The sequence below is a fragment of the Gorilla gorilla genome, chromosome 10 (assembly GCF_029281585.2).
Source record: "Gorilla gorilla gorilla isolate KB3781 chromosome 10, NHGRI_mGorGor1-v2.1_pri, whole genome shotgun sequence".
NCBI lineage: Eukaryota > Metazoa > Chordata > Mammalia > Primates > Hominidae > Gorilla > Gorilla gorilla.
The window spans coordinates 147,862,371-148,106,163 of record NC_073234.2 but is presented as its reverse complement, the minus strand read 5'-3'; the positions used below and the strand labels follow the sequence as shown (position 1 = coordinate 148,106,163).

The window sequence follows — 243,793 nt, the reverse complement described above, 5'->3', positions numbered from 1 at the left end:
AAATAAAGACCACCCAGACGACAGCAAGCCCAGGCTCTGAGTTCGGAGCTTGGGAGCGCCCCACCCTGAGATCAGCAGGCAGGGGGCAGGGCACAGGTCTGTCCGCTTAGGGTGGTGGTGATGCTGTGGGGAAGGCAGGGGCGGCTGATGGAGAGTCAGGTGTCAGGTGGTTGGTGAGAGGACGTGTTTGGCGTCCTCTGGTTGGTCCTGAGTTGGAAGTGGGGGCAGAACACAGAGAAAAAAGCTCTGCAGTTGGCTGCAGAGGCGGAGCTGCTGCTTCCAGCTTCTTTGTGGTCCGGAGTCAGTAGCCGTGTGGGACTGGCCCCTGTCCAGACGCCTACACTGAGCCTCTCATGTGGGGAGATGAGCGTCTTTCTCCTGGGACCGAAGGAGTGAACAAGACGGAGAAGGAAGAGGCGGGGCTGCGACTGTGCCCAGCGTGCTGCCGGGCTGCCGGGTCCCTGCTCTGGGTACTTCTCTGCTTTCGGGCGTCTCGTCTAGAAGCTGCAGCTTGGCCTGTCTTACCTCTACACAGAGGGGCTGCTGGGGCCTGACGGAAAAAGGTAGGGCCGCTGAATGTCCACGCAGCTGTCAGCCACCAGGGAAGTTTTCAGCAAGGGAGGCCCAATCTCACGAGTCACTCCCACGTCCTGTCCTCGGGGTGTCAATAGGACGCGTGCACAGCCCAGAGCCCAGGATCGACCCTGCAGCAGAGCCAGCTCTGCCCTCGGTCGGGGTGCCCTGTGGGGATGACCCCACCTGCCAGGTGCCCGGCCCGGCCCTGCTGGGCCACCGAAAGTCAGAAGAGTCTGGGCAGGGGTTACAGCACCAGCCCCATGGTCTTATGCTCAAAACATGAAGGCTGTGGTTTCACAGATGATCTATGGAGATTTGTAATGTCTTTGACAAGATTTAGCATCAAGCTTTTTACTTAGCTGATTGAACTACTATAGAAACAAACTAGATACTGATAATTGCAGGAAAAACTGAAGAAGTGTCTGATCCGAGAGATTTTTAAGCAAATGTCCCGGAATAGAGACTCCCATATATAGAACATTTGAAAATAATGAGCTTTCACCCCAGGGGCAAGAGCACCTCCAGGGCACTCATGAAGTCTGCCTGTGACCTTTGCTTTTATTGTGGTAAAATACCTTTAACATAAAGTTGACCATTTTAGCAATTTTTTTTTGAGATGGAGTCTCACTCTGTTGCCCAGGCTGGAATGTAGTGGCGTGATCTCGGCTCACTGCAACCTTTGCCTCCAGGGTTCAAGCGATTCTCCTGCCTCAGCCTCCTAAGTAGCTGGGACTACAGGGATGCGCCACCACACCAGCTAATTTTGTATTTTTAGTAGAGACAGGGTTTCACCATGTTGGTCAGGCTGGTTTTGAACTCCCGACCTCAGGTAATCGCCCACCTTGGCCTCCCAAAGTGCTGGGATTACAGGCGTGAGCCACCACATGCCCGGGCCGTCTTAATGATTTTTAAGTGCACAGTTCAGTGGCATGAAGCACGTTCACGTTGCTGTGCAGCCATCACTGCCATCCATCTGCAGAGCTTTACATCTTCCCAAATGTCAACCGGGCCCCATTAAACACCAACCCCCACCTGCCCTGGGCACCACCATCATACTGTCTGTCTCTGTGGGTTTGACGACTCTGGAGACCTCACACGTGGGATCAAACGGTATTTGAGCTTCTGAGAGGGGCTCGTTCCCTCAGCATCAGGTCCTCAGGGTGACTGTGTGGCCCCTGGGTCCGAGCTGCCTTCCATTTCTGGGACCACTGACGTCCCATTGCGCGTACATATCACATTCGGGGCAGGGGTCATGTAACACATTCGTCCACCCTCTGGCCATCGTGAAAAACGCTGCTGTGAACGGTGTGACCTGTGACCTGTGACCTGTTAGACACCGGACTTTCCCAGCACAGGCAGCTGCCTGTTCCTGGGCTGAGCAGGGCCCTTTGATCTGTCAGGCACATCGTGCTCCATTTGGAAACGAAGCCTGTGAACTTTGCAAGGACCTACGAAAAGGTTTGAGACCAGAAAAAAATTTTTCCTGGTTCCAAGTACAGGAAAGATACTGCAAGCTTGAAATTTAGAAAAGTTCTAGTTGTGATCCAATTTAGCTTTTATGTAGTTACATTAAAAATTATATTTAAAACGGGCACAGTGGCTCACACCTCTCATTCCAGCTACTCGGGAGGCTGAACTGGGAGGATCATCTGAGCCCAGGAGGTTGAGTCTGCGGTGAGCTGCGATTGTGCCACTGCACTCCAGCCTGGGCAACAGAGCAAGGCCCCATCTCTAAACAAAGTTGTATTGAACAGGCTTGATATGATTGGAAACAGGGCTTACTAAGTTTGCCCGATGGCTGGGGATGTGGCCATTCATCTTGGAAAGTGTCGACATGACTCATTTGTCTGGGGTCAGGGCTCCAGAATCAGGTGCAAGGGGCATCTAAGACCTTTGACCTTTGACTTCCTGTGAGGGAGGTAAAATCAGTTCCTGACCTCGTGGTGCTCACGCAGCGGCAGGAAAGACAGGAGGGAGTGCTGGGAGCGGGAAGGCTGCCCAGCCGCAGGCAGACGTGTGGGTGCGGGGACTGCTCATGTGGGGAGGCCACTGCCGGGGCTCGGCTGCCCCTGCGATGGGCATGGGGGAGGTGGGCATCCATATTTGGGTTCCTCTGGCTGGTCTTGAGTGTGGAGTGGGGTCACTGACTGAGTCCTGATCTGCTGCGGCTTCCCCAGCAGGCGGCTATAGGTTGTGGCCAGAGCTCCACCTTTCCCCTGAGTGCACGCGAGATAATATGAGGAATTTAAGAAAAATAATAATCAAGGGGATTCAAGAGACAGAGACAGAGAGAGACAGAGAGAGACAGAGACAGAGAGAGGGAGAGACAGGGAGACAGAGACAGAGAGAGGGAGAGGCAGAGAAAGAGAGGGAGAGACAGAGAGAGACAGAGACGGAGAGAGGGAGAGACAGAGAGACAGAGACAGAGGGAGAGACAGAGACAGAGAGAGAGACAGAAAGAGACAGAGAGAGGGAGAGACAGAGAGACAGAAAGAGACAGAGAGGGAGAGACAGAGAGAGGGAGAGACAGAGACAGAGACAGAGACAGAGGGAGAGACAGAGAGAGACAGAGAGGCAGAGAGAGACAGAAACAGAAAGAGAGACAGAAAGAGAGAGAGAGGGAGACAGAGGGAGAGACAGAGAGACAGAGGCAGAGACAGAGAGACAGGGAGAGGAAGAGAGAGAGACACGGAGAGACAGAGACAGGGAGACCCTGCCCAGCCCCCTGGCCCTAGCGCAGCCCTGAGTGATATGTGGTCTCACAGCACGGGGTGAGGGAGCCGAGGGGGAGGCCAAGGGTGGACTTTCTTTGTGTGGACTTTATATTCGCCCTTCATCTTATATAACGAATGGTTTATCTTGTTATCGTGTGTGGTGTTCATTTTCTATTTTCTGGTTATTTACGGCCAGTGTGGAGAAATCGTTTTGAATTTCGTGTTGATCTTGGTCTGGCCTCTCCTGTCAGTTTTCATGATTTGTGGAGTCTACTGGGTTTTCCCGTACGGCTTTGGAACCCAGGAGGAAAAGAGAGACTCTCCTAATGACGTCTCCGCCTGGGCCCGGCTGGAAGAGTCCCGAGGAAGGGTTCCTGTCATCCACCCTGTACTGGGCCGGTCGCTGTGGTGGGGGCAGCGCCGTCCGGGCATGGGGCTCACAATGAGCACAGCTTGGCCGCTGACCGCACGCAGGGCAATGCCGCCGCTTCGTCTGACGCCCGCACTGCTGCGGGGCTGGGCAGCAAGGGCCCCTCCAGGAGGGACCCCAGGCTGAGGCCCCCGCGCCCGCTCACAGCAGGTGCTCACATTCAAATGCATCAGGGGAACCACTGTCCGCTGGGAAAAGGCTTCTTCAAAATCCATTTTTCACGTTTTGCCTCGATGTGTTAAAAAAAAATCCATTTTCCATGCAGTGCTAAGAAGAAATGAGTCATTATGCCACGAAAAGCCACAGAGGAACCTTAAATGGCACTTTACTCAGTGAAATAAGCCAACGGGAAAAGGCTACAGACCGATTCCAACCAAACGGGATTCTGGAGAAGGCAAAACCAAGCCGACAGTGAAAAGCTCGGTGGCTGTCAGCAGCTGGGGAGGGAGGAGCGAATAGACGGGGCACGGGGATGTTTAGGGCGTTGGATCGGCTCTGCAGGATACTGAAATGGCAGTTATGAGAACGCACTCACCCAAACCCGCAGCAGGCACACACCGCCTGAGCTGTGGACTCTGGGTGATGATGGCACGTCCCTGTGGGTCTATCAATGGTGGACAGATGTGTCACACGAGTGCAGCATGTTTATAATAGGGGAAACTGAGGCAGGGGAAAGAAGGTGGCATATGAGAATTATATTTTCTGCACTTTTTTTGTAAGCCTAAAACTGCTTTAGAAAATAAAGTCCATTAAGTTTTTAAAAGTCTGTCTTGCAAGAGAAAGGAGCGGGAAGGGATGGGAAGGGAGTGGGGAGGCCAGCACCAGGTGCCAGGCAGGACAAGGCTGGCGTGGACACACTCCCACACAATCCTGGGTCTCTGCAGGTCCACACACCCGATGGCCGGCCCGGGGTGGACGCTGCTGCTACTGCTGCTGCTGCTGCTGCTGCTGGGGTCCATGGCAGGGTATGGGCCGCAGAAGAAGTTGAACCTGTCCCATAAGGTGGGTGCCAGGCGCCCCTGAGGCCCTTGCAGGCCCCACCCGCGAGGGCTGCCACTTTCCGTCAGGAGGGTCTCAAAGGTACACAAAGCGCCTTCCTGGATGAAACCCTCCCTGAGGCCACACTCGCTCTCCTGGCCACATGCCCGGCTGTGCTGCCCAAGCACACTTGAGGCTATGGGACGGCGACCCCAGCACCAGGAGCAGCCCTGGGGCCACCACGGTCACCGTCAACCAGGCAGGAAAGAGCGGGGCCACGTGGGAGCTGCACCAGTGTGCACTTCTGTTTTTGAAAATATACCCATTTTTCTTTTTTGTTTTATTACTTTTTAAATTGTGTGCATGTGTGTGTAAGAGAGAGAGAGAGATGAAGCCTCGCTCTGTCGCCCAGGCTGGAGTGCAGTGGCACGATCTCAGCTCACTGCAACCTTCACCTTCTGGGTTCAGGCGATTCTCCTGCCTCTGCCTCCCAAGTAGCTGGGATTACAGGCGCGCGCCACCACGCCTGGCTAAATTTTGCATTTTTGGTAGAGATGGGGTTTCACCATGTTGACGAGGCTGTTCTCAAACTCCCGACCTCAGGTGATCCACCGGCCTCGGCCTCCCAAAGTGCTGGGATTACAGGCATGAGCCACTGCGCCCGGCCAGAAAATATACCCACTTTTAATAAAAAGTTGTTATTTATGTTAACATGCAATGGGGATTACTATCGTTATCTTAAAATTCTCTCAGTTTTAGGGTGGAATCCAGTAACGTCAATAGACATAGCCTCATCCACAACACTCTGAGCAAACAAGACCAGAGGTCGCGCACACAGCAGCGCCTTGCGTGTGTGTGGGTGGGGGGGTGGCTACAAGCCGGGGCGCAGGGGGCAGGGCTGGCTCTCAGCTCACCTCTGCCAGCTGTGCGATCCTGGGCACCTTGCTCGCCTTCCCTGAGCCTGTTTCTTCTCCTGTAAAATGCCAGGCACTGGGCCGGCCTGAGAGCTTCGCCCATGCTCTGCTGCTGCATCCTTGCCCTCAGTGCTTTGGTTTACCCTCTTCCACATGGCTCACAGTAGACATTCCCTTTCTCAGCCCCGGGCCCCCAGCACTGACCTGCCAGAACCACGGCAGTCTGGGTTTGTTCCAGAAACTTCTCAGGGAACCCAAGTTTGAAGGATGGTGACACAGGGGAGCCAAGGAGAGGGCAGGCCTTTCCTGAGTGCTGAGTCTGCAGGCCCAGGAACAGGTGAGTGAGCTGATGACTGGCGTTTCAGGGCATCGGGGAGCCATGCGGGAGACACGAGGAGTGCCAGAGCAACTGCTGTACCATCAACAGCCTGGCCCCACACACGCTCTGCACGCCTAAGACCATCTTCCTGCAGTGCCTGCCCTGGAGGAAGGTGAGGTGCGTGCGGGGGGCGGGGGTGGAGGAGCGAGACTGCCTGTGGCCCCCTCCTACCTGCCCCTGAAGAGCCAGGGAGTGGATGGTGGGTGCAGGGATGACGCGTCTCCTGTCCCATAGCCCAATGGGTACAGATGCTCGCACGACTCAGAGTGCCAGAGCAGCTGCTGCGTCCGCAACAACAGCCCGCAGGAGTTGTGCACGCCCCAAAGCGTCTTCCTGCAGTGTGTGCCCTGGCGCAAGGTGAGCTGCGGTCACCCGGGGCAGATGGAGCAGGGGTAGCCGGAGACGGCCCCTCTCCACGACTGCTGCCTGGCTGCCTCCCCAGCCCAACGGCGACTTCTGCAGCAGCCATCAGGAGTGTCACAGCCAGTGCTGCCTCCAGCTGAGGGAGTACAGCCCCTTCCGCTGCATTCCCCGGACCGGGATCCTGGCCCAGTGCCTGCCCCTGGTAAGTCCCGGGCGGGGGCTCAGCCTCCAGGCCCTCCCTTGGCCGCAACAGGGAAGTCGCACAGAAACACAGCGACTGGACCAGGACCGCGGCTGTGAGAGGTGGGCTCTGAGCCCACGGGCGGGCAGAGCACCCAGGCACCCCCGCTGGGAGAGGCCGGCGCTTCACCGCCCATCTCATAAAGTGGGGGCCGCAGAGAAGGCTCCTGGGCCGGCACTGAGCCCACCAGGCCCCGCAGGGCACGGGTGCCCGGTCAGAGACCGTCAGAGCCTGCGGGGCCGCGGGGAGGGGGACCCAGGACCATCCCCCGTGGGAGCTGGGGTTGGACGTCTTCAGGCCGGAGAGGGAACAGCCTCACCAGCCCTGGAGGAGGAGGGTCCTGGCTTCTCCCCTCCCTCCCCCGACCTCTGCTGTGGCTTTTCCTGACGGGAAATCCACGGGACAAGCCGTGCGGTGCAGGCTGCCGCTCTGCTGAGCCCTGGGGTCAGGGGCAGGGCCCAGCGGCGCAGGGGCCAGGGCAGGGGGCCGGGTCGCCAGCGGCGCAAACGCTGTGGGGGCGCAAGTGCGTGTTTGCCGGAGCCCAGCGCTGCCGTCTGGGGTGAAAGGGTCCTGGCACCCAGGGGTGAGGTTTGTTCACAGCCCTCGGGTACCACCAGGCCCCCTCGTGGGCGCTGGGAGCAGCTCCGGGCGCCTGGCGCGGCTCGTGGGCATCCCTCTCGCGAGCTGAGCGTGGGCGTCGGCCTCTGGGTGCTGTCCCGACCCCCACGAGGCTGGTGCCGGGAGATGCTGTGGCCCCGGGTTCCCGTCCTCCTTCCGCGGCCGCTTCGGGGACCGTCCCGTGCAGGTTTCCTCAGCTAACGGCCCGTCCCCCGCGCGTTTCCTCAGCTTCAGGCCCGTCCCCCGCGCGTTTCCTCAGCTTCCGGGCCGTCCCCTGCGCGTTTCCGCAGCTTTGGCTTCTCCTTCAGTGATGTGAGCTCGAACCTGGGCGCGAGGGACCGGCCTGGGCCCTGGGATGTTCACGCAGGACCGCGTTGCGCGGGGGCTGGTTCCAGCGGAAGCTTCCCTTACGGTTTGTGCTGCTGTTTCTGGGGCTCGGAAAATCTGTGGGAACTGAAAGGCTGTGACCAGCCTGGTGGCGCGAAGTGTCTGTGAGAACAAATCCCAGGCACTGGGGTGTAGCCTGATCGTTAAACATCAGTAAAGGCTCCCGGCCGACTGAGCGGCCGTGTCTCACCCCTTCTGTGTTTTGAATAATAAACGCATAAAATCTGAAGGAAACCTGGAGGTCACAGAGAGGTGGCGTCTGCTGGGTCCGTGCCGGAGCGGCCTTCTGGGAAGCCTGGGGAGGCACAGGCCATGCTGTGGGAGGCGAGGCCAAGGCCAGAGTATCGGGTTTGCTGTCACCTCCCCCCACTGCAGGGGCGTCAAATAAAGGGGTGCAAGCCCGTGTGGTCACCGCAGGTAAAAATCGCTCCCTCCCTGTCCCTGGCACGGGCAGTCCTCAGCACATAGGCACCCGCGTCCGGGACGCAAGCCCAGGCCCCTTCCCCTTCCCCAGGCCCTGGCTGAGCTTCCATGGTCACCTCCCCTCCCCTCGGGGGATCCCTGGTTCAGGCCGAGGACTCTTCTGGCCGCTGACTCCCCAGGGCAGCCCTGGGCTCTGCGCGGCTGGGGGCGGGTCTCTCTGCCTCGTTTGGTTTCTGCTTCCATCTGCCTGACGTTCCCGGAAATGCCTCCATCCCCGGCCCACCCCATCCCTGCCGTTTTCAGCCTGGGCTGCTGTGTATTTGTTTTTGTCTTGTTCCCGAGTCCTTCCCTGGCACGTGGGTCTTCCTTTCCTAACTAATTATAAACAATTTCCATCTCTGTGACTGCCGGACCATCTGAGGCTCCCCCAGGAGAGACCTGCAGGGGCAGGAACACCTGGCCGCGGTCAACTCTGCACAGCCTGAAGTTACATAGTTTTGGCGACTTCCTTAGGAAAAGGCATATGACATTATGAACACAGCGTTAGGCCTAAAACTGAACATACTTACGGTGAAAGACCCAGCACACCATGAGTGTAGGAAGCTTACACAGGCGGCGTCACACACAGAATCGGAGGCTCACACAGGCGGCGTCACACACAGAATCGGAGGCTCACACAGGCAGCGTCACACACAGAATCGCACGGCACGTTTTTTACCCTAAAGTTCCTGACTGCACAGCCTTGGATCACGTTTACAAAATGGCAATTTGGTAACGTTTTCTATGGGAGAATGGAAAATCAACTTAGTCTTCCCACGGATGGGGCTGAGCGATGTTTTCTGTGGATGCGAGTTGCTCAGGTGTGAACCTCCCTGGGCGTGTGTGGGTGACAGACACAGCCGCCAGCACGCGATTCCCATAAGAAGTCAAAACAAACCTCCATCCTGATTAGAAGCTGCTGAGAACTGAATTTTCCATGCACACCTCTACCTGTCTGAAGCCGTCCCACACCCCAGTGTCTAGATCCGGAATCTTCAAACAGGATTGCCCAGTGCCAGCAGGACACGTCGGAGACACCATCAGCCTCCTGCCTTCATGTTGATGTCAGGTGGGTGAGCCCACCACGGGGGCCATCCCTATGCGGGTGAGCTGGGGTTTGCAGGCTGTCCCCACGGGGGTGAGCCAGGGCTCAGGGGCCGTCCCCACGGGGGTGAGCCAGGGCTCGGGGGCCGACCCCACGGGGGTGAGCCAGGGCTCGGGGTCCGACCCCACGGGGGTGAGCCAGGGCTCGGGGTCCGACCCCACGGGGGTGAGCCAGGGTGCAGGGGGCCGACCCCACGGGGGTGAGCCAGGGCTCAGGGGCCGTCCCCACGGGGGTGAGCCAGGGAGTGGGGGCTGACCCCACGGGGGTGAGCCAGGGTGCAGGGGGCCGACCCCACGGGGGTGAGCCAGGGAGTGGGGACCGACCCCACGGGGGTGAGCCAGGGTGCAGGGGGCTGACCCCACGGGGGTGAGCCAGGGTGCAGGGGGCTGACCCCACGGGGGTGAGCCAGGGAGTAGGGGCCGACCCCACGGGGGTGAGCCAGGGTGCAGGGGGCTGACCCCACGGGGGTGAGCCAGGGAGTGGGGGCCGACCCCACGGGAGTGAGCCAGGGTGCAGGGGGCCAACCCCATGGGGGTGAGCCAGGGAGTGGGGACTGACCCCACGGGGGCGAGCCAGGGCTCGGGGGCCGTCCTCACGGGGGTGACCCAGGGAATGGGGGCCGTCCCCATGGAAGTGAGCCATGCTGCGGGGCCCATTCCCACGGGGGTAAGCCCAGCAACACCAGGGAAAAGCTTCCTCAACTCACCTTCCCCACAGGTAGCTCCCAGCTGCTTGGCGCTCTTCCTCCCGCAGAGATACCGGAAGCGCACGGGGGCCGTGCCGAGCAGGGACAGGTCTTGACCCAATACAGTGAAAAGATCTTATTTTCCCAAACTTCACAGAAACATCAACCGTGTGTTTGTCAGAGTCAGTTGGCGGCAGACGCCGCACCAACATGGGGACGGGGGCGTCTACGGTGAGGGGGTGTGCACTGGTTCCAGGAGGAGCAAAGTGAGCCCAGCAGGCAGCCCCCAGGGTGGATGCAGAATGGGTTACCTGCCTGGCGCTCGGGAGACGGTGGGGCCACAGCCACTGATTTGGAGAAGCTCTCTGGGTTGAGGCCGGGGGCCCACAGCGGGGCCAGCAGCACTGTGCGCTAGAGGGAAGCACCTCTGGGTCTATGCGGCCAGGGGAGCCACTGAACCGGGAAGCCCCCGCTGCACCCACCCATGGCAGAGGGGCTGCCGGTGGGCAGTTCCAGAACCATCTATCAGTGTGAGGCTGCCGGCCCCAGGAAACCGATGATCCCCCCCATCTGTCCAAACCCCTCGAATCGTGTTTGTTGTCATGTTGGGTCAACTTCACTATGAATTTGGAAGTCTAAGAAAATTACAAAACGAAACAACATCATGAAAGGGCGTCAGACGCCACCGCTTCTGAGTGCGCCTGTCCGTTCCTTCCACACGGACGCCCTCTCCCGGCCTCTGCCTGGCTGTTCCCTCCGCATGGGCCCCCTCTCCCGGCCGCTGCCTGGCCAGAGTGTGGCCAGGGTCCGCCCCTGCTCCCCGGGGACACGGCCTTGCTGTGGACTGATCGTGTCCTCGCATTCATGGGTTCAGGCCCTGAGCCCCAGCGTGACGGGACTGGAGTGGGGTTCTGGGAGGTGACTGAGGTTTTGATGAGGCCGTGAGGGGCCTTATGAGAAGGGAATTCACGCCCTTGTAATAAGAGGCTCCAGGTGACCGCGGTGGTAAACAGTCACGCACTGTGAGAAAAAAGAGACAACAGAGCCGAGCGTGCCAGCTCCCCCTGCCCTGCCATGCCCACCTGCTGGGGGAGGACGCCCTGGGAAGGCAGCTGCCTGCAACCCAGAGGGGGGCCCTCATGGAGCTTGTCCTGCTGGCACCCAGATCTCAATGTCATTATTTTAGCTGCTGGGTCTGTAGTGTCCCGCACGGCAGTCCAAGAAGGCTGAGACAATCCTTGCAGCGAAATCCTGAGAAACCGTTGCTTCCACCCTAACAGTGAGAACAAGCCAGATATGCCGCAACGTGATCGTTGTTATTTTGACCACTCGTCCTCAAGTTGTAACAAAATGATAATTTTTAAAAGACAGAACAGAAGAGGTAAACATAACCCATCAAACTTGAAAGCATCTGGAAGAAGTGTGGCTCCCAGCACTTCGGGAGGCTGAGGTAGGAGGACTGCTTGAGCCCAGGGGTTTGAGACCGGCTTTGGCAACATACCAAGATTCCATCTCTACAAAAAATACAAAACTTAGCTGGGTGTGGTGGTGCATGCTTGTGGTCCCAGCTACTAGGGAGGCTGAGGCAGGAGGATCACTTGAGTCCAGGAGGTCGAGGCTGCAGTGAGCTGTGATTGCATCACTGCCCTCCAGCCTGGGCAACAGAGCGGGAACTTGTCTGAAAAGAAAGAGCCGGGCGTGGTGGCTCATGTCTGTAATCCCACCACTTTGGGAGGCCGAGGTGGGCGGATCACAAGGTCAGGAGATGGAGACCATCCTGGCTAACACAGTGAAACCCCATCTCTACTAAAAATACAAAAACAAAATTAGCTGGGCATGGTGGCGGGCGCCTGTAGTCCCAGCTACTCAGGAGGTTGAGGTGGGAGAATGGTGTGAACCCGGGAGGCAGAGGTTGCAGTGAGCCGAGATCACACCACTGCACTCCAGCCTAGGCGACAGAAGGAGACTCCATCTCAAAAAAAAAAAAAAGAACAAGTTGTGTTGGTTTGGTTTTCCGGTTGTTTTTTCTTTTTTCTTTTTTTCTTTCTTTCTTTCTTTTTTTTTTTTGAGACAGAGTCTGGCTCTGTTGCCCAGGCTGGAGTGCAGTGGCGCGATCTCGGCTCACTGCAACCTCTGCCTCCCGGCCTCAAGCGATTCTCCTGCCTCAGCCTCCCGAGTAGCTGGGATTACAGGCGCGGGCCACTACGCCCGGCTACTTTTTGCATTGTTTTTCAAGATGAAGCCCCCCGCACAGTGCTCTAGTCCCCGGAGGGGCCGTCAGCTCCAGGGAACGTGTAAAGTGCTTTGTGGCTTTAATAACGCGGTTGGGGAAGGCGGGCGCTTGCTGGTGTGTAATGTCTGCCGGGGGAGATGGAAGTCTGCAATTGCAGGAGGAAACTCGGTCTCCGCACAGCTGCCAAGTGGAGGTTCAGCCGTGAAGGGTCCCGAGAGCCCGCGGTCTGGGCCCAGGTGAGGAAGCGACTGTGAGGGCTGTGGCCACCGTAGGGACGCCGGGAGGCCAGGACCCTCGCTCACAGCAGAGGAGGCCAGACAGCCTGGTCGCTAGGAGGGTTTCTCAGAGCAGGAAGAGCAACACTGAGGATGGAAACTTGGAAACCTTCTGCATCCTGACTGTGGGCGGAGAGGAGGGGCGCGCGGAGAGGAGGGGCGCGCGGAGAGGAGCGGCGCGCGGAGAGGCGGGGGGGCGCGCGGAGAGGCGGGGGGGCGCGCGGAGAGGAGGAGGGGCGCGCGGAGAGGAGGGGCGCGCGGAGAGGAGGGGGGGAGCGCGGAGAGGAGGGGGGGCGCGCGGAGAGGAGGGGGGGCGCGCGGAGAGGAGGAGGGGCGCGCGGAGAGGAGGGGCGCGCGGAGAGGGGGCGGGGCGCGCGGAGAGGAGGGGGGGCGCGCGGAGAGGGGGCGGGGCGCGCGGAGAGGGGGCGGGGCGCGCGGAGAGGAGGGGGGCGCGTAGTGAGCACTTCAGTAGACGGTGCGATGGCAGGATGGACAGAGACAGAGAAGGAGAGACACAGAGAGATACACAGACAGGAGAGACAAAGAGACAGAGACACACAGAGACAAAGAGAGATACACAGAGAGAAGGAGAGACACAGAGACAGAGAAGGAGAGACAGACAGAGTCAGAGAAGGAGAGACAGAGTCAGAGAAGGAGAGACAGACACACAAAGACAGAGACAGAGATACACAGAGACAGAGAAAGAGACAGAGACAGAGAAGAGACACAGAGACAGACAGAGATACACAGAGACAGAAGGAGAGACAGGGTCAGAGAAGGAGAGACAGACACACAAAGACAGAGACAGATACACAGAGACAGAGAAAGAGACAGAGACAGAGAAGAGACACAGAGACAGACAGAGATACACAGAGACAGAAGGAGAGACAAAGAGACACAGAAACAGAGACAGAGACAGGGACACACAGAGACAAGGAGAGACACAGGGACACAGAGAGAAGGAGAGACACAGAGACAGACACATGGAGACAGAAATACACAGAGACAGAGGAGAGACACAGAGACAGAGACACAGAGACATGCAGAGACAGAGCACAGACAGAGACAGAGACACACAAAGAGACATAGAGACAGAAACACACAAAGAGACACAGAGACGGAGACATACAAGGACAGAGACACAAAGAGAGAGACAGAGAGAGTGGGGGGAGAAGAAGAGAAAACCCCAAATTTGTTTTTCACCAAATAGAACAAGGTAGACAAGCGTTGAATTGACAAAAGAGAGGAAATAGCAATCAGCATTAGAAATGTGACAGGTAAAAAAGCCACAGAAAAAAGGAGGATTTAAAAATTATAAACAGGCCAGGCGCAGTGGCTCACACCTGTAATCCCAGCACTTTGGGAGGCCGAGACGGGCAGATCACGAGGTCAGGAGTTCGAGACCAGCCTGGCATAGTGAAACCCCGTCTCTACTAAAAATACAAAAATTAGCCAGGCATGGTGGTACATGCTTGTAGTCCCAGCTACTCGGAAGGCTGAGGAAGGAGAATCACTTGAACCCGGGAGGCAGAGGTTGTGGTGAGCTGAGATTGCACCACTGCACTTCAGCCTGGGCAGTAGAACAAGACTCCATCTCAAAAAAATAAATAAATAAATAAAATAAGCTAACATCAAAGCTAACATCACTGGGTGCAGTGGCTCATGCCTGTAATCCCAGCACTTTGGGAGGCTGAGGCGGGTGGATCAACTGAGGTCAGGAATTTGAGATCATCCTGGCCAACATGGCAAAACCCCGTCTCTACTAAAAATACAAAAATTAGACGGGCGTGGTGGTGGGCGCCTGTAATCCCAGCTACTTGGGAGGCTGAGGCAGGAGAATCGCTTGAACCCAGGAGGTGGAGGTTGCAGTGAGCTGAGATCTCACCATTGTACTCCAGCCTGGGCAACAGAGTGAGATTCAGTGTCAAAAAGAAAACAAAAACAAAAACAAAAGCTAACATTGAAGAAAATCTAGTAATTAAATATTAAACTCTTCTGCATACACCTACAGCAAGCATCATACTTTCCTGGAAGCATTAGGAACGTCCCCACCAAAGACAGGAGCAAGGAAAGTCATGCCCGCTGCCCGTCCTACTCACCGTGACCGGGAAGTCCCAGCTGGCGTCAAAAAAACACAGGAGACACGTGAGACCACCACGACGACCGATGAGCCACCCCTGATGGCGCTGGCCCAGTATCTTCCTGGGAAGAAAGAAAAGCACCGGAAACGCTGCTGGAAGGCGTCAGAGGGCTCAGCCGGCCTGTCAGCAAGGGCAGGTGAGGCCATGCTGCCTTGAGGAGCAGCCCCGCTCCCAGGGTTGGGACAGCCACGCGCCCTTGCCGTCCAACGTGTGCCCCTCGGGCTCCCTGCTCTGCCTTCCTCACCGAGAGCCAGGCTGCTGGAGATGTCCTTGGAATGTCACCCTTGGAAACATTCCTGGCTGCTGTGTCAGAGAACACGAGAGGCTCTGGAGAGGATGACGCCAGCGCTGAGTGCTCCGGGCCCAAGGCAGCGCACGCTCTCCGACGGGCCTGTAACCAGAACAGCCATGAGGGCTGGACGCACAGTCCTGCGTGTGCTCGCAGTGTGGGGAGCTGAGGATACCTGGCAAGCGGAGCATCTGCCACAGCCAGGGAGTGAGATACAAACAGAAAACGTCCAGAGTCACCCGGGCCACAGTGGCCCGGGACAACTCACCACTGTCGTCAAAGCTTGAACACCTGGAAGTAAACTCACCAGGAGCTCTGAGACTTAGATGAGGAAAATCAAAACCTTCACCAGATGACGAAAGAGGAAACGGAATCAGCCCTGAGAGCTGTGTGGTGTTTCAGATCCACGTCGATTCTCCCCCAAATTCACTTATAAATCCAGTGCTATCCCAACATAAAGGTCACAGCTAAAAAATTTAACACTATTTGACAAGCTAATTGTTGAGTTCATGGGGTGAGAAATCAGGAACTTTATGCTGCATATTTTCTTCCCCGATGCCTCTTCCCTTAGCATGAGGTTCCTGTGTCTCGTGAGGACAGATATGGTTGCCCAGGCTGGAGTGCAGTGGTGCAATCCCGGCTCGCTGCAGCCTCCACTTCCTGGGCTCAAGGGATCCTCCCGCCTCAGCCTCTCAAGTAGTTGGGACCACAGGCACATATCTCCATGCCCAGCTAATTTATTTATTTGTAGAGATGGGGTCTTGCTATGTTGCCCAGACTGGTCTCAAACTCCTGGCCTCAAGCGAACCTCCCATCTTGGCCTCCCAAAGGGATTACAGGCGTAAGCCGCTGCAGCCAGCCCAGACTCCAGCTCTAACTGCTGCGAGGCGGTCATCTGGAGCTTCTCTTTGCTGTCCTTCCAATTGGGTTCTTTTTGTTGGTGTGCACTCTTATTTTACTTAAATGTTTCCTCTGGTAGCTTCCAAAGAAAATATGCGGGGAATAAGTGTGTGCCTGAACCCTTGCCCGCCTGAGACTGCCTGAGAGCATCTTCATCCTCCTTAGCTCTTTGCCTGGGAATTCTTTTTTTTTTTTTTTTTTTTTTTGAGATGGAGTCTCACTCTGTCGCCCAGGCTGGAGTGCAGTGGTGGGATTTCGGCTCACTGCAACCTCTGCTTCCTGGGTTCAAGTGATTCTCCTGCCTCAGCCTCCCAAGTAGCTGGGATTACAGGCGGCCGCCACCATGCCCAGCTAATTTTTGTATTTTTAGTAGAGACGGGGTTTCACCATGTTGGCCAGGCTGGTCTCGAACTCCTGACCTCAGGTGATCCACCTGCCTCGGCCTCTCAAAGTGCTGGGATTACAGGCGTGAGCCACCGTGTCCAGCTGCAATTTTTTAAAATTTTAATATCTATTTGTTTTTATTTTATTTTATTTGAGACAAGGTCTCGCTCTGTTGCCCAGGCTGGAGTGCAGTGGCACGATCTTGGCTCACTGCAACCTCTGTTTCCTGGGTTCAAGTGATTCTCCTGCCTCAGCCTCCCAAGTAGCTGGGATTACAGGCGCCCGCCACCATGCCCAGCTACTTTTTGTATTTTTAATAGAGATAGGGTTTTGCCATGTTGGCCAGGCTGGACTCGAACTCCTGACCTCAAGTCATCTGCCCGCCTCAGCCTCCCAAACTGGTGGGATTACAGGCATGAGCCACCATGCTCGGCCCCTGAAGTTACTTTGATACTAACATAGTCACTGCAGTGTGTAAAAATTTTGGTTTGCATGGCATGGCTTTTTCTGTCCTTCTGACTTATTGGTGTCTATATCTAAAGTGCATTTCTCGTGAGCAGTTTAGCGTTGGGTTTTGCTGTCCTACCCTCCCTGGCAATCTCTGCTCTTAACTCGAGCTGTCTGACCACTTGCTCTGGTGTGGCTGTGGCTGCGTGGAGGCCACGCCTGCTGTCCTGCTCTGTTCCCATTGGTCTCAGTGTGCAGTTGCCACGCCCACCTTCCTGTTCTCTGCTCCCGTTGGTGTCACTACATAGAGGCCACGCCTACCATTCTGCTCTCTGTTCCCATTGGTCTCACTGCACGGAGGCCACGCCTGCTGCCCCGGCTCTCTGCTCCTGTTGGTCTCACTGTGTAGAGGCCACGCCCACTGTCCTGCTCTTTGCTCCCATTGGTCTCACTATGCAGAGGCCACGCCTGCCATCCTGTTCTCTGCTCCCATTGGTCTCACTGTGCGGAGGCAACGCCCTAATCCTGCTCTCTGCTCCAGCTGCTGTCACTCGCTCTCCCTTTCCCATTTCCTCTTCCTTCCTTGGATTCTGTTTGATGATCCTGTTTGATTGCAGTTGTTGGCTTATGAGCCAGAATTTTCTGTTTTGTTGTTTTAGTGGTTGCTTCAGGGTTCCCAGTAAACATCTTTAACTCTCACGGTGAACCTTTGAGTGGGGCTGCACCTCCACCACGGCAGATGCTCCGCAGCGCATGTCACCCACCCTGTCCCCGCCGGGGCCATCGCCGCAGGGCAGTTCCCTGGTGACTGCACTCCGCGCCGGTGCCATTGGTATGGTCTGGGTTGAACAGTCTGATATTTCACCTGAAAGGCAGGTGCCCCAGCCCCGGGAGGCCCTTCTCAAGCCCTTGCCTGCTCTGGGACCCCTTGCTGCGGGCTGACCCTGAAGGGGCATCTTGAGGCCAGGACTGGACCTGGCAAGGCCCCGGCCGAGGTCACGGCCCGAGTGTGACTGTGAACTTGGACATCTGACCCCAAAGGTCACTCCTGGGACAAACCCAAGAGAATCGGAAACAGGTGTCACACAAATTCTTGTCCACAGATGTTCAAAGCAGACTCTTCATAGCTGCTCAGGTGTCCACAAACAATCGACAGATAAACCCAGCGTGGCCCTCCACACCAGGGAACAGGATTCCACCAGGAAAAGAATGAGGCCCGCACGGCTGCAGGGGGTGAGCCTGGAGAATGGCGATGGGGGACAGAAGCCAGACACACAGCCCCGACTGTGAGCTTCCGTTTCTATGCGGGCCCAAAACAGGCGGGTCCGGAGGCGGGAGGAGGCCCGGGTTGCCAGGGCGGCGGTGGGAGAGACGTTCACGGGGAGGGAGTTCTCTTCCAGGTGGAGAGCGTTTGGAACCAGACGGGAGTGAGGGTCACTCAACATCGCAAATGGACTAAATGCTACCGAATTGTACGCTTTAAAACGGTTCATTTTATGTGATGTGAATTTCAGCTCAATAAAGAAAAAAGATTTAAAATGTGTCTTGAGGAGCCATGAGCATCTGTACCAGGGAGGTGGAATTGTGTCAGGAAGGCTGAGGCCTGGAGATGAACAAGGGTTGGGGCAAATCCTGGAGATAAATGTTATTTCTGCAACTTAAATAGGGGCAGGCTTGTGCTATGAACTCTAAATACTCGCTACAGCTGCAGGACGGCTGCTGTGCTCCAGAAATCTCAGCCGCATCCAAGACAGGAGGGGGCCCGGAGGGCTGTGTGGTCGGCTGAGCGACGGCACGGAGACGCATCCCCGTCTGTGGAACCTGGGAGTGCTGCCACATGTGGTAACAGGAGCTTCGCAGGTGTAAGTTAAGGATCTTGAGATGGAGAGGCGAATCTGCACTTCCAGGAGGTCCTAAGTGCAGTCACGCGCCGGTAGAAGGCAGGCAGTGGGGGCAGGAAGCTCGAATCGGGGACCTGAGGGCGCAGCCAGGAGAGGCGAGAAGAGGCCGCACAGCTTGTCTGCCCGACCCCTTCCTCCCGCTCGCCTTCCCTTCCTGGACAATTTCGTCCTGAGACCTTTGCATGAGGCTGAGCACCCTCAGGGGCCGTGGGGAGCCGGGGGTTGGGAGTACAGCATGGACCCTGCGCCGGCTTGGGGTGGCCGGGGCCGAGCAGAGAGCAGGCGCTGTGCCGGGTGGGCGGCCCCGGGTGGGTGCTGGGCTCAGGTGAGGAGTGGGGGCATCTGCAGGGGGGGGCAGGGGCACATCGAGGCGGGAGACCAGCCAAGCAGAGTGTAGGAGCCGGGCTCCCCGCCGTGGGGAAGCCGGTGGATGCCAGGAGCACGGGATGAGCCCTGTGCGGTCGGACTGGAATTCCAGGGTTTTCTTTTTTTGAGATGGAGTCTTGCTCTGTCGCCCAGCCTGGACTGCAGTGGCGCGATCTTGGCTCGCTGCAAGTTCCGCCTCCCGGGTTCACGCCATTCTCCTGCCTCAGCCTCCTGAGTAGCTGGGACCACAGGCGCCCGCTACTACGCCCGGATAATTTTTTTTTTTTTTTTTTTTTTGTATTTTTAGTGGAGACGGGATTTCACCATGTTGGCCAGGATGGTCTTGATCTCCTGACCTCGTGATCCGCCCATCTCGGCCTCCCAAAGTGCTGGGATTACAGGCGTGAGCTGCCGCGCCTGGCCTGGAATTCCAGGGTTTTCAACACACCTTGGTGGTTTTGGAAGTAAATAAATATAGATGTGAAGAAACACAGGTAACTTTCCCAAGAGCACGAGGCACACACGACACCCAGGCTGAGCCTCCAGGGCTCCAGGAGATGGGGCCGGGCAGGGAGCGCCTGGTGCGTGGGGGCCCCGGAGGGCAGGGGCTGTGAGTGGGGACGGGCACGCGCAGGAAGCCACTGGCCTCGCCCCTGGACATCACGCTCAGGGGAAGGCCCAGCTGCACTGATGTAATTGATGCGTGCAGGGAACGTTTGAGGGGAAAGAGGTTTCACATGGGTTCAAGCATCTTCCCCCTCAATGCTTAATTACAAAATCGGGGGCAGGTGGCTGAGTGCAGGTCGGGACCAACGCCTGATGGGACAAGCTGGCATCGGGCGCTGCCGGCGGCTTCGAGGATCCCCAGCAATTCTACGTATTTCTACTCCAATGCCCACGCTCCGGAGAAAGCCAGTGAGGGCGTCCCCGAATTGCCGTCCAGAACCTTCTGCGCACCAAGGTTGTGAGAGTCCCTGAGAGGCGGGGGGGCTCTCCCAGGAGGAAGGAGCGTGAATGCTGAGGCCCTGCACCAGGCAGGGAGCTCTGCTGCTCGTTGATGCTGGGGGGCTGCGGTGTGGACTGGGACGGACAGCCTGCCTGCCGGAACGGACAGAAGGTGCCGAGAGCGAAGGCGGAGGGTTACCAGCTCGCTCTGAGGTCAGGAAAGAGTTATGTGAACGGCGCTTGCAACTTTTCAAGCTGAAATGTTTAAAATAACAAATACAAGTTACAGATAAGCACCGTTTCTGAACCCACAGTTCCACGTTGGAGAATCAAATCCCACAAAAAATGTTTGTCCCAGAAGGTGCCGTTTGATAGACAAGACTTAATCCACGAACCGGACACAGCCACAGGGGCTGGCATCATGGAGCACCCGCGGTTCTTCCTGGAGCATGAGGAGTCCAGCTCCCTCGGACGGTTCGAGAGCACAGGTAGTGTCCCCAGAGGAAGCGGCTGCTTTCCTGATCACTCATGGATTCTTTTGCTTGTGACAAGGAGCATGCATCAGTCCTATAATTTCTTTTTCTAAAATCTAGGCTGGCGCGGTGGCTCACGCCTGTACTCCCAGGACTTTGGGAGGCCAGGGTGGGTGGATCACCTGAGGTCAGAAGTTTGAGACCAGCCTGGCCAACATGGCAAAACCCTGTCTCTATTAAAAAATACAAAATTAGGCCGGGTGTGGTGGCTCACGCCTGTAATCCCAGCACTTTGAGAGGCCGAGGCTGGCGGATCACAAGGTCAGGAGATGGAGACCATCCTGGCCAACATGGTGAAACCCCGTCTCTAATAAAATACAAAAAATTAGCCAGGCGTGGTGGTGGGCGCCTGTAATCTCAGCTACTTGGGAGGCTGAGGCAGGAGAATCGCTTGAATGTGGGAGGCGGAGGTTGCAGTGAGCCGAGATTGCGCCACTGCACTCCAGCCGGGGTGACAGGGCGAGATTCTGTCTCCAAAAAAAAAATTTTAGAACAAAAATGTAAAGGAGGGAAATCCCAACAGTTGAGTTGCTGTTTCCATTTACACGTTGAACTTGATGAGCAGGGGTGCCAGATCTGCTTCTCTGGGGCAGAAACAGGAGCCGTGCGTGTCAGGCCTGGAGACCATGCAGCCTCTGGGCCGCCCAGGTGCACACACCTGGCCCCTGCTTGGTCAACTCAGCCCTCGAGCCTCTTCCTGACTAGGAGGCAGCCATGTCCTGGTGGCCTCTCTAGTGGTGGGGGGGACAGGCGTTCACAATCCTCAGCCGCAAGCCGCTGCAGGATTACGAGATGTGGTTCTGACCCTCCCTGCCCCCAGAACCCCCCGGCCTGGCGGCTGGATGCTGAGCCTCTCGTGGGGCTGGGGTGAGGTTTCCAGGGGGCCACACGGGCTCAGCTGTCTCCGTGAGGCCTCTTTTCCTGTTTGCTGCTGTGTTCAGCAAGGCCATATCCATCCCCTCGAACCCTGTCGAAGGGGACCCTGTTCAGCTCCGAGCAGCCCCGAGACCACCCAGGAAGGAAGGAAGGAATCGGGGTCAGTGTGAGGCAGTTGGTCTGAAGCCTTCATGGTAAATATTTTATGATGCTTTATTTTCTATCTAGAAATGAAATTCAGTTCTTAAAAGCTTCACATATAATTTTAGGGAAAAAATATCTAAGGCCCCCAAATGTATAAGCCCCAAACTGTGGTATAACAGAAAAATAAAAATAATTTATAGTAAAATGTTGTGGATTTGAAGTCCATGAAGGTCTCCGGTGTACGGATGCCGGATGTAAAATGAACTTCAGGTTTCCCAAAGGCCCCTGGGTTAGTCCAGCTCCCACCAAGAACCTGGGCCCTTAGCCAGCAGGCCAGGCGCGGCCCACCTCCCCTGCCCTGTTGACGAGGGGTGCAGGCCCCCCAGTGTCAGCCGATGACACCTCAGCAGAGACCCTCTGGTGGTGAGGGGGAACCCTGGGGAGGCCCTGTCTTTCCAGACAAGGTTGGCATTCACCATCTCCCCTTCACTGATCTCTCTCCTTGGCAGGTGGATGTAATGCCTGGAGCTACAGCAGCTATTTCGTAACTATGAGGCAATGAGCAAGGAAAGACCAAGAGAATCACAGAAATGCCAGGCCCGACTCAAGCTCCTGCAGCACCTCCTGAACCTCTGCCTCCAGAACACGTGTCCTGTGGGAAAACCCTGTGTGTTGACAGCGTCGTGGTCACAGATCCTGTACTTGCAGGCACACTTCTTTCTCTCTGGGCCTTCCCCAGCGTGTAGAGCCTGTTGGACACAGGAGCACTGGCCACTGGCCTCTCCCAGCAGAGCCATGTGCCCTTGGGCTGTGGATAGGACCCCAGTTGATGCTGCAGAGAACTCAGCATTGTCAGCCGTGAATACTTACAGCCTGCGTCAAGATCCTTGAATTCCAGGTTCCCGTCAGTGGTAGGAAGATCTCCACGGCACGATCTCTGGAATCTGCGAGTACGTCACCTAGAAGGCCACATCTGAGCAAATGTGATTAAAGTAAGGATGTGGAGGCTGTGCAGCTTTCCTGGATTACCCAGGTAGAGTGTAAACGCAGACTAGTCCTCACAAGAGAGCAGGGGAAGCCCCGACACAGAGGTGGCCACCTGAGGACAAGGCACGGAGAACAGGCTAGTTTGGACACCCAGGGCATTCCAGGGTCCATGCCTGTCCTGGGACTCCACTCCCTTGCTGGTGAGGGGTCCAGGCATTGCCAGGAGGAGCCCAGCAGGGCGTCTGGGAGGCTTCCTCCTTCTTCGGTGCCTTTGCCCGTCCAGGACACACCTGGCCCCTGCTGCGTGCCAGGCCCTGAGTCTGGTAGTAACAGAATGGACTTTGATGCTGTTCCTCTCTCTCCTGGGCTGGCCAGGAGTCACTGCAGCTGCTTGACAAATGTCACCCAGGTTGAGTGTTTTTAAAACCCTGTATCTATTCTATGAAGGATAGAATATTAAAACATATATTAATTTTTTATTTTATTTTTCTGTCAACATCAGATGTACTTCCATTTGCCTGACCGCATCTTTCAGGTCTTGTTGAAATAAAGTAGAATTTCAACTCCTGATTTTTACAGCAGGGTCAGTCTTACCCAAGTTCTAAGTTACCCAGGTTCCAAGTTTTACAGGAGGGTAACTTAGCCCAAGTTCTAAGTTACCAGGTGAGATGGAAATAGCCTGACCAAAATCCTCCAGGGCCAGGGTGTGGGTCACTTGGACTGCTGACCTTCTGAGCGATGTGCCCCCTCACAGTGTTTCCAGGAGCGTGTACCCTCACAGAGTGCTCCCAGGAAGGTGCCCCTCCTCACAGAGTGCTCCCAGGAGGGTGCTCCTTCACAGAGTGCTCCTAGGAGGATGCTCCCTCACAGAGCACTCCCAGGAGGCTGCTCCCAGGAGGGTGCTCCCTCACAGAGTGCTCCCAGGAGGGTGCTCCCTCACAGAGTGCTCCCAGGAAGGTGTCCCTGCTCCCAGGAGGGTGCTCCCTCAAGAATGCTCCCAAGAAGGTACTCTCATCACAGAGTGCTCCCAGGAGCGTACCCCCTCACAGAGTGCTCCTGGGAAGAAGTCTACCTTGGATTCTGCACCATCAGAGATTACTCCCCTCAAGGATGATGCCTGGGGAGGGATGGCTGCCTCAGTGCCAGGGCTGGCCCTACATTGGAAGGCAGCCCAGAGGGACTCTGCCTGGATGGGGTCCCCTCCCCCCTTCTCTGTGCCTCAATGCAGGCTGTGTGCTTTGACTTAAAGGCGGACATTTCACCATTTCACTCCTTCACATGGCATCCCTGGGCTCGCAGGTAGTTCTGGCCAGCGGATGGCCCTGGAGTGCTGCCCACCCTCCAGCTGCCCACCCTCCAGCCGCACTGCCGTCCATCCTCCAGCTGCACTGCCGCCCTCCCTCCAGCCGCACTGCCGCCCTCCCTTCAGCCACACTGCTGCCCTCCCTTCAGCCGCACTGCCGTCCTCCCTTCAGCCACACTGCTGCCCTCCCTTCAGCCGCACTGCCGTCCTCCCTCCAGCCGCACTGCTGACCACCCTCCAGCTGCGCTTTACAGGTATGTTCCCAGATCTCTGGGGCCACAGGGCTGGGCCCTGGCCTTGCCTCCTCCTCGCCGCTGGGCCCTGGCCCTGCCTCCTCCTCGCCGCTGGGCCCTGGCCTTGCCTCCTCCTCGCTGCTGGGCTGCCCTGCAGGGGCTTTGGGGCTTTGGGTCAGACCAGCCCCAGGGCAGAGCAGGCCCGTGTGGGTGACTAACACAATCAGCTCACTCAGGGCAGAATATGCGTTCCTGGGGTCTTCCTGAAGATTAGATGCGTAGGTTGAAATAACCAAGACAAGGGGACGTGAAGCATAGCCATGTGCCGTCCAGCCGCGCTGTGGGAAAGGGCAGGCTGCATAGGCAGGGGCGGCCCTAGAAGATTAGAATGCTGGATTCTTTTCTTTCTTTCTTTTTTTTGAGACGGAGTCTCCCTCTGTCTCCCAGGCTGGAGTACAGTGGTGCAATCTCAGCTCACCGCAACCTCTGCCTCCTGGGTTAAAGCGATTCTCTTGCCTCAGCTGGGATTACAGGCGAGCGCCACCACGCCTGGCTAATTTTTTGTATTTTTAGTAGAGATGGGGTTTCACCATGTTGGTCAGGCTAGTCTGAAACTCCTGATCTCAGGTGATCTGCCCACCTCAGCCTCCCAAAGTGCTGGGATTATAGGCGTGAGCCATCACGTCTGGCCAGAATGCTGCATTCTTACTGTACCTTTTCATGCACCGGGTTACAGCCGCCGATGGGATTCAGGAGTCACATGGGGTGCAGCCCAGGAGCAATAGGCTGCCCCCTCCAGGTGTGTGCCACGCGCTGTGATATTCACACAGTGGCAAAATCGCACGACACATTTCCCAGTGTCTCCCCATCGCTAAGTGGCAGCTCACTGTAAAGGCTGAAGCCCAAGTTGGGGCACAGAGGCCTGCGGGGACACACAGGCCTGCAGGGTGGTGGGGCTGACTCCACAGGAAGCAAACCCTTATATAGAAGCCCCACATGGCAGATGGTCCAGGCCCCAGACAATGACCTGGTGGGGCGTGGAGTGGGACCTGCCCCTCCTGCCAGCCTGGAAGGGGCTTGTGGGACGCAGGGCACCCCCTGCTGGGCGCGCAGTAGGCCCACGACTCGTTGCTGGGCGCGCAGTAGGCCCACGACTCGTTGCTGGGCGCGCGGTAGGCCCACGACTCGTTGCTGGGCGCGCGGTGGGCCCACGACTCGTTGCTGGGCGCGCGGTGGGCCCACGACTCCTTGCTGGGCGCGCGGTGGGCCCACGACTCCTTGCTGGGCGCGCGGTGGGCCCACGACTCCTTGCTGGGCGCGCGGTGGGCCCACGACTCCTTGCTGGGCGCGCGGTGGGCCCATGAGGCCTCCTTCTTAGGTTGCAGCCCTGGGGCCCCTTAGTGAGGAGTGAATTGGCAGGGACAGGGTGGGGGTGATGCTCAGGTCAAGGCCAGGTGTGCACCTGGAGCTTTCCTGACCATCACTCAAGGCAGGTGGGCCTGGCGCTCACTGCACTGGAGGGTGGGGGCTGCCACCTCTGCACCTGGCTCCTGCCCTCTGAGCTCCTGTTCGTTCCGACACAGCCAGGGCAAAGCCAATCCCACAAGTCCCTGCAGGGCCAGAACTCTCTGGCACGAAGGCGGGAACTAAGAGCACCTTCTATGCAGAAAACCCCGTGGATGTGAGGGAAGGCGGCCAGCGGGGTCGCTGGGGGTGGGACGACGGGGGGCTGCGTGACACCCCCAAGAACGAAGGAGCACAATGGGGCATCCGGCAGAGCCAGGAGCTGGGGTTTCCACGGGGAGAGGTGGCACTGGGGGAGGGGGCTGGGCAGAGCCGGGGTGGCAGCAGGGCTGGGAAGCTGGGACCTGCTGTGCTTCACTTCCGGGGCGATGGCACCGGACAGCATGGGGCCGCCGAGGTGCCCAGCATCCCAAGGTGCTGCAGGAGGGACGCACAGCTGTAGGAGTCAGCCTGGGTGAGCCTGGCCCCCCAAGGTGCTGCAGGAGGGACGCACGGCTGCAGGAGTCAGCCTGGGTGAGCTTGGCCCCCCAACACCACAGAACACGCGACCACAGTTTCATCCAAATCAAGGCTGTATTTATCGTCACTGATTGACATGGGAACAGAATATTTAAAACAAACAGGGTCCACCGTGGAAATGTGGCTGAAACACAGAACTGAGCAAAGCAAGTGGCTCGACGACTGACCCCGAAGGCTGGGAAGCCCGGCAGGGACACAGCCCAGACGTCGGGGAACACAAAAGGCCGCAAGGGGGGCAGGGCATGGGAGGGCTCATGTGGGTGAGGGCAAAACCCAAACCGAGAGGAGGCCAGGCCAAGGGCCTGGGAGGCGACGACCACACCGAGGTGACGCTGATGCCTCAGGCAGAGAAAACACACAGCAGTGATTTTGTGTGTGTGTGTGTGTGTGTAATCAGCCTTTAGACTCTTGCACTTCTAAACCTCCACCGATCTGGTCTACAGATTCCGAGAATACTGCACCATCCACACAAACGTCCACAGAATCGCCCTTGCGGCTGGAGCCGGCCAGTCCTGAAGCCCACAGGAGCCGCCCAGGAGTGCTGTTCTGCTGGCCCAGGGGCTCTGCTGGGGGGACCCAACCCCTCCACGGACCCAGGGGCTGGGAGGTCGCTGGCGGAACCTTCCTCCCCCAACCAGCAGAGCCGCCGGGAAGCGCTTGCATAGTTGAAGGAAAGTTGCTGCCATTAAACTTCTGATAATGTTTACAGCCGGCAGCGCCTGGGTTTTTGTGACCATGTTAGACAGACAACCAGAGGGGTTTCTGGAAACCGTTTTTATAAAGTCTATCTAGATTAAGAATTTAGTAACGTCATATATTTATATCAACAGACTATTTACACGTTTCGTTTGCTTTTAAAAAAACAAACTAAAAAAGAAATTACACTTCTGCATAATAAGGCAAAAAAACAAAGTTTTGTACATTATTATTATTTTAATATAGATCTGTAACTTCGGTTCCAAGTACCAAGGGGGGGCCAGGGCTGGCCTGAGTGGGGGCCTCACAGTGCGCTGGACAAAGTGACCGGTTTTTCTCCATAAATAAGACAAAGAAACCCTGGGGATCTGGAGAAGGATCTGAGGCCATTAAACTGCAAATCCCAACCAAAAACGAAGAAGCAAAAGTTTCTTTTTTGGTTCTTTTAAACGTCTAAAGAGCATAAAATTAAGAAAAATACAAATCCATTACAAACACTTCTCATCTGTGGGGGGAAAAGGTACAAACGCGATTTTTTTTTCCCCAACAGCCGAATCCCAAACTCGGAAAACAAAAGATCACCCTCAGAAAAGCCGACACCCAAGTCCCCGCCTCCGCAGGCTGCGGGTGGAGAGGCGGCGCCGCCCCAGGATCGGCGGGAGCTGTGCTTGAGTTCTAGGAACTGATGGAGAAACGGACAGCGGTGCGCTCCGCTCGGAGAGGCGTCTGCGGCCCCGGGGCTACCGCGCCTCCACCTCCGGGGGATTTCGGGACGGGGAGTAGTCGCGCGCCTCGCCCGGCCCGAGGCCCCCCAGCGGAGTAGTCCGGCTCCGCGGCGGCCCGGGGGGCGTGGGGGGCCCGGCCGCGGTCACCAGGGGGGGCGGTGCGCCAAGGGCGGCGGCGGCGGGCGGGGTCCGCGCCAGGAGCCCATTGTGCAGCGCGGCGGGCGCGAGGCGCGGGAAGTGCAGGGCTCCCAGCGAGGGCAGCAGCGCGCCATCCAAGGCGGGGGCGGCGGGCGGCAGGTGTGGGGCCCGCGCGCGCTCCAGCTCCCCCCGCAGGCGCTCGGGGCTGTAGCCGTGGGGCTCGCGGTCGCGGTAGGGGCGCTCCGGGGGCTCCAAGAGGGCGGCGGAGCCCGGGACGGGGGCGGGGGCGGCGGCGGGGAAGGCGCGACGTGGCAGCTCCAGGCCGCGGAAAGGCTCCCACGCGAAGCCCGGCGCGCCCAGGCGCTCGCGGCCCAGGCCGAGCTGCAGGGGCGCGGGGTGCAGGCCGCCCCCCGGGGGCTCGGAGGCCTCGTCCTCCCCGCGCTCCTCCTTGACCTTCACGTCTCCAGGGGCCGCCTTGCTGTGGGGCGGGGATGCGCGCGCGGGCATCTTGGCGGCCTCCTCCTTGGCCGGGGAGCGGCTCTCCTTGACCCGAGGTTCGGCCTCACGCTCCGCGGGGGCCCCGGGCCGGCCCAGCTCGCTCTGGGCCCGGAGCAAGAGGCCGCTGACGGGGTGGCCAGCGGGGGTGGCGGGCGAGGCCCGGCTCAGCAGGCGCGTCTTCTCCAGGAGGTCCCTGGGGGCGGCAGGGCGGACCCGTCACTCCCGAGACCTCCGTCCTGCCGCGCGGCGCGGCCCCGGGATGTTCCCATTGCTTGTCGGGGCCTCCAGTTCCTGGGTGGCCGGTGACCCCTCAGCACCCACAGCTCCCGCACCCCCACAGGCTCCCAAAACCTACGTGTCCTCTCCCCGCTGGGCGGTCTGGAAACCTTGGCCGGGAGACGGAAGCGGGATGAGCCGCCAGCAGCGACTTCAGCTCCCCACGGGCCCCTCCCTGTTAGGACGGGGGGGCCTCCCGGCAGCCGCACCCCCGAACTCCTCCCTCAAACTCCGTGGGTCAGGGCGCGGCCACCTGGAGGTCTCCCAGATGGCAGGTGTGGGTGCCTGTGGTGGGGTCTTCACCCTCCTCATCCTCCCCAGCCCCAGGGCCCAGCCTTCACTCCCCACCGCAGGGAGGAGTCGCCGGGGAGCAGAGCTTTGGCCCCCGTACCCCGGGGCTCAGCACAGAGCTGGACAGAGCGTGAGTGGGCAGCAGTGGGGCGAGGAGGGTGAGAGGGAATGGGGGAGGGGGAACGGGGAAGGGGAACAGGGGGAGGGGAAACGGTGAGGGAGAGGAAACGGGGAGAAGAGGGAATAGGGGGAGGGGGAACCGGGGATGACGGGAGGGGGGAAAGAGAACGGGGTAGGGGTGTGTGGTGGGGATACAGAACAAGAGGGCCACTCACCGTTCCTGCTCCTCCTTGCCATGGTCCGGCTCTCGGTCATGGTTGGTCAGGGCTGACACCCGCTCCGCGTCCACGGACTTGGGCCACGGGGGCGGAGCCGGGAAGGAGGGCGGCGCCCGGTGCAGTCGGTTCCAGGCCTCGTGGGGGCTGGGCAGGCCGTGCACGGAGGAGCCCTCCTTGGGGGCAAAGATGCTGCCACCGGGAGCTGGGGGCAGAGGCCAGGGAGCATGAGGTTGGGTCTGTCCGCTCCCCAGCCACTCCCCAGGAGAACCCGGTAGGGGTTTTAGAAGGGTCCCGGGCTGACACTGAGAAGGGGGTGCCCCAAGGAGGCCCAGCCCAGAGAGGAGGGAGGTCAGCCAGGCATCGGGGTTCCTGCAGAGGACACAGGCATGGGGGAGGGGCGCGGGCATCGGGAGAGGGGGGCACAGGCTGGGTCACTCACCCAGTGCATGGCTGCCCAGGCCCCCAAAGGCGTGGCTGCTCAGGCTGCCCAGGCCCCCAAAGGTGCTCGGTCTGCTGAAAGGGTCTGTGGGGGCAACCGCGGGACCCAGAGGTCTGTGAGGCGTGGGCTGCGGCTCCCACCTGGCCCAGTGGGGGCTGCTGTAGAGGCTTTGGGCCTGGTGGGTACTGCCTGCATGACCCAAGGGGCTCCCTGGGGCTCGGGGCCACCTTCCCGCCCACCTAGTTCCCCCGCCACAAGGCTGCTGAGGAACCAGCCAGGCTGCGTGGGCTGAATTCAGAGACACCCACCTGTCAGGGGGCCAGCGGGCAGGAAGCTGCCAGGATGGGCTGAGGGTCCAAATGGGTTGGAGGCAGGATGGGCGGCACCTGGGGGGGGCAGCCAGGTTTGACAGAAGCCAGGAGAGAGCACCAGGGCCTCCCATCTGCAGCTCTGTTCACAGGGAGCACCCCAATTTCCTCTGTGAACCTTCACCTCCCATTCTCTCGCATGCCCTGAGGGGTGAAGCGTGTCCAGTCAGAGTAAGAGGTGGAATGTACCCCACAATTCGGAGGAGGTTTGACTTGGAGCCGCAGTGGCAGCCATCCTGGGACCCCAAGGGGGGCAGGGAGGGAGGTGCTGAGTGCGATGCAACCCTCGGAGCAAAGGGGCTGCAACTTGGGCAGAGACAAAGTCCAAGTAACATGCACCTTGATCGGACCACTCCTGAAGCCTTTATCTCAGAGCTTTCACCTGGGAGCTGATAGACGGTCCTCACTTCTTAATGTGGTGCTGCGCCTCAGGCCCGGATGGACACAGTTCTGTCTTGGAGGCTGCACATGGCAGCCCCTTGTGGCATTCCTGGGCACAGGCCCAGCCCACAGCACCATGTCAACATCAGCCCTGGCCCCCCAACAACCCTTGGAGAGCAACCGTGTGGGGCCCGGGCCCGGGCCCTGGCCCTGGGAGGGGCTGCTGCAGGGGATTCAGTGCTGTTGGTCAGGGGCCGTCCTGCACATGGGTCCAGAGAGCAGGTTTCTGGTAAAGACCAGCAGGGCGTCATCTTTAGGTTACTCCGACTCCCTCCCAGCCCTAATCTCAGGGACCTCAAAGATGGGGTGCTCGTGCCTCCCATGTAGGACGCGGCAAGTTGTATTCAGAGCTTCTGGTCTCCACTGAGCTCTGGCATGACGGCTGATGCCATTCTTCTAAACTAGAGAGGAAGACAGCCTGCCCCATGCTATGAAAACACAGCTTGTCAAAGCGTGTGCAGGAGGAGATGGAGAGTACACTGCCTCAAATGCCTGCACTGGGAGATGCTGAGGAATTAATATTCTCAACCACCAGATCAAGCTAGACAGGGCCAGAAAAGTGAGCGACACACAGGGAAACACACACAGAGAAGGCAGCGAGGTCAGAGCTGCTCCTTTAAAAATACTGGTGAAATTGGCCAGGCGCAGTGGCTCACGCCTGTAATCCCAGCACTTTGGGAGGCCGAGGCGGGAGGATCATCTGAGGTCAGGAGTTTGAGACCAGCCTGGCCAACACGGTGAAACCATGTCTCTACCAAAAATACAAAAATTAGCCAGGTGTAGTGGCGCCTGCCTGTAATCCCAGCCACTTGGGAGGCTGAGGCAGGAGAATCGCTTGAACCCGGGAGGTGGAGGTTGCAGTGAGCCAAGATAGCACCACTGCACTCCAGCCTGGCGACACAGCAAGACTTCGTCTCAAAATAAATAAATTAAAATAAAATACTGGTGAAACAGACAAACTTCTGGTGAGATTAATGAAGGAAAAAAGACGACACAGCCAAGCAACATTAAGAATTGCCAGGGCCTGCGGAGTTCAGGCGTGACGGATGGACACCGACAGCTACGGAGCCTGCCCCAAATCAACTTACTGGAAACACTCGCGTTACTGAAACCGATGCCAGAAGAAACAGCTTGAGGAATACCACACCCAATGGAGAAAAAAAATCAGTACTTGGAACCTGAACTGTGAGCCTCCAAGCCTTGAAGGCAGTGAGGATCAGACCTCACAAGAGCTCTTCCAGAGAGCAGAAAAAAGGAAAGCGCCTTAACTCACTGAAGACGGCAAAGAGCCCTCATGACAAAACCTGCCAGGTGCAGCACAGGAAACTAAAGGCCAGGCTTACTCGGGAAACTCATCTGGAACAAAGCGCTGGAAAACTGGCTCCAGAAACGTATCGACAGTTTATACAAGGGGGCAAACCATCCACTCCTAGATATGACTTTCTACACAGAAAAGGTAACGGAATTGACAGACAAATGTCTTTGCATTCGTAAGAATTTAGCAGGATTGCTAGTTACAGCATCAAGAGATGGCATACAAATCTTCAAAACAGATACGCACTTCTGTTTTCTAGCAACAGTTTAAGAATGTAACTTACAAATTCCAATCATAATATTAGTAAAATATAAAGCATCTATGAGTAATTCTACTAATACCTAAATAAATGAGATACACCATGATCAGGGATAGGAAAATGATACCGGAGATGACGTACGAATTCCTCTTAGGTCGATGTACCCCTTTAACCCAACTCCAGTGAAAGCTGGAACCTAACAGGCAGATTGAAAGTTGATATGGAAGAGAGAAAAGAGCAACGAGGAATCATCCTGCCCCCTGCCAGCAAGATATCAAGACCTGCCAAGGAGATGGAGAAGGAGGCAGCACTGGCCCTAAGGACTGAGGGGGCCCAGCCTCGCAGGACAAATGGCAGAGCACCGAGGGACAGCCACCAGGTATCCAGAGGAGGGAAGGGGAGGCGGGGGACGAGCAGGGTCGGTGGGGCGGGCAGTGTGGAGGGCCCAGAACTTGGCGCCACACTGAGCAGGTGTCCCGGGGGCTTGAGCCAGGATGCGGACAGCCAGAAACTGCAGCCTGGACTTCTGCTTTCTGAGAAAGCCAGACTACTGGGATGCTCCATGGCCCAGAGGCCACCATGCTTGTGAAGCCAGCCTCATGTGGCTGCTGGGCACGCCCATCACCCTTATGTGGACAGGGCTCTGCCTTCACACGTCCACATGCAACGTGCCATCAAATGCTCATGAACATGGAAGAGACCAAGCACGGTGAGGGGGGAGTGAGGGGGGCTGCAGCGGGGGTTGGGAGCTCTGAGGAAGGGACAGGCCTCAAGGACCTGGTGGCTGGGAAAGGTTCCAGCAGCAGGACAACTGGGCAACGCAGTGCTCATGTGTGTGCCTGTGCGTGTGTACGTGTGCCTGTGCGTGTGTGCGTGTGCCTGTGCGTGTGTGCGTGTGCCTGTGCGTGTGGGTGTGTGCGTGTGCCTGTGGGTGTGTGCGTGTGCGTGTGCCTGTGCGTGTGTGCCTGTGCGTGTGCGCGTGTGCCTGTGTGCGTGTGGGTGTGTGCGTGTGCGCCTGTGCGTGTGGGTGTGTGCGTGTGCCTGTGCGTGTGGGTGTGTGCGTCTGCCTGTGCGTGTGCGTGTGCCTGTGCGTGTGTGTGCGTGTGCATGTGCGTGTGCCTGTGCGTGTGGGTGTGTGCCTGTGCCTGTGCGCGTTTGCCTGTGCCTGTGTGCGTGTGCCTGTGGGTGTGTGCGTGTGCCTGTGTGTGCGTGTGCCTGTGCGTATGGGTGTGTGCGTGTGCCTGTGCGTGTGTGCGTGTGCCTGTGCGTGTGGGTGTGTGCGTGTGCGTGTGGGTGTGTGCGTGTGCAGGCAGCTGACCCGTGAACAACATGGGTTTGAACTGTGTGGGTCGACTTAGACACAGATTTTCTCCCATCCCTGCCACCTGAGACAGCAAGACCGGCCCCTCCTCCTCCTCAGCCCACTCAGTGTGAGGACGAGGATGAAGACCTTTAGGGTGATTCACTTCCACACAGTGAATGGCACATATCTTTTCTCTCTGATTTTGTGTGTGTGTGTGAGAGACAGGGTCTTGCTCTGTTGCCCAGGCGGGAGAGCAGTGGTGCAATCACAGCTCACTGCAACCTTGACCTCCTGGGCTCAAGCGACCCTCCTGCCTCGGCCTCCCGAGGAGCTGGGACCACGGGCGTGCGCCACCACGCCTGCTCATGGTCTGCCTCATAAGGTTTTCTTTTCTCTAGTGGACTTCATTGTAAGAATACAGTCCATCATACATGTAACACACAGAACAGGTGTTCAGCAACTGTTTATGCTATCGTAAGGCTTCCTGTCAACAGTAGGCTAAGTTTCGGGGGAGTCAAAAGTTATACCTGGATTTTCAACTGTGTGGTGGGGAGTGCCCCAGCCTCTGTGTGGTTCAAGGGTCAGCTGTATGTGGATGCTCATGTTTCACGTGTGCGTACACGCGTGGATGTGTATGTGTAACTGTAACTATGTGTAGAAAGGCGTGCACCATGCAGGCTGAGACACCATCTTTGGAAAGGTCTGTGCACACAGCTGGCCCTCAGCCAGCCTCTAGGCACCCAGACTGTGTCCATCCCACACTGTGGGTTGAACTTCGAGCCCACTTTCCTCCTGGGGGCCTGTGCCAGGCAGTGGTGCCCACAGATCAGCACCCCAGAGTCTTTGTGCCTCTGCGTGCCTGGAGGATGACACTCGGGTGTGGTCACGTTGTGTTGCTGGAGGAGGGGTCACCCGGGGGAGGGGGTGACTCGGGGGAGGGGGTGACTCCAAAGGGCAGGGAGGCCTTCGCTGCTCCCGGCAGATCCCACCCTGGGCTGTGCCACTGAGGACAGTACAGGCCAAGTCCTGGAACCCTTCCTAGGAAACCACCGCAGCTGGGCCGGTCCTGGAACCCCGGGAGCAGCCATGCATGTGAGGAAGGGGCACTGGGGTGTGGGCCCAGCCTGGCCTCAGGAGCAGCTTCCTACTGTTCAGCGAGAGGCCAAACTCCTCCTGGGAAAGCGGGGGCTGGGAGACAGAAAGGGGCAGCCTCGCGTGGGCCTGGGTCCTTGCCATTCCTTTGCCTCTGGTGGGGCCAGAACAGGGAGCCCCAGGGAGGAGGGGTGGCCAGGACCAGCAACCTCAGAGCCGTGTGGCGTGGGCTGAAGGCCCCCCAGGACACACTGGGCAGGACTTGGTGGGGAGGAGCAGCAGCCCCAGGCCCAGGTCCACCCTGGGGAGGCTGGTGGGGAGGAGAGGAGAGGAGAGGTGAGGAGAGGTGAGGAGTGGGGTGAGGTAAGGGAGTTGCCAGGCTTTGACCTGAATAAGTGGTGAGCATCAAGAAGCAAAGGCTGGTGCTGTGGTCCAGAGAGCGCTCTCACTCCTGGCACAGGAAGGCAGGCTCAGTCGGGCACGAGTGGGAGGTTTCTGTGCCCCCCACCCGGCCCCTGACTCCAGTCTCACCTGTGCTGGGGAAGAGGGGCCGGGCCAGGTCCTGTGGGTAGTGGAAACCTGCAAACACGCCCGGGGCGGGGGGTCTGCCAAACAGGTCCAGCTTCGCACCCACCTCCAGCTTGTGGGGGTCCAGCTGCATCTCCTGGGAGGATAGAGCAGGTGAGGACCGCCTGCCCGGGGACTGGCCCCGAACACAGAGAGCCCAGGCCTGAGGGGCCACAGGGACTGGGTGTGAGCCAGTCCAGAAAGGGGAGCAGGTGGGATGGATTTCAAGGGTGTATTCTCTACTCAGGATGACGGAAATGTTACACATGATCAGCAAAAAAGCTGAACGGGAGAGCTCACGTCCTCTGAACTGTGGTACGTACTTGGCACATGGCAGCTGGGATGCTACGCTGTCATGGAAAATAACTTACTTTTTCTGTATTTAGATTCTTTTAAAAGTTAAGGCCAGGCACGGTGGCTCACGCCTGTAATCCCAGCACTTTGGGAGGCTGATACGGGCGGATCACCTGAGGTCAGGAGTTCGAGACCAGCCTGGCCAACATGGCGAAACCCCGTCTTTACTAAAAATACAAAAATTAGCTGGGCTCAGTGGCGGGCGCCTGTAATCCCAGCTGCTCAGGAGGCTGAGACAGGAGAATCACTTGAAGCCGGGAGGTGGAGGTTACAGTGAGCCGAGATCACGCCACTGCACTCTAGCCTGGGTGACAGAGCGAGACTCTATCTCAAGGAAAAAAAAAAAAGAAACTGAAAAAGCATGCTCACGTGCCCAAGTTGTTCCAAATATGCTGAAGAGTTTCTCAGTGACTGAATTTGGTATCAGTTTTCAAAGTTAAATGTATTAAAATTATATGAAACTACAACATGTGCCCCTCACTTGCACTGGCCACACTTCAGGTGCCCACGCTGCCAGGCGGCTGTGGGAGGCAGGGCCAGGCTTGGGTGGAGACTGGGGATGCCCATGCCCTCCCATGGGAGCAGAGGGGCCCAGAGCCAGGAGGGGTGTAGCCAAGCAAGACCCCACTGTCCTGCTGACTGCGCTGCCTCCGCCTGTCCTGCCTCTGACCCGCACTCAGGCTGGCCTGGGCCGGCCCCTCCTGGTCCCTGCAGTGTGTGTGCTCTGGCACTGGGGTGGTTTCACTGGCCACGATGATGCTGGGGTACTCCAGCACTACGTGGGGGCAGGCGTGAAGGCTGGGCAGACCCTGTGTGCGCCCTCTCCCTGGACCGCCGGCCTCTTGCAGGATCTGCCCTCCTCTGAGGAGCAACCACGCCCTGAGTTCCAAGGACAAAACCAGGAGTGATGAGGTCTCCCGACTCTGCCGTGGACAGCCCCCCACCGGGAGCACCTGATTCCTCTGCTGTGTGTCCAGAAGTTCCACCCAGACATGCAAGTATAAAGACATACAGCATTCTGGCCAGGCACAGTGGCTCACGCCTGTAATCCCAGCACTTTGGGAGGCCGAGGTGGGTGGATCATGAGGCCAAGAGATTGAGACCATCCTGGCCAACATGGTGAAACCCCGTCTCTACAAAAAACACAAAAAATTAGCCGGGTGTGGTGACGGGCGCCTGTAGTCCTAGCTACTCAGGAGGCTGAGGCAGGAGAATGGTGTGAACCCGGGAGGCAGAGCTTGCAGTGAGCCGAGATCGCGCCACTGCACTCCAGCCTGGGCGACACAGCAAGACTCTGTCTCAAAAAAAAAGAAAGACATACAGCATTCTGCTCTGAGTCCCGTCCCAAAGGGCATTTAGGACAATGATTTTTCAGAGTTGTGTGCGCGGAGGTGACGTGCGTCATCAGGACAGCGCAGGGACAGCAGAGGTGCAGGGTCCCACGGGGCTGAGGCCACAGTCCCCCTGTCCTGGCCTCCCAGGACCCTCTCCCGCTCCCTCGGCTCCTAGCCTGGTGGGACCTGCACCGAGCTGCCCGCCGGGCTCCCGCCTTCCTCAGCCTTCCCAGGTGCACATCAGTTGTGAGCGCTCAGGGTCCACCTGGGTCACTGCTGAAGACCGAAGAACACAGCAGACACTCCATCACTGTGGGGAGTGGGGGCGGCAGAGGACCCCAGAGGCACCCCAGTGACGTGGGGAGCTGGCGCGGCACCCCGTGCCCCTGCTCTGCTCCCCATGGCCCAGCCGGCACACCTTGCTGAGGAGAGGGCCTTGCGGCACCCGGGCACCGAGCACTGCCCTGTGGCCTCGCTGACCTGCTTACAGTAAGAGCCCAGTACCCAGAGGAAGGGGCAGGCGGCTCACGCGTGTGAACACACACAGCCTCATGCCTGGCCTTCCAGGGCCCAACCAGGCTGGAGTCGGGTTCACAAGCGCCCTGCCCCAGCCCAGGTGGTCTCACCTTTATCTTCTGCTGGTGGCGGTAGATCTGCCAGGCGATCTGCACGTGCACGGCACACCACCTCCCCGGCTTCTGCGACAGGATGGAAGCGCTCAGTGGGGCCGGTGCCACCCCCACCCCTGTTTTCTGCAGAATCCTGCTGTCACGGGCCCCCCGAGGCCACCCCGGGGGCACCAGAGTCCTCCCCTGCCACGGGCCTTCCCAACACGCGCTCACCTTGACCACCGCCCGGTACGGGTCAGACACCTGTGGAGACAGGAAAGGAGTGTTAGGTCCGGGCCCCTCAGGAGGCTGAGTCCTGGGGGTGCAGGGGACACAGCCCGTCTGCTGTGGCCACCAGCCCACACAGGGCCCGGCCGGGGCAGGCCATCCCCCGGGGTGGGGACGGGCGCCCACTAACACCTACCCCAGGCGCTTTCTGCAGGAGTGTGTGAACCGCACCAGCCCGGCGGGCCACCTCAATGGGGCTTGAAGTCTGAGGGGAGAAAGAGACAGCTTGTGTGCACCTGGGGCCGCCCAGGCAGGAGGACGCCTCGGGCTTCCTGGTTCTGGCGTGGGCCTGTGCCCTGCTTTGCCTTGCCGTGGGGCCCCGCACGCTGTCTCCCAGGGGCAGCCTGCCCTCCCTCGCAGTACCACCACACCTTCGGCCCGCCAGTTTCTGCAAAGGTGGGAAGCAGGTGCTCTTGCCAGGGAAGGTGGGCGACCCTCCCCAGGGAGCCACTTGCCACCAGGGCCAAGACAGCCCCACCCAGAGGGGGAGTGGTGCAAATCTAGTCTCCAGCCCAGGAGGAGCTGCTGTGAGCCTGGATGGGCCAACGGGAGATGGTCATTTCCCACCAGGGGCGCCAGGGAAAGGGGGGTCCCACAGCAAAGACTGGCCATCACACCACAGCCCCCTCCTGCCCGGACTGGCTCAACCGCCCCTTCCCTCTGGGCTACCGCCCTGCCCAGAAGCAGCTGTGCTCGGGGTGCGGCGGGGACAGATTCCTTCCCTCCCAGACTCAGGGCCTCAGCGTCCTGGCTGTCTGGGCTCAGGGCAGTACCCCCGAGTCCCAGTCTGGGGGTCCCTGCTCGACACCTGCAGGTGGGCCACATGCATCCCTTCTCCATTCCTCTGAATTCCTCAACCACGGGGTCTGGGGGTCCAAGACCCTCTAGTGCCCAGGGGTGCCTGGTCCTCGGAAGCGCTATCTGCCCGTCCACGATGTGGGCGGTGCCCCAGGGGAGCCCAGGGGTGCGTGCTGGGCCCTTCAGGGCAGCTGTGGGCAATGGGTGGGCGCTGCAGGATCCTGGGAGGTCAAGGGCTTGGCAGCTACCGGGGGTGGTCCAGACCCCGTCTTCAGAACCTGAGGCCCACAGGTGAGGAGGCTTCAGGACTGAGAGCTGTGTGCCCCTCCGCGGAGGATGGGGTTACAAGGCCAGGAACAGTGAGGAGGGTCACGGGGTTCCCTCTCCCCTGGCTGAGATGGCACACAACCTCCTGCTGCCCAGGTCCCCTGCGGTGTAGACGGCCCCGTAAGGCCCGGGTCCCCTGCGGGTGTGGACGGCCCCATAAGGCCCGGGTCCCCCACGGTGTGGATGGCCCCGTAAGAACCTCCTTGCGGTAAGGACGGCCTGTGAGGCTGCTGTCCACACCAGGGCCTCCTGCCAAGGACTGGAATGTTCTCCTTCGAGGCTTCCACAGTGTGCTCTCCACACAGTCCCACCACCTCCCAGGGCTGCTCCCAGGCCGGACCCCCTGTCCCTCCCATGGTGGCCACACACAGACCGCAGGGCTCCCCATCCTGGCAGGAGCTGCTCACGCCAGCGCCCAGATGACGACAGGTACAAGGGAGGGAAAGGGGGGTGGTTGTGGGCAGAGAGTTTGGCGAGGTTGTCATGCACTCCCCCCAAAATCCACCCACCCGCTGTGCCTGCCCCACCTGCCAGGGGCAGCGGTACCTTAGGCTGAAAAGCGCCCTGCAGGGACCCGAAGGGGCCGGGGTGTGGGAGCAGGGTGGGCAGTCCCGGGATGGCAGGAGGGAAGGACGGGAAGAACTGTAAGAGAAGGAGAGGGGATGGAGGGGGGGTCCAAGTCCTCACCCCACCCTCTGCCTGTAACCAGAAGGTGGCACCAATGCAGCAGGGGCGAGGCCAGGCGAGGGGCAGCCCCACCCACCGCCCCGTGGCCAGGGCCTGCGTGCACAGCGACACGCGCCGGGCCTCTCGGGGACACTCACACTCACGCTGGAATGTCGGAAGTAGGGGCTGTCCAGCTTGGGCGCATACTTGTCAAACTGGAAGGGAAGGAGAGGAGGGTGAGTGCCCGCACACACGACACCGTTGCTGGGCCCCGGCCCCCGCCCACCTGGCCGGGCTGGGCAGTGACAGGACGGCGTTGTGCTTCCTGAGGCTGGTGGCTTCGGCCAGCCGTCCCAGGCTCCTCTAGAGCGCCAGCCCCATGGCTCTGAACTCAGTCTCAGACCAGGGCGGCCCTGCCATTCTAAGGGTCCCCTTGTGTGGGGTGGGAACTCGGCCCCCCCAGGCAGTCTGTGTGCCCGGCTGAGGCCTGAGGCATGAAGCCCTGGCTGCTGGGTCGCGCTGGGGACACACCGGGTTACTGACAAACTGGCCAGTTTCCGAATAAAACTCGAGAGTGGAGGGGACTCCAGCCCCCAGCAACTCCCTCCTCAGACCGGACCTCCGGGGCGGGGAACACGGGAGGCACCCTGAGTCATGGTCCCTGTGCCCCTCAGGCCTGTCTGGGCCTCGAGCCCTGGCACTGGGGATCTAGTGCAGGTGCGAGGGTGTCCCACAGACGTGGGCACGGGGTGCCTGCCTAAGTCCAGGACCACTGCCGAGGGTGGGGGGCCTCATGGCACAGCTTGGGGTGGGAACACCAGAGGGCACGCTGGGGACCGGACAGACGACAGAGAAGTGCCGCCGGCCCCCCCACCTCCTCCTGGGCTGGTGTGTGTGCGAGCGTGTGTCTGTGTGTGCCTGCTGCGTGTCCCCGCCCCACGCCCGCCCCCGCCCCCTGCCAGCACGCGGGCCTACGCACCGGCGGGGGTGCGGCGGGCGGCGTCGGGGGCAGCCCTGCGGGGAAGGGGGCGAATGTGTGTTGGTGCTGGTGTGTGTGTTGGTGCGTGTGCTGGTGTGTGTGCTGGTGCTGATGGAACTCCGCCCGCAGCAGAGCCCCCGGGCCCAGGGAGGCGCCAGGCCGCTCGGCGCTCTGCACCAGAAACCGCGTGTTCAGCTCTTGCCTGAGCAGCTCGTGATCTACAAGAGAAAAAGAGAGAGAGACAGAGAGGCACGTTGGCCGCGGGCTCCCGGCGGGGCGAGGCGGATAGTCACCTGGCACTCCCGGGGTCGGCAGGCCAAGCCGGGGTGGCCGCTCGCCACGTGCGGGCCCAGGGGTGCAGGTAAGAGAGGAGCCTGTGACCAAGTACCAATCAGAATTCCCGAATGAGGCTGGCAATACATGATTGGCTGGCTGAATGAGACCGCCAGGCTGGCATCTAGAGGCAAGAGAGAACACGGTGAGCCCCTCCCCGGGAGCCAGGGTCCAGCCACCCCCAGGCCAGCGTCCTGGTCCCATCCCGGGACACGGGGCCGTCCCCAGCCTGGGCCGGGCTGACTCGGAGCCTCAGGAAGCGCCTGGGGGCCGAGGGAGGAAGCCTTCGCGGTCGGGGTTCCACTGGGATGGCGCCTGCTTGATGTGCGGCCCCCTCCTCCCAGGGCTCAGGACCCAGCAGGCTGCGGGGGAGGCCTGGCCCCAGGAGGGGAGGCCCGTGCGCCCGTCTCAATGTGAACACGTGTCTGTACGTGCATGGGCACGTGTCCTGCCTGTCCCCGCACACAGATGGCCCGTGGCCTAGCAGGGACTCCTGGGGAAAGGCACACCTGGGGGAACCGCTCAGTGAGGCGCGCAGGGTCCGCAGAGACCACAGCAGGTGGAGGGCCAGGCTGTGCGCCCCTCCCCGGTGGCCGTGTCCCCGCACCCCCCACCCCTGCCCTGGGCGAGATTGCGGCCGAGACACCTACCAGCCGGGTGTCCTGGGAGGACCAGGCTGCTGGCCGGCAGCGCCGGGGGCGGGGGCAGTGTCGGGGGTGCGGCAAACATGGCCGCGTGGAGCTGGTGCTGCGCCTGGGACCGGAGCGCCAGGTGTGAGGTAGACAGGTGGGGGCCCGGCCCGTGTGGCGACAGTGACACGTGCTTCCCCAGGCCCAGCGGGGCGCTGCTGCTCCTGCTGCGGGACACGGGGCTCAGTGCCTGCCAGCCCGAACCCTGCAGAGCCCCCAGCCTGAGACCACACAGGCCCTGTCCCCCGCGGGGACCCCACCTGAGGCCGTGCAGGCCGTTGGCTGCCACCTGGCTGTGGCCCGCGAAGGCGCCCAGGGATGCAGGCACGTGTGTCGGGAGCAGGCCGCGGGGCTGCGGGGGTGGCGGCTGCGGGGTGTGGCGGTGCGGGGCGGGGGGCTCCTTCTTCACCAAGGGATTGGCGCGGGAGCCGGGCGGGGGCCCCGGGCAGGGCGCGGCATGGGGCGCGGGGCTGGCAGTGGGCAGGAAGCTCTCGGCGCTGAGCTCGCGGCTGCGCTCCAGGCCTGACACCTTGGGCACCGGCCCGGCCTTGGCCTCCGACTTCTCAAGCGCTGGGCCTGCAGAGAGAGGGTGGCTGCGTTCAGACCAGCAGGGCCTCGTCCCTGCCCCTCCTGTGGCCCAGGGAGCCCTGGTAGGTGCCCGGTGCCCAGGCTATGTCTGGGCTCCGGCTATGCCCCCATTTCAGATGAGGAGGCAGGCACGGAGGCCACACAGCCAGCTGGATCTCACCCGAGGCTCCAGGCCCCGCCCGGCGGAGGGAGCTGGCTTGGGAGCCTGGGCCGTGGCCAGGGGTGGGGGTGGGTAGCCCACCTGCCCAAAGACGCATCACTGGCAGGGACAGGACAGGCCCTGCAGGAGTCAGTCCCTGGACAGGGGCTGCTATGACCTCATTTAACAGACAAAACCAAGATACATCAAGGACTTGGCCCAAGAGGGGAGCCGGATTTGAACACGGGAGCTAGGGCCTGTGTACCTAGGCCTCATGTTCACAGCCCCTGGATGTGCCCTCAGCCCAGGGCATGGGTCCGCCCCACCCCAGCAGCAGCGCCCACAGCTGTGCCCACCTTTTCTTTCTGGAACCCCCTGGTGAAAGGCTTGACCACTTCCTGGAAACTTGGGCAGGGACTGGGTGGGAGGCTGCCCCCCACTGTGACTGCCCGTCACCCGCCACCCTCAGCCCTGCTCCCTGGCCACCCTTCTGCCCACCTAGGCACGTCCCCCGCAGGTCCTGTGGGCCCCTCTGAGCCCCTGGGGCCTGCCCCCCCGACCCCCGCACACCCCAAACCCTCCTTTTCAGGCCCCTTCAGGCAGGTCTCAGATCAAGTCCCCGGGAGTCAGGAGAGGGCAGTGTCCATGTGGCGGAGCTCCTGTTGCCTGGGGTCAGGAGCTGCCACGGTCAGGGGGCCAGTTTCGCAGGAGAAACAAAACCACGTTCCACGTGCCTCCTGTTCACGTCCCCAGCAGACCCTGCTTCCTTCCTGAGGCCTTGGGACGGTGAGCCATGGCCCACGGGGACAGCTGCGGCCGTCCCTGCCCCATGTGACCATGGGGCCTGGTCTGCTGGGGCCTCAAGGAGCTCCTCCCAGGTGAAAACAGGCAGCAGGAAGCAGCCCCATCTTCACTCTTCACCTGGGGCCAGGCCTCCCACAGCAGCCACCACCCAGCGACCGCAGAGAGGCTGCGCGGAGGACACAGGAGAAAGGGAGCCCACGGGCACTATCTCCACCGGCTTTCCCAGCTCCCCGGGTCAGCCCCACGGGACCTCTCCTCCTCTCTCCCACATCTCCAAGCCAGCCTTGCATATAGTAAGAGCCGTGATCAGGATGGAAAGAGGCTTGGGCCGCACAGACCTGGACTAGACCCCATGTGTGGGGCCTCCCGTGCCCTTCTAGCACCTCCAGCCCTCACTGGCACATTGTCCGTCCAGATGCGGCAGCAGCCGCAGCAGTGAGCTAAGTATTCAGCAGCCCCGCGTGACACTGTCTGCGAAGCCAGCTGCCTCTCCTACTGGGGCCCGTCCCATGCACGCCCCTTCCGACACCACCCCATCTGCGCCTGCTTTGCTGTGATGCTCTGATGTGAACGGGCTTCCAACTTGAAGGCAGGTGAAGGCCATGCCTGCTAAAGGGCAGTAGGGCCCATCCTTGCCGGCGTTGGCAGGGCCTGTCCTGTCCAATCACATCCGGATGAAGCCATCCCAGCAAAAGGGTGGTTCCAGCTGGAAATCCAGGGAGGCAGGAGCCAAGACCCTGTGGCCCTGCCGGAGATGCTGCCCGCCTAGGCCCTGGTGTGGGAATCCCAGGATCCCAGCGCCAGGGAGGCCCTAAGACGACGCTGGGGCTATCCCCTCCGGAGAGGGTTGCTGGCCCGTGGACACCCCGCCCCACAGCTCACAGCCACAGGTTACGAAGGCCCCTAAGACGCCAGGGCTACCCCCTCTGGAGAGGGTTGCTGGCCTGTAGACACCCTGTCCCATAGCTCACAGCCACAGGTTTCGAAGGCCTGGCCTGGAACGGCAATCCAGGCCCCTCTACCGCACCACAGAGGCGCGCAGGCAGCAGAGCCAGGGAAGTGAGTCTGAGTCCCGTTTCTCTTTAACTCAGCAGCCACAGGTGATTGTGGTGCTCGTGGCAGGTGGCCCTTCAGTCCCGAGCGTCTGACCCCATGAGCCCGGGGAGGGCCTGAGAGCACGCATTCCTAACAGTTCCACTCTGGGAGCCGCTGCTACGAGCGGAGCCCAGGCCCTGCCTAGGGCTCAGTGGCTTCGTCTACTCTCCCCTGCTCCTGGGGGCTTCCCAGCAATCCCAGCACCCTGGTCCCACCCAGCTCTGCACCCCAGGTGCCAAGACCATCTCTCCCCTGACTTCAGGGGGATGTCCTGCCGCCAAGACGCAGGGCGCATCGTGTCTCTTCAGAGGCCCAGGAGCTGGGCCGAGGGGACCCACTTACCTTTATCGGTTCCCGGCGCAAAGAGCTTCTCAGAGCCCACGGATGCCTGGAGAGAGAGAAGGGGGGTCAGGGGCAGTCAGGGTGGTCCTCATCCTCGTGGACCCTGCGCCCAATGCCCACACACAAGTCTGGGTGGTTTTCCAGCAGGGCCAGGCGGGATGTGCCCTTGTGGATGCCCCCGTGTACGAGGCGAACACGCTTAGTCCTGAGCTCCGCGCATGTGTATACATCTGCTCACGCTGGGGGCACACAGGCCCCTCTGCTCAGAGCAGCAGGCTTCCTAGAGGGGGTCTGAGTGAAGACGGGGTTTCTGGGGGGATCGGGAACCAAGGCTGCTGCTGGTGTGGACTGGGGGAGCGCTGGCATCTGGCAAATCTGCACCCCTCCCAGGAGAACCAGCACCAGTAGCTGTGGGCCCTGCTGGGCCCCCACCCATCAGGCCAGAGGCGGATGATGGAGAGCCCCGGGACACACCTCCTGCTCCCAACCACTGCCCAGCACAGACGCCCTGGCGAAAGTGAGAGAACCAGGATACCGACCAGGCTGGACATGTGGGTCTGCAAGGCTGCAGGACACCTTGCTATGCTCCCGGGCCGGCCGAGCTCCAGGCCTGGTGCCCAGCGCCCACAGGACACCGCGCTATGCTCCCGGGCCGGCCGAGCTCCAGGCCTGGTGCCCAGCGCCCACAGGACACCGCGCTATGCTCCCGGGCCGGCCGAGCTCCAGGCCTGGTGCCCAGCGCCCACAGGACACCGCGCTATGCTCCCGGGCCGGCCGAGCTCCAGGCCTGGTGCCCAGCGCCCACAGGACACCGCGCTATGCTCCCGGGCCGGCCGAGCTCCAGGCCTGGTGCCCAGCGCCCACAGGACACCGCGCTATGCTCCCGGGCCGGCCGAGCTCCAGGCCTGGTGCCCAGCGCCCACAGGACACCGCGCTATGCTCCCGGGCCGGCCGAGCTCCAGGCCTGGTGCCCAGCGCCCACAGGACACCGCGCTATGCTCCCGGGCCGGCCGAGCTCCAGGCCTGGTGCCCAGCGCCCACAGGACACCGCGCTATGCTCCCGGGCCGGCCGAGCTCCAGGCCTGGTGCCCAGCGCCCACAGGACACCGCGCTATGCTCCCGGGCCGGCCGAGCTCCAGGCCTGGTGCCCAGTGTTGCTGAGAGGCAGCTGAGTGTCCCAGGTCATGTGGGGGAGCTCTCAGAGGGTCAATCGCAGAAACTGCGCAGCCCCACTCCTCCATCTCTTCCAGAGAAACTCGCTCAACCACCCGCCACAAGCAGGTGGCGAGAATGTGGGCCTGTCAGGGCGAGAGCGTCGGCCTGTGGCCACCGACGGGGAGGGGTGGACTGAGGGCCCCATGCTCTGGGGGACTTCACGGCAGTTTCCAGGAATGAGCTTCATAAGAATGACCTTAAATAGATATTTCCCTCCTAGTTTCTTCTTCTTTGTTTTGATTAAACAGCTTCATTGAGTTGTGGATTGAACGTTTCTGTCTACCTAGAATTCACACGTTTAAATCCTCACCCCCAGATGATGGGATCAGGAGGTGGAAGGTGATGAGGTCATGAGGTCTTGAGTGTGGAGCCTCACGAGCGGCATCAGTGCCTTATAAAGGGCCCCAGAGCCACCTAGCCCCTTCCACCATGTGAGGACACAGCGGAGAGGCACCCTCTATGGACCAGGAAGCCCTCACAGGGACTCTGCCATGCCTTGACCTGCTTGTGGCCTCCAGCACTGTGAGCTGTGAATGTCTGCTGCGGACAAGGCACCCGCGGGGGTACTGGGCCAGAGCAGCCCGCACGGACTAAGACTTGAGATGTAATTCACTTACGATCCAACTCACCGTCTAACGCTTACAATTCACTGGCGTTTAGTATGTTCACAGTGATGCACCTGTCACCACGATCCATTACAGAACACTGTCATCACCCCAAAAAGAAACCCTGACTCCTAACCGTCACCCCCAACCCTGGGAAACCACAAATCTGTCTGTCTCTACAGAGCTGTCCTTTCCGAACTTCCATGTGAACACTGTCAGGCGGCACGGACCTGCTGTGATTGGCTTCTCTCACTGCACGGCTTTTGACGTTCACCCACTCTGCAGTGTGTACCTGGGAGAGATCGGGGACACTGTGTGTGTGGAGGAAGCAACTGCAAAGGAGTGTTATGTGGATCTGGACAATGTGCCTGTGCTTGGGCACGTACACACACTCGGGCACGTACACACACTCGGGTACATGTACATGGGCACAAACTCAAGTACGTACACACACAGGCACATACACACACTCGGGTACGTGTACGTGGGCACACTCGGGTTCGTGTACAGGGGCACACACATTCTCGGGTGTGTGTACCTGGGTGGCAGTGGCAGTGTGTGCATGGATGATTGTTTACATGAGCATCACGTGTGTGTTTACGTAGGTGCCCGCGTGTCGGCGTCTATGTTGGTGAAATTGTAGAATGGGTCTGGAGCTCATGTGTCCACCAGGAGAGAGCAGTCCCCTCTGGGAATGGCGGGGGTGGGGGGCACAAGAGACTCCGCTTAAACTCATACTTTCAAGTTTTTACAAAGGAGACTGCATTCTGGTAATACTTGTGTAACTGAAATGTAACAATGACAAACATAATAAACAGCTTCACTGCTACCAGGGAGGGGCCGGCCAGCCTTGCCTAGTGAGCACAGCTGTGAGAGACCAGGGCGTGGGGAGCATCTGACTCGGAGGCTGGGTGCTGGGAGATGGGGGTTCTGTGCTTGTCTGTCCCCCTGATCTGTAACATGATCTGTGACTCTTAGGGTTAAAACCATAAAAAGGGATTTAGGAAGTTGGCTGGTGAGAAGTGCACAAGACCCACAGCTCTGTAACCTGCTAAAACCTGGGAGGGCAGCCGGGCGCGGTGTCTCACGCCTGTAATCCCACCACTTTGGGAGGCTGAGGCAGGCGGATCACGAGGTCAGGAGATCGAGACCATCCTGGCTAACACGGTGAAACCCCGTCTCTACTAAAAATACAAAAAATTAGCTGGGCGTGGTGGTGGGCGCCTGTAGTCCCAGCTACTCAGGAGGCCGAGGCAGGAGAATGGCGTGAACCCGGGAGGTAGAGGTTGCAGTGAGCCGAGATTGCGCCACTGCACTCCAGCCTGGGTGACAGAGAGAGACTCCGTCTCAAATAAAAAAAAACCTTGGAGGGCGAGGGCAGGGGCCCTCCCAGAGCCAGGAGGCTCACCAGGGAGTAAGGCAGGGGCCCTCCCCCAGCCAGGAGGCTCACCAGGGAGTAAGGCAGGGGCTCTCCCAGAGCCAGGAGGCTCACCAGGGAGTAAGGCAGGGGCCCTCCCCCAGCCAGGAGGCTCACCAGGGAGTAAGGCAGGGGCCCTCCCCCAGCCAGGAGGCTCACCAGGGAGTAAGGCAGGGGCTCTCCCAGAGCCAGGAGGCTCACCAGGTGTAGCCAGCCCAGAGGGGCACTGGCGCTGGGAAGAGACCTGCTGTCCCCATGCCACAGCACACGTTTCCTATCACCCCAATCAAAATCCCAAGCAGGGATCTGGAACACATGCATTACTAGGTCCTTACTATGGGAGCTGCTTCCCCTGAATCCCACATGGCCCAGCCAAGGGAGCTGGGCTGCTGTTCAGGGCAGAGGGGAGGCGGCTCAGGGTCCACCGGGGCCTGGTGTGGGGCTGGGGTGAAGCCAGGCCCAGCTGCCCAGAGGGACACCCGTGTCCAGCAACTGGCAGATGGATCAACGGTGAGCATGTCTGCCTCAGCCACATATGGAATTGCTGTCGGCACGCGCTCCGTGAGCCTCAGAAACATCACAGGAGCCAAAGCCAGACCACAAAGAGCATGCAGCCGTGTGACCATGAGCGTGGCCCCAGCCACAGCAGCCGAGGGGTGCAGGGGGTGCACAGGAGCTCGGGGGTTCAGGGGCGACGGGGGTGAGTGTACAGTCGTAGGTATGTGTCAGCTGGAGGGGTGCAGGGGGTGGACAGGAGCTCGGGGGTTCAGGGGCGATGGGGGTGGGTGTACAGTCGTAGGTATGTGTCAAAAAGCAAACCGCACACTTAAAATACCTGCATTTACCGCAAAAATAAATAGGTGAATTTTACCGCCAGTAAATGACAGCATTGGAAACCAACAAAAAGACGTGACACGATGCTGGGACGGACGGACAGACAAACGGACAGACGGAAGGAGATCCAAGAGCGCAATGAGAAGCCCCAGAGTTCCCACAGATGCCGCGACGGACAGAGATCCACAGAACCGAATGAGAAGCCCCAGACATGGTGCGGGCTGTGGGGGCCAGGCGTGGGGTGCGGGCTGTGGGGGCCAGGAGTGGGGTGTAGGCTGTGGGGGCCAGGCTTGGGGTGTGGGCTATGGGGGCCAGACGTGGGGGCCAGACGTGGGGTGCAGGCTGTGGGGGCCAGGCTGTGGGGACCAGGCATGGGGTGCAGGTTGTAGGGAGACCAGCTGTGGGGTGCAGACTGTAGGGGTCAAGCGTGGGGTGCAGGCTATGGGGGCCAGGCGTGGGGTGCAGGCTATGGGGTCCAGGTGTGGGGTGCAGAGTGTGGGGGCCAGGCTGTGGGGACCAGGCATGGGGTGCAGGTTGTAGGGAGACCAGCTGTGGGGTGCAGACTGTAGGGGTCAAGCGTGGGGTGCAGGCTATGGGGGCCAGGCGTGGGGTGCAGGCTATGGGGTCCAGGTGTGGGGTGCAGAGTGTGGGGGCCAGGTGTGGGGACCAGGCGTGGGGTGCAGGCTGTGGGGGCCAGGTGTGGGGACCAGGCGTGGGGTGCAGGCTGTGGGGGCCAGGCTGTGGGGACCAGGCATGGGGTGCAGGTTGTAGGGAGACCAGCTGGGGGTGCAGACTGTAGGGGTCAAGCATGGAGTGCAGGCTGTGGGGACCAGATGTGGGGTGCAGGCTGTAAGGGCCAAGCTGTGGGGGCCAGGCGTGGGGTGCAGGCTGTGGGGACCAGACATGGGGTGCAGGCTGTGGGGACCAGACGTGTGGTGCAGGCTGTAGGGGCCAAGCTGTGGGGGCCAGGCGTGGGGTGCAGGCTGTGGGGACCAGACTTGGGGTGCAGGCTGTAGGGGCCAAGCTGTATGGGTCAAGCGTGGGATACAGGCTGTGGGGACCAGACGTGGGGTGCAGGCTGTAGGGGCCAAGCTGTGGGGGCCAGGCATGGGGTGCAGGCTGTGGAGACCAGACTTGGGGTGCAGGCTGTAGGGGCCAAGCTGTATGGGTCAAGCATGGGATACAGGCTGTGGGGACCAGACGTGGGGTACAGGCTGTAGGGGCCAAGCTGTGGGGGCCAGGCATGGGGTGCAGGCTGTGGGGACCAGACTTGGGGTGCAGGCTGTAGGCGCCAAGCTGTAGGGGTCAAGCGTGGGATGCAGGCTGTGGGGACCAGACGTGGGGTACAGGCTGCGGGGACCAGATGTGGGGTACAGGCTGTAGGGGCCAAGCTGTGGGGTCCAGGTGTGGCATGCAGGCTGTGGGGACCAGACGTGGGGTGCAGAGTGTGGGGGCCAGGCGTGGAGTGCAGGCGTGGGGTGCAGGCTATGGGGGCCAGGCGTGGGGTGCAGGCTGTGGGGGCCAGGCGTGGGGTGCAGGCTATGGGGTCCAGGTGTGGGGTGCAGAGTGTGGGGGCCAGGCGTGGGGTGCAGGCTGTGGGGGCCAGGTGTGGGGACCAGGCGTGGGGTGCAGGCTGTGGGGGCCAGGTGTGGGGTGCAGGCTGTGGGGGCCAGGTGTGGGGTGCAGGCTGTAGGGGCCAGGCTGTGGGGTGCAGGCTGTGGGGTGCAGGCTGTGGGGGCCAGGCTGTGGGGTGCAGGCTGTGGGGGCCAGGCGTGGGGTACAGGCTGTGGGGGCCAGGCTGTGGGGTCCAGGCATGGGGTGCAGGCTGTGGGGGCCAGGCTGTGGGGGCCAGGCTGTGGGGTGCAGGCTGTGGGAGCCAGGCTGTGGGGGCCAGGCGTGGGGTGCAGGCTGTGGGGGCCAGGCTGTGGGGGCCAGGCGTGGGGTGCAGGCTGTGGGGGCCAGGCGTGGCGTAGGTCCTTCAGAGCAAGCTCCTGTTTCACCGCGTATCTGAAAATAATTCCAGACAGATCGCAAACAGAAGTGAAAAACCATCAACGTATCAGAGAAGACCAGGTGTGGATTCCACCTTCTTGCTGGAATGGGAAGCTCTTCCTAGTCACGTTGCAAGAGCCTGAACCACAGAGAAGAGCAGCGGGTCCACGCCTGTAAGATGGCAAGAGCCGAGGCGGGCCTGCCACACCCACACGCGCCAGAAGGGCCCCTGCACGGGAGGAAGGTGGGACCCTTGGAAAGCAGCAGCGGTTGGGCCCCGCACGTTCGCGTGTTAAAGGGCTGCGGTGCAGCTGGTGTGAGGAGATGCTGAGCTCCTGGCACTGACGCTACATGGTCTGCTCACCCTGTGCGGTTCCCGGGGTCGGGGAGGGGTCTGTCCACCTGCTGAGGGCCGGCAGGCGTGGGAGTCCTGCAGCCCAGGCTTCTGCGGGGTGAAACACCAACTCTATGTCCAGCGCCCCCAGCCACCAACCCCCAGGCAGTGACGTAGGACATCCTTCTGAGAGGAGGTTGTTTCTGCTCAGACCCCGCTCAACCACGCAGGGGCCGGGTCGGATGGAAGCTAGGAGACCCCGGCACCCCAGAAAGGGACCCTCCCAACCCCAGTCCAGGGCCCCGATGACCCTCTCCCTCCCCCAGCCTTGCGGCCACCACCCCTAGAATCCTGGCTTGTTACAAAGAAAGAAGGACAGGAACCTCTCACCCCTGGGAAGCCAAGGGGCCTGGAGGTTGGGGCATGTGGCTTTCTCCCCTCTGCTCACCTCAACATCATCCCCCAGAAGTGTGGCTCCCATGGGGTCCGCCTCCACCTCCCTGCCCCGTCCGGCCACTGCTGGTGACCCAGGCTACGCAGTGACCATCCCAGCATCAGAAACAGGAAGGACTCCGAGAGAAACAGGAGGAATAGTGAAGGGGCCTGTGCAGGTGGGCAGGGAGGAGTCCAGACCAGCCTTTGGGCCTCCAGGGGGCACTGCGGCTCCCCAGAAAGGCCTCGGCACCTCCTCGGCCGTGCCCATCCCCCAGCAGTGCCAGCACCAAGCGCTCCCTTGGGCCAGGCCCCCAAATCTGGGCCCCTCACACAGCAAGGATGGGGATCCAGTGCTGCTCCATGCCAGCCATGAACCAGGCACTGAACACCCAGGCCTGCCACAGACCCCTGGGGTCTCTCCTGGGCCTGCACCATCCTCCTGGGAGGCCTTCTGGACCCTCATCTGAGGGGCTGCACTGTCTCTGGCACCCACGCGGGCCCTATTCTTGGCTGGCATCCTGGGTTTGAGTGGCCTCTTCACCAGGTGGCCCACCTGTTAACTGCCCCCTCTGTGGTTGGGGCAGCAGGCCCCACCACGCCGCCAGGACTCTCCAGGGGCCAGGAAGGAGGCGGGTGCTGAGGCCTCCCAGGTGGGCAGAGGGAGGAGAAGCCAGCTTAGCCCGCAGTTTGACGGCCAACCCAAAAGGCAGACCCCAAAGCACAGCCCCCAAAGCCGGCCCTCGTCTCTAGGGTAACCACAGGTTGGAGCCCTGTCTGGGGCTCTGCTGCCCTCCCCCTCACTGGGACCCAAACACTCTAGTGGGTTCCGCTCCACGTCCCAGGCTCGAGCACAAGCTCCCCAGGGCCACAAGGGGGCACCCCAGACACCAGCGAAGCCAAGAGGGCTGCAAGGGAGGGGAGGGTCTTCCGCACGGGCCGCGCGGCTGGGGCCATCCAGCACACATTCTGGTCACGCCACAGTGGGCCCTACACTTAGCAGACAAGTTTGCTCAGGGAGGCTGAGAATGGGTGCTCCAGGGGTCCTCGGCCCTAGCAGAGGCCCCGGAGGCAGGTGGCCTCCACCTCACAGTGAGAACCTGGACACCTGGCCAGGTGCAGCCACGCCCATCCGGGAGGGCTGAGAGCAGAACAGGGGCCGGCCCTCTGGGGGCCTGGCCCAGGCTCCAACCCCTTCCGAGACCACACACAGCAGCTGCACCTTCTGGGGCTCGTTCCTCCACGCGGTCCCTCAGCTCTTTCCCTTCTAGGATAGGGCTTCTGGCACTGGCCAGCTGACCCAAATGGGGTAGCAGCCCCAGGGGCCGCCAGACCCGCTTAACTTCTCAGCCATGATCTGCAGGGACGTAACCCAGGCACGAGCAGCCGCCTCTGCCTCCTAGCCCGCGTGGGGTGGAGGGTCACTCAAGCCCAGGGTACAGGTGGGAGGACTCCGGGTCCGCAGGCTCAGGGTCCCTGCGAAGAGGCAGCGGGGGCGCCCGGGCGAGCCTCAGCCCCCGCGAGGTGCACAATCCCAGCGGCTGGCGGAGGTCAGGGCGCGCTTTGTCTGCGAGGACCCGACCCGCGGAGCAGCCTCGGCCAGACACGCGGCGCAGCCTGGGCCAGCCGCGCCCCGCCCCAGACAAAGAACTCCAACTCGGGGCAGGTGAGCGCGGCGCCGGGAACCCGGGTGGCCGATTCCGCACCTGGGCGCAGACAAAGGCGCGCGCCCCCCACAACGCTCGGCCCCGCCTCCACCCCCGGACCCCGGGTGCCCTGACCCGGGCCTGGGACCCTCGGCCGCGCCGCACCCCCGCCCGCCCGCCGCCACGTGCGCCCCCGGGAGGACGCGGTCTCCGCGCTCGGCTCCGGGAGAGGCGGGGTGGGCAGAAGGCCCGGAGATCTCGGGCGTCCCGCTCTTCTGGGGGGCGGTCGCTCCCCCTCCCCTGTCCCCCCAAAGTCCCAATTCCCTCTCTGGAGCCCGCAGCGCGCACTCACCTCGCCGGCGCCCCAGGCAGTCGCCACTAGTCCCGGGGCCGGAGCCGGGCTGCATGGACGCGGGCGTGGAGCGCGGGCCCCGGGTGGCCCTGGCCCGTCCAGGCGACCCCTCTCCCCGCGTACCCTGTTCAGCCAGAGCTCGGGCCGGGGACGCGCATGTCCGCCGCGCCGGCTCTGCGCGCTCTGGGCGGCGCTCGGTGCGCTCTGGGCTCCCGGGCGGACGTCGGGCGCGGCGCGGGCCCCGAGGCGGCGGGCGCAGAGCTGGGCGCGCGGGAGGCGGGAGCGCGGGCGGGGCGGGGGCGGGGCGCGGGCAGACCCGACTAATCCAGCCCCGAGGCGCCGATCCACCCGCGCCCGCCGCCGGCCCGGGGTCCGAACGCGCTGCCTCCGATCGCGGCCACCCGGGGAAAGGCGCGCAGCGCCGGCCTCACTGAGCGCTGTGTGGGCGCTGCTCCTCTGATCCTCACAACAAGAAGTTACGGACACCTGCCACCCCACTCCCAGAAGGGGAAACTGAGAAAGGGCGACAGCCGGGCGCGGTGGCCGGCGCCTGAAACAGCACTTTGGGAGGCCGAGGTGGGCGGATCACTTGAGCCCAGGAGTTCGAGACCAGCCTGCCAACATAGGAAGATCCCCCCCCCCCCCGTCTCTACAAAATAAAAAAATTAGCCGGAGGTGGCGGCACGCGCCTGTGGCCCCAGCTACTGGGGAGGCTGAGGTGGGAGGATCAATTGAGCCCGGGAGGTGGAGGCTGCAGTGGGCCGAGATTGCACCACTGCACTTCAGCGTAGGTGACAGAGCGAGACCAGGTCTCAAAAAAAGGAAAAAAGAGCGACCTCATTGCCACTGTGGAGAGTTGGGACCTGAAAGGAGGAGCCCTTCCCCCACCCATCCGCTGCAAGCCCCGCCCTCCCTGGGCCTCGGTTTCTCCCTCTGTGAAACGGGGGTGCAAAGTCGGAGACAGCTCCAAGCAGCTGCTGTAGCTGCAAACGGCTGTGCAGCGCACCCCCCAAGACCACCGCCCTGAACCCCCCGTGATTTTACACTTGAGGTGGCCGGGAGGGACAGGAAGCACCTGGCTCTCCCTTACGGTGGGGCGCTAGAACTCGGATCGAGGCCCAGCCACGGCTTCCTGCAAAGGCTGCTTATGTGCGCCTGACCGCACCAGACGCCTGGGCGGGACCCTTCCATCCCAGCGCCCACTCAGGTGGAAAACCAGGACACCAACTGCGAACTCAAGCGCGATGAGTAAGGGAGGGAGGGCGCAGCTCTGGACCCGGCAGTCGGGAAGTGTTTAAAGACGGGTCCTCTCCAAGCTGCTGCGTGGCTGGCGGCAGACAGGGAGGCCGGCTCTGGTGCAGCCAGGGACAGAGGACTTGGGCTCCAGTTTCGAGACTGAGGTGGGAGCTGTGGCCACGTTTCTATTTCTGGGCTTGGAAGGCCTGGCCCGGGCAGGGCCTATCCATGGCGGAGCCCGCAGCCATTCAAACCGCGGGAGCGGCTCCCACACGGGTTCGATGGAGCCCTCTGCAAGCTGGACCAGCACTTTCTGCTCCCAAAGGCGCCAACGTTCGCAGGATGCCTCCAACGGTATAGAAGGAATCGCCAAGGTCGGCCTCAGCCAGGGAGTTCCAGCCCTCAGGTTCTATTTGAACTATTTACCAAATACACGTACTCCCTTTAGCAACAAGTCGCCCCCAAAGCCCTGCTGTTTCCTGCCATGAAAACGGCACGCGCTTGCGTCCATGCACACACTGTGTCCACATAGGCACTTCCGGGCGCACTGCATGTCGCAAGCCACAGGGCCCTGAAGCCTGTACTCTGAGGACTTGGACAAGCCACCACTCGTCTCACTGACGAGAAAACAGACGTGCTGCTGGCGTGGCTGCTCTGTGGCAGAGCTGGGCTGGGCTGAGCCGGCAGGCTGGCTGCAGGGCTCATGGCTCAGCAGAGACACTCCCCTGGGAAGGTGGTGGGCCACTCCTGAGATGGGGATGGGGCCGCTCCATTTGAGATGCGTGGAGCCCTCAGGGATAAGTCAGGGTTAAGGTCAGGCCCAGGGTGCTGGCCTGGGCAAAGCCAGCCAGGAGGGGCCGTGAGGACAAAGGCCGTGAAGGGGCCCTGTGCCGAGGTCATTTCTGTCCATCGGGGGTCCAGATGGCGAGGCCCACAGAGAGGGAACAGGCGGGGGGAGGGGAGGAGAGAAGACAGACTCAGGCAGAACCCTAGCTCAGCCCCTTCCTGTGTGCCTGGCCCTGGGAGGATGCCATCCCCAGTCCCCTCTTCCGGGCCCTGCTCTGGGGACCCTGCACAGATGGATCCAGTGCATCCTCAGCCCCCTGAGAAGCTGTGCTGCCATCAGCTCCTTCTCTGGGTACAGGGCACGGGAGGCGGCTGCCCAGCAGGCCACGGTCCCGCCAAGCTGTGCCCACTGTCCCTGCTGACTGGAGACCGCAGGGGGCTGGGGAGTTGGGGGAGCAGGAAGAAGGAATTGAGGGGCAGCAACTGGCCAGCTCCAATTGGGCTACGGCCAGTCTCAGTGTGGCCGGCTCCTCTCTTGGGACCTCACCACTCGAATCACAGGAGAAGCCATCTTCCTCCCACAAACGAGGCTTCTAACCCCACTTTCTAACCTCAGTCCTGAGGCCGCCTTCAGCACTGACCATCCTGGAACAGGCGGAGATCCTGGCCTGGGTCAACGGGGCCGAAAACCCAGCCCCGAGCCCCGAGCCCCGAGCCCCGCCCCACAGCCCTGCGCCCCAGTTTGGGAGTGAAACTAGACTCTGAGAACCAGGGGCAGGTCTGTGTTTTGTTTAGAAAGGAGAGTAGCTCTGATATGAAAGATGTAATGAGGTTAGAAGTCTAGAAGGAAGCGGAGTGGGAATAGATTATCCGGGGGAAGAAAGGCATTCACCGGAGAGCAGGCTGATATTAAGTATCAGGCTTCCAGGCCAAATATACATAATCCAGTTAGGGACTCGATGGTGGTGTTCAGAGGCACATTTATCCAGAGCTTACGGTTCAGAAACCAACATTGTAACTGCGTCTGCCATCGTTACGCAGCGGGGGGCCAGGGAGGGTCATCATGGGAAGGCATGGGAAGGTGCTGGAGGCCCCAACCATTAACCAGGGAGTGCAGGGCACACAGGGTCCTCTCAGCCATGCTGCCCCAGCCACCCCAGGACACCGGATCACCCTGGAAACCACCCTGGGGGGCACCCAACCTCCATTCGGCCATGGTTAGCCGAGTGCCGGGGCCAGGAGACCACAAGACTGCTTCCTCAAGGCTGCGGGGCACGTGTCCTTGAATTGGGCCGTGTCCTCTCACGCCTGGAGAGGAACCTCCCATGGGATGGGGGTTGGGGGGGCAGCACAAGGACCTGAAGAAGAGTGTCCCACAGGATGGGTTGGGGGCAGCATGAAGGCCTGGAGAGGAGCGTCCCACAGGACAGGGGTGGGTGGAGGGGGGTGCAGCACGAAGGCCTGGAGAGGAGCGTCCCACAGGACAGGGGTTGGGGGCAGCAGGAAGGCCTGGAGAGGAGCGTCCCACAGGAGGGGGGTGGGTGGTGGGGGCAGCAGGAAGGCCTGGAGAGGAGCATCCCACAGGACAGGGGTGGGTGGAGGGGGGTGCAGCATGAAGGCCTGGAGAGGAGCGTCCCACAGGACAGGGGTTGGGGGCAGCAGGAAGGCCTGGAGAGGAGCGTCCCACAGGACAGGGGTTGGGGTGCAGCACGAAGGCCTGGAGAGGAGCGTCCCACAGGACAGGGGTTGGGGTGCAGCACGAAGGCCTGGAGAGGAACGTCCCACAGGACAGGGGTTGGGGGCAGCACGAAGGCCTGGAGAGGAGCGTCCCACAGGACGGGGATGGGTGGTGGGGGCAGCAGGAAGGCCTGGAGAGGAGCATCCCACAGGACAGGGGTGGGTGGAGGGGGGTGCAGCACGAAGGCCTGGAGAGGAGCGTCCCACAGGACAGGGGTTGGGGTGCAGCACGAAGGCCTGGAGAGGAACGTCCCACAGGACAGGGGTTGGGGGCAGCAGGAAGGCCTGGAGAGGAGCGTCCCACAGGAGGGGGGTGGGTGGTGGGGGCAGCAGGAAGGCCTGGAGAGGAGCATCCCACAGGACAGGGGTGGGTGGAGGGGGGTGCAGCACGAAGGCCTGGAGAGGAGCGTCCCACAGGAGGGGGGTGGGTGGTGGGGGCAGCACGAAGGCCTGGAGAGGAGCGTCCCACAGGACAGGGGTTGGGGGCAGCACGAAGGCCTGGAGAGGAGCGTCCCACAGGACAGGGGTTGGGGTGCAGCACGAAGGCCTGGAGAGGAGCGTCCCACAGGACAGGGGTTGGGGTGCAGCACGAAGGCCTGGAGAGGAGCGTCCCACAGGACAGGGGTTGGGGTGCAGCATGAAGGCCTGGAGAGGAGCGTCCCACAGGACAAACACTCAGACGCACCCAGCAGGCTTGGGCCTTGAGTCGTGGCATGGGGGGTAGGGCCTGCGCCTGCTGTTGCCCGGCCTGTGTAGGCCACGGCCACGCTGGCAGTGTGGCTTTGCCATGGAACGACTCTGAGGTTCTGTCTGTCGCAGAGGTGTGCACTCTCTGAGCAAGGCTGTGGTGCATAGGTGAGGGGTAGGCCAGACCCCCCAGGCCCGAGGGCGGCATCAGGGGGAGCCCGGAGAACCGTGTGTTCACCATCTCCACCCAGAATGTCGGGAGAAAAGCAAAAGCCAGAACCACCTATAGGGATGCTCAGATGCTGCTCAGCATCCCTGGAGGCTGCCGGCCTGGAAATGCAAATTCTAGCGAATTTCAGCTCCCAGGGAAAGTGCAGAAGGCACCGGAAGCGGAAACACAGAAACCCAGGGAAAGCCTCTGAGAAGAGAGGACCCCAGGGGCTGGGGGAAGAGCCCAGGGATGCTGTGCCCGAGGCCCTGGATGGCAGCGCCTCCTGGAACCCCGAGGCCACAACCGGCCCTGAAGGCTGGTACACAGGCACGAGTGCCTGCGGGGAGAAAGGTGGGGCCGCCTGCAGGCCCCAAGCCCACACCCATCCTGACCCTCAGATGGGGCCCCCCCAGGTTATCCAGGTGGACCTAAATCCGAGGACTGGCGTCATTTTGAGGAGAAGAGACACAAAGACACACACAGAGGAGGGGCCACGTGAGGACAGACAGGGGCAGAGATAGGAGCAATGCAACCACCAGCCAGGGACGCCGGAGTCAGCAGGAGTGGGAAGAGGCAGGAAGGATCCTCCTCTGGGGCCTCTGGAGGGAGCATGAACCCAACACCATGATGCCGGACCTGTGGGTGTGGCCCCCACGCTCACGCTCGGGTGGGGCGGCTACCGTGGAGGCCACGCTCACGCTCGGGTGGGGCGGCTACTGTGGAGGCCACGGGACACCAGGGCCCCATGCTGCCTGCCAGAGAAAGCCGTGACCCCCCTCCAGAGATACACCACAGCTACACTCCCACCCGAGGGAGAGCTGTGCCCAGCACAGGTTTAACGTTCGTGAAATATTAAATCACAGGAAACACGTACCTCCCCCAAATGCATTGAATTCAGCCATCCCCACAGCCATCCTCAGCAGGCGCTACTCCATTTTACAGGCAAGGAAACCAGGGCTCAGAAGGTCGTCTGTGGTGGAGGTCGCCCCCAACAGGGGGCAGGATGGCGCCAAAGGCCACACAAGCTTGTCTTCAGAATGTCCGGTTTCCAATTTCGAGATATAGTTCCAACCGCACATTTTTTTTATTTTTTGGAGACAGAGTCTCACTTTGTCGCCCAGGCTGGAGTGCAATGGCGCGATCTCAGCTCACTGCAGCCTCCACCTCCGGGGTTCAGGTGACCATCCCTCCTCAGCCTCTTGAGTAGCTGGGATTATAGGCGCACACCACCACAGCCAGCTAATTTTGTATTTTTTGTAGAGACGGGGTTTTGCCATGTTGGCCAGGCTGGTCTTGAACTCCTGACCTCAGGTGATCCACTCGCTTGGCCTCCTAAAGTGCTGGGATTAAAGGCGCCTGCCACCACGCCCAGCTAATTTTTATATTTTTAGTAGAGACGGGGTTTTGCCATGTTGGCCAGGCTGGTCTTGAACTCCTGACCTCAAGTGATCTGCCCGCCTCAGCCTCCCAAAGTGCTGGGATTACAGGCGTGAGTCACCGCAACTGGCCCAATTGCACATTTTAGAAAAGCATTAAGATGCATATTTAACATCAATTAAGTTACATTTATTTAAACATACTCATCAAAACCCACCTTATGAAACATCCTTTCTGTGACACCCTGTTCTGTTCCAAATCCACTCTGGGCTGCTGTTTTCAGACCCCAGCTTCTGCCGGTGCCCTGCAGTGACGCCCCCAGCTGGGCCTCCTGAGGGTGCAGGTTGCCCTTGAGGCTTCCGAGGCAGGGGCGGCACCTCCTCCAAGTGCCGGGGGCGAGGGCCTGAATGGGGGGCCCTTGTCGCTGCTCCCTGCCACTGCCCAGGGTCCTCCGGTAACTGCTGACCCCTCCCAAGGCGGTGAGGCCCTTACCGACGCTTGAGGGTCTGACGCCCGCTGCAGTGTTCGTGGGACCCCCGAGGTGCCCCGTGGCGACCGATGGCTCTGAGCCCCTTCTCTGGACTTCTGGGCTTCCAGTGCATCCTAAATCTTCCTTTGCTGTGACAGGGACATCACGGGGCCCTCAGGACGATCCAGGCTCTGTTCTTGGAGCCCTGTGAGCGAGGCTAGGCCCGTGGAGCGGAGCAGCTGCCCAGGTACAGCCACGTGGGACCTCTGAGGCTGGGAAAGGCAGGACACCAATTCCCCTGAGGTTGGTACCTTGACTTCAGCCTGGTGAGACTCATCCTGGACCTCCAGCTCCACTGCTGCCATCAGCTCGTGCCATTTTGAGTGACTGTGTTTACGGTGACTTGTTACAGCAGCTGTGGGACGCTGAGAGCCCCCTCGCACCCCCATTGCCCCGAGTCTCTGATGCCACTGCCTCAGCCAGGCCCCGCTTCTGCTGGGACCAGTGCAGAAGCCTCACTGGCTATTGGGCCTTTGATCTGAGGACCCGGGTGCTTGCTCCGTGGTGGTCATGATCTCGGTCCTCAAAGGGACCGACACGTCTGCACCTTGTGCCAGTGCCCTCGGCCCCTCCGCCTGGCTCCAGTGAAGCATGAGTGCCAGCTCAGGGTGGGGTGCTCTCCCTTCCTGTCCCCAGCAGGCCCCCACCAAACGCCAAGTTCTACCACGTGGGACCCAGGCAAGCAGGGCCCCGCAGCCTGCCACACAAGGAGCGAGATGGCCTGTCTCGGGGACCCAACCACCCAAGGCCCCCACGTCCCACTGAGCCAACCCTCTCAAGGCCCTTCTGGGCTCAGCAGTCCCACGTCAAAGTGCAGGCTCAGGAAGGAGGGTGGCGGCTTCGGAACCCCACACACCCTGTGAGGTCACCCCATGGTCACCCGGTGTGGGCAGGGTCTGTGTCCAGCAAAGGGAGTCCTGGCCCACGTTCCCCAGAGGCGGTGGCACCTGGGACGCCGCTCCCTGCACTTTTGTCCCTAGGGAAGAATGGATGGGCCACCAAAGCCCCCAGGAAGATGCTCCCAGGAGTGGGCTGGGGTGGTTGGGGGGTGTGAGTCACACACAGAGGAAGGCCTCCATGAGCCACAGACACGCAGCAACCCTTCCTCAGAAGGTGCCTGGCCTGCCGGCAGCCAGATACAACAAAGGCGCAGCCTGGGCCGCTGGCTGGACAGAACAAAGGCGCAGCCCGCACACTGGACTGCTGTTAAAATTTCCCAGGACCCCACGGAGGCCCAGCAACTGCGGGGTGAGCGCCCACGGCAGGGGCCTCCAGCCTGTCCAGCCGTCCATCCATCCTTCTGTCTGTCCCGCGGGGTGAGTGTCCACGGCAGGGGCCTCCAGCCCGTCCAGCCGTCCATCCGTCCTTCTGTCTGTCGCACAGGGTGAGTGCCCCATGGCAGGGGCCTCCAGCCTGTCCAGCCGTCCATCCGTCCTTCTGTCTGTCCCACAAGGTGAGTGCCCATGGAAGGGGCCTCCAGCCTGTCCAGCCGTCCATCTGTCCTTCTGTCTGTCCCACGGGGTGAGTGCCCATGGCAGGGGCCTCCAGCCTGTCCAGCTGTCCATCCATCCTTTGTCTGTCCTGTGGGGTGAGTGCCCCATAGCAGGGGTCTCCAGCCTGTCCAGCCATCTATCTGCCCTTCTGTCTGTCCCACGGGGTGAGTGCCCATGGCAGGGGCCTCCAGCCTGTCCAGCCATCCATCCGCCCTTCTGTCCTTCCTGCGGGGTGAGTGCCCCAAGGCAGGGGCCTCCAGCCTGTCCAGCCATCCATCCGCCCTTCTGTCCATCCTGCGGGGTGAGTGCCCCAAGGCAGGGGCCTCCAGCCTGTCCAACCGTCCATCCGCCCTTCTGTCTGTCCCGCGGGGTGAGTGCTCATGGCAGGGGCCTCCAGCCTGTCCAGCCGTCCATCCGTCCCTCTGGCTGTCGTGCTGGTAGTGCCTGAACTCACAGTTCCCAAGAACAAGAACCTACGAACTTCAGTGACGAAAAGGCAGAGGTTCAGAGAGGACCCAGTCGGGCACAGCGCCCCACTGGAAGAAGGGTCTGCTGGGGAGGGGCTGGGTGTGGAGGACTGGCTGGCCTCCAGCTCTCTGGGGACCGTGCTTGGGGCGGTGGGCAGTTCTCTCCTCTGCCCAGGCCCCACTGTGGCCCCATTTTGCAGACAGAACATGGAGGCTGTGGATGGTGGGCTGCCTGCGGGGTCGGCCCCACGCCATGTCTGACCTCATGCCACTGTCCCCCAGCCCTGCCCCTTCCAGGCCGGTGCTCTTGGCCAAGGCCCGGCACTAGGGGGTGCTTCCTGATGGGCTTCCACAGACGGGCCAGACAGCCATCCCTGGAGGTGGCCGTGGCAGCCCCCGGCAGCAGGAGGAGCGAGACCACCACCACCTGGCGGCTGCCTATGGAGTCCCATATCGCTCTTCACCCCACACTTTTCCAAGGAAAGAGTGGTTAGACACAAACCCCAGACTTGCGAAGGGGCCATCTGGCAGTGCCCGAGCCTCCCGTCAGCTGCCAAGGAGCCTCCTGCCAAGGGCCAGGGGAGGGGGCGGCTGGGCGGGCACAGTGTGAGGGAGGTGGTGGAGAGGTGTCTCGGTCAGTCTGTTCACGTGGAGGAGGGCTGTCCCAAAGTCTCCACCTTGATTGGCAGGAGAGCCCAGGGTGAGTCCCCAAGGGGTGGCTGGCCTGGTGGGAGCTGGCACCCCAAACCAAGCTCAAACCCGCAGGTGTGGGATGAGATGTGAAGTGCACTGGCCTGAGACATGCGCCCGCGCCCTCCCCACCACTCCGTCCAGGAGGCTTCCTCGGGGTGCACTGCCACCTGCCCCGGCGTCCGCTTCTGTGGGCAGGGCTGTTCCCTGCACGGCTGTTGGGTCAGCGCCCACAGACCCCACGCAGGACGCTGTCTGTGGCTTCTCCATCTTCTGCCCACCGGGAGCGGCCAGGCCATGTGAGCAATGGGCCTCCCAGGTCTGAGTGAGGTCTCTGAGGGTCCCTGTAAATGTGAGCACTCGGGGACCTTCCTTCCACATCCAGTTCACAGACGGGTTCCACACAAGCCTGGGGCTGCTGAGGGGCTCTGGGCACTGCTGATGCGAAGCACCCCCATGTTCCTGTCTCAGAGCCGGGAATTCTGCCATCTGGAGCCTGCAGGGCTCTGTCCCTCCTGCTTCTCCCGCCTGCTCCCTGGCAGGGGTGCCGGCCTCGCACAGCAGTGCCCAGGGACAGAGATCTGGGTGCCTCTGCTCCCAGCGGGTAGGGAGGAGGGCTGGGGACGGCCAGTGGGGCGCTGGCTGACTTCCCACACCTGCCTACGCCTCTGTGTGCGTCTGGATGGGCTCCACGCACACCCTCCGCCCAGCGTAAGTTCCTGACCCCCTGAACCCAGCGCCGGGCAGAGAAGACCAGGAGGGACCTGAGGCCTCCGGCCCTCCCAACTCTCCCAAACAGGAAGCTAATTTCCGAGCATCAGGGGCTGGATGCCACGGGGAAACGGAGACGTCTGGACGGGGGTGTCCTACGGTGCAGCATCCCATGCACTCGGAGGGAAATGGAAACTCCTGCTGCTGGCTCTGGGCTCCTCCCTCTCGCTCCGCTGCAGCCCGGGATGCACTGCCGGCTCCCAGAACGCACCAGGGTCGTCCCCACCTCTGGCTTCTGTCTTGAGTCAGCCTGGGACACACCCCTCAGAGCATGCCCCAAGGTCACACAGACGGACAGGCTGACGGGCCAACAAGGAGAGGCCCCTGCGGTTTTCCTGGCCCACCCTGCTGCTCTGCCCAAGCAGCCTCCGGGAGCTGCCCCCCAACAGAAGCAAACGGGGCCACAGGCAGGTCCCACCCACTCTGCCAGCACCGTGCCCCCTCTTCGTGCGCCGGCGCTCAGACCTTGCCGCAGCCAGAAGGAGCCACCATCGCGGGGACTCAGTGTTTGGCGGAGCTGCCTTCTCCGTCCCCGCCCCGCCAGGCCTGTCTGCTCTCCCCAGAGTAGGCGTGACCCGAAGTTCTGCCCTGGAGAAAGGCTGGCAGCCCCTCTCCGCTCCCCTGCCGTCCTCCGCAGCCCCTCTCCCTCCCCTGCTGTCCTCCTGAGGACCTGTGGCCACCACAGCCCTAGAAGCCCCAACACGGCCCCAACGGCACGGAATGCCAAACTCGCCCTGCCGGGACCCTCCGTGTGCAGGAATGCCAAACTCGCCCTGCCGGGACCCTCCGTGTGCAGGAATGCCAAACTCGCCCTGCCGGGACCCTCCGTGTGCAGGAATGCCAAACTCGCCCTGCCGGGACCCTCCGTGTGCAGGAATGCCAAACTCGCCCTGCCGGGACCCTCCGTGTGCAGGAATGCCAAACTCGCCCTGCAGGGACCCTCCGTGTGCAGCAATGCCAAACTCGCCCTGCTGGGACCCTCCGTGTGCAGAGCCCTGGACTGGACTCAGCCTCCCCGACACCGCCCAGAGCTGGTCATCTCCCCTGGGGCTGCTTGGGCGTCTCAGAAATAAACGCCCCAGTGTGCAGACTCCACCTGACCCCATTCTAGAACCCTCTTTCAGCCTGTGCTCTCCCATGGACCCCTCGGCCTCCAGCCCAGGCCCGGGCAGGGGCCGCGTCACTGCAGGCACAGCCTGCACAGACATCGTTTGGGTCTCGGAGGCTGGCGTTACCCTTGGTTGCTGGACATGGGGGGCGTGCAGTTATGGGTGCGGCTGTCAGCCTTCCCCGCCAGCATCGCCGACTCCACGTGGACCTGGCCTCCGGGGCCGCAGGTGGCTTTGCCTCATCTCGGTAAGGCAGGCGGGGAGGGGAGAGGGAGCCCCCAGTAGGCCCCAGGCTCCCGAAATCCCCTCCTTCCTGCCTCTCTCAGAGCAGCCCTTGGTTGTGGAGGGTGTCTTCCCCAAAAACTGCTTTTAAATGAAAGGAGGTGGGGAGGGGGTGAGTGGCTATTTCCCGGGTGCCCGTGACCTCATTTCATTCCTGAGATCAGGACAAGGTTACTCGTCTGAAATGTTAGGCCTGTCAGCGTTCGGGCACGGAAGCTGTAGGCAGGGGCTGAGGGCCACGCGGAGCCACGCGGGGTCCCGGGTGAGGCCACTCCTGTGGGCTTTGTGACCACCAGGACGCGTCCCCAACACTGTCCATCTGCGGACAGGCGAGGAGAGGTGTGTTGGGCAGGGACATCGTGGCTGGAAGCAGCCCAGGAAGCTGGAGCCCCAGATACGGCTGAGCCCGGCACTGCGGCCCACACGGCGCCTGCCCCAGACCCCAGGCCGCGGCGATGGTGCGGCCTCTGGCTTCCACGGCGACTTACCTTGACTTCTTGGTGCATCGAAAACTGAACCGCCCAGACCCTCCTCCCCCAGCCACCGCCACTGACTCCAATATCTGGACCCCCACCGGGCCCTCAGCTGTGAGACCCCACAGCCCAGACAGCTCCTGCCAGGCCACGGGCCACGGTGGGCGTCCCCTAACCCCTGTGCAGACCCCTCATGGAACTGTTCCATTCATAAAAACCTGCCTGGAAACCCAGGGCAGCGTCTCCCTGGCTCAGGGCGAGAATCGTCGCACACATGCAGTCCGCCTCGGGCCTCTGCAGGGCCGTCCCTGAAGCCGGGGTGACCATTCCCCTGGCACATCTGGCAGGGCCCTCACCCCCATCCAGGTGCCCCCGGGTAGCCCTTGGCAGTCACAGGGAGACAGTGAGGTGCAGTGGTTACGAGCCGGGACCTCGCGCCACCTGCCTGGCCTCCTCGCCCTCCCGGGCCTGATGCTCCTCGGCCACAGCAGGTGACAGTTCCTCCCCACAGGGCTCTGGGGCAAGCGGGGCAGAAGGAGAGCCCCCCCGGAGGCTGCTCCGAGGCTGAGGGGACGTGGCTCAGGGGCTGCCTGGGGGGTTCACTCCTGGCTGAGGCTGCAGGAATCCTGCTTGCTCCTGAGCACCGAGGGTGACTGTGATGTGGTCATAGGCTGCACATCTACCTCCTGGTTCTGGGGGCCACCGGGTTTAGGGTGGGGGCTGGGCTCTGCCCCTGCTCCCTCAGGACTGATGGGGCCAGTCCTGGGGCACAGGCCCAGCTGCCCTCTGCTGCCCAGGAGCTGGAGCTGATGTGCCCAACCCCACGGCAGCCCTGCCCAGGGCACCCTCCTGGCTGGGGCAGCACTGATGCCCACCTGGGCCTGTGTCCCTCCAGACACAGTACCGGCCCCAGCCCTGGACAGGCTCTTCCACAGCCAGGAGAGGCCAGCACCCCCACACCTGGGAGGCCACAAGCCCCCTGCACCCACCGGGCGGGGGGATCCCCCCAAGGCCCGATCTTCTGCCTGGTCTCCAGGGCCCACCTCGCAGGGCCAAGGTCAGCAGGGAAGGGCAGGGCCGTCAGCCGAGCCCAGGAGGAGGACGCTGGGCTTACCTTGTCGTCCGGGCCGCTCTCGCTGTCACACTGCAGGGACAGAGAGACAGAAGTAAGTCGGGGCCCCACCAACCAGTGTCACCCCCCGGGGCACGGCAGCAGCCAGGCTGCAGGGGCACGGGTGGGGCGGCCCTGGCTGCTGCCAGGAGAGGGAGGTGCTAGCAGGCCCAGGTGGTCGGGGCGGTTAGGAGGAACCTGGGCCAGAGCCCGGTGCTGCACCAGACAGACCTGGATCACAGCCCCCACAGGTGGGATGGACAAAGGGGCACAGCCAGGCCGACTCGCTGGCAGTGGAGCCTGGATAACAGCCCCCCCGGGTGGGATGGACAAAGGGGCACAGCCAGGCCGACTCGCCAGCGGTGGGGACAAGACTGGCCCTGCAGCCCGAGAGGAGCCCTCACTGGCCAGACCCTCAGAGCAGAGCGGCCATGAAGATCCCCATCCTGGGCCAGCCAGAGCCTTCCTCACACCAGGAAGGAGGGCAGCCTCCAGCCCAGGACAGCCCCACTATCCCGTGACCCCGAGGGGATCGATGGCACCACATGGGCTGGGAGATCCAGGCACCCCAGCTCCTCATGGTGGGCAGAGCCTGGGAGCCCCTGGGGTCAGGACAGCCGGGGGCAGAGGAGGGGCTGGCAGCGCACGGAGGGCCATGGCCGCTCAGGGTTAGACACTCGACGCCGGCGCCATTTGTCAGCTTGGCTGGTTAGGGTAGGGGTGTGATAATCCCGAAAACAAATCCGTTCTCCGTTTTCAGTAAGCGGAGCTCTACGAAGAACACACTGACTGCAATGTCCCCCGAAACAGTCAAAAGGGGAAAAATCCCCTCCTGGCAACTGCAATTATGAGGCATTCACGTCGAATGAATGACCTGGTGGTAGAATAAACCCCCCAGTGCACGGAGGGTGGTGAGTGCCAGCCGGACGTGTGGGCGGCGCCCTCCTATGTGGAGCCCACTGGGTTAATGCAGGGAACGAAACGCACAGCCACCCTCCATGTGCAGCCGCGGCTGCGGAGTGTTCAGCGACGGAGCTCACAGTACGGTGTGAAATGCGCTTTAGCAAACACTCTGCAGCGAGAACGTGCTGCTCCCAGCGCATGACGAGTCACACTCCAGGTGGCTCCTACAGGTGGGACCCCAGCTGGGACCCCTGGGGAAGCTGGGCAGCTGGGGTGGGCCTGTCGGGGGGTCTCCTGAGGCTGACAGGCTCCCCCAGGCTGTCTGTCCCGGCTGTGTGCTGGTCCCCCCTGGTCTGGCCTTTCAGCCGTGGCCAAGCCCTCTCCTAGGGTCCCCCCGGTCTGGCCTTTCAGCCGTGGCCAAGCCCTCTCCTAGGGTCCCCCCTGGTCTGGCCTTCAGGGTGAGAGGTAGAGAAGGGCCTCAGTCCCACCTGCACCCGCCCAGCCGGGCCCACCACACAAGCACTGAGGGCTCCAAGTCAGAACCGGGCCTATCCCGCCCCAGAGGCCGCAGGTGCGGAGCTCACCAAGGGCTGGGCCACAGGACCCTGACATGCAGACCAGCTTTGCTGGTGGCCCTGGGCCCCTGAGGCCTCTATCTCCCCTGCTGTGATATGGGCGGGCCTTGGTGTTTGGTGAGGAAAGTATGAAATGGAACTGCCCAGGCTCAGCCAGGAGCAAAGGAAGCAAAGACCAGGACGTGGGGCAGGGGAGAGCCACAAGCTCCTGCGGGGAGCGCAGGGGAGGGGAGGAACATGCCAGAACACGCCAGGGCTGAGGGGACTGGAAGAGGGCAAAGCAGGAGCCGAGACTGTGCCAAGGGTGCCCTCTGCACACGGGGAGCCTGGGGAGGGCAGAGAGGGAGTGCGCCCTGGAGGTGGGACAGGAGGCAGCCCCACCAGCATCTGGAGGCCTGCAGGGGAGTCAGGTGCCCTTCTAGCCTCACAGTGGGATTTCTGGGGACCCCCAGTGAGGCCTCTCCCTGCTGAATTTGCGCTGCAGAGCCTTTGACTTGGAAACTGCAATCCCACCAGACTGTCAGGGTTCTGGCCAATCAGGCCTCGAGAGCAGCCTGACACTTGGGGCCACATGGGTGCACCCGTGGCCTGGGGGCCACCTGCCCAGTCCAGCCTCTGCTCTTATCCCCGCACCCAGATCCCTGCTTGAGCCTGGGTTGGCCCTGAGACCCATGGGCCAGAGCCAGCAGCTCCCACAAGCCCGGACCTGGTTACGGATCTCCCCGTGGGTTTCAGGTCTGTGGCTGGACCCAGCCAGGCTGACCACACAGGCGAGGGTTTAATGTATCCAACAGCAAGGAGACACTGAGGGGTGCTTTCCAGCAAGCGCACAAGAGGACGCTGCATGGATCCTCTAATTAACCAAATAGCACGGCACTGTCAGCCAGGCGCAGGCAGGGGCGTGAATGAATTCGTGTTATTAAGTCCTACTGAATTAATGTTTCACTGCAGTGGAGTCGGCATTGAATGAGGCAATTAATCAGGGCGAGGAGAAAAGGAGAGACACATCCACCTCTCGGGAGCTGCCCGAGTGAGGCGACCTTTCACGGCGCCGGGGCTGGGCTCGGGGGCTCAGGGAACGTCACCCTGGTGTGGGTTTGTGATAGGCAGGAATGCCTGGGAGCAGAGGACAGACCCCAGGCCCCGAAGGGACATGCTGGGCATGGTCAGGAGGCCAAGACTCAGGCTCCAAAGAAGACGCCTGCTCTGTGCCGCACTGCCCCACACTGGGCGAGGCCCTGAGCTCCGTGCCGCACGGCCCCACGCTGGGCCAAGCCCTGAGCTCTCTGTCTCTCAGTTTGTGCTTCTGTAAATAGGAACAATTTACAGGGTTGTTCCTTACAGCTCATAGGATTATTGTGTGGCTTAAATAAGTGAATATGTGCAAAGCACTAAAGCAGTGCTTGATATATAGTCAGTACATTATACACATGACAGTATCATCACTACCATCACCATCCTCATCACCATGACCCTCATCACCGTCACCATCATCCTCACCACCATTTTCACCATCATCCTCGCCATTGCCACCATCACCATCATCCTCACCATCGCCATCACCACCATAATCACTATCACCATTGTCACAACCATCACCATCACCGTCATCACCATCCTCACACCACCACCACCAACACCATCCTCATTACCACCACCATTATCATCAGTATCGTCGTCCTCATGTCACCATCCTCAACAGCACTACCATCAGTTATCTTCACCACCATCACCGTCGTTACCATCAGGTCATCATCCTCACCCTCATCCTCACCACCATCATCACTATCATTACCATCATTGTCTGCCCACAAAGCCAAGAACGAGAAGATGCCATTTACCCTGGCGTAGGTGAAGTCCTGGTCTGGGAGTTTTAGAGTCTCTTAGCCCTGGCAGTGCTCACACTTGTCTATGACCCTGATGGCCAAGGCTGGAAAGGTGAGCCTTCCTGCAGCCACGAGGAGACCCCGATATCAAGTCTCTCCTTCTCTGCTTGTCCTGAGCTCCAATGGCAGCCAGCAGGCAGCAGCTCCCTGTACCACGGTCTGCCAGCCTACAAGGCCCCTCTGAGTCTGTCGGGCCTCACCATCCAATAATGGCCCTCGTGACCACTTCTCAGTACTTGTTCTCTCCACCCATGCCCTCAGTCAGTCTGGTTTTAAGCCGCACCGAGGCTCGGGGCCCCTACACCACTTAAACCCGGGTGCCTGGGGTGGGGAGTAGCAGCCGGGTGATTCCGGTGAGTGGCCGTGGGGGCAGGCTCTGCCCCCGAACCACTGGGCTCTGTTCCTTCCTCCTGCCCTCCTGCCCAGGGCCCCGGCCCTCATGCCTAAGGTGTGGGGTGGCCAGAGGGAGGCACCTGACAGGGGTTCCAGACCACTCAGCAGCGCGAGTCAGAGGCCAGGCGTGAGTCACGGCTCCGCACCCCAAGCCCACAGCTCAGCTCCCCCAGGCCCTGGGAAGCTCTATCTGCCCCACCTCCATCCCGGGCTGGGTGTGAGAGCCGCGGTGGGGCTCGGAAGCACAGGCACCGGTTTCGTCCTCCGTGAGAGTGGCTTCCCTGACCACCCCAGGGGCCACTGCGTGTCACTGTTTTCACAGATGTGGCTGTGCGGTGGGGATGCCTAGCACCTCCAGGCTCCATTAGCGGTCTTCCCAGACCCTCACTGGTGGGTGGACAACGGCCTTGAGACATGGCTTTTAGAGCCACAAGCTGGGTAGGGGGGCACATGGGCTTGGTCTGGCCTGATTTATTTTTTTAAAATTGGCTGCCAACATTTGAGCACCTGGAGACTTCTCATGAGCAACGATGGCTGCTTCCTGCTGAGAACAGGAAACTGCATCCCCACCTGACAGCTCCCTGTGGGCTCCCGACACCTCCCCCAGCTTCTGGGCCCCAGCCCTGGGGTGTCGAATGCTGGGCACAGCCTAGAGTTAACGTGCACCCTGGAACTCGGTCTGGGGGCGGGTCCTGGCCCCACTGCTTCGTGGACACTGGACACCGTGGCAAAGGTCTCTTCGTTTCTCTGAGCCTCAGTTTCCTCATCTGCAGAGACAGTGGCACCTTCATGGGGCTTCTGAGTCGGAGGAGGCAACATGCGTGGCAGGCTCGGGACAGCAGCCGCTGGCGGCCAGGCTTCATAAATGGGAGCTGCCATCAGTGTCATCTTCACTGTCACTGTCACCACCACTGCCATCAACCCCTCCCCCTTCCCTCATCCCTCAGAGGCATCTGAGCCTACCCCACAGCCAGGCAGTGCACCCTTGCTACCCGAAGAGCCTGGAGGGGGCTTGGCCCCCATCACCCAGGCCTCCCTGCACCCCTTCCAGACCCTGGGCGGCTACGGGTTGGGGTTGGGGCTGCCTGTCAGCCCCACACACGGGGAGACACAAATCAGCAGCACGGCTATTAGGCAGCAAAGGACACATGCCTCCCCTTCCCAGCGCAAGTGTTAATTATGGCTTCGGTGTGCTCAGGGGCCGCCTGATCCCACTGCTCAAACAAAGGCATGAAAAATTCATAAGCAGGGACCCTGTGCTGAGGTTGCTGCTCCCAGGGGTCCCTCAGTGTCTGGCCCCGACCAGGCAGGGTGGGGAGGAGACAGGAGACAGAGGGGCCAAGGGGCTGTCCTGGGGAGGGTCTAGGCCCAGCATTGGGGAAGGGTGCTGGAAACACTGCCAGCCTCTGCTTCCACCTCCCCAGCTTCCCATCCAGGAGAGCTGTCTGGGCCCAGTGGGTAGGAGAGGGGCTGAGGCAGGGCCAGTGAGGGCCGGGTTTCTGCTCTGAGGCACTGCATGAAGATTCCTGAGCAGAACTACCTTGGGCAGGGGGCCCTGACCCCTCCTCACCAGCAGAAAAAACACCCCAACAACACGGGCACCTGCACCAACCCGAGGTACCTCTAACAGTGGCAAGGCGTGGGCAGGATGGAGTGGAAAGGCCCAGCCTGAGTGTCGGGTGAGAGGCCAAGCTGCTGGGAACACCAGTGCGGAAGCCCCACCCTGGCTGAGCATGTGTGGCCTGAGTGTGCACATGTGTCCTCCGTGGGGCCCTGTTGAGCCGTGCGTGCCCACCCAGGTGCCCGGGGATACAAGGAGCATCTGCCGTGTGCAAGGGTGCCGTGGCGCATCCTGCGTGTGCCAGTTCCTGGCCCCTCCCTGTGCCATCTGGTCATCCTGCCCTTGGTGGCTTCTGCCCTCAGTGTCCTGCCACGTGTCCCAATGTCTGTATGTGGCACGTGGGCGCCTCAGGACCTGCCACAGAGCCACGTGCCACCGAGTGGGGAAAAGGGCCACCTGCGCCGCCTGTGCTGGGCCCTCGTGGGGCAGATGGCAGCTTGGCTGCTTCACCTATTCTGTCGGAACCTGCAGCCCAGAAACTCCAGCAACCCGGATGGTTCGGGGTGGTGGGGGGAGCAGCTCTGGAAGGGATGGGGCAGAAGCATGAGTGGCTGTGGGCCCCATGCCCTGCCCTGTGGGACCCCATCTTCCCAGATGGCAGTGCCAAGGGGCCCACCTTCATTTGGGCTGCATGCTCGGGCGGGATATGCAATGCATTCCAATCAAGTGATTTGGCTGAAATAAGGGGCAGGGGCTGGCATGGCACCGGCAGCCCCCAGGGCTGAGAGCAGCTGGGGAGGTTTCGAGTTGAGCTTCACACTGTGTGAAATGTCTCACGATTGGAAAGATCACTTTCAGCCCCTTTCGGCCGCCTCAGTCCTGTGAATCCGCACCCTTCCACCATGTGGGCTCAGCCCAGGCTCCACTTCCCCTCCCCTCCATGGGCAGAACTGGGCTGCCTGGGGGGGCACGGCCAGGTGGAAGCCACTTGTGCACTCACCCCACGCAGCTGGGCAGCTGTCCCTGGGGTGGGGGGGTGCATGACCTCCGGTGGGGCTGCTGGCCCCTTGTGGGCAGGGGGTTATGGGTGTGGGTGCTGGAGCTGCAGGGCCCAAATCTGGCACTTGAGGGTGAGGCACCTTTGGCCATCCACAGTACTGGCATAGAATGGATGGGGGAGGCCCACTGAGTGGATTTGCACCTGACGTGCCTCAGGGTAGGGATGTGGTGAGGGGCTGTGCCCCCCAGGCTGACAGTGGATTTGCACCTGATGTGCCTTGGGGTAGGGGGTGTGGTGGGAGGCTGTGCCCCCCAGGCTGACAGTGGATTTGCACCTGACGTGCCTTGGGGTAGGGTTGTGGTGGGAGGCTGTGCCCCCTAGGCTCACAGTGGATTTGCACCTGACGTGCCTCGGGGTAGGGTTGTGGTGGGAGGCTGTGCCCCCTAGGCTCACAGTGGATTTGCACCTGACGTGCCTCAGGGTAGGGGTGTGGTGTGGGGCTCTGCCCCCCAGGCTCACAGTGGATTTGCACCTGACGTGCCTCGGGGTAGGGGTGTGGTGTGGGGCTCTGCCCCCCAGGCTCACAGTGGATTTGCACCTGACGTGCTTTGGGGTAGGGGTGTGGTGGGAGGCTGTGCCCCCAGTGTCACAGCAGTATCAGCCCATTTCATAGGTGAGGAAGCAGAGGTTCAGAGGGAAAGAACTTTCTTCAGCTGCATGGCTACTCAGCAAGGGCCTGGAGCTGAGCCCAGGACTCAGAGCTGGGGATCTGGGGATCTGGGGATCTGGGCTTGTGGGGCCATAGGTGTGGGGCTGGGAGTCCTCCTGACATCGGGGAGGGCCCCCCCCGGGTGAGGCAGGTGCAGTGAGCAGTGGGCTTGCCCTGGAGCCTGGTTCCAGGTGCTGATGTGGTGAGCCCAGAGCAGGCGCCACACACACCACAGGCGGCTCGGAAGCCCACAGGATGGCTGGCAGTGACAGTGTGTGGTGGGCGGGTCAGGGGGCGTGTGGAGTCCACTGAGAGGGGATGTCTGGCCTCCATTTTGGCAGGGTTGGGTGCAGGAGACAGTGTGGGGCTGGGCTCTGCTGCTGCACCAGGCCAGATGGAGGTGTGCCAGGGACCAGGGTGGGTAGGTGGCCAGGGCCAGGGTGGGTAGGCGGCCGGGACCAGCTGGGCGTACTCTCAGGGTGGCCCACAGGGAATGGGGCCCAAGGCCAAGGGGAGGCGGCACCTGGCGGGAGGGACCTGGGGTCAACTGAGAGAGGGCTGGGGGCAGGAGTGGGTGGGTGGGGGCACGGGCTTGGGAGACTAGGCTGTGTGGGCATGGGGCTGAAGGACACGAGTAGGTGAATGGGGGCTGGAGGGCAGGACTGGGTGGGTGGGGACACGGGGCTGGAGGGCAGGACTGGGTGGGTGGGGGCATGGGGCTGGGAGACTGGACTGGGTGGGCATGGGGCTGGAGGGCAGGACTGGGTGGGCATGGGGCTGGAGGGCAGGACTGGGTGGGCACGGGGCTGGAGGGCAGGACTGGGTGGGCATCGGGCTGGAGGGCAGGACTGAGTGGGTGGGGCATGGGGCTGGGAGACTGGACTGGGTGGACATGGGGCTGGAGGGCAGGACTGGGTGGGCATCGGGCTGGAGGGCAGGACTGGGTAGGCATCGGGCTGGAGGGCAGGACTGGGTGGGCATCGGGCTGGAGGGCAGGACTGGGTGGGCATCGGGCTGGAGGGCAGGACTGGGTGGGCATCGGGCTGGAGGGCAGGACTGGGTGGGCATCGGGCTGGAGGGCCGGGGCATGGGGCTGAGGCTTCCTGGCCCACCTGACGGCCAGCTCCTCCCTCTCTGACCCTGATCCTAGCATAGACACTCTCCGCCCGCTCCCCAGGCCTTTCTTCTCTGGAGACTGGAAGAGCAGGCGCCTGGAAAGAGCTGCCATGGAGCCCGAGGGGTGGGGGCCGGGCAGTGTGTGGGGATGGGGCTCACACTGGGCTCACTTGCAAGTTGCCACAGGCCCACCTGCTGCTGGATGGGGAAACTGAGGACTGAGTGCATGGGAGCCCACCACGGCACAGACTGGGGGTGACTGGGTGGGTTCTGAATCCTGAATCCAGGCTCTGGAATCTGTGGCAGAAGCCCTGGAGGCCACGCTCACCCTCTGGTCAGGGCCCCGCCACACTGAGGCCCGCCTTCGTCTCGCTGTCCTGGGAGGTGGAGGCACCCTTGCACCTGGTTACACAAGATAACCGGGTGGCAGGTCCTGAAAAAAATGCTATGTTTGCTTACTCAGCAAATTCAGTTTTTATGAGTGTTTAGGCTTCAAAGCCCAACAAAGCACTAATTACTCAATTAAAGAGCAATTAACAAGCAATCAAGTCAGTGCAGCCAACAGCCACAGCCTCCAGGAGCTGCAGGTGAGTGAGGCTCTGGAGCAGACACAACGGAGCTGGACTTGCCTGTGCACCCTCCCCACAGCGCCAAGGCCCCACGGGCTGTGCGCCCGCCTGCGAGGGTGCCTCCCGGTGGGGGCTCAAGCCCTCAGGAGAGGCTGTGCCACGTGGCGGCCCCGTGGCCATCACTGCCAGGGAAAGCTCTGGGCTCTGCGTCGCCCACTGGAGGCCCCCACTCAGTGCACCCGGCACAGCCCGCGCTTGCCTTGGGCCTTGCAGGACTCAGGCAGCCCTTGACCTCCAGTCCAGGCCCGTGAAGAGACAGCTGGCGATGGGAAAGGGGAGTGGTGGGGCTGCAGGGCTGGCACCCCTGCCTCTGGCCCCAGGATCTCCCGATGCATTTCTGAACTTTCCCTGAGAGCTGCCAAGGGAGCAGGCCTGGCGAGCCCTGCGTCGGCGAGAACGTGGGGCTGGAGCCCTGGTTAGGAGGAAAGGCAGCTGGAGAACACACCCTCCCAGGCCCCTTCCGTCTCAGGACCTCCTGTGAATCAAACTAACTCCCTCCCAGGCCTGGCCCCAGGGACCGGCCCCTGGGTCACAGGGCCTCAGCCCAGCCACACCCAAGCTCACTCTGACCAGGGATCTGGGTGAGCCCGTTCCCCCAACGCTCTTCTTCGAGTCCCAGCCAGCCTGGCTCCTCCTGGCACTCAGGGCTCTGCGGCCCCTCCCCTGAGCTCTCCGTGCAGTGGTGGCCACTGCACCTGCACACGAGTGCGGACAGCTCCTGCTCAGGACCCTGATCCCACCCAGTGATGATCTCCGATCAGCTGCTTATTTGCTATCCATGGTCTTGTCTGTTGAGAACATGGATCCTCTTCCCGAGGATCCATGGGGTCCACTTAGCTGGAGACGTGGCAGGCACACGCGTGGGTGGCCTAGGCTCCGAAGTCCGCATTGCCTGTTGCCCCACACTGTGGTTGGAGGGGACAAAACTGTCCTCGTGGGGGCTCCCAACTGTCACAAAGATTGGGGCACTAGGTGCTGGGGGCCAGTCCTCAAGGGAGCACTGCCCAGCCCCAATACAATTCCAGAACATTCCATCAGACATGTGCAGAATTAGACACCTGCTTAGCACCACCTGAGCCTTGGGCCTAAATGCTCTAAAATGCACAAAATCACCTTTAATTTTCTCAAGTCGCGACTGCCGCAAATAGGAACATCTGGACTGGCATTTGCACTGCGACACCCTGGGACATGGGCCAGGGAGGACCCACCATAGCTGCCTCCGGGCTCGGCCCAACCCACACACTGGACAGGCTGGACCGGCATTTGTGCTGTGACGCCATGGGACATGGGTGGGGAAAGCACCCACCTCAGCCACCTCCGGGCTCGGCCCGACTCACACACTGGACAGGAACAGTCTCACTCTGAACAGCTTTCCATTCTACACCCGAGTGCCACCTCTTCCTGTTAAGTACATGTCCCTGGCCACACACTCCGTGGGCTTCACACCCACAGCAGAGGGCACCCACCACAGGACAGGGCGGCCATACAGCACATCCCTAACTCTCTGCCCTCACATCCTGTCGAGCGTGGCCACCTGGGGCCCCTGTGCTCTGGCCCTCCAGCTGTCTCCACACAGCAAGGGGGTTCCTGGTGACAAGAGCTGGCCACCAGCCGCTTCCACTCTACCCCACCCCATGTCAGCCTGAAGACCCCCGAGTGCCCCCAGAGCCCCTGGCCTCACTGTGATCGTTACCACACAGGCATGTGCACAACATGATCATATATACATGCATGCAAAGACACCGTTACGTACACACATGTGCACAGCCACATACCTTTATGTACACACGTGCACTCACATGCAGTCATGCATGCACGTGCAGTTGGACGTACACATGTACACATAACAATACACTTTCACATACACATGTGCACTCACACACACCATCATATACACACGGCACACACATCTTCATGTACACGTGCACTCACATACACCATCATGTACACATGGCACACACACCATCATGTACACATATACTCACACACACTGTCATGTACATCATGTACACGTGCACTCACACATGTACACATGGCACGAGGTCATGTACACATGCACTCACACCATCATGTACACATGCACTCACACAGTCATGTACACATGCACTCACACCATCATGTACATGTGCACTCACACACATCATGTACACATGACACACACACCATCATGTACACGTGCACTCACACACTGTGATGTACACATGGCACACACGCTATCATGTACACATAGCACACACCATGTACACATGCACTCACACCATCACATACACATGACACACCTTCATGTACATGTGCATTCACACACTGTCATATACACATGCACTCACAGTCATATACACATGGCACACACACCATGTACACGTGCACTCACACACTGTGATGTACACATGGCACACACACCATCATGTACACATAGCACACACCATGTACACATGCACTCACACCATCACATACACATGACACACCTTCATGTACATGTGCATTCACACACTGTCATATACACATGCACTCACAGTCATATACACATGGCACACACACCATCGTGTACACATGCACTCACACACACCCCGTCATGTACACATGCACTCACACACCATCATGTACACATGGCACAAGGTCATGTACATGTGCACTCACACCGTTTTACACGTGCACTCACACACACTATCATGTACATGTGCACTCACACACCATCATGTACACATACGCTGTCATACACACGTACACTCACATACACCATCATGTGCACATGGCACACTGTCATGTACACATGCACTCACACACACCATGTACACACAGAACACACTATCATGCACACGTGGCACACAGTCATGTACATGTAAACTCAACACACCATGTACACACATCCACACATCATGTACACGTGCACACACACGTGCACTGTCATGTACACGTGCACTCACCATCATGGACACACGTGTGCTCACCATCATGGACACGTACACTCACATACAACATCATGGACACACGTGCACTCACACACCATGGACACATGTGCACTCACACACACCATCATGGACACACGTGTACTCACACACCATCATGGACACACGTGCACTCACCATCATGGACACACGTGCACTCATGCACACCATCATGGACACATGTGCATTCACACCATCATGGACACACGTGCACTCACACACCATCATGGACACACGTGCACTCACACACCATGGACACGTGCACTCACACCATCATGGACACGTGCACTCACACCATCATGGACACACGTGCACTCATGCACACCATCATGGACACACGTGCACTCACACTGTCATGTACACGTGCACACACGCAGGACTCCTAACCCCTGGCCCCGCGAGCCTCCCCTCTGGGTCTCTGCTCAGCGGCTTCTCTGGGGGTTTCTGCACCCCCTGGGCCTAGTGTGCTTGGGGCACCCACAGCCTCAGCCTCACTTCCCCATGCACCTCCTGCTCTCTGATATTGGCTGCATCTGCTCCTGTTCCTCATCTCTCTGGGAGAGCTGGGATCTGGCAGCCAGTGCCCCACACACCTGCGGATCAGCTCCGCTCACCTCTTCACACCCAACCAGCACTGTCAGGGGGCCAGGCTGCAGGCCCCATCCCACCTCAGAGGCCTCACCGGCGTTTCCTTCCATCTCTCCCTCTACGTCCCCGCAGCGGATGGCATGTGGATCTCAAATCCACTCTCCTTTTTCTCATTAGTGTCCCTCCGAGCACAGCCCCGGCTGGGCCAGAATAATTAATGAGCCTGTGTCAGGGAATGAATAAAAGATGGCCCCCTGGCCCCGAGCACGTGGCTGACCTTTCTTGGAGCCGACCGTATTAATATATTCTCGTGTTGTCAGGCTCAAAGTGCTAACTGCCTCATGAATTATTTATCAACACAAAAAGTCTTAACCAGAAACAGTGTTAACATTAATTCCTAACCCCCGTGTCACAGCAGCCCGGCCTGTTCTCATAATTGGATTTCAGCTTGATGGGCACCCCAGACTCCGGCCTGGCCCTCTCCAGCAGGGCTGTGCGCTGCCACCTTCACTGCCTGTGCCGCCCTCCTCGGTCAGGCATCTCCCTGCCCTGTGGGGCTGTCCTGCCTGGTGGATGGCTGTGGCCCCCGTACCTGGGAGCACTGCAGGGAGCTGTGGATGGGGTGAAAGGCGGCACTCATGAGGCCCCTCCAGGCCAGGGTCCAACCCCTCCCCTAGAACCTGGGCTGGGCTGGGGGGCTCTGATCTGCAGAATGTGCTGGAATGGTGCTGCCGGCCTGGCTGAGGCTCTGGGAGGGCTGGCCACAGCTGCCTGGGCCTTGAGCCACCAAGGCCCAGAAGCCAGGCATGTCAGCAAAGCCACCCTGAACCCTCCATCCAGCCCAGCCACCATCCCTAGGAGACCCCAGTGAGCACAGTGCAGCATGGAGGAGCCACCCGGGCTGAGCCTTGCTCAATTCTGACCCACAAAACGGGAGATAAAAGAGTGCATGCCCGCTGCGGGAAGTGAGCCCTGTGTGGGCACATGTGGGGCAGGGAGGTGGCGAGGAGAAAAGGGTGGACAGGGAGGGGACCAAATCCATTGGCCCCATCTGGACCCTGCCCTGGCAGAGGGTGCGACAGGTGCAGCTGATGCCTGGGCCTCGGCTTCCACATCTGCAGACGGAGGCGAGGTCTCTTCATGGACCTCACCTGTTTGCAATCAAATACCACAGGTGGAGGGGTCAGATGATCTAAATGCCATGGAGACGATGGTGTTCTCACACGCAGACACTCCCTTCACCTGGGGCCCAGCAACGCACGTGGCGTCCCACCCTCCCGCAGCCCATGGAGGCCAGGCCTGGAGTGGAGGCGGATGGCAGGATGGCCACCTCCCAAGACCCCAAGTCCCTGCTGCCCCCATGCTGACCTCCCAGGGCTGAGTGGTGGTGCTTGGGCTGCTGGAACAAACCTGGCCTGGACCCTGCCCCTCTCAGCACTGGGTGGGTCAGCCCCTTTGTCACTTAGCCTGGGGTGGTAGGGGATAGTGGTACTATCTGCACAGCCTCCCATCCTCTACGGCCCAGCTCCCCTGCACCCCTCTCTGTTCTCTCCCACAGTGGCACCCACCCGCCTCAAGTCCTGCACACACAGGCTTGCCCCTACCCAGATGCCCTGGCCTGCCCCTTCTGAGATGCTGCCCCGACCCCGGCCCACCTTCCTTCTGACCTGGCAGCTGCTGCTCTCTTTACTGACTGGCTCCTCTCCCCTCTGGAATGGCAGCTCCCTGGGGGCAGGGACTCTGTGTGACGTGCTCCTCACAACCCAGTGCCCGGCATGGAGCCCAGCCCAGAGTCAGGCTGTGCTGAGGCCACTGCCCTCAGGCACATGATCACTGTGGCATGGATGGACAGATGGGTGGCAGATGGGGGACAGGTGGTGGGTAAGTGCATGGATGTGGGTGTGTGCAGATGGACAAATGGGTGGCCAGATGGGTGCGGGCTGTGCCCACCATGGGGCGAGGACATGGCTCAGCCCCCACCCCTATGGTCCCCACACAGCAGCCAGCCTGAAAGACCCTCCTATGCTCAGAGGTCGGGAGGAGACTGCGGCTCTCTGACTCCAGGGAGAGGCTGGGTCGGGAGGAGACTGCGGCTCTCTGACTCCAGGGAGAGGCTGGGTCGGGAGGAGACTGTGGCTGGGTCGGGAGGAGACTGTGGCTCTCTGACTCCAGGGAGAGGCTGGGTCGGGAGGAGACTGCGGCTCTCTGACTCCAGGGAGAGGCTGGGTCGGGAGGAGACTGCGGCTCTCTGACTCCAGGGAGAGGCTGGGTCGGGAGGAGACTGTGGCTGGGTCGGGAGGAGACTGTGGCTCTCTGACTCCAGGGAGAGGCTGGGTCGGGAGGAGACTGTGGCTCTCTGACTCCAGGGAGAGGCTGGGTCGGGAGGAGACTGCGGCTCTCCGACTCCAGGGAGAGGCTGGGTCGGGAGGAGACTGCGGCTCTCTGACTCCAGGGAGAGGCTGGGTCGGGAGGAGACTGTGGCTGGGTCGGGAGGAGACTGTGGCTCTCTGACTCCAGGGAGAGGCTGGGTCGGGAGGAGACTGCGGCTCTCTGACTCCAGGGAGAGGCTGCTGGGTTTTTATTGCTTCCATACAAATTGTGGCTGCTCAGAAGAGGCCCAAGGAGCCCCGTAATGAGTGTCATAAACCTGCCTCGTAAAGACAGCGCCTGTATTGGGTCCTGGCACAGAGCGAGGGCAGCAGGACCCCAGCGGCTGGTGGGCATCTGCAGTGTCCCACCTGGCTGGGTCTCTGCCCCTCCCACCCACCTCCAGCCTCCCTGTCCCAGGCATGCCCCCAAGCACACGGGGTGGGCTCCTTCCTCAGGGGCCTCAGGGCCTCTCACCAGCCCCTCTGTTCAAACCTATGCCTGCTTCGGCCGGCCTGGCCCCCTCTCCCACCCTCCTGTGCTGCGCTTAACACCCTGCCTGGGACAGCAACTCCTTGGCTTCCCTTATCCGGGTCTTTCCCATCTTTCTCCCCGTGTGCATGCCCGGCCATGGACACGCTCAGCACACACGGGCTGGAGGGGAGGCAAGGGGATGGATTTCTCCACACCTCAGTTTGTGCAGGGTGGGCGTCTGTGACCCTGATGGAGGGCCTCGCCAGTGGGGACAGGAAGGGCCTGGGGGGGCTGTGGCCAAGTGGGCGCTACTGGGGGCAGAGGAGGGCATGTGGGCATAGCCATGCAGATGGCTCTTCTTGACGGGCACAAGGGGCTGGGCAGCCGCATGGAGGAGAATTCTGGGTGGGCATGGCCTAGTGGTGAGGGAGGTCTGAGGGTCTCAGCTCCCAGTCACTGAGGTGGGTGGCCCTGTTGGCCTCTCTGGGCCTGTGATCCTGTCTGGAGAACGGGATGATCTGGTAACTAAATGCCGTGTGCAGGGTGAGATGGGTCCCTGAGGCCTGGGCCCTCACCATGGGCTGCCACCACCACCCTGCAGCTCACCCGGCCCCTCACTCTGGCCCCTGCTGGCCAAAGGCCCCTCCAGAACATTCTGTGCATGGGTGTGGGAGGGCGAGCCAGGGTCCTGTGCCGGCAGGAATGGCTCCAACCCCAGCAAGCTCTTGTGGATCCTCATTCTGTCTAATCGATCCACTAGCCCCCTGCCACGCTGGAGTCAGTCACCACATCCTTGGGTGGAAGCAACTCTACCTTACAGCACTGACGGTGGCTGAGAAGGCCAAACCACACACTTGGGGCAGAAGCTGCTGAGGATGAGCAATAGCTGGGGCTTTGCTGGCCACCAATGTGGACAAAATTACACCACTTTAAGGACGGTTCATAAAACCAGACCAGGTGATGAATGCCCATGCCACTCAGCAACACGGGGGGCTGCTGGCCTGGCTGTGGCTTCTCATTAGGCTGGAGGCCCCAGTCACAGGCAGGTGGCAAGGGGTGCACACGTGCACAACACACAATGCCACGTGCACAACACACAACGCCACGTGCACAACATGCAATGCCAAGTGCACAACACGCAACGCCATGTGCACAACACACAATGCCACATGCACAACATGCAAACACACAAACACAGGTCACACACACGCGGGTGCACACACACACACACGCACACACAGAGGCCCAGAGAGGAACCCGTGACACTGTTCTACAAGGCAACGCACAGCCCCATGCAGCCCACCACACAGGGGTACCGCGGACACGAGCTGCACACAGGACAGGCACAGACCTGCCCACACGCACAGGCAGACATGCACGCACACACACAGGCACACATGCACGCACACACACATACACACATGCACATGCACACACACGCCCGCACACACACGGCAGCCTCAGCCTAGGGAGCAACCCAGGAGTCTGAGGGCCTCAGGGAAGTCCCAAACCCCCACTAGTGGGTCCCAGGCTTCAGCACAATCCAGACCCTCGCCCAGACCCCTTGCCTGCTCCTGGGTCCTGTCCTGCTCCTGGGTCCTGTCCTGCTCCTGGGCATGCGTCCCATGGGGCCGGTTCTTGGTCCTCCACCCCTGGGGTGGTCTGGCCTCCACCTGCCTCCAGTCCTCAGTGCCGGGGAAGAGCACTTCCGAGGAGGCCAGGCACCTCCCTGCTCTCTGCCTGGAGCCTGGGCTCTCACCTACACCCCCCCACACACTGGACACAAGGGGCCCCCAGGGCTGACAGCATGGGCAACTGAGGGCCACACTGGACCAAGGCCCTGGGCGCACACCTGCACATGGCAGGGCCCATCTGTACGCACCAGGGTCTGAAACAGGTCTGTGTGCACTGGGGCCCAGTGCACACACACAGGACCCTCTGCAGCCCTCAGGGTCCTCCCGGGCTCCTGCGGCTTGGAGAGGAACCCCATCCCCAGTGCAGCAGGCCAGCCCCTACCCCCTTCCCCCTCCCCCCACACCCCACCCCCACCCCCCACCCCGCCATCTGTCACTTGTGTGCCTCGGCTGTGGGGGTTAAGCTGCAAGCAGCTGGCAAGTTAATGACGGGCTTTCTCAGGAAACACAGAGTGCTCTGGGGAGAAGACTTGAATAATGAGTGGAGACCCAGGAGCAGAAGGGCACCCAGTGGCTCAGGGCAGAGACCCAGGTGCCCTGGAGACCTCAGACCAGCTGGGGTGGCCACAGGAGGTGGCCACGTGCATACCTCACCAGCAACAGGGGGCAGAGCCCACCTTCCAGAGCTTAAGACCCGGCCCTCCCCCTGACCCACAGTGAGCCGGCAGGAGTCCTGCCCAGCACTCGGAGATGTCACTGACACTCACAGTCTGGCACCTATGTGGGGGCCACAGTCCTCCTCCTGCCCATGGAGTCTGCATCAGGACACCCCACTTGGCCCAGGTGCCTCCCAGCAGCTGGAGCCAGGTGGCCTTAGCCCATTTCCACACTCTGACCCTGAACACGCACACCAGGAGCTGGTCTGTCAGGACACCGCCCAGAGAACGGCGGAGGAGTGTCATCATACTCATGACAATGGGAAGGGCAGAGGAGTGTCATCATACTCATGACGATGGGAAGGGCGGAGGAGTGTCATCATACTCATGACCATGGCTGTCAGGACACCCACAGCCACCTCTGAGGGGTTGCCCCCGTGCACAGGCGACAACAGCAAGGCTGGCTGAGACCCCACGCAGCACAGGAGGAAGGAAACCCTAGGAAGAGGGCCCTTGGGCAGGCAGCTGCTCCAGGAACCACTGCCCAGAAGTGAGCTCCAGCCACCCCAGGTCAACAGCTCACGGACTCTGGACCAAACCAGGTGAGAGGCCAAAGGCAGAGCCCAGGGTGGCAGAGCTGAGCCCAGGGTGGCAGAGAAGAGCCCAGGGTGGCAGAGCCTAGGGTGGCAGAGAAGAGCCCAGGGTGGTAGAGCCTAGGGTGGCAGAGAAGAGCCCAGGGGGGCAGAGCCGAGCCCAGGGTGGCAGAGCTTAGGGTGGCAGAGAAGAGCCCAGGGTGGCAGAGCCCAGGGTGGCAGAGAAGAGCCCAGGGTGGCAGAGAAGAGCCCAGGGTGGCAGAGAAGAGCCCAGGATGGTAGAGCTGAGCCCAGGGCTTTAGACAGACCCTCAGGTGAAAGGGCAGCCTCAGGGGAGCTAGGGTGGGGGTGCAAAGGGCCTGGCTGAGCCCCTGCTGTGACCCAGCCAAGTGGCCAATTCCTGCCCACGATCCTGGGTCCAGGGATCATGGGGTCCACTCCTGGCCTGTGGCCGCACCGCCCATGCCGCTCCCTTGCCGCTTCCTGCTCTGCCACCAGCAGAAGCTGCGGGACGGAGACAGTGGGGGGCCGTCCCCACCAGGCTGTGTCCCCTCTGGCCTGGCCACACTGGGTCATTCCTGGTTTAATTACACACCCTAGAAAAAGCTGCTGTGGTTTAGTGAGGGAGCCTCTCCGGCCTGGAAATTTCGGGGGCTGCAGGGATGGGGTGGGCGGAGCCCAGGCCCCCACCCTCCCACGAGCCCAGCAGGCCGTCAATCTGTAGAAATGGCTTTTATGGAGCTCTGGGTTTTATGATGTCATTAATGTTCCTCCTGATACTTAAGGGAAAATGAAACACAGTCATGAGGAGGGCAGGGGACAGTGGTGATGGGGGCCGGGGAGATGGCGCTGGGCTTCCAGGTCCGGGGGGCAGGGGTCGGCACCCAGCCTCCCAGGCCATTCCCACAGCAAGTCCAGGCACATGTGCAAGGAGCCCTCCACTGTGCCATGTGCACCCACGGGGAGGCATGGCACACCCTGAAACACACCTGTGCACCCACGGGGAGGCACGGCACACCCTGAAACACACCCGTGTACCCACGGGGAGGCACGGCACACACTGAAACACACCCACTTCCCCTGGGCACACCCTGAAACACACCCGTGCACCCACAGGGAGGCACGGCACACACTGAAACACACCTGCTTCCCTCAGGCACACACTGAAACACACCCGTGCACCCATGGGGAGGCACGGCACACCCTGAAACACACCCGTGCACCCACGGGGAGGCACAGCACACACTGAAACACACCCACTCCCCCGGACACACACCCGCTCCCCCCAGGCAGACACCCGCTCCCCCCGGGGAACACACCCACTCCCCCTGGGCACACAACCGTCATGAAGGCTGCACACAGGTCTCCTTCCCCCTGCCCGCCACGGGGTGCTGGCTCCCTGGGTGTTGCCCAGCCTGGGCCCAGGCCTCTCTGTCCGGGGTGAGGCAGGTGCCGGTCAGGGCATTGGAGGTGGCTGCTCACACCATGGGCACCTCCCACACCAAATGTCCCAGGCCCCCAACAGGACCCCAAGAAGCAGCCCGGCCTTGGCCCCGCGGATCCCGGCACCCTTAGCTGCAGCTGGGGTCTGTGCAGGCTGACTACTCTGAGGCTCCTGGCAAGGCCACAGCCACAGGGCCAGCCCGTCCCCCCGGGGCAGCATGTTAGCCTGGGGGCCCCCTGGCAAACCGTGAGCAGGATGCACCCCCAAATCTTCACTCTGGAGCTTGTCCACCCCCGACCAGACCCATGGTGGTTGAGGCCAGAACCAGTCTGGGGCTCCACAGGGAAAGCAGGCACGGGACTGGGGTGAGCTAGGTTGTGGGGCCTCGGACAGGTGAGGTGGGGACCCGGTCCTAAGGCCCCAGGGGGACAAAGATGGAGGAGGGGTGCTGGGAGACTTACAGAGTAGCCTCTCCCCGAGACCGCATGCGCAGAGCTCTGCAGGAAGGAAGAGGGGACAGTCAGTGAGGCTGCCGCTCGGAACAAACTCCCAGGGACGCACCCGACAGCTGCCCCGCAGCCCTCAGCCCTGCCCCACAGCCCTCAGCCCTCAATCCTGCCCCGCAGCCCCGCAGCCCACAGCCCTGCCCCGCAGCCCTCAACCCTGTCCCGCAGCCCCACAGCACACAACCCTGCCCCGCAGCCCCGAAGCCCTCAACCCTGCCCCGCAGCCCCGAAGCCCTCAACCCTGCCCCGCAGCCCCGAAGCCCTCAACCCTGCCCTGCAGCCCCACAGCCCACAACCCTGCCCCGCAGCCCCACAGCCCTCAACCCTGCCCTGCAGCCCTCAACCCTGTCCCGCAGCCCCACAGCCCTCAACCCTGTCCCGCAGCCCCACAGCCCACAACCCTGCCCCGCAGCCCCGAAGCCCTCAACCCTGCCCTGCAGCCCTCAACCCTGCCCCACAGCCCCACAGCCCTCAACCCTGCCCTGCAGCCCCACAGCCCACAACCCTGCCCCGCAGCCCCACAGCCCTCAACCCTGCCCTGTAGCCCTCAACCCTGCCCCACAGCCCCACAGCCCTCAACTCGGGTGGGGACAGGTCCAGATGCCCAGACCCAAGACCACCAGCGAGACATCCTCTCAGGCAGGGGCCACGAGGGCTGAGGCCCCAGGGAGGAGGACAGAGTTAGGCATCGTGGTGGGGTCCTCCCCAGGGGCTGTCGTCCTCCTGAGGGGCCCAGCCAGTCTGAGGCTCCCCTGCAGCAGCTCTGGGATCCAAACCCGAGGAGGCTCCCACAGGGACGCCCTTGGCTAGCTCCCTGTCCCCAAGAGGGAAGGCCCCACCAGAAATGCTCCTCAGAGGAGGCAGGAAGACCTGGGGGAGGTCAGCCCAGGGCCCCAGCTTCTGCTGACCTCCCTCCGTGCCCACCCACCAGAGGGGTCCATGGTTGCAGGACTTTGGGGAGGGTGCCCTGGCTAGACAAGGAAGGCTTCCGGGAGGAGATGCCAGATGGAGCCCTCAAAGGAGGGTTCACCACAGGGGCCTGACAGGTGGTGGGGGGTGGGGCTGGGGGATGGTAGCTGGGGGCCCCTCAGACATCAGGGCACACTCTGGTCTGCAGGGGCAGCTAGGGGCCCCCCACACCTTTGGTGGGGATCCCTCTGGCCTGCAGGGGCTGCTGGGGTCCCCCACACCCTTGGATCCCTCTGGCTCGAGTGGGTGTTGTGAGGTCTTCAGGACAGAGGTATGGATCACACCAGCTACACACTCAGACCACCAGGGCCTCCCCCCAGCAGGAGGGGTGGGGAAACAGGCTCAGGGCTGCTGTAGTGGATGGGGTGGGTCACTGAGCTGGGCAGGGTGGGGCTCACAGGGAGGGTCCAGAGCCGCCTGAGGAGTGGGGGGCAGATGCAAAGATCCAACACCCCCTCTGAGGGGCAAGGCAGAGGAAGAAAAGGAGGGCTTTGGGGCCAGCTGAGGGCAGCCCTCCACTCTCCCAAATCAATCCATAACCCCCACCGCAGAGTCAGGGAGGACACCCCCTCCCCTTCCCCAGACAGACCCTTGCCGGGGACAGGTCAGTTCCTGAAGGGCCCCAGGGTGTCAGGGGACAGAGCCCAAGGCCCTGGGTCCCGATGGGCCCACCCGCCAGCTCCCAGCTGCCAGAGGGGTGGGAGGGCCTTCGTTGCCCCGAGTTTGAGCCTCAGCCCCAGCTGCTGCGTTGTGCCCAGAATGTGACTTCCTTTGCCAGGGGCTGGCAATTAGAGGACAAACCAAGGCAGCGGCAGTCCCAGGTAATTCCCAGCCTATTTTCCTAACTTGTGGCAACAAGATGGGGAGCCGGGCAGTGAGGCCTTCATTTAAATGATAATGAGATGCCTCAGGTTCCAGTCAGCAGAAACCTCCCCACCACCCCGCCCCCCGCACCTGCAGGAGCTGGGGAAAAGGTGCCAACGGCCTCCTCCCAGCCCGCTGGGGTGCTCCGCCTCCGCCCCGGCCCAGCCCGATGCTCCCATGGCTGCACTATCAGGGTCCAGCCCCGTCACTGGCTAAATCCCGCATGAGAGCCTAAGTGTGGGGGGTCCCGGCGCCCCGGGGACCTGGGGCCCAGGGGCCTCCCTCAGGGACACCAAAGGCATGTCCTGACCCAGGTCAGTGTGCGCCTCCGCCTGGCACAGGCACATTGGGAGCCAGGACGGGACGCTCGGCCAAGACCTGCTCAGGGTGAAAGAAGCACCTTCCACTGACATTTAACAAACCCCAGCTCCTGCTGCCCGCCACACTCCGCCTGTCTCTGGTCCCAGCCCACGGGGCAGGTGGGTGCCCCGGCTCCTGCTGCCCACCACGCTCCTCCTGTCTCCCATCCCAGCCCACGGGGCGGGTGGGTGTCCTCGGCTCCTGCTGCCCGCCACGCTCCGCCTATCTCCCGTCCCAGCCCACGGGGCGGGTGGGTGTCCCGGCTCCTGCTGCCCGCCACGCTCCGCCTGTCTCCCGTCCCAGCCCACGGGGCGGGTGGGTGTCCCGGCTCCTGCTGCCCGCCACGCTCCGCCTGTCTCCGGTCCCAGCCCACGGGGCGGGTGGGTGTCCCCGGCTCCTGCTGCCCGCCACGCTCCGCCTGTCTCCCGTCCCAGCCCACGGGGCGGGTGGGTGTCCCCGGCTCCTGCTGCCCGCCACGCTCCGCCTGTCTCCCGTCCCAGCCCACGGGGCGGGTGGGTGTCCCCGGCTCCTGCTGCCCGCCACGCTCCGCCTGTCTCCCGTCCCAGCCCACGGGGCGGGTGGGTGTCCCCGGCTCCTGCTGCCCGCCACGCTCCGCCTGTCTCCCGTCCCAGCCCACGGGGCGGGTGGGTGTCCCCGGCTCCTGCTGCCCGCCACGCTCCGCCTGTCTCCCGTCCCAGCCCACGGGGCGGGTGGGTGTCCCCGGCTCCTGCTGCCCGCCACGCTCCGCCTGTCTCCCGTCCCAGCCCACGGGGCGGGTGGGTGTCCCCGGCTCCTGCTGCCCGCCACGCTCCGCCTGTCTCCCGCCCCAGCCCACGGGGCGGGTGGGTGTCCCCGGCTCCTGCTGCCCGCCACGCTCCGCCTGTCTCCCGTCCCAGCCCACGGGGCGGGTGGGTGCCCCGGCTCCTGCTGCCCGCCACGCTCCGCCTGTCTCCCGTCCCAGCCCACGGGGCGGGTGGGTGCCCCGGCTCCTGCTGCCCGCCACGCTCCGCCTGTCTCCCGTCCCAGCCCACGGGGCGGGGGGGTGCCCCGGCTCCTGCTGCCCGTCATGCTCCGCCTGTCTCCCGTCCCAGCCCATGGCGTGGGTGGGTGTCCCCAGCAGCTGGGCAGGACTCACGGCAGCCCAGGCGTCCCCAGTGGCAGCCCAGGGGTGCCCATCTCGAGACTCGGTGGCCGTCCGCCTGCCCTCCACCCCCAGGCCAGCGGTGCAGGCACAGCGTCCAAGGCTTAACGTTTTGGGCTCTGGGCTCCTGCCAGCTCACTCACCATTTCTTCATTTAAATCTCTCCTAACGGGAAAGTCCTAATGAGTAAAAAATCACGCTTTAACGAAGGCAAAATGCTCATTGCTAAGACAAAACCTTGGTGGGAAACCGGACCCTAACCAGCGGCTTCCTGGACACCCTTGTGCAGGGTGCAGCGGGCAGGCGGCCCAGACTCGGACTGGACGCCCTTGTGCAGGGCACAGCGGGCAGGCAGCCCAGACTCGGACTGGACGCCCTTGTGCAGGGCGCAGAGGGCAGGCGGCCCAGACTCGGACTGGACGCCCTTGTGCAGGGCGCAGCAGGCAGGCGGCCCAGACTCGGACTGGACGCCCTTGTGCAGGGCGCAGCGGGCAGGCGGCCCAGACTCGGAGCCTCCGGGCACCGGCAGCTGGGTACTCACATCGCTGAGCGGGTCCCGGGAGCTGGTGGCTTCGAGGACGCTGTCGTCATCACTGTCCCGGTCGCCCCCTTTGGACACGGTGACCTTCATCTGGGACAGAGAGAGACACTGTCTCAGGCAAACCCCCACCTCACCGCGTCCGCATTGGGGCCCCCTGGCTAGGGCTACATGCCTGCTCCCGGCACCCCGGCACCCCGGCCCCAGGCGCCCCGACAGCCGCTGGGCGCTTTGGGACGTGGCGAGCTGTGGTAGGCTGGGTCCTGGTCTGGGGGCGGGAGCAGCAGCAGGACAGAGCTCTGCACAGCCAGGAATGCCAGCCCAGCTGACGGCGCACACACTGATAACACACTCTACCAGGACGGGGAGGACCTACCCAGGACCCACCGGCTCAGTGACACGAGAACCGCCCCTTCCACCGCTTGGAGCCGCCCCTTCCACAAGCCGCTGACTTTGAAGACATCCTGGGGGTGCTAGGGACCACAGGCAGGGCCTCCGCCCACACCCTGGCTGGTTAGCACCACCCTATCGGGCTGTACAGGGCTATGACCTCCAGGTCGAGCCTCAGTGCCACCCACTGTCCCCTGGCTGTGCCCACACCACCTCCTTCGGTCGGCTCCATGCCAGGGCAAGCAGCGAGGTGGTGGTGGGACCTGCCTGACCCTGGCCATGGGCCCTTGGGCCACTGCTCGGCCTCCCCGTGCCTCAGTTTCATCACCTGCTGAAGGGAGCACCCATACTCCCTTCACCCCACCCCCACGCCCCATGCCCACCGCCACCACCCCTGACACCAGCCAACATGGGCGCCGATGCGTGCCAGGGCCTGGCCCGGGCGCTTTGCACACACTCACACATTTGCTTACACAGTGGCCCCGAGTAGAAACTATTTTCCTTTACATTTCACGGATGAGAAAACAGAGGCGCAGACAGGTTAAGTGACCACGCAGGGACCAGACCCCGAGCCCTGCATGTATTTACTTTTTTTACTTGGAAATAATTTCAAACCTGTACAAAGCTGAGGGAAGTGAGAGGCCAGAGCTCCTGCTGGCCAGCGCCCAGCAGGGACGCCCCTGCACAGCCAGCGCCCAGCAGGGACGCCCCTGCACAGCCAGCGCCCAGCAGGGACGCCCCTGCACAGCCAGCTCCCAGCCTCCCGTGGAAGCCCAGCGGTCTCCCTCTCTGGCCACCTTGGATCTGGAACAATTCTGCACCTTGTAGTGACACGCCCCAGCACTTCTGGGCCCCCAGGCCTCGCATGCCAGGGCCCCTGGTGAGGCTCTTTACTTTGAGTCATCCAAGTCAGGAGCACGCCCCAGCCCGGGGAAACCCGTCCCAGGACTGGCTGGTGTGGCTCGCTGCAGCCATGAGCCTGGCTCCCCGCCAACCTTCGGCTCAGCCAGAGGCCCGCTCTGTGCACCTCCTGCAGCAACAGGCCTCCCTGGGTGGCTGACAGGGTGCACACAAGGCAGACGGTGCCAGTGAGAATTAAGGGATGTCACCCAGGCCCCTGAGGTCAAATGCCCCCGGCCCATGAGGTCCATCAAGCCGCACAGTAGCAGGCACCCACACTGGAGGAGGCCCTGGCCGGGCAGGGATGCAGCCCCAAGGAGTCTGAGCCTTACTGGGCAGGAGCCGGGGGCAGGGTGGTGGGCTAGTGACCTGCTCAGCTGCACAGTAGCCCTCACAGGCCCTGGCCAGGCTGCCCGGCTCTTCCTGGCACTGTGGCCTCGGGCAAGCGACTGGCCTCCCCCAGCCTCAGTTTCGGCATCTGTAACTGTAACATTCGGGAACCCTGGCAGGGCCCCTCGGTGCAATGAGGTTTAGGTGGAGGCACGGCCTGTGCAGCAGAGCCCGGGGCCGGCACCTTTCAGGCCACCAGGTGTCACTGTTGTCACCAGCTGGACTCTCACAACCCCTCCTTTCTCACCCCGGGAGCTGGCACCGCGGTCCCAGCTGGGCAGCCCTGCCCAACGGGTCCCACACTTGCTGCCCTGCTGGGGCCATCAAGGGTTCTGTCCACCTCTGCAGGAAGCCATGTGTCCCACTCCTAGCGGTTCTCAACGCGGGGTCCCGGGAATGCATCATCGTCCCCCAGAGCCTGCAAGGAATGAGTTTCCAGCCCGCTCCAGGAACCATGTATCACCGGCCCCCTGGGGAGTCTGACCATTGGCGATGGCCCCATGAGCCCTGCACTCACTGCTAGGGACAGAGGCTCAGGGCAGTACCTGGCAGCGATGGGAAAGGCTGCCACAGGGCTGCTGAGTACAGTGGTGCAGGCTGCTCACTGCCCAAGGACACCCGGCCAATGGAAGGGAGGTGGGGCTAAGAAACACCCACACAGCTGAGCCGTGAGGAGTAGGGCACCTCTCTACACTTCACACCCACACAAAAGCCACCTCCGGTCAGGGCTGGGTGCAGATGGAACGCGTCACCCCCATGCCACAGAGGGGCTCGGCAGGCTGCCCTGCGTGTGCTCCTCCCAAACCCGGAGGCCCTGAGAGGTGGCCAGGCCGGTCGTGGGGTGGGGTCTCTTCCCCTTCCTCGGGTGGCCGGTTTTAGCTCTGAAAGTCCCATGTCTCGAAAAACCCTGTAGAACTGGGAATCTGTGTCCTGGTCACCCCACTCTGTCCCCAGGCAGGACCTCAAACAGCCAAGGTGGCTGCCCTCAGCCCAGCCGCTTCTCAGTGCTGCCAGTCACACCAGGGGCCGGGGAGGCCACACGTCCACTCCCAGCAGGAGCTGGAGGGACAAGATCACAGTCCCTGGATGACAAGTCCACGTCTGGGGCCAGAGGGTGCCCCTTTTGCCCTGGAGGGTGGGCAGGAGCTACTGCACCTGTGCCCACCCCGGCCTTGTGGTCTGCCCACCTATCTGTCCACCTGTCCAACCGATGCTTATGGAGCCCCGACGAGCCAGGTACCGTTCTGGGCAGTGAGCAGAGCAGACCCAAGCCCCTGCCCCCCCCAGAGTGACAAAGGAGCGACTGTTCCCAGTGCACACAGAAGGTGGCTCCGTCTGTCAGGCGGCAGGTGCTGGGGGAAAGGCAGCGCAGGCCGGGGAGGGCCCCGGACACAGCTCACTGACGGCACCAACGGCCCAGCACACACACTGCAGCCCGAGTTGCCCTCCTCACAGGGCACCCTGCTGCTCCACCGAGCCTGTGCTTCCTGGGGTGGGGGAGGAAGGCTGAGTCTGTCCAGTTATGTCAGCAGGTGGGGCGTGCGGCAGGAGCAGGGCAGGAGGAACAGCTCCCTGTGGGCCAGCGTGGAGCGCCCGTCAGTTTCTGTGACGTCAGTATCCAAACCACAGCTGATGGAAGCCACTAACAGTTTAACAGCCGGCTTCAAATTTCCTGAACCCTCAGCAACCTGCTCCAGCAAGCTGCACTCCACTGGGCGGCCGCAGACCAGCCGCTGGCGGGACCAGGAGCACTGGGGCCCTGAGGGTTCTGGCAGTAACCGCAAGAATATGGTGGCTCCAGGCGCACAGAGCCCCTCCCCCAAGGTCCCCTCCCCTCACCAACCCCCTCCCTCCACACCATCCCCCAGCTCCAGGCTGCATGTCCAGAAATCACTGCCTCTGGGTTGCCCACAGAAACATGGTTCCACTGGGAGGCTCAGGCTCAGTCGGGGGCTCAGGTGCAGCCTGGCCTGTCCGGGACTAGTGCCCTTGAGCTGTCCTGTTGCTGGGAAGGGGCCAGAGAGACGGGAGCCAGCAGTGGCCCCGCCATGCAGCCAGGAAACCCTCTGGGGTGCACGGAGACCCACAGGCACACACACCACCCCAGGCTGAGGGGCCGCGCCGGCCGCACACAGAGACCCACGCAGACCCACAGGCGCCGGCAGGCTGAGGGGCTGCGCCGGCCGCACACAGAGACCCACGCAGACCCACAGGCGCCGGCAGGCTGAGGGGCCACGCTGGCCACATACACACACCCACACCCCTCTCTACCACAGCAGTCACACTGGCCCTGTACACACCTCACCCCATGCACACGGACTCATCGCCTCACCTGCTCCCCAGACCCGCCCCAAGGCTCTAAGCACGCACTGTCCTGCACAGGCCCCGCCCAAAGTGGAGCACCCAAGAGGCCCCACACCAGCCCCCGTGTCCTCTTGTGCAAACTGAGCAGAAGGTGCCCTCCCGGGGAACGTGCAACGGTCAGGGCAAATGCACCCACTACATACGGCACGGTGGGAATGGCAGCCCCAGAGCGGTGCAGTGCACAACTCTGACAGCCGTACTCTGCAGCCCTGGTGAAGCCTCACACCAATCGGATCACACCAGGGGGACCCTCACACCCCATCCCATGGCATCACATTCAGACAAGGACTATCCTACAGGGGCATGAACTGAGACTGGCCGGCCACGATGCCTCCAGCCTCTGCACCTGCAGGCCTGGGAGCGAGGGTGAGAGTCGGGGGCTGCCTGGGCTGCTGTTCTAATGCAGACCCTGGAGAACCCTGAGAAGTGGCCTACGGCTTCCTCAGACCTGCCAGGCCAAGGACAGGCCCCCTGGGAGATGGGGCAGAGGTCAGGCCCCCACACCCCCTAGTTGGGCTGGGCCACAGTTCCAGCAGGAGACGGGAACGCGACGCCCCTGCAGAAATGGAGCACAGGTATGCAGAGGCGGAGCTGCCGCCATCCGTGTCTGAGTGGAAATGCGTGTGGACACAGCGCACCCCTGCCCCAGCCCCGCAGCCTGCGCTCCCTCCTCCTCGCAGCTCCCGCTTCCTCTTAAGGAGCTGAGCCCCTAGAACATGGCTCCTGGCCCCGTGCAAACAGTGCTCCCTTGGGGAGCTTTCAGGACTCCTGGGCCTCCCCCAGGGACTGGATGTCATGGGTCCAGACTTGAGACTTTCCAAGTTCCCCACCCACCAAGGTTGAGAAGCCTCAGGGGACTGCAGTGGGTGTCCAGCTCCCTGGCTCAGGGCAGGGCAGGGCAGGGCAAAGAGGGAGTGGCTGCTTTCATCCACAACACTCCATTTCCCCACCTCCCACAGTCCCTACCAGCTCCCAGCTGGTCCTGGTTTCCTGCCTGTTTTGGGAGCCCACAAAGCCGTCCCTGAATCCTGAGAGCAGGTGCCTGGCACAACTGTGGGTGGGTGGTACCTCTCTCCGCTGCCTTCGCTCCCGACGGGACAGTCCCAGAGCCCTCACAGTGTCCCCAGGCCTGGTTGAGCCATGGATGATGACTATGGGCCCCTCACATTCAGCAACAGCAGAGCCCGACTCTGGGGCCCCTCTGTCCCGAACCTGCCCAGGCCACAGGGACTTGCAGGCAGATGCTACGCCCTGCCTTCAGCCCTACCACAGTCCCCTGCCGCTACCTCATGTCCCTGGTCGGGAGGAGCCAATGCCGCACCCACAGCACGTGACACCAGCGACTGCATCCTGCTCTGTTTTGTGGACTGTTGTCCCCGCCCTCGGGCGTTTGGAGGTCAGGGGCTTTGTGGCAGTCACTGGTGCTGCTCCAGAACTTGTACTCCCAAGGTGAGCCTGATGGGGAAAGGAAGTGACCCAGTTCCGGGGTCCACCTGAGCGGGGGCTGCCTCGGGAAAATTGCCATCTGCAAAGAAAGAGATGGGAGAGCCCTGGGGAGCATCCTAGACAGCAGGAGCAGCCAGGGAAAGGGAGCTCTCCCACAGCTGCTGGAGGGTGCAAGGAGGGTGTGCTAGAGGGGTGCAAGGAGGGTTGCTGGAGGGTGCAAGGAGGGTGTGCTGGAGGAGTGCAAGGAGGGTGTGCTGGAGGAGTGCGAGGAAGGCTGTGTACCTGCTGGTGGGGGCACTGGAAGAGGGGCCCAACTTCCTCACCACCCATCCACGCTGCCTGCACAGCCTCTGGGCTCTCTTCCACACATACTCAACCTACAACCCTCAGACTGGAGGAGTAGCCACTTTTTTTTTTTTTTTTTTTTTTTTGAGACAGAGTCTTGCCCAGGCTGGAGTGCAGTGGTGAGATATTGGCTCACTGCAACCTCTGCCTCCCGGGTTCAAGCGATTCTCTGCCTCAGCCTCTCTAGTAGCTGGGATTACAGGCACTTGCCACCACACTCAGCTAAGTTTTGTATTTTCAGTAGAGATAGGGTTTCACCATCTTGGCCAGACTGGTCTTGAACTCCTGACTTCGTGATCCATTTGCCTTGGCCTCCCAAAGTGCTGGGATTACAGGTGTGAGCCACCGCGCCCAGCCAGGGGTAGCCACTTCTTAGCACCCACAGCTCGAAGCTCAGGCCGGAGTCACATTGAGCTGAAGGCAGCACCTACTGGTGAGGTGTGGCACTGCAGCCCAGCTGTATGAGACTGCATAGCCTATGGGAAGGAGAACGACTCTCAAGAGTTGGGAGTGGGGAGTCAGAAGCTCCAGAATGAGGGAAACTCTGTTGTCTGTCTCCAGGACCCTGGTATTAGCAAAGCATGCCATCCCCTCCTCCAGGCTAACACCACGCAGTATGGCTGTGGCCCTGCTTCTTCCTGAAACCGTTCCTGACACTCCGTTCACTCCACATGCCAACCAGGCTAGGTAAAGAGCTCCTCCAGGCTCCCACAGTCCCCTAAGTGTCTCGCTAAAAGAGAAGTGGGGTTGCTCGTTTCTGTGTCTCTCTTCAGTAGACTGTAAGCATCCAGTGGGCAGGGGCTGTCTTTTATCCTTGCCTACCTAGCACAGGCAGACACAGTAAACAGGGACTCAGGCAATGTTTGGGAGAGACCAAGTGTTCCCTGAGTCAGCACAGTGTCAGGGAGCAGGGTACTGCCCGCCCAGTGTGGGACACTCCAGTACGCTGCTCCACCTTCTTCTATTGTGATTCAGATGGCTGGATGGATGGATGCATGGGTGGATGGATGGACAAACAGGTAGATGAATGGGTGCATGGGTGGATAGATGGACAGACAGGTGGATGGATGGACAGATGGGTGGGTGGATGGATGCATGGGTGGATGGATAGATGCACGGGTGGTTGGATGGACAGATGGGTGGATGATGGATGCATGGGTGGATGGATGGACGGGTAGATGGGTGGATGCATGGGTGGATGGATGGACAGACAAGTAGATGGGTGGATGGATGGATGTGTGGATGCATGGGTGGATGGATGCATGGGGTGAATGATGGATGCATGAGTGGATGGATGGACAGACAGGTGGATGGATGGACAGATGGGTGGAAGGACAGATGGGTGGATGGATGGATGCATGGGTGGATGGACAGATGGGTAGATGGGTAGATGCATGGATAGACGGGTGGATGGGTGGATGGATGGACAGATGGGTGGATGGATGGACAGATGGGTGGATGGATGGATGCATGGGTGGATGGACAGATGGGTGGATGGACACATAGGTGGATGGATGGACAGACGGGTGGATGGATGGATGAGATACACTACAGACGGGTGGATGATGGACGCGTGGGTGGATGGATGGACAGACGGGTGGATGGATGGATGAGATACACTACAGATGAGTGGATGATGAATGCCTGGGTGGATGGACAGATGCATGGGTGGCTGGATGGACAGATGGGTGGATGATGGATGCATGGGTGGATGGATGGACAGGTAGATGGGTAGATGCACGGGTGGATGGATGGACAGACAGGTGGATGATGGACAGATGGGTGGATGGATGGATGAGATACACTACAGATGATATGAGGGATGCTGGCTGAGTTAAGGCCTAGGAGGTGCGTTGCCAGCAGGCTCTTGGGGACACTAGTGTGTGTGGGCAAGTGGAGGTGAGTGTCTGCAAGGCCCTGCCTGTGCAGTCCTGTGTGCTGGAGGAGGGGTGGGAACAGCAGCTACGCTGTGTCGGAGTGGACTCCAGCAGGTGTGTGCCGCCAGCTCTGGAGTTGGGGCCACTGGACTCCTGGCTCCACCACATTTGCCGCCTAGGCTGCATCACTTGGTCTTGCTCAGTTGGCGCCCTGTCCATCCAACAGAAGAATGACCCAATTCAAGCCACTGCCACCCCCTCCTGAACGGCCGCAGCAGCCTCCCGACAGGCGCCACCACCCCCACAACCGTGCTGCCTCCCCCACGAGTTTGTAAAAACACAGGAGCTCACATTGTTCCCTGGCTTAAAACCCTCAGTGGTTTCCCTCTGTATGAGACCAGGCCCCTCCTTAGCCCTGTCTGCCCACCCCATGCCCGCTCGGCTCCTCAGGCACACGCCACCAGAGGCCTGGGTGGCTGCACCCTCTACCCAGAGCACTCTTCCCTGACCGCCTGGTCTAACGGTGCCTTCTCTCCTTCCCAGGCACGGCTGTGCTCACACTCAGAACAGTCTCCACCCGCTCTGCTGTTGTCCCAGTTATAATTTAACTTCTCGAGGGCAGCACGGTCACTTGTCTTGTTTGTCACTGCAGCCCCAGGCCCACAACAGGGGCGGAATGACCAAAAGTACAAAATGGATGCCAGTCGGAAGAGCCTTCCCGACCAGAGTGAGGCTCGGAAAGCAGAGGTGGCCATGCTCGCCCCGGACCGGCTAGCCCTAGGCTGTGGGGAGCAGTGCCTGCTAGGCCCAGGTGCTCAGCCTTCCTCTTCCACTCCCACCTAACAGCACCCTGGCTGGCGTGGCCCCCAGCCCTCCTGAGTGGCCCCTTCTCCTGGACCAACTCTTGGTTTGTAGGAGGGCCCTGTCAGGTGGGAAGAAGCTCTAGGACCCTGTGACCCAGCCTGCTGCTCCCTGCAGCTGGCAGGCCCAGGCCCAGTGTCTAAGGCACTGATTAACCGAGTGCCTATCTCCACAGGCCCTGCACGGGAGGACCCTTGCCTGGCAACCAGGACAAAGATAAACCTCTAGCGTCTGGGCCTCAAACCAGCCAGGCTGGGCCCAGGAGGCGGGAGAAATTACTCTGAGAATTCGTAATAATAAAAGCATGAATCGATATCATCATGGCAGCTATGTAGACAGTACAAACCTTGCATGTTAGCTCATTTTATCATCTCAACAACCCGAAAACAAATGAATTATTCAGTAACATCCCCATTTTACAGATAGGAAAACTGAGGCCCAGAAAGCTGCCCTCCAGGTAATGGCCCAGGGTACAGATTCCACAACAAAGCCAAGCCGCTGGGCTTGAATCCTGGTCCAGCTGCTCACTGTGTGGACCTTGGGCAAGTTATTTACAGGCGGCTTTTTTTCTTCAGCATCCTCATCCGGCAAATGGGAATAGTTACACGGTTGCAGTTAAACAAGCTGATGCACGTTAACTGGTGGAAATGTGCCTGGTACGATCAGAAAAGACTTCAAGTGTTAGGCTAGGCTGGCGACAGGGTGCTGAGCAGGCTGGGGGAGGTGGCACTGAAGACAGAAAACGTGGACATCCAGAAACTCCATCTAACAGATGTAAGACTCTTCAGATTATCTAAGCTGGGCGTGGTGGTTCACGCCTGTTCCCAGCACTTTGGGAGGCCGAGGCGGGTGGATCACCTGAGGTCAGGAGTTCAAGACCAGCCTGGCCAACATGGTGAAACCCTATCTCTACTAAAAATACAAAAATTAGCTGGGCGTGGTGGCACTTGCCTGTGATCCCAGCTACTCAGGAAGCTGAGGCAGGAGAACTGCTTGAACCCGGGAGGCAGAGCTTGCGCAACATTGTGCCACTGCACTCCAGCCTGGGTGATAAAGCAAGACTCCGTCTCAAAAAAAAAAAAAAGACTATTCGGATTATCTATTTCATCTTGTGTCAGTTTTGTTTTCCAAGTAATTTGCCCACTTCACCTAAGCTGTTGAATTTGTTGGAATAAAATTGTCCCCATTTCACCTTTTTCGTGTCTATAGTGCCTGTAATGATATTTCCCCTTTTGTTCCTAATATTCATAATTTGTGTTTTCTTTTTCTGATTGATCTAGCTAGGGATTTCTCAACTTTGTTAATGTTTTCAAAGAACACCTTTTGGCTTTGTTCATTTCCTCTATTGTCTGTTTCCTACCTTATTAATTTCTTTTTTTTTTTTTTTTTTTTTTTTTTGAGACGGAGTCTCACTCTGTTGGCCAGGCTGGAGTGCAGTGGCGTGATCTCAGCTCACTGCAACCTCCACCTCCTGGGTTCAAGTGATTGGCATGCCTCAGCCTCCCAAGCAGCTGGGACTACAGGTATGCGCCACCGTGCCTGGCTAATTTTTTGTATTTTTAGTAGAGACGGGTTTCACCATGTTGGCCAGGCTGGTATTGAACTCCTGACCTCAAGTGATCCACCCTCCTTGGGGTCCCAAAGTGCTGGGGTTACAGGCGTGAGCCACTGCACCTGGCCTGCCTCATTAATTTCTGTATTTCCGTTCTTGTCTATACCACGGCTTTCCTTTATAGGTTTACAAACCTTCCATTTTTTTTTTTTTTTGGTTTCTTAAGGTAAAACCTTAAGATTCTAGACCTTTCCTCTTTTCCCATATAAGCACAAGCTAGTTTTCCTTTAAGCATTGCTTTAGCTGCATCCCATAAATTTTGACGTAGTATTCCTTATTTTCTAGTGAAATTCAGGTCAGAGATTCAGGAGGTGGAAGCTAAGGACCTGCCTGGCTGGGTGTGCTGGGTGGGAGGACAGGGGAGTGAGGAGAGGAGAATGACTGTCAACTTCTAGCCCAGTCATCTGGGTGGTTCCAGGTTCACCCACTGAAATGGGGAAAGACAGAAGCTGGTGTGCCTGGTTTGTCTGTGCCAAGTGAGGGGTGCATCCTGGGTCTCGGCAGGACACTCTGGCCTGATGCATGAGGTCTGGCCTCAAACCATAGAGCCGATGAGGTAGAGGATGAGGAGACAGATAGCAGGCGCCTGGGAACAGCATGGGCATGAGATAAGCACTCACAGAGGGTATATTGTTCTGGACCCCCCACACCTCCCTGCTGTCAGCCTTGTGGTTATTGGGCGCAGAAGCTGCCAGTCTAAACTCAAGTGTTGTAAATGTAAAACACCTGCTGGCTTTCCCGGACTCAGTACAAAAATAGAGTAAAAAAGATCTGATAATTTTTATATAGATTACGTTGTTGAAATACTATTTTCAAAGTACATGGAGTGAAACGCAATACTTCATTAAAATGAATTTTACTTATTTCTTCTTAACTCTATATGTGGCTCACACAATACTCCTATTAAACAGTGCTGCCCTAGGAGAGTCCAGGGTCCTACCCACCCCTGCTGGATGAGAAGCTGCACTCTGCCAGGTCCCAGGGTACACCAGGGAGCCCTCTAGGTCGTGTACTGGCCCTAGGAGAGGCTTCATGCCAAATCCCTGCACCATGGCCGGACTTGTGGCTCAGCATGAAAACCCTTCTTCCTCAGAGTCCCCCCACAGCTTTGCACCGTGGCCGGGCCTGTGGCTCAGCATGGAAACCCTTCTCCCTCGGGGTCTCCCCACAGCTTTGTGAACTGCTAGGGATGTCCCCTATCACTGCAGCTTCTGGCTGGAGGAGGATGGCCAGTGGCCTCGGCCTGGTCAATGCCAGTCCAGCTCAGTCTGGTACTGCGGTCCTGGGCCACCTGGGAAGACGCCAGGGAGGCCAGAGAGATCCTGGGTCAGGCCGCAGCCTTGCTCAGATCCCTCTGAGGCCCCAGGACTCCCCCTGGACTTCTGGGCGGCCCTGGGTCTCCCTTGGGCACCTGCAGGTAGTCCTGCCTTCTGGCCTCTGAACATCCAGGTGCCCCCCCCAGCCCCCCACTCATGCCCTCTGCGTCTTTGCCCTCACCACAGTCGCCCAGCATGCTATCCCAGCCTGTCTCCCCACACACGGAGGCGCCGAGCCCTGACGCGAGAACAGAGGCGGAGCTCATCGTCCTCAGTGCCCAGACAACGGTCCCGAATGAGCAAACGGGGAAGGCCCAGGAGGTGGTGTTTCTAACACGCAGGGCAGGGCCTGGGGGTGGGACTGTGGCTATTCACCTGCAGTGAGGGGTCCAGAGAGACGGGGCCCTCGGAAGAGGGTCTGCAGGCAGAGGCCCACACACCAGGCGTGGATGCTGGGCCAGGTGCCGGGGGCCCACCCACGCTCACACCCCTCCCTCCCTGGGGGCTGCTCAGCGATGGCTCATGGACTTGGCCTGACCTGTGGAGGACCCAAGGGCCTTAGAGCTCCAGGCCCCTCATGGGGTTGGCCCCACCGCCACAGTCTCAGTGTCACCCATCTTCCAGGAATCCACCCCGACCTCCCCTTCTCCTCCCCCAACAACAAACCAACCACTGCCCTCGTCTGCCGTGGGCTCTGCAGGAACACGCCTCGGCCTCTCCCAGAAGGCTCACGCCCTCCCCATAACCCCTTCTGCAGATGGGAGGGGACCAGCCTGCCTGTGCCAACAACAGCAAGGTGGGCAGAGGCCCCCGCAGAGGTGACCAGAGGGCTGATGGTCACTAAAGCACTGCACGCAGGCCCCAGCCTCCAGAGGGGTTCCTGAGGCAGCAACAGGGTCTCTGTAGTCGGGCAGTGGGCAGCCTCCCCCAGATCCCCACCGTCACCCCTCGGAAGACACCTCCATCCTCAACCTTCAGGCTGGGCTGCCCCCACCCCCTCTACAGCAGCCAGGACCCAAGCCCATCTTCCTGGGCAGGCGCAGCCCCACTGAGTACCAACCCCTTCCAGAAACAAGGGAACAAGCCACGTTCCAACCAGGCCTCAGGCTCCAATCTGCTGCCTGTGATGGGAGCCAAATCCCACTTGCCGGAGGCCTCGCGGGCCCGCAGCTGCATCTTCTGGTCAGCAAAGTGAGTCATAAAAATTAGAATTAACCATCAACATTTCAACATTGCCGAATCCAGAGAAACCTGGATTCCCAGCTCTTCAGAAACATCAAAGATCTGGCCACACGAAATCTGCATTTCCCAGGGCGATGCCTGGCAGCAGTGTCCCCACCAGGGCGCGGGCCCCAGGACACAACATGGATGTCCAGCACCGTACGGCCCTGGTGTCTCTGCCCTCCCCATGGCAGCACCCCGACCCCAGGCCAGTGCAGACAGTGGGTTCGAACTGGAGGCTGCAGGGTCATGGCCAGGCCTCGAGAGCCCCTCTGGGTCCTGAATGTTTCCTCCACAGGTGTCCTCTGCACCCCCAGCTGCTGGCCACGGGGACCCAGGCTGCAGTTTCCAGCTCTCCTCAGCCCTCCCTGGCAGCCTGGCCTTCCCCATTAAGGGGCAGCCAAGTGCCACTGCTCAGCTCCAGCATGGATGGCCCCTCCCCACTCCCTCAGCCCATTCGGGCCTGCCCCAGACATGGCTCTACTCACTCGGCCCCCTCTGTACTCACAGGAGCCCGGGGATAGGGGCAGGGGCCTGAACGTGGAAAGAGGGCAGGAGACTGTTTAAATCATCACTGTCCCCCACGCGTGACAACAGGGACGTCTGAAGGCAACTTCAGCCCCTCTGCGGGGCAATGGCTTGTGTGGGTGACTCTGAGATGGCACCGCCCTCCAAGCCCGCACCCCAAGTGTGCCAGGTCCAGCCTGGAGCTCAACCAGGGCGCTGCAGCCAGGACTCGGCCCCTCCATGCCCCGGCCTTCCATGAGCAGAACACAAGCACCTGACAGGCTGTGCAGAGGATGCTGGGCTGAACCATGCTCCCTCACGCGTGCCCAGGCCATGCAGAGGACTCTGAGCTGAACCACCCTCCCTCACCAGTCCCCGGGGCACTGATCCCGGGGATGGGTGCGCCCGAGGCATGAGCCGAGAGGGGGGTCTCGACCCCTGCCGCACTGGCCCACACAGTAGCCTTGCGGTGGGGGGATCTGGAGGCCGGTGCCCTCCATGCTGAGCACAGTACAAACCCCCATTCCAGGCCTCAGATGGGTGGGCAGGAAGGTCAGGAACAGATGCTCCAGGTCTCCCCTCTGTTCGGTCAGAGTGCAATGAATCCCGAGCCAAGCCCAGCACAAAAGCCGTTTGTGGGAATAAATCACGTAAGACACATGCTCGTCTGTTTAAATTACAAACGCTGATGCTGTTATAAAAAATAGTGGCACGGCACTTTTTATTTTCTTTAATCAGAAAAATAAGCCCTGCGCTTCTGGGATGGAGGCCCCAGGTGAGCACCAGAGGAAGGGGCCTGGGTGGGTGGGGAGCGAGTGGGCCCAGAGGCCCAAGCAGATGCTGCACCAGAGGCTGGTCAGGACCCGGGAGGGCCTGCGGGGGTGGGGTCCTCATGAGCAAGTGCGGAGTGCTGGAGGTCAGCAGCTGCCTGGCCTGGGAGCCAGGGACACCCATCCCCTTCCTGACACCTGAGGCGGCCCAGCTGGGCAAGACCAGGCCTGCAGGACCAGGGCCTCCTGTCACTCGGCGCAGGGGTCCAGGTGGTCAACGCTGCTCTCTGGAGGACCACTGGCTAGAGCCTGCCCAGCTCCCCTGAGGTCTGGAGACAGTCAGAGCCCCCCCAAACACCCCCTCCCTTTTGAATGAGTGGCGTTCCTCGGACTCCAGAAGACTCGAGTGGGGCTGCCTCGAGACCAGGTCCTGAGGGGGTGGCAACACTTGACCACAGGTGGGGGCCGTGGAAGGGGCAGGGATGGGCCCAGGGGTAGCCTTGTAGTGTGAGGTGTGCCTGACTACATGTAGGTCAACAGCCAGACGGGACGCTGCAGGGGACTGTGGGGAAGCCGGGAGAAGGCGCTGCCCACCCTGTGGGGTCCCCCTCGCCTGGAGACCCTGCAGGCAACCCTTCAGTGCATGCCCACGGGGGTGGTGGAGGCAGAGTCCTGAGAGGTGGGGGTGGGAGCCTCTGGGTCCCCTGCAGGCCCTGACCCACCAGATGGGCCCATGTGCCCCCTGTAGCTTGGGGGCCCTGGAGGTGGACACCAGCACCTCCTGACTACCAGGGGGAGGGCCTGGACTGAAACCCACACCTTCACCATTCGCCACTGGGCCACTCTGCAGGAACTGCAGCACCCCACAGATCCTTCATGCCCAGCACGCCACTCACTCTCACACCCTCTCGCACGCAGGCACACACAGCACGCACACACCAAGCTCACGCGCTCCTCACAGGTGGCACGCCAGGGGCAAGCGTGGACATAGACTCAGAGATGCAAGGACAGTATTGGCAATTCAGAGGCACAGAAAGACGCTGAGGGGCCCCCAGCAAGGTCCCCGCCCTCAGGGGCTGTGTTCCCCTCCCAGGGCACACACACCACAGGGAGCAACGCGGGTGGGGGCACTGTGACGCCAGTGGGGGGAGAGGGAGCATGGTGGGGCGGCAGGCAGACGCGGGTTCATCTCTCCTCCTGGTGTGGTGAGCCTCAGCCTGATCACGGCACTGTAGGGGCTCCCGCCTCTGGCCGAGCCTCAATTTCCAACGACAAACAGCCCAGCCCTGTCTAGACAAGGCCTCAGGCTAGTCCGGCAAAGCATCTCCAGCCCGAAGGGCAATGCGGCCTTGGCCCTCGGGGCCCTGCCAGGGTGCAGATCACACTGGAGTGGGCTGGAAAACCCATATGGGGAGGTGCCTGCAGGCATCAGGCTCCAGGGCTCACAGATGGGGCCTGACGGGCCATCCCGGGGGCACAGGATCGGGTCCACCGGGACCGCAGGGGCCGGCAGGGATAGCCCAGGGCCAGGAGCGAGAGCCGGGGCTGACGGGCCGGCACCAGATCCAACAGGGACCGCCGCGGCTGGCACAGGAGCCCCAGGAGAGGCCGGCAGGGTGGGCCCGGCTGCCCCAGGAGTGAAGGGCGATCGGGAATGGGGAGCAACGGCTGGGGTTTGCAGGGCTTGTTGGGGCCCATGAGCGGCCGCAGGGGCTGGCAGGGCTGCTCTGGGCCCATGAGCGGCCGCTTGGGTGGGCAGGGCTGCTCCGGGCCCATGAGCGGCTGCTTCTGCTGCCTCGGCCGTCCTGGGCCCAGGAGTGAAGGCGTGAGTGGGCCGGGCTGCTCTGGGGCTTCCACTAACCGCTGGGGCTGCCTGGGGCGCAGCAGCGACCGCCGGGGGCGGCTGGGCTGGCCCAGCAGGGACCTTCGGGGCTGGCCGTACTGACACGGGGCTAGGAAGGCCCGCCGGGGGCAGCAGCACTGTCCTGGGAGGAAGCTGGCGGGCCGTCGGCGTGGTCGGAGGGTGAGGAGTGGCCGCGGGGGCTGGTACCGCTGGCACTGCGCTAGCAGTGACCACAGGGGCTGGCTGCGCTGTCCTGAGGATGCCCTACCGGGCTGGCCACAATGACACGGGCTGGCCCACGGCCGCAGGGGCCGGCAGCGGTGCCACAGGGTCAGCAGGGACCGCAGGCGCCTGCAGCGGTGCCTTGGGGCCAGGAGGAACCGCAGGCGCCGGCAGTAGAGGCAGGGGACCAGGAGGGACCGTGGGGCCAGGAGGGACCGCAGGCGCCGGCAGTGGTGACACGGGGTCAGCAGGGACCGCAGGCGCCTGCAGCACTGCCTGGGGCCTGGGAGTGCCCAATGCGGCCGGCAGGGCTGGGCCGGGCGTGACCGCTGGGGCTGGCAGAGCTGATCTGGGGAAGGAAGGAGCCGCTGGGGCCGGCAGGGCTGACCGGGGCCCAGAAGTGACCGCCGGGGCTGGCAGGGCTGTTTCAGGCCCAGAAGTGACCGCTGGGGCCAGCTGCGCTGACCCAGGAGTGGCCGCTGGGAGGGCTGGCAGGGCTGCCCAGGGTCCGGGAGTGCCGACGGGGCTGGGAGGGACCCCTGGGGCTGGCTGGGCTGGCTGGGCTGGAGCTGTTGCTGGCGCTGGGCCGGGCCGTTCTGGTCCCAGTGGCTGGCTGGGAGCGGCCCCCCTTCTGGGGAGCACACCTGCATGGAAGAAAGAGCACGTGTCCACCTGGGCAGGTGTCACCGCCCGCGGAACCCCCGTCCAGCCCGGGCCCAGGAGGCATGCTGCCCTTCTCCAGCAGCCCAATTCCCAAGGGGGCCGAGGGGAGCCTAGGACACCGCGCAGAGCCCCACCCTGGAAGGAAGGCGCACACCAGCGGACCCCCGCGGAGGAAGCAGCTGCAGGCTGAGCCGCACCCAGGACAGAGCCCCACGCGCTGGGGAAGCCCCCACCTGCTCTGACAGCCCCTCCTGGGCAGGAGGCCCCTGGGCAGGGCAGGCAGAGCCCTGTTCCCAGCTGGGCCACGCACCTGACCACTGACCACAGTCACGTGCCTGCAGCCACTGCCGGGACCAAGTATTCCCTTCCCCACGCCGCACACGTGAGCGGATGGCGCTGCGTGTGGACAGGACAGCCCTCGGCAATGAGCCTGGACCCCCTCCTTATAGACACTCTGGACACCTGTAGTCGGCGGAGCCTGATGGACACGGCAGGGAAACGGGGCCGGCCTATCAGCTTGGCGCCCCAGCCCGGAACGCGCGCCTTGCTGCCCCAGACAGGCACCTCTCCTGCTGTGGCCCTGGGCACGTCACGGCCCCTCTGTGACCCAGCCGGCTCCTGTCTCTGCTAGGCCCCAGCCCTGTCCACGTGTCCTGCACCCCAAGCCTGACAACGATGGGCGCGCTGCCAGGCAGGCCCGGGGGCCACGTGGCGTGGTGTCCAGGTGCTGGCATGGCCCTGGGGCGGTGAGCACTGACCTGCCGCAGAGCTTCCGGTCGGGGAGGGACCTGCTCACCTGCTTGGAGGGCTGCAGTGGGACCTTCCTCGCCCCATCGCAGGCGGGCTCGAGGTCCTGCCCGGGGCTGCCTGCCTCCAGGGGCCGCCTGTTCTCACTGGGCTCCGCGGGGGGGCAGGTTTCCGACTCCCGGGGCTTCTTGATGAGACGACGCTCCCACTTCTCCTTCCGCTCATGTGGCTTCAGGGCCATATCCTTCTGCAGGGAGACAGGGAGACGCCAGTTAATTGGCGGGACCCCAGGGCCTTGGGACCAGGACAGCACCTGGGACAGCACCCACCTGAGCAGCTCTTGGGAAGGAGCCTCTCCACTTGGGAGGGGCACCTCAGAGGGAAAGGAAGATGGCTGCTGTGGGACGGGGGATGGAAGGGGAAGGAAGATGGCAGGTGAGATGCTGCTGCGGGATGGGGGATGGGAGTTTCCCAGGGCTCAGCCATCGAAGGGGCCAGACGAGAAAAAGCTTAGTCCAGCAGGGAGTCTCCAGTAAGCTTCACAGGAGGCCAGCCCAGGGCTGCCCAGGACTGCCCCTCTGAGCCCTGCTGAGGCCAGGGCTACCTTTCAAGAGCGAGTTTCCTGCAGTGGGGGCCAGGGACCACAGGAGCCTCTCCAGGGGACACCCAGGCCCCACAAGAAGTGCTCCCCCAGGTGACAGCCCACAGGAAGTGCTCCCCCAGGTGACACCGTATTCCAGAGGGCCTGAGGGGTTCTGGCCAGTGCTCCCGGACAGGTCTGTGGATTTGGGACAGAGATGCTTCCCCGTCTTCACCTTTGGGCTACCAGACCCTGGGGACACCCCCAGGCCCCCTGTAAACCTGCTGGCCTCCCCTGGTCCCCTCTCGTCCCATCTCGACTCCTTCAGAGCACCTTCTAGCCTGCGGACAGCCCCAGGACACTCCAGCCTCCGCCTTGCCGGTGGACATCGGGCAGCCCCAGGTTCTGGGGTCCCCACCTCCACACTCGATAAACCACTAGTAAGCACCTTCTGTATGCTGGCTCAGCTCCTGGCACCAGGGCTGGTGCAGACAGATACGGCGCATCAAGTTTAGGGTCCAGAGGAGCCAGCCAGCCAGGGAGAAGCGTCCACGAAAGGACAGAATCCTCTCGGGGAGGGCACAGCTGTGAGGAAAACAGCAGCAGTGAAGCCCAGGACAGAACCCATGTCAGAGCTGCTGCCAAGGACCCTGGGAAGCCACTGGGGAGGATCCGCCCCCACGGAGGGCCACAGTGTCCCTGAGGAGGACCCGCCCCCGCATAGAGCCACGGTGTCCCTGGGGAGAAGGACCTTGGCTGTCCCTCCGGTAAGGACAGACGACAGAGACAAGAGCCATGGTGGTGCCGGCCACGCCCTCCCCGGCTGGGTGCCCGCCCCATGACACAAGCGCCACCCCCACCAGTCAGAGCTGGAGGCCCTGAGAGGCCCAGCAGCGTTTCCGGGCCCCCTGCCCACGAGGGCTGATCCTGTCACTCCAACTCTTTGCTGTTTCCGGCTCCAGGAAGACTCCTTGCCTCCCCAAGGCCCAGCTCCCGCCATGTGCTCTCTGCAGAGCCACCACTCAAGACCCAGAGCCCTGCTGTGAACGGCCTGCTCCTGCACAAGCCCGAGAGCCCATGGCCTCCAGAGTTCCTGCTCGCCCACCCAGGATCTGTCAGGGCTGCCCATCCCAGGCAGCTGTGGATGCAATCTGCTAACACTGCAGAAACGGTTCCCAGTGAGCTCTGAGGGTCTCCGCCTGGATGAATCAAAGGCTGCAGCCCAGAGAACGGCTGTTTGCAGCGCTGGATCAAAAGCAGGAACAAATCAAGGTGTTACCTTTCACAGTAACTAGGAAACCTGCAAGGGCAGCCTGCCACGCAGGGCACCACTGTGCTGGGATTTGTCTTTCTACTGGGCAAAGAGTCAGAGGGGACAGGCAGAGGGCAGATCTGAGGAGGCGGGACCGGGTGGTACCCTCGGGGCACAGACGCTCCCCCAGGCCCGCTCCACACCTCTCCCCATCGCCACAGTGTTCACAGCTGGCCAGAAGGACGCATGTGTCAAGGGCAAATTGTTTAAATTTACCACATTTTCTGTAAACCTGCTCTAGTGTTACTCTGCTTTCAAAAAAATATAAAGATTTCTGCCGGCCCCTCCTCCCATCCACAGACCCACCCTCCAGCTCCCTCCCCGCCCCAGCCACAGTCACACCAAGCACAAGGCAGTTTCCTGTCCCATCTGACCCCCACCAGAATGTCCATCTGTCCTGCCCCCTGCTCAGCCCCAGACAGGGCTCACAAGCGCTGCTAAGTGAACATTCTAGAGAACAGACAGCATGGGGTGGGTGCCCACACCGAGCAGGAGAGGCCTCCGACATCTCCGGCTCCAAGTGCAGCCCCTGTGCCCACACACCCCCAGCCAGCACTGCAGCCACGCTCACTGCAGAGAACAGAGGCCATTCCCAGGAAGCTCTGGGAGGGCTGTCCCAGCACTCTGCTCTTGAGATGCCAGCCAGCGCTTCGCCTGCTACCTTAAGACGGTGGGAAAGGTACCCAGGCCTGGGAGAGCCATGCGGCTGGCCCCTCTGCTGGTCACTCCGGGGCTTTCCAGGGTAAGGCTGGCCCTGTGGGCTTCGCCTGGCAGGGTTCAGAGGCCCCACAGCAACGCCACAGCACTGCCCTGCCCAGCTGCTGAGAGAGGCATGACCAAGGAGGCCCAGGCAGGGGCCCTTGCCAGCCCCACCGCTGCACCCAACACCCCACTCTGCCCAGTCGCTCAGTCACTCCACGTACACCCGAGGGGTTGGTGGTACAGCTCAGAGACTATACAGCGTCCCATGCAAGGCCACCATGACAGGCAGCAGTGCGGTCACCCCCGCTCCTGTGAGGACCAGAGTTCCCCTTGGGGCAGACCACGGGTGGGGGTGGGGCCAGGACAGGAGTCCAGGCCAGACGGGGGGGACAGTCCCCAGGGACTGAGGGACAGTGTGTGCCCTGGTCAGCCCCAGTGTCCTCATTTGTAAGCTAGGCAACAGCCCCACCCCATGGGCGGTGCCAACCACCACACCAAGGATGCCTGGGCTCCATGGAGGGAAGGGCCCAGAAGGTCTGCATGGGGAAGTGACATGAGCTCCGGGTGGCGGCCCTGCACCAAGCCAAGGAGACCAGCGGCAGCCGCGCTCACCCACTTCATCGTGTTCACCGCAGTGAGGTCTGTACCAGGTGCTCTGCTAAGTGGCGGGTCAGGCCCCGCTTCTCTTTTTGTTTGTTTTTGAGATGGAGTCTCACTGTGCTGCCCAGGCTGGAGTGCAGTGGCACGATCTCGGCTCACTGCAACCTCTGCCTCCCGGGTTTAAGCAATTCTCCTGCCTCAGCCTCCTGAGCAGCTGGGATTACAGGTCACCACGCCCAGCTGATTTTTTTGTGTTTTTACTAGAACAGGATTTCACCATGTTGGCCAGGCTGGTCTCAAACTCCTGACCTCAGGTGATCCGCCCACCTCAGCCCCCCGAGTGCTGGGATTCCAGGCTGCGCCACCACGCCCGGCCTGGGGCCCCGCTTATCTAATCCACACAGACGGGACCCCATGAGTCGGCCGCAGTGACCACCCCACTGTCGAATGAAGACACAAGAGACACAGAGAGGCCCGGAAAGGCTCCAGGAGCTGTCCCCAGCACCACCCACCACCCAGCCCAGCCCTGGGGTGCCAGGCAGGGCCGCCTCAGGCCACTGTCCCAGCTGCAGGAACCCCTGCTAGGCTGAGGCAGCGGAAGCCTTGAACCCCCCACAGGTGTGCAGTGCACACCTGGGTCAGCACACGTGGCACCACACCTGCGCACACAGGGGCCCTCCAGGAAGGCGCAGTGGAGGCCTTCCCTGCGCAACGCCACTGCCCTGCAGTGGCGCCGGCACCCCCAGTAGTGGCTAGGGCCCCAGACCTCCCTGCTCCCCTCCCAGGAGGACCGCCAGGGCTGGGCGCAGGCTGCCGTGACATTGCTAGACAGATTTTCCTGTAGCAATTCTATGCGACTGCTTTTGGCTCTCTTAATGTCATTACTATACAGCACCAATAACATTCCTAATCACACTACAGTGAACCAGACACGGAGAGATAAAATAATTCTACCTCAGCACACACAGAGCCCTGCTGCCCACTCTTTGGGACGGGGCTGCCTGTTTGCACCAAGGCCTGGCCCACCCCCTGCAGCCAGGTGGCCACGCCCTGCTCCTGAAACCACAGCAAGGGCCTCTCCCCTCCTTGGCACCAGGCAGGAGGCTCTGGAGAACCGCCAACCCAAGACCTCACCTCCCTGGCAGGCCCCTCTGCTTCCCACCTAGAGTGATGACCATGTTCCCCTGGGCAAAGTCAGGCCTGGAACCCCCAGGGATCTTCTCAGATGGGTCGGAAGCTGCTCTCCAGTGGGGGCAGGAGGCTGCAGCTGCTTGGCTCCCAGAACCTTGTTGGCTCACACCTTCGTCAGGCCTGTCTCTGTCATTCCAAGAGCTCAGGCCCAAAGCCCAGAGCCTCTGACTCTCAACTGTGTTCAGTCTGGGTGCAAACCCCACAGCTCTCCCTGCAGAGCACCTGAGCATCCGCTCAGCGCCCAGCTGGCATGGCTGCCTCCCATACCCGGGACCTGTGGTGGCCTGTGCCCCGACATCCTCTCTGCCTTGGGTCAAAAGCTGAACAGAAACTGGCACAGGAGACCCTACAGGGAGCCCCACCCATGGCCCCGTGTGGGGACTGGGTCTAATTACCCCTCCAGCTGCAAAGGTGGGAACGGGACCCTTTCCCACCACGACCCATCTCCCCCTTGGCTCGCACTCACCTGGTGGGCGACAGCCCCCACATCTCCCCCCGCCCAGGGCGTCCCATGTCCAATGTCGCCTTGGCCGGTTTTTTCTCATGGGGACCCCACATCATGCACCCACAGAGACTGCCCCAGCAAGCCTCACTGACACCTCACTTGTTCCAGAGGCCTCCAGGTCGTGCCCAGCTACTCCCATGGCCTCCAGGATGTGGTCCTGCGGGCTTGCGGCTCTCGCCTAGCAAGGGACCAGCAGCTGGGAGCTGGGCTGCCCCTGCAGGACCACCACAAGCATGGTGGCTGCTGCCTCTCGGGGCTGGCTGAGATTCCCAAGCACCCAGTGACGGCACGTGGCTGCACTCTAGGGGCAGGGAGGTAGGGTCAGGGCTCCTGGGGGGTGGGGTGGGAGGCAGGGCACTGTGAGGCCCAGCTTGGCCGTTACTGCTGCACCCCACCCCTTGGGAGCTGTGGAAGCTGTGGCCTGGCCCTGTGCGGGCCGGGAAGAGCTACCTGCAGACAAGTTGGAGACCCAGACCGTTGGTGACGGTGTCATGGAGAACAGCAGTGCTGCCTGGGATGGAGTGGTGCCAGGATGGGTGTGAATGCAGGGGGCATGGCAGGTGGACAGGAGAGGGTGGGGACAGGAGAGGGCGAGAACAGGAGGGGGCGGGGACAGGAGGGGGCGGGGACAGGAGAGGGTGGGGACAGGAGGGGGCGGGGACAGGCAGGCATGGGGATAGCGGGTTCGAGGCCTGAAGCAGGGAGGTGGGGGATGGTGTGAGGGACAGGCTGGTATGAGGACTGCAGTGGAGCTACTGCTTGGCCCTGGTTTTATCCCAGGGTTCCAGTCCAGCCATGCCTGGAGAACCGTCTGATAGGGGCTGAGCCTGGAGGGTGAAAGAGGCTGCCCAGTCACCCTCTGACCAGCCCGACTGGGAGGCCACTGTCACGCGCCAGGCCTGGAGGTCAGTCCTGCTGTGCACTCGGACGTTCCTCCCTCCAGCTCCGATTTACTGGAAGACCACGGATCACACCTGGCTGTGGCCCGCAGTCTCACCCTTCAAACCAAAGGCCTTCCGCAGGATTCCTCTGGGTGGCCATGAGGGCTGGGGGTGGACGGTTGAGGCGGCACCAGGGAAGATAGCCCAGGGTGGCAGTTTGCCAGGAGGGAGGTGACAAAGGGCTGGAGCCTGCCCCGGCCACCAGTGGGGTCTGCCAAGGATTCTAGAAGGGCCCCCAGAAAGACGGACCACACCAGTGCTGGCAGGTGGGGGAAAGCAGGCAGCTGCCCCCTCTGTCCCTAAGGAAATGGGGGGCTGCCGCAGGTTGGGGCATGAGGATGCATCGGGATGGTGGTCAACACACTGAGTGGGACGCATCACTCAGACCCGGGAGGTCAACTCTTCAAAACGAACATATGTCCCGTCCATGCACTCTCTGTACAAACAGACTTCCTCACAATAACGAAAAGAATAAAAGGAAAGGCAAGTCATTTGGATTTAGATTTAGAAGAAGACAACAGAAAGAAGCCAGGTGCTGGAGACACCGGGCAGGTGAGGCTGTCCCCAAAGGGGGGACGCAGGGCAGGACCCTGTGAGCTGAGATCTGGGCAGTCGAAGGAAGGAGAGGAGCCATGGGCCTGGGAGTCCTGCTCCCCGCCAGCTCCTGCTCAGCCGCCCTGCATGCTGGGCCCTGCTGTGTGGCCAGCGCTGCTGGGACGAGGAATCCACCACTGGGGTCCCACCCTCTCCAGCGGCCCCTGTCCTGGCCCCTCCCCTCACTGGCCCCTGCACAGGAATGGGCCGTGCATTTGCTCACGGCAGCCCCTCTCACTCCTGTCCAAGGCCTTGGGCCCCGAGCGGAAGGCAGGCTCAGGCTTCATTTCCATGGCCCACACTGGCCCCTGTGAACTCATGATGGCAGTGAGGGCACCCAGTGCACCAACTACTGGGGCTGGGCTTTGTCAGCCCACACTGGTCTCTGAGGCTCCTGGCCCTGGGAGCCCCTCCCCCGGCCATCACCCCTGCTGACAGCTGCCACTGGCGATCCCACGCAGCAGCCTGGGACACACAGAGCCTCTTCCTCAGCCATGGGGAGGGCGGCCCGGGCCCACGCTAGCCAGGTGTTGCTAAAGCCACAGGCCTGGGGCGCGAGGACCACAGGGGCAGCCGCCGCTCGGCCCCAGCTTTATCCTGGAATTCTAGTCCAGCTGTGCCCACAGAACTGACGACCCCCGGGGCTAGGGGCTGGTAGGGGCTGGGCTCCCAGAGTGAACAGGACCACGAGGCCGACCCACTTCTGACCTCAGGGCCCCAGGGAGCAGAGTTGCAGGGGGACCAATGTAGCCCCCACCCAGTCCAGTCCACGTCAGGGGCCCGGTCCACATCAGGGTCCCCTCCCTGGCAGTCGCTGCAGGCCCCTTGGGCTCCTTCCCCGCCCAGCTCCTGGCCACATGGTCCCTGGGGAGAGGCACGCAGCCACGCCGGCCACAGGACAGGGTGTGAGGGGCAGGCGAGTGAGGCATGGGATGAGGGTCTGGCCAAGGACAGCCAGAGGCCTGCTGGGGTATGAGCAGCAGCAACTGGGGCAGGGGCCAAGGGCTGTGGGGGACACTGTGGCAGGAGAGGTTAGAGAGGGTGGGGCTGTGGCAGGGCCTGAGCTCCCTGTGAGGACACAGACTGTTCCAGGCTGGACGGATTCTGCAGGGCCTGGGATCCCTGTAAGGGTGTGAATGGGCTGTCCCGGGCTGGACAGAGTTTGCAGGGCCCTGGGCTCCCAGGCAGGACAGCAGCTGGATGAGGTCGGATTCAGGAAAACTACGGACTGGGTGGGTGGAGGGGCCAGGACAAGGGATGGCGACAGGGCCAGGACTCCCTGGAGGCTGGTCTGGACACACAGCAGGACCAGCTGGCCCTATGGGGGACAGAGGACAGGGAGCAGAAAGGCCGGCCCCATGAGCCCAGGCCAGAGAGGGGCAGCCCCAGCCTCCAGCCCTTGCCTGAGTTCTGATCCTGCTCAGCCACTCGCCAGCAGTGTAGACACGGGAAGTGACTGCACGGCTCTGTGCGTCAGGTTCCTCATGTGCAGCATGGGGACAGCACAGCACCCACAGTGGGGGCTGCCGAGAGGAGCAGGTGCCATGCACATGAAGCCCTGGAGCTGCGCCTGGGCCTGGAGCCGGGCCCCGCTGCCTTTCTGTCACTGTCACGGCCGCTCATCAGCAAGGCTCGGTGGTGCGGCCGCGCGTAAGCCTGGGACACACTCGGCTGCTCTGCTCCCTAAAGCCGCCCAGCCAGGACCAAATTCTCAACAGAGGGAAGGCGGCGGCCACAGACTGGGCAGGTGTCCCTCTGGCCTCAGTGGGGCAGGGTCACGGCGTGGGGCAGGGTCACGGCGTGCGGCTCCCAGCCCCAGACGCTTGATGGCTCCCTCAGAGTCCAGAGGGCAGTGCCGGCACCTCCTGAGCCAGATACCACGGATTCCGGCCAGAGGGTCCCGGGTGCACGCACATGGTACACACGTGGGCTGGGAAGACGGGCGTGGAGACCTTCACACCTGTCTGGGCTGCAGAGAGCCCGGTAGCCCACCCAGCCTCCTCCCTGACGCCAGCACAGCTCTGGGGAACCCCATCCACCCCACAGGCCAGCTCACAAACCAGATCAGCACAGCTCTGCTGCGCCAACGGAGCTGGGGCTCAAAGGCCGTTCTGTCCCTCACACTCCTGAGGGCGCCTGCCGTCCTCCACAGGTACATGGAACCAAGTACCCCATTTGCCCTGAGTCCCCAGAGCACCTGATCTCACGGAGTTTAGGTACTGTGCAGCGCCCCACCCCCCAGCCCTGCAGCCCCCCAGCCACAGCCCCCAGCCATCTCCAGCCTGCCTGCCACCGGCACCCCAAACCTGTACCACCTGCTACACGTGCCCTTCCTGACGGGCTCTCGGGAACCGCCACGCCACGGTGCTGCCCCTCACAGCCTGCACTCTTCCCCAGAAGCCCTTGTGGCCTCCTCTGTGACTCCTAGCCTCCGACGACAGCCTCTTTACTGCCATCCCAATACTCACTGGCAACGGGGCCCGTGGGTGCATCTTGGGGGCTGGCCCAGGGCCTGGCACACAGCCGGTGCTCAATAAATGCTTATAGAGTCTGTCAGGGAAAGCAGAACAGCTTAGAACCCTTCCCTGCTGGCCAGCGGCTCACCTGGCCTCTCCCAGAGGTCCAGCACCACTGCTGCCCAGCACCACCCCTGCCTGGCTGGCCCTTCCCTGCTGGCCAGCGGCTCACCTGGCCTCTCCCAGAGGTCCAGCACCACCCCTGCCCGGCACCACCCCTGCCTGGCCAGCCCTTCCCTGCTGGCCAGCAGCTCACCTGGCCTCTCCCAGAGGTCCAGCACCACCCCTGCCCGGCACCACCCCTGCCCGGCACCATCCCTGCCTGCCTGGCCGGCCCTGGAGGCTCCACTGTGCAGCAGCAAGACCTGGGCAGAGCACAGATCTGGAATGGGCGGGGCGGCTGCCGAGGCCGGATGAGGCCCACCAGTCCCAGGGACCAGTCTGGCCACTCAAGCTCCTGGAGGCCTTGCAGAGCACTGTCCCAGGGCACAGCAGAGGTGGCAGGTACCCTTGGTCACATACACAGGCAGAAGGGGCCCAGCCTGCCGTGGTGAGGGCGGAGGAAGCCCGCTGAGCAGACGGGAGCATGGGCAGGTGGCCACGGGACCTGGCTGGGGTTGTCGGCCTCTCTGCCCAGCCCCCAGTGGGGTGAGTACCATGGCCAAGCCTCAGTGTCCACGCATCACACAGGGTAGCTGCAGCTGCGCCTCCAGCTGTCCTGGCCCACGGGGACACCAGCACCCGACGGTTCTTCAGCCTCCGGCCTCCCTCCCCTAGAATAGGTTGGTGGCCACCCAAGCACAGCCCCACCCAGCTCTGCAAGGCCCACCCAGGGCCGCCTGCTGACCAGGATGGGGGGCCCTGTGCAGTGGCACCTCAAGGGGCCCCGGCATCTCCCAAAGCTCCCAGGGGATGTGGACATTCCAGGCTGTAGAGCAGGAGAACTCAGACTTCCATGACCCACATCCCCACATGGGGGTGGTGGGGGCAGCCCAGGACAGGTGTGTGGGGATGGCCCATCCTCCTCATTTCCCTGGAGGGTCTGTAGGACGAGAGTGGAGGGCTAGGGGCTGGGAGGGGTGGGCAGCCACAGATCCACTCTGCTGCGGTCCTCGACAGCCTGTAGCTCAGCCTCCAGCCGGGATGGGCCAGAAGGTGTCTGACAGGCAGGTGGCTGCTGCGGCGCCTCTGCAAGGGTGGCTGGGGGCCTGTGGGTCCCGCAGGCCTCCCCACTGGAACATTCCGACTGCTGTCACATCCCAACACAGCCCCTGGCCCCATGCCCCCCCGCACAGGCCTCACTGTGAGCAAGGGGCCCGGAGAGAGACCCACACCCAAACAGGGGGCACGTAGCTGTGGGGCTTGACAGATCTGGACGGCCGGCTCTCCCCGCCAGCCACCTCCCCAGGCTCCCAAAGAAACAGCAGGCACCCTCCCCAGAGGCCCTGTGGGCCAGCTCTCCCGGGGTGCAGGCCAGGCTGTGACGGCCCCCCCAGCTCTCCCAGGGGTGCAGGCCAGGCTCAGCAATGGGCCTCCCAGCTGCTGCCACACAACCACTTCAGATGCCATACACTCCTGGGGTGGGGCCGGGGAGGACACCAGGCCCGAGGGGTCTCTAGGGGAGGCACATGCGTGGCACAAACACACACATCGCACACCACAAGCCCTGGCCCTCCCTCAGGGACCCGGGGGCTGCTCAGATGCTGACCCTTGTTTAGGGACAAATGGCTTTGTCATGGGCCACATGGCGGGAGTCAGGGCCTGACCCTGGGCCACTAAGAAGGGTTAGATCCCCAGCCCGGGGTTGCCTCAGCAGGTGTGAGGCGGCGCCCTAGGGGTCCCGAGGCCCAGAGCCTGGATTCTAGCCGGGGGCCACTCAGTGAGCTCATCTAGACAGGGGCAGGAGGCCTGGGGGCACTGAAGGGTGGTCAGGCCTGTGGGCTCCTGAAAGCAGGAGCTGAGGCCAGAGGGGATCCTGGTGCCATCTGGGTAGGGGAGTATGGAGGGGGAGTCCGGAGGGAGGGGGCAGCCTGGGACACAGGAGTCACTCAGGGACTCCTGGAGACTCAGGTGGGCTGGGCTCCTCCCGTGGCTGCCTCTGACTCAGGGCAGCCAGACTGGGTCTGCCCTGGGACCTTGGCCCAGCTCTGTGGTCCTCCTACTTAGGGGGCCCTCCTGACCCAGCCAGGCCACCCCGGGCTCCTCTCCCCCAGCCTCCACTCCTAGCGAGGTGGTCCCATGACCCCTCCCTCATTACCCGTGTCCCCACCCCAAACCATGCTGACTTGGGGTCTCTAACTGGTCACCAGTAAATGGGCTGGAGTGCTGGGACCCAAGTGTTCTGTCCAGGTGCTGAGAAAGTGGTTAATTCTTATGCCATTTTGACGTTACACAAAAAAATGAAAAGTTCCCAACCAAAATGCAGCAAAACCAGCGGAAGCAAGACTACCAGACTAACTTTACTAGAAACAGGGTGGCAAAAATCCGAACCGTCGGCAAACAACCCGAAATGAGACTCCACCAACACGGCCCGCCAGGGCCACGTCCGGAGTTCAAGGACAGCTTGACAGCAACACAGGACACCGCAGGGCCTGGGAAGGAAGCGCGGGGCGGCGGCACAAGCTGGGTGAGCAGGGTCACCCCTACCTGATGCTGGACCAGAGATGTGTCCCGTGCAAGACAGAGCGCCCATCAGAATGCGGGGAAACAGGGAAAGAGGGAGGGACACAGATACCCACAAACAGCAACACCAATCCTCACGCTCTGGACACACTCACAAATCCAGCGCAGCCGCAGGGAAGCAGCAACGTCACAGCCATGTGCAGATGCCAGCAGGGCCAATGACAACCCCCTAAGAGTCCCCTAGAAACTGCCTGTGCTGAGGAGAGAATCCAACAAAGTGCCCAGGTAGAGATGTCAGGTGGGAAGACAAACAGCAACAACCAGCCAGAAAACACAGTGAAATGAGGCTTCCAGAGTGACAAAAACACAAGCCCAGGTAAATACGCAACACGGGCCCCTCGGCAGGGAACAGACCCTCACGACCATCAGGAGCCTTATAACTGCCAGCCACAGACAGCAGGGCCAGTTCTGGGCACTTCTCTTTCTCTAGAGAAGCAATCACACAAAGGCGGGATATGGGGGACGTCTGGTGACAGACCTCCCCGTGAGGACAGCTGGGGCACGAGAGCCTAGTCGGGAAGGAGGGGTCTAGTGTGGTTCTGGCTCCCTGCTTTAGGACTGTGCGGTGACTCACAGGGACCCTGGGAGACCCCTCCAGGCGAAGGGCAGCCGGCACCAGGCCCCAAACGCGAAGGTGCGCAGCACGTGCGGAGGCGCAGGCACGCGGCGTAGCCACGGCAAGGACAGGAAGGCCTTGGAAACCTGAGCCAAGAACTGACAGGCCCAAGCAGCCGGGAGGGAGGGGATGGGGAAGAGGGCCGGTGACTCCTGCTGTAACAGCCCCGACCCCGAGGCCAGCAAACCACTGGGCAGGGGCCCGTGAGGGGCAGAAGCACAGGCAGAGGACGTGGAACCCTTCCCAGAGCCAAAGCAGGCCAGGTGCAAGCCCTGCTCCAGCCGTGGGAGGGCCTGAGGAGCTGCTGGCCCCCAGACAGGGCCTGGATAGGTGGCGGGCACCCACGTGGACTGAGGGGCCAGCGACGCTGCTTTCAGGGCCTCTGCGTCCACCTCCCCCGAGGGAGCAGCCCTTGCCCACAGCTGTGGGACTCTGTGGGAGGAACAGGAATCCATGCAGCTTCCAGGCAGCCCCTCAATGCCACAGGGCAGGCCCCGGCTCAGCTCCGCACCCCTGCCCCATGGCTGTGGGTAAAGCACTTCCCCTCTCTGTGCCTCAGTTTCCCCACCTGGAGACCAGGAAGCAGCCACAAGGAGTTCCTGGGCCGAAGCCTGCCCTCTCCCTGGCTCTCCTCACTGAACCCAAATGTCTGCGGTCTCAGCCCCCACCCCCATCTGTCTGAGAGATGGGCCAGGCATGGACTCACAGTGCCCCCGGCAAACTCAGCCCCCACTGGCACCACCAACAGTGTGGCCTCAGCGGTCCCCGGAGGTCCAAGTGACACTGTCAGGCCCCACACGCGGTGCTCAGCAGGCCGGGCCCAGCCCCCACATGGCCAGGTCACACTTCCAGCCCAGATCCTATGCCTGGGCTCTTGCTCCTGGAACCCTGGCCCCTCTGTGAAGCCCACCAGGCCCACTAAGGGCTCATACAGAGACCACCTGGCTCAGCCTCCAGGATGCAGGGCAGGGCAGTGTCTGGGCCAGTCCCTCACACCCTCACATTCCCCACGACGGGCCGTGTCTCAAAACCTGTACCCTCCCCTTGGCCAAGGCCCACCGGCTCCAGGCTCACACCCTATGCCCACCAGGGTTCTGGGCCATTTTCAGCAGGGGTCACAGCTCGCCCATAGACAGCCCTGGGAGGCCGGGGGCCGCACACGATCAGTAGCCTGGGGTTTCTTAAGCACAACCGTCTGTGCAGGTTCAGCAGCGTTTTGGGTGCATGTCCTGTGGTTTATGCTGAGCAGAGAACGTGGAAGCACAGGCGTGAGAGGAGGCCGCTGGCCACCGAGCCAGGATGCTGGGTGCTTTCCTTCCGCCTTTATTCCTGGGACACACGTGGACCTTCTGAGTGGCCCGTGTGCCCGTCAGGGAACAACTCAAGCTTCAGCACGCACCTTCTTACGGAGCTTGACGTGTGGACCAAGGGAAAGTCACCAGGTGAAAGTGATTTGCTGTTTGAAAAATGCAAATTAACCAAAAATCACAGACACCAAACCAGAATGGTGGTGTCCGCCTGGAGCTAGTGGCCAATGTGCTCCTGGGCACCCTGCCACCTCCCTGTGGCCCAGGCGCAGCCCAGAGCACTATGGCCAGTGTCACTGGGGCCGAGCGGCCAGCATGTGGGAGTGGGCGGTGCAGCCCACTGGGCTAAGCAGGCCTGGCCTATCTCCCAGGAGACACAGGGACCGGCACAACCTGTTCTGTGGCCTGAGGCCAGATAAGGATGGCCTTTGCTATGTGGGAAGATGGGGTCTGACACAGCCCTGGATACACCTCTCAGACCCCAGTCTTCTTGGGAGGACCCCAGGCAGAGAACAGCAGCACTGACCAGGCACGTATGGCCACAGCACTGCTCCAAGGGTAGGGGGCTTCCAGTGTCCTCTGGTCAGTACAACCAGGGGACAGAGTTGTCACAGGAAACAAAAGGGACAGCAAGAGCCATGTTCCCAAGCACCCAGAGTCCCCGGTCAGAGCAAGAGCAGGGGAGAGGCCAGCGGGGCTTCCTCAGGCCTCCTGTCCCCACATACCACTGCCCCTGGTTACAGAGTAGAAAGTCAAGCGGGCTGGCTCAGGTCTGCCGCGCCGCCCCACCCACCCCAGCACGCCCAGCCCAGCACGCCCCTCTGCAGGTCCTCAGCCCTGCCACAGGGCTCCCACTCTATCCACAGTTAATCATTAACGCTGTCTCCAGGGCTGCAGGCACACCCTGAGCCAGGCCAGACCCTGGCCCTCCTCAGCCCACAACCACCACCACCACCATTTAGGGAGTGCCTGCTGTGTTCACAGCACACACAGGCACAGGACAGGCAGGGACTCCTCCTCCCCTACAGGAGCACATATAAATGTGCAGATGCTGGGGGCCTGCCCCGGGCACAGAATGGCCTATGTGTCCCACCCAGGGTACACAAAGGGGGCGGGGGCCTGCCCCGGGCACAGAACAGCCTGTGTGTCCCATCCAGGGCACAGAAAAGGGGCAGGGACCTGCCTGGGGCACAAAACAGGTACAGAGACCTGCCCCGGGCACAGGGCAAGGGGGGCCTGTTCAGACAGGCGGAGAGGGTGGTCTGCCTGGGGTCAGAAGGGGCTGCGAGTGGGGGTCTGCCCCAGGGGCCAGGGCTGGGGCCGAGAGTTGGTCCCAGCGCGTGTGGGGTCTGGGGTGAGGTAACAGGACTCCTGCAGGCAGGCTACACCTCCCCGGCAAGTCTACACCTGTGTTTGGTTGTTTATACCACTGCAGTGTCCCGTGGGCACAAGCCAGCCTCTGGGGTTACAAGGGCTTCCTCCAACTCCTGAGTGTCCCATCCTCCAGCATCCCAGAGTAGGAAGAGCCCTCAAGACGCGGGTGGGGGCAGAGGGACTGCGAGCGAAGGCGGCAGAGCCAAGGGCAGGATGTGCCTCTGGGCTGGGTCCTGGTGGCCACATCTCCCTCGGTGTCCTGTGTGGGTGGCCTCACAGGGCAGCGCCCGCTCACTCCAAGGCCAGACAGGAGTGGCACCCAGTGCTCCTTGCTCTTACTCTGCCTCAACGGGGAGCCTCGAGGTCCCCATCTGTGGAATGGGGGCATCCAGCCCTCCTCGTGGGTCATTTGAGGAGTAAATGAGTTGATGTCTGTGAAAGGCAGCTCAGAACACTGCCTGATGGAGAGAATGCTTACTGAACCAGTCACTACTATTGATATAATTATGAATTATCTGAACTTTGGGGAAAAACCACCATACTTTGGCAAAAAATGTAGCCAACCAAGAGACACGTATGGGATGATCACGAGGTTATGACTTGTGCAGAAGCCCCGTACTTTCCCAGGCAGGCTCCGAAGGGCAGAGGAAGGGACATGAAACCACCCTGGGGTGCCGTGGCTGTGTTAACGCCACGCAGCAGCAGACTTGTCTCACTATGACCTGGGGGGCCGGCTGGTCTAAGCCGAAGTCACCAAAACCCACCGAACCCACTGCCTGCAGGCTGGGGGCACGTGACCCTGCCAGAGCAGGTGGACAGCCAGTCAGAGCCGCTGCGGGCAAAACACGTGGGCCTGGGATTGGCCCTGGGTCTCCTGAGTACAGTTCGTCTCCTCACTCACAGATTCCTGACACACGCATCTGGGGCACTTTCTACACGTCGAGCTCTTCCCGGCACCAGACCCCATAGGAGACACACAGGACAGCACAGTGTCTGCTCTCTTTCAGCTTACAAGTTCTTGTGGGAGACGAAAATGGAGAGCAAAGACATCCTAAAACAGCTTCGCAGAGTGGGGATGACAGAAAGAAGGTGGGCAACGTCGACGGGGGTGGGGGGCACCACTTCAGAGGAGTCTGAGGTGACGTTTTTGCAGAGACACAATGCCACCAAACATCAAGCTGACAGAGAACGGCAGGGTACAAGGGCTGACCCGCTCGGAGCAGTGAGGAGGCAGCGGTTAGGGACCCAGGAGGTGCAGGTGGGTGGCGACAGCTCTGGAAAGTGGGCATCGTCGTGGTCTCAGCTGCAGTGCAGGAGCCGAGCGCAGGGCCTGGCTTGCAGTACGTGCTCAGTACACGTACGGTCTGTGTCATTATCACCGAGAGGGCAGAAGACAGCCCCAGGGCCATCCCGTCCCAGCACAGAGCAATGGCGTGTGCCAGCCCTGGAGCCATCTAATAATGTGCACGACAGAGGATGGCCAGCCTGTGTGATGAGCCTGGCCACCACCCACCCCGTCCTGGGCCCACAGGAGCCCCAGCTCTGTCCGTGCACTTGGGACACGAAGCCCCAGCTCTGTCTGTGCACTCGGGACACGATGCGGCACCTGTTCTGGGGCCACTTCCCTGGCCACCGGCCCTGACCCAAGGCTCTCTACAGTCCGCAGAGTTTGGATGAGAACTTGAAGTGGACTTGCTGCTTCAGGGGCCTGCAGTAGGCATCTCCCCTTTTCCCAAAGCTCAGCTTCTGAGACTGGGGGATCCCAGGCCATGGGCTCCCAAGCCCCTGGAAAAGTGAGAGGGGTTGGAAATGGGGTGATTCTGGGAGTCAAAGTCCAGCACATGAGGGTCCCCCAAAGTAAGTGCTGCACGGGGCACACCTCGCTGGGCGGGTCTCGGCCCTGGTGGAGGGCAACTTGCTAGCATTCCTGCCCATGCCAGTCCTGGGGAGACAGCGCCTGCCCCAACTCTCAGACAGCATTTAATTTCCTTCTCTGCTCAGCGGAGTTCATGTAAGAGGAGCAGTATTTGCTCAGCAAATATTGTCCGTCAGCCAGACAAGCAATATTTTTGGCCAATCTATTAACCATGCAGTAGGCAGCAGTCACCAAGAGGGGTCTTGAGATTAACCCTCCTTCTCCCCTTCTCAGCAGAGCCCTCGAAGGGAGGAGGGAACGGGATGGCCCGCGGAGTATCCATTTTATCACCACCTCCCTAAGACCCAGCACTGCTCCCTAGCACGTCCTGAACCAGGCAGAGCGATATGCTGGCCACAGAAACACAACTGATAAAAGGCCGACGGTGCTGTCAGACAGCCCCCAATTTCGAAGCGTAGATTTTTTTGCCTCTGCAACTCAAAACGTCCCCAAACCCACCCGACGCTGCTGGGTCTTCCAGATGCGACGGTCTGGGCGAGCGGTGGGCACCCAGGGTCCCTGGAACGGGTACCAAGTGGCCGGGGCTTCCCTCAGGGCTGCCCACGGCGCGAGCGGTCGCAAGCCTAGGGGTCCCGGGATCGCCCGACGCGTCAACTCCGGGCCCCGTTCTCGCCTCAACGCCTGCGAAGCCGCACCCGTCCACCTACCTCCAGGGCCTCCAGAGTGCTGAAGCTGGCGATGGCGAAGCCGTCGATGACCTCCTCCTCCTGCGAGCTGGACTCGCGGCGGCGGCGGCGAGGGGGACGCGCGGCGCGGGGCGCGGGGGCGGCGCCTCGGGGGGGCGCGCCGCGGAGGCCCGCGTTCTCCTTGCCGGGGCTGGGCTCGGGCTCGTCGCCCGACGACGGACTCTGGGCGCGGGCGTCGCGGGCGGCCTCCCGGCGCCGGCCACGGTCCCGCTGCGCGCGCGAGCGCCGGCTCGGGCGGACCTTGGCCTCCATGGCGGCGCGTGCGCCCCGTCGGGCCGGTGACCTTGACGCCCCGCGCCTGGCTCGCAGCAGGCGGGCTCCCTCGGCTACGCGGCGCCGCCGGGCTGAGTGTGCGCCGCGCGGGCTCGGGCCCTGGGCGGCGGCGGGCGGCGGGCCGGGCCGGGCATGCCGGGCGCGGGGGGCGGCTCAGCCCCGGGCCCGGCGCGGCCTGGGACCCCCGGCGCGGGCGCTTGGGCGCATCGGCGGGGGCGGGCCCGGCGCTCAGCGGCCCTCGGCCGCCCCCCCGGGGGCGCGCCCCATGCGCGCGGCGCGGCGATCGGGCCGAGCGGGCGGGGCCGGGCGGGCGCGGCGGGCGGCAGGCGGGCAGGCGGCCGGGCTCCTGGGCACCGGGCTCGTGAGGCGGCGGCGGCGCCCCGAACAGATAACAACTGACGCACTTCCGCCCGGCTGCGCTCGCCAGAGGAAGTGAGGGCCGCCGCGGGCGCCCGCGCGCCCCGCCCCGACCACGCCCCTGCCCCGCCCCGCTCATAAGGCTCCGCCCCCTCCCCGCACACGCGGCCCGCCCCGCTCACAAGGCTCCGGCCCCTCCCCGCCCCATTCACGCAGGCCCCGCCCCCAGGCTCCGCCCCCCTCCCCGACCCGCTCACGCAGGCCCCGGCCCCGCCCCGCCCGGGCGCCCCCGCTCATTCAGGCCCCGCCCCACCCGCAGGTGCCCGCCCTTCGACCTCGCCCCCTAGCCGCGCCCCGCCCCGGCGCCCCGACCTCCGCTGCAGCCGGCGGTGATCCGCGCGGCTCCTTTATGGGAGGGCGCTGGGATGCCGCGGCCCCTCCGTGGGCACCTGCGGGCGGCGCTCTCCAAGCGGGAGGCGGGGGCAGCGCCGCCCTCCTCTGCGGGACGGGGGTCCCCGGCCGCGGGCGGCTTCCGAGGAGGACGAGGGGCCTCCGGTCTTGCGGAACCGAAGTCCTGCCCTCGGCGACCGTGGAAGGGACGGGGAAGGGGCGGGGAGGACCGGGGGAGGGTCCTCGGCCAGGCGGTGCCCCCTCCCCGCGCCCCCGCGGACCCTCCCAGGCCTCCTAGGATGCGGGAGGGGTCTGCCCGCGTCCCTGCCCCGCGCCACGTGCCCCCAAGTCCCACAAGAAGGCGGTTCCCGCCACCGAGACCCCCGGGAACGCGCCCAGCGAGGCGGGGGCTGCTGCCAGACACGGAGCGCAGTGTGGAGGGCGGCGCGGGCAGGAAGCGCACGGAGGCGGCTGCGGGCGCACAGGGGCGGCTGCGGTTGCGAGGCAGGCGCGGGGCGAACTTCCTCCTCCACCCCCAGGACAGGCCGAGCTCGGAGGGGCCCGCCTGGTGGGGTTTTCTGAGCCCCGGGGCCCCTTGCGCGTGGGCACTGGAGTCATTGATTCATGCAGCGCGTATTTGCCAGATGCCTCCTGTGTCCAGGCTCTGTTGGTGACCCCGCAGCGGCTGAGATAGACGACCCTCTTAGAAGTGGAAGAGAGACCCTGAACACAGGGCCAAATAGAATATCAGCCAAGGATAATCTGAAGAAAATCGAACGGGGAGGTGTCACAGAGAGTGGGCATTGGGTGGTCCAGAGGGCCTCCCCGAGGAGTGACGACTCCGAGCCCCACGCGGTCATGGGCACCCTGTTTCAGGTCGGGGCTACACCCCTGCACAGGCCCTCGGAGAAGAATGGTGGTTTGCTGGAGGGCGGAGGGGAGGGTGCCCAAGACAGTGGTGGGACCCTGCCCTCGGTTGCCCTTAGTGGGAAGGGATCCTCGCCCACTCTGCGGGGTCCACTTTACCCTGCCTCTGGGAGAGCCGACTGGCGGCCTCTTGTGCAGGGCAGGAAGGGTGTGGTCCAGGCACCACGGGCTGTTTGCTGGGCTGAGGCAGTTGGGAAAGTAGCTCACTGGGGTGGGGGGACTTCCTGTTCACCCAGCCTCCTCCAGTCCACCCAGCCCGCTCTCTGGTTCCCTGTCAAAGCCTCCCCAGGGTGCGGGCAGGGTCCCCCTCCCCCTCTTCCCATTCCGGGTTTTGTTAAACCGTGGTTTCACCCTCCAGCATCCTCCCTTTTGATTTTTAAAAGCCTCATTAGGAAGACAGAAACGGACCCCGAGCAGTTTCTCCATGCACACCTGCTCCCGAATTCCCCTCCCTGGACAGAAGGCCAGGAAATGTGGGTGAGGGTCACCCAGGTGGCATTTCAGGCTCTTGTTTAAATACAGGCCCCTTCCCAAGCAGCCTGGGAGTCCTCACCTGTTCCCCGAGGCTCCCAGAGGCCATCCCACCCTAGGCTGGGCCCAGAGGTCAGTCAGACGCAAGGGGCATCCTGTGGGCACCCCCTCCCCCCCAGAACAATTGCTTGGGAAGGTCTGAGGTTTTGGTTTTGAAGTTTCTTTTTCTTTTTTTTTTTGAGACAGATCTCACTTTGTCACCCAGACTGGAGTGCAGTGGCGTGATCTTGGCTCACTGCAGCCTCCGTCTCCCGGGTTCAAGCCATTCTCTTGTCTCAGCCTCCCGAGTACCCAGGACTACAGGCCTATGCCACCATGTCTGACTAATTTTTTGTATTTTTAGTAGAGATGGGGTTTCGCCATGTTGGCCAAGCTAGTCTCGAACTCCTGATCTCAGGTGATCTACCCGCCTCAGCTTTCCAAAGTGCTGGGATTACAGGCGTGAACCACTGTGCCCAGCCTGAAGTTTCTGATTATAGAAATACACTGTTTCTTTATCTGGTCTCCGAAGATGTTCAGATGTGTGACCCCAGTGAAGGGCAGGGGCTCTGTAGACCTCCTCAGGGGCTTCCTTTTTGGGCTCCCCCCTGGTATCCATGGCTGTCCTGGGGGAGGCGTCCCCAGGTGCCTTCTCTCCTTTGATCCATTTCCAGGTGTCCAGATGGCCAACCAGGGGCCAGCCGCCATCTCTGGAGTTCTGGGCTCAAGTGCTCCCCAGGGACCAGCCACCGATGCTGGAGTTCTGGGCTCAGGTGCTCCCCAGGGACCAGCCGCCGATGCTGGAGTTCTGGGCTCAGGTGCTCCCCAGGGACCAGCCGCCGTCTCTGGAGTTCTGGGCTCAGGTGCTCCCCAGGGACCAGCCGCCGTCTCTGGAGTTCTGGGCTCAGGTGCTCCCCAGGGAGGGCTTGCTTTGGGAACCTTCTCTTACAGAAGAAAGCAGCTGGGCTACGTGCTGGATGGGAAGCCCTTGGGAGGGATGGTGGTTCTGGGGGTGGTTTCTGACAGATGCGTACTTGCCTGCTTGCGGACCGGGCTGTGTGTCTCCGGGAGCACGCATCACAGTGACCGGACATCCCACCCAGGACTCCGAACCTCCCTGGGGCTTGCCAGGGCCCTGGGCAGAGCTTGCAGCACGAACCCCACCCCCCACACTCCCACTGACTTCTTGGTGTGGTGCAGGGTGGACTTCCTGTGCTTGTTTGGTTTTTCAGTTTGTGTGCTCACACATCTGCCCTCTCTTGCCCCGGGCAGGATGGGGTGCTTTGGAAGGTAGAGACTGCAGCGGTTAGGAGACCTCCAGGCCAGTGGCCTGCAGAGCTCGGAAGTGGAGGGAATGGCTGGGTTGTCCAGACGGTGGCCGCCAGCCACGAGTGGCTCAAGCCTCTGCAGTGTGCCAAGTGCAGCTGAAGAACTGGATTATACATTTTACTTATAGACTTTAATCTAAAATATAATAGCCTGTGGGGCTGGTGGCTACCATGCTGGACAGGGAAGTTCTAGACCGGCTCGCCTGGGCCCCAGCCTCAGCTCTGCCACCCACTTAGAATATTTTGGGCAAATGATTTAACGTGCTTCCATTGTCCCGTCTATAAAGTGGGGGTGGTGTGGCGATGAGGCATCCCGCTGTCGGGGGTGTGAAAGCCCCTGGGTGTGTGTGAGTCGGTGTGTGAGTCGATGGAGGCCTCAGACCCACGACGGGAGGGAGGTGTGAGCACACACAGCTGAGCCCACCCCAGGGTTCCCCACCCCTCACGTCTGAGGTTCTCTGGGGCTGGTCGGGGACCACACTCCGGGAACCATGGGTTTGAATGCACCACAGTCAGGGCCCTGGTACAATCAGGGCCGTAGGTGAGTGCCCATCAAGCCCTCGAGCCCCCTCCTCACCGTCTCTTCCCCAGCTCTTGCCAGCGAAACCCCTTTTCTCTCCACTCTGCTGGAGGCCCACAACTCCTGCCCACAACTCCTTCCCAGCCCCTAGGGCTCAGCTCTCTGGCCCCACCACCAGCCCAGGTCCCTTTCCTGCTCACGTCACACCCCTTAGCTGTCATCCTTCCAACCAGCCCGGGTCCTCTTCCTGCTCACGTCACACCCCTTAGCTCTCATCCTTCCAACCAGCCCAGGTCCCTTTCCTGCTCACATCACACCCCTTAGCTGTCATCCTTCCAACCAGCCCGGGTCCTCTTCCTGCTCACGTCACACCCCTTAGCTCTCATCCTTCCAACCAGCCCGGGTCCCTTTCCTGCTCACGTCACAGCCCTTAGCTCTCATCCTTCCAACCAGCCCGGGTCCCTTTCCTGCTCACGTCACAGCCCTTAGCTCTCATCCTTCCAACCAGCCCGGGTCCCTTTCCTGCTCACGTCACTCCCCTTAGCTCTCATCCTTCCAACAAGCCCGGGTCCCTTTCCTGCTCACGTCACAGCCCTTAGCTCTCATCCTTCCAACCAGCCCGGGTCCCTTTCCTGCTCACGTCACACCCCTTAGCTCTCATCCTTCCAACCAGCCCAGGTCAGAGCCCTGAGTGGTGCTATGAGCATCGGTGGGCTCCGGGATGGCACATCAGCTCCTCCATCGTAGCCACTGGCCTTTGCTTTACAGAGTCCTTCCCTGCCATCTGTAAGGCTCTGTGCAAAGTTAATTGACGTGAAATTGTATTCAAAATTCAATTTGCTGCAACGGATCCAAATTAGGCTCTATAAATCAGCTAAGCCATTTGCCCTTTGGGTTTCAAACTTGCCTGTGGGGTGACAGCCAAAAAGTAGAAAGTATGTTCCATTTCTTGCAGCCCCCAGCCCCATCTATGAGCCGGCTGTCAGCTCCAGCCCTCCCCATGCGCCCCTCTTCCTTCCCATAATGGCACCTCAGTGTATTTTGGATGCATAGTCTGCTCTTGTGGGTGCCGTCTGGTGACACAGCAGGTCCTAAGGCCCCACGCTCCCCTAGAAAAGGAACAAAGGAACGTCAGTCAGCTCTTGCTTGGAGAACGCTGTGTAACAAACAGCCCCTGGGCCCTCAGTGACAATGCCTTGCTCACAGGGTTGCAGGGTGACAAGAGGGGCTTTGCTTCTTCATTTGGACTTTGGTTAGGCCCAGCTATAATCCACTGGCCTCTTTCTGTGGGATGCAGGCGTTCATTCTCCCTCAATGGCTCAGGAGGCTGAGCAGAGCCATATAAACCTAGGAGAAGCCCGTGCTTGAAGCCTCATGTTGTGTCTGTCAAGGAAGTTTCAAGGCTAGGACCAGCCTCCACGGGGCAGAGAAGTCGTGCCTTCTGCTCTGGGGGGGTGTGATGGCCCAGTTTGTCATGCAGGTGACCCAGGTGACACCAGTCAGGTGGCCTCTTCCCGGAATTGCAGTTAGAATGTGCCTTGAGCCACATGTCAAGGCAATTGAGTGTTTGGAGTCCCCAACATGCCCCCTTCCAGTCGTCCTGCTCCTGAAGATGTGCTGCTGCCTGGTTCCGAGCCTGCTGCAGCTCCACGGGCCGCCCCCTCCCTGTTCACCCAGGGGAGCAGGTGTGTTCCCTCCGCAGGGGCTTGAGACCTGCCGTCCTTTCCCCTGGACCCTCCCTCTCCCCCAAGCCCTAACCCAATGCCACTCCTTCCTGAGGCTGATGGTGGCTTTGCGTGAGGTGGGCCCTGCTGAGCAGCAGAGAATTTCTTAGAATTTTCCTCGCCAGATGGCTCTGGGTTAGGGCTGACCACAGAAAACCAGCAGGCATGTTGGAAGGCAGGAGTGGAATGCAGAGGGAGCCACACTGAGTGGCCAGGTTACACTCCTGCCGTCGTGTGACTGCTGCAGACCCCCTGTCCCCGCACCTCAGCAGGCTTGGGCCGTTCCAGGCCTTCAGCACCGTGGGCTCCAGCCACCTCCTGCCACTGCCCCTCCCAGTCTGTGTCAGGAGCACTGGAGTCTCCCAGTCAGTTCCTCAGGATGCTATGTCACCGTCATGACGTCCGTGAGCTCCTGTGTGCCTGGCTCTCCCCGTTACCACACTTACCTTTCTCTCCTGGCAGCCACTCCCTGGCTCTCCTTGGAGAGTGTTTCAGCTGGCCATGCTCCGTGTGCAGTGTGAGAGTGCACAAGCTTGCACAGGTGCTCACACCAGAAAGGGACGTTGTAGGTTGGGAGGAGGGTCCCTGTGCCAGGCCCTGGCCCCCGAGTCTGCCCCTTGCAGTGGGGTGCCCAGCCTAGTGTGGGGTCAGGCTGTGGGAAGGAGGAGAGGCCAGGGACAAGCAGCTGGGATTAGCTTGGGCTCTTTCCCTTGAAAGTGGCAGAAATGCAAACCCAAAGCAGCCCATACCTGTGGGGTTCCCGACAGGCCCCGGCTTCAGGCAGGGCTGGATTCAGGCAGCACCCCATACCCCGTGGGGTTCCTGACAGGCCCCGGCTTCAGGCAGGGCTGGATTCAGGCAGCACCCCGTACCCCGTGGGGTTCCTGACAGGCCCCGGCTTCAGGCAGGGCTGGATTCAGGCAGCACCCCGTACCCCGTGGGGTTCCTGACATGCCCCGGCTTCAGGCAGGGCTGGATTCAGGCAGCACCCCGTACCCCGTGGGGTTCCTGACAGGCCCCGGCTTCAGGCAGGGCTGGATTCAGGCAGCACCCCGTACCCCGTGGGGTTCCTGACAGGCCCCGGCTTCAGGCAGGGCTGGATTCAGGCAGCACCCCGTACCCCGTGGGGTTCCTGACATGCCCCGGCTTCAGGCAGGGCTGGATTCAGGCAGCACCCCGTACCCCGTGGGGTTCCTGACAGGCCCCGGCTTCAGGCAGGGCTGGATTCAGGCAGCACCCCGTACCCCGTGGGGTTCCTGACATGCCCCGGCTTCAGGCAGGGCTGGATTCAGGCAGCACCCCGTACCCCGTGGGGTTCCTGACAGGCCCCGGCTTCAGGCAGGGCTGGATTCAGGCAGCAGCCCACACCCCGTGGGGTTCCCGACATGCCCCGGCTTCAGGCAGGGCTGGATTCAGGGACAGGGGTTCCAGCAGCCTCAGCTTTAAGTGGGGAGTTAAGGGGTTCAATGTCGACAGGAAAAATAGAATTTTATGAAGCTCTGAGCAAAGTCCCGAGTCTTCTCTGAATGGGATCCTCAGGCCACCGAGCCCCTGCAGCCGGGGGGTGTGAAGCTGTGACTGACAGGCCTCGGTCTACCGAGACCACAGACTGAGGAGGCAGAGGCGGGCCCTAAAACTAGATGGGAACGGACACCGTAGGGGGCCAGGTCCCCACCTGAGGCCCACCTGCCTCACTGGACCAGCACCGGGGCTCGAGTCTGCACCCCATCTACCCACCTCCCCGCAGTGTCCCAGCCACCCCACACAGCTCTCTGGACATCGTGTCCCGGCCGCCCCACACAGGTCTCTGAGGCCCGGGCAGCTCTCTGGACACCTTTCTGCTACTTGTGCCACACTGTTGGTTCTTGGGCCCGAGCTGTTCCCACCTCCCATGCCCAGCAGGTCCCGATTATGTCCCGGTTATGTCCGGTTTACGTCCTGGTTATGTCCAGGTTATGTCCCGGTTATGTTCCGGTTATGTCCTGGTTATTTCCGGGTTACGCCTGGTTTACGCCCGGGTTACGTCCCGGTTACGTCCGGGTTACGTCCCGGTTAGGTCCCGGTTAGGTCCGGGTTATGTCCCGGTTAGGTCCCGGTTATGTCCGGGTTATGTCCGGGTTAGGTTCCGGTTATTTCTGGGTTAGGTCCCGGTTATGTCCGGGTTATGTCCCGGTTATGTCCAGGTTATGTCCGGGTTAGGTCCTGGTTATGTCCGGGTTATGTCCGGGTTACTTCCCAGTTAGGTCCCGGTTAGGTCCGGGTTATGTCCCGGTTATGTCCTGGTTAGGTTCCGGTTATTTCTGGGTTAGGTCCCGGTTATGTCCGGGTTAGGTCCCGGTTATGTCCAGGTTATGTCCGGGTTAGGTCCCGGTTATTTCCAGGTTATGTCCGGGTTAGGTCCTGGTTATGTCCGGGTTACGTCCGGGTTACGTCCCGGTTACGTCCTGGTTACATCCCAGTTAGGTCCCGGTTAGGTCCCAGTTATGTCCCGGTTAGGTCCCGGTTATGTCCAGGTTATGTCCGGGTTAGGTCCCAGTTATTTCCAGGTTATGTCCAGGTTAGGTCCTGGTTATGTCCGGGTTATGTCCGGGTTACGTCCCGGTTAGGTCCCGGTTAGGTCCGGGTTATGTCCCGGTTAGGTCCCGGTTATGTCCGGGTTAGGTTCCGGTTATTTCTGGGTTAGGTCCCGGTTATGTCCGGGTTATGTCCCGGTTATGTCCAGGTTATGTCCGGGTTAGGTCCCGGTTATTTCCAGGTTATGTCCAGGTTAGGTCCTGGTTATGTCCGGGTTACGTCCCAGTTAGGTCCCGGTTAGGTCCCGGTTAGGTCCCGGTTATGTCCAGGTTATGTCCGGGTTAGGTCCTGGTTATGTCTGGGTTACGTCCAGGTTACGTCCCAGTTAGGTCCCGGTTAGGTCCCGGTTATGTCCGGATTGTGTCCGGGTTAGGTTCCGGTTATTTCTGGGTTATGTCCGGGTTAGGTTCCGGTTATTTCTGGGTTATGTCCGGGTTAGGTCCCGGTTATGTCCAGGTTATATCCGGGTTAGGTCCCGGTTATTTCCAGGTTATGTCCGGGTTAGGTCCTGGTTATGTCCGGGTTAGGTCCTGGTTATGTCCGGGTTATGTCCAGGTTAGGTTCCGGTTATTTCCTGGTTATGTCCGGGTTGTGTCCCGGTTAGGTCCCAGTTAGGTCTGGGCACATCTGTCAGTCATTGCTGTGTCCCAGCGATGGCAAATCTCAGTGTCTGCAGCCGCGAGCGCTCACATTCTTCTCAGCTCTGCAGGTCAACTGCAGAGCTCCCATCCACCCCAGGGAGGAGTCATGCCCGGCTGGAGCCTGGGTGACTGTGTTTCCCCATGTGAGACCAGGGGATGGGTGAGCCAGGCCTGTGAGGTATAAGGCAATGTCTGCAAGGGCGTCTGGGGAAGATGCCCCTCTGTGATGAAGAGAGAAGGACACACAAAGATGTCATCCGTTTTTCATCCTGCCCACTCGCCCCACTCCTGGCTTTGAATGCTGCCCTGTGAGCATATGCTCCCTAGAGCTGTGGCAGCCTTTTTGCACTCATGAGGCAGCGAGCTCCAGGAGGAAGAGCCAACGTGCTGACAAGTGGGGCAGAAAGACAGAGACAACAGAACGGGGAGCTGGTGGTATGGACCAGCTACCTCCAGACATTTCATCCGGGAAGTAGCTGTCCGTACAGTTTGAGCTGCTCTTCGTTGGATGTTCTGTTACTTGCATCCTATGGATTTGGCCTCTGGCTGCAACGTGACAGCATCAGTTTGGGGAAACAAAAACATGTCTGTATTCAGGCAGAGAGGCATTTAACGTGGGGACAGGTACACAGATGTCGGAAGGGCTGTGCGGCCATCCCGGACATGAGGGGGCTGGGACACTCTCAGTGCCAACGGGACCAGACACGAGGGGGCTGGGACGCTCTCGTGCCAATGGGACCGGACATGAGGGGGCTGGGACGCTCTCAGGGCCAATGGGACTGGCTGGGGAGCTCCTGGTGACCTGCAGAGCATGATTTTTGGCTGCCTCTGTGCAGGTGTTTCCAGAGGAGACTGCAGTGTGTGTCCGAGTGGCAGAGGTGAAGATGACCTGCCCTCAGTGTGGGTGGCACCTTCCAGCTGGGGTCTGGAGAGAACAGAAACAGAAAAGGGGAATGTGTCTCTCGCCACGGCAGCTGGGATGCACGCTTCCTCTCCTGCCCTCGGACAGAACTGCAGGCGCCTCAGCCTTTGGGCTCTAGGACTTGCACTGGCAGCCCCGGGTCTCAGGCCTGTGGCCTCGAGCTGAGTCGCACCGTCAGCTTCCCGGGTTCTGATGCCTTCTGACGTGGACTGAGCCACACTACTGGCATCCGGTGTTGTCCAGCCTGCAGACAGCCTGTTGTGAGACTTCCCAGCCTCCATCATCTGGTTCCCCTAACAGACCCCGCTCACTTCTCTCTCTGTGTCATGTTGGCTCTGTCTCTCTGGAGACCCCTGACTAACACAGATGCGCTGGAGGTGAAGGAAGTGAGGAGGCTGTGTTATGGGTTACCGTGTGTCCTCGGTATCACTCACTGGAGTCCCAACCCCCAGAACCCCAGAATGTAACCCTATTTGGAAATTGGGTCTTTGCAGATGTAATTGCAAATGTTAAAATGAAGTTCCCAGATTTGGCTGGTCTCTACATCCAAACACTGGCCCCCTTGTGAAAAGACACACAGGCCTAGGGGAGACGGTGTGTGGGGACGGGAGCAGAGGCTGCAGTGACGCAACCCCACAGCCGGGAAGGCCAACACCACCAGGAACAGGAGGAGACACGGGTCCTCCCCTGGAGCCTCCCGAGGCAGCGTGGCTCTAATAACACTGGTTCTGGACATGAGGTCTCTAAACCTCAAGGGAAGACATTTCTGTGCTTTAAGCTGTACTTTTTTGTTCTTTTTGACGGCGTCTTACTCTGTCGCTCAGGCTGGAGTGCAGTGTCGCGATCTCAGCTCACCACCATCTCTGCCTCCTGGGTTCAAGCGATTCTCCTGCCTCAGCCTCCTAAGTAGCTGGGTTTACAGGTGCTCACCACTATACCTGGTTAATTTTTGTATTTTTAGTAGAGACAGGGTTTCACCATGTTGGTCAGGCTGGTCTTGAACTCCTGATCTCAAGTGATCCACCTGCCTCGGCCTCTCAAATTGTTAGGATTACAGGCGTGAGCCACTGCACCCAGCCTTCCGCTGCACTTTGCTATGGAGCCTGGGAAACGACCACAGGGTGCTCCCAAGAAGGGGAGCTTCTACCCCACACAGATGAGAGCCCAGCAGGATGGCCTCAGAGAGGCCCACGGTGCACAGGGGCCAGGGCTGCTGATGGGAGGGGGCTGCTGGGTCCCTGGGGGTGCAGCCTCACTGGTGTGGAGGCCGAACAGCTTCCCTTCCAGTTGGCAGGGCCACCTGGAACCCCAGCTGCAGGGAAGCCTGGGGCACACAGGGTGTGGACGGCCGGCCCGGACATGCACCGTGCCCCAGGGCGGGGGTGCTGCCAGGAGGAAATGACAGGGGCCTGGGGCCTCGTGGACAGTCTGGAAGTTTCTCTTTCCTGAATGCATAATCAGTCCTTCGAAGATCCCACAAACCCAAACCTAACCCACAGAAGCCGACCAGCGTGTCGGATGCAGCAGCTCCGGTGGGGACGGGCCCTGAAGCCAGTGTCTTTCCTGGAGGACACAGGGGACAGTCCCGGCTGAGAGCCGCGAGTTTCATTAGAAACCCTGGAGGACAGCAGCTGCCCCAGAGCCCCATCTGCGATAGAACATTAGAAACAGTCCCCGTGGCCTTTGTTACGGAAAAGGCTGGCTGCGGCGGCGTCCTTGAGAGCAAACGCTGCTGCAGCAAAGGCACGAGGTTGCTCTGGAGGTGACCTCGCGGAGGGAAGAGGCCATATGGCAGGAGGGGTGCAGCCGCTCGTGTGAGCGGGAGGAGCCCCGCAGGACAGTGCTGTGCCTTTTCCGAGGGTCCCTGGGAGTGTCCGAAAGTGCGGAGAAAGGTCTGGAAGGTGGCCCCCTGCCGCCACACTCGGAACCTTATTTTTTCAGCAAGTGTGAGCTTTGGAGCGCACCGAGATATGGGCGTGTGTTCTGGGGTGCGTGAGGTGGAGGTGCCGCGGCAGCCCAGGCATCCCTGTGGCTCTCCCAGAGGCTCTGTGAGGGCCGCCCGTGACCCTGGTGGGGGGGCTGTGAGGGCCACCTGCGACCCTAGGGGGGCTGCATCTGCAGAGCTCAATCCTCTGGCAAGGTCAGGGGTGAGGCGAGGGGCCAAGCTGAGCTCCCCACCTCCCTATTCCCCCGTGCACTTCCCAGCGCCATTGGTGTGCAGCCCACACATCCTCCCAGGACGGCCCTTGGAGCCCTTTCCTCCCCATTTCTCCAGTTCGAGTTTGGGGCGAGAGTGCCGACATCTGACTTGTGTTTAGAAGGGTTCCTGCACTGCACTGTAGACCGTGGGCCAGGGGCCAAGAGTAGAAGTGCTGAGGGGCCAAGGAGGCTGCTATAGGGCCCAGGGAGAGGCAGGGGTGGCCTGTACCTGACCAGCATGGGGGCTCACTTGGAGGGCAGTAGGGGAGTGTTTCCAACAGGACTTGTTCCTGGCTGTTTGGGAAGTGAGGCAGAGCTGAGAGCCACAGCCGGAGGTGCAGGCCTGAACCCTCACCAGCCTGTTCAGGGCATTGAGGGAGGATGCTGAGGCCGTGGGGACCAGCCTTGGGCTCCGGGAGCTCCATGCCCGGTCCCAGGAGCCTGGGATGTAGCACCTTCCATGGTGAGGAGACTTGGTGGATGTGGTTGAGCTGAGGATCTTGAGATGGTGACGGAGCCCTGCATGGTCCAGGCGGCCCTGGACATGTTCACAAGCGTCCTTGTGGGAGGCTCGGCACCCTCCGGACGCTGGAAGATTCAAGGGTGGGACCCTCCCACAGCCTGCAGAGGAACCCGGCCTGCCCACACCTCCACGTCAGCCCCGGGAGCCCCTCTGGGACTTCAGGCTGTGAGAGGGTAAGTGTGTGGTTTTAAACAGCCCAGTCTGTGGTGGTTCATTACAGCAGCTGCAGGGAGGGAGACAGTGTTCCAGCGACAGGCGGCTGCAATCCCTGCATCAGGAGCATAAGTGAGAAGAGCAGCCCGCCGTGCAGGCGACACAAGGAAGGGTCCACTCCGGCCTCCTGTGGCCCACTCCGGCCTCCTGTGGCCCACTCCTGCCTCCTACAGTCCACTGTGGTCCACTATGGCCTCCTGTGGCCTCGTCAGTTTGGAGGTCTGAATTTCATTCCTAAGGCAGGTCTGGGAGGTTGTGAGCCACACAACGCAGGTTCCCTTCTGAGAGCATTGCTCCTGCCGGGCTGGATGGTGCCCTGTGGCCTGCGCAGATAGATGGGCATCCTCAGAAGCACGTGCCGACTCCCAGTGCGGCCTGAGTCCTGGGATACCCCCCTCCCCCACCAACTCTGGGCACTCTCTCCACCCCTGCCCACCCTGCATCCCCGCCTCAGAGCGGCTCCTGCCTCGGGGCCTCTGCCTGTGTTCTCTCCTTGCTGGCAGCTTCCGCTCATGCCTTCTTGGAGGGGCGTGGCAGGGCTCCTCAGGGTGGCACCAGGTCACCTTGCCCCACGCTGGTGCCCACAGGACCGATGGTGGCTCTCACTGGTGTAGTGCTGCCTGCACTACACCGTGAGCCCCGGGGACGCTGTCCCTTCACTGCTGACCCCCGTGGCTGGAACATCACCTGGTGCACAGGGAGCTGCTCACGTGAGTGGCGTGAAGAAAACGGTTCCCAGCAGAGAACCTGGTGTGTGGGATACCTCGAGGGGGGCGGCCTGGTGCGTGGGATACCTCGAGGGGGGTGGCCTGGTGCATGGGATACCTCAAGCGGGGCGGCCTGGTGCGTGGGATACCTCGAGGGGGGTGGCCTCTGGACGGTGCTCATGAGGCCCAGATCAAGGTGTGGGCCAGGAGGTTCCTCCTGGAGGCTCCTGGGGAGAATGTTTCCTGGGAGGATAGAAACCAGGCCCCTGTGGGCATGGTGCGGGAAGGGTGAGCTGGTCTGAGAGTGGAGCTGACTCCAAGAGTGAAGGTGAGAGGGAGACAGAAGCAAGGCCCCCATGACGTCCTTTGAGCCCCTGGATCCAGCTAGACCTGAGCCACCCACTCCAGGACTTCCTGGTTATGTGAGTCACTAATTTCTCCCTTGGCTTCAACCACTTTTGTTGCCTTTTCTGTCACAACTCAGAATGCCCTGACTTGTGTGGGGTTGTGCAGTCAGGAAAGAGGAAAAGGTGTATCCAGAAGGGGAATCCCCAGGGCCAGAGCTCAAGAATCAGCCCCTGGCTGAGCACCACGTGTCGTGGATGGAGCCCAGGGCCCCCGAGGTGCACGGCCCAGGCAGATCCTCAGGCTGCAGGGCAGGAGAGTGCTGGGGGTGGCGGCCTCTCTCACCCCCACCTCGGCCTCTCTCACCCCTACCTCAGGGTCTGGCCAGCTGTGGCGCTTCACAAAAGGGATGGAAGTGATTGTGAACCTATCATGAGCCCAACTCCAGACACTGATCCCAGGAGGATGCACCCAGGCTAGTCCACTGGCCCCAAAAGGACACACCCAGGCTAGTCCACTGATCCCAAGAGGACACACCCAGGCTAGCCCACTGATCCTGGGAGGAGCCCAGGCTAGCCCACTGATCCTGGGAGGAGCCCAGGCTAGCCCACTGAGGAGGCAGGGGAGAGAGATGCAGGTGGGGTGAGAGGACAGTTGAGGATGCATCCTGGTGATCATGATTGGGGAGGACCTCCTAGTGCCTCAGCTGTGGTGGGGGAGGGGCGGGGGATGGGAGGGCACTTTCAGGCTCCCAACCTGGGAAGAGCCACCACAATCAGTCCAAACGTCACTGCTCCACCAGGCTGTGTGACAGCTGCAGTGTGGTCAGGCTGCAAATTGGCCCTTGGTTCTGCAGGGACTTGGAGAACCTCTGTGGCGTGCAGGGGGTGGACGCTGACCCGGGGCACAGGCCCCACCCAAGCAAACTGCAGCAGCTGCAGCAGGGCTGGGGAGGGAAGCTCAGGGGTAGGAGCCGATCTGATCTGTGCATTCCAGGGCTTCCCCTGGAGGAGGCACTCGGGGTGAGGGGGCCCTGCAGAGAGGCCCAGAGCTGGGGAGGCTATTGGAGACGGGAGCCACCCAGAGGGAGGAGGAAGGTGCGGCCGGGTCAGCGGTGGGAGGGGTGCAGCCCAGCCTGGGGGCTGGTGGGGAAGCTGCACCCCATGAGGGGCCGGAAGCACTGAGGGGAGCTCAGGGCTGGGTTGTTTCCAACAGGCCCGGTGTCATGGGGTGAATGTGTCTGAGGAAGGAGAGGGCGGGCTGGGGAGAACTGGACAGTGATGGAAGCTGGGGGGAATCCAGCCGTCCTGGCCTCCGGGGGCTCCTGCCAGGGCGCAGGGTGCGGGGACAGCCTGGTCTGCGTAGCTGCGAGTCTGAGGACCTCTTCAGGAAGACTTGTGGGGTCAGAGGCTGCACGGTCCGTGAGGGGGGCGGCAGCCGTGAGGTTCGGGATCACAGGACAAGGGCCGTGGGGTCTCTGGCATGGGCATTGGAGACCGTGATGGAGTCAGGTTCTGCTGGACACGGACCAGAAGTCCCCAGTTCAGTTCTGAGCACGTGGGTGAGGGGACTCCTGGGGGGCCGCCAGGGGCTCCGAGGAGACGTGGGCTCGGGAGCTGTGATGGCTGGGCTGTGTCCCCCACAAATCCACATGCTGGAGTCCCGCCCCCACGACCTCAGGATGTGACTGCATAAAGGGGTCTTTAACGAGGGTGTCAAGGTAAAGCGAAGTTGTTGGAGTGGACCCTGATCCAGTCCCATGGGTGACACAATACGAAGAGGAGATCGGGGAGGAAAAGGCCCCGGAGAGCGGCTTTGAGAGTGACGACCGCCCGTGATGACCAGTCTGTGATAACTGGCTGGTGATAGATAACTGGCTCGTGATGACCGCCCGTGATGACCGCCCGTGATGACCGGCCCGTGATGACTGGCCCGTGATGACTGGCTGGTGATAACTGGCTCGTGATGACCACCCGTGATGACCGCCCATGATGACCGGCCGGTGATGACCAGCCCGTGATGACCGGCCTGTGATAACTGGCTGGTGATAACTGGCTCGTGATGACTACCCGTGATGACCGCCCGTGATGACTGGCCTGTGATGACTGGCTGGTGATAACTGGCTCGTGATGACCACCCGTGATGACCGCCCATGATGACCGGCCGGTGATGACCAGCCCGTGATGACCGGCCTGTGATAACTGGCTGGTGATAACTGGCTCGTGATGACCGGCCCGTAAAGGACAAGGAAGAGGTAAGGACGCAGACAGGCACAGGGGGCCACCAGGTGAACGCACAGAGGAGACACTGACTGCCGGCCAAGGAGGGAGGCACAGGATGAACCTGCCCTGCCGGCCCCAGGGTGGAGACTTCCAGCCTCCGGGGTGGGTGACGGGTGCATGTGGTTTGAGCCGCTGGCCTGTGTCGTTTGTTGTGGTGGCCTGAAGAGACCCGCACGGTAGCTGAGTGTGGTGGACACGCCAAAGCTGCAGGCAGGAGACCTGCAGTGAGGCTGGCAGGACCACGTGGTGGCAATGGCCACCCCAAGCCTCAGGGGCTTCCTGCAGGGATGGCTGCTCAGATGCCGGGGCCTGCAGTGCTGATGAGGGTGTGCCTGGGCCACATCGCCATGGAGGACGGGAGGGGCCTGTTCATTTCTAGAGGGACACGCCGGCCACCCGGATGCAGATACCACGTCCTCACGGATGCGCACACGTTGCTTAGACACCATCACGTGAGCCTTTTGAGCTTTGAAGGTTGAGAACATATTCCTAAGAACACACATCAGCGCCATTTAAAGCTTCTAAAGGGTCACCGCGGAGGGAGGGGCGGGGTCACCGCGGAGGGAGGGGCGGGGTCACCGCGGAGGGAGGGAGGGGCGGGGTCACCGCGGAGGGAGGGGGCGGGGTCACCGCGGAGGAAGGGGCGGGGTCACCGCGGAGGGAGGGGCGGGGTCACCGCGGAGGGAGGGGCGGGGTCACCGCGGAGGGAGGGAGGGGCGGGGTCACCGTGGAGGGAGGGGCGGGGTCACCGCGGAGGGAGGGGGCGGGGTCACCGCGGAGGAAGGGGCGGGGTCACCGCGGAGGGAGGGGCGGGGTCACCGCGGAGGGAGGGAGGGGCGGGGTCACCGCGGAGGGAGGGAGGGGCGGGGTCACCGTGGAGGGAGGGGCGGGGTCACCGCGGAGGAAGGGGCGGGGTCACCGCGGAGGAAGGGGCGGGGTCACCGCGGAGGGAGGGGCGGGGTCACCGCGGAGGGAGGGGGAAGGGCAGTCTTGTTTTGAAAATTCCAGTGCAAAGACAGTGTTGTTTCCGGAGGCGCCTAAGTGATCCCGCAGCGACTCTGAGGAGGACCCTGAGGGTCGGGCACTTCTTGCCCTGACCGGCCTCTGCTGGACGCCCACCCGGGAATCAGGGAGATACACGGGGCCCCGGCTTCCAGGAGCGCAGCCAGGCCACAGCCCTGAGGACGGGCAAACCCACACAGGCGCAGTGAGAGGGAGGCCGCCCAGGCCTGGGGCCTGGCGGCAGGGGATGAAGTGGACCAGAGCCCCGTAAATCCTAACGTGGGTGAGGAGTGAGCCTGTGTGGCTGCGAGTGGCTCCGTTTTGGGGCTGTTTGTTCCTGCAGCAAATGATGCCAGCCCTGACGGAACCAGTGCGCGTCCACCACGAGCTGCCCACGTCCTCTCCAGGAAGGGACACCGGGTCCACGAGCTGCCCACGCCCTCTCCAGGAGGGGACACCGGGTTCACGAGCTGCCCACGCCCTCTCCAGGAGGGGACACCGGGTCCACGAGCTGCCCACGTCCTCTCCAGGAGGGGACACCGGGTCCACGAGCTGCCCACGTCCTCTCCAGGAGGGGACACCGGGTCCACGAGCTGCCCACGTCCTCTCCAGGAGGGGACACCGGGTTCACGAGCTGCCCACGCCCTCTCCAGGAGGGGACACCGGGTCCACGAGCTGCCCACGTCCTCTCCAGGAGGGGACACCGGGTTCACGAGCTGCCCACGTCCTCTCCAGGAGGGGACACCGGGTCCACGAGCTGCCCACGTCCTCTCCAGGAGGGGACACCGGGTCCACGAGCTGCCCACGCCCTCTCCAGGAGGGGACACCGGGTTCACGAGCTGCCCTCGCCCTCTCCAGGAAGGGACCCCGGGTTCATGAGCTGCCCACGCCCTTTCCAGGAAGGGACCCCGGGTTCAGGTCTCCTGCCGGCCCACATCGTGCCTTTGTGTAAATCAGAAAAAAGATCAGGAACAGGCCCTCCTCTCTCTCCAGGCAGGCTTTGGTGGAGGGGCTGGATCTCCTGCCGCACCTTCCCTGGCAGGGCTCCCTGTGCTTGACCCCCAGAACTGCAGGCGGCCGGCAGAGAAGGGGTCCATGATGGCGCCTCGGTGCGCAGCCTTGGACCTGCCCCCATGGACCTGGGTGAGGACTTCCCAGCCCTTCCCCGGCTCCAGCTGCTCTCCCTAAGGGCCGCCTCACCCCTCCCTCGGGCAGAGGGCAGTGGACGAGAGTTCCGTCCCTCCAGGGGATGCTCCCAAACCCCTGCCAGGACTTGGCAGATCCGGCCTCTCATCTTGGCAGCTAGATGGTGGGACGGGATCATCGTGGTGGCTTTAATTTGCATTTCTCTGATGACCGATGATTTCGAGCATCTCTTCATATGCTTGCTGGCTTTGGGGATAGAGATATTTCTTCCTAAAGCAAAACTTGATTATGTCATTTCTGCTTCAAGATGCCAGTGATGCCTGAGGTCTGCAGGGCAGTGCAGACGCTCACCGCCTGGCCGCTCAGGAGCCTGCGCTTGACCCCCAAATCCGCCCCCCAACTCCCTGTTACCGGCTCACTCCTTCCATGAGGGGCCTTCCCCAGGGACAGCCGATGCTCTCCTGATGGCTCCTGCCCTTGCAGAGTGCTGCCCCTGCCTGCCCACCTGGCCTGGACCCTCGCCTGAGCCCCCTCAGGGCTCTGCGCCACCTCAACCCAGGCGTTTGTTCTGCAGGAACCTCCCGTCTCTTCCCACTCGGGAAAGGAAGGCTCTGGGCATGGAGGTCGGCCAGGCCCCATCCCCATACCCTGGCCCTTCTTCCTGCTTCCTGTTTGTCACTGCCCCGGGGCCTTTGCACCTGCATTCCCTCTCTCTATGAGTGTCCTGGGGCCCGTTACCCACGTCACAGTCCCAGAGATACCTTTTCTTTTCTTTCTCTCTCTCCAGCTTTATTGAGGTATAGTTGACAATTCAGGACGGTGTGCACTCAAGGTATGCAGCATCACAACCTGACACACATAGGCATTGTGAAATGAGTCCCACAATTGGGCTAATTAACACACCCATCACCTTACACGGTTACTTCTTTCTGTGGTGAAAACACTAAATTTTAAATAGAGGACACACAGCCTGGGCAACATAGTGAGACCCCGTCTCTACAAATATAAAAAAATTATCTGGACGTGGTGGTGCACACCTGTGGTCCCAGCTACTTGGGAAGCTGAGGCTGGAGAATCACTTGAGCCTGGGAGGCGGAGGTTGCAGTGCACTCCAGCCTGGGCGACAGAGGGAGGCCCTATCTCAAAATAAATAAATAAAGGACACATTCTTATTAGCTGTAGTCACCACGTTCATTACATCTTAGAACCCGTTAATCTCATAACTGCACCTTTGTTCCCTGTGACCCTCAACTCCCCATCCCCTCTCCAGCCCTGGCAGCCACTGTTCCCTCTGCTTCTGTGAGTTCTGCTTTTTCACACGTCACTCGAGTGAGGCCATGTGCTGTTTGTCTTTCTGTGCCTGGCTTATCTCACTTAGCACAAATGCCCTTCAGGTTCATCGTGTCCTCACAAATGGCGGGCTTGCCCTGCCCTGCCCTGCCCTCCCTTCCCTTCCCTTCTCTCTCTCTCCTTTCTCTCTCTCTGTCTCTCTCTCTCTCCCCCCCCTTCCCTTTCCCTCCTGTGGAATAACACTCCTGTATGTGTGTGTACGCATGTGTGTGTATTTCTTCCCTTCCCTTCCCTCCCCTTCCCTCCCCTCCCCTTCTTTCCCCTCCCCTTCCCTTTCCCTCCCTGTGGAATAACACTCGTGTGTGTGTGTGTGTGTGTGTGTGTCTGTGTGTGTATGCATGTGTGTGTATTTCTCCCCTTCCCTTCCTTTCCCTCCCCTCCTCCCTCCCCTCCCTTCCCCTCCCCTTCCCTTTCCCTTCTGTGGAATAACACTTGTGTGTGTGTGTGTGTATGTATATATGCATGTGTGTATATTTCTCCCCTTCCCTTCCTTTCCCTCCCCTCCTCCCTTCCCTCCCCTCCCCTCCCTTTTCCTACCCTCCCTTCCCCTCCCCTTCCCTTTCCCTCTCTGTGGAATAACACTCGTGTGTGTGTGTGTGTGTGTGTGTGTGTGTGTGTATGCATGTGTGTGTATTTCTTCCCTCCCCTCCCCTCCCCCCTCTCTTCCCCTCCCTTCCCCACCCTTCCCTTTCCCTCCTGTGGAATAACACTCCTGTGTGTGTGTATATTTCTCACATATTTTCATTCCTGCATCCGCTGACGGACACTTAGGTTGATTCCGTGTCCTGGCTGCTGGGACAGTGCTGCGATGAACACGAGGGTGCAGACGCCTCTCCTACACGCTAATTTCAACTCTGTGGATATACACCCAGCAGCGGGATTGCTGGATCAGGTGGGAGCTCTATTTCCACATTTTTGAGGAACCTCCCTGCCGTCTCCCATGGTGGCTGTGCCAATGACGTTCCCAGGGACAGAGTGCAACGGGCCCCTTTCCTCCATGTCCTCGCCAACACTCGCTATCTTTTGCGTTTTGATGACGGTCATCCCAATAGGTGCCAGTTGGTACCTCATGTGGTTTTTATTTGATTTTCCTGATGATTAGTGATGCTGGACGTTATTTCGTCTACACATCGGCCACTTACATGTTTTCCTTCGAGACACGCAGATTCAGGTCCTTTGCACGTTTTAAAATTTTGTTTGTTTTTGTTATTGAGTTGAATTCCTTCTACAATTTGCAAATTAACTCCTCATCATATACATGGATTGCAAATACCCCCGCCTCCCCGTGGGGGTTGCCTTTTCACTGCAAATACCCCCGCCTCCCCGTGGGGGTTGCCTTTTCCCTGCAAATACCCCCGCCTCCCCGTGGGGGTTGCCTTTTCACTGCAAATACTCCTGCCTCCCCGTGGGGGTTGCCTTTTCACTGCAAATACTCCTGCCTCCCCGTGGGGGTTGCCTTTTCCCTGCAAATACCCCCGCCTCCCCGTGGGTTTTGCCTTTTCACTGCAAATACCCCCGCCTCCCCCTGGGGTTTGCCTTTTCACTGCAAATACTCCTGCCTCCCCGTGGGGGTTGCCTTTTCACTGCAAATACTCCTGCCTCCCCGTGGGGGTTGCCTTTTCACTGCAAATACTCCTGCCTCCCCGTGGGGGTTGCCTTTTCCCTGCAAATACCCCCGCCTCCCCGTGGGTTTTGCCTTTTCCCTGCCAATACCCCCACCTCCCTGTGGGGGTTGCCTTTTCACTGCAAATACCCCCGCCTCCCCCTGGGGTTTGCCTTTTCACTCTGTTGGTTTCCTTTGCAGAAGCTTTTTGGTTTGTTGCACTCTCACTGTCTATTTTTGCTTCTGTTGCCTGTGCTTGTGGGGCCATATTTTAAAAAAATCATTGCCCAGACCAGCCTCAAGAAGTTTTCCTCCTACGTTTTCTTCTAAGAGTTTTATGGTGTCGGGTCTTAGGTTTGAATCTTTAATCCGTGTTGAGTTGATTTTCGTAGGTGGTGTCGGACGAGGCCCTTTCATCCTCCTCCACTTTTCCCAGCACCACCTATTGAGGACGCCCCCTTCCCCGTCGTGTGTCCTTGGCGCCTTTGCTGAAGGTCAGTTGGCCGTAACTGTGCATGGGGACCCTTCCTGGTCCCCCTGGTGCCCTGTGCCCCATATGTCCCCCCCCCCCTTACTTTTTCTCCATGGCCTGAATCACCCCAGACCTACTATACATATTTTATCTTATTTTTTTATTTTTATTTATTTATTTATTTTTGAGATGGAGTCTTGCTTTGTCACCCAGGCTGGAGTGCAGTGGCACAATCTCGGCTCACTGCAAGCTCTGCCTCCCGGGTTCACGCCATTCTCCTGCCTCAGCCTCCCTAGTAGCTGGGATTACAGGCGCCCGCCACCACGCCTGGCTAATTTTTTTGTATTTTTAGTGGAGACGGAGTTTCACCGTGTTAGCCAGGATGGTCTCGATCTCCTGACCTTGTGATCCGCCTGCCTCGGCCTCCCAAAGTGCTGGGATTATAGGCGTGAGCCATCGCGCCCGGCCTATTTATTTTTTTTCAGACAGAGGTTCACTCTTGTCGCCCAGGCTGGAGTGCCGTGGCATGATCTTGGCTCACTGCAACTTCTGCCTTCCAGGTTCAAGCGATTCTCCTGCCTCAGCCTCCCGAGTAGCTGGGATTACAGTGTGCACCACCACGCCTGGCTAATTTTTGTATTTTTTTTTTTACTAGAGACAGGGTTTCAACATGCTGGTCAGGCAGGTCTCGAATTCCTGACCTCAAGTGATCCTCCCACCTCGGCCTCCCAAAGTGCTGGGATTACAGGCATGAGCCGCCATGCCTGGCCATGGATATTGTAAATGTTCTTTGTTTGTTGTACGTTTTCCTCACTGGGCTGTGCGCTCCTGAGGGCGGGGCATCTGTCCCATTCTTCAGTGCTGGGTCCCCTGTGTCTGGGACAGTGTATGCATACAGCAGGTGCATAATCAGTCTTGACTGGAAGGGTGAGGGAGTCAACGCACATGGCAGTCATTGGACTATGTGTCTGAGAAGCATAACTCACTTAATCTTGAAGTTCACTTATGGATTGAAGTGTGCAGTTCAGTGACTTTTAATATATTTACCGAGTTGTGTAACCATCACCACCATCTAATTTTAGACCATTTTCATCATCCCTAAAAGAAACTTCAGACCCACTAGCTGTCCCTCCCCCTGTTCCTCCCACCCCAGCCTTGGTCCTGGCCGCGGGCTGCTCACCTGCATCTCTCTGTGGATCTGCCGGTTGTGGACATTTCACACACCTGCGTGCAGTCTTCTGTGCCTGCCTCTTTCACTCGCTGTGATGTTTAAGTTCACCCATGTTGTCATCCACATTGGTACTTACTTCCTTTTTTTTTTTTTTGGAGATGGAGTCTTGCTCTTGTCACCCAGGCTGGAGTGCAGTGGCATGATCTTGGCTTACGGCACCTTCTGCCTCTGGGGTTCAAGTGATTCTCCTGCCTCAGCCTCCCAAGTAGCTGGGACTGCAGGTTTGCACCACCATGTCCTGCTAATTGTTTTTTTTTTTTTTGTATTTTTAATAGAGACGGGGTTTCTCCTCGTTGGCCAGGCTGGTCTCGAACTCCTGACCTCAGACGATCCACCTGCCTCAGCCTCCCAAAGTGTTGGGATTACAGGCACGAGCCACTGTGCCCGGCCATCATTCCTTTTTATTGCTGACTAATAGTCTGCTGTGTGAATCCACCACTAGAAACCCACTCATCAGCTGATGGTCATTTGGGTTGCTTCTGCTATTCGGTTATTATGAACAGTGCTGGAATAAATGTTCCTGTGCACTCTTGGGCATATGCCTAGGAGTGGAATTGCTGGGTCAAATGGTGACTTTACGTTTAACGTTCTGAGGAGCCACCAGGCGTTTTAACACAGTGACTGCACCATTTCACATTCCTGCCAACAATGTGTGAGAATTCCAATTTCTCTACATCCCCAACATTTTCCTTTAAAAAAAAGAAAAAAGAAACATAGCCATCTAAGTGGATGTGGAGCAGACTGTCCCTCTGGTTTGGGTTTGCGTTGCTTTTATGGCTCATGATGTCTGAGTCTCTCTCCATGTGCTCATGGGGATTCGTATATCTACTTTGGGAAATGCTTATTCAAGTCCTTTGTCCACATTTGACTGGGTTGCTTGTCTTTTTATTTCATTTACTACGATGACAGCCCCTACATGGAAGGATTTTGTTTTTGTAATCCCATTACCCCGAGGTGAGAATGAATTGCCAGTTGCTCAAGGCCTTCAGCTCTTAGGGAGGAGCCTGGACCTGGAGCTGCTCCGGGCTCTGGCAAAGCTCCAATCCCGGCCTCAGTCCTTGAGGCCTGGTCCTCACCCAGCTTTCTCCTTTCACCGTGCCATGGAGGAAGCCCGACCTCCCTGCACGGCTGGCCTGGGGTTGTTCATGACTGAGTCCAGGTGTCCCCAGAACAGATGTCACTGGTCACAGTGTTCCTGGTAATAGGTGACCCCAGGCACAGGGTGTTCCTGATCATAGGTAACCCAGGCACAGGTGTCCCAGTCACAGGTGTCCCCAGGCACAGGTGTCCTCAGTCACAGGCATCCCAGGTCACAGGCGTCCCCAGGCACAGGTGTCCCTGGTCACAGATGTCCCCAGGCACAGGTGTCCCAGTCACAGCTGTCCCCGGTCACAGGTGTCTCCAGGCATAGGTGTTCCCGGTCACAGGTGTCCCCAGGCACAGGTGTTCCCGGTCACAGGTGTCCCCAGGCACAGGTGTTCCCGGTCACAGGTGTCCCGGTCACAGGTGTTCCCGGTCACAGGTGTCCCGGTCACAGGTGTCCCCGGGCACAGGTGTTCCTGGTCACAGGTGTCCCCAGTCACAGGCAGCCAGAGGAAGCCGATGCAGGGAACAGAGAGAAACAGAGACACAAAGAAAAGAGAGTGAGAGACAGAAGAGATGGGAAAGAGAGAGAAATGGTTGGAGAAAAGCATCCAGTAGAGATGAAGAGAGAGGAAGAGGAGGAGGGGGACGGGCAGCAGAGACCCAGGGAGGCTGCAGTGCCTGGACCCCTCACCACACTTTCCATTCTGCCCTTCCTGGGGAAGACTTCCAGAAAAGTGGGCCAGGCTGAGGGGACGATGAGGACACAGAGGCCCCAGGGGAGGGAGGGAGGAGCGGGCCACCCGGAGGGGCTGTGGTCAGTTCAAAGCCTCTGGAGTCGAGGATAAATCCTCTGACCTTTGACCTCCGACCTCCCTCTCCTTGGCTCCAGGCTCCCCACACAGCTTTCCATGACCAAATCTTACAGGAAGCTGAAGGGCAGCCCGGTGAGGGTCTGTAAGTCACTGCCAGGGCACAGAACGGAGGTTGGCAGGGGAGGAGAGACCCCTGGGCTGCTGTCTGCCTTCACCCTGCACATCAGGCCTGTGTGGGGGTGTCACCATCCTTCACTCCCTGGCATCTGATCCAAGATTACGCCTGGCAGGGCCTCTCCTCTGGGCTTAGCTCCGGGAAAGCTCCCACCAGTGAAGGGAAGGGCTCAGGCTCTGTGCACACAGGGGTGCCCCCTTCCAGGGAGGGAGCAGCTCTCCCACATGGCAGAACACTCATTTCCTGTCAGTGCTCTCCTGAGCACACAAGGATTAAACTGAGCAGCAAGCACTCCAGGGGGCCGAGAGGCCCCGGGGGATGGGCCCCTTGCCCTGGCCTCCCCTGCAAGGCAGCTCCCGCTCCGGGGCCCTGCCTCTGAGAGCGAGGTGTGCAGGCTCTTCCTGTGGGCTACCTGGCCCATCCCCAGAACGGCCTGCACTGTCCCTCCCCCACCTGCACCCAGACATGGATGCTCACCCTCCCCAACCCCCGAGACATTCAGGTCCATACTGGGGCCTGGGCCCCCTCAAGTTGCATGGGGACTGGGGTGCCTTGGCGCCTCTTCTGTGAGTATTCCTATACACAGAGCCTGCTTCCTCCCCAACCTGCACCTAAACATGGACACTCACCATCCCCAACCCCCGAGACTTTCAGGTCCACACTGGGGCCTGGGCCCCCTCAAGTTGCATGGAGACTGGGCTGCCTCGGCGCCTCTTCTGTGAGTGTTCCTACACACAGAGCCTGACTCCTGTCCGGGTGATGTTGGGTCGTCCTCCGCCTCTGGAAGCACCTGCAGGGGCTGTTGCTCTGGGCTCCCTGGAGATGCAAGCCCCTGGGCCTGCCTGCCTGTTCTGTGTGTATTCACTAAGCCCATGCCAGCGGGGGTCTCCGCAGGAAACAGGCACAGGCTGTGAGGGGGCTAATGAGGCCTGACTTCTCCAGGGGCAGGCAGGACGGGAGCCCGTGAGGGTTGCTGAGGACCCAGGGATGTGCACTGTGGGAAGCCACCACCACCCAGAAGCCGGCAACGGCAAGGGAGAAGTTAGTGGTGCCAGAACATGGCTAAACGAGGCAGCCATGGAAAGGGGATGCAAACAGGAAGTGGAGAGGAAGGCGGTTCTCCAGGAGCCCTAGGACCTGCTCTGGGGCTGCTGCTGCTGAGCCCAACTGGGAACCAGAGCACAGGATAATGGTGACAATGGTGATGATGGCGATGGAGATGATTATGATGGTGATGGTGATGGTGGTGATGGTGATGATGGTGATGCTGATGGTGATGATGATGGTGATGATGGTGATGGTGATGATGATGCTTATCATGATGATGGTGATGGCGATGATGGTGATGATGGTGATGATGATGGTGATGATGGTGATGGTGGTGATGATGGTGATGGTGATGATGGTGATGGTGGTGATGATGGCGATGGTGATGATGGTGATGGTGATGATGGTGGTGATGGTGATGATGCTGCTGATGGTGATGGTGGTGATGGCGATGGTGATGATGGTGATGATGGTGATGGTGGTGATGGTGATGATGGTGATGATGATGGTGATGGTGATGATGATGCTTATCATGATGATGGTGATGGCGATGATGGTGATGATGGTGATGATGGTGATGGCGATGATGGTGATGGTGGTGATGATGGTGATGGTGATGGTGATGATGGCGGTGGTGATGATGGTGATGGTGATGATGGCGATGGTGATGATGGTGATGGTGGTGATGATGGTGATGGTGATGATGGTGATGGTGATGATGGTGATGGTGGTGATGATGGTGATGGTGATGGTGATGATGGCGGTGGTGATGATGGTGATGGTGATGATGGCGATGGTGATGATGGCGATGGTGATGATGGTGATGGTGATGATGGCGATGGTGATGATGGCGATGGTGATGATGGTGATGGTGATGATGGTGATGATGGTGATGGTGATGATGGTGATGGTGATGATGGTGATGGTGATGATGGTGATGATGGTGATGGTGATGATGGTGATGGTGATGATGGCGATGGTGATGATGGTGATGGTGATGATGGTGATGGTGGTGATGATGGTGGTGATGATGGTGATGGTGGTGATGATGGTGATAGTGATGATGGTGATGGTGATGATGGTGATGATGGTGATGGTGATGATGGCGATGGTGATGATGGTGATGGTGATGATGGTGATGGTGGTACTGATGATGGTGATGCTGATGATGATGGTGATAGTGCTGTTATTTAATCCAGTTCAGATTCCTAGTTAGGCTCCCCTGTTTCTCCTCAGGCACACTGTGGGTCACTGGCTGGTATTTATGGGTGGTCCGAATGCCTGTGTCCAATCTGTGTTGTACTCCTTTTCTCAAAGAGAACTCAGCTATGCTTTCACAAGGAGGGGGTTGTGGGAGGAAGAGTCTGCAAGGAGAGAAAGCTGGATATGCTGGCACCAGGAAAGAGCCTCTTAGTTTACTGTCCCCAGACAGCATCCCCATCCACATCTGAGCTCACCTTCTGGGTGCTTGCCCAGGGGGCCTTTTGAATCTCAGCATCTCTGGAACAAGACTAAGGCTGGGAGACATCTGGAGTGGAGTTTCTGTCCAGCAATGGCAAGTTCCCTGCTGAAGCTGAGAATGGGGAAGGCATGGCTCTCAGGGCTGAGCGCCCTTGTGCTGGGCGGTTCACCCGTCAGCAGGAAGGCGGAGGGCACTTTGCTCTTCATGGTCAGCCTTATGCTGTGGGGATTTCCTGAAGAGCGCACCTTAGTATTTTGCCACCCAGCCTCCAGTCATTCTTTGGGTTAATCAAGAATGCATTCAGCTGCAAGTATTAGAAAACCTAGTAATTAAGCAACAAAGGCTTTTGATTCTCTTAATCAGAAGCTCCGAGTTACAGTATTTGAGGCCGGTTAACCAGTTCACCCATGTTTTCAGGGGTTTGCTCTGCCATCCTCAGGGTGTTAGATTTTTACTTAACTGTTTTGGTGAGGTATAACACACTAACAGAAAAATGCACAGCTCCTTGAATTCTCACAAAATGTTGTGTATTACATGTTACAAATGTAACAATCAGGAAATAGAATATTACTAGCAGTGTTGGCTTTTGCTTCTCCTACTTGATATCTTATTGACCCAACAAGGCTGCTGCAGCTCCAGGCATCGTGTCCACATTCCAGCACCCTGTGCAGAGAGGCAAGTAAGCAGTGGTATAGCAGCCAGAGCTCCCACCTGGCTTCTCAAATCTCATTGACCGGAAGAGTGTCTCATGGCATTGCTTGTGGTGAAGGAAGCTGGGAAAGTGGAAATCAGGCAAAGGGGATGGATTTACTGTGACTGTCTCAACCCAAATAGAATTCATCACAAGGCTGGGGGATGGAGTCTATCTTTCCTGAGACCAAGAGGTTTCTGCCTCTTATTGGAACAAAACTGGGGTTCTCTGAGCAGGACAGAGGAGGTGCGGGTGGCTACATGGTGGGCAGTAGCACTGTGCACCATGCCCTGTCTTTGGCAACAGTTTCCCATTTTCCTCTGGGAAATGCTGCTCTCCTGTGTTCCGCCCATGAAGTTAGGGAGGTTCAACTCCATCCTTGGGTCCAGGTGTGAGTGTGTCCCTTAGGCATTGCCAGTGGGAGCACCCCGTTCCTCTTTGCCCCATGATTGGCCCTGTCTTGGGGCATGGCCCGGGACCTCGATGGCAGTGAGTGGAATAAAGTTCCCTCCTTCCCTCAGGTCTTGGGGCAGGAGGTGTAGGCTTGGGTTTCTGTGTGCTCGCATGGAGGATGGTGGGCAAAGACACAGAGAGACAAAGACCGGAGGACACCGGTAGCCTCTGGATGCATCCATACTTGAAGCTGACGCTGCTCATGGACTTCACAGATGCACGGTTCATTGCATTCCCTCGCTGCGTAAGCTGAGTTTTCCGCCACAGGCCAGATCTTACTGGAAGAATGCTGTCTGGAATGCCACTATCACCTACTAGAGCCGAGGGAGCCACAGAAGGGGGATGCGACCCAGTTCTCCAGCTCCTGGGCCTCGATCCCTGATCCTCCCTCCCCAGGCTCCTGGCGGCCCCTCAGTCAGGGCTGAGGCCACAAACTGCCTGCTCAGGTCAGGAGACAGACTTGAGGGGTCTGGCACCCACAGCTGTCAGGAACCAAGCTGTCCTTTTCTTTGTTTATACATCAAATATTTCCTGAGCTGCCCTGAACTCCAGCATTTATCTCAGGTTATGGAGAACCCACAGGTGAATGAGCTTCCAGACACCCGTGTCTCTGAATGTTCCTTTTTTGCTGTTGCTGCAAATGGCAGACACCCAACTTTAACTTCAACTGGCTTGGGCAGAAAAAGGGCCACATTGGAAGGATCCTGGAGGTTGTCCAATTGGAGGAAGGCTGAACAAAGGACTCCTCGGGAGGTCAGGTGTGGGTGGGCCTCAGGAGCAGCTGGAAGGGGGGTGCAAACGTGCTCCATGCGGTTAGGACTTGTTTTGTTTTTTGTTTGTTTGTTTGTTTTGAGATGGAGTCTTGCTCTGTCACCAGACTGGAGTGCAGTGGTGCGATCTCGGCTCATTGCAACCTCCACCTCCTTGGTTCAAGCAATTCTCCTGCCTCAGCCTCCTGAGTAGCTGGGACTACAGGCACATGCCACCACACCTGGCTAATCTTTGTATTTTTAGTAGAGACAAGGTCTCACCATGTTGGCCAGGCTGGTCTCGAACTCCCGAGATCCAGGTGATCTCGCCCGCCTCGGCCTCCCAAAATGCTGGGATTCCAGGCATGAGCTGCCGTGCCTGGCCTGCGGTTAGGACTCCGTAGCTGCTTTCACTGCTGCGTCCCTCTGTCTCTCTGTCCCGTGTCTTTCCAGGCACAGCCTCTTCCCAGGTGGCGTGAAATATGGAAATGTGCCCTACAGCACCCCCTGTTGGAGAGAGGTGAGCTTTCTTCCACAACCTGGTTCCAAAGTCCCAGGGAAGGGCTCTGATTGGCTTAAACAGCAGTTTTGTTGAGATACGTATAATTCACATATACGATTTACCCATTTAAAGTATAAGATTCAGAAGTTTTTGGGATTATTTTTTAAGAATTGTAAAATATATATGGCATAAAATGTGCCATTGTAACTATTGTGAATGTGCCTGGAGTGGCCTTAATTCCAGTCACACTGTTGTGCCGTCACTGCCACCATCTGTTTCTGAGTCCTTTTCATTGCCCCAAAAAGAAACCCTGTGACTGTTAACCAATAACTCTCCATTCCCTCCTCCGCAGCCCCTGCTGGCGATGGATAATTTTTTGGTTTCATGCACCTTTTGGGATGAACTCATGCGAAAAATCACTGTTTTGGCCAGGCGCAGTGGTGCACGCCTGTAATCCCAGCACTTTGGGAGGCCGAGGTGGGCGGATCACGAGGTCAGGAAATCGAGACCATCCTGGCTAACATGGGGAAACCCCGTCTCCACTAAAAATACAAAAAATTAGCTGGGCGTGGTGGCGGGCGCCTGTAGTCCCAGCTACTTGGGAGGCTGAGGCAGGAGAATGGCATGAACCGGGGAGGTGGAGCTTGCAGTGAACCGAGATCGTGCCACTGCACTCCAGCCTGGGCAACAGAGCGAGACTCCGTCTCAAAAAAAACAAAAAGAAAAGAAAAAAAGAAAAATCACTGTGTTTCTCTGACGTTCTAATTTAATTGGTTATCCTGTCTTACCCGGCAACTCTGCCTAGCAGGGGGTGGGGGCCGTGGGCCACAGCACCCTCCACAACACAGTCTGCTGCTTTGGGCCCAGCTTAGGGGGCTGAAAGGTGAGGCCTGGGTGAGCACAGGGTCCACACGGTGGTCCAGCATGGTGGCAAGGCCAGGGAGGGCCTGCCTGGGATAGAGGTGGGAAAGGGGGAGAGACAGGCGGAGAACGCTGCACACTCAGCACTCGGCTCTTTGCTGGAGACTGGGTTTTCTCTGGTTGGTTTTTGTGTTCATGAGTGTCGTGGGCACTGGATGCCCCCCCGACCCTCCCCACTGCTGCGAACGCTGGGACGTCACTGCATGTGTCCCCAGCCGTGTCCTCCCCTGGGACTGCCCTCTGCTGCAGAGAGCCCCCCTGCACAAGGTTACACCCCTCCCAAAGTGGTCTCAGCCTGGGGCAGTGCTGACAGCGTCTCAGCCCAGGGCGTCCTGTGGGTCGGCCGGGCCGGTCGGGTCAGCTGCACTCTGCACACCCTGCCTTCGTCACCTCCTACAGCTGCCTCCTAAGATCACGCCCTGATAAACCTGCTCCCAGCCCAGCTCCTTCGCAGGGCCTGTCTCCAGGAGATCCAAGCCAAGACCCGAAGTATGTGGGCAGCTTTGGGAGTTCTGCTTTCTGTGGCTCCTCCGGCCGTTGCTTCCACGGTGACGGGCCTGAGATGGGCTGGCTGCTGCCTCTGGCCTTTTCTCATGTCTGCCGCTGTCCGCATCTGCTTTTTAAACATAGATAGGATCATGCTTTGAGTTTATAAAGGGACAAAAATGTCCTGTGCCTTCCAAAGGTTCAGCAGACACAAAAGCCTTTGTGTGCTGAGCAGTGCGGAATAGAACTAGACCACACAAAACTGGAGAAAATGGGCTGGGCGTGGTGGTGGCACCTGTGGTCCCAGCTACTGGGAAGGAATTGGGCTGGGCGTGGTGGTGGCACCTGTGGTCCCAGCTACTGGGAAGGAATTGGGCTGGGCGTGGTGGTGGCACCTGTGGTCCCAGCTACTGGGAAGGAATTGGGCTGGGCGTGGTGGTGGCACCTGTGGTCCCAGCTACTGGGAAGGAATTGGGCTGGGCGTGGTGGTGGCACCTGTGGTCCCAGCTACTGGGAAGGAATTGGGCTGGGCGTGGTGGTGGCACCTGTGGTCCTAGCTACTCCGAAGGCTGAGGCCAGAGGACGGCTTGAGCCCAGGAGTTCCAGACTGCAGTGAGCTAAGATCGCACCTGCACTCCAGCCTGGGGGACGGAGCAAGACCCTGTCTCTGAAAAAAAAAAAAAAAAGGAGGAATTTCAAGAGAAATTTGATAAAACCCCAGTCACAGGGGAGGCCTCCTGCCCTCTCCGGACAGGACAGGTGCGGTGACCATTGGCCATTCTTTGCCTACCCAGCATCTGAACCCACATCCTGTGTAGGGAATTCTCCACCTCACGGGCAGGTGGGACGCAGAGGCAGCATCTTGCTGTTAAAGCCAAAAGTGTGATGCTCAGTTTCCTGCCCCCCCCCCCACCCCTGAGGTCCCAGGGGCCTGTCCCAGGCTCAGCTTTTGGGCACCACCACTCCTGGACAATGAGCTGGGAGCTGACGGCATGGAGGGTGCACCGTGGTGGGGTGGACCTAGCAGAGTGCAGCCGGGGCCTGAGGCCAGCACAGGACTGAGGTGCTGTTGGGGCCTGAGGCCAGCGCAGGGCTGAGGTGCTGCTGGCAGTGTTCATATCTGCACTCAGCCACTAACCCCAACAGATCACTCCATCCCTCAGCCTCAGTCTCCTCACCTGTAAAGGGGGAGGATAGCAGCACCTCCCTCGTGGATGCTGCAAAGACCAGGTGAGTTAAAGAAGTGCGGAGAAGAGTGCCAGACACACAGGGAATGCTACGTGTGTGTGGGAAATGCTCAATCAATACTGACAGCACACAGAATGTTTGAAGGAGCGGAAACCGGATTCGATATATACCTGTATTCATAAGGCTGAGATTTCAATATGTATCTGCATCTCTCTCTACTTAAGGTATGAAGCTTCACAGCCATCTGTCCACCCACCTGCCCACCCAGCCACTCACCCGCCCATCCACTCACCTGCCCACTCGCTCACCCATCCATCCACCCACCCGTCCACCCACCTGCCCGTCCACCCACCCGTCCACTCACCCACCCACCCGCTCACCCACCCACCCGCTCACCTTCCCGTCCACCCACTTGTCCACCTACCCACCCGTCCACCCACCTGCCCGTCCACCCACCCGTCCACTCACCCACCCACCCGCTCACCCACCCACCCGCTCACCTTCCCGTCCACCCACCTGTCCACCTACCCACCCGTCCACTCATCCACCCACCCACTCACCCGCCCGTCCACCCACCCACCCACTCACCTGCCCGTCCACCCACCTGTCCACTCACCCACCCACCCGCTCACCCGCCCATCCACCCACCTGTCCACCCACCAATCCACTCACCCACCCGTCCACTCACCCGCCCACCCACTCACTCGCCCGTCCACCCACCCACCCATCCACTCCCGCACCCACCCACCCACCCAGCCATCCACTCACCTGCCCGCCCGCCCACCCAGCCACCCAGCCACTCACCCGCCCATCCACCCACCTGCCCGCCCGTCCACCCACCCACCCATCCACTCCCGCACCCACCCACCCACCCAGCCATCCACTCACCCGCCCATCCACCCACCTGCCCGCCTGTCCACCCACCCGCCCACCCACTCCCCCGCCCGTTCGAGCCCAAGGACTGGGGGGGCGTGGAAGCCGACGGAGCCCTCTCTCCTGACGCCTCACCATGTGAGAGCTTCCTGTGGCCACCGGAGCAAGTGACCGCAACGCCACACAGATTTATCATCTCGCAGCTCTGGAGGTTGGAAGCCCAGCGTGGGGCGAGCAGGGCCAGTTCTGCTGGGGCCTGGGGAGGACCCGCCGCCTGCCTTGTCAGCCCCAGGAGTGGCCCATCCGGGCCAGGCCCTCCCTCCGTCTTCAGAGCCTCGGCGGCCGCAGAGACTCCCTGCAGTGTCTCCCGGCCTCGTCTCCTGCCTCCTCCTCCCCATTCGAGGACCCTTGTGATTGCACTGGGCCCACGGATAATCCGGGTAATTGTGTTTTAAGGTCAGCTGATGAGCAGTTTTTCCATCTGCAGCCTTAACTCCCCCGCCCAGTAACCCGACACAGGCGCAGGCTCTGGGGATTAGCACGGCGGCCACGTCTGACCTCCATCCAGCACGAGCTCCCTTCTCCACCCAGAGGCACCTTCTTGGGTGCTGGGGCCGGGATGAGACTGGTCTGGGGCATGACTCAGCCTCATCAAGTCCTGGGGACAGCACCCAGCACCAGGAGCTCCACGCCCCCTGGCCAGGTGGTCCTGCTCAGCCTGGGGCGAGGGCAGGAGCTGGCTCCTCACTCTGCTCCACAGGACCCTCGGCCACACCAGGCCTCTCGCCCCCATGGACCCCTCGCCCTGTGGGGCCCTGACCTCTTCTCTGGCAGATGAGTGCGCTGGGGTCCAGCGTCTGAACCTCACTTCTGCTGTGAGACTGTGAACACCTGTGCTTGCCGAGGGTCTGTGAGCCTCAGGTGCAGGGAGGTGCTCTCTAGGCCCCTCTGCTGAGCTCCCCGGGTCACCTCTGTGGCGGTCATCAGCTGCTCAGCTGGGCGGAGGTCTCACCTGGCCTCACTCACACATTGGGAGCTGTTGCCGGCTGCCGCACGGTTCCTCTCATGCAGCCCTGAGTCCCCAGGGCTTCCACGGCACGAAGGGAGAGTGGACGGCCTCCCGAGGTCATGCCCCATCCTAAGGTCAAAGCCAGATGCCAGGGCAGCTCTGACTGGAGGGGAAGCAGACCCCGCACTGAGCCCACATGTTCATACACAAACACACTGATTCGTGCACATCCACTCACACCCGTGTTCACACACACACGTCCACATGCACACACACCCACTCACACCCGTGTTCACACACACACGCCCACACGCACACATGTGCACACACATCCACACACACACGTCCAAATGCACTGACGCACATGCATACATAGCCACACGCATCACACACGTCCACACACACATACGCACACACATGCACACACACATCCACACGCACATGCATCCACTTGCATACACACGCCCACATGCACACATCCATGCTCACACACGCACACGTCCACACGCACACATCCACATCCACACATACGCCCACATGCACATACGCACACACACATCCACACACACACATCCACATGCACACATCCATGTTCACACACACACGTTCACATGCACACACACGCACGCACACACAAGTTCACACACACATGCAGACACAACACACGCACACACATCCACATGCACACACACGTCAACATGCACACACAGATGTCCACACGCACACACATCCACATACATGTTCACACACACGTTCACATACACACATACACAGGGTCTGCTGTGGGCAGGCATAACTCAAGGATCCTAGACCTTGCTGTGGTCCCCAGTTGGTGTCTGTCCAGGTGCTGCTGTGAGGTGGGAGCTACTACCCCCGGCTGTTCCTGGTGGCCCTGACCCCACTCTCCTCAGCCTAGGCCTCTGACCAGGGTCAACAGCTTCCTCTCCCCTGGCAGTGTCTGCTCCTTGGAAACCAGGGGTCCCCCGACCTGCTGCCCCTCCCAGGGGTCGTGCCCAGACCCGCATCGTCCCCACTGGACTCTGCTCTCAGAGGGTGACAGATTCCCCCGTGTTTACCTGGGACCCCCACGGCCCACTTCGTCTTGGGGAACACGGGTGGCTGGTCACCCTGGCTCCCACCCCATCTGCAACGGCTCCCCCTGGCCTTCCAGTTGCTGGCTTAGCATGGAGGAGAGCCCTGGGGTGGCCGCAGCCTCCCCCAGTTGCCCCCTGCACAGCCGGGCTGCTCAGAGCTGCCTCTGGCCTCAGACTCCCTAGAAGAGGCAGAACCCACTTCCTCACCCTGCCCACCCTCCAAGCTGCCTGCCTGGAAGCCAAAGGCAGCCCTCACTCTTACCACAGAGAAGAGCAAACTCAGGGAGGGGCACGGGGCAGAGGGAGGGGCTCCAGGGACACAGGGATGGGGGGAGGGGTCTAAATAGCATCCGGTCAGAGGAGGCCGGCGCTGGGACCCTGTTCAGCCCAGTGCAGCAGCTCCCCCAGAATAAAAGCCAAATCCTCCTGCGACCACACCCCAACACCCATCACATCTACCCCAACCCTAATCCTAGCGCTAACTCTAAACCTAACTCTCTCCCCGTTCACCCGCCAACACCCATCACATCTACCCCTAACCCTAATCCTAACAATACCCCACGCCCCTCACCCCCACCACCAATCACACCTAACCCTAACCCCTAACTGTCCCTCCTCAGGACCTAAGACTGGCTGTCTCCTCGGTGCCAAGAGCTGTTCCGCCTGACTCCATCCATCTCTCTTCTTCCGGCCCATGAACTCAGATACGGCCTTCCCAGGAGGCCCAGGCTGGGGGTGGGGGGCAGAGTCGGCCACAGCTGTCTTGTGTCCCCGGCTCCGAGCAGGCATCTCTCCACTCCATCACTGCTGACCAAGCCTGCTCTGCTCTGCCCAGCCCCTGGGATGCACTTGGGATGGTTAACTAGCTAGTTTCCTTGGCAGGGTGCAGGCCAAGCACCCAGAGGGAGCGGCAGGGCTGCGGGATGCTCCCCTCCACCTCAGGGCCTGCCACCTGCAGGCTGAGCCCGGGCACCGATGCCAGCAGCCCTCTAGCTCCAGCCCTAAGGCCCGGCTCCCCAGGGCCAGGGAGGTTAATTGGAGCAGCAGGCCCGGAGCCACTGCAGGGCTCCTGGCTCCAATCAACCTCCCCGTGTGAGGAGTAACAAAGCCCCAAAGGCGTTGGCTGGTCACCTCAGCCCCACAAACTGCAGGCACTCACTTCCCGGCTCATGATGGATTCTGGAATTCAGTTACATCAGCCGCCCTCTGGCTCCTGGGTTCCTGGAGAAGCTGGCCCAGGAAGGTGATCAGGAGCCCGGCTGGCGAGCCTGGCCTGAAAGCAGCCTGGGAGACCCTCGGCCACGGAGGCTGCCCCCCACCCCCCGACAGGACCCAGGCCTCCCTGGAGCTGGGAGGCGCCACAGACATGCGGGACACAGCCGTGAACCGGAGACGAGCCCTGGCTTGGGGGTTGCAGTCTGGTCAGGAGGCACAGTGGGTGGAGGCACTGGCGGTCAGTGCCCTTCAAGGCTGTGGAGTGCCAGGGAGGGCGTGAGCAATGCCTCACGGGGTGACCAGGATGTCTCCGTGAGGTGATGGTAGAATGAGGAGGTGCGGGGAGATCCTGGCATATTGGGGTGCAGGGAGGGGCACACAAGCCAAGGAGCAGCCAACTCCAGGCCTGAGGATGGAGGGCTGCAGCGTGTGAGGCCCCTCCGGGAGGCGCGGTGGCCGGGGGGCAGTGTGATGGGGCCAGCGGGGGCAAAGCGGCAAAGGCTGCCCCATCAGGATGTTGGCTTGCTCTGTGGGGGATGGCGCACTGGGTTGAAGAGTGTCCCCGAAATTCACCAGGATGAACTCGGAACGTGGCCTCATTTGGATGGGATTAATGAAGGGGAGGTCAGTGAGGGGTCTGTCCGCAGGGCCGCAGGGTCCAAGCACACCTGCTCCTGGGAGTTGCTTTCAAAGCTGGGCCAGAGGAACAGGTGGCTGTTCAAAGGTGCCAGAGAGTAACCAAGGCAGCTGGGACTTGAGGGGTGATGGCCCCACGGAGGAGGAGGAGACCTAATTTCCCTGAGGCAGCCTCAGGTTTCCTGGCAGTCAGAGCTGGGAGGGAAGAACTTGGATCAGGCTTTCTGTTGATGCCCTTGAATGCCGCAGCCTGGGAGTGAGGGGGACCAGAGGAGAGCAGCCTCATGCAGACCGGAGGCCTCCAGTTCCCACCCTCGTGGAGACCGGTGGCCTCCAGTTCCCGCCCTTGTGGAGACCGGCGGCCTCCAGTGGTCCTGGCCCTGATGGGGTCATGGCAGTCGACCCCTAACCCTAACTACCATCCTAAAGAAAAGCAACTCATCTCCAGAGGAAGACAACATCACCCAAGCCCACTGTAAATGTGTATTCACAATGCCAAGCATTCAGTCAAAAATATCCAGGCATGGGGGTGACAGGACCAGGTAATAAGGCCAGCAGCAGCAGCAGAGGAAAGTCAATAGAAACAGATGCAGCAGCGACGGGAGTTTAAAACAGACAGCATTGGTGTATTCAAGACAATATGTAAGAGGGAGAATTTCATCAGAGAATTGGAAATCGTGACAAAAGAATCAGGGACATTTTAAGACTGAAACACGCCATAGGTGGAGTTCAAACCCCCGAGAGGGTTTGACGGCCCCTCTGGCCTGTTGTTCCTCTTCCCTGAGTATTTGTGTATCTGTGTGCGTTTCTGCCTCCCTCTTCACGGTCATCCCCTCTCTGTGTGTATCTGTCTCTCCTCTCTTATGACACCAGTCATTGGATTTAGGGTCCACCCCAATCCAAGATGACCTCATCCTCACGTAACATCACATCTGCAAAGGCCCATTGCCAAATAAGGCCACATTCCGAGGTTTCAGTGGATGCGAATTTGGGGAAACACCACTGGATCCTGTGCAAATGCCCTCCCCTCTAGCTGGGCTGTGGCCACACCACGCCAGCCTCATGGCCCCCTCTGTGGCCACACCACGCCAGCCTCATGGCCTCCTCCTCATCTCTGCCTTGACCGATGCGGGCCGGGAACCCTCCTCAGAGCCCAGACCCCGTCCTCTGTGGGCCACAGGCTGTGCATTCAGGGGCTGCCCTCCCACTGCAGCCAGGGTGGGCTGGCCCCTCCACCTGGGAATCCAAATTAGGAGTAATGAGGGGGATGTGGCTGAAGTGTGGCAGGATTTAGGGCACAGAACCCGGGGAAATCACTAAAACCGTCCCCAGCGTGGACGGCGGGGAAGAGACAGGTCCGGCAGTGTGAGACGGAAGAGTCGCGCAGCGAGACCCCTGTTCGGGAGAATGGATGCCCCCGCCCGCCCTCCGCCCTCTGCCTTCCAACCTCCACCCCCGACCCTCCACTTCCCTGTGGCTGCTCCTCACTGGCCCAGCCCAAGGGGACGTCCGAGGGTGAGGGGCCGTCCCAGACCACCCTGCAGGACTCGCGTGGCCTGATGAGCTGTGGGGGGACTCTAAGCTCCCGCCCCTGCTTGGCGTCCTCCCCTCCCTCCCCGGAGCCTCCAGGGTCAGGGAGCACCCGGCGGCCCTGCCAGCCCCTGCCCCGCCCTGGAGAGTCGCCGTCTGTGTCACCCGTGCCGCAGAAAGGAAGTCAGCGCAGCCTGGGACAACCCCCCAGAGGGGTCACTGGCAGGCGTGGGCCCTCCAGATGCCTCGCGGGCCAGTGACAGCAGGAGGGGAGACTGGGAGGACACCCCAGCCGCACAGAGGGTGCCCTGGCACCTCCTGCATGCCCTGAGCTGGTCGGGGTCTCAGAACCTGCTCTTCCTCGGCCCCCCAGGGCTGGAGCAGGGGGCTCAGCTGGGCTCGATCATGGGAGTTTCCCCTCTGGCCTGGACTGGAAAACCCAGCACAGCCAGGAAGAGACGGGCCCCTCCCTGCAGAAGCTGGGGCGGGCGTGACAGGCCCCTCCCTGCAGAAGCCGGGCGGGCCTGCTGGGCTTCACGTGGGCAGCTCCCCAAACAGGCCTTGGGGGCCTCCCTGAGGGGATTCAAGGCTGTGTAGCTCCTGGGGGGCTGCCATGGGGCCAGCGGAGGAGGAGGGGAGGGAGGGAGTGGTCACACCTGCGCTGATGCTGCCTGGCCCTCCCTGTCAGGCTGTGACCCTCATCAAGGAGGGGTCCAGCCTCAGGGACTGAGACGGCTGAGCCCCTACATCAGCCCAGGGACCCTGGGAGAAGCCTCCCCCGTTCAGATGGCCCTGCTTGGAAAATCAGCAGCTGCAGGCTAAGGCCGAGGGCTCCAAGGCACTTCACTAACCTCCTCTGGGGCTTCTCATTGCCTTTCCAGGAGGAGCAAAAGCAGCTGTGTTTGATTTTGGAGGATTTTACTGTGTGTGCGACTCTCCTGGACCGCCAGGCACCAGATCACCAGCTGATTACGAGGTGATGGAGCCTCCCGGCCTGGGGAGCTGGGCCCTGCCGGCTCAGCTCACCCCGCAAGCAGGTCTGTGTGCCCTCGGTCACTCCAGGCCCGCCCGGGGCCCCAGGCAGCTCGGGACGAGGACTCTGAGACATGTCTGGGAAGACTGCCTGTGCAAACTGGGGCCTCCCGCCTGCCTGGCGCGGCTCCGAGCACCCCCAGCGGGTTAACACTTCATTACCAAGGAAATCAATTTTCCTCCGCAGAGCTGCTGGCAGAAAAGCGCTTCTCCCTGGCAGCTTAGGAGGGCTTAGCCTGCAACTCCACCCTGAGTGTTCACTGCCCCCACCTCGAGCCGGCTGTTTCTGGGACCAAGGCTGGGGGAAAGGGACTTCGGGAGAGGTCGGGAGGAGCCGGGCCTGGGCCTTCCTGGGCTGTAAAGCTGCGAGATGGACAGGCAGGGACTGTGTGATGCAGGCAGGTATCCGGGAACGCCAGGGGATGCATTTACATGGCATTAGGTATTACAAGTCATCCAGAGATGACTGAAAGTATTGGGAGAAGGTGGGTAGGCTCTATGCAAATACCAGGCCACTTCACACCAGGGCCTTGGGAACGTGCTGATTTCAGGATCCAAGGGCGGTCCTGAAACCAATCCCGAGGATATCGAGGGATGACTGTACTGCAAGTGGATTAAAGGCTTAAGCGTGAAAAGTAAAACTGTAAAAAAAAAAAAATTAATTGAACATTTACTATGTACCAGACACAGTTCTAAGCACTTTCAAAGCAACAGTGACCACAGCACACGCTCTCTGCCCTCCTGGGGCCCCTGGAGGTTGGTGGGGAGATATGAGCCGCAGTCATCACAGGTAAACACATCACTCAAATAAGTCAAGGGGAAGTGGGGTGCCGGGAGGGGCAGGCTGCATTTACGCCTTACCTAAAATATGCTTGCCGCAGGGAAGGTGACATTTCAGCAGACTTGAAGGAACTAGAGATATCGATGGAGATTTCATCCTGAAACCCGAAACTAGAATGCAAGAAAATATGTTTTGTTTATTTACGAAACTGGGTAGTGTTAATTACAACACTTCATTTTTAGAAAGAAACACAACGAATCTACAGCTGATTTTTGGAAGTTGCTTTTCAGACAAAAATGGTTGAATGCCATGACATAACGGCCTTTATTTGTGACTTTCAAAGCATGCTCCAAGCGGGGCAATTTTTGAAAGAAAAAAAGGAAAGTTTATTGAATTTCCTAAGCACTTCTCTCTTTTTAAAAAAATAAATTTTTCAGCCGGGTGCGGTGGCTCACGCCTGTAATCCCAGCACTTTGGGAGACCGAGGCGGGCGGATCACCTGAGGTCAGGAGTTCGAAACCAGCCCGGCCAACATGGTGAAACCCCATCTCTACTAAAAATATGAAAATTAGCTGGGTGTGGTAGCATGTGCCTGTAATTCGAGCTACTCAGGAGGCTGAGACAGGAGAATCGCTTGAGCCTGGGAGGCAGAGGTTGCAGTGAGCCGAGATTGTGCCACTGCACTCCAGCCTGGGCAACAGAGCAAGACTCCGTCTCAAAAAAAAAAAAAAAAAAAGTGTGGGTGCAGTGGCTCACACCTGTAATCCCAGCACTTTGGGAGGCCGAGGCGGGCATATCACAAGGTCAGGAGATCGAGACCATCCTGGCTAACACGGTGAAACCCCGTGTCTACTAAAAATTAGAAAAAATTAGCCGGGCGTGGTGATGGGCAACTGTAGTCCCAGCTACTCAGGAGGCTGAGGCAGGAGAATGGCATGAACTTGGGAGGCAGAGCCTGCAGTGAGCCGAGATCACACCACTGCACTCCAGCCTGGGCGACAGCGGGACTCTGTCTCAAAAGAAAGAATGAAATAAGGTCATCAGAGGGTGAGCTTATTTAGAAATAGGGCCGTGTCGCAGATGTGATGAGCAAAGATGAGGCCATCCTGGACTGGGGTCCTTCCACAAGGGGAGATTGCCAAGTTATCCTCAAGCCAAGGAACTTTTGGAAGCCAGAGGGAGGCTTGTGTAAGTCTCCCAGTTTGGGATGATTCAGTCGGTAGCTCGGGGCCAGTCCAGATTCATCAAGGGAGAAGCCAGCACAAGGGGCGGCCACCCTCTCACTCAGTGACCCTTAGCTCCACGTGAAAACACACTCAATCTCCGGAGACCTTGGTCTCTCATTCCGCTGCATCCTCAGGCCCAGGCTTGGAGTCCTTGATCATATCAGAACGAGGGCTGGGGAGGAGGCCCTCAGTGTCTCTCACCCACATCTCCATCTGCAGCTCCTCTCCATCTGAGGAACTGAACTCAGAAGCCTGGGATCACAGGCGTGCACTTCTCTGGGGCCCTAGACCCAATATGTGATGACAAGGCAGGGGCGGGACGATCATGCCGACACCCCCGTTCAAACAGCAGGGACAGGAGGAGCAGACACGGTTGGCAGAAACCTGAGGTCCAGCCAGGTCCACACCAGCAGCTTCTAGGTGAGCACCACCTGCTCCTAGGAGCTGACTCTTTGTGGCCCCAGGCTGTGTCTCCTGGGCTCTTGGCTGTGGTCAGAGTTAAGGTCCCTCTTCTGCAAGAGGTGGCCTGTGCCTGTGGCCGGGCAGCTTCTCAGCCTGCCTCCTGAGCATAAAGAGGCCTGTTTCCACACCGAGCCGCCTCTCTCTGACGGCACTTCCACAATAGAGCTCTCTGCAGAAACCTTGTGTGTCTCCTGTGAACGTGACTGAGCTAACCCACACCTGCTCACTGGGGCAAGCCCTTGTCTCCTTGGGCTGAGACCCGGGAGGCTGCAGAAGGGCGTCCTCAAGGTTCCCAGAGGCCTGACTGTACCGAGTCTAAAAGATAGCTTATGAATCTTGCAAATCTCAATAAAGCTGCTTCAGCCACGCCTTTGAGGTCTTCACCCTTAGGCCAGAGGCCATTTCTTACTTTGAGAACCTGGTACTGGCTTAAGAGACTGTCCTGGGCCTTCTTGATTCCTCCAGATTCTGCAAACTCAACGGCTCCTCACGTGCCTGCCCCCCACCTCCCCGCCCCCAACTTCAGCCTCTGTCTAGACAGGTCCTCGCCGGGCCACGACCTTCCCCGCAGCCAGAGGTGGTGCCACCCCAGCGCTCCGCCTGCCCTCAGCGGGGGTCTCCTTCCCATCCTCCTCCCCAGCCTTCCCACCATCCCCCGTAGACTCCTGGAGGCCCCCAGGTTCTGCATGACTCCAAAGGTGACAGCACATATTTGGGGTGCTAATCATGGTGGCACCCCATTTCCTGGCACCCACTTCTCACTCGTAAGATGGCTTCTGGGGATGGTGCCTCCCCGGACGCACGGACTCTGGGCCTGTGTAGCCAGTGGCACGAGCTGAAGGTGGCAGACTGTGACTCTGATACTGCGTCTTAGTAGCCCTGGAACTCCTGCCTCAGCTTTGCGGGATTTGTCCTAGGGGAGGCCAGCTGCCTGCCAAGAAGCTTGATGACCTTGGCAGCCATGCTGTGAGGGGGTCCAAGCTGAGCGTGGAGAGGCTACTCAGAGAGAGATGCTGGACAGCTCCAGCCTGCATTTGCTGCAACCACACTGGAGACCCTAGGCAGGAAGCACCCAGCGCAGCCCAGTCAACCCCGGAGCCCTGAGCACTCACGGTAGATTGCTATTTAGGCCATCAAGCTCCGGGGAGGCTTATTTATTTATTTATTTTTGAGACGGAGTCTTGCTCTTGTTGCCCAGGCTGGAGTGCAATGGTGCAATCTCGGCTCATGGCAACCTCCACCTCCCGGGGAGGTTTATTACGTAGCAGGAGATAACTAAAAGAAAGTGCATTTTGTTACATTTTGTTGGCTGATGGGTACATTGTCAACAAAGCTGTGCCGGGATTGCAGCAGTTTGAGCAGGGAGGGTGTGGGGTGGGACCTACTGCATAAACAGAGATTTAATTAGTGGATAGTTCTCTGAATATAGCCTTGAAACTGTAACCACCCAACGGGTTCTTCTTGCCTGACAGCCGATTTATCAGGACAGGAGAATTCCAATAGAGTCTAGTGCATCCAGAGCCAGCTAGCAGGAGACTGGAGTTTTATTATTACTCAAATCAGCCTCCCTGAAAATTTGGAAACTGGAGTTTTTTAAAAGATAGTTTGGCAGGCAGGGGGCTAGGGAGTGGGGAGTGCTGGCTGGTTGGTCGGGGATGAAATCACAGGGGCTGAAGCTGTCCTCCTGCACCGAGTCGGTTCCTGTGAGGGCCACAGACCGGATGAGCTAGTTTACCCGTCCGGGTGGTGCCAGCGGAGCCGTCAGAACGCAGGGTCTGAAGAACCTCTCCAGCATCAATCTTAGGTCCTACGGCGGTGACGTCATCCACAGGAGCGGCTGGGAAGGGTCCTGTGGTCTTACGATGGTGACGTCATCTACAGGCGCGGCTGGGGCGGTGTCCTGTGGTCTTACTGCAGTGACGTCATCTACAGGCGTGGCTGGGGCGGTGTCCTGTGGTCTTACTGCGGTGACGTCATCTACAGGCGTGGCTGGGGCGGTGTCCTGTGGTCTTACTGCAGTGACGTCATCTACAGGAGCGGCTGGGGCGGTGACTTGTGGTCTTACTGCGGTGACGTCATCTACAGGAGCGGCTGGGGCAGTGACTTGTGGTCTTATGGCGGTGACGTCATATACAGGAGCGGCTGGGAAGGGTCCTGTGGTCTTACGATGGTGACGTCATATACAGGAGCGGCTGGGGCGGTGTCCTGTGGTCTTACGGCGGTGACGTCATCTACAGGAGCGGCTGGGGAGGAGTCCTGTGGCCTCTGGCTGCGTGAATCCTGAGCCGGAATTCCTAATCCTGCTGTTATTTGTCGGTTTTACAACGGGACTGGTCCCCCCAAGCGAGGAGGGAATCTGTTTTGGGGAGGGGCTGTTATCCTTTTTGTTCCCAACTTAAACTGTAAACTAAGTTCCTGTCAAAGTTAGTTTGGCCCACGCTCAGGAAGCAGCCGGGCGGCTTGGGGTGGAGGCAGGTGGAGCGGGTCAGGTTGGCCTCTGCCACTGTCGTGATTCCTCACTGCTACCGTCTTAGCAAAGGCGGTTTCAGAACAGGGAGGGCTGAGGCCAGGAGCACGCAGGTGGCGGAGCCCTCTGTGCCTGCTGTTCATTAGCGGATTTTGGAGGAGCCAGGGGAGTGTAGTCCCTTCAGGAGGCGGCGGAGGGAGGTGGGAGGTGTTTGGGGAGCTGGCAAGTGGGCTGGGGCCGAGCTCACAGCCTTCCTTGCAGGGGGAGTGGGGCCTCGGATCTCAGAGCTCCTCCCCGCGGCCCTTCCCTCCTTTCTTAAGGGCCTAGAGTGGGTGGAGGGTGGTGCTGGCTGGCACAGTGGGGGTGGGGGCAGCGAATGAGGGGCAAGTGTTTGCGTCCTCTCAGGCCTGGGGGCTAGTGCCACATGGAAGTGAATGCTCTCTGTCAGCAGGTCGGGGTAACTGGCATAACTGCGTTGTAATTACAGGAAAATTGCTCATTAATAACTGTGTTAGCGAGGCAGGGCGGAGGCAGATGGCCAGGGCAGATGCAGTGGGGCTGGGGGTTTCGGGGGTGGGGGTGCTGGGCTGAGCCTGGAGATGGGGGCGGAGCCCTGGGGTGGAGGAGAAGGTGGTGTTTGGCTGGGCCCGGGCCAGGAAGTGGTTTTGCAGAGGTGTTTCTGCTAAAACGTTCTCCGTGCCCGGCAGCCAAGGCTGCAGAGTAGGAACTGGGCTTTCTGCCTTCTGCTCGCGCGCAAGGCTGCCACACTGAGAGACCGGCGTTGGGCCTGCACCCGGTTCCCCCTTCTGCAGAGGCTCCGGGCCTGCCTGCTGTGGGGCAGATGGTGATAAAGGAGAAATGAGAGAAGCCTCAGAATACCAAACCGATCCCACTACCAACGCGGGGGACTGGGGTGGGGGCGAGGGAAACGCAGCCTTGGCCGGGTGGGGTGAAAGTGATGTGGGCTGGAGAGAGAAGAGACCCCTCCCCACCCCACAGCGGTTCAGAGACGAGGCGGGAGGAGTGACGGGGGCTTCTGTATGCCTGCAAAACACCTCCATTTGTGCCCCTTTAAAAGACTCTAGTAAAAATATAAATCACGGAGGACTTCTGTTTCTGGCCAAAATGGAGTGAAAAGGACTGGATTCACTCTCCCATTTGAAAACACAGAAGAGGTGCTTCCGGACATCGGGCACCAGGTTGGAAAGGACGAGAATCCCTGAGAAAGACACAGACAAGGCGGGGCTCACAGTTTCCTAGCCCCGGCCTCCAGCGTCGCTCCAGGCTGCATTCAGGGCGGGGCCCGGTGGAGCCCAGCAGACCCCCTGGGACGGGGGAGACAGAGGGCTCCGGGAGGCCCAGAGGGTTAAAGTTCCCAGGACAGGGTATGGAGGGGAGCGTTCAGAAGAGCCCCAACCCAGCTTGGGAGGAAGCCGCCGGAGGCCAGGGGCAACACTGTCAGAGAGTGTCCGGCCCTACACCAGCAGCCCACAGTGCCCGTCCCCCAGCCTGGAGGCCTCCCGAGGGTGGCGGTGGCATCTCACAAGGGTCTTGCTCCCCAAGGAGGGATAAGTAGTGTGGACAAAATGGGCAGAACATTCGGCCCTGACGGCCACTTTAAAATAAGACCTGAGAGTCCAAACCTTTTCCATGTAACTGAACCGCACGCCAGAAAAAGGTGCAGGAATGTTTCCACATAAACACAAACATCCACACCCAATAAAGGCGATGTTAACAATGTCTGCCATCGATTCAAAGATTACATTCGGGGAAGCAGGAAAACCCACCCGTAAGGGGAGGAAAAATCCACCGCGAAATCCTGGTCGGAACTAACACAAGTGTTAGAATCGCCAGACAGACACTGACAGTCATCCTGACTGCATTCCCTGTGTTGAAAGAGCTAAGTAGAAACATAGACCATTAAAAAATATGCAAACCAAACTTCTAGAAATCAAGGCTACAGCGGATGGGGTTCACAGACCACACATGGAGGAACAGGTGAATGATCTTGAAGACAGAGCAAACGATACAGCACCGTATAAAACAGGAAACATAATAGAGTAAGTTAAAAGAGCATTCTGCATGAGTTGCGGGTTCCAGGGGCCCGGCACCCCCGTGAGTGTAAGAGTACCCCACGCACAACCGTAATACGTATGGGGGTCCCTGAAGAAGAGCCGACCATGGAGACGCTGAAAAGATATGAAGAAATCATGACTCCAAAATGTCCAAATCTGACGCCAACTGTGAACTCACATGATAGAAGCTCAACAAGCCTCAAGGACATGAAAGGCGAAGAAATGGGACAGAGGCCCATGGAAGCCAGAGTGCCCGGCCAGCCACAGAAGGTCACTTTCCAGGTCACCGGAGGAAAACACACGCTCTCATTTCTCCTGAGGAGCAACGCGAGTGAACCCACACAAGGGCAGCGTCGTAAGAAGAAACCTGTCAGCAAGAACATCTCTCAGAGACAAAGGTGGAGCGAGTGTCTCCGGAGGTAATGCCTGAAAGAGCAGTGGTGAGCGGACCCGCTGTGGGGCATGGGCGTGTCCTCCCGGCAGGAGCAGCGCAGATGTGGGACGACAGACGCGGAGCACCCGGAACAGCCACTGCGTGGGTGAATTAAATACCTGAGATTTGACAAATGCATGAAGTATCCGTTGAAGATAATTGACTGTTTAAACAAAATATTCACAGTGCACTGTGGGTTTTTTTTTTTTTCGGGGCGGAGTCTTGCTCTGTGCCCCAGGCTGGAGTGCAGTGGCGCGATCTCGGCTCACTGCAAGCTTCACCTCCCGGGTTCACGCCATTCTCCTGCTTCAGCCTCCCGAGTAGCTGGGACTACAGGCGCCCGCCACCACGCCAGCTAATTTTTTGTATTTCTAGTAGAGATGGGGTTTCACCGTGTTAGCCAAGATGGTCTCGATCTCCTGACCTCGTGATCCACCCGCCTCGGCCTCCCAAAGTGCTGGGATTACAGGCGTGAGCCACTGCGCCCGGCCTGCACTGTGGGTTTTAAAACACACGCATGGAGTGTGGCAGCCATGGTGCCCAGGCCGTGCAGAGAGACATGGGGACGTGGACGTGGGAAGGTTCTTGCATCACCGTGGAGTGGTGGGTTTCACCTGCAGGAGCCCGGGGTCCACGGGGACGTGCAATGTAGACCCCAGAGCAGCCGCGGCACCGACGTCCTTGCGGGGTGTTCAGAGACGCCAGAGTGTGGGGGGATTCAGTGACTTGGGGTCTCATGGGCTTGTTGGCTGATTTCTGTCTGGAGCACACGCTGTCTCTCTCCCATTTTCTACTCTGTTGAGACCAAATTAAAATGGAACCGGCCACAAAGAGCAAGTGGGGCTTCGTGTCCACTTCTCTGAGGCTGGGGCCGGGGGCATCGCCTTCCTGGGAGTGCAGAGGAACGCGGGCAGAGTGTGTGCCATGGCCTTGGCCAGAGGCGATGGAGCCAATGCAGGAGGCTGCACCTGCCTTCCCTGAAGTCCACCGACACCTGTGAGGAACCAGAGAGGAGATGAGAGCTTCATCCAGTGCGGCTGCGAACAGCCGGGATTCCACCGAGGCAGGTGAGGAAGACCCAGTGATCTGGGAGCCTCCCCTAGGAGAGCGAAGCCTGAGGAGTGGGTGGCCGGGGTTGGGACCCAGAGGGTGACCGCAAACCTGCTGTGACCGGATGCATGGCAGGAGCAGGGAGGGCGTGGGAACCAGGGTGCCTCCACTGGCCTCTGGCAGAGCCGGAGCTGCTGACGCCAGGACCCGTGGCACTGAACCTGGACACATGGCTGAATGCCAGGGCCCATGGCACTGGACTCAGGCGGATGGCTGAGTGGGGAGGGATTGGTAGAGGCCAGTGCCCAGCTCTTCCCATCTGAAGACAGATAGAGGAGCCACGGCAAGCTCGAGCTCTGGAGGCTGGAACAGGTGCAAGGCTGGGTCCATCTCTGCTCTCCATGGACCTAGGAGGAGATGTCGCGGTTCCTGAATCTGAAATGGACATAACAATATTCCTGCTCTGAGGAGCTCCCGGGAAGAGCACATAAGCCGACTGAAGCCCCTGTGCCTGGCGCCGAACGTGCTCTCAACCCACACCCGGCTCCTGACACGCCCTCAACCCACTCGCTGGCAGGGTCAAGCCACCCCTGAGGCTGCCTCAGCAGAGTCCCCAAACCTGAAGCTGGCAGATTTGAGGCTAAAAAACTAAAGACAGAGCTCCAGGCCGGAGGCCAACTGTCCTTCCCCAGGAACAAGAAGAGGTCTGTGGTCTGGATGAGCAGAACAAGGGCCGGAGGCCCCTTGCAGGGAGCGGAGCGGACAGAGGTTCTGTTGGAGCCGCAGCTCAGAGCCCCTGAGGGACCCCCTACTCTGGGGCCCTGGCCCTTACCACAGACCCTTGTGTGTGTTAGGACCGCCTGCCCAAGACCGGCAGAGCCAGGGAATCTGCATTTTTAACATGGTCTCAGATTCCACGTGGGGTGGGTTATGGTGGGGGAGACCAGAGAGGAATCCTTGCTTCACAGTTCGAAGTCGGAAGACAACGTTTAGTGCTACACAGCCGAGGAGCAGCAAGCCCTGCTTGTCATGCGGAGACCTGGGGCTGCGTTTCGGGAATCAGGGGAGAAGTCTAAACAGGGCTGTCTCCAGGGAGAACGATGGATGAGAAGGTGGGGCCGCTCTTGTTTGTAGCAGCCTTGTAAAACTGGCTTTTTTGTTTTTGAGACAGAGTCTCGCTCTGTTGCCCAGGCTGGAGTGCAGTGGTGTGATCTCAGCTCATTGTAACCTCCGCCTCCCGGGTTCAAGTGATTCTCCTGCCTCAGCCTCCCGAGTAGCTGGGATTACAGGCACATGCCACCACACCCGGCTAATTTTTGTATTTTTAGTAGAGACGGGGTTTCACTAAGGGAGGAGACCACTCCTCATATTGTCTTATGCCCGATTTCTGCCTCCAAAGAAAGAAAAAAAAAAACCTAAAAGGCAGAAATGAAATCCACAAGCAGACAGCCCGGCGCCGTGTCCTGGGCCTGGTAGTTAAAGATTGACCCCTGACCTAATCGGTTATGTTATCTACAGATTACAGACATTGTATGGAAAAGCACTGTGACAAGCCCTGTCCTGTTCTGTTCTGTTCTAATTACCGGAGCATGCAGCCCCCAGTCACGTACCCCCTGCTTGCTCAATCGATCACGACCCTCTCACACGCACCCCCTTAGAGTTGTGAGCCCTTAAAAGGGACACGAATTGCTCACTCGGGGAGCTCAGCTCTTGAGACAGGAGTCTTGCCGACGCCCCCAGCCGAATAAACCCCTTCCTTCTTTAACTCAGTGTCTGAGGAGTTTTGTCTGCGGCTTGTCCTGCTACATCACTATGTTGGCCAGACTGGTCTCGAACTTCTGACCTCAAGTGATCCCCCTGCCTCAGCCTCCCAAAGTGCTGGGATTACAGGCGTGAGCCACACGCCTGGCCGTAAAACTGGCTTTTTAAGCCACATGGATGTTTACTTTTGATAAAACTAGAGCCATTAAAAAATGCGGTGTGTGTCCCCCGTGCTGTGAGTCCCTCGCCGTGACCGCCCCTGCGCGGTGGTTCCTGGCTTGAGATGTCAGGCGGTCCAGTTTGAGGCAGAGGAGGGTAAAGACGGCTTTCACCTTCCCCAAATCTGGAGATCCTGGCGAGCCTCGGGGCCTTGCGAGCCTCCACCATGGGGGAGGATGGGGATGGAGAACGAGGTTGGATCTCCCATGTCTGGAAGTGATAGGTCATAGTTTTATATTTTTTGCTTGTATATTATACTGTGAGCTCTCGCTTTCAGACGACAGAGTTCCAACCACCTTCTCCATTTCCGGAGCAGCTCTGGGAGCTCCTCGGAGCGGGAATATTGTTACCTCCAGTTCAGACTCAGGAACCGCGGCGTCTCCTCCTAGGTCTGTGGATAGCGGAGATGGACCCAGCCTTGCGCCTGTTGCAGCCTGCGGAGCTCGAGCTCACTGTGGTTTCTCCCCCTTCTGGCTGAGATTGTGCTGCTGCACTGCAGCCTGGGTGACAGAGGGAGACCCTGTCACAAAAAGAGAAAAAAAAAAAAAGGAAAGAAGGAAGTCAGTTCCTGTGATCACACCGTTTTCTGCTTTTAGAACGAGGGCCCTGCCCATTGATTTTGCACCAGGCCCCACGCGTTCCGCAGCCGGCCCGGGCGAGGCCACACATGTGTGCTGATATGTCGCCGCCTCTCACCGTCCCTGGACCAGAAACTGCCTGAGCAGGGACCCCGGCTGTCAGCTTCACTCTGGGTTCCCCAGCACTGGGCCAGGCCCCACGTGGGGGCTCATGCTCAGCCTGTCGGTGGCAAAGACAAGCCGGCCGGCAGTGGGGCCGTGTTGGCGGCAGGGATGGTGGTAGGGCCGGGGGTGCTGTGGGGCTGGTCTGGGGCGGGCGGTGGTGTTGTGTCTGGCGGTGCGGCCACTGGGGCCAGTGATAGTGTGAGTATTGTGGACCATGGTGGTGTGGGGTGAGCAGGTGGCTTGGGGGTGACGGGCGGCAATGGGTGTTGGTTTCTAGGATACGGAGCTGCATGAGGCCCTCTTGCCTGCAGCTTCAGCACCTCCAGCCTCATGGCTGCCTTCAGTCAGCGTTGGAGACCCAGTGGTGTTCTCAGTCACCAAGGGCACCAGCAGGAAGCCATTGACATGAACATCGGCAGACAGATGTTCACAGAGGCATGGGCAGGGCCAAGGGGCCCCGGAGGCCACCAGGCAGGACATCCTCTTCTCCCTCACGGTGCGGCGGCCCCGAGCCCTCAGGGGCTGTCGAGAGACGCAGTGGCTGCTGCACACGTGGCTCCTGCGCAGGGAGAGAGTGGGACACATGGGGCCTCGTCAGACCGCCCGCCCGCCTGCCCGCTGCCCCGAAGCCACCGGGGAGCTCTGGGGGGCAGCCCACGGAGCCACTCCTTGCACGGCACGGAGGCTCGGGTGGGCCGGACACACAGCGGTACTGGTGTCACCTGCCCCATCACCCACCCTGGAGCCCTCCCAGCTCTACTCTAGGGCCTACGGCTGCGCGGGAAACAGGGATACCTTTGGAAGTGATCCTGAGCCCCAACCCGAGGATTGGGTTCCTGCCCTCCGCTGGGGGGATGGGGTCATTTACTTGAAAGAGGGGCAAACAGAGGTGTCCCCGATGACCTCAACCTCAGTCTCCAGAAATCTCCTGACTCTTGCTAGTGCTTGGCCCCCAACCCTTCAGACCCCGGGAGCCCCACCGTCTGCAGGCCTGGGGTCTCGCGAATGCTGGCTGTGGCCGTGGACCCTGCCGTGGTGGGAGGCAGTGTGAAGATGACAAGCATTCATTGGTTCTGTTTTCCCGACGACCCTCGAGCAGCCTCGTGCTTTGTTCCACATCTGCGGTGTCCCAGCTTCCTGCCGGCCCCCATGAAGCCACAGCTGCAGCTCAGCAATTTAAACACGATACACGGCAGATCAGTATCACGGGTGATCATAGCCCATCCTTGCAGGGCGCCAGAGAGAAGCTGGCGGTGGGAGCGTGCGGTGGGGCGTGGGGCCGCATAGCCTCCTCCCCCGGCTGCACAACTTTCCGTGATGATCAACGCAGCCCTGGAGGAGGGACCTGGCCCTTGATTCCCAGGCTGCAGTTGGAGGTTGTTCAGGCACCAGCATGATCAACGCAGCCCTGGAGGAGGGACCTGGCCCTTGATTCCCAGGCTGCAGTTGGAGGTTGTTCAGGCACCAGCATGATCAACGCAGCCCTGGAGGAGGGACCTGGCCCTTGATTCCCAGGCTGCAGTTGGAGGTTGTTCAGGCACCAGCATGATCAACGCAGCCCTGGAGGAGGGACCTGGCCCTTGATTCCCAGGCTGCAGTTGGAGGTTGTTCAGGCTCCAGCTCGGTCTCCGGGAATTCTGTTTCCTCCGCTTTCCTCCACGTGGCGTCTCTTCCAGCCTGAGCTTCAGAGAACTCCCATGGTGGTTGTGGATCGCCCAGACCCAGGCTGAGAGGGCAGGCAGGCAGGCAGGCAGCACCTGCTCAGCCTCAGCCCTGGCTCAGGGGCCACGGGGGCAGCGCAGTGCTCGCCAGCACCGGCCCAGGCACCCCTCCCAGATGCCCACCGAGCCTGAGGTGTGTGGCTGGGGGCTGCTCTCCGGCTCCTGCACCCACAAAGCCTGGCTCCTGATTGCATAAGCCTTGGGTCCCCGGCCCCAGGAACAACCCAACCCTGTGTTGGGCAGGCCTGGCCAGCCACTACCCGTCTGCCGTTCACCACTGAGCGCTTGCCCCCTTCCTCCTCCCTCCCTCTCTCCCTCCCTCCTCCCTGCCTTCCTTTTTCCTTTGTCCTCTCTCCCCTCCCTCCTCCCTCCCTTCCTTCATCTCTCCCTCCCTTCTCCCTCCCCACTCCCTTCCTTCCTCTCTCCCTCCCTCCTCCCTCCCTTCCCTCCCTTCCTTCGTCTCTCCCCTCCCTCCTCCCTCCCCACTCCTTTCCTTCCTCTCTCCCTCCCTCCTCCCTCCCTTCCTTGTCTCTCCCCTCCCTCCTCCCTCCCTTCCTTCCTCTCTCCCTCCCTCCTCCCTCCCTTCCCTCCCTTCCTTCCTCTCTCCCCTCCCTCCTCCCTCCCTTCCCTCCCTTCCTTCGTCTCTCCCCTCCCTCCTCCCTCCCCACTCCCTTCCTTCCTCTCTCCCTCCCTCCTCCCTCCCTCCCTTGTCTCTCCCCTCCCTCCTCCCTCCCTTCCTTCCTCTCTCCCTCCCTCCTCCCTCCCTTCCCTCCCTTCCTTCCTCTCTCCCTCCCTCCTCCCTCCCTTCCCTCCCTTCCTTCCTCTCTCCCTCCCTCCTCCCTCCCTTCCCTCCCTTCCTTCCTCTCTCCCTCCCTCCTCCCTCCCCTCCCTTCCTTCCTCTCTCCCCTCCTCTCCAGTGCTTCGCTCCCACCCCCCACATTCCTTTCTTCTGTTTATTCATTTGACAGATACCTACTGAGTTCTGGGGAGAAGGAAATAAACCAGGAACCTGCGTTTGCCGATGTGATGGTGTGAAGTGGTGACTGGCCCGAGGGCCCCTCCTTATGGGATTAGTGCCCCCAGAAAGAGCCTTATCGGGGGTCTGTCCCTCCCGCCATTGCCTCCTGAGGACCCGCATTCCTCCCTCCAGGGGACACTGCACGCCAGGCACCGTCTTGGGCAGAGAGCAGCCCTCAACAAATGCGGGTGCCTTGGCCTTGGACTTTCAGCCCCCAGCACTGTGAGAAGTAAGTTTCTGTGAGAATTACCCAGTCTCTTTGTGTTCTTACCCCAAAGCCCTGGGGCTGAAGCCAGGTGCCTCTAAGCCGGCTCTGCTGCCCCGAGCAGAGGGTGCAGGGGAACCAGTGGGGGTTGGGGGGCGGGAGCAGAGCCATTCGATTCAGGAGGGAGCCTGGCGGGCCGGGGGGACAGGTGGGCTCAGGCTCTCTCTCCCCTTCGGGCTCAGGCTCTCTCTCTCCTTCTCCTTCGGGCTCAGGGTCTCTCTCTCCTTCGGGCTCAGGGTCTCTCCTTCTCCTTCGGGCTCAGGCTCTCTCTCTCCTTCAGGCTCAGGGTCTCTCCTTCTCCTTCGGGCTCAGGGTCTCTCTCTCCTTCAGGCTCAGGGTCTCTCCTTCTCCTTCGGGCTCAGGCTCTCTCTCTCCTTCTCCTTCGGGGTCAGGGTCTCTCCTTCTCCTTCGGGCTCAGGGGCTCTCTCTTCTTCGGGCTCAGGGTGTCTCTCTCCTTCTCCTTTGGGCTCAGGGTGTCTGTCTCCTTCGGGCTCAGGGTCTCTCTCCCCTTCGGGCTCAGGGTCTCTCCTTCTCCTTCGGGCTCAGGGTCTCTCTCTCCTTTGGGCTCAGGGTCTCTCTCTCCTTTGGGCTCAGGGTCTCTCTCTCCTTTGGGCTCAGGGTCTCTCTCTCCTTCGGGCTCAGGGTCTCTCCTTCTCCTTCGGGCTCAGGGTCTCTCTCTCCTTCGGGCTCAGGGTCTCTCTCTCCTTCGGGCTCAGACTCTCTCTCTCCTTCTCCTTCGGGCTCAGGGTCTCTCTTCTTCGGGCTCAGGGTCTCTGTCTCCTTCAGGCTCAGGCTCTCTCTCTCCTTCGGGCTCAGACTCTCTCTCTCCTTCTCCTTTGGGCTCAGGGTCTCTCTCCTTCGGGCTCAGGCTCTCTCTCTCCTTCAGGCTCAGGGTCTCTCTCCTTCAGGCTCAGGGTCTCTCTCTCCTTCTCCTTTGGGCTCAGGGTCTCTCTCTCCTTCTCCTTTGGGCTCAGGGTGTCTGTCTCCTTCGGGCTCAGGGTCTCTGTCTCCTTCGGGCTCAAGGTCTCTCCTTTGGGTTCAGGCTCTCTCTCTCCTTTGGGCTCAGGGTCTCTCTCTCCTTCTCCTTCAGGATCAGGGTCTCTCTCTCCTTCGGGCTCAGGGTCTCTCTCTCCTTCGGGCTCAGGGTCTCTCTCTCCTTCGGGCTCAGGGTCTCTGTCTCCTTCGGGCTCAGGGTCTCTCTCTCCTTCGGGCTCAGGGTCTCTCCCTCCTTTGGGGTCAGGGTCTCTCTCCTTTGGGACCAAGGTGGAGTCTTGCTCCTCCGCGGGCGTGTGAGGGTGAGTGAAACCACGACATTTCTCTGCATGGTGCTCGTCTGTGTTCTCCGGAGAGGCCGCTACTTGCCAGGGCCCTACAATCAGGACGATGATGACGGATGCCGGCTCCCACCAGCGAGGTCACGTGTCCAGGCCGTGATGTCGTGAAGGCTGGGAGATGCTGGCACCGCTCACCGGGGTGGTAAACTCTCTGCTGCAACAGGTGAGGGGCTGGGCTGAGCATGGGAAGGGGACCCCGAGGATGGGGCTTGCCTTGGGCTGGCGCTGGGGGCTCGGGCTGTGTCTGCAGAGCCACGGCACGGGGTCAGTAAGCAGGGCCCACTCTGAGCCGACCCTCCGCTCCTACCGCAGTGAAGCTGGGGGCCTGGCTGCCTTGAGTGTAACGTGCTGGAATCCACACAGCCCCTTTAAGAGAGAAAAATGCTGACCCCCACCTGGCGGGCTCATAGGCCAGCCTTGCTCGCTGCAGTCACCTGTGGGTGTTTCACACACTGGGGGTGCGGCCGCCTCGTGGAGCAAGTCTGTCGATGCCACTTTTCCAACAGCCAGTGCTCACGTCGCCACGGGTCACAATTTGGTAGCTCTTGCAGTTTCAAACATGTCCCTTTTCTTTTTTTTTTTTTTTTGAGACGGAGTTTCGCTCTTGGTGCCCAGGCTGGAGTGCGGTGGCGCGATCTCAGCTCACTGCAACCTCTGCCTCCCGGGTTCAAGTGATTCTTCTGCCTCAGCATCCCAAGTAACTGGGATTACAGGCACCCGCCACCCCGCCTGGCTAATTTTTGTGTTTTTAGTAGAGACAGGGTTTCACCATGTTGGCCAGGCTGGTCTCGAACTCCTGAGCTCATGAGATCCACCCACCTCGACCTCCCAAAGTGCTGGGATTACAGGTGTGAGGCACCGCGCCCGGCCAGAACATTTCCATCTTTATTATATCTGTTCGGTGATCTGTGATCAGTGAATTTTGATGTTAGTATGATCATTGTTTTGGGGCACCACAAACTGTCCCCATATAAGACAGGAAGCTTCATCCATCCATGTTGTGTGTTCCGACTGCTCCACCGACCGGCAGCTTCCCCATCCCTCTCCCTCTCCTCAGGCCTCTCTGGTCCCTGAGACACAGAGCACTGAAGTCAGGCCACGTGATACCCTCCAGTGGCCTCGGATGTTCAAATGGAAGGAAGGGTTGCAGGTCTCTCCTTCAAATCAGAAGTTAGGAATGGCTAAGCCTGGTGAGAAGGGCATGCCAAAATCTGGACAGGCGGAAAGCCAGGCCTCTTGTGCAAAAGAGTTAGCCAAGTTTTGAGTATAAAGGAAGAGTCCTTGAAGGAAAGGGTAAGTGCTACTCCAGTGGACACACGATTGGGAAGGGAGCGAAAAGTCCTGTTGCCAATGTGGAAAATGCTGTGGCGGTCGGATAGAAGATCAAACCAGCCACGACGTCTCCTCAAGCCACAGCCGGATCCAGACCAAGGCTGTAACTCTCCTCAATTCTGTGGAGGCTGAGAGAGGTGAGGAAGCTCCAGAAGAAAAGCTGGCAGCTGGCGGAGGTGGCTTCCTGAGGTTTAGGGACAGAAGCCACCTCCATCACACAGAAGTGCAGGTGAGGCAGCACGTCCAGCTCCCCGATGGAAGATCCAGCTGAGATCACGGATGAAGGCGGCTACACTCACAGCAGATCTTCAGTGTAGATGAAACAGCAGCAACAGTGACAGCAGCAACAGGGCACAGGCCATCTCTAGAAGTTTCTGGAACAGGACACACAAACTGAGCCGCGTTGCCCCTGTTGTACCAATGAGGACGGAGGCCACAGAGTGGGCAGGCGTGGCCTGGGTCAGAACCAGCCCTGTGGCTGCGCCCGTGGGTGCACGAGCTTCGCAGCCGGCTGCCAGGGTGCTTTGGCTCAGCACGGCCCTGGTGACCCCAGGCATGGCGCCGACGTCACCCCAGGCACGGCGCTGACGTCACCTCAGGGTCAACTCATGCCTGACGGCCCCGCAATGTGGTGACGGGGTCTCAGCTGCGCACCTGTGGGCGCCACCTGCAGTTCCTTCTGCCGTCCCCATCTTTCCCTGGGCTCCGGGCACCCTGGGAGGACGCCCGTTCCATCTCCAGGGACTGCTCTGGCCTCGGAGATACTGTCGCCCAGTGACTCTCAAGTCAGAAACCACAGGCCGACGCCCTGCTTGCTGGGCTGCACCGCAGCCTTGGTCTGATTCCAGGTGTGTCCCTGCCCAGGGCTGTCTGCCTGCCACTGCCTCTGCCCAGGCCAGGACAACGGGGGCAGCTCAGGGGTCCCTCCAGCACCTGACCAGGGTGATGGGGAGACCCTCTGCAGGTGCAGAGGCCCGTGAGCTCCCACCCCAGCCTGCCACACCCGCGGGGGAAACACCTGCCCTGGTAAGCAGCACCTGCCTGGGGCCCTGGGAGCCGACCCGGGGGGAGGGGCTGTGCCGAGGCCACGTGCAGATGCCGGGGCTTGCCATGGCAACCAAGGACAGGCATCCTCGGCCGGCCAGGCGAGGGCGTGTCCTTTCCAGCTTCCCGATCTTACATTCTTTCCCTGCACCCACCATATGCACACATGCGTGCTGGATAGCACACATGCACACAGACATCTACCCTGTACACCAAACATGCAGACACGCCAAGATAAGCATGAACATACAGGCACATGTAACCTTGGCAAACACACACGCATGCCTACCAGGCACGCCGCAGACCCCGACACCATCACACACGGGCCCTCAAGTCACATGCGGTTATGTTTCCAGCCTCCTGTGCAGACAGGCATACGTGCACAGCCCCACCCGCCTCTGCATGTCCACGAGCAGACGCGCACCTGTGCAGATCCAGACACACGCGTGCACCTCGTGGATAAGCAGACGTGCGTCTCTCTGGATGTGCGTGCTCACGGGCACATGCGCCTGCATTCAGATCTGTGTACACATCGCACCCTGAGTACCCACAGACACGCGTGAGCTCTCAGGTGTGCACACGCGAAGGCACGGCTCGCGGCTTCTGTGGAGGCCTTTCTGATGGATGGAACAGGTCCTCACTGTTCTGGACAGGAGTAGGAGGGCAAGAGGCCCAGTCTTACACAGTCGGTTAAATGCCGTTGGCAGGGCTCCCCACGGCAGGGGCGGGGGTGGAGGGAAGATGCGGAGGCGGTGCACTGGAAGAAAGGCTCCAAACAGCTGCAGCCCAGTCCCTCTCGGGGCCCCACTTGGCAGCGTCTCCTGCAGGGCCTCTGAGCTGCTGGTTTTGGAAATGCAGCCAATGCTGAGGTCCCTCAGCAGCCCAGCAGCAGGCCAGGAGGGCTACGGAGTTGCCAGGGGCTTCCAGGACAGCTCTGGGAGGGCCAGGGAGCTGCTAGGGGCCTCCAGCAGCAGTCAGGGAGGGCTGCGGAGCCGCCGGGGGCCTCCAGGACAGTTGTGCCCTGTGGTTGGCCTTCTGTCTTTGGGCCTCTGTGCTGGGCGTCTTGGAGAAACCAGCTGTGGCTGTGTGTGCTCAGGGCTGGTCAGGGGCCCCACGTCCCACCCCCTCTGGTCCCAATTTTAGGAAAACCCATGAGAAACTACCATCTCTACTGAGCACAGAACGTGCTTTCTAGAAGATTCCAACCCAGGAGTCTCGTTAGGAGGTAGTGGGCCTGCAGCAGGAGGATTTTCTTTCGGTGTAATTTAAAAATTAACTTTTCCATCCCTCTGAGAATCTAGAGTAGCAAGTTCTTGAGGGAACGGGACAGGCAGCGGCCAATGCTCACAGGCCTCTGCTGCACCCTAGTGAGGAAACGCAGCGGAACGCGTGCTCCCAGCCTGGGGCCAGGAGTCTGGAGTCAGGCATCGTGGGGCCGAGGCTCCAGGGGAGGATCCTGCCACCCGGTCTGGCCTCTGCTGGCACCCAGGTGCTGGCTGTGGCCGCAGCGCTGCAGTCTCTGCCTCCTTCCCTTGCGTCTCCTCCATGTCTCTGTTTTCTCTTCTTATAAGGATGCCTGTGTTTGGATTTAGGGTTTACCCTCATCAGCTGGGCCTCATCTTAACCAACTCCACCTGCAAAGGCCCTGTTTCCAGATGAGGCCGCAGCCTGAGGTTCTGGGTTGACACCATTCTACCCAGTACCACGTATGTACATACTCACGGAACCCTCCAATGCTCCTAAGAGAGGGGCCCCTGATGGTCCCCAGTTTACAGGCGTGAAAGTGCCAGGAGGAGGCTGAGCTGCACAGGGTCACTGGGTGCTGGGCACTTGCCCCCGTCACCCGCTGCTGCCCAGAAACCATCCCCACACTTTGTGACCTGCAGCAACACCAGGGATGATTTTTATCGTGAATCCACAGCTCGGGCAGGTTTGCTGCGGACGGCTTGTTTCCGCTACACTTGGCAGGAGCTGGGGCTGCCCACACGCTGGGGGCCGAGTTTGCCCAACGCTCAGGCACCTGGTGGGTCGTGGTGGCTGTCGGCTGAGCCCTGGCCAGGCTGTGACCGGACACCTGCAGGGGCTCCTCTGTGTGGTCTGGGCTCCCACACAGCCTGGCGGCTGGTTCCGTGAGTAAGAGCCCAGAGCCCCCAGCCCAGAGCCCAGGTGGGCCGGCTGCAGCCTCCTGCCCCGTGCTCCTCCCCAGCCCGCCATGAAGGCCGTGCATTCAGGCAGCGGGGAGCGGGGCTCCTCTCCGCGGGGGTTGAGGGGGAGGGCAAAGGTCTGGAAGAACACGCAGGACTGAAAATATTGTGTCGGCCATGTGTGCATTTTTGGCACAATCTACCATATTAGTAGACGCCAGTTCCAAACCTGGAAACTTGAGCCTCTGGACCTAGGGTTCTGGCTCCTCAGCACGGACCAAGCCGCATCTGGGGAGCGCCTGCCGGGGAGCCAGGCCCGCAGGAGGGGCAGGTGCTGGCGGGGGCCGTCACTGCAGTCCTCATATGGTTAGGCCGGGGAATGATATTTCCTCTCCACCTCTCTCGGTGGACCCTAAATCCAAGAGAGAAGACATCTTTCTCACGGCAGCCCCATCTCAGGCAGATCCTGTCGTCTGCAGCTTCTGCCCTGCGGGAGGAGCCCAGGCCTGCCGGGAGGCAGGTGCACACTCACAGAACGTGCAGCGCGGGTGTGCACTCTAGAGCCCACCTCAATGCTGAGGCCGACGTCACTCCCGGGCTCTTGGGCCGTGGCCAACAGCCAGGTATGTTGCAAATCTGAACAGCACGGTGTTTCTAAACGTGGGACCTTTGCCCCCAAATCCAGACTTCCGGCTTTTCTTTTTTCTTTTTTTTTTTTTTTTTGAGACGGAGTGTTGCTCTGTCACCCAGGCTGGAGTGCAGTGGTGCGATCTCAGCTCACTGCAAGCTCCGCCTCCCGGGTTCACGCCATTCTCCTGCCTCAGCCTCCCGAGTAGCTGGGACTACAGGTGCCTGCCACCTCGCCTGGCTAATTTTCTTTTTCTTTTTCTTTTTTTTTTTTTCAGACGGAGTCTCGCTCTGTCGCCCAGGCTGGAGTGCAGTGGCGCAATCTCGGCTCACTGCAAGCTCCGCCTCCCGGGTTCAGGTCATTCTCCTGCCTCAGCCTCCCGAGTAGCTGGGACTACAGGCACCCGCCACCACGCCCAGCTAATTATTTGTATTTTTAGTAGAGACGGGGGTTTCACCGTGTTAGCCAGGATGGTCTCGATCTCCTGACCTCGTGATCCGCCCACCTCGGCCTCCCAAAGTGCTGGGATTACAGGCGTGAGCCACCGCGCCCGGCCCCAGCTTTTCTTTAAAAGAACACAAGGTGGAGCAAGGCTGAGTCCACACCGTGCGAGTCAGGAAGTAGCTGCAGCTGTGTGCGGGCCGCCGCCTCGCCCCGCGGGCTCCTGCCTGCTCTGCCACACCTCCCACCACTCCCCACCGCGTTGCAGCTGGCGCTCCACCTGCCGCTCACCAGACCACGGTTGGCAGCCCCTTCCCAGACCTGCCTCTCTGTGATCTCATGTGACCATGGCAGCTGCAGCTGTCTGTGGGCTGCACACCTGGGCACGGTGGCAAGCTCCTGGGATGGGGGATGATGAGCAACCCTCAGATGGCCCCACAATGTGCCAGGTATCGCCCTTACACACCTGTAAGGGTGTCACCTCATTTCATTCTCATGACAGCTCTCTGGGGGGGCCTTCATCACTATCACCTTACAGATAAGCTCAGGCACCAAGAGGTTAGATAACTTGCTCCAGGTCACAGAGGGACGATGAGCGTTGCAGGTGTGTGCAGGTGTGCATAGGTGTGTTCCAGTGTGTGCAGGTATGCCCAGGTGTGTGCAGGTGTGCTCCAGCGTGTGCAGGTATGCCCAGGTGTGCACAGAGGTACCCAGGTGTGTGCAGGTGTGCTATAGGTGTGCTCCAGTGTGTGCAGGTGTGCTCAGGTGTGCGCAGAGGTTCCCAGGTGTGTGCAGGTGTGCCCAGGTGTGTGCCGATGTGCCTAGGTGTCTGCAGGTGTGCTCAATCAGGTGTGTTGAGTGCCAGGCACCAGGAGCCGAGGCCCTTCCCCATGTCTTACCCCAGGCTCCAGCGGCCCAGTTCCAGGGTGGGAGGTCTGCCAAGGCCTCATGGCCGCCTGCTCAGGATGGGGGAGGGCACCTTCCCGTTCTTGGCCATCTGCCCAGTCCTCTCGGGGTTGGGGGCTGTGCTGGAGGGGCCGGGCAAGGACGTGCCTGCGCTGCCATCTGGTGGCTGCCTCCCAGGAACTAGGGAATTCCAGGTTCCTGTCCAGAGCCCACCCGCAGGCTCCTGACACCCGTGGCTCCCCCAGGCCCAGAGGACGCAGGCTGCTGAGGGGCTGCAGCCCATCAGGGTCCCTACCTGAGCCCCGCTGTCAGGCAGGCATCCCACAGGAGCACCCTGGGCTCTGCTGCCTTCCCGCGGTTTCCTGTTGTGGGCAGGGCCACAGGGGCTGTTGGGGAAATTCAAGGCCTGGGACCTGGGAACTTCCAGCCTGGGGAGGGAGACGGGCGACGGGCCAGGAGCGGGTTTCAGGAAGTGACCAGTGCCCTGGGAGAGGGAGAGTGGCCGCAGGTGGCTGCTTCCCACAGGCCCCATGGAAAGGACATCTGAGCTGAGGCCTGAGGATGGGAGAACCCTCATGTGTGAAAATGGGGAAGTGGGCGGGAGGTGGGGAGGTGGGCAAGTCGGCAAGTCACAGGCCGTGGGGTAGGAGCTTGAGCGTCACCGTCGGGAAGAGGCCGTGTGCTCAGGGAGGCAGGAGGGTGGCTGCCGTTGGCAGCTGTCAGATGGGACTCGCAGGCAGGTTTCGGACAGGTTTCCTTTCCCAGGGCGTCTGTGAGAACAGAGATGAGGGCTTGGATCAGCTTCTGTCTGAGTTGGCGCCTTCCCAGGCTGGCTGTTGGCTCTGCTCCCTTCTGGGACCTGTTGGGATGAGCAGATCAGGGAGTATTTTGAGCCGAAAGGTACGTGGGGAAACTGGGACTGACAGCGAATTCCCTGTCTGCGTTTGCCCACATGAGTTTTTCTTTGTGCTCTTGTGCTCTCAGGAATTCAGCCTCTGAATCCCTCCTGGGCCTGGGGTGGAGCAGGGTGAACACATACGGAAGCGTAAACACAGCGGGCCGACCTCAGCCTGCAGCTCAGCCCTGCGGTCTCCTGGGCAACGCGCTGTGTGGGGACATTGTCTCTCACCCGAAAAGCTGCTTACAGGCCCCCACCTCGTCGTGGGTTTAAAGCGGATTAATGGGAGGGTTGGTGGTTCTGGGGCTGGCAGGGCTTCCCAGCAGGGGCAGCCTCTTCATGTGGTGGCGAGCTTGGTAGTGACAACAGGCAGGCCGCTGTGCCCCGGGTGGGTGGCTGGAGCTGGGCGTGGGGTGTCTCCCCGTGAGGACTGTCTGCCCTGCCCGCTGCTCACAAGCCTTCTGCGTTTCCCACCACGCTGTCCTCACCTTCCTCTTCTACTGGGAGGAAGGTCCCAGAGCATGGGAGGGACCCTGTCTAGAGTGCAGCTGGGCTGCCCCATCTCAGGTCATGGGTCACGGCTGCCCCATCTCAGGTCATGGGTCACGGCTGCCCCATCTCAGGTGACGGCAGCCCCCTTCAGGTGAAGGCCAAGGCGCGGCTTTTCTCCTCCCAGCCTGAAGCAGATCCTGTTGTCTGCAAGTACCCAGCATCCGATGGCTTCTCACGGCCTCCACCCTGGCCACCTGGTCTGAGACACTGCTGTCTCCGGCCTGGACTGGTGCAGTAGCCAGCAGCTGCTGCTCTCGCCCTCTGTGGGGCAGCCTCACACGGCCCGTGGTGCCCCTGCTGGTGCTCAGTCCTTGTGCACTCCCTCCCTTGAGCGTGTGCGGGACCTGTGGTTTATCTCAAATGAATAGAAAATGGCAAAAGCAATGGGGTGTCACTTCCAAATCTGGTCACGGAAAGACCCTGGTCTATCTTGCTCATCCCTCTCACCCTCTCCCACGGTCTGGTGAAACCAGCGGCTGTGCCGAGAGCTGCCATGGGGCAAGAGACTGAGGGTGGCTTCCAGCTAAACGCCAGTGAGGAGCTGAGGCCCTGAAGAACTGAATCCCGCCCAGAACTACATGCCTGAGCTCGGAGCTGTTTCTTCCCCATGGGAGATGAGACGCCTGCCCAGCTGAGTCCGGATTGCAGCCTGTGAGACCCTGAGCCTGCGGATCCAGCCAAGCCACACCTGATCCTTGATCTAAGGAAAATGGGAGCTGATAAGTGTGTGCTGTTTTCAGCTGCCAAGTGTGGGACCCTTTGTGATGCCGGAGTCAGTAGATGCCGCAGGCCCACCCTGCCCTCTCCTCCCAGCCAGCATGATTGTGTCAAGACCAGATCAGCTCACAGCACTTCCCTGCTCATGGCTCCTAGTGTCTCAACAGCCCCAGGCCCTGCCCCATTTGTCACCTCCCAGCCACCCACCCCAGGCCCTGCACTGTTTGTCACCCCCTGGCCACTGCCTGCTCCCCAGGCCTGCCCTGTTCATCACCCCCCCAACAGGCCTTGAACCATTCATCACCCCCCGGCCACCCGCCCCAGGCCCCGCCCCGTTCATCACCCCCCGGCCACCCGCCCCAGGCCCTGCCCCGTTCGTTACCCCCCCGGCCACCGCCTGCTCTTTCCTTGCTTCCTGGCCTCGAGCCACATGGGGCAGTTTCCTGAACATTCCCACTGTGTTTGCACCGGAGGTTCCCTCTGCCTGAGCTGCTGTTCCCTGAGATGTGTGAACAGCTTGCTCCCTCACTCCTTCCAACATCGGCTTCTCAGTGAGCCCCTCCCTGATCTCCCTGCTTAGCCTCAGATTCCTCCCGTGTCCCTGCCGCGCCTGCTTATTTGTCTCTGCAGGATTCATCAGCATCGGGCCCTTCCAGCTGTCGACCTACCCCCGCTGCCACTGGGACGCACACTCCACAAAAGCAGGGTTCTCCTGTGTCTTCTTTCTACCCTGCAGCACCCCCAGGGCCTAGAGCAGTGTCTGACACACGGTGGAGTCTCAGCAAACATTTGTTCAAGGAGTAAACCGCAGGAGTGGAGGGCAAATCCAAGCGTGAGCCTGAGCCTGCGTTGCTGCGGGAATGTGAGCAGGTGCCCCGGTCCACCCCGGCAGAGGCCTCCCCCGCCCAGTGCGTTTCGCCACATCTCCTCTGGCCAACTGAGTCCTCGCAGAAAGGTGTGTCAAACGGATCATCCCTCCACCTGCATCCCTGAGTGAGGACAAACAGCAGGTCCCCTGAGGACATGTGAGAGCAGTTGCTTGAGTGAGAGATACGCCTTCGCCATTGAAGGCACTGAGTCTGGGAACTGTTTGTTAGAGCAGCAGAACCAAGCAATCCTGACAGCCCAGAGACCAGCTCCGAGAAATGACGTGCTGCCGCAGCCACAGGGCACCTGGAACACGTGTCCTGCTCACGTGGAGGACAGTGAGAAGGCGGGGCAGAGGCCGGAGCGCACTCGGTGTGGAACACTCGGTCAGACTGGACTCGGCAACTTGGAAGATGGACCATGAACCTGACGAAACCGCAGCTCTAGGGAAAGGCTGGAAAATCGCACGTCGGCAGACATGGTAGTGAGATGTTTTGAGGAGTCAGACCCAGACAGGAATTGTCCATCCTGCCAGCAGGCGTGAAAGTGAACAAGGAGATTTCAAAATAGTATACTCCCAGAAAGCTGGAAGAGCCGGCTGACTGTAGACCCCAAGTGATCATGAAAGTGCACTGACAAAAGTCTCAAGCAGGGCACGGTGTCACAGCCTTGTTCATCTCCCGTGGATCGAGGCGCCTCATGGTGAAGGTGCCATGTGGGCATGGTGATTTTCACTTGGACAAAACGGCGCAGGGGAAAGTGACCAGGTAGGGAGCGGAGGATGACGTCCCTGAAACTCAGCTGAGCCATCGGCATGTGCGGAAGGCTTTGTGGCCCTGGGAGGGTTGATGGCGGAGGAGCTGCAGGGGTGGCTGCTGCATGTGGAGCTGGCTGAAGCCAGAGATGAGAAAGCTCCTGGGGTCTCGAGAGAGTCGCGATGACAGGATGGCACCCACTCAGTCTACAAGAGAAACGTGTGTGTTAATGCAAACCACCACTAACTCCTGCGACCAGGAGGTGGGCGGCGAAGACTCACCGGCCCCAAGGAAGGCGTGTCCCGGGTACCCACCTCGCACTGGCCGAGAAGGGTCATGGAGGAATCAGAAACCTCCCGGAGGGCAGAGCCAGGGGCCTCGGAGGATGGCAGAAAAGGAGGTGACCTTCAGGCAGGAACTGAATCTGGACTAAGGGAGCGTGGACCAGCACCAGGGTGGGTGCTCAGGGGCTTTCCCGAGGGTTTCAGGTACTCTGTGGACCAACGACTGCCGCCATCTTCCTTCTCTCTCTCCCTGCTGCTGGGGCCATCATGTCCATTCCCTGCCACCCACTGTGCACCAAGCATGAGGGAGGCAATGACCAATCTCTTCAGTCTGTGAGTCTCCGGTGAAGAGGTGTCTGGGGTCACCCAGACCTGATATGGCTGTGATTTGGGGTCGTCTCACCTGGGGAGCCATGACGGGGAGTGAACACAGTCGATTAGTCCAGAAGGCAGACGTGGAAGTCAGTGGTGCCGCCCACTAATATTTTGGCCTCCTTTTCCAGAGGCATTTAGGATTATGCTTTCCCTCTCTCTGCAAGTTAGGCCCGGCCATGTGACCTGCTTTGGCCAATGAAATTCTAGCCTTTAAACACGAGTTCATGATGCTTCCTGCTTTGGGGATTGTGGATGTGTGTTGACACCTGGGTCCCTGTCCCCCAGTGATGACAAAGAGCAAAGGCCCCTGCTGGCCCACGCTGGACACACATGTGAGAAAGACATGCATCTGTGAAGTGCTCAGCTGCTGTGGTGTGGGGCTGTTTGTTACACAGCCCAGCCAAGCCCAGCCTGACTGATACACTCCCTCAAGCATGAATAGGGCTCTGCCTCTCCAATGAGGGGAGTGGGGCCCAGGGCTGTTTCTCAGCGATGTCCAGAACACCTTACTCCTAGGTCCCCCAGAAGCAATGACAAGAAACACCACAGGAGGCGTCTGTGGAGGAGCTGGTCGTGGCAGGGTGGGCACAGCTCTGCCCTGCTGTGGAAGGAGTTGACGATCCCCCAGGGCCCTGTCCCCGAGGGAGGGCCTGGTCTCCTGAGCAGTGTCCTGGATCGGGGCTGGAGCGTGAGTAAAAGTGGGTCCAGCCCTCCCCACCCCAAGCTGGGAGAGGTGAGACCCACAGCCCACTAGGCGCCAGCGACTGATGGGCCCGCCACTGTCTTCACAGCCCCCAGAATTCTCTGGTAATCACAGGCGTGGAACACGTGCCAGGAACCTTTGGTTTGCGTGTACCTTTAGATGCTCGGATTAAATTACACCCATACTGCATTATGTCATTGATAATAATATCACTGTGTAGAAGACACGGCGTGGAAGGAGCCTGCTCCTGGACGGTTCATCCGTCTCTTTACACACAATTTCCATACATGACTAAAGATCACCATTTTAACAGCCTTTGGTGCAGACACTGAGAGGCAGTTGCAGAGTTAACAGCGCATAAATCTCATTTCCTCTGCACTCCATTTTTCTCAGGCTGCAGAATCAATTTGAGTCTGTCAGGATTTTATTCCAAAGTCTATTAACGGCCCCCGCTTCCTTCTACTCCCCCGCCCCCCCACCGCCTTCCCCTTTCGTGAACTCAGTCCTGCAGAAAAAGACGCCTTGCTGATACAAAGTAACAGCCTTTTATCTCTTTACAACAAAATCTAACTAGGCGTGAAGGAGACGCAGCTGGGACAATTAGGCGAGGGTGGAGGTCGCTGGCCTGGGGATCCCGCAGCCCAGGCCCTTGTGGGTCTGCAGCTGGGCCCTGGATGCGCAGCTCCCGCCCCGGGAAGGGAAACTGCTGGGCCTTCTCCGCGTGCCCCGCGGGCAGGAGGTGCTTTCTGGAGGGCAGCCCATGTTCTCTCTGTGGATCCAGTTGCCTCGCCCAGGTGAGGTCTCTGCTATGACAGTAACTTAGAGGTGCAGCCGCCCTTCTGAGTCACGCACACATCAGGGTGAACCCCACAGCACCCGCTTGCTGGCCCCACTTCACAGGCGGGGAACCAGGCACAGAGAGGTTGAGTGATCTGCCCGAGGCCACACAGCACAGTGGCAGAGCTGGGGCCCGGCAATTCACTCTTCCTGTCGCCCTTTGTGAAAGTCCCGCCCTGTCCTGGGCACCGCACAACCCTTCCGGCCCACGGGAGGCGCAGCCCCTGCTCGCCTGCAGCCGCCGCGCCCCCTGCCCCTCTCCCTCCGCGGACCCCGTCCGCCCCGCCCTCCCGGGGCTGCTGCTCCCTGCCCTGGTCCGCCTTGTTCAGGGGAGGGGCGTGGCCACCCAGGCCCTGCCCAGTGTACCACCCAGCGCTGCTGATTGGCTCCCGTCTCGGCTTTGGGTCGCCTGGACACCGTGATTGGCTCAGTGATGAGCACGTGATCCAAGCTAGACCAATGAAAGCCAGGCCTGGGATTTTGGCGGGGTTCGCAGGAGCAGGAGGGGAGAGTCTGCACCTGCAGGTGGTGCAGAGGCCCCTGGGGTCCCAGAGGGAGTGGAGCAGCCTGAGGCCGACAGGGCTGGGTCGGCAGGAGGGAGAGAGAGACGGAGATAGAGATAGACAGAGAGAGACAGGGACAGAGAAACAGAAGAGAGAGACAGAGACAGAGGGAGAGAGACGCAGAGAGACAGAAGCAGATGGAGAGAGTTAGAGAGGCAGAGACGAAGACAGAGATAGAGAAACACAGAGAGAGAGACGGGGACAGAGAAACAGAAGAGAGAGACAGAGACAGAGGGAGAGAGACGCAGAGAGACAGAAGCAGATGGAGAGAGTTAGAGAGGCAGAGACGAAGACAGATAGAGAAACACAGAGAGACGGGGACAGAGAAACAGAGAAGAGAGAGACAGAGATAGAGAGACAGGGAGAGAGACACACAGACAGAAACAGATGGAGAGAGGCAGAGAGAGAGAGAGGCAGAGACGGAGATAGAGATTAAGAGACAGAGAGATACACAGAGAGATAGGGACAGAGAAACAGAGACAGAGTTAGACAGGGAGAGAGACACAGAGAGGCAGAAGCAGATGGAGAGAGGCAAAGAGAGGCTGAGACAGAGATAGAGATAAAGAGAGAAAGACACAGGGACAGAGAAACAGAGAAGAGAGAGAGAGAGACAGAGAGAGACAGAAGCAGATGGAGAGAGGCAAAGAGAGAGAGGCAGAGACAGAGATAAAGAGACAGAGACAGGGATAGAGAAACAGAGAAGAGAAAGAGAGGCAGAAACAGATGGAAAGGGGCAGAGAGAGAGAGAGAGAGGCGGAGATGACTGTGCTCTGATGATGTTATCTGAGTCCTCTGTGAAATCTGAGGCGCCCGGACGCCTGTGTTTAAAAGTCCTTCATCCCCTTGTTTTCTGTGAGTTGGTTTCCATAACTTGCATCAGAAAGACCCTGACACACATTGGTGTGGGGTGGACCAGTTGCCAGTGGCAGCTCCTAGAGTGTGGACTGGCAGGTCAGGCCCCGGCGAGGATACCCGTCTGCAGGGGGAGCTGCCGCCCTTGGTCATGGAGCGGGAGGGTCTGGACCCTGGGCCAGCCAGGCTGAGCCGTCCAGCATCCTGCTGCTGCTCGCATTTCCCCAGGTGTTTCCAGTACCTCCTGCTCTTCCAGAACTGACTGTTCCCCATTGAGAGGTGGAGTCTGTTCCCCTCCCTGGAGCCTGATTGTGTGACTGTCTCAGTGGAGATGCCATGGGGCTTCCCAGGCCATGACCTGAAGGAGGAATGATGTCAGCCAGCCTCTGAGGTCTGTGCTTGTTCCTGAGCCTGTCGCAGTGGCCGGGTGTCCTAATTCCACGCCGACCCATCCAGTCCTTCCCCTGGAATCGGTGTCTTCCCTTGACTTCCAGGCACCCCCCATCCCCTCCTTTTCACTGTCCTCCTGCTATGGGGCTGGTTGCTGTTGGTTCTCTCTCCTCCCTCCGCCTCCTGAGGGGGTGCCTTGGGACGCAGTGCCCACAGTCTCTCCTCTGCCTGATGCACACTCACCCCCGGCATCTCATCCGGTCACAGGACCTGGTACCCACAGCCTCTCCTCTGTCTCTCCTCTGTGGATACCCCATCCACACTCATCCCCTGACATCTCATCCAGTCTCATGGCCTCCATGCCTATCCTCTCACTGCCCCGTCCACACTCACCCCCGGCATCTCACCCGGCCTCGTGGCTTCCATGCCTGTTCCTGCCTATTCTCTCACTGGCCTGGATGCCTCCTGTGGTTTGAGCCTCTCACACCCACCTGCCCGCTCCATGCCCTTCTGCGATGTCCAGTGGGCATCTCACATCCACAGGAGTTTCCTGTCTGGGGGGTCTCTTGGGGATTCCCAGCCCCATTTCTAGCGTCCTCTCATCTGATTCCTCTGATGTGGGTTAATGCATCTGCGGGACCTGTCTTGATGAATCGATGACGTTATCCCAAATTACCCATCTCAGCTGGGTGCGGGGGCTCACGCCTGTAATCCCAGCACTTTGGGAGGCCGAGGCGGGTGGATCACCTGAGGTCAGGAGTTCAAGACCAGCCTGGCCGACATGGTGAAACCCCGTCTCTACTAAAAATACAAAAAATTAGCTGGGCGTGGTACCGGGTGCCTGTAATTCCAGCAACTCGGGAGTCTGAGGCAGGAGAATCGCTTGAACCCAGGAGGTGGAGGTTGCAGTGAGCCAAGATCGTGCCATTGCACTCCAGCTTGGGCGACAAGAGCGAAACTCTGTCTCTCTCTCTCTATAAACTAAATTAGCAATCTCCATTTGCATGGCAATGTTGACTCTGCTAATGGGATTTAAATAGTAAGTTGGACATTTTCTCCTTCAATATTTTGCACCATTGATTTGCTTCAAAGTCTTTTCTCACAGTCATCACAAAGGCAAACACCAACGTTGGCCAGGCCCCGAAATCATAAAGCCCAATTGACGAGATGTTGGCCCACTCTGAACTCACCACTGGCCAGGACACAGCCAGGCATCGGAAGGAAGTAGCTATGTGCCTGACCGGTCACCTGACGCAGCCTCTTCTGCAGCCTGAACTTGACCCAGCTGTGTGAGGCAGAGTGTGGCAACATTTGAGATGCTGGATCAACTCTTACCTGACGCACTGGAATGTTTTGATTATGGGGCAAGACCAGCCTGGGCAACACAGTGAGATCCCATCTCCAAACAACAACAACAACAAAACAATTGATTCCTTTTTTAAAATAACATTTTAGACCCAGCACGGTGGCTCATGCCTGGAATCCCAGCACTTTGGGAGGCCGAGGTGGGTGGATCACTTGAGGTCAAGAGTTTGAGACCAACCTGGCCAACGTGGCGAAACCCCATCTCTACTAAAAATACAAATTAGCCAGGTGTGGTGGTGGCCACCTGTAATCCCAGCTACTCGGGAGGCTGAGGCAGGAGGATTGCTTCAACCTGGGAGACAGAGGTTGCAGTGAGCTGAGACCACGCCACTGCACTCCAGCCTGGGCAACAGAGTGAGACTCCGTCTCAAAAAAAAAAAAAATTTTGTTGAGTTGAATGTGGCTTCCAATTGTGAGGGTGTTTCTAGGTTTTGCAACCAAACAAATAATCCCTGACAGAGACCATTGAATAGTCCTTCAAGAGCGTGTATGTGGGTTATACATTTATTCCCAGCCTTTATGCCCTTATTCATACTTACCATGCATTACGTTTCCTCTGTGGCTAATTTTCTTTACCTTGAAATGCAGCTTTTTAAAAAATTTAACTTCTTTCCACTCATCTCCAGCTGAAATAGCTCTAATAATGCCCCGTTGATACCACTTCTCCGCTTCTTGGTCATGGGAACATGCATCTCTTAACTCCGGCTTTGCTTTTTGTGCTTTGGTGAATTAACCGGCCTGAACGCACTCAGCCAGCCAGCGGTCCAAAACCGGGTGGCTGTTCCACCTTCACAAAAGGATTGTCAGGGAACACGTGTTACCGTGACTGACCACGGCAAGATTCAGGAACGGGTGAAAGCTTTCTGTTTTCCTTCCCTTTCATCCATAAAGGAGGGTCTTTGCCAATTTAGTTCCTGGAACATTTCTGATTAAAAAAATTAGGAAGCTGGATCAGGAAGAATAGAGCCTTCACGAAAGGGAGTGTGTGGGCGGCGGAGGGCTGGGAGGGCACAGCCAGACGCCAAGTCATCTACAGAAAACATCTGGACGGGGAGGCAGAGAGAAGAAAGCTGCCCTGTGGGTTCAGGCTGGAGAATGGATTTCAGGGTTTGAGGTGTGAGAGGGCTCAGAGCATCTCCCTGGGGCAAGAAAATTGAGTGGAGGAAGGAAGGAAAAGGTTAGAGGGCAGCTCAGAGTTACCCCCCTTTCAGTTTGCAGGTAAAATGAGGGGCCCATTGAAAGTTATCATGTGGCAGCTGAATTATGCCTTTTTTTTTTTTTAGACAGAGTCTCCATCTGTCGCCCAGGCTGGAGTGCAGTGGTGCGATCTTGGCTCACTGCAACCTCTGCCTTCTGGGTTCAAGCAATTCTCCTGCCTAAGCCTCCTGAGTAGCTGGGATTACAGGCTCCCGCCACCACGCCTGGCTAATTTTTTGTATTTTTAGAAGAGATGAGGTTCCACCATGCTGGCCAGGCTGGTCTCAACCTTGTGATCCACCTGCCTCCGCCTCCCAAAGTGCTGGGATTACAGGCGTGAGCCACCGCGCCCGGCCCTGAATTATGCCTTTTTGAAGGGATCTCAGCAGGCACTGAATGCTGTGGGGTCCAGAGTTTATTTGGGTAACTTTACATCAACAAGACAATATATTTGGAGAAATTCACAACCACCGTCACTCAGCTCTCAGGCTGCAGAGGGTGTGGAGGAGGAGCCTCTGACCTCTGAGCCCCTCGGTGTTTCTTCCCTGTTTCTCTTTTGTGGACTGTTGGAGAGACACCCCCTCCCCATGGAACTCCCTTCCCCAGGGCCCACTTCATAGAACAGAGCTTCTCAACACTCAACATGCAGCAAACCACTGCGGGTATTGTTAGAATAAAGATTCTCCACCAAGAGGTCTAGAGGAGCCCTGGATTCTGCCTGCCTTTCCTTCCTTCCTTCCTTCCTTCCTTCCTTCCTTCCTTCCTTCCTTCCTCTCCTTCCTTCCTTTCCTTCCTTCCTTTCCTTCCTTCCTTCCTTCCTTTCCTTCCTTCCTTTCCTTCCTTCCTTCCTTCCTTCCTTTCCTTCCTTCCTTCCTCTCCTTCCTTCCTTTCCTTCCTTCCTTCTTTTCTTTTTCTTTCTTTCTCTCTCTCTTCTTCCTTCCTTCCATCTTTCCTTCTTTCCCTTTCTTTCTCTCTTTCTCTCTCCTTCTTTCTTTCCTTCCTTCCTTCTTTCTTCTCTTTCTTTCTCTCTCCTTCCTTCCTTCCTTCTTCTCTTTCTTTCTTTCTTTTTCAGACAGGGTCTTGCTGTGTTGCCCAGGCTGGAGTGCACTGGTGCAATCACAGCTGACAGCAGCCTTGACCTGATCGCTTCAACGATCCTCCCACCTCAGCCTCCCAAGTAGCTGGGACTACAGGCACGCGCCACCACACCTGGCTAGTCATTTATTTTTTGTAGAGATAGGGTCTTGCTTTGTTGCCCAGGCTGGTCTTGAACTCTTGGGCTCAAGCAGTCCTCCCACCTCAGCCTCCCAAAGGGCTGGGATTACAGGTGTGAGCCACCACACCTGTAATCTTTTTTGATTTTAGATATTTGACTTGTACTTATTCAGTTAAGCATCCCTCATCTGAAAATCCAGACTCTGAAATGCAAACTCTTCCAATGGGCATTTCATGCATTTCATCCGAGCTCATGCCAGTGCGCAGAAAGTTTCAGATTCCAGAGCGTTCTGATTTTGGATTTTTGCAGGAGGGATGCTCTGCCTGTAAGTGCCAGGCAGCCTTCCAGCTGCTGGGGAAGTAGCTGGAAACCAGAGGACAAGTCCCACTGCCTCAGATCCCCGTGGGGACAGAGTAGATGGGAAGCAAAGGTGTGCACGAGACCACGCCAGACACACGGATCGCACGGAGCGAGATCTGGCCACGTGGAGAGCCAGGAGGAGCAGGCGGGGAGGGGCCTGGCGGTGGGAGAGCTCCAAGGGTCTGCAGCAGAGCAGGTGGCGCAGCCACGGCCGGGGCAGCACAGTGAGAGGCCAGAGGGGAAGCTGGGCCGGTCCCGCGGGCTCTGCAGGCCCTGGCTCGGGCTTTCACCTGAGAGCAGGAAGGTGCTGTGGGGCCCAAGCACGTGAGGTGTTGGTTTCGGCTCCAGCTGGGCCGGAGGCTGGGCCGTGGGAGGAGGGGACAGGCAGGGGGACAGGCAGGGGGACAGGCAGGAGGCTGGGGCGGTGCTGAAATCTGTACCCATTGGCTTTGCCACGCTTCCCACAGAGCTGGGTCCGGCCCTCCCTGACTTTGTGGACCGTGGAGGGGTGACACTGTAGGCTTAGTCCCGCGGCCGGCTCTTGAAAGGCCCAAGGCCTCTGCCTGGTTCTTGGAGCCACTTCACTGCAGGGGTGGCCACTGCCTGAGGATTCTGACCCCGGGACCACTGTGTGGGGGACCTTGGGGAGACCCCCACCAAGCCAGGGAGTGCCCAGCCAGCAACCGGGCCAGTGGTTGCCCACGTCCAGCCCAGTCACCGTCATAGGACACAGCCCTGGCCAGCGGCACAACACGAGAGACCCCAGTGAGGACCCCTCAGCCAGGCCCCCTGAGTCCCTGCCCCCAGCACTGTGAACAACGTAGCAGAGGTGCCCTTTCAAGCTATTGGCTGTGCTGGGACAGAGGACCCTGATGCAGAGACCGGGACGGCGGCTGGACCACCGTGGGGCTGGGTGGGTGGGAGGCGTTTGGCTTCCGCGTGTGGTCTTGGCAGAGGTAGGTGGGATCTGTCTGTTTCTACCTCCTGCCCACCAGGCCTGGTTCCAGGTTGGTGGCATGGCCACGGTGGGACTTGGGGCCCCGCCGAGCTACTGGTCAGCCTTGGCTGAGAACCCCCTGCCCTGCCTCTTCGGGGCTGCCACCAGCAAGGGGGTGGGGGGCTCCATGCGGACCCCCGGGTGTTGGGGGCTGGCAGGGGTGGGCCAAGGCAGTAGCACTAGGCAGCAAGGGAGCCTCAGGGCCCCGGGCTGTAACCCCTCAGGGGCCATTCTGCACCCTCTGGCCTTGACCCCCGGGGTGTGGGGCCCTTCCCACACTGGGTGCTGCCGGCCATCAGTCTTTTTAGAGGCCTCTCCTGCTGTAGGAGCCCACTGTGGGGTGGGGAGGGAGGACCCTCCGCTGCCCCCCTCCCTCTAGGGATGAGGTCTTAACTCCAGAGACCTGACCGGGCCCCCTCCCTTCCTCTCTCGGCCGGAGCTCTCCTTCCTCAGGGTCTGCTGGATTTGAGTGGGGGTCTCAGGCCGGGGGCACTGGCTGCGTCTGTGGCCTGTTGTCCAGCAGAAGGCTCTGTCCAGGATTGGGAAGTGGCAACACGTTCCTCAAACCACAGACAGTCGTGTTTCCAGAGACGGCCGCCGCCGTGTCCCCACGTGCTCCTCCAAACCTCGGAACCCGGGACCTGCACCCCTCCCCACATCTGGAGATGGCCCCTGCCCTGGCTCGAAGCTGGGTGGGCTGTGGCTCACCTGTAACCAAGAATCCTTCTCACTCGCGAGGACGGGGTGAGCTGTTACTAAGTTCCAGGTGGTTAGTTAGGCAGCTGGCAGCCTGGACACTCGGATCCCCCGGGCATGGGGGCCTCTCTGGGAGGCCAGGACAGAGTTGCTGACCAGGTTTCCAGGGCTCTGGGGCCCGGCTGCTAGGGCGGTCCTGCCTGGGAAGGCCACCCACCTGCCCCGAGCTGGCCTTAATCATTAGGCTGGCCTGACGCCCTTTTAGAGAACAGCTCAAGCCGTGCTGGGAGCTGGTCAGCGGCGGTCATGAGAGCAGCTGTTTGCACTTGGCAAACTTGGAGTGGCGCAATGAATACATCCTCTCCTTGAAAAGGCCAGGGCACCTCACTGAGCTCTCGCCTTGGGTCGAATATAACTTAAGCTGCAGAAAAGGGAAAACGATGGGAAGTGAGTCTATTTTCTCCTCTGGACACTCCTACCTGGTCCCCAGAGACGCCACCGTGACCAGGTTCTCACATGTGACAGCCCTGCAGCCCCGTCCTCCAGTGGGGTGGGAGCCGTGCCCTCCCCAGCCTGGCTGTGGCCGTGACTTTGGGAGAGGGTCCCGGGTGTGTGTTTGCTACAGTGAGGGCGAGGGGCCCCTGACTTCCTGGGGGAGGGCACATCCTTCACCAGAGGCCACCACAGCCGACCTTCCACACTGTCCTTGCAGGGGTCTGGTGGGGAGCCTGGACAAATGGCCGTGTCACCCTCTGCAGCCTGAGGATGGGGCGGCAGCTCCGCTGGCCCCAGGACACTTGCCAGGACCCCAGGGCACGGGAGATGGAGCTGGCGGTGTGGCTCATCCGAGAGGGAGCTGCTGCCTCAGGGCTGTGGGACGGGACACCCTTGGCAGAGGGTGGAGAGGTGCAGGGCCGGGAGAGCACCAGGAGTCTGTACCCGTAGAGCTGGGGAAGCACTTTGGGCGGGGACAGATCCCGAGGTGGTTCTCAGGCAGAGGCCTAGCTGCCGGGGTGGGGAGGGGGGTACACCTGGGACCGGGCTTCTCCAGCTGGGGTCCCTCAACAGCAGCATCCACGTCACCTGGGAGCACGTCAGGAATGCAGACTCCCTGGCCCCACCAGCCTTGAGCCAGCCTCGGGGAGCCCCATGCCAGATGTAGAGACCCTGGCCGTGCCAGGTGTGTGTGGGGGCATCCTTGGGCCCTTGGGGCTGAGTGACTCTGCCAGGGGCCGTGGGCGGAGCCGCAGCGCTGCCTGAGAGCTCGGGGCCCACCCTGCTCCTGGATTCTGCCCCAGTTCCGGATCCGAGGGCTCCTGGCGACGGCTCCAGCACAGAGCGGAGCAAGCGAGACCTTTAGTGGCCAGAGGGTCAGTCCCGTCCTCCAGCCACCAGGACGGGCACCACACCCTTCCCAGAACTGTCCCTGTGCCGGGGGTGCAGGTGCCGGCGCCCAGGCCCTTCTCTCTGCTGGAGGAGAAATCACAGAGACTCAGCCTCAGGGAAACTGGGTCCTGGCCCCAGACCCATGGGGGCCCCGGGTTGTGCATGGCGGCCGTGAAACGAGGGGAGAGCCTCACCCATGCCTGGTGGGGGGTGCTCCACAGCTCCCTGGGGTGGGGCAGGGCTCCCCAGACCCCAGGCCTCCTCCCGGCTCCCACAGCCTCTGCCCCGCCCTGCGTGCGACCCGGGCCTAGGTGGGGTCTGCCTCCTGCCTGGGTCTCCAGGGGCTCTGTGACCTGCTGTTCCCTGCACGCCGGCACCTTCAAGCCCCGGAACACACCTTCTCCTGGAAGCTGTCACCTGCTCTGTGCGCCGGGACAGGCCTGCAGGGCAGGACCCCAGCTACTGGCCTTCCCCCGAAGGTGGCTGGATTTCAACACTCGCTCCCACTTCCGAAGCCAGAGCGTGGAGCCCAGAAACAGCGGCTTGCAGAGGGACGGACCACGGCAGCCTGGATGGAGGCCCCAGACCCTCCACTCCACTGTGGTCGCTGGAGGAGCCCCCGGTTGAGAGATAGTCTAGAAACCCCAGCCAGTGTCCTTCGAAATCACTGAGCACGGGGCGGCAGCTGGGACAGGGTGTGGCGGGTCCCGGGCTGGAGGGAGGGGAAGCACCTTGGTGGGGGGAGACCCTGAAGTCTTCCCGGGAGCTGAGGTGGGAACACTGGAGGGGCCTCCGGGGCGCCTGCTGCAGGAGGACGTCCAGGTGCATGGACGCAGAGACTCCCGTGAGCTGGGGTCGCGGTTCTGAGCTGCAGGACCCCAGGTGCCCACTAGAGGGTAGCAGCGCTCTGTGGCCCTGGACCACCGACCACAGCCCACTCCGGAGAGCCGGGCCAGGACGGGGCAGGAGCTGGGTTACCCTCCGGAGTCAGCAAGGGTGGGCAGGCAGCCCCTCACCAGCCTCTTTGGCTCCTGATACCTGACAGGACTGGCAAGAAGGCTGCCAGGACGACCTGCTGTGCCCTCAGTGCCCAGCACAGACAGGGCTGTGGTCTCTGGGCCAGAAACCCCAGGTCCTGGTGCTGGAGCCCAGCTTGTCTTCTGGGAACCTCCTGCTGTTCTGGAACCTCAACGTCCTAAAACAGCCCAGGCAGCTCTGCAGGACAGCCTACAGTGGTTAACATGGCACCCCCAGACCCCCACTGACACCCCAGACCCCCACTGACACCCCCAGGCCCCCACTGACACCCCAGACCCCACTGACATCCCAGGCCCCACTGACATCCCAGGCCCCGACTGACATCCCAGGCCCCCACTGACATCCCAGGCCCCCACTGACACCCCAGACCCCACTGACATCCCAGGCCCCACTGACACCCCAGACCCCACTGACATCCCAGGCCCCACTGACATCACAGGCCCCACTGACACCCCCAGACCCCACTGACATCCCAGACCCCACTGACACCCCAGATCCCAATGACACCCCAGACCCCACTGACACCCCAGATCCCAATGACATCCCAGGCCCCCACTGACACCCCAGGCTCCACTGACACCCCAGACCCCACTGACATCCCAGGCCCCCACTGACACCCCAGACCCCACTGACATCCCAGGCCCCCACTGACACCCCCAGAGCCCCACTGGCACCCCAGGCCACACTGACACCCCAGATCCCCACTGACACCCCCAGACCCCACTGACACCCCAGATCCCAATAACATCCCAGGCCCCACTGACACCCCCAGACCCCCACTGACACCCTCAGGCCCCACTGACACCCCCACCCCCCACTGACACCCCCAGGCCCCCAGCGACACCCCCAGCCCCTAGCTGACACACCAGATCCCCAGCTGACATTCCCAGACTTCCACTGACACCCCAGACCCCAGTCGGACACCCATGCACCCCTTGACTGACACCCTCAGACCCCCAGCCAGACACCCCCAGACCCTGTGGCCCACATCCCAGACCCCCTGGCCCCCAGACTCCCCAGCAGGAAACCTCAGACCCCCTGGCCGACACCCCTAGCCTTCTTGGCTGACACCCCCAGACCCTGTGACCCCCGGCTGGACTCCCCCAGATCCCATAGCCAATACCCCAGACCCTCTGGTCAGTGGAACTGACTGGCCAAGCCCTGTCCGAGGAGGTGGTTCCTCCCGAGCTGCTCTTTTCCACAGTCAGGGCCAGCCAGGGCAGAGCCTGGCGTCCACATCTCTCCTCCACTCACCACACAGGCCGTGGGGCAGCACTTCAGTTTTGTTTGTGATTAAATGAAGCTGCAGTTTGAAAAATGCTGGCTCTTCACTGTCTAGGCAGCAAATTATCTTAAAGTGGATGTTCTTTGTTCTGGGGAGTCACTTGATTTGCTGAGTGTGCGTGGGCCTGTGTGCGTGCACCTGCATGTGTGTGTGGGCCTGTGTGTGCGTGTGTGTGTGTGTGTGTGGGCCTGTGTGTGTGTGTGGGTCTGTGTGTGTGTTTGGGTGTGTGGGACTGTGTGTGTGTGCGTGTGTGTGTGTGGGGGCCTGTGTGTGTGTGTGAGTGCCTGTGTGTGTGTCTGTGTGTGCCTATGTGTTTGTGGGCCTGTGTGTGTGTGGGCCTGTGTGTGCACGTGTGTGTGTGTGGGGCCTGTGTGTGTGTGCGTGTATGTGTGTGTGTGCGTGTGTGTGTGGGCCTGTGTGTGTGGGGGGGCTGTGTGTGCACGTGTGCACGGGTGCGTGTGGGCCTGTGTTGTGTGTGTGGGTGCCCGTGTGTATGTGTGTGGGAGGCCTGTGTGTGCACGGGTGCGTGTGGGCCTGTGTTGTGTGTGTGTGTGTGCGCCCGTGTGTGTGTGGGGAGGCCTGTGTGTGCACGTGTGCACGGGTACATGTGGGCCTGTGTTTGTGTGTGGGGGTGCCCATGTGTGTGTGTGGGGGGAGGCGTGTGTGTGCACATGTGCACGGGTGCGTGGGCCTGTGTTGCGTGTGTGTGGGGTTCTAGACCCTGGTTACCTGCTAGAACCACCCGACAGCTTTGAGAAGTACAAAGCCCTGCACCGCCACCCCAGAGGTGCTCCCTGAACTGGTCACAGGGGCCTGGATCAGCCCTTCTAGAACCCCCAGGGGGTCCACCCTGCAGCCCTGGGAGGACCACAGGCCCAGGGAGGAGTGGCCTGTACTGCCCGGGGGTGGGAGGAAGCAGGATGCCTTGGGGGTGACCCAAGGCCCCCCTGCAGACCGAGGGCCAGGCCAGGTCCCTCTAAGGCTGGGGTGTGGTGTGGCCGCCTCCTCCCAGGCTCCTCAGTGGACAAGGGTTCCGTTCCCATCCCTGCCTCGGCGGCTCTAGAGTTCGATCCCATGCTCTAGGTGGTGAGAAATCCCAACTCAGTCATTGCTGGGGTTTCCTTTCTCTACGGCTTGAATCACATCCCCCAAAAAGGTCCTTTGCCATCCTCAACCCCGTTCCTCCACACGTGGCTTCATGGGGACAGAGCTGCTGCCGAAGTAACTGGCTCCGGAGTGGAGCGGCTTTAGGCCGGTGTGACCCTGTCCTGACATCAGGATTTGGACAGACGTGCTCACAGGGAGGATGCTGGGGGAAGGCGAAGGTGTTGACCAGCCTGGGAGCGGCAGACACAGGCCCTGGACGATTCTCCCTCAGGGCCTCAAAGCACCCGGCCCTGCAGAGGCCCCACCCTGGGCTTCCAGCTCCAGGTCTGCAGGATTAGTCCGTGTTAAGGCGGCTTCTGAGGGGCTGTGATGGCGGCCCCGGGACGCACGTGGCTGGGCTCCTGTCGCCCTGAGCTGGGGAGGGGATAGGGTGAGACTGGGGCGTCCATCAAGGAGGGTGAGGGGCGCTTGGCAGTGTCTCCCGCCCCCGCGCTGTCCTGGGCTCGGTGTGCAGGCCCCAAAGCCTCATTTTCTGCACTACACACGCATCCTCTCTGGGTGCCTCCCCGAGCCCCCCATGTACCACCCGCCACGTGCACGCAGTTGAGCATCCCCTCTGGTTGACAGTTACTTGCCCATCCTCTCCTCTCACCCTGGAGTGGATGGTGAGCTCCGGGGGTTCAGGGGTCACTGCGGAGGTGGGGTGTGGGCGTCCCCTTGGTGGCCGGGCTTAGTTTGGCGCCTGCCTTGGTGCCCGTGTCTCCCACACACGTGGCTGGACCTTGTTCGTGACACCACGCAGGTGTCCGTGGCCTTCCCGGCTCCGCTCCCTGTTTTGGCCAATCCGTGTGAGGCACCAGAGCCTCAGATGATTCCAGCAGAGGCAGGTGTGCGGCGGTTACGGAGGCCACCCGGCAGCCAGATGTTCTGCCATCACCCACAGGATGGTGGCAGCTCTGGGTTCCATCCCTGAGCCGGGCAGGTGGAGCAATGGAGCTGTGCCGTCCTCCTCCCTCGGGGCAGCGCTGCTGGGACTTGGCCACACTCCTGCCAGGGCCCCCGGGCTCCCTCCATCTGACTGACCTTTGCCCTCCAGGGCCTGGAAAACCAGGGTGGAGATGGCACCGCGGCTCTCTGCGTTCTGCTGCTGAGGGGGTTTGGGGGCACAGGTCCCCACTGACTCAGACGCCCAAATCCCAGGGAGAAAGCGACCCTGTGTCCAGGACCCAGCAGGAGGAGCGGATCAGGGCTGGCCCCACAGCTCCCATCCCCTGGGTCTGCCCCTACCTCTCCCGCCCAGAAGCCCCCCACAGGCTGCAGCAAAGGCAGGGTCTGCTCCCGGCCCCTCCCAAATGTCCCCCAGCCTGCTGGCCTTTGGTATCAGGAAGGATTTGTGGGGTGGCTGCAGTGACGCCTGTGAGGGAGGTTCAGGCTTAGAGACATGAGGGGCTGGAGGGGGCAGGCAGGGCTCGGGACCAGAGGCAGGGACGTGGGACGCGGGGCTGGGCAGGACAGGTTCTGAGCGAGAGGCAGGGAGGGTGAGGGCGAGTGCAGCCTGGAAGCCCTCCCTGCATCAGGGGTGCGGCCCGTCTGGGGACGGTGTGGACGGCAGAGAAACCGGCGGTGCTTGGGCCTGCGCTGAGCTCACTGAGGGGCCTCTGTGGGGTTCCTGCCTGGCCCGGCCACCCCCAGGGCTGGTGGCCCAGCAGAGAACGGGGCCGGCTGACTGGACGGGGCTCCATGTGGGGTGGGGCTGAGTGTGTCATAAAACAACAGGTCCCGTGACACGACTTGTCGTCAGCAGCAGGTGAGCTCTGAGCAGCGTTCTGAACTCACTTGGCCCCCAGGACACTTGTGAGGGGCGTGCTATCATGGCCCATGTCACAGGTGAGGAAACTGAGGCACACAGACTCCAAGCCCCTCAGCCGTTACTCGCTAGACCGTGGGCAGCCCCTCGGGGCTCCGGGTGGTGCTGGCCCTGGGCTCCATGTTCTGGCCCGAACCGGGGTCTGAGCCTCCCAGGCCCTGCCTGCTCCGCTGGGGCCGCATGGACATTTGGCCCTGGTGGTCCTCCCTGAATGTTCTGCCTCTTCCCACGCTGGATGCAGATGGAATTTCACTTCCTGTGGGGCCTTGTGACAGGTCTGGCTGAGTGGACGTGACCAGCGTCTCTCAGGGGTGGTCATGTGTGGCCCTCTGAGGACCTTTGTCCTGTCTGTCCTCTGGCAGGGTCCTGGGGTGGTGACGACGTGACACTGAGCTTGCTCTGCCATTTTGTGGGCCGGTTGTTCCGTGCCTCTGGATGAGGGGCTGTTTGTCACTCGGTGGGTCCCAGCTGACTGACGCATGGCTTTCCTGGAAGCAAACATCTGGGCAGAGACCAGGCGAGGGGGCTCGATCCCCTAGTACCTCTACCTGGGGATTTGGACCATTTCTTACAGCTGGTTCTATTCCCCACCCCCTTGCTCCGCTGGTTTCCCCTCATTTCAAAGGCAGCTGGGCTCCGCACTGGGACCCCCCACACAGGGGGCTCTGGTCTCCGGGCACGGAGGCCGATGGGGGCTTGGGGCTGGGCTGTCTTCCCGGCCCTGCCACTGTCTTTACTTGAGCCACAGAGAGTATGTTCTAGTCTTAACTTGTGAGGCTGCCCCTGGCCTGGCTCCAACCCAAATGTTCCTACTGGGGACATGTGGCCTCCCCGTGCCCCCACGGAGCCTCCGTCGTGTGGCTGGTGGGGAGGGGCCGGGGCCGGGGTCCCATGCCTGTCCTATCTGGCACCACAGCTCTCTCTTTCCCCTCCTGCTGTTCTATTAGGGATCCTGATGGGTTAGGAGGCTTTGGTTACAAATAGCAGAAGAAAAAATCCCTCAAACTGGCTTCATTGCCAAAAAGGCATTTATTGGCTCGTGGGATACAAAGAGCTGGAACTGGCCCCACCGCACCCACATCCATGGGAGGCTGTGAAACCTGCCCCACCTCCAGGCGGCCTCCCTTGGTTGACATCGTCCTCAGGAAACATCCTTGGCCAAATGGCTGCAATAGACACAGGCCCTGAGCCTCCCGCTTGGCACGCGGCCCTCACAGCACCGGACTCCCTTCCGGGAGCTCAGGAGACTCTGCCGAGCCTCTGGGGCTGATGGCGGAGTAACTGCCTGACCGCCAACGCCAGGACGAGACTTCACCCAGCAGGAGAGCCCTTCGCATCATGGCCCTGCCCTCACGGGAGGGGTGCAGGCAGCTCGGGGGCGCTGGGGCCATCTCAGGGCTTGCCCGCCACACGCGGCTTGTGCTGGAGGAACCACCCCCTGTATGACGTGCGCGGTCGAAGGGGTCGAGCCACCGCCCACACCAAGCATCAGTGAAACGGGTGCTGGGGCCGCACAGGTCCCCGCTGTTGGATCATCAGCCACGGGAATGAAGGCTACGACCCGACTGAGCGCACGACGGCTCCCGGGGCGGCCTGTGGGGCGGGCGACGGCTCCCGGGCATCCAGGTGCATTTTGGACCCTGCTGGGCATCGCGCAGGAGCCAGGGAGTGCGTGCCCTGAGGAGGCGGGGGGAGGTAAGAGGAGGGAGGTGGGTGACGGCCCCCCCCACTGCCGATGGATCCTGGAGACGGTGACGCTGTGCGGGGCTGTGTGGCTGCGGCTGTGGGCCTGGGGCTGAGTGGAGGCAGGGACATGACACCGGATGGCCCTCGCGGTGGACGTGGCTTCTCTTCTGGTGCTCCTGTGGCCTGGTGACCTGCTCTGCAGGGCTGCCTCGCGCAGGTGAGCAGGCCGGACACGGCCGTCACGCGGGAGGTATGGTTTGCGCGACGCCAAGGGTTTGGCCCCAGAGCTGGGCAGTGGACAACCCATGGTGCAGTGGCGGCTGCCCCGCGTCTGTGCCACGTCTCATTCCCATTTAACAAAGAGCGGGGTCTCTGAGTGTCGGGCGTTCTCGGCGGAGCTGAAGGTGCCCGAGAAAGGGGTGGCTGCTGTTTCTTCTCGTCCCCCAGGGAGCTGCAGATGGCAAGGTGCTCCTGAGCTGCACCTGCTGGGAATGTCGAGGGCAGCGTCCCCTCTGGGAATGTCGAGGGCAGCATCTGTGCTGGGGTTGTCGATGGTAGTGTCCCCTCTGGGAATGTCGAGGGCGGCGTCCCCTCTGGGAATGTCGAGGGCGGCGTTCCGGCTAGGAAAACGTCGAGGGCGGTGTCCGCACTGGGAACGTCGACGGCGGCGTCTGTGCTGGGGATGTCGAGGGCGGCGTCCCCCAGCTCAAGGCGGCTCAGCTATGAAACCAACCCAGGAAAGCCCGGCTCCTTGCTGTGGGCCATCTCTTACCCCCAGGGCTGGAGACCCCGTCTGCTGTGGTGCTTGGAGCTTTTAGGCCCCTTGGCCCCTCTGTTCGGGACGATCAGGGCGCCTGTGTTTTCTTCTCCCCAGGCGGCGGGGGGGTGCCTTTGTCTCCACACGGTGGGTCATTCTGCCCACCTGCCCCGTGGGCCTGTTCACGGCCTCTCGTCTCACTCTTCTTGGGGTCTGTGATTCAGGCAGGATGTGGCTGGACTTCCCTGGGGGACAGAGCCTTGGGTCAGGCCCGCAGGGCTGGCAGTGGGGGAGTGGGCCGGGGTCGGGGTGGCCCGCAGGTCATCCCCTCTGGGGCGCAGGTCATTGCCGCATTCTCGGCTTTGTCTTCTGAACAGAAAAGGGCGTCACCTTCCACAGGGCTGGACGGCGGCTTCCTCAGCTCCGGTGCAGGCATTGGGGGCTCTGTGGGAGAGGCGCCAGACAAAAGGGTCCTCCAGGGGCCAGGACTGGGTAGGAGCGAGGCCCCAGCCCAGGGCCCTGCGGGTTGGGTAGGTGCTGCCTTAGACACGCCTGGAGCCCCATGTTTTCCCAGCACACCCCTGCCACGTGGGGTGGGAGCCCCAGGCCCCGAGGCTGCCTCTGCTGTCCCGAGAGCCTAAACCTGCCTGTCAGAAACAGCCCATCTGTATGTGCTCAGCCCTCACTAGGCACAGGCCGGGCCTTGGGCACCTGAGCAGCACTTGGCCCTGGAGGCTGCACCGTGGCAGAGAGAAGGCAGCCACTCCCCTTCCTGCCCAAACGAGGTCCAGCGCACCTGGCATTTTTGCCATCTGCTTTAAAAAACTTATTTATTTTAAAAGATGTGCTGCAATACATGTAACATAAAATCGACCCTGGGGCCATTTCAAGCGCACGGCTCGGTGGCGTGAAGCACATTCCCTCCGTCGCGGTGCCCAGAACCTTCCCATCTTCCCAGGCAGAAACCTGGTCCCCATGAAACACGGCGCCCCATCTCCAGCTGTTGGCTTCCCTTCTGCTTTCTGTCTGAGAGTTTGACTGCAGCTCCACATGTGCCCGCCCCAGAAGGGAGAGGGGAGGAAGTGGAGTTTCTGGGAACCCAGGAGAGCCAGGGCTGGGGACAAAGGGCCTCCAACGGACAGGAGCTGCGGCAGGGATACAGCCCCCAGGCACGGGGCAGGGAAGCACCCACCTCTCCATCCTGCCGGTGACCCCCACGGGCTGGACCCAAGGAGAAGTCGGAGAGCGAGGACCCCGGCTGCTGCAGTCAGGGAGCAGCTCCCCAGGCCAGACCAGGGTAGCTGAGGGAGGGCCCTCGGCGGGGACAGCTGGGCCGCCTGCTTCCCAGGACCTCCCAGTACCGCCTCTGCCTCTGTGCACACACCCGGGGGACCCGGCGGTGCTCCACAGGCAGCCCCTCCTGAGAAGGCCAGGGACCCAAGTCCTCCATGGCCATCGCGACATCATGGCCTGGCTGTTGGTGCCCCTGCAGCTGCTGCCATCTGCTCTTGGCCCTGCTGGCTCTGAACGCCCCCCCCCCCCCCCGCTGGCTCTGGACGCCCCCTCCCGGCTCTGCACGCCCCCCCCTCCCGGCTCTGCACACCCCCTCCTGGCTCTGCACGCCCCCCATCCCAGCTCTGCACGCCCCCCCCCCATCGGCTCTGGACGCACCCCCCTGCCGGCTCTGCACGCCCCCTCGTTAGCACAGAGCCAGGGAAGGAGACACAGGAGGGTGTTTATCAGGCGGCATTTTAGCTGCTGGGAGCAGAAGGTCCTCAGAGGGGGCTGAGGGTGGGGGGCTCCTGCCCGCAGTCTGGGGAAGGGACCCTGTAGCCTCGTGGGTCCTCAGGATTCTGGGTTCACCTTGGCCTCTGGCCTAGCCCTGCTGGGGCCTGGTGGTGAGGGTGGGGGTGGCTCCGTGGTCCTGGGCCACTGATTTGCTCCTTACTGGAGCAGAGTGGGGTTGCTGGGGCTCCAGGGCAGGGCATGTGGTCACGTTTGGACGCAGGAGCCTCAGAACAGCAGAAGCTCTTGGGGGACCCCGGGGCCTATGGACACAGCCTTGTACCCCGCAGAGACAGCCCCTCAGGATCCACCAGGGAGGAACCCACAGGCCCCAGTGTCTTTCCCCGGACAGTAGACGTGGCTCAGCCTGTCCACGTCCTGACCCGCAGCCAACCCAGGTGGCTGACCCTGGCTGGGGAGCTGCCCTCCCGCCTATGCTGTGACTGTGGCACTGGCCACCGGCTTCTGGGTCAGATTCAGCCCCTGTGGCACCTGCAGGAGGTCAGAGGTTGGGAGGCGAGAGGTTGGGGTCTCCGTCCCCCAATGTCATTGGCCTGGCTGTGTCCCTGCATAGGCGGCCACTCCTCCCACACCTGCAAGCTGGGGGATGGCGGTTCCTGCCGCTCTGGGTCCCCTCCGTGGGAAGAGCCTCCGCCTCACTCCGTGGTCCTCACTGGGCCCTTAGCCCTGCTTGGCGGATTTCCGCATCTTCACTGGGCCCTGACGGGCACCAAAGCACAGGACCCCCGCGAGAGTGGCGGCTGCAGTTCCCGCCGTCAGCGCCTGGTCTCCGGGTGACAGCACTGTCCTGTCGTGGGCTGGGAGCTTCCCCAGGCCCTCTCGACTCCCCAGGCCCCCTCGCTTCCCCATGCCCCCCTCACCTCCCCAGGCCCCCTCACCTCCCCAGGCCCCCTCACCTCCCCAAGTTGTTCCCTCCCTCCCTGGCTCCTGGGCGAGGTCCTGGGGTTCAAATGCATCCACCCATTCTCTCAGGGAACGAGGCTCAACCCTCCATCCATCTCCACCAGGCAGCCACTGGCAACTCAAGGGCAAGGCCGTTCTGTGGGACCCAGAGTCGTTCCGCACAGGGGTCCGTTGGGGCCCGGGACTGAGCAGGGCGGGAAGTCGGCCTGGCCCTGGTGGCATCAGACGCCGTCCTGCCTCCCTGATATGGTGACACCGGTTTTAAACATGTCAGCCAACCCGATCGATTTCTAAGACGAAGTTTTCTTTTCTTGTACTTTGGAGCAAGGGCTTTTGTTCTTTGGTCTAAAACATTTTCAAGGTCCTGGGAAAGCTTTGTTTTCTGAGTCCCGAAGACCACAGCTCCGCACCAGGGCCAGGCGCCCTCAGCACGAGGGTTGTGTTGCTTTTAAATGCTGTTTGTTTACCCTGATGGCTCTATGAGGCGGGCCTCCTACTTGGGTCCCTGAGATCCTGGAATCCAGCAGGATCCCTGGCCGCCTCCTGGAACACTTGCCTCGCCCCACAGGGCTCCTGGGCCCCAGGGCAGCTCCAGCGGCTGCCTGGGGTCCCCCTGGGCAAACCATGCTACCCCTCCGGCTGCACCTCAGGACCTCCCGCCCCTTCTCTCCTTCCCAGAGTCCAGCAGCTGGTCCCACAGCGTCACTGTGAGTGCAGGGCCGGAGCCCTCACCCCGCGCCTCCCACCACCTGCCCCTCCGCAGACTCCACACCGCGCACCCGGCCCTGCGGCTCCTGGGCCTCCCTTGACCTCGCAGATGCCCTGCTCTCTGGTCTGAGGGCTGTGATTCCTCCCAGACGCCACCTCCTTCCAGGGAGAATTCAGTTTCTGGTCCGTGGAGAAGCTGCTCCTGGGAAGGAGGACGCCAGGGGTCCCTTCATCTCCTCCTCGGCTGCCTGGCAGGGCCTCCTGCGCATCCCTGCTCCCTCCTGCCTCCACGGCTGCGATGCAGACGCCTCCCACGTTTACCAAGTGTGCAGGACAGACTGGTGGTCTTTTTTTAAAAAATTAACTACACTTTATTGATCCCTGGGCGAAAGATAAAACACATAAGCAAATCTCCTGTCACCTCCCTGAAATGCAAAGCCGGCCGGTGCATGCTCAGCACGGACGTCCTTTCGGCCCCCACAGTGGCCCCGGCTCCGCTGGTGTGTGCTCAGCACGGACGTCCTTTCGGCCCCCACAGTGGCCCCGGCTCCTCACTGCCCACCCCCCACAAGCGGGGGAGGTGGAGGCAGGGGCTTGGGTTGCAGCCCGTGAGGCCACATCAGGCCTTCTCCAGCCCCCTGAGGCCACAGCTGCCCAGCCAGACAGGAAAATCTGTCTGTGACTTTGGTCCTCACCTGGGCAGCTGGGGATGGGACCCTCACTGGACATCAGCTCTCCTCAGAGGTCTGTCCCCTCCCACAGTTGGCAGAGCCCCCCACACACCTTCCATCTCCCTGGCCACATATAAGGTCCATGAGAACACAGGTTTTCTGCCTGGCGGGGAGCTGTTGTCCAGGATGGGTTATTGGACGAATGGGTGGGTGGATGGGGGGGTGGGTGGATAGGTGAGTGCCTAGGTGGGTGAATGGGTGGGTGGGTGTGTGGACAGATGGATGGATGTGTGGGGGGGTGAATGGGTGAGTGGGTAGGTGTATGGGTGAATGGCTAGATGGATAAATGGGTGGATGGATGGTGGATGAGTAGATGGGCGTGTGGATGGATAGATGGATGGGTCGGTGGGTGGGTGAATGGGTGGATGGGGGGGTGGGTGGATAGGTGAATGCCTGGATGGGTTGATGGATGGGTGGACGGTGGATGAGTGGGTGTGTGTTTGGATGGGTGGGTGAGTGTGTGAGTAGGCGGGTGTATGAGTGGATTGGGACCAGTTTGGCTTGGACAGCCCAGCCTCCTCCTGTAGGGACGGCCCCTCCTCTGGTGGTTCTTCGACATCTTCTCCACCAGTTCGTTCATTCACTTGCTTATTCATTCTTCGAGTGGTGACTGAGTGGCAGATGCTGGATTTTCAAGATAATGCAACACCCCACCACTCAGGTTCTCCTGCAGGAGATCCCTCCTGAGAAGGGAGGGTCTGTGTCCCCTGTGAAACTGGGGAGATTTGGGATTTCGGTGGGAGTGAAACTAGACCTTCCAGGTGATGCAGCTTCCGCTTGGCGCAGCTGCCATCCTGGGATGAAGCCCAAGCAGCCCATGGAGAGGCCCTGGAGAGAAAAGGAGGCCCCGGCCCCCAGCAGGGAGAGAGCCAGCGCAAGCCCTGTTTACAGCAGGGGAGTCCCAGCAGGGAGAGAGCCAGTACCAGCCCTGTTTACAGCAGGGGAGTCCCAGCAGGGAGAGAGCCAGCGCCAGCCCCGTTTACAGCAGGGGAGTCCCAGCAGGGAGAGAGCCAGCGCCAGCCCTGTTTACAGCGGGGGCCCAGCAGGGAGAGAGCCAGTGCCAGCCCTGTTTACAGCAGGGGAGTCCCAGCAGGGAGAGAGCCAGTGCCAGCCCTGTTTACAGTGGGGGCCCCAGCAGGGAGAGAGCCAGCACCAGCCCTGTTTACAGTGGGGGCCCCAGCAGGGAGAGAGCCAGTGCCAGCCCTGTTTACAGCGGGGGCCCAGCAGGGAGAGAGCCAGTGCCAGCCGTGTTTACAGTGGGGGCCCCAGCAGGGAGAGAGCCAGTGCCAGCCCTGTTTACAGCAGGGGAGTCCCAGCAGGGAGAGAGCCAGCACCAGCCCTGTTTACAGCAAGGGCCCCAGCAGACAGAGAGCCAGTGCCAGCCCCGTTTACAGCAGGGGAGTCCCAGGAGAGAGCCAGCACCAGCCCTGTTTACAGCGGCCCCACCCCCACCGGGGCAGAGAGGCCCCTCCCGGCCACGCCCTGCCCAGGCTGCAGATCTGTGGACACAGCACAGCGGTCCTCTGGGTTCTACGCTTTGGGTTCTCTGCTACACAGCAGGCTCTGGGCTTCCCACTGCACACCCGACCCATATGTGCCGGGAGCGGGTAGCGGAAAAGATGTCAGGAGCCCGCCGGGGTCTGGGAGAGGCTCAGGGGCCTCTGTGAAGCGTGACTTTGGCAGGGATCCGTAGGTCAGGCAGGGGCTGGCTTGGCTTCCGGGAAGCACCACATGGAGGCCTCGGAATGGCTTGTGCGAGGCCCAAGGCAGGAACACCCAGAGGCCGGGATGCAGCCAGGGCCAGAGAAGAGAGGGGGATGGGCTTCCTCGGACCCGCCACTGAGCGAAGATCTCCAGGGCTAATTTGCTTTTCCGCTGCCTGGCGTGTGGCACAGCTGGCACTGGGAACCCCTGCTGAGAGCAGCCTTCGCTGGATTGTTAAACTCTGCAATTCTGTCCGTGTGTCTTCATGTTCTCATTCAGGCAAAGAGGGGTTTGGGGTGGGCTCCAACCCTCCCGTCCTGCTCTTTCCTCCAGCGATTTGGAGGTGCTTGTCCAGGTTGCACTGGGGCGGGGTGGGGGGGCGCACGTCTCCCTCCCGCTGGGCTCCCTCGCACCGGGGCTGGGGCGGGCGGCAGTCAGAATATTCAGCGGTCAGGTGGCAGCTCCTCCTGACTCCCAGGCGTCCGGGAGCCCGCGGGTCCGCGGATGGTTCTGAGTGAGCCCGGGTTCCTGGAGACTCAGGCGTTGGAGGGGCTGGAGTCCTGGGGAACGGACTTCCCGGCCTCTCCGTGGGGTGCCTGGGCGTCACCTCAGAGGGCAGCTGTGTTCCAGGAGGCCCGGGTAGACGCCACATCCTCCTCCAGACCTGATGTCACTCCCACTGAAGCCCCAAATCCTGTGGGCTTCTCAGGGAGGGGTGAGACCCCATGTCTCCCTGCGGGGAGGGCCTCTTGCAAAAGAATGTGAGGGGTGGGGGTGCGTGGGGGCGGGAGCCGGGTGAGGCAGAAGTTCCTTATTTGGTTCCCAGCCTGCCACTCACTGGATGAGCCTCTGGAAAGTTCCCTGGCCGCTGCATCCATGTTTCCCCTGATCAGGGTGTGAAGCACCAGGAAGGCCCTGGTGCAGGAGCCAAGCTCGCTGGAGCTGGTGCTGCTGAGCATGTGCACTTGGCATCTGCTGGGGGGTGCTCCTTACCCTCCTCCTCACGGGGTCTGGGGGCTGGGCCTGGGGTCTGAGCCTGCGTCGTCCCCTTAGGAGGGCAGCTGGGATGTGGAGGGACGGGATGCGCTCAGCGGGTCAGGGCGGGGCGGGTCTGGCCTGACTTGGCTCCAAGAAGTTGGCGGCAGCTAAGTGTGGGCAGGGGCTGGGCCGGCACGCCTGCTGCCCCCCGACAGAGCAGCGCCACACACTGTGAGAAAGAAGCATGAAGACAGCAGAACATCTGAAACCTTCGTGCCGACTCACATCCCCTGTGTTAACGTTTAGCGCATGTTTCTGGAGCGTCTGCTGGGTCCAGGGAACAGTCCAAGCACTTCTCGTAGAGGATCCCTCCCATCCCTGCAGCTACCTCTGAGGCAGGTCTAGACCCGTCCCCACGGAGGCACCAAGAGGCCAGCAGCCTCACCCCTCGGATCACACATCAGTGAGGGCTGGAGCCAGGACCAGGTGGAGGCGGGCGGCCCCACATCTGTGCCATTGATCACAAACTGGGCAGCCTCTGGAGCAGTCTACGTGGCCTGGGTGGCCGCGCTGCCGTGGCAGGTATAGCTGTACAGCAGCAGCGCCGACCGTGGTGGCTGCCAGGGGAGGCAGAACTGCCTGGTGTTCTGAGGTGCTGCTCAAGAACTCAGGTGTTTCCCAACAGCTGTTTCTGCCTTTAAGTGGCAAAGTCACAGCTGGGAAACCTCAGTGCACAACACGGGGAGGCCCTGGAGGGACACGGCTGGAGCATGGACGCAGGCCACGGGGACACCAGTGGATGACCCACGCCAGGGTCAAAGGCCACGGGAACACAGGTGGATGACCCACGCCAGGGTCAAAGGCCATGCAGACACTGGTAGATGACCCACGCCGGGGTCAGAGGCCACAGAGAGAGTGCAGGGAAAACAGGAGCAAGAAGAGAAAGTCCCTGGCTGTAAGTGGAGCCCCCTCCCCTGCAGCCCTCAGCCTGGAGCCTTGGCAGACAGTCACACCTGCCCCAGGCTGAGAAAGGGGGTTCCCACGAGAAACTGAGGGGCCAGGGCAAAGGGCCAAGACCTGCGTCCAGCAGGGTGGGTGCCGCCCTTGCTTGGTGGGTCCCTCTTGCCCACCGTGTAGACAAATGCCCGGAGACACAGGTGAAAGCCCAGGAGGGGCCCCGGGGAGGGCGGCTGTGTAGACAAATGCCCGGAGACGCAGGTGAAAGCCCAGGAGGGGCCCCGGGGAGGGCGGCCTTGTAGACAAACGCTCAGAGATGCAGGTGAAAATCACCCAGAGACGCAGGTGAAAGCCCAGGAGGGGCCCCGGGGAGGGCGGCCGTGTAGACAAACGCCCAGAGATGCAGGTGAAAGCCCAGGAGGGGCCCCGGGGAGGGTGGCAATGTAGACAAACACCCAGAGATGCAGGTGAAAGCCCAGGAGGGGCCCCGGGGAGGGCGGCCGTGTAGACAAATGCCCGGAGACGCAGGTGAAAGCCCAGGAGGGGCCCCGGGGAGGGCGGCCTTGTAGACAAACGCTCAGAGATGCAGGTGAAAGCCCAGGAGGGGCCCCGGGGAGGGCAGCTGTGTAGACAATCACTCAGAGACGCAGGTGAAAGCCCAGGAGGGGCCCCGGGGAGGGCGGCCGTATAGACAAACGCCCAGAGATGCAGGTGAAAGCCCAGGAGGGGCCCCGGGGAGGGTGGCAATGTAGACAAACACCCAGAGATGCAGGTGAAAGCCCAGGAGGGGCCCCGGGGAGGGCGGCCGTGTAGACAAACACCCAGAGACGCAGATGAAAGCCCAGGAGGGGCCCCGGGGAGGGCGGCTGCGTAGACAAATGCCCGGAGACGCAGGTGAAAGCCCAGGAGGGGCCCCAGGGAGGGCGGCCGCGTAGACAAACTCCCAGAGATGCAGGTGAAAGCCCAGGAGGGGCCCCGGGGAGGACAGCCGCGTAGACAAATGCCCGGAGACGCAGGTGAAAGCCCAGGAGGGGCCCCAGGGAGGGCGGCTGCGTAGACAAATGCCCGGAGACGCAGGTGAAAGGCCAGGAGGGGCCCCGGGGAGGGCGGCCGAGTAGACAAACGCCCTGAGACGCAGGTGAGAGGCCAGGAGGGGCCAGGGGAGGTGGCCGCAGCTGCTTGTTCACTGTGGTCTCACTTCTAAAACTTAGGGACACAGGTTAATTTCATAAAAATGTAAAAGACAAGAAGAGAAGACTAGCTTTTAAAAGCACCAAATCTGTTTCTATTCAGGAAATGAATTCGTGAATTGTTTCATTTCTGCCTTTGCCTCTTACGGAGACTTCTTCACACCTTGCTGGCCAGGCGAGGTGCTTGCGGGGAAGAGGATCGAGTGGGGCAGGCAGAGGTTTTCCTCTTCTCTAGATTTGGGGGTATGGGGATGGTTGCGGTGTAGCAGGGCGAGCCGCGGACAAAACCCCTCAGACACCGGGTTAAGGAAGGATTTGGCTTTATTCGGCCGGGAGCATCGGCAGACCTGTGTCTCAAGAACCGAGCTCTCCGAAGATAGCGTTCCTGGCCCTTTTTGAGGGCTTACAACTCTAAGGGGTTCCACGTGAAAGGGTCGCGGTAGGTTGAGAGCACATGTGGTTAGAGTTGGGGGATAATCTTTTAACCTCAGGCCTGGTCATCAGTGGCACCGGCTGATCTTGCCACTGACTTCATTCCTGTTATTTTTCAGCTTTTACTTCTTCTCTTCAGAGACAGGAGACAGTAAGAAAAATGGCCTCTCTCCTCAGTAGGGCTGTTCCCAAGCACGTGGGAGTGGCTGCAGGAGAAGGCCTTGCTGCTGGAGGGGCTGGGTCCCTGGAGAGCCAGGGTCCGCGGAGGGGTGGGGACGCAAAGACCCCCATGAGTCTCCTGCTGCCTCAGTTTCCGCGGAGCTGCTCACTCGCTTGTTTCCTGAAGATGTTTGGTCAGTGTCTTGCCGCAACCTCCCGGTCTCGGCAGGGCCGCGGGGGCCGTCGCCTGCCCTGGGGAGTGAGACGGAAGGAGAATGTCCCACAGACGAGGCAGGAGATGGGGGCCGGGGTCCTCGGGCTTCTGACAGCCTGCGGGGGATTTGCCGGGTCCTCCCAGCAGGTGGGGTGGGCACCCAGGCCGCCTCATTTGGACATTAAGGAAACGTGGGTGACTCCAGAGCTGTGAAGGACCGGGGCCCAAGGTCCAGGTTACAGTGTGTTTCTCTCCCACACACGCTTACCCAGGGCTGGTTTCAGCGTGATGCCGAGGCAGCGTGGCCGCGCACTTCAGGTCTGAGCCCTGGGTGCTTCCCTGCCTTCACGTTCAGCTGGTGGTGGAGGCACTGGGCCCTTCTCAGGCTTCCTCTGCTCGGTGGAGGGCCACCCCTGCCGTGCCGCTCCTGTTTTTGTGAACATGTGCATTTTGGATTACGCATATTCGAACTGCCTGCAGGTTTTGGGGAGCGTGCCACTGCGTCACTGGACGTGGGTGCGCTGGCCCCGGGGACAGGTGGTGGGAAACCAGCCAGAGCTGGCTGCGGGATCAAGCATCAGGCAGATTAGAGAGGAGCGCATCCTGCTCATTGGTGCTCATTTTTTTCACACATGGAACCACAGAACCCTCAAAGCCAGGACGATGCGGGTCCCAGGGCGCTGGCGTCCCTGAGATGCCGTGTCTGTGGAACATGCAGGAGTGGGCCGATCGGGGTCTCCCTGCACACCCAGCCTCTACTTGGATGTCTCTTGTTTTGCCTCCCGGCATCCTTGGGCCCTTCCTTTGGTAACAGGGCCCTGGGTCTTCCTCCAGGAACCTCCCACCCCGCAGGCTGCATCTGGCCCGAGAGGTGCTGGCTCCACCCCTCGCTCTGTAGGGCCAACGACCTGGACTGGCCAGTGAGCAGGTTTCTTCCCCCAGCTGCGTCGGTGGGTCAGAGTGAGCAGGTGACCCACAGGGCCGGGGGTGGGGGGGGGCACAGGCTTCCCTGGCACTGGCTGGGGCTCTCCCAGAAAGCATGAGACAAGGGCCTAAGTGTTTGTAGCTTACTGGGAGGCGATCCCAGGAAGCACCAGGGGTGTCTGTATGTGCATGTTTGAGTTCACATGTATGTAGGTGTATGTGTGTATATGTGCATGTTTGTGTATGCATGCACGTGTACCTGCATACATGCACAGGTGCATTTGTTCACATACATGCACACGTGTGTATATGTATGTTCACAATCCATGCATGTCTGTATGTCTATGCGTGACTTCATGTGTGCATGAGTATATGTGCTCCCATGTATATGCATACACATGCAGCCCATGTACAAGCATGTGCATCTGCAAGTGTATGTATGTGTGCACGTATGTGTACATGTGTATATGTGTACATGTATGTGTTCATGTCTGGACGTGTATAGCTCTGTATCTGTATGTGCACGTGTGTATGTGGGGCATGTGTGTATATGTGTGCATACAAGCATGTGTGTGCGCATGTGTTTACATGTGTGCGGCATGTGTTTACATGTGTCCAGATGTGTTTGCATGTACATGTGCTTGCATGTGTATTCGTTTGTGCATATATGTGTATGTGTGCATATATGTGTGTGTGTACATATGCATATGGGTTTGCTGGAATGTCTGTGTGTCTGTGTGTCTGTGTGCATGTGTAGAAGTGTGTTTGGAAGTGTGTGTGCATATATGTGTGCGTATGTACATGTGCATATGGGCTTGCTGGCATGTCTGTGTGCCTGTGTATGTGTGTATGCATGTGTGTAGAAGTGTGTTTGGAAGTGTGTGTGCATATATGTGTGTGTATGTACATGTGCATATGGGTTTGCTGGCGTGTCTGTGTGTCTGTGTGTGTAGAATGCCGTAAGGATGGAGTTCAGGATTCACTGCAGGCCGTGCACAGCTAAGCGGCTCCCCGTTTGCAACGCGCTAGTCAGAGCTGGTCAGCATCACCTCCAGTATGGGTCTCTGTGGGAGGCCAGTGACGGCCTCTGAAGACCTTGGGTCTTAATCCATGGAGCCTGTGGCTGTCCCTGGGGTGGCTCAGCACCCACTGTCCTGGAGTGACTCGGCGCCCACTGTCCCTGGGGTGGCTCAGCACCCACTGTCCTGGAGTGACTCAGCGCCCACTGTCTCCGGGTGACTCGGCACCCACTGTCCCCGGGGTGACTCGGCGTCCACTGTCTCCAGGGTGACTCGGCACCCACTGTCCCCGGGGTGACTCGGCGCCCACTGTCCCCGGGGTGACTCGGCACCCACTGTCCCCGGGTGACTCGGCGTCCACTGTCCCCGGGGTGACTCGGCACCCACTGTCCCCGGGTGACTCGGCGCCCACTGTCCCCGGGTGACTCGGCGTCCACTGTCTCCGGGTGACTCGGCGCCCACTGTCCCAGGTGACTCAGCACCCGTTCTCTCTTGGATAACTGACTCGGCCTCCCCAGGGTGACTCGGCTTTCTCCTTCATTCTCCCTCAGTGATGCAGGACAGGGGAGCCCTAAACTGGGGCTGAGCCCGGGAGGCTTGTTGGCTTCACTCAGGAATGAATTCAAGAGCCAGCTGGTGGTGGGAGAAGCAGGTTTACAGAGGTGCAGAGTTGCAGGCCCCCCACAGGCAGGGCGTCCAGGGCAGCCGCGCAGCACAGTTCTGCAGCCTCATTTATACCCACGCTTAATTTTGTGCAGATGAAGGGGCAGGTTAGGCAGACATTTCCAGAAAAAGGTGGTAACTCCTGGGTCGTGGGGTTGTTGCTATGGAAAGGTGCGGTCACCTAACGGTAAACGGACCTGGCCCTGGTGGCCTGTCTCATGTGGAGGTGCTTTCGCCTCTCCTTGTTTAGTCAGTCCTCAGTCTGGTCTGGAGGCTCGGTCCCTGCCTCTGGCTCTGAGTCCCGCCTCCCATCTCTCCAGGGTGGCTCCCTGGTGAGTCAGCGCCCGTCCACCCTGAGGATGACCAGTCCCCGTCCGTTTGCGTGATGCCATCTCACAGTCTCTGTGTCACTGTCACTGAGAACTGAGCCCTTTCCCTTCCCCAGCCGGTGTTTTGAGGGGCCTCATGCTCTGCTCTTGAGCTGGCCAGAGCCTTGCCTCTTCCCGAACACAAGTTCTGACCGATGACCCCGGGCTGGAGCCACTTCCAGGAGGGTTTGGCTGCAACCCCTGCCGCCGTCTTGCCCCATGGGGGCAGCTTGTTTGAAACTGGAACTGGGAGAGCAGAGCAGGGCTGGGGAGGTGAGCGTCCTCCCAGGTACACCAGGCCCTGTGTCCAGCGCTCCCTGAGCCCACCAGCATCTGGACTTTTCACTGACCTAAATCAACATATTTCCTTTTCTACTTAAGCCAGTCTAGGTCAGCTGCTGCCATCGCAGTGAAGATGGTCCAGTCGGATACGCCGCCTGAACCTCAGCACCACACGTGGTTCCTGGAGCCCAAGTCAGTGGGATGTTTGTCATATGGGTCCCCGGCACCTTCCTACAGGTAAGAGCATCTTCAGTGAGGGTCGTAGACCAGGCTGGAGCCGGTAGGTCCCCCAGGATACCTGCTGCCGGGCACCGTCTGCCGGCTCCACGGTCGTCCGACGCTGAGGCACGTTCTGGGCCCTGTGGCCCCCACGCTCCAGGGTCCACGCGGAGGATCTGAACTCAGAAACTTGAGGACTTCATCTTGCTACAAAGGCATCACAGCCCTGACGTCACACAGCTTTGATAATCCACCAGGTGTTTAATCACAGGGACAGAGCACACCTCAAAGTGGTTTACACACACACACAAAGGGGCAATTCGCTGACAGGAGTTGAGATGAGAGTGACGGGTAATGGGCTCCAGGGGCGGCGCGGTCCAGGCGTTCCCACGATGTCCTGTGGGCTGTGCCAGAACCCTGGGAAGAGCAACATGGTCGGAGGGTCCCGGGGGAGAGCGGGTGGCTGAGGGTCCTCGAGGAGAGCAGGGTGGCCGGAGGGTCCCGGGGGAGAGTGGGGTGGCGGAGGGTCCCTGGGGAGAGCAGGGTGGCCGGAGGGTCCCGGGGGAGAGCGGGTGGCGGAGGGTCCTGGGGGAGAGTGGGGTGGCAGAGGGTCTCCAGGGAGAACGGTGTGGCCGGATAGAGGGTGCCTGGGCCCCAGAGCCTGGGAGACTTGGAGGAGTGGACTCGTCATGGTGGCCCTGGGCCCTCGGCCTCTGCTCTCGAGGGAAGGAGAGCAAACGCCTCTCTCGTGGAGGCAACCGTTCTTCCAGGTCTCTATCACCTGCAGCCACCCCCAGTGTTAGAGTGTGATGGCCGGACCCGGTGAGGGGAGATGGTCCCACGAGGCATCAAGAGTGGCGTTTTGTCTGGCCTGTTGGGCGCCTGTGTTCCAGTGGCAGTGTTTGGGGTCTGGTGAATGGATTGTGCTTATTTGCTGTCATCTCGGCTGCGTCTCGTCTACCGGGTGCACGTGCTCAGATGGTGGAGCTTGATGGGCGCACGTGTTCGGATGGCGGATCTTGGGGGTCTTTTGCTGTCATCTTGGCTGCAGCCACCTGCTGTCACTGGACCCTCATCCTGGGCAGCGTCTGGCGTTCTGTTTCCACCCTGAATTTCCCTCTGTAACATTGAAATCGGTACCTCTTTCCTTTTTCTTCCCTCGAAAAAGGAGCTTCTTAGGATAATGTGTTTCACTCTGAAATAGCAAAAGGTAAGGATAGGCAAATAAAGAAATAATGATCTCAGCCATCTGAGCAAGCATTAAGGAGGATTTCTGAAAGCACATCCCGGTGTGGCTGCGTCCCTGACCGCGTCCTCCGGCTGTGCTCGAGTGTGCCTGTCACACACAGCTTTGGAAAGCACCTGTCCCGGTGTGGCTGCGTCCCTGACCGCGTCCTCCGGCTGTGCTCGAGTGTGCCTGTCACACACAGCTTTGGAAAGCACCTGTCCCGGTGTGGCGGCGTCCCTGACCACGTCCTCCAGCTGTGCTCGAGTGTGCCTGTCACACACAGCTTTGGAAAGCACCTGTCCCGGTGTGGCTGCATCCCTGACCACGTCCTCCGGCTGTGCTCGAGTGTGCCTGTCACACACAGCTTTGGAAGGTACCTATCACACATCTCCTGTCTGCTTTTCTTCTCAGAGGGAGTGCAGGCGTGAATTTGCAGCCGGAGAAACCGGGAGCACCCGTGTTCCCATATGAGGTTCTTCATGAGCAGAGAGGGGTGACGGCTGTGTTAGGGCCTGGACAGGGGAGGGTCAGGAGTGGGGTCAGCTGAATAGGGGGCCTTGGGACCCCTTAACCAAAATTCTCTCCACACAGCTGTCCTCCTCTTTTTCAGTCTGTGGTTACTTAGAATTACTTTCACCTCAGTCAGGTGACGTGGCTCCTCCTCAAAGCAGAGGCAGCAGCCCTGGGCATGGGGAGGCTAGCCAGAGGCTGCAGGGCGGCCCTTGTTGGGTGGACAGGGCCTTGCCCACACCCGTGCCCTCAGCCGGCTGTGGATCTCCAGCCCAGCCCTTCTCTCCCTGGTGCCTCCTCCTGCTTTTGTGACAGCTTGGGGGGGCCTTGAATTGGGACACGCCTGTGAGCTGGGGCTACGGCACCTCCTGTGTCCCCAGCTCCAGCTCAGCTCACGTGGTGCCTGGTGCTCCGTGCGGTGCAGCTTACAGGGTGGTTAACCTGGCCCAGGTGCCGTTAGGAGGCCCCGAGGCCACAGTCGCCACAGCGGCCACCAGGGGCCATTTGTGCCTCCCCAGAACCCTTTTGTGCCAGGGAGTGTGGGGTCCTTGGTTTCAGAAGATGAACACAGGCCATGTTCCAGGCCCCATCCGCACACCCGAGACAGGCAGCCCATGATTGTCATTGATGCAGTACAAGTTCCAAGCATAATTTCAGAAGAGTGCATGGATGAGAGCTGAGGGGCAAGCCCACCTCCCGTCCCAGCCCTGCCCCGCCCGCCCTGTCACCTGCCAGAGTGACACTTTCTGTCAGCCACTGCATTTCCCACCGGCCCATGGCTGTGCCCTCCTGCCTGCCACAGGCCTGAGACCCCCACTCCCGGCTAGACGGGGTGGGGTGAAAGGCCAAAACTTGGTGCAGGCACAGGAGTGCCAAGGCCTTTTGTGCTAGGTGGCCCTGTGTGCAGAGGACGGGGCTGGGGTCGGCCTGGCTGGACTGAGCCCAGGTGGGGGGCGGGGGCAGGGGTCAGGGAGCTTTGGGCGAGATTGGAGCTGGGTCTGGAAGGGCGGAGGAGCCTGGGAAGTGGGGAGGAGCCTGGCAAACCGTTTCTGCAGGTGCTGGTGCTCTTCCTGCCCTGGGAGGCCCCTCTAAGGTGCTGGAAGGCCCGGTTTGTTGCTGGTGTCTGCAGCAGTTCTGAGGAGCAAGAATCTTCCCTGGGTCCCAGGACTTTCTCTCCTCTGCCTCAGTGTCCAGGTCCCCGGATCCAGCTGCATCCCTGGTGATCCCCTTCCCTCGTCCTTGCCTTGAGGCCCAGGGCCCCGTGAGTACCAGACGCTGTTATCAGGGGCCTGAGCTGCAGGGAGGAGCTGCAGTCTATTAAGATTTAAAGAGATTTGATGTAACAAGACAAGCATGAGAAGGAATTTAATTTAGAGATAAAAAAGTAATCAAATCTCAACTTGTGGACAGAGGACAGTGCCTGGATGCGGATTGTTTTCATACAGCAACATGCAGCGCACGTTAAGAGGCAATTAACGTGGCTGCTGGGTTTCAGAACCGTAGGGCAGAGCCCTCTCCGAGCCCTGAGCTGTGGCCACCTGGACACACGCAGAACTCGAAAACGATTTTCCCGCAGAAGCTGAGGGCGTGGGCTCAGCTCGGGGTGAGGGAGTGTCTCCTCACGGTCCTTTCCATGAACTCAGATCTGCAGAAGCCTCGTTGCAGCCGTCGTGGGGCATCAACGCCCATGCCTCTGACCCACGCGCAGTTCTGGAAAATGACTCTGTGGCTTTTTTCCAATGTTCTCTTGCCTGCACCGGCGCTTCCTTCCTGCCTTTGGTGTCTTCTCAGGAGCAGCTGTGGCCTGTCCTCCTGCACCCTTCCCAGTGGGGATGGGCCTGTGGGGGATGGATTTTAGGGGATGGACTTGTGGGGGATGGTCTGTAGGGTTGGGTCTGCATGGGATGGGTCTGTGGGAGATGGGCCTGTGGGGGATGGACTTGTGGGGGATGGTTAGGGGATGGTCTGCAGGGTTGGGTCTGTAGGGTTGGGTCTGTGGGGGTTTGTGCCACCCCTGCCCTGCATCTTGGCCTCTGTGTTTGTCCCCATCTTGTTCTTGTTCTGCTGGCCACACTGTGCGTCTGACCTCACACAGAGGCCTCCAGCATTGTTTCTTTGCCTGGGAACCTGCAGCAGCCTCCTCTGCACTGGAAGTTGTGCAGGGTTTGCAGGTCCATCCCTCAGCCTCCAGCCCTGACGCCGCCCCTGCCCCAGGGCCTTTGCACCTGCTCCTCCTTCTGCCCAGAACTCTTGCCCACAGCTGCTTCTTTATCCTCAAATGTGTTTCCTGTAGCAGCTGTCCCAGCACAGCACACACGGGGCCATTGGAATCCACAGAACCTTGCCTTCCCTCTGTTCCGGAGGCCTGAGGGCTGAGGCCGAGGCATGCTGGCTACGCTCTTGGAGGCGCTGAGCGAGAGTCCCCCCACTCCAGGCCTCTCTGCCTCTGACGCCGCCTGTGGCTCTGAACCTGTGGTGGGACCTCCAGCCTCGGCCGCTGCCTTCCATGGCCTCCCTCTCTGAGCCCCCATCTCCCTCCCCTCTCTCTGAGCCCCCATCTCCCTCCCCTCTCTCTGAGCCCCCATCTCCCTCCCCTCTCTCTGAGCCCCCATCTCCCTCCCCTCTCTCTGAGCCCCCATCTCCCTCTCCTCTCTCTGAGCCCACATCTCCCTCCCCTCTCTCTCAGCCCCCATCTCCCTCCCCTCTCTCTGAGCCCCCATCTCCCTCCCCTCTCTCTGAGCCCCCATCTCCCTCCCCTCTCTCTGAGCCCCCATCTCCCTCTCCTCTCTCTGAGCCCCCATCTCCCTCTCCTCTCTCTGAGCCCACATCTCCCTCCCCTCTCTCTCAGCCCCCATCTCCCTCTCCTCTCTCTGAGCCCACATCTCCCTCCCCTCTCTCTCAGCCCCCATCTCCCTCCCCTCTCTCTGAGCCCCCATCTCCCTCCCCTCTCTCTCAGCCCCCATCTCCCTCCCCTCTCTCTGAGCCCCCATCTCCCTCTCCTCTCTCTGAGCCCCCATCTCCCTCTCCTCTCTCTGAGCCCACATCTCCCTCCCCTCTCTCTCAGCCCCCATCTCCCTCCCCTCTCTGAGCCCGCATCTCCCTCCCCTCTCTGAGCCCCCATCTCCCTCCCCTCTCTGAGCCCCCATCTCCCTCCCCTCTCTGAGCCCGCATCTCCCTCCCCTCTCTCAGCCCCCATCTCCCTCCCCTCTCTGAGCCCGCATCTCCCTCCCCTCTCTCAGCCCCCATCTCCCTCCCCTCTCTGAGCCCGCATCTCCCTCCCCTCTCTCAGCCCCCATCTCCCTCCCCTCTCTCAGCCCCCATCTCCCTCTCCTCTCTGAGCCCGCATCTCCCTCCCCTCTCTCAGCCCCCATCTCCCTCCCCTCTCTGAGCCCGCATCTCCCTCCCCTCTCTCAGCCCCCATCTCCCTCCCCTCTCTGAGCCCGCATCTCCCTCCCCTCTCTCAGCCCCCATCTCCCTCCCCTCTCTCAGCCCCCATCTCCCTCTCCTCTCTGAGCCCGCATCTCCCTCCCCTCTCTCAGCCCCCATCTCCCTCCCCTCTCTGAGCCCACATCTCCCTCCCCTCTCTGAGCCCACATCTCCCTCTCCTCTCTCTCAGCCCCCATCTCCCTCCCCTCTCTGAGCCCCCATCTCCCTCCCCTCTCTCAGCCCCCATCTCCCTCCCCTCTCTGAGCCCCCATCTCCCTCCCCTCTCTCTGAGCCCCCATCTCCCTCCCCTCTCTGAGCCCGCATCTCCCTCCCCTCTCTCTGAGCCCACATCTCCCTCCCCTCTCTCTGAGCCCCCATCTCCCTCCCCTCTCTCTGAGCCCCCATCTCCCTCCCCTCTCTCAGCCCCCATCTCCCTCCCCTCTCTGAGCCCGCATCTCCCTCCCCTCTCTCTGAGCCCACATCTCCCTCCCCTCTCTGAGCCCCCATCTCCCTCCCCTCTCTCAGCCCCCATCTCCCTCCCCTCTCTCTGAGCCCACATCTCCCTCCCCTCTCTCTGAGCCCCCATCTCCCTCCCCTCTCTCTGAGCCCCCATCTCCCTCCCCTCTCTCAGCCCCCATCTCCCTCCCCTCTCTGAGCCCCCATCTCCCTCCCCTCTCTCAGCCCCCATCTCCCTCCCCTCTCTGAGCCCACATCTCCCTCCCCTCTCTCAGCCCGCATCTCCCTCTCCTCTCTCAGCCCCCATCTCCCTCCCCTCTCTGAGCCCCCATCTCCCTCCCCTCTCTGAGCCCCCATCTCCCTCCCCTCTCTGAGCCCCCATCTCCCTCCCCTCTCTGAGCCCCCATCTCCCTCCCCTCTCTGAGCCCGCATCTCCCTCCCCTCTCTCAGCCCCCATCTCCCTCCCCTCTCTCAGCCCCCATCTCCCTCCCCTCTCTGAGCCCGCATCTCCCTCCCCTCTCTGAGCCCGCATCTCCCTCCCCTCTCTCAGCCCCCATCTCCCTCCCCTCTCTGAGCCCCCATCTCCCTCCTCTCTCTCTGAGCCCACATCTCCCTCTCCTCTCTCTGAGCCCCCATCTCCCTCTCCTCTCTCTGAGCCCACATCTCCCTCTCCTCTCTCTGAGCCCACATCTCCCTCCCCTCTCTCTCAGCCCCCATCTCCCTCCCCTCTCTGAGCCCCCATCTCCCTCCCCTCTCTCTCAGCCCCCATCTCCCTCCCCTCTCTCTCAGCCCCCATCTCCCTCCCCTCTCTGAGCCCGCATCTCCCTCCCCTCTCTCAGCCCCCATCTCCCTCCCCTCTCTCTCAGCCCCCATCTCCCTCCCCTCTCTCTGAGCCCCCATCTCCCTCTCCTCTCTCTGAGCCCCCATCTCCCTCCCCTCTCTCTGAGCCCCCATCTCCCTCCCCTCTCTGAGCCCGCATCTCCCTCCCCTCTCTCTGAGCCCCCATCTCCCTCTCCTCTCTCTGAGCCCCCATCTCCCTCTCCTCTCTCTGAGCCCCCATCTCCCTCCCCTCTCTGAGCCCACATCTCCCTCCCCTCTCTCTGAGCCCACATCTCCCTCTCCTCTCTCTGAGCCCCCATCTCCCTCTCCTCTCTCTGAGCCCACATCTCCCTCCCCTCTCTCTCAGCCCCCATCTCCCTCCCCTCTCTGAGCCCCCATCTCCCTCCCCTCTCTCAGCCCCCATCTCCCTCCCCTCTCTCTCAGCCCCCATCTCCCTCCCCTCTCTGAGCCCGCATCTCCCTCCCCTCTCTCAGCCCCCATCTCCCTCCCCTCTCTCTCAGCCCCCATCTCCCTCCCCTCTCTCTGAGCCCCCATCTCCCTCCCCTCTCTCTGAGCCCCCATCTCCCTCCCCTCTCTCTGAGCCCCCATCTCCCTCTCCTCTCTCTGAGCCCCCATCTCCCTCTCCTCTCTCTGAGCCCACATCTCCCTCCCCTCTCTCTCAGCCCCCATCTCCCTCCCCTCTCTCTGAGCCCACATCTCCCTCCCCTCTCTCTGAGCCCCCATCTCCCTCTCCTCTCTCTGAGCCCACATCTCCCTCCCCTCTCTCTGAGCCCCCATCTCCCTCCCCTCTCTCTGAGCCCCCATCTCCCTCTCCTCTCTCTCAGCCCCCATCTCCCTCCCCTCTCTCTCAGCCCCCATCTCCCTCCCCTCTCTCTGAGCCCGCATCTCCCTCCCCTCTCTCAGCCCCCATCTCCCTCCCCTCTCTGAGCCCGCATCTCCCTCCCCTCTCTCAGCCCCCATCTCCCTCCCCTCTCTGAGCCCGCATCTCCCTCCCCTCTCTCAGCCCCCATCTCCCTCCCCTCTCTCTGAGCCCCCATCTCCCTCTCCTCTCTCTGAGCCCCCATCTCCCTCCCCTCTCTGAGCCCCCATCTCCCTCCTCTCTCTGAGCCCCCATCTCCCTCTCCTCTCTCTGAGCCCCCATCTCCCTCTCCCCTCTCTGAGCCCCCATCTCCCTCCCCTCTCTCTGAGCCCACATCTCCCTCCCCTCTCTCTGAGCCCACATCTCCCTCCCCTCTCTCAGCCCCCATCTCCCTCCTCTCTCTGAGCCCCCATCTCCCTCTCCTCTCTCTGAGCCCGCATCTCCCTCCCCTCTCTCAGCCCCCATCTCCCTCCCCTCTCTGAGCCCGCATCTCCCTCCCCTCTCTCTGAGCCCCCATCTCCCTCCCCTCTCTCTGAGCCCCCATCTCCCTCCCCTCTCTGAGCCCGCATCTCCCTCCCCTCTCTCAGCCCCCATCTCCCTCCCCTCTCTGAGCCCGCATCTCCCTCCCCTCTCTCTGAGCCCCCATCTCCCTCCCCTCTCTGAGCCCCCATCTCCCTCCCCTCTCTGAGCCCGCATCTCCCTCCCCTCTCTGAGCCCGCATCTCCCTCCCTTCTCTCTCTCATGTATAGGATGCTTGTCATTGGATGTAGGATCCCTCTAAATCCGGGATGGTCTCATCTCTGGATCCTAACCCAGTGCATCTACAATGACATCGATTTCCAAACAAGGCCCCATTGCAGGCCCTGGGGTGTGGGCGTGGTCAGTGGTTCTGGGGCCTCCCTTCAGCCCACTCGCCCCACTCCTCATTCGGGGGAAGCTCAGTGGCCCCGACCGCCCCCGTCACCCACTCAAGCGACGCCTCCTCCTTCGCTACTCGTTTTCCTTTATGGAGCTCATTTCTTTGTGACATTAACACGCCTCACCCACTGCCAGCTCAACTGGAGGGCAGGGACGCGGCGTATTTACTCTGAGCTGTGCCCTCGGTCCACATGCCTTCTGTCCACGGTGCCATCTCAGGAAGCCTGTTGAGTGGGCAAGCGAGTTTCCCTGAGCTGAGGGTTTGCACATGGGCAGTGGGTGGGCCAGAGCCCTCTCCCCATCCCAGGAGGACGTGCTGGTTCCAGACCCCAGCTGTGACGGCCTCTCCACAGGGATTTTCACCCCGGATCACGGCCACCCCCTTCCCTAGGACCCGGCCTGTGCTTTCCTCCCGCTCTGAGAGGGCCTGGCAAGCCCCTTGCCCCACGAGGGGTGGGAGGTGCGAGCGTCTTGTGGCAGAATTTCAGGATCTCCCTCCGTAGGCCCTATGTCCTGGCGACTAACCACGTCCTTCGAGATCATTCCGAGACGTTGGTGTGGGCTGGGGTGCGGGTGGCTGAGAAGGGAGGGCTGTGGGGAACCTCTTCCTTGCCCTCAGAAACACAATCTCCTGTCCAGAGCGAGCAGCTCCTGGTGGCTGGGCAGTGCCTGGCTCTGGCGTTCTAGCCCAGGAGGGGGGCCCCTGTGGGGCAGGCCAGGCTCCCTGACCCAGACCCGGTCTTCCCCACGCCCTCCCCTGCAGTGCAGGGCTCCACACAGGCGACTCTCTCTCCTCGCACTGAGGCGCCGAGGCCGGAGGGAGGGTGACAGCCTAGGCCCGAAGGGAGCCAGTTGCCCGAGGAGGGAAAAGCTGCTCAGGTTTTGGGGTGACTGGGGCGGGGGTACAGGGCATGAGGCCGGCTCAGAGCCCTGGGGCACAGGGGCCCCTGCTGTGAATTTGCTGCAGCCCCAGGTGGGGTGACCGGTGGACATCTGCGGCATCCTGTGAACTGTGAGGACGAGGGAGGGCAGAGGTGGAGGAGGGATGCGCTCTCATCGACAGGGCGGCTGCGGCTCCGAGGCCGGGGCTCCAGGAATCCAGGCTTGCTCTGGGGTCTTTGATCTCTGCGTTCTGGGGGTGGCAGGAGCGTCGCTCACATCCCTGACACCCCCTTAGCTCCAATCCCTGCCCGTGTGCCTCTAGCCCCAATTCAGGGATTGCACTGCGGTGGCTGAAATATTGAATTTGCCCACCAGGAGGAACCCCCTGGCCCAGGGCCAACGGCTGACCCCTTCTTGGCCTTTGTTCTCCTTGTGGGACATTTGTGACCTCAGTGGCTGGTTCAATGCCACCTGGGCCGTCCAGGCACGCGGATGTTCCCGGAGCCCTGGGAATCACGGTGCCTGCACCTGAAGGGCAGCCAGGACAGAGGGGCCCTCTCCTGAGGGCGGTGAGGCCGCCTTGCTGTGTTGGATCCATGGACTGTAATGAAATTCATCGGATGAGAAACAGACAAAGGAAAATACAGTATGAAAGGTGGAGCCGCGTTCCTCTCTTTAAAAAGATTTTTAAAAACTGAACAGTGCGGAAATATTCCTTTGGTCATGACCCAGCATTGAAAATGCGTAAAATCCTGCAGGCTTGCTTCCAGCCTCTCTGTGTTTTCCCTCTGTTTAAGGTACTTGATTGTTTCTGTAAAAATAACACATGCTCATTATAAAGAATTTAATCCATGCAGAAATGTGCCAAGAAAAGATGCCTTCGCCCAGGAAAAGCTGGCACTGGCCTCCGGTGACTGTGACTCCTGGTGAGTAACGGAGAAGCAGAAACACTCTTCGAATGTGAACAGGCTGCGGGTGCTATTTCCAGTCAGAGTTATATTTCATTCACTTCAGCTTAAGATGAGAAAACTCAAGGAGTTTTTGAATTGCAAATGCGTAGTTCTCTGTCAACTTATTTTTGAGAGCACTCGCTAAGGATGTTGTAAAAAGTTTACAAAGCGTTGCAAGCTTCGAGTCATCTTTTAAGGATATATGACACTTTTAGAGGTGGCTGTAAAACGTGAAGAATTCGTGTGTTGATTCTTCCGCCTGTCTCTTTTCCTCCCACCTTCTGACAGTTGTTGGTTAAATCCTTGCTTTTAGAATGTCTTGCTTTGTAACGTGGGTTTGCACTCTGTGAGGATCATTCCTACGCCACTGGGTATGGGCGGCCTTTCCACCACCCGGTGCTCGCAGTGAACACAGTGGCCGCCACTTCTCTATTCCTGAAGTCGGAATCCACTCTGGATTGCTTTGCCGGCTGGAATCTGTGTTTTCATGAAGGGCTCTTGGGTGCTGACATTCCTTCGTGCTGGAGGGTGAGCACATCTGCCTGTGCACCAGGTGCTGCCTTAGCTGAGTATCTCTTCTGTCTCTTGTGTGCCGGGTTCAGCCTTAGCTGGGTGTGTGTTCTGTGGCCCTGCAGCCGTTCCCTCCATACCCAGCAGCGGTTTTCATGTGTCGTTTTGCTCCAAAGGTTGATAGGAACATCTGAGGCCAGCGTGGCTGATTTTTTCTTGTTAGTGATTTACTTTTTGTTGCGTAAAGAGTTTTCTTTACCTTCAGGGTTCAGGGGCTGAACTAAGATCCATTCAGGTTTGGATGTTTTCTTTCAACATTTTCTGGAAAACAATACCCTCTTCAGATCTGCTATTGCAATGTGTTTATTATTATTATTATTTTAGAGAAATTCGTCTTTGCATACACTAAGTCTTCCAGTTGCTGGCTCTTGACTTCAGGGAAACCCAGTTTCCTTACATTGATTAGCTTCTCTCTCAGTCGTCTTTTTCATCTACATTTACTCTGCTTATTTCAAGCTTTTCTCCTTTGGCAATATTTGATTTTCAGTGGCGGATAATACATATAGAAATGATAGTAGAATTAGAAAAATATAACTTAGTAAATGCTGGTGACACTGTGGCTCCAGGCAATAATTATTAACTAGCATTAAAACAATTCCGGGAATGACGGACGTGGAGACACATCCACAGGGCGCCCGTGCAACGCCATGAAGATGATCTTCCGGATGTGGGCGTGGAGAGGCGGCTGGAAATGGAGGAGGCAGAGCGTGGTCCTCCCTTCCAGGCTGATCTCACCGTCGCTCACGGCGGCGCAGCCAGATGTCATTGTTGTGACGCAACTCCACATACACAACGCGACCTGTGAAGAGCGGACACGCCAGACTCTTCACATGATTTCAGAAAGCCTTTAACGTAACCTGCAGTTTCCAGATAATGCCAGAGGTGGACGAGCTAAGAACACCAGGCGGAGCAACCGGACCATCGAGGCACCTGCACAACAAGCGTCCCGGGTCCCCTCAGCAAGCCGGACTCTGCTTGGGGGCGTCCTGGGTCCCCTCAGCAAGCCGGACTCTGCTCGGGGGTGTCCTGGGTCCCCTCAGCAAGCCGGACTCTGCTCGGGGGTGTCCTGGGTCCCCTCAGCAAGCCGGACTCTGCTCGGGGGCGTGACAGCCCAGGGCCACGGGTGGTTCTCGATGGCTTCTGCTTTCAACAGACCTGCTGCCCGGGACAATTTTTAGGTCAATTCAGGTCTGGATGTTAACTGAGTCAAAACAGAGTGAAATGGAACGAAGCGGACCACGGAGGACGTGTGCCGGGTGCCCATGCAGATGTGTGCCTGCGTGTGTGTTTGCATAAGGAAGAGGCTGAAGGGTCTGCACTGTGGAAACGTGGAATTTTTTTTTTTTTTTTAGTCGGAGTCTTACTCTGTCTCCCAGGCTAGAGTGCAGTGGCATGATCTCAGCTCACTGCAGCCTCCACCTCCCGGGTTCAAGTGATTCTTCTGCCTCAGCCTCCTGAGCAGCTGGGACTACAGGCATGTGCCACCACGTATTTTTATTTTCTATTTATTTTTTTGAGACAGAGTTTCGCTCTTGCCCCCCAGGCTGGAGTGCAATGGTGCTATCTTGGCTCACTGCAACCTCCACCTCCCGGGTTGGAGTGATTCTTCTGCCTGAGCCTCCCGAGTAGCTGGGATTACAGGTGCACAACACCACACCCAGCTAATTTTTTTTTTTTTTTTTTTTTTTAAGCAGAGATGGGGTTTCACCATGTTGGCCAGGCTGGTCTCAAACTCCTAACCTCAGGTGATCCACCTGCCTCGGCCTCCCAAAGTGCAGGGATAACAGGCGTGGCCACCGCGCCTGGCCCGCCATGTATTTTTAGTAGAGACGGGGTTTCATTATGTTGACCAGGCTGGTCTCAAACTCCTGACCGCAAGTGTTTTCTCATTTTGCTTATATTTTCTAATATTCTACAATGTGTATCTATTACTCTGTAATAAGAAAAGGGTTGTTTTACAAATAAAAGTAGGATACGGAATTCTTAAAACATTGATTTTTAATGGTGCTATTATATTTCTCAGCATTTTTAGGTTCTTTATTAGGACCTTAATGGTGTTATTTTGGTCCTTGATTTGTTTCCTAAGATATGTAATCTCTCTCTTCATATCAGTTCATCTTATTATCTTATTTTAAGTTCTTATTTTTATTGAACTGAGGTTATTATTAAATTGTTTTGCTATGAAAAAATTATAGAAAACTTCCTTTGGTCCTAGAACTAGGTTTCCTGTGTTTCTGTCTTCTGCCTGTATTTTGCATGCGTTCTCTGTCTCTCCCCGTCTCCATCTCTCCCCCCTCTCTCCCTCTTTCTCCCCCCTCTCTGTCCCTCTCTCTCTCCCTCTCCATCTGTCTCTCTCTCTCCCTCCCTATCTCTCCCTCTCTGTCTCTCTCTCCCTCTCTGTCTCTCTCTCCCTCTGTCTCTCTGTCCCTCTCTCTCTCTCTCTCTGTCTCCTTCTCTCCCTCTCTCTCCCCCCTCTCTGTCCCTCTCTGTCTCCCTCTCTCTCTCCCTCTCCATCTCTCCCCCTCCATCTCTCTCTCTTCCTCCCTCTCTATCTCTCCCTCTCTCTGTCTCTCTCTGTCTGTCTCTCTCTTCCTCTCTCTTTCTCTCTCCCCCTTCTCTCCCCCCTCTCTGTCCCTCTCTGTCTCCCTCTCTCTCTCCCTCTCCATCTCTCCCCCCTCCATCTCTCTCTCTTCCTCCCTCTCTATCTCTCCCTCTCTCTGTCTCTCTCTGTCTGTCTGTCTCTCTCTTCCTCTCTGTCTCTTTCTCTCTCCCCCTTCTCTCCCTCTCTCTCAGTCCCTCTCTCTGTGTCTCCTTCTTCTTTGTCTCTGTCGCTCTCATCTCCTTCTCTCTTTGTCTCTGTGTCTCTCCGTTTTTTTTCTCTCTCTCCCCCTCTCTCTGTCTCTCTCTGTCTGTCTCTCTCTTCCTCTCTGGCTCTTTCTCTCTCCCCCCTTCTCTCCCTCTCTCTCTGTCTCTCTCTCTCTCTCCCTGTCTCCCTCTCTCTCTGTCTCTGTCTTTCTCTCTCTCTCTGTTTCTCTCTCTCTGTCTCTGTCTCTCTCTCTCTCTCTCTCTCCCTCTCTCTTGGTCTCTCTCTCCCTCTCTCTCTGTCTGTCTCTCTCTTCCTCTTTGTCTCTTTCTCTCTCCCCCCTTCTCTCCCTCTCTCTCTGTCTCTCTCTCTCTGTCTCCCTCCCTCTCTCTCTGTCTACCTGTCTCTCTGTCTACCTCTCTCTCGGTCTCTCTTTCTCTCCCTCTCTCTCTGTCTCTCTCTCTCTGTCTCCCTCCCTTTCTCTCTGTCTCCCTCCCTCTCTCTCTGTCTCCCTCCCTCTCTGTCTCCCTCCCCCTCTCTCTGTCTCTCTCTTCCTCTGTCTCTTTCTCTCTCCCCCCTTCTCTCCCTCTCTCTCTGTATCTCTCTCTGTCTCTCTCTCTCTCTCTCTCTCTCTCTCTCTGTCTCCCTCCCTCTCTCTCTGTCTCCCTCCCTCTCTCTCTGTCTCCCTCTCTCTTGGTCTCCCTCTCTCTCAGTCTCTCTCTTTGTCTCTCTCCATCTCTCTTTCCTCACTCCCCCTGTAGTGTCCAGGTGATCTTGACCTTGGCATTTGGAGTGTAATTTTCCAGATACCCCCTTTGCTCTGGTGTCATGTGGGTGGCTCTGGACTCCTCCCTCCGGGTGTCTGCCACAGACTGGTCGCCTCTTCCAGCCTCAGGTGGGGACTTCTGCGGGCGCGGGGTGGTGGGGAACCACTGTGTGCACCCTTTGCGTATTTGTGTAGCAGACCTTGCCTGCCACACAGCGACTCCCCTCTACCTCGCTTCCTACCAAACCTTGCTTCTGTTCAGGGCAGCCATGTGCCCAGCTGGAAACGTCCCTTGCAGTTAGATGTGGCCACGGGACGGATTCTGGTCTATGGGGATTTAAAGGGATGTTTCTCCTCAGATGCCGTCCCTCTCCCTGCCCCCTGTCCCCCTTTCTTCCTGATGGCACCTTGATGGCTGGGGCTGCGTCCTGCAACATGAGGAAGAGACCAGCAGCATTGTCTTGCAGAGACCTCAGCTGTGATGGCCTTGAGCCATGCAGGGTCCCCCGTGGTCTTCTTGCTGTGAGTAGAGATCCTCTGGGGACTGTGACAAAACACACAAGACGCTGGTAAGATTCAGGCTCAGCAGCTCTGGAGGGGCCTGGGGCTCTGCATTCCCGAGGGCCTCCTGAGTGATGCAGACACAGCTGGTCGGGGCCACACTCTGAGGAGCAGGTGTTCAGCCGCCATTCCATCAGGTTTCAGCTACGCGCAGCCGGGTGTGACCCTGCCCGGGGCGGCCATTCCATCAGGTTTCAGCTACACGCAGCCGGGTGTGACCCTGCCCGGGGCGGCCATTCCATCAGGTTTCAGCTACACGCAGCCGGGTGTGACCCTGCCCGGGGCGGCCATTCCATCAGGTTTCAGCTACGCGCAGCCGGGTGTGACCCTGCCCGGCATGGCCATTTCATCAGGTTTCAGCTACGCGTAGCCGGGTGTGACCCTGCCCGGCGTGGCCATTCCATCAGGTTTCAGCTACACGCAGCCGGGTGTGACCCTGCCTGGCGTGGCCATTCCATCAGGTTTCAGCTACGATCAGCTGGGTGTGACCCTGCCCGGGGCGGCCATTCCATCAGGTTTCAGCTACACGCAGCTGGGTGTGACCCTGCCCGGGGCGGCCATTCCATCAGGTTTCAGCTACACGCAGCCGGGTGTGACCCTGCCCGGGGCGGCCATTCCATCAGGTTTCAGCTATGCGCAGCCGGGTGTGACCCTGCCCGGGGCGGCCATTCCATCAGGTTTCAGCTACACGCAGCCGGGTGTGACCCTGCCCGGGGCGGCCATTCCATCAGGTTTCAGCTACACGCAGCCAGGTGTGACCCTGCCCGGGGTGGCTATTTCATCAGGTTTCAGCTACGCGCAGCCGGGTGTGACCCTGCCCGGGGCGGCCATTCCATCAGGTTTCAGCTACACGCAGCCGGGTGTGACCCTGCCCGGGGTGGCTATTTCATTAGGTTTCAGCTACACGCAGCCGGGTGTGACCCTGCCCGGGGCGGCCATTCCATCAGGTTTCAGCTACGTGCAGCTGGGTATGGCCCCTGCCCGGGGGCGCTGGGCTCTGGGTCTCCCACAACAGTGTGAATTCCCTGCAGGTTTTATTTCTCGAAATCGGACGGGTGTCCCTCACTCCTTGGGGAGGCCCCAGGGCTGGGGCTCTGTGCAGAGTCCTGGAGCCTTTGCCGCTGCCAGACAGAGCCAACCACAGCCTCCGCATCCCCCAGGCTCTTCCCTGTCCTGGCCGTTTCCTAAGCCTCAGGCAGGCAGAGCTGGGGGGACGAAGCTCTCCAGGGTTTGCTTCTCTGAGCCTGGGAACATTAATGAGAGTGCTGGGGTTTGACTCACTCAACAGTCTTTAAAAATAATGTATTTTCGTATCACAATGAGAACGAGAATCCAGAGGGCATTGCTCTGGGGTGCTGTAGTGAATAATCATGGTCGATTTGCCTCTGAGCACGTGAGATTCATCCACATCACTCAGTTTCTCCCAAGCATGTTTTCCTGGAGGCTGAGCCCGTGCTGTCGGGAAAGGCCGTCTCTTTGCCGTGCAGAATTCACAAGCAGGGCTGGAGATAGGAGCAGGGGCCTGGACCCGAGTCCTTCATGATGGGGTGAGGTGAGTGCACCCTATGGGCCAGGCTGGGTGGGTGGGGGGAGGGCAGGCATTGGCCTCACCCTCAGGACAGGGTCCTCCACCAGGGAGGGAGGAAGCAGCGCCAGGGCCGCGGCTCGGCCCCCTCAGGTGAGGAGTAAATCACGTATGCAGCAAATCGCCTGCATTCCATCGGTTGCTCTGTCCCCCAGGCCATCCCCGTGGCACCTCTGCTGTTTGTTCTGCTGGCCAGGGTCCACTGAGCACCTGCCATGCCACGCCCTGGGCCAGGAGGTCCAACCTGGCGGAATGCAATGGTCAAGGTCTCTGTCTGTCTGCGGCGTCCATCCTGGGCTGATGCACTGGGGAATCATTTATTGTCCCAAACTGTGACAGCTGTGGGAAGGAAAGTGTCAGAGTGTGTCAAAGGCTGTGACTCAGGCTGCGGTGCTCTTGGGGGCTTCTCTGGAGGAGACGACTGTCCTGGGTGCAGGTGTGGCTGGAGAGGAGGGAGGTGAGGCCGCCTGGGCCAGTGGCGCTGCCCACTGAGCTGCGAGGAGGGTGGGCCTCAGTCTGTAGTGGCCACTGGGTCCCAGCCCAGGCATTGAGGGAGGGGTTGCTTCGTCCCCCCGGCTCTCACCCACCTGTCTCCCACCCCCGTGATGTGACTCAGCTGCTCACCCTACCAGAGTCTCTTTCCCGTTCCTTTGTTCTGTGTTGTTATGCCCAGACCGTTAGTTCCTTAAAGAAGACCACCAGAGTCCAGAGTCAAAGCCAAGCGGCAAGGATCTTTACTACAGTTCGAACCTGGTCCCTCCATTCCACAGCATACAAGAGGGCCCTGAACAATGCGAGTGTTTGCTTTTTATAGCCTGAAAGTTACAGGGGAACAAAGGAATTCTTTTGGTTCCCACTCTTTCAGTAAAACTTTGAACGGCTGTCCCCTTATCGGAGACTTTCCTGGTGGTGTTTGTACTGGGCTCAGGAAGTTTGAGAGATATATGGCGATATGTGGTGGGATGGGAGGATGCGATGTGTTTGTACTGGGCTTGTTTGTTTTGAGCCCGGGGCTGAGGAATGTGCCCGGCTCCTTTCAGTGTCTGGCCGTGGGATGGGACATGGGCGGAGGCTGGGAAGGCACCTGCTGGCTCTTCCTGTCACCCTCGCCCTCGCCGAGCGGTGTCTAGGCTCCCCGGTGGAGAATGAGACACACTTGAGGGATGGGACAGAGCTGCCTGGTGGCAGCCGAGAGCCAAGCAGCCCTAGACGAGTGAGTGAGTCCCGAGTGACCCCAGCGAGGACAGAAGAGCCACCTGCTGAGCCCAGCCTGACCCCTGACCTGCGGCTTGTGAGCTAAATACATACTCGGGTTGAAACCAGAGTTTCCGGGTGATTTGTTTCTAAGCATTATTGCTACAAAGGCAAACTGATGCAGTGAGGAAGCATGAAAGGAGGCTGGAGGGGGTGGGGCAGACTCCGCAGGGCCTGGGCAACATGCAGTGAGAGGTCTGGGGCACTGAGCAGTTGGGGCTGGGGTGATGGGTCAGCTGTGACTTCCCTGCGCACTTGGCACTCTGCAGAGGGCTCTGAGAATCTCTTTTGCCACGAGGAAGAGCCTCAGGGGAGCTCGCTGGGCAGGGGGTGGTCTGGGCTGTGCATAAGCGGGATTGACGCCAGGCTGGGTGGGCGGGGGGCCCCCCAGGACTCAGGCCTTAGGGGCTGGAGGGGATGCTCAGGGCTTCCTCCACCCGCAGGATAACAGCAGAGGGAGCCTCTAACCTCCCTCTTCCGCTGGCGTTGGGAAATAGCCATGGGGCTCACGGGGCCTCCTCGGAGGACCTATGCCGCCTCTCCATCACTCAGCTCCCTCAGCGGGGGGAGGAAATGACCGCTCAGTTCTATTATCTCCAGAGCTGAAGGATGATCTCAAGTTTTATCGGCGAGGAAACTCATTTGATTTTAAATGATTTTCGGCCTGGAAGTTAGTAGATTTTAGGAGGCTCTTAAATAAATTGCCTAGAAATAAAGATGAGCTGCTGGTTTACGGTGAAACTTAATCTGTCCTGACTGGAACATTTGCAGAGATTTGGCTCAGGGACGCTGGACCTGGCTGGGCAGAGCAGAGAGACAGGGGTGTCCTCGGTGTTGAAAATGCGGTTGTGCGCAAACGTGCCACATCTGTGACATATTTATTGTTCTTTGTGCTTTCGCATGTAGAAAAATAAAGCAAACTTTTTCTGATTATGTCAGTAATTGATGTTTATTGTAGATAACTTGTAAAATAAACTGAAGCATAAAAAAGAAAATAAGTGTTGTCTCTAAAGCTGTAGCTCCATGAAAATCACACTTTACATTTCAGTTACGCATTCCACATAACTCTCCTCGATTTTACAAAACCGAGCACATACTGGGCATGAGTTTGTAACATTTTAAAAACGTAATAGATTCTGTATACATTATACTTTTTATAACATGATTTAAATGCCGGAGGGGTAGCCATTGTTTAAACACACCGCATTTATCCAGCCAGTCTCCTCCTGCTGGATGTGGAGCTCTTCCCTCGCTGTTTCAGGGTACGAGTCAACCTAGGCTGGGGGTCGCTGCAGGGAAAAGCTACTGCCAAACCTCAGTGGCTGTGATGGTTAATTTTAGGTATCAACTTGCCTGGGTTAAGGGATACCTAGAACGCTGGTGAAGCATTCTTAGTGCATGTGTCTGCGTGATGCCTGAGTGGGTGGACAGAGTGGAGAAGCTCCACCCTCACCCATCCAGTGGAGAAGCTCCACCCTCGCCCGTCCGGTGGAGAAGCTCCACCCTCGCCCATCCAGTCGGCTGGGGGTCCAGATAGAATGAAAAGGTGGAAGAAAGGTGAATTCTCTCTCTCTCTCTCTCTCTTTCCTCCTCTCCCTGCCTCCTCCTTTCTGTCTCTCTTTCTTGCCCTCTCTTTCTCTCTCTCTCACCCTCTCTTTCTCTTTCTCTCTCTCTCCTGGAGCAGGAACGCCCTTCTTATTTTATTTATTTTTTTATTTTTAGAGACAGAGTCTCGCTCTGTCGCCCAGGCTGGAGTGTGGTGGTGCCATCTCGGCTCACTGCAAGCTCCGCCTCCCAGGTTCATGCCATTCTCCTGCCTCAGCCTCCCGAGTAGCTGGGACTACAGGTACCCGCCACCACGCCCGGCTGATTTTTGTATTTTTAGTACAGACGGGGTTTCACTGCGTTAGCCAGGGTGGTCTCAATCTCCTGACCCCATGATCTGCCTGCCTCGGCCTCCCAAAGTGCTGGGATTACAGGCGTGAGCCACCGTGCTGGGCCAGGAATGCCCTTCTTCTCCTGCCCTTGGAGATCAGAACTCCAGGTTCCCTGGCCTTTGGCCCCCAGGGCTTGGCCAGCATCCGCCACCCCTTGTTCTCACGCCTTCAGCCTTGGACTCAGAGTCACACCATTACCTTCCCCGGTTCCGAGGCCTTTAGACTTGGACTGAGACATGATACCAGCTTCCTTGTTTCTCCAGCATGCAGACAGCCTGTGGGACTTCTCAGTCTCTATAATCATGTAAAAGAAATTGAAGAGGATACAAACAAATGGAAAGACATCCCATGCTCATGGGTCAGAATTAATATTGTTAAAATGGCCATACTACCCAAAGCAGTCTACAGATTCAATGCAATTCCTATCAAAATACCCATGACATTATTCACAGAAATAGAAAAAAAAAATCTTAACATTAAAAAGATCTTAATAATCTTAGCATTAACATTCTTAACCACAAAGGACACAGAATAGCCCAAGCAATTCCCAGCAAAAAGAACAAATCTGGTACAAAAATTAGTTGGATGTGGTGGCACACACCTGCAATTCCAGCTGCTCAGGAAGCTGAGGCAGGAGAATCACTTGAACCTAAGAGGCAGAGGTTGCAGTGAGCTGAGATTGTGCCACTGCACTCCAGCCTGGGCCACAGAGTGAAACTCCATCTAAAAAGAAAAAAAAAAAACCCTGCTGGAGGAATCACATTACCAGACCTCAGAATATATGACAAAGCTGTGGTAACCAAAACAGCATGGTACTGGCATTAAAAAAACAGATACATAGACCAATGCAACAGAGTAGATCACCTAGAAATTAATCCCTCTATCTAGCACTAACTGATTTTTAACAAAGGTGCTAAGAGCACCCACTGGGGGAAAGGACAGCCTCTTCAGTAAAAGGTGCTGGAAAACCTGGATATCCATATGCAGAAGAATGAAGCTAGACCCCCACCTCTCACCCTACACAAAAATCAACTCAAAACGGATAAAAAACATAAGTAGAAGACCCAAAAGTACGAAACAAAGGGGGACTGCCTTAGGACATTGGCCCGGAAAATATTTTATCAGTAAGATCACAAAAGCATAGGCAACACAAGCAAAAATAAACACATGGAGTTTATGTCAAACTAAAAAGCTTCTGCACGGCGAGGGAGTTTGTGTCAAACTAAAAAGCTTCTGCACAGTGAGGGAAACAATCAAGAGAGTGAAAAGCCAACCTACCAAATGGGAGAAGATATTTGCCAACTACTCATCTGACAAGGGACTAATGTCCAGAACATACAAGAAACTCAAACAACTCAACAGCAAAAAACCAGATTAAACAGCAAGAATTTGATTT

The 243,793-nt window shown here is 60.4% G+C and overlaps 4 protein-coding genes and 1 long non-coding RNA gene across 23 annotated transcripts; 3 read left to right on the top strand and 2 right to left on the bottom strand.

The window, feature by feature from the left end:
* Positions 1 to 303: 303 nt before the first annotated feature.
* Positions 304 to 18,064, top strand: LRCOL1 (leucine rich colipase like 1). Of its 3 annotated transcripts, none has more exons than XM_063694505.1 (10): positions 314 to 563; positions 4,605 to 4,722; positions 5,978 to 6,103; positions 6,226 to 6,348; positions 6,434 to 6,556; positions 7,522 to 9,131; positions 11,133 to 11,302; positions 17,181 to 17,353; positions 17,625 to 17,807; positions 17,922 to 18,064. In XM_063694505.1, the coding sequence occupies exons 2-6, from the start codon at positions 4,618 to 4,620 to the stop codon at positions 7,522 to 7,524; spliced, it is 480 nt and encodes a 159-aa protein (XP_063550575.1). In that variant the 5' UTR covers positions 314 to 563; positions 4,605 to 4,617; the 3' UTR covers positions 7,525 to 9,131; positions 11,133 to 11,302; positions 17,181 to 17,353; positions 17,625 to 17,807; positions 17,922 to 18,064. The 3 variants fall into 3 exon arrangements, with proteins under 3 accessions (XP_063550574.1, XP_063550575.1, XP_055213690.1); XM_055357715.2 differs by having other exon boundaries at positions 9,885 to 11,302; XM_063694504.1 differs by having other exon boundaries at positions 304 to 563; positions 17,181 to 18,064.
* Positions 18,065 to 18,778: 714 nt separating this feature from the next.
* On the top strand, positions 18,779 to 22,500 carry LOC109029186 (uncharacterized). The gene is made up of 3 exons (XR_002008250.4): positions 18,779 to 19,946; positions 20,048 to 20,221; positions 21,796 to 22,500. It is a non-coding gene; the product is annotated as an uncharacterized lncRNA (long non-coding RNA).
* A 4,265-nt stretch (positions 22,501 to 26,765) lies between these two features.
* Positions 26,766 to 125,269, bottom strand: FBRSL1 (fibrosin like 1). Of its 17 annotated transcripts, XM_055357706.2 has the most exons (21): positions 124,557 to 124,986; positions 107,103 to 107,300; positions 89,583 to 89,672; positions 85,663 to 85,698; positions 65,732 to 65,761; positions 43,943 to 43,988; positions 41,235 to 41,550; positions 40,936 to 41,141; positions 40,341 to 40,409; positions 39,953 to 40,170; positions 39,132 to 39,188; positions 38,854 to 38,949; positions 37,319 to 37,387; positions 37,129 to 37,158; positions 36,913 to 36,984; positions 34,563 to 34,695; positions 29,562 to 29,765; positions 29,254 to 29,337; positions 28,812 to 29,016; positions 28,265 to 28,295; positions 27,842 to 28,102 (listed from the first exon to the last, which is right to left on the bottom strand). In XM_055357706.2, the coding sequence occupies exons 1-21, from the start codon at positions 124,845 to 124,847 to the stop codon at positions 27,974 to 27,976; spliced, it is 2,610 nt and encodes an 869-aa protein (XP_055213681.1). In that variant the 5' UTR covers positions 124,848 to 124,986; the 3' UTR covers positions 27,842 to 27,973. The 17 variants fall into 17 exon arrangements, with proteins under 17 accessions (XP_055213660.1, XP_055213668.1, XP_055213662.1 ...); XM_055357685.2 differs by lacking the exon at positions 28,265 to 28,295 and having other exon boundaries at positions 26,766 to 28,102; XM_055357693.2 differs by lacking the exon at positions 28,265 to 28,295 and having other exon boundaries at positions 26,766 to 28,102; positions 29,562 to 29,639.
* On the bottom strand, positions 58,976 to 61,118 carry LOC115930193 (uncharacterized). Its single transcript, XM_055357708.2, is given in 3 exon segments — positions 58,976 to 60,725; positions 60,727 to 60,797; positions 60,800 to 61,118. Coding segments are annotated over 3 exon segments (807 nt in total). The 3' UTR covers positions 58,976 to 60,308.
* Positions 125,270 to 126,473: 1,204 nt separating the features above from the next.
* Positions 126,474 to 203,452, top strand: MUC8 (mucin 8). The gene is given in 5 exon segments (XM_055358919.1): positions 126,474 to 126,573; positions 142,376 to 142,527; positions 142,530 to 143,007; positions 143,098 to 143,175; positions 203,352 to 203,452. Coding segments are annotated over 5 exon segments (909 nt in total).
* Positions 203,453 to 243,793: the final 40,341 nt, after the last annotated feature.

What these genes read in the sequence shown, in the direction of transcription:
- FBRSL1 (XM_055357685.2), bottom strand. Translation starts at nt 124,847, where the DNA reads ATGGAGGCCAAGGTCCGCCCGAGCCGGCGCTCGCGCGCGCAGCGGGAC. An exon ending in CCTCCCAGGACACCCGGCTG is followed by an intron (nt 40,410 to 40,935) that starts GTAGGTGTCTCG and finishes TCTTGCCTCTAG; the next exon opens with ATGCCAGCCTGGCGGTCTCA. An exon ending in AGGGCGCTTTTCAGCCTAAG is followed by an intron (nt 37,388 to 38,853) that starts GTACCGCTGCCC and finishes TTCTCCCCTCAG; the next exon opens with ACTTCAAGCCCCATTGAGGT.
- LRCOL1 (XM_063694504.1), top strand. Translation starts at nt 4,618, where the DNA reads ATGGCCGGCCCGGGGTGGACGCTGCTGCTACTGCTGCTGCTGCTGCTG. An exon ending in AGTGCCTGCCCTGGAGGAAG is followed by an intron (nt 6,104 to 6,225) that starts GTGAGGTGCGTG and finishes CCTGTCCCATAG; the next exon opens with CCCAATGGGTACAGATGCTC. An exon ending in AGTGTGTGCCCTGGCGCAAG is followed by an intron (nt 6,349 to 6,433) that starts GTGAGCTGCGGT and finishes CTGCCTCCCCAG; the next exon opens with CCCAACGGCGACTTCTGCAG.